This window comes from Bos javanicus, chromosome 13, assembly GCF_032452875.1.
Source record: "Bos javanicus breed banteng chromosome 13, ARS-OSU_banteng_1.0, whole genome shotgun sequence".
In the NCBI taxonomy this organism is placed as follows: domain Eukaryota; kingdom Metazoa; phylum Chordata; class Mammalia; order Artiodactyla; family Bovidae; genus Bos; species Bos javanicus.
In genome coordinates this window covers 10,479,146-10,734,996 of record NC_083880.1, presented here as the reverse complement: position 1 = coordinate 10,734,996, position 255,851 = coordinate 10,479,146, and the positions used below count along the sequence as shown (strand labels likewise).

Sequence of the window (255,851 nt, the reverse complement as noted above, 5' to 3'; positions counted from 1 at the left end):
TTTGTGACCCTGAATCCCAACTAACTTCTAAACGTTTTAAGGGCTCAGCCTCAAAGGAAATACCTCACAATGAAGAATAAAAATATCAAGCTCCATAGTAGGAGTAATTATTTTTTAAACTGTATGTCTGAATGCATTAAAAAAAAAAGTATCCTCAAAAGTTTTCTAAAAAATGACACAAAAGCATAGGTGAAGCCAACTTAGCCAGAAATAACGATTAATTTGGGCACCTCTGAGGTGAGCTGAAACAGGTTTAGTATTCTCTTGGTTTCTAAAAGTCAGTGTCTTTAACTAAAAATAAAGCTGAAGTTAGATGACTGGTGTTTTGACATCTACCCAAGTTTTATTTCTGGTACAGCTATCCAGACTAAAACACCACTCATGGCAAAACTTGCCCATGTTTATGTGTATGTTTGTTTATACTCAGCTCTCTTAGCTCCACACCATCGTGTCCTGTTCTAAGGAATCTTGTCCCACGGTACGTGGAAGTACACAAATGTGTTCATTTCCCCGGCTGTAAGTCCTTTCCAAATGTCTGGCAGAGAACCTGGATGAAGTGTGAAGGCCCCAGACAGTGGCCATCGGACAAGGACCACATGCTAACACCCACCACTATCTCCAGGGTTACATGATCAGTAAGGTTTGAGTGGGCCACCCCAGGCTCGAAAGATTCCAATTGGTTTTCTTTGACCTTGGACTTGGGTTCAGTGGTGTCCTGCATAAGGCGCAGAGTCTGAAGACAGGTGACCTGGTTCCAAATACGCCATCATTTCTTGCTGTGTCATCACAGGCAAACCATTTAAATCCTCTGAGCCCCAGTTTCTTCTTTCTACCTACCTACCTATCCATCCATCCATCTTCTACCTTCATCTACCACAGCAGGTTGTGGTAAAGAGGAAAAGAGGAAGTATAAAGAGGGAGGCACTCTGAAAACTGCAAATGCACAAATTAATAGCAATCGTTCAGATGATGATAGATGGACAAGGGCTTAGGGCCTGGCCTAAACTTGGGCTTTCTATTGTCTGAGAGTTTCTGGGATTTGAGGCAAGAGTGAGGCAGGGAGCGTGGGCCAGGGGACGATGACGGCCTGGATAGTTCCATGAGGTGGTCCCAGGGCCAAGTCAACATGATTGTCATTAAGTGTGAAAGAAATGAGTGCCACACGTGGGAGGAGGAGAGCAGTGGTAACGTGGGACATTAAGCTGGGAGCTGAGGACCTGTTAGCCCTGGATCCTGCACTAGAGGGAGGGCAGGGGGAGGAAGTGTGGAAAGAGCCTGAACCAGACCAAATGGAGCCATTTCTGGACCCCTGGTTTTTCATTTTTATTATGTGTTGTTGGATATAGAGACTTTCAATTTCCTGCTTGGTTACCCCTTAAAATAATTCTTTAAACTATATGTCTTTTCTAATTATTCATTTGTGGATATTTCAAAATGCATATTAATACTAAGGCAATGGCACCCCACTCCAGTACTCTTGCCTGGAAAATCCCATGGACGGAGGGGCCTGGTGGGCTGCAGTCCATGGGGTCGCTAGGAGTCGGACACGACTGAGCGACTTCACTTTATTTTTTCACTTTCATGCATTGAGAAGGAAATGGCAACCCACTGCAGTGTTCTTGCCTGGAGAATCCCAGGGACGGGGAGCCTGGTGAGCTGCCGTCTATGGGGTCGCACAGAGTCGGACACAACTTAAGCGACTTAGCAGCAGCAACAACAACAAAAAAACACGATATGACATTTCACACCTGTTTAAGTTAACATCTAAAATATTTCTTCATCAATCTAAATAGTTGCAAAGGATATAATCTCTGGTGAAACAGAAGTAGGAAACATTTAAAAGCAAAATCCTATTATGACTTCTTCACTGTTTTCAGGACCATCTAATGCCACAGCAATTTGAGATCCACCTTAATTCATTTTAATATACACCTACAAGCTCATCTTTAGTAGGCAAAAGTTATTTCATTTACTCCTTAAAGTTGTATTTCCACTCTACTTTTCTCACATAATTTTATATTAATGTGATACATTTTATGCCTAAAATCCTTTCATTGATCACTTATACTTATCTGCAGCAAAAGTATGTATATACCTTGAATTTAATTTTGTACATTTTAATTTGAAGGCAATGTTTAAATCCTGTGGCCAAGTAGCTCTAGATATTAAAGAAATAATTCTAGACTGAACTATCATGATAGGTACTATTAATATGTGATTTATCACAACAGGATTTCATAAATAATTATTACATATAAAAAGTACAATGTTATTGGAAAAACCAGTTTTCATCAGACTTGCTAAATTAAGATGCATCTATTTCCTAAAAGAGATGGCAATCCTCACCAACATTAATCTCATTTTACATGTTACAGTTATTGTACACACTATGAAACATTTTTCATGAAAATGAAAAGAACTTTATCATAGTAATGTCCATTACCGAGCTCCCTCTGATAGGGTGATCTATCATCAAAATGATTTTTAATGATCTAACTTTTAACAGAGCTCAACTCGGTCTTCCCTCAAATTTCATGAAAGCAAAGTATAAGAAATCATCTGAGTTGGAAAAAGATTTAATACTAAATCAACAGACTTTCACTCTCTCAAAAAACGCTATTTTGTCTGGCACTCAAAAGATCTGTGGGCCCTGGAGGAATTCATCATAGTAAGCAGAGGGAGAGAGGCAGGTCTCACCTTTATGGAGAGATCTTTGTAGAAAGCAAGCCCCTCCGCCCACCTGGGACCGCTCACTGCTGCTCAGCTCTCGGCAGAGTAACCTTTGGAAAGGGGGCACAGGCAGGCTGTGGATCGACAATTTTTTTTTTAATCCACGTATTGATGTAACCTTAGCAAGCATTCACATACTGCCAAGCATGTGGGGGTCCAATTGTGAAGGCTACCCCTTTGGACTGCCAAAGCACTGACCTGGGAGCTGAGTCTCAGCAGAGCTGGCAACCCTGGACAGTGGGAGATTCCCTGACCTCTCCAGCTGGCATTCTCCAAACTGGGTTGGGGCGGGGGTTGGGGGGCATTTGTGCATGTTGAAATGTGAGTGATTCCCAGTGAAGATGGAATCCCAGTTGAAAAACATTTGGGAAAAGCTCCCTTTTATTTCCCCCTCTTAGAGATTTGCAATCAAACCAGAATATTAAAGGCTAAAGAAAGCTGTTCAACTTTCCTTAGCGTAGAATTTTTGAAATCAGTTTGCTGCCCCACCCCAATCTTTTCTCCCAAAGAACACACAGATATATAGAAAGAGGCTTTAAATCATCTGCTCTGATCCCCAGAGCACCAGACTGAATCTCCTGTGAGTTCATACATGGTCTGACCTGTTTGTGACAGCTACAGGCCTCTCTAGTTTCCAGGGGACCTGAGATTGGTTGGTTTTCAAGGGCTGTTAACCTGCTAGGGCAGTGTTACCCTCTGCCCCAGCCTTCCTACTGATGTTACCCATTTTTAGATGGACATTCTGGTATAACAGGAAGGTTTCTGTGCTACTGATGTGGGGGCAGCACCCACTGCAGCCATGAACTTGAAGCCTTATGATCAGCTCTCAAATAACCCCCAGTGGAAGGTCAGTTTGGTGCCTGCCCAGCTGTCTTTCTGGGCCCCACGGTCCATGACGATGTGGGCCTAGTCAAGAAAGGACTATAATTAGATGCAGAGTACAAGTAAAATCAAACATATATGAGTGGAATGTGTGTGTAAGAAATAGACTGTGTCTCATCATATGACTGTCTTTATTACATCCAGAGCCACGTGGATTATAATCATCTGGTTTGAATTGTCCATCTTTTCATTGCCAAGCACGAAGAGTTTGCTACACTATCATGATGAAGATGAGAATACACAGTTCAAGTACCACCGCTGGGGAGAGATGTCCTTGAAGCTGTTCACTACATGGGAAGGAGGGCTGGGTCACCTGACTTGGGTCACATTTTGGGACTTCGGAGGCATTCGATCTAAGACACCACCACTGGCAATACACAAGAGCAAGTCCCTGCTGTCCTTTCATCCAGGAAGACCCCAGGACTTCAAGTTAGAAATCAGTCAATATGCGATGCACCAGTGCTGAACATTTTGGTTAGCATGGAGATCCAATCAGACTCTCCACTCTGACAGCAGCTCAGAACTCCAACAAATCTGTCGTACCTGCTGGGAAACAAGGTTGAAGACTGAGCTGGCGGAGCATCTCTGTTCTTGCAACACAGGAACTGTGAAGCATTCTCCCTGTATCTTCACTCTACACAGAACTAGACAGCTGATGAGAACCAGAGGCCAACCACATGGATGACTGGTCCAGCCTCAAATGGAACTGGATTGGCCCTTGGGAAGCCTCTGCTCTCTCACCTGTGAAGCTGCAAAATAACCAATGCATTTTTATAAGCCTCTGCTAACCAAGGAGAACAGAACTCAAAACAGCTGGAAGGAATGAGATAAGGCATCAAAACCAGTCTTTGGTCTTAAAGCCACTGGAGATTTCCTGGGAAATTATCCTCCAAAACTCCCTTTTATGGGAAGACAAGGGGAGCAGAAGTCAAATGTTTTGCCTACAGGGAAAGGAGTACGTCAAGGCTGTATATTGTCACCCTGATTATTTAACTTATATGAAGAGTACATCAGGAGAAATGTTGGGTTGGATGAAGCACAAGTGGGAATCAAGATTGCTGGGAGAAATATCAATAACCTCATTTATGCAGATGACACCACCCTTATGGCAGAAAGTGAAGAAGAACTAAAGAGCCTCTTGAAGAAACTGAAAGAGGAGAGTGAAAAAGTTGGCTTAAAACTCAACATTCAGAAAACTAAGATCATGGCATCTGGTGCCATCACTTCATGGCAAATAGATGGGGAGACAGTGGAAACAGTGGCTGACTTTATTTTTTGGAGCCCCATAATCACTGCAGATGGTGACTGCAGCCATGAAATCAAAAGACACTTGCTCCTTGGAAGAAAAGTTATGACCAACCTAGAGAGCCTATTAAAAAGCAGAGACATTACTTTGCCAACAAAGGTCTGTCTAGTCAAAGCTATGGTATTTCCAGTAGTCATGTGTGGATGTGAGAGTTGGACTATAAAGAAAGCTGAGCGCTGAAGAATTGATGCTTTTGAACTGTGGTGTTGGAGAAGACTCTTGAGAGTCCCTTGGACTGCAAGGAGATCAAACCAGTCTGTCCTAAAGGAAATCAGTCCTGAATATTCATTGGAAGGACTGATAGTGAAGCTGAAACTCCAATACTTTGGCCACCTGATGTGAGGTAGTGACTCATTGGAAAAGACCCTGATGCTGAGAAAGATTGAAGGAGAAAGGAGAAGGGGACGACAGAGGATGAGATGGTTGGATGGCATGACCGACTCAATGGACATGAGTTTGAGTAAACTCCAGGAGTTGGTGATGGACAGGGAGGCCTGGCGTGCTGCAGTCCATGGGGTCACAAAGAGCTGGACACAGTTGAGCAACTGAACTGAAGGGGGAGATCTCTCAGCACTTTAGGTCATGGGTTCTAGACGTTAAGGTTCAGAGAAACCTGCCAGTAAAGTACCAGGGAATAAACACCACACAGGGAGGCCACGAGCAGGATACTCTATATGCATGGTGAAAATTCCTGGACAAAATCAGCTTAAATATTTTGCTTTTAATGCTTTGAAAGAGGGATGGGGAAGAAGAGCTGGGTAAAGAAAACAAAGTATCTAGATTAAAATTTCTTTCATGTAATGAGATAGGCAAAATATAGCTGCTGCTGCTGCTGCTAAGTTGCTTCAGTCGTGTCCGACTCTGTGCGACCCCACAGACGGCAGCCCACCAGGCTCCCCCATCCCTAGGATTCTCCAGGCAAGAACACTGGAGTGGGTTGCCATTTCCTTCTCCAATGCATGAAAGTGAAAAGTGAAAGTGAAGTCGCTCAGTCGTGTCCGACTCTAGCGACCCCATGGAATGCAGCCTACCAGGCCCCTCCGTCCATGGGATTTTCCAGGCAAAAGTGCTGGAGTGGGGTGCCATTGCCTTCTCCGAAAACATAGCTAAAAATAATCACTATGTCTAAGTGTAAGTCTTGAGGAATATAGCTCTCTTTATTAAATAAGAAGTAACTTTTAATGAGGCTAATCTTCCTCCTCTGGTTTCAAATAGTCCTGATACTGGTCTTAAGATGCTAATTGTCTATACCCTTCATGTATCTTATGATCATAATTTTAACTTTTTAAAGCATCAAGCAGGATATATATACAATATGATACATATATTATATATATAACAAATGTCATGTCAAGCTTTCCCATCATTTGTTAACTTATTAAACTTTTTTTAAAAATGGTGCTATTGGCACCAGAACACTGAAAAAGCACTGAGATGATGTTGCTGAACCAGGAACTTGTGGCTTCTCATCCACTATAACCCCTCTGAAGGTAGTTCGCAAGATTATTCTTTTAATCTCTGGCCATGTTTTTCCACTCTTTAGATTTATGGATGTTCATAATGCCCTTGCTTAACAACTGGCATAGGAAGTGAATTCTGTTCATTCATCTCAAATATCCTGTTCACTTCCCATCAGTCAGGGCCCAGGCCATGTCCCAGCCCCTCCCAGAGCTGCTGTCCTTCTCTCCCGACCACAGTAGTGCATAGCCACGCAACTTCCTCCTAAATTCCTGCAACACTCTCTTTGGTATCACTGAAAATTTGAAACTTAGCACCTGACATTGTCATATATATATATATATATATATATATATATATATATATATAGACATAGATATATGGAGAAGGCGATGGCACCCCACTCCAGTACTCTTGCCTGGAAAATCCCTTGGATGGAAGAGCCTGGTAGGCTGCAGTCCATGGGGTCGCGAAGAGTTGGACACGACTGAACGACTTCACTTTCACTCTTCACTTTCATGCTTTGGGGAAGGAAATGGCAACCCACTCCAGTGTTCTTGCCTGGAGAATCCCAGGGATGGGGGAGGCTGGTGGGCTGCCGTCTATAGGGTTGCACAGAGTCAGACACGACTGAAGCGACTTAGCAGCAGCAGCAGCAGACATATATATATATACACACACACATACACACACATACACACACACACAATGCAGTCTGTAAGATATATGTAAAATATAATATATAAAAAAATATATAGAGTCCCTTGAAATAAAGAATTCCATTGGTTTCAGATGACCTGGCGTATTTTCTCTTGTCCACTACTATGATATTCATCTGAAATTCACTTATTATGATTATAACTGCAAGAAATAGAGGACTAGGATCTTGCCTCTGGGAGCTCCCATGTCAGTACTTTTATCCCCTTCCCTGGTCTCATGCTCCCTTGAGCTCTCCTCTCTCTTTCATCTACAACTTTTTATTCTTTTTATAGGTTTTTTCTAAAATGTTTTCTCTTTACCTTCTTTCTGAAGCATGTTTCATCACTTCCATTCTTTGCTGTATAATCTTTTTCAGAAGACCAAGGACACACTCCCGTCCTCTGTGTTCAGGTGCTGTTTGACGGGGCTGTCTCTGTGTTTGACTCACATTTCCATATGCCACAATGTTACCACATGCCAGGAGAGGCAACCATTTTTCTGTCTGCTTCTCATTTTGACCCACACCACACCAAAATGAAGCAAAGGGAAGGGTCGCAGACAGACCACTGAATGCTTTAAGATGCTGGCCTTTTAAAATTACATTTCACGTTTTCCAAAGAGGAGCCCGTGCATCAGAGCTCTGGCCAGTCATTTGGCTCCGTCTGCGGGACACAAAGAGCCACAGGCTGGGAAAATCAGGTCTGATTTAATGAATCTGATTGAATCTGATTTAATTCAAGGCGGCCACCACATGCCTAGAACCACTCTAAATAAACCGTTTCCTGCTGTCGAAATAACTATACTACCCAAAGCAATCTACTGATTCAATGCAGTTTGTATCAAATTACCAATGGTGTTTCTCATAGAACTAGAACAAAACATTTTACAGTGTGTGTGGAAATACAAAACACCCTGAAGAGCCAAAACAATCTTGAGAAAGAGCAGGAGCTGACAGGATCAGGCTCCCTGACTTCAGAGTATACTACAAGCTACAGCAATCAAAGGGAGCAGGACTATACAGTGGAGAAAACACAGCCTCCTCAATAAGCAGTGCTGAGAAAACTGGACAGCTACACGTATAAGAATGAAATCAGAACACTCCCTAACACCATCCACAGAAACAAACTCAAAATGGATTACAGACCAAAATGTAAGGATAACATTATAAAACTCTTAAACGAGAACATAGGCAGAACACTCTCTGCCACAAATTATAGCAATATCTTTTTTGACCCACCTCTAAGAGTAACGAAAATAAAAACAAAAATAAGCACATGGGACCTCATTAAACTTACAAGCTTTTGTACAGCACAGGATATCATAAACAGGAGAGAAGAAAACCCACAGAATGGGGGACAATATTTGCAAATGATGCAAATGACAGGAGATTAATCTCCAAAAGATTCAAGCTTTCCAGGAGTCATGTACACATGTGCGAGTTGGACCATAAAGAAGGCTGAGCGCTAAAGAACTGATGCTTTCAAACTGTGGTGCTGGAGAAGACTCTTGAAAGTCCCTTGGACAGCAAGGAGAACAAACCAGTCAATCTTAAAAGAAATCAACCCTGAATATTCATTGGAAAGACTGATGCTGAAGCTCCAATACTTTGGCCACTTGATGTGAACAATCAACTTATTGTAAAAGACCCTGATGCTGTAAAAGACTGAGAGCCAGAGAGAAGGGGTGACAGAAGATGAGATGATTAGATGGCATGTTTGATTCAATGGACGTGAGTTTAAGCAAACTCTGGGAGATGGTGAAGGACAGGGAAGCAAGGCGTGTTGCAGTCCATGGGGTCATAAAGAATTGGACACAACTGAGCAACAAAACAATAACATGCAGAGGTTCACAAAGAAATGTGACTGTAAGGGGTGACTACAACTGGGGGTTGGTAGCAGTCAATTCAGTTCAGTAGCTCAGCCGTGTCTGACTCTTTGCAACCCCACGGACTGCAGCACGCCAGGCTTCGTTGTCCATCACCAACTCCCGGAACTTACTCAAACTCATGTGCATCGAGTCAGTGATGCCATCTAACCATCTCATCTCTCATCCCCTTTTCCTCCCACCTTCAATCTTTCCCAGCATCAGGGTCTTTTCCAGTTAGTCAGTTCTTCAAATCAGATGGCCAAAGCATTGGAGTTTCAGCTTCACTATCAGTCCTTCCAATGAATATTCAGGACTGATTTCCTTTAGGATTGATTTGTTGGATCTCCTTGCAGTCCAAGGAACTCTCAAGAGTCTTCTCCAACACCACAGTTCAAAACATCAATACTTCGGTGCTCAGCTTTCTTTTCAGTCCAACTCTCACATACATACATCACCACTGGAAAAACCATAGCTTTGACCAGACGGACATTTGTTGGCAAAGTAATGTCTCTGCTTTCTAATATGCTGTCGAGGTTGGTCATATATTTTCTTCCAAGGAGCAAGCATCTTTTAATTTCATGGCTGCAGTCACCATCTGCAGAGATTTTGGAGCCCCAAAAAATAAAGTCTTTTACTGTTTCCATTGTTTCTCCATCTATTTTCAGTGAAGTGATGGGACCAAATGCTATCTTAGTTTACTGAATGTTGAGTTTTTTGTGTTTTTTAGTTTTTATCTTATTTTTTTATTTGTAATTATTTTATTTTTAAACTTTAAAATATTGTATTAGTTTTGCCAAATATCGAAATGAATCCACCACAGGTATACATGTGTTCCCCATCCTGAACCCTCCTCCCTCCTCCCTCCCCATACCATCCCTCTGGGTCGTCCCAGTGCACCAGCCCCAAGCATCCAGTATCGTGCATCGAACCTGGACTGGCGACTCATTTCATACATGATATTATACATGTTTCAATGCCATTCTCCCAAATCTTCCCACCCTCTCCCTCTCCCACAGAGTGCATAAGACTGTTCTATACATCAGTGTCTCTTTTGCTGTCTCGTACACAGGGTTATTGTTACCATCTTTCTAAATTCCATATATATGCATTAGTATACTGTATTGGTGTTTTTCTTTCTGGCTTACTTCACTCTGTATAATAGGCTCCAGTTTCATCCACCTCATTAGAACTGATTCAAATGTATTCTTTTTAATGGCTGAGTAATACTCCATTGTGTATATGTACCACAGCTTTCTTATCCATTCATCTGCTGATGGACATCTAGGTACATGTGTCTCTTTCCCTTCTGGTTTCTTCAGTGTGTATGCCCAGCAGTGGGATTGCTGGATCATAAGGCAGTTCTATTTCCAGTTTTTTAAGGAATTTCCACACTGTATGGGACCTAATTAAACTTAAAAGCTTTTGCACAACAAAGGAAACTATAAGCAAGGTGAAAAGACAGCCTTAAGAATGGGAGAAAATAATAGCAAATGAAGCAACTGACGAACAACTAATCTCAAAAATATACAAGCAACTCCTACAGCTCAACTCCAGAAAAATAAATGACCCAATCAAAAAATGGGCCAAAGAACTAAATAGACATTTCTCCAAAGAAGACATACAGATGGCTAACAAACACATGAAAAGATGCTCAACATCACTCATTATCAGAGAAATGCAAATCAAAACCACTATGAGGTACCATTTCACGCCAGTCAGAATGGCTGCGATCCAAAAGTCTGCAAGCAATAAATGCTGGAGAGGGTGTGGAGAAAAGGGAACCCTCTTACACTGCTGGTGGGAATGCAAACTGAATGTTGAGTTTTAAGCCAACTTTTTCACTCTTCTCTTTCACTTTCATCAAGATGCTCTTTAGTTTTTCTTCACTTTCTGCCATAAGGGCAGTGTCATATGCATATCTGAGATTATTGATATTTTCCCAGCAATCTTGATTTCAGCTTGTGCTTCATCCAGCCCAGCATTTAGTATGATGTACTCTGCATATAAGTTAAATAAGCAGGGTGACAATAAACAGCCTTGACGTACTCCTTTCCTGATTTGGAACCAGTCTGTTGTTCCATGTCCAGTTATTGTTTCTTGACCTGCATACAGGTTTCTTAGATGCAGGTCAGGTGATCGGGTATTCCCATCTCTTTAAGAATTTTCCAGAGTTTTTTTTTGATCTACACAGTCAAATGCTTTGGTGTAGTCAATAAAGCAGAAGTAGATGTTTTTTTGGAACTCTCTTGTTTTTTTGATGATCCACTGAATGTTGGCAATTTGATCTCTAGTTCCTCTGCTTTTTCTAAATCCAGCTTGAACATCTGAAAGTTCAAGGTTCACATACTGTTGAAACCTGGCTTGGAGAATTTTGAGGATTACTTTGCTAGCACGTGAGATGAGTGCAATTGTGCGGTAGTTCGAACTTTGGGACTGGAATGAAAACGGACCTTTTTCCAGTCCTGTGGCCACTGCTGAGTTTTCCAAATTTGCTGACATATTGAGTGCAGCACTGTAATAGCATCATCTTTTAGGATTTGAAATAGCTCAACCGGAATTTCATCGCCTCCACTAGCTTTGTTCATAGTGATGCTTCCTAAGGCCATGACTTCACATTCCAGGATGTCCGGCTCTAGATGAGTGATCACACCTTTGTGGTTATCTGGGTCATGAAGATCTTTTTTTGTACAGTTCTTCTGTGCATTTTTGCCACCTCTTCTTAATACCTTCTGCTTCTGTTAGGTCCATACCATTTCTGTCCTTTATTGCACCCATCTTTGCATGAAATGTTTCTTTGGTATCTCTAATTTTCTTGAAGAAATCTCTAGTCTTTCCTATTCTATTGTTTTCCTCTATTTCTTTGCACTGATCACTGAGGAAGACTTTCCTATCTCTCCTTGCTATTCTTTGGAACTTGGTATTGAGGAGAGTATATCTTTCCTTTTTTCCTTTGCCTTTAGCTTCTCTTCTTTTCTCAGCTATTTGTAAGCCCTCCTCAGACAACCATTTTGCCTTTTGGCATATCTTTCTTTTGGGGATGGTCTTGATCACTGCCTCCTGTACAATGTCATGAATCTCTGTCCATAGTTCTTCAGGCACTCTATCGGATGTAATCCCTTAAATCTATTTGTCACTTCTACTGTATAATCATAAGGGATTTGATTTAGGTCATACCTGAATGGCTGCAAAGAATGTAATCAACCTGATTTCAGTATTGACCATCCGGTGATGTCCATGTGTAGAGTCTTGTCTTGTGTAGGTGGAAGAGGGTGTTTGCTATGACCAGTGTGCTCCCTTGGCAAAACTCTGTTAGCCTTTGCCTGGCTTCATTTTGGACTCCCAGGCCAAATTTGCTTATTACTCCAGGTATCTCGTGACTTCCTATTTTTTCATTCTAGTCCCCTACAATGAAAAGGACATATCTTTTGGGTGTTAGCTCCAGAAGGTCTTGTAGGTCTTCATAGAGCGTTCAATGTCAGCTTCTTCAGCATTAATGGAATTACTGGGAGTTGATATACTACTTCATAAATGATAGGGAGTAGGAGAAAAAGGCATCTTCTGAATAACAGGTGACTTGAGCGAGGCACTTATGGGAGAACAAATAACATTTAGGAAGGATAAATGGTACCTTAGGAGGATATATGGGAGTTAGGGGACTTTTGTGATAATGTCTGTTTGTCTGGTGCTTTCTCCAAAAAAAAGTCTTCTAAGACTTTTTCCAAAAAGCAAAGCAAAAATAGATAGATTGGTAGATAGGTAAAGATAAGGTGAAAAGTCTTAGGCAAATCTTATTTATCGAGAGGAACTTTCTCTAATTTTAACACTGTCTCCAAAAGTAAATCAAGTCAATTAAAACTGACTCAAAAGCATTCCTTTCTATAGTTGAATAATACACAGCTTCTTTCTCCATTCATCTGTTGATGGACATCTAGGTTACTTCCATGTCCTAGCTACTGTAAGTAGTGCTGCAATGAACACTGGGGTACATGTGTCTTTTTGGAATTTGCTGTATGATGCAGGGAACCCAAAGTTGGTGCTTTGTGACAACCTAGAGGGGTGGAATGGGGAGGGACGTGGGAGGGAGGTTCAAGAGGCAGGGGCCATACGCATACCTATGTCAATTCAGGTCAATGTTTGGCAGGAACCATCACAATATTGTAAAGTAATTATCCTCTAATTAAAAACAAAAATTATAAAAAGTTAATTCATTTAAAAGGCAAAAACTCAGGCAAATCTTATTTCTCCATGAGAAAACGCCTATGAATCTGTGTTTAAAGTTATATATAGCAAGTTTTATGCCACTATTAACAACTGTAATACATCAAAAGATTGACGGAAGCCATACAGCAGTATCTAAATCTTTAGGTCTATATATAGTGATAAAAACTGAAAAATACAAAAAAGCTATCAATCAACACCACTAAAAATTAAAGACAAGTCTGGCTCTTTGGGTGCTGTTTAAACAGCTGGTATTAGGGCTCAGTGTGAGTTTGTAAAGGGCATCCCTGGTGGCACAAATGGTAAAGAATCCACCTGCAATGCACATGACCCAAGTTTGATCCCACGGTCTGGAAGATCCCCTGGAGAAGGGAATGGCTCCCCACTCCAGTATTCTAGCCTGGAGAATTCCATGGACAGAGGAACCTGGTGGGCTACAGTCCCTGGGGTCGCACAGAGTCAGACACGATTGAGTGACTAACACTATCACTTAGAATATGGAAAACTCAACAGTGCTGATGTTTAAATCTGCTAAAAACTAAGTTAGATGCAGAGAAACATCACTTAAAATGCTATATAAATTTTCATCATACACACATAATACAAAAATATTTTCCTTTAATAAAGATTTTCTCATCATGTTTAATGGGAAACAACGAAATGGCATGGAAATGGTCCAGTAGAGAAACTTTTACTATTTATCTTTCTGAATCATGTATTTTTCCTTCCAAATCTGTATATCTTGCTCTTCTGTTTACAAAAGTAGGTCATCACACACATTTGACCCATCTGTAGATCCTCGAGAAGACACTCTAAAGGCATCAGATGCAAACTGAGGATCAACTGAAAGAAAAGGAAAGAATTATATTCTTTACCTAAAACACCTGGGTTAACTAAGATTCGTAAACAAACAAAAAACCCTGAGACCTTTCCTAGTATTCTGAAAAATGAAATATATCTATAGATGACACAACACAAAATACTAATCAAGAGTACAATTTTCTAATCTGCTTATGGTCGCATGTGGGGCTGAGTATCAGAGCTCCTGGTTTTCTCATTCTTCATTCATGTACTCATGCAATTGAGTGAAATGATGAATACTCATGTATTCATGCAAAGGTTCTGTGACAAGCGCTGGAATTACAAGATGAAGGTGACCCAGTCCACCCTGAAAAATGATATGCCCTAAATTGGAAAAACAGACAAACAGGCAGTTTCCATACAGAGTCACAAATACTAAGATATAAAAGACGGCACAAGGAACACTCAGGAGGGGAAGCCAGCTTTGTGTCAATACTGCCAGCTTTCTGGTGGAGGTGATATTTATGTAGCTACCTGAAGGACGGGAAAAAGTGCAAGAGACGGAGGGGAGAAGCCCGTACAGAGACCGGAGGTGAGCAAGCGAATCTGTGGGATCCTACACAGTCTGGCTGGTTAGATGCAGAGCTAAGCGGCAGAGTAAGCTGGTAAAGAGATAAGACCAACTACTTTGGCAGGACCCAAACTGACGTGGGTGTTTGGAGCATTTCCCGAGGGTAAAAGATAAACTGGTGACGTATCTAGTGACAGAGAAGTTTTAAAGTCACACACCAAGTGACAGCTACACAAACGTGACTGCTCGAGTCTGGGTTTCCTAGCCTTAACCACTACCAGACACTTGAGAGGCTGATGAGCGGCACGTTTTCTGAGAATCGTGTCAGGGTGTAGGAAGACAGCTCCACGGGGATGGAGGAAGTAGAAGAAGGATACAGCTAGAAATAAAAAGAAATACACAGACCTTCAGAGACTGTTTCTCAAGCTATGGTACATGATGAATAAATGAAGAAGGATATTTTTCACTATGACTGCTCATGCTTTCACATTTTTCATTAGCTATGTATATAAAACAATATTTAACACAGCATCTGTTATCCAAACAATGGAAAGAGACGCCATTTATTGTTTACAGTGTATTTCAGAAATCAATGTCTAAATTTAATTCATACATTTTGGCAACATACCTTCTCTTAGTGCTCTAGCTATACTCCTGTCCAACTCCCGCCGCATCTGAAATAAGTCAAATATTTATCTTTAACATAAACAAGTTATATGTTGATAACTTATTAAATGTGACTTTTAAATAATACTTTTAGAGACTAGACCTAACCTGAAGACTACCTCAGTAGAAAAAAAATCACACAAATGAAAATGAATTCCTACTTATTCTGCTTATAGACAACACAGAACATATATATGGAATGCTATTTAGATTAATCTGATAAAAAGTACAATAAATATCAGTCTATCAAGTACACATAATTTCAAAGAATTAGGGAATGACCCATAATCCTCGGAATGACCCACAAGATTACTATCTTCTCCCCTAAAAGCTCCTGGCCTAAATATGTACTTCTGAGACTTTATTTTGATTTCTAGGTGAGGATCCTGTTCAAATAGAGGAAGTAGTTTGAGTCGAATGTTAATAAGGAGAACACATCTGTGATTTTCTTTAAACTTTTCCATTTTACAAAAACAAAGAAAGGTGAGAAAATTATATACAAGAAAACAACGTGCCAGCAAGATTTAATTCTGAAGACGTTTAGCGAGAAGGATTCTCTCATCAGTGTTAGTTTCCGAACTACGTCCCACAGAAGGGGAAGGTCCCCCAGGGGTCGCTGCAGGGTTGAGGAACAGAGAAGTCACAGCTGCAGGGGCTCTGCCCACTCTTTAGCTAAACGGTTCATACTTGTCTCCACTTTATATAACACAGTTCCACGCAGAAGTTTTTTTTAGAAGAAAGGTTGTTTTCTTTTTTTTTTTAATATATTTTATTTTTAACTTTACAATATTGTATTGGTTTTGCCATATATCAATGTGCATCCGCCACAGGTATACACGTGTTCCCTATCCTGAACCCTCCTCCTTCCGCCTTCCATGTACCATCCCTCTGGGTCATCCCAGTGCACCAGCCCCAAGCATCCAGTATCGTGCATCAAACCTGGACTGGCGACTCGTTTCATATATGATATTATTCATGTTTCAATGCCATTCTCCCAAATCATCTTTGCAGAAAAAACTTTTGTAAGGTATGAGACTCATTGATTTACTCAAAGTTCCTAACTCTACAAAAGAAGTAACAAAGCCAATGGCATTCTTACTGAGTCCTGGGCCAGCTACTTTCTCAGGTAAAGAAAAAACACATAGATTTTTAACTATAACATAGACAAAATGAATATATAAATCCTTCCTATATAATTGAACAATGCTTGTGGCATGACATGACTTTCTAACTAAATTATGCACTTTAAATGCATAAATAAGAATAAATCAATATCAAACTCCTATTTGTAGCAGTTGATATAGTTAATTTAGAAAGGATAAATATTTTTTAAAAACAGGACAGAGAACTGGAAGGAAAAAATCTTTATTTGAATCAAGCAGGCCAAAACTGAAGAGATTCGTCCTTAAAAGGATGTTCATTTTCTCCAGATAAAACCTGGTTAACTAAAATCAGTCAACAATGAATTATCCACATTTTGGGTTATTTAGAACAAAATTTAAAACACTCAACAGATCTCTCTTTACTGTCTGCTGCTGCTACTGCTGCTAAGTCATTTCAGTCATGTCCAACTCTATGCGACTCCATAGAGGGCAGCCCACCAGGCTCCCCACTCCCTGGCATTCTCCAGGCAAGAACACTGGAGTGGGTTGCCATTTCCTTCTCCAATGCATGAAAGTGAAAAGTGAAAGTGAAGTTGCTCAGTCATGTCCGACTCTTCGAGACTCCATGGACTGCAGCCTACCAGGCTCCTCTGTCCATGGGATTTTCCAGGCGAGAGTACTGGAGTGGGGTGCCATCGCCTTATCCGTCTTTACTGTCTAGCATACTTCTATCCAAGTTGTCATCATTAGTTTATACAAAAAGCATGAGTGTAATCTCAATTATAATCTAAATCTGGTCAGAAATTACAGTTCAACTTCATTTCCTCAGCCTGAAGTTTCAAGGTGAAGACTTATACTCCTACCCTCCATATGAGAAGAGAGGAGATTTATCTAACAGGTGAGTTTGGGACAAGGAACTAAGAAGTGCTTGCTTGGTTCCAAATCTCTTCTTTGAAAAGATGTCGGTGCCCACAGTACTGTGAACTTGGGTGTGCAGTAGGCTGCCTATGTCTGGGACGGGGGTCAAGCATTTGCTTCCTCCCCTTAGGCCTGCGTGGGGAAGTATCTGACTTGGGATGAAGTGTTTAGAGGCCCGCTGTGACTGCACAGCTAAAGCACATCCTCCAATTTCACGGCTCTCAAGTACTAAGACCCAACATAGCCGCAGTGCTGTCGAAGAAACTTTAGGTTGCTCTTCTATGATGGCAAGAAGCCAAATGAGAAAAGAGGTTGAGATTGCATTTAACAAGGGCTACTTTTCTCTGCATCACCAACATCACGAAAACACCATCAAAACGATAAACCCGTGTGCACTGACTGAAACGGATATTTTAACCACAATGATTACACAATGAAAACTGGTTGCAATTTAAAGACTCCCCATCATTGCTATCTTAGATACCATCCATCCAGATGATGTCAAGATAGAGATAAAGTGAGCTTCATTTATAATTTTTAAATGTTTGCATTAACTACAAATTTAGAATCATTCTACAACTGCTCAGCACGATAGTTTTTAGAAATTTAAATCGAAATTCTATAAGTAAAATAGCAATTAAAGACATACTCTTGTACAAGAAAATAACAAAAGATGTTAACCTAAAACCAGAAATTAATCTTTTGATTTAGTATTACAAGTTTGTTTAATTCATAAAAAGGATTTATCTAGGATTCTTTCAAATAAAAAAACATCCATATGTGGTTAGTGTTTAGATGCCAGTAATTCACTTATGTTTGCTGCTGCTAAGTCGCTTCAGTCGTGTCCGACTCTGTGCGACCCCATAGATGGCAGCCCACCAGGCTCCCCCGTCCCTGGGATTCTCCAGGCAAGAACACTGGTGTGGGTTGCCATTTCCTTCTCCAATGCATGAAAGTGAAAAGTGAAAGGGAAGTCGCTCAGTCATGTCTGACTCTTCGAGACCCCATGGACGGCAGCCTACCAGGCTCCTCTGTCCATGGGATTTTCCAGGCAAGAGTACTGGAGTGGGGTACCATTGCCTTTTCACTTATGCTTAGGGGTAGATAAACTGCGGTGGGTGCAGCAAAGCTCAGAAATGATTATGAACCACTGCCAAAGTGAAATCAATTAGAAAGTCAAACATTTTAAAGTATACTTTCAGTTACTAGGCAATAAGATTTCATTTCTAAAGTAGAATTTCAATGCAGCTTTTCAAGAAATTTAAAAAGTATCTCTTAAAAACGAGAGATCTAGGACCAAAAAAATCATTAAATGTTTCCTTGATTAGCACAGTTAATGACAGCTTTTACTTAGTGTGCATAAGTCAAATAAATGACTCAGAAGTTCACCAAATTACAAACAAGGATCATTAATATCAGAAATCTGAAACCCAGTGGAAAAAAGATAATAGAACTAACCTTGGTCAAGTAAGTCTCCATGCTATTATTCGAAGGGCGTGGAATTGAGGTAGAAAACCTTAAGTTTGCTCTTGGAGTAAGATTTCCGTTGAGCACGAAAGGATTATTGAAATTTCCAACACAAGGGGGCTCCAGGACTGGCCTCGTGCTAACAGTGTTGAAGAAAGATCTGTTCTGCTGCTTCTCCACCTGAAGTTTGGCGCTGACCACTGCCAGCCTCTGATGAGTCCTGGGTAAGATGGAAAACACCAATTTCATTCATGTTTTCATAAATTATCTGCATTTTTTAAGTTGCCATATAGTAAATGGAATTCCCATTAAATTATTTGAACACTGAAAACACAGAGCAGACCTCCTGTAAACAATAACAGTTGTAATCTTGCTCTAAAGAAGTACACATGTGTCTGGGGCTCCTCAAGTAACAAGGCACAGTTGGGAGAGGAGAGAAAGGACATCAGAGAGAAAGGGAGGTGGCCTCACACGGACACCTGCTGCCTCTGGGACAAACCTGCCTCCAGGAAACAGTTCAGGGATGAAGAAACACCCCATGCCACAAAGCCATGTTCAAGTGCTTCCTTTCACCACCCTTGTATACATGTTTCACTCATGACCTCAGAGAAATTCAGCTTTTGGCTCTGAGGAATCACCTAGAGCCACAATCTCAAGGGAGGACGAGAAAGTCAAAGGCTAAGGCTGAAAAGAGCTAAAACAGCCCCAGGAACAATTACAAGTATCCCCTGCTTTTCCAAAGTTCACTTTATGTTACTTCACTTCTCCGAAGGGCCTATGTCAGTACCTGTTTTTGATGATCAAAAAAATAAAAAAATCTGAAGACAATTTCTGGTCTCATTTAAAAAGCCAAAACTCTAAACAGTGTTCAGTGTACGTTTTACAGTGAGAGGCATCGTGCTCCCCAAGCAGGGAGACTGGCCCCACTGACCTCCTTCCCGGGAAGCCACACCCCACATCTCAGCATCAAGTCGCCACAGCCCTAAGCCCCGTCTGGGAGCACCTGTGCTTCACTTGTGCATATTCATGTTATGTATCGACTAGCAGAATGTGTCCTCAGGTCCCTGCTTCTTTGCTTTATGCTGCTTTGGCTTTTGAAAGGCTTCCTAGGAGTGCTCTGCTTTCAGATAGTGGGGAAGCCTGGACTGGGCACTGCCGGTGGGATCTGCCCTTTCCATCCTCCACACCCCTCAGTCGGGTCACTACATTACTTTTAGCCACTTTGTGACTTACTCTGCCTCTAACCCATGTGTTCATTTCCCCTGTTTCATAAACACGCCTGTACATAGTGTGGGAAGCCTTGACACAGTGCTAACAGTCGGTCTTAGGGCGCCCCCTTAGCAGTGGCCAGCTAGTTAGCTTTCCCTTCCTACGAATCTCATGCCCCACTCTATAAAAATTAGTCTTAGAGACAAATCAATGAACTAAATTTCGTTTCTGTGATTCTGTGTTTTGACTTACTTGTCTAGTTTATCTTCCAATAACTTTATAAGTTCACATTCTACTAGGTAGAGTTGCTTATATTTTTCCAACTCTGCTTTATTAGAATCTTCTTGCAAACTTTTCATTTTGGAGAGTTCAGATTCCAAGTCTTTAATTCTGACTTCCATCTGTTGAAATCCAGCTTGTGTCTAAGGCAAATTGAAAAAGATAACATTTTAAAAATAATCATTAACCTGGAAAATTACATTTATTCCCTTTAGTTTTGAGCCAGTGATTCAGAGAGCGATTTCAAAGGTGAAAAAAAAAAAAGAGAGAGCGCGGAAGTTTAAAACAATTATTGTTAATGTGAAGTGAATTAAATCTGAATTATAAAATTAATGTGGAATCACTGTTACAGTAGTACTTATATAATCTGATAATTCAAAGAATAAGAGGATCAACTTAAAATTTTAAAAATTGAACAAGATAATAATTCAAGAGGATGGTACCAGTTCTAAACCACAATATTTTCTTTTCTTCCTAATGGTCTTGTTTTTTACCAATTGGTCTTATAAGTAAAAGGATTCTCTAGTGAGAATCATTCTGAAAGGTCAATTTAGTGATAACTGTGATGGAAACGGAAATATTTAAAGGGAAAACAAGAGCCCCCCTTCCTTCCAGAAATCTACAAAACTAACTGCTCTAAGGGAGGCAGAGGAAACACCTACGCGGTACACATCCAAAATGTACTGTGCAGGGAGAGTGAACTCAAGCACAGGACAGACCAACAAAGTAATCTGCAAAACATGGTGACTTCTCTTAATTTCTCTACGAGATCCTGTCTCGCTCTTTCTTCACTCTCCTGTTGATATTGCTCTACTTGACCGTGTTCTATCATATTCACTTCTGTATGACTTCTGAGGGTCACTACTTCTTGCTCCAACTTCTTTCTCTTCTCTCTAGTTTTTTACATTTCTTTTGCACTAGTTTCATAGATAATAACTCCTGTTGAAAAACTTGATTTTTTGCATCCAGGTACAGACCTTTTGAAGATGCAGTTTCCAGCTCTGCTGGAAAATCATCAGTCTTCAAGAATATAAAGATAGTGTTTGCTAGTGAAGAAAGTGGACTGAGCACAGCCTAACTCAAACCCAGGATGAAATAAATACGATGGTATCTGTATTGTAGAATGTAGGACCAGGGATTACTCAGAGAATCAAGAAATATGTTCTCACCACCAAGAGTCACAAAATATGTTCTTCACTGTCATCTTTGTCACACAACAATTGCACTTGGTTTTACACTCTTTTATGGTCCTACAATAATATTTTTCTATCTTTCCTCCATAAAATGACTACAAGTCACCTCTTAGTAGAATGTCTCTTACTCCTCCCCCCATCTTAATGTCCCAGGATTTTAAAGAAGTTTGAGGGATACTGTACTGTCATGCATTGGAGAAGGAAATGGCAACCCACTCCAGTGTTCTTGCCTGGAGAATCCCAGGGACGGGGGAGCCTGGTGGGCTGCCGTCTATGGGGTCGCACAGAGTCGGACACGACTGAGGTGACTTCGCAGGGCTAAGTTAATAAATCCCTTCCAAAAGAAGACTATGAGAATAAGACTCTAATTAATAAATCTTGTAAATATGGATTCTAATCCCATAAGCCTTTTTCTGAAGTACAAAGACGTTTTGCTAATTTGAATTGCATTCCAAACAGAATTATTTGCAAAGTTAAAGAAATCCCATTTCCTAACAGTTTACAGAGATGATCCACACATTCTTCTGAACAGCAACAACAAAAAATGCCTCATTCTTGTAATCCTTTGTTACTGTCCATTTATGCAAGACAAGTGCTGTGCACATCAATAAATATTCCCTGTTACACCAATGTATACTTAGCCAAGATTCCCCCTCATGGAAGAAATGTCAATAGTGTAAAATCAGGGGCTAAACTGTTCCTCAGAGCCTAGGTAACAAGCGCTGATGTGAAAAGGCTCAAAGAGCTGGATAGTCAGGAAAGCTCCATGAAGGAGGAGAGACGGCGCCAGGTCTGAAATAATGAAGGACTACCCAAGAGGAAAAGAAACTGTAAAGCCAGAAAGGACAGTCTGAGCAAGGGCCAAGGAAAGGTGAAATCAGCCAGCTAACTCTGAGGATAAGATCCAACCACAGGGAAATAAAAACATGTGCACACAGAATCATGGAAATCAGTGTCCACAACAGCATTATTAATAGCCCCAAAGCGGAAACAACCCAAAGCTCCATCTAGTGATGATGGATACATGGCTTAGCTTACTGTTGACAACCAACAGAAATGGAAGAACTGATACTTGTTATCACATGGATGAACTGTGAAAACATGACATCAGATGAGCAAAGCTAATCCCAAAGGAGCATACTGCATGATTCCATTTATATAAAATACCGAGGACAGGCATGTCTAGAGAGACAGATATTAGACTGGGGGTTGCCTGGGACTGAGGGAGATGGGAGGCCATGGGTGGCGGCTAAGGGATGCAGGGTTTCTTTTAGGGGGTGATGGAAATGCTCTAAAATTGACTGTAGTCACCGGTTACACCTCTCTAAGAGATGCTGAACTACACATGTTGAGTGGGTGAATTCTATGATACGTCAGTTATATCTCAATAGCTTTTAAAAAAATCCAGTCCAATGCAGGACCCAGATAATCTTCTTAATTCTCTAGTTTGGATGTACATATTCTACACCATCTGAATACCTCCATGCTTTTACAATATACTTAAAATGAAAAGGAAAGAAGGCAATGCCTAAACTTCAACTGGCTTATATAATACCTTTTCTGCAGAAGTTATTCTGAAATCCACGAAATAAATATATACAGAACTCTACAGCCATTCACAAAAGGAAAGATGAGAAATGATAATATTCTGAACGTTCCATTAAATTAATGACTTTAATCTGGCTTGCCTCATCATGGTAATACAGTTATCACTTTAAAAAGTATTGTTTCAAAGAAAAAAAAGGCTCTCAACTTATGTGTATAATGAGGCACAATTCTCAACCTTCCTAAGGGTAAATAATATAAGAAAAAAACAACATAATGCAAATGGCAGGATGAAAGTCTGAGTTTAAGAAATGAATGCATTATAAAGATAATAAGAAAATTGTAGTAAGTTACTTGTAACAAAATTACAGAAGAAAGCTGACCATGAAAATGAGTGTCCTAAAACACTTTATCCTACATATTAACTGTTAACACGTTCAATTTCAAACATACCTGACTTGTGACTTGACGTGGTTGTAGTAGTTTACAATTGTTCTTCAAATCCTGAGCCTCAGCTTCTAACTTAGGACAATAACGTGACGTGAGCCTCAGTGAAGCCTCCGACATAGACTGCTTTTTTACAGCGTCATCCAGTTCTTGTTGAAGTTGTCTCACCACTGCCTAATAAGATGCTCTGTCACTGAGTTTATCAAATCACTTTACTATTATGTTAATAACAGATAACTCCAACATATGGACTTTGAAAACTATCGCCACAGACAGCAACTCACCTTCTTTTCCCTCCTCACTGAATCTAGTTACAGACACAGAAGGGGCCACCCTCCAGCCTTCCTGACGTTAAGTTACTCAAAGGATGCGGCCCCACTGTCCACGCCCTGCCCCTCCCAATAAATCTGCAGAGCGTCACCACCTCACGTCCAGAAAGAAATGAGCGTGTAGGTGGGACAAGTGGTGGAAAATTCCACACTGTGGAAACATTTTCCTTTTTTACTAGAAGTTTTGATTAACTCAGAGATCTTCACAGATTCCAACCAGTGCTCAGATCTTTCCAATAGATTCCTACCTCAGCAGAAAAATGGGGCCATTCCCTTGTTGCTTATCTCTTTTATACCTAGTAGGGTGTCTATGTTAATCCCAAACTCCTAATTTATCCCTCCTCCCCACCTTTGCCCTTGGCTAACCGTAAGGACCTACTGGAGAACACAGGGAACTCTACTCAGTATTCTGTAGTCACCTACCTGGGAAAAGGAACTGAAAAAGAATGGATATGTGTATAACTGAATCAGTTTCCTGTACATCTGAAACTAACACAAAATTGTAAATCAATCATATTCCAATATAAAAGAAAAATGAAATTTAAAAAATGAGGTTGCTCCCATGGCCTTCAAGGAGCCTCGACAACCTGGCCTCCACCTGCCTCCAGACCGCAGCTCCTACAACCCTCTCCCTGACTCACTCCATTCCTGCTGCTCACGAATCCTGCCGTCCTTCATTTTTAGACGACAAGCTTGTATTCAAATGATAGTAATTGATACTTAAAATGAGAATTATGAGCAAATTGTTTGTAAAAATGTTAAGTAAATCATAAACAGCAGTGGGAAGATTAAATCAAGAATAGTTTTGCTAAAGTTCACCACCTGAGTCCCAAATTACGATTTAATGATAAGTAGATGCATTTGAAGAGTTGAGAGGCTTTAAGAATAAATGATTCAAGGCTAAAATGTTTCCCATATTAACTCAAATTGACATGAATAAAAATAAAATTGTACCAACAAATATAACAAAAAGCTATGAGAAGCTACTGAAGCCAAAGTACGGTATACAAAATATAGCCTCTGGGAAACCTGGAACTGACTATCAAGATAATCCAGGTAACTGAAGCTTCACTTCAAAATATTCATTTCAGGTTTGAGCATTTCATTTATCTGCTTCATCATGATACTGAAATGTGGTAACATAAAGATTAAAATTATTACCTTAATAAAGAGTAGATTACTAGTACCTGTCTACGTTAACAATTTAGAACTAAATCTCTTAGCATTTCATAAATGACACAATGTCCCTATTCAAAGTAAAGGATTTCTTCGGTCTAATTTTTATTTGCTGGATACAAGGTATGCTTTTAGGCTGGTTTAGAGACCATAGATTCACAGCCTGTGTATTTTTTATATTCAACTAGATTCAACATTTAGCCAGAATCAAGAATCACTTTGAACTTTCTTTCAGGAAGTCTGAGATACTTCTCCTTCTGGATACTCACTTCTCCTTCTGCTTTCTCATTTTCGTACTGACACATTCTCTCTTTTAAATGATTACATTCCTTGACTAACTCCTTGTTTCGTTCCTCCAGCATCAGACCTTGTTTCTCACGTTCGGCCTGAAGTTCTCTCACGATCTGCTGAAACTGGTCTTGGATGCTAATGACTGTCTTCTCTCTACTGTCGGCTCTGTTTCGTGCATTGTCCAGTTGCTGTCGGAGCAACATGTTTTCACTCTGGAGTTGATATAATCTCTCCTCTAAGGATTCCTGCTTTCCAAGGTATGTATTCACTTTGCCTTGTTGGTTTCGATACACGTGTTCAATTTCCTGCTTTTGACCCTCTGCTTGGTGTAGGTCTCTCTGGACATGTTCTAACATCAAAGTCTTTTCTCTAAGATCATCTCTCGTGTGATGCAGCTTGATTTTCAGCTTATTGAATTTACTTTCCACTGTAGATAGTTGCTGGGAAAGCATCTCGTTGTTATCTTTTAGATTAGCCACATCAGACTTCATTTTGTCCTGCAAGCATAACCACTCGTCTCTTGCTCTCCCAAAGGCAAGTTCCAGGTCTCTTTTTGATGTCTGACCTTGATCACGATTGTGTAAGGCAGCAGCCAGTCTGGAACGGTAGGATTCCACTTCCGTTTCCAGTCTTTGTTTGCTTTCTTTTTCCTTCTCCAGCTTAGAGTTTAGCATTGCATTCTCAGCTGTCAGAGCATTAAGCTGGCCTGTATAGTGGGATACAGTCTTTGTTAACATTTCCTCATCCAGTTTTATTGTCTTTTGAAGGTCATCATTCTTTACTTTGAGAATTTCAATGTCCTCAAAATAGTTCTCTTCCTTTTCCCGGTGCTGATTTTTCAGCGCGTCTCTCTCCAGTCTTAGCATGGCAATTTCCTCCTGCAGCATGTGGTTTTTGCGCAACAGGTCTTTTGCTTTTTCACAACTATCAGAAACCTAAGTGAAACAAAGGAGATGTTTAGCTAGTACTCAGTAAAGTGACATTCCATGATTTCCTCTGAAATGAAAGACTAACTTGTATGTTTATACAATGAAAAGACTGCACCAAGTGTGTCTCCAACAGGAACAAATAAGGTTCAATACAATCCTCAGACTTTATACCAGCATAAATTCCCAAAGGTTCAAAAATTTAATGGAAGACAATGAATCCACGAAAGTCAAAAAGAAATCCCAAGAGACTTTTCAAGAAGCTCAGAACTGGAAAGGCTTCTCTCTGAACTACAACAAACCCAGAAGGCTTCAAATAAAAGATTCATAGATCTGATTGCACTTAAAAATTGCATCTGACGTGGAATATTTATATAATGGAAAACTAGCACGCCATAAAAAAGAATGGAATAATGCTATTTGCAGCAACAGGCATGGACCTAGACTTTATCACCCTAAATGATGTAAGTCAGACAAAGCCAAGTATTATATCACACTGCTTATATGTAGACTCTAAAATGAACTTATTCACACAACAGAAAGAGACTCATAGACACAGAAAACAAACTTATAGTGACCACAGGGGAAAGCAGGGTAGGAGAGGGATATATTAGGATGTTGGGATTAGCATATACACACTAGTAGATATAAAATAACCAACAGAGATCTGCTGTACAACATAAGGAACTACACTTAATATGCTGCAAGGAGAATCTGAAACGGAATATGTGTGTACATGTGAGCGTGTGTGTGAGTGAGTGTGTATGTGTATTAGTCACTGAGTCATGTCCGAGTCTTTGCGACCTTGTAGACTATATAGCCTGCCAGGCTCCTCTGTCCATGGAATTTCCCAGGCAAGAATACTGGAGTGGGTAGCCATTTCCTTCTCCAGGCTGCCACTGCCGCTGCTAAGTCACTTCAGTCGTGTCTGACTCTGTGACCCCATAGATGGCAGCCCACCAGACTCCGTCGTCCCTGGGATTCTCCAGGCAAGAGCACTGGAGTGGGTTGCCATTTCCTTCTCCAATGCATGAAAGTGAAAAGTGAAAGTGAAGTCGCTCAGTTGTGTCTGACTCTTAGCGACCCCATGGACTGCAGCCTACCAGGCTCTTCTGCCCTTGGGATTTTCCAGGCAAGAGTACTGGAGTGGGGTGCCATTGCCTTTTCCATCTTCTCCAGGGGATCTTCCCAACCCAAGGATTGAACCCAGGTCTCCTGCATTGCAGGCAGATTCTTTACAGTCTGAACCAGCAGGGAAGCCCCATTTATATAATATACACGCACACATGTACATATATATCTGAATCACTGTGCTGTATACCTGAAACTAACAGAATATTGTTAATCAACTATAATTCAATAAACACCACCACTTGCTAGGTTTATAAACACTGCATCTGATACCTCCTATACATCTACTTCACAGTAAGAGCCTTAACTCTGTATAAATAGACTACATTTTGTACAAAAAGTTTTTCCTTGAGAATATGCTACCTTCTAACATTTTAATAGGCAATTACAAGAATTACACCTATTGACAACTGTATTAAGCACTTCTACAAACATTAATTAACTCATTAGCTATAATGATTCTGGAAAGGAAAAAGTTAAAAATATGAGTAAGCTGCAGCCTTTTCGCCAGGTCTTTGGACTCTACTAGTCTTCTTACATCAAACCACATGTCTCTAGTACAAACATATCAATACAAAATAAGCTTCCTATTTCATTCATGGTACATACACTAATGGTAAATAAGGTAAAATTTAGAAAGCTCTTAGAAAACTATGAGATTATTTGTTGCAGCAATAACTTTCATTATCTCTCCATAATGTCTAAAATAGTAAGACGGGGAAAATACAATGAAAAACACTTAATAACTATCACTAAATATATGTTATGCCATATCTATCACTGTTTTCAAAAGTTTCCTGTACTGAAACAGGACACTCACAGAGCAGAGTGCTCGTGTTCTCACAAACAGAAGAATGACACACAAAATGTGGTCTCTGAACTGCCTATAGTTTCCTCCTTACCATCAGGGAAGTGAGAAACTAACCTAATGATCAATCGAGGAAGTGAAATCATTACCAAAACCCAGAATATCTATTATTAGTAGCAAGAGTTTCCCCCCCGCCCCCGCCTTGGTGTGTGTGGGGGGTTAGGGGGGCACTTTTATAAGTTGTTCTAAAGAAACAACTTTTTAAAGTGTTCAAAAGTGTTTTTACAACTGATGTCGCAGTTTTTACAAAATGAAAACCAGTAAATGATGTGAAAAGGTCGTTGACAGGATATTAAAGAAATGACAGTGGAGCCAAGAACGGACTCTGATTCAGACACTGAAGGTGACGACGTGCATGGAGGGATAGATACGTTCACTCCAGAGCAGAGGGACTTGGTCGGGTAGCGCAGTCGATGGGAGACCACACATGGTCTTCCTTGCCTAAACCACAATCAGGGCCCTGGCTCCTCTGAGATAGTCACAAAAGATTTGAGATCAATTCCTATAGAAAATATTAAAGGCCTCTCCTTGGATGAGGCCATCCTATGTCACTACCTGACTGCTCTAGACAAATGGATCTGAATTACAAATACTACTTTCCCGAGCTCTTCCCAAGAGCTTTTCGTTGTGGGAGATCTACTGCTAGGACCTCAGGGATGGGACCCAGTCCATGTTTGAGAGGGATTTCGGTGTGGGAGCAAATTCCTCTGCTCTGAGATGCCACTTGAGAACTCTGCAAAATGAAGGACAACCAACTTCAAGAGTGTCTGGTGTCTACCAACTGCTGGAAAAAAATTCCTGCACCTCTTGAGGATGTCAGTTAACACCTGTCCTTGAGGACTCTGCTGTGAGGGAGAACGCAGCTGGGAAAGCTGGAGCCAGCTCTGAGCTGTTCATGGGACATGTGGCCTGGAGGGCTGACGGGCACAGAGGGAGGGGGGTCCACAACCCTCAGCCACCTGCCAGACTGAAGGCCAGAGGCAACTTGATGTAAAATTAGGCACGATGGTCCCTCCCAGTGCCCCTTCTCTTCTAGACCTATTCACTCACCAACAGTCCCTCAAGGCAGAAGGATCTGTTGCCTGAGGTGGGCTGAGAGCTTAACCTCCAGTTTCTACACCATTCTCAACCCTGTGGTTTCTCAGGATCTATTGTGTGAGCTACTGACGTGACCTCTTCCTCACTCTGCTCTAAAAAGTGCACCTAGCATGTCAGGATCATACAATTCTTATTTCTAGCCCTGTTACTTTGGGAATTTTGAATTTCTTTTCTTTTGTTTTTAACAATTAACCTAAAATTTCCTGTAACACTAAACAAAATGACACAAAATAAATGGTACAACACTAAATAAAATGGTATTTTTTAAAAAGGGGGTATTATAAATAATATTGATGAAATAGTGTTAGAAATTTGAAATTTTCACCAAAGATTACTCTACCTGATTCAGATTATTTCTCTCAGTCTTCAGTTTTACTTCTACTGCTTGGAAAGTGAGTTCTAGTTGCTGTTTCACTTCAACTTCTTTACTATATTCGTCTTCTTTTCTTCTTAAATGCTCCATCATTTTTTCACATAACATATCGGCATTTCTTCTATTCTCTTCTTCTTGCTTTAAGGTGACTCTGCAAAATTTAAAGCTCTTCTTAGAAAATCATGAGATTATTCACTGCTGCAATAACTTCTGTTCCCTCTTCACAATGTTTAAAATAGTAAACGTGGGGGAATACAATGAAAAGCACTTAATAATGGTCACTGTTTGCAAACAGAGGGTTAGGAATAAAACAATTGTTTTCATTTTCTCTTGAGAAAAATGGCTACTTTATACATCTGCAGGTGGGAATGTAAAATAATATAAACTTTCCTAAGAATAGTTTAGAAATATAGATCACAGACCTTTTTTAAGTTCTCATACTTTAACCAAATAATACGATATTATTAAATAATTAGAAAGGTAGACATGAATTTATAGAAAAGGTGTTCCCTGCAGTATTAAATAGAATACAGAAAAGTGAAAAACAACCAAAATCAATTTGCTAAATAATTAATACGGTTTCCATTATGGTGGACTTCTTTATGGTCATGAAAATGATGATTTGGAAAAACATACATTATTAGAAGCATTCACTGTTAAGAACCTGCCATATTATTTCCAAGAATTTCACACTCCACAATACTAGTGACACTTTCTCCCCTGTAAAATCCTAGAGGATAAGTTAGTCCTTATAACACGTCTACGTCTCTGCAGTATTAAAGGAAACAACAGTTCACGTATTTCTTTAAAAGCGAGATGTACAGTACCTCAAGCTGCCGAGCTCTCGTTCCCACTCCACTTTCTGATGCTCTAACTGTGACTTTACTTCTTTGGTTTCTGACAGCTCTTTCTGTAGCCCACGAACCTTACTTTTCATTCTGTAAAATTCTCCTCTAAGTAGTTCACAATGGCTTCTTTGGCTTCTTTGAAAACCTACTAATCTTTCATGCAAAAGAACTGTATCTTGAATTTTCAACAAGCCAACAGAATCTGCATGATGAAGAAAACAAAGACAGAAACAAAAAAAAAATTATGTGAGTAATTTTTGAGTATAAAGGACTGTGCCTTTCACGTTCACTCATCCACGCACTGAACAAGTATTAAGTGTCTATAATTGGAAGACATTATTCTAAGCTCTGCAGATAAAACAGATGCCCCTGGCTCTTGTTTAGCTTGAAGTCTAGTAGAAGAGAAAGACAAATAAAATAATTATGAACTCAGATAGATACTCTAAGAAAAGAGAGTTCTATGATCACATAACAGAACTTGACATAGACTGGGTCCAGGAAAGATTTCCCTGGGGAAGAGCTGTCACACTGAGAAATGAAGGATGAGCAGGAAGTAGTAAGTGGAGTAGGAAGAGCAACCCTGTGGACAGTCTCCAGCTGCCATATGTTTTTAACCAAGACAGAGTGAACAGCTACTGATTTACCTTCCTGAGTGGAGCGAGCAAAAACAACGCTGACAAAATACATTAAACAATGATTTCATGACAAAGGACTTCAGGGAGTGAAGGACAATGATCCCGGAAACACACCAGGTTAGCCTAAGGAACGCCCCAGCTCACCGCCTGGAGAGAATTTCTAGGCCCCAACACGGGGAGAAGGAACAGAAGCTGAGTCAGCCAGACTCCCTGACAGGAGGTGATGAAGCTGACAGTCTGGTGAAACCAAAGTGGGCAGAGATCACAAATCAGAACCGGGAGAGGAGAGAGTGGGACAGAGAGAAAAAGGATCCTGGAGATCTGAGGAGGAGCCCCTTGGGTATTCAGCAGAGGAATGAACAGTGCCCATCTGCGAGAAACCACCTGAGACCAGGGAGAAACCATCTGAAAAGACTACAGGAACCTGTGACTGGTGCTCACTCAGTCCCAGGAATTCTATCTATTCTCATGAGTCAGGCTGGAAAAACTCCTAGGTACCAGCAGAATGAACAGGGTAGTCGGCAAGGTCTGGCCTCCAAGGCAGGAAATAATCAGCCCTAGCCCCAGGGCCCCTCTGGATGCACCTAACTCATCATGAGAAGCAAGAGCACAGAAGGATCTCTGGAAAACTCTCAATATTTGGAAACTAAGTCACACGGATCTAAATAACCCTTGGATCAAAGAGGTAATGAAAAGAGAAAATAACAAAGTATTTTGAACTGAAAGAAAATGAAAATGTTAAGACCAGCAGACATTTTAGGGAACTGACAAGCTGATTCTAGAATTCATGTAGAAAGAAGGGTGAAAACTCAAACCAGATGGAACCACACAATTGTGACCTTTAACCACGCAGCAAAGAGAGGCAACAGTTGGGCTTGAAGCAAGAGGGTAGCATGATGAGACCTGAATGTTTACAAATAGGCAATAATTACAGTTGCTATGCAGACCGAGGTTCTGCCAGGTGGAGTGGCAGGGAAAGAAGTCCTGAGAGTATTTCAGAGACTCTAGGAGGAAAATGATGCTGACCTGACCGTGGGTGGGGGCACAGGAAAGAAGAGTCAACAGAAGGTACAGTGAGTGAGAAGGATCATAGGCCTGTGGCTCAGAGTATACACTCACGTTCATGCCCTTTTAACGCAAAACAAACTTCTGGGATGCACAGCACTGTAGCATATCCCTGGCTCTAGAGCAGACTGACAAGGTATGCATATATCACTCCTCTACACACAGACAGGCTTTCCGTTAACATTTACACTGCGGTCCTACCTTTACGCCCCACGTCGAGAGGTTCTACTTCCAACGGGGAATTCGTAGAGTAAAGCCCGTCGCCATCCTCAGAAACAGTCTCAGACGACTGAGTTAAGTCATCCAGATCATTCACGTAATTAATTTGTTCTTTGACCTACACGTAAACAATACTGTTTCACAATGTCCTTAAAATATGCATAAATATACCAAGTGTACAGAGGTGATAAAACTCTGTACAAAACAAAAACAGACATTTCTTAAAAGAAGAGATTTTTATCAAAGCATAACTTTATCAACAGTGTTTCTGAATGATGTGTTCAAAGTAAACTTCTCTACAACAAAGGAAGATTTTCTATTTTACCACTATTCCTTTGACAAAGTATTTTTGACAACGATAATATTTTTGAAAGTTCATTTTTTTTTACTATACCTTCTTCTTTTCATACGGTGTTTTCCTTGCAGGCCTAAAAGAACAAATGATTCTTTTCAGGCTAATATTAAATATTCAAAAATACAAACAATACCTAAACTTTTTCATATAAACTCTTTGCATTGGCAAGTAATTGACTATAAAGGATGCAGAAATAAATAAGAGCAGCATTAAAGGACACAGAAAATATATCAGTAATCCAAGGAAAAGGAAAAACATAAAGTTACTTGCGTTGTGTGATAGGAAACTATACCAGTGTTTTTGCACCTGTCCTTTTCCAGAAGAGCTAACTTTTAAGGCAATACAACCTATCTGGGAGGTATTCCTTCAGTCCTTCTAAGAAAGAAACCCATTTGAATAACCAAGATATTAGCTTTTGAGGATGTCTTATGCATCAGCCAGGCATTATTAGAAGCACTTGCCATGCTCTAAAGGCATTTTCATCCCCACAGTCATTCTGGGAGATGGGTACAGGAAGAAATGGAGCACACAAAGGCTGAGGAACGTGCCCAGGCCCACTCAGCATGTCACAAACAGACCCAGAATTCAAACCCAGGAAGTCTGGCTTCAACACGGCTCTTCCCAAATATGCTGAGAAAGTAATATCAAAAAGCCTTTTTAAGTAATATGATAGCAAATGAATCTATAGGATTATTTCAGATCTGGCTATAGCTATAAATAATGATTTCTGAATCTTAAAACATATTTCTCAAAAATTAAAGACTTCAGAGGTAGGCAAGTCTGCAAATCTACTGTCAATACAGTTTTGTTTTCTGTAAAGAAATTCATCAATAGGCCTTCATTCACCCATTCTGCTGTTTCTTCATGCATCTGACATAGATGTATTGAGCACACAATATGTGTTAATGACATGCTTAGTAAAGGAAGCACGGGTTCTGTCATTTAGATCTTTATCACGCAAAAGGAATAATGTGAAAGACTGCTAATAATGTTTTTCTGTTGAATATAAACAAAATCTTCCCCTTTTCCCTGGAATCTATAAACAACTATGAAGTTAATATGATGTGATGTTTCAGAGCACCTTACAAAATCATAGCTACTCACCATGTTACTATCAACTAGAATCATCAAGGAATGACCATATCCTATTCAGTACAGCCTAAGTGTGTAAATTCACAATTATGTAATTTTTGAAAATCTATATATGATAGAATTAACTTAAGCAATCATCTGCATATTCCATTACATAGGAATATTACACTTCAGAACCAATGAACAAGCCCTTACCATAAAACTATACAGGAACAGAAGTATTATGTACAATTAGTTTAATGTAATAGTTTAAAGATAATGTCATACAATCAATAAGCTTTCTAGTATTGGAAATGCAAACAAGACTAAACTAAACAAACACGCCCTCTGCTGGCTCATTTCCAATAGCATGCTGCTGCTACTGCTAAGTCACTTCAGTCGTGTCCGACTCTGTGCGACCCTATAGACGGCAGCCCACCAGGCTCCCCAGTCCCTGGGATTCTCCAGGCAAGAACACTGGAGTGGGTTGCCATTTCCTTCTCCCATGCATGAAAGTGAAAAGTGAAAGTGAAGTCATTCAGTCGTGTCTGACTCCTAGCAACACCATGGACTGCAGCCCAGGGGCTCCTCCATCCATGGGATTTGCTAGGCAAGAGTACTGGAGTGGGGTGCCATTGCCTTCTCCCTCCAACAGCATACATACTCTAGAAGCTCCCTTCTTAACATAAAACAAGAAACACCTGTGAACTCCACATTCCTCTTCAGTTACCATCCAGTTCTTCATTGCTTGTCCCAATAACATTCCCTACTGAATGTTTTTGTGTATTCATTACAGTCCAACTTCCAAGGGGACTATTTACTGAAATGACTTCCGGCCAAAGGCACTGGTCCTCACCTCAACCTTTCAGCAGTGTTCGTCCACTAGAGTTGAGCAATCTCTTGTCTTGGCCTGAGCACTGTATAATGCTGCTGTATTTCCAGAAGAAGTATTCAGTGCTAACATTTCTTCCCCTACAAACAAGGAATCTGGAGAATGTACCTGTCATCACCCTGATCCACTTCCCTTAAAATGCCGTCATCATTCACGTGCAGCAGACCACCAGTCAGTGAATCGGTCTTTTCAAATATTGGTGCCATCACATGTTCTTCCGGTGTCCATTTGTCATCGTTCTTTTTCTTTACTTCCTTCCTATGTACACCAGGATCGCTACTTTAAAAAGTCCACAAAAAAGCCAATGTTTTCTGATAATTCAACTGATAAAGAATAAAAAAAAAACCCAATTCTTATAAAATTCCAACTCTTACCCATCTTAAGTCATTGATTAATTCACAAAACAGTTATAGAGTACCAACCATATGCAAGAAAACAAATTCTTCCTTCAAACACAGATATGATTATGATACAATATGATATATAAAACAACATATGAAAGTGGTAAGTGAAATAAAGAAGGATTTGCAGAAGAAGTGAAGAGAGGAGATCATGAGAAACAGAAAAGGGAGAAAATCATTCTACTTGGAGATTTGAGTGTGAGCACAAACATCAGGCACGGGGCATCTGGGTTGTTTCCGAGGAACCTGGAAGGAAGAGCACAAAATACATGGAAGAAAGGAGAGAGATGCATCTGGAAAGACACTGAGAAGAACCTCAAGGGCTACACTGCAAACCTGGAGTCCCCTGGCTAAGCGCCTTGACTCTTAGGCATGGGAGCCATAAGTAGATTTACACTATATTTTTTTATTTTGCTACTAAATATAATAATGGTGAATTTAGGGACTTCCCTGGTGGTCCAGTGCTTAGGAGTCCACCTGCCAATAAGGGGGCAGGCGTTCCAGTCCTGGTCAGGGGAGATCCCACGTGCCATGGGGCAACTAAACCATGCTCCACGGCTACTGAGGCCAGCACCCGAGAGCCCTCGCTCAGCATCAAGAGAAACCACCACACTGAGAAGCCCAAGCACTGCGGCGGCAAAGACCCAGGGCAGCCAAAAATAAATGAAAAAGAGAATTCACAGAAAAAAGCCACACTTAATTTAGGTGGTATTTTAAGTGACACGAGGCACACATACCATGAAAGAAGAAACCAAGGAAATATTTGGCCACGGGAGGAGAGCTCACTTTTAAACCACCCGCATGATGCGGCGACAGCAGCCTCACGGCTGAAAAACTGACGCCTCATGGCCTCTCCCGCCACCATCAGCAATCTGGCCTCCTCCATGGACACACTCAAAGTGCTAGGAGAGAAAAGCCTGCCAGCCAAGGGACTCTTTTCAGAAAAGCTGTCTTTCAGAAATGAAAGAGAAATAAAAACCGTCCCAGACAAAGCAAACCTGAGGGAGCTCATCACCACTAGTCCCGCCTCATGAGAAACGCTGGGAGAAGTCCTCAGACTGAAATGAAAGGATGCTCATTAGTGACAAAACACATTTAAATATACAACACACTGAGTAAGGCAAATATGCAGTCAAATCCAGAATACTCTAATATGTACCATGGTGGCATGTTAACAAAGGAACTCTAGTAATAAGGCTAAAGGACAAGAGTATTAAAAATAACCATATCTCTAGTAAAATATAAAATCTGTACGTCACAAACATTAGCTCAAGTTAGAAATTATTTTATAGGAACATAAGAAGGGACGTGCTGCTAAATATTGATACAGGATTACCTATCAGAACCCTCATTCTGCATAGCAGGAAACTCCTGGTTGCTGTTTCCTCCACGCTTTCTCTGCTGAAACAATCCACTCTCATCAGCAGCATCGCATACGTTCTCTGATACTTCCACTTCACTGCTTTTGTGCTTCTTTTCTTCTTCAACCTTTAATGGAAGTTTGACACTAAGAATAATTGCTGTGTATTGATTATAAAGATCTTTGTTTTCAATTTTATTATTTGACTCAGTGCTCGCCCTGAACTTAAGTGATAAAAATATTTTTGTGTTTATTTTAATTTTATCACTTACAAGTCACTGAAATCTTTGTAAAATCTGCTCCTTTCTGTTTGAGGAAAAGAAACAAAATTCCCAGAATTTCAAAAATGGCGTTCTTAATAAGATGCAATTATTCATATTGTCTTCCCCATCTGACTGGCAGAGACAGAGAAATAAAAAGACAAAGACACAAAATCTGTCCTCTTTGGTCTTTACCACCTGGATTTTCCATTAAATAGCCGGATGGAGAGGATGTGACACCTTTGCACCTCAGAAAGGAAACATTCTTCTCTGCACTAAAGCTATTCTTTCCCCTCTGCCTTTTACAGTTCTTTTTTCACTTGGATCCGGGAAATAGCAAAAAAGTGACGGTGTTCATGAAATTAAATGAACCAGAGTTTACCAAAACACAAGGAGCAGAATGAAACTGAGGAGTTGTTAGTTAGTGTGGAATTCTGGAATATAAGTAATGCTTCCAAATTCCACATGCAATAACCATCAAACCTTACAGGTAGAGGGTATAGAAATAATTACCTAGCATTGCCCCGCTAGGCAATTCCTCAAACAGAAAGGAGCAATTTTATTGCTATTTACCAAAAACAGCAATAAAATCAAAGAATGTTCAAGGTTTTGTTTAAGGCCCCTAAACTGGCACTCCCTAGCATTTTATGGCACCAAAAGAGATGATACAATTCTGGAACGTTGAATGTTATATATTACCAACTGAATTAATCAGATTAATCAGATAAGTTAAAAGCGTGACTTTGGCACAGTTTCAATGCTTTAGTTGGGGGTAGGGCTCATCTTTTTTTTTTTTTTTTAAACAGGAGAATGCATAGAGTTTTTTTGTTTCTTTTTTGTGTCTTTTTGTTTGTTGTTCAAACTCAGTCAAAGCACCTCTTACACAAAAGAGCAAACAAACAATTTAAAAAAACCTATTACTGAAGAAGAAAAATCTCACAGCATCTCAGAACTCAGTCTTCTCCTTTGTAGGTAAACACTTAATTTTTTTTTTCCTTTTTTGCTCAGGATTTATTCTACCTGTGGGCTTCCCTGGTGGCTCAAACATTAAAGAATCCACCTTCAATGCGGGAGACCTGGGTTCGATCCCTGGTTTAGGAAGATCCCCTGGAGAAGGGAACAGCTAGCCACTCTGGTATTCTTTCTGGCCTGGGGAATTCCATGGACAGAGGAGCTTGGCAGGCTACAGTCCAAGGGTTCGCAAAGAGTTGGACCTGACTGAGCAACTTTCACACACACACACACACGCACACACACAACCTATGTAACAAAATCACACATGTCAAAACTTCTACATTTTAGTAAACAACATAATGGAAAGGTCTGTCTCAAAAGAAACATCTGAGTGCTGATTAAAGCATACGTGGGAGCACATGTATTTGTTATTAAAAAGATCCTGAAGCGGCCATGCTGGAAATCTAAGTGCCTAGCGATTGCGGAAAGCAGAGAAGATCACATATTCAACCACAATGAAGAGATTAGAGGGAACACATGCTCATGTCCCATCTCTCAGTCAGTGCTTTCTTCCCATTCTATGGAAATATAACTTACATTTAACCCAACAGAGTTAAAGGAAAAAAAAAAGATGCAAAACCCTAGCTGATTATTCTTCTTAAGCAATTTCCTTGGTGCTTATTCTGGCTCAGAAGACCACATGGTACATAGCTAAATGAGTTTCCCAGTCCATACGAAGACTGACGGAGAAGAATTAGATATTAGAACTGATTGAAGGACAAAAGCCATGAAAATAGTTTCCTGAATTCCTGTTATTGAGATAATAATCGATTTCTACACAATTACCTCTTTGGATGACCCTGCTTTATTCATAAGTGGAAAATCAAAAGGGACCACATCATCAAGAAAGAGAAAAACCAAAGCAAGAGAAAATGAGAAACTCTTTTGGAAGTTAAATTTTCTCTTTTTCCAGAGCCAGCAACTCTACTTGTAACATGTCTATTTCCTTCTTAAACCTCTGCATATCCTTCTCTAATCCTTCATTTACATACACTGCAGATGCGCCATGACTATTAGGTGGAGAAGAATTCCCATTTTCTAATTCGGGTTCCATGCTTTTATTGTCACTAGCACTGCAATTATCCGCATGCAGTGGCTTCTGGAACCAGTCCTGTATTGCTTTATTCTTCAGATCAGCATTCTAACAACAGCAAGGGGAATGTGAATTTTTATTTGAATTATATGTTTCATCTTACCAGGGTAGACAAGCCACAGACTAGAATGACATGCCTGTCCTGTGTCTCATTTCCGATTAGTGGGATCTTGCCTCATATTTAGTGACATTTGCATATCAATCTATTGGTCTTTCACTTCAAATATAACTACCGGCTCCTCTACTTTTTTATTTTCTGTATCATTATAAAAACTCTCCTCAATTTTCCTAAACACATGTTCAACGTCTAGTTGATAATTTTCAACGTCTACTTTATTTTCAGGGAAACAAAGCTTTGAAGATGACCGACAAGTCTATCCAAGGGACCCAGAGTTTACAGACCACAGAAAAACATTTTTGAGACTGGGTTCTTTTTGTTCAGGAAATGCTTGGAATACTAGAGAGACAGATACTCCAAATGCATCTTTTTCCTCACAATCAGGTATATTATTTGTGAGATTAGGAGATATTTCCTTTTGGTTTGCTCCTTCTTTAGGGTTATCACGTAGTGGATCTTCCTCAGGAGAAACGGTAATTTGGTATTCCTCACAAAATTTCACTGAACTTCAGCTTTAACTCATTTGTGATGGGTTTTAACTTATCTTTCCATTGTAACTTGCCTTGTTTGATACACATTTTCTCATACAGTACTACACCAGAAATTGAAATGTACAGTTTTACATACCTGTGCACGGTTATTCTCATCTTCATCAAGTTTTTCTTGTTCTTCCTCTGTTATCATTTCCCAGTCTCGTTCTCTTGACAGATCTACATGTTTAGTTAAAATTACTTAGAATGTTTAGATAAAAGACATAATCCTCATTTAAAACATAGATCTAAAACATTGTATGAAATGACAGATTAAATCAATCTTAATCTTCAGCTGAATATTTACTTCTTTAAGAACTACTTCCAATGACCTAAAAACTTCAACAAACCATTTGGGAAATACCAGATGTCACCAGGTTACAGGCACACAAACAGCTCAAAGATTCAGTCACAGATTGATCCAAACATCAGTGAACAAGACAATCAGAAACCAAACAAAATACAGGACAGACATATAAAGTCTCTTCTCTACTTCATAACAGGACCTTTTTAACAACACGCCAAGCATCAACTGCAACATTATTCATGGTTTATAAAATTCCTCTTACTTTTTAGCTTTTATCAGTTCCTTCATCTGAAATGCTTCCCTCTACTCTTCTGACAAATTACTTTTCATCCTTTAAGGCTCAACCTGCTTTGTGAAGTTGTCTTTAATTACTGCCATCTTTCCCCTGATAAAGAGGTATGCCTTTCCTTGTAGCTACCTTAGTACTTTAAAGATTTTTCTAGTGTATCTTTCTATATTTTCCTAGTGATAGATATAGATCTGGACTGTAAATTATTTCTTTACATGTCTCTCCTCTTGGCTCCTAGACTGCAGAGGACAAACTCTTAAAAGTCACCTCGGTATATATAGTGTTTTTTTTTTTTAATTTATTTTTTTATTGAAGGATGACTGCTTTACAGAATTTTGTTGTTTTCTGTCAAAGCTCAAAATGAATCAGCCATAGGTACACATATATCGCCCCTTTTGAACCTCTTTCTCATCTCCCTCCCCATCCCACCCCTCTAGGTTGATACAGAGCCCCAGTGTCTCTTATTCAATAATTATTTCTTGGGTTTACGCTCAGTACTAGACACCGGAGTTTAACGAAAAATGTAGAAAAATGTGTCAGGGATGGCTTTTCTAGAGATAATGCCTGAGTGCAGACGTACACAGTTCAAGGGAACAGAAGGCATGAGAGGGAGAGCATTTCAGGCTGTAGCAAGATGGGGAGAGAAGCACACACACCACAGGGTAGATATCTGTCCAAAGTGAAGGGCTGGGACGGACGAAGGTCATGGCATCCAGTCCCATCACTTTGTGGCAAAGAGATAGGAAACAATGAGAACAGAAACAGACTTTATTCTCTTGGGCTCCAAAAGAAATGCAGATGGTGACTGCAGTCGTGAAATTAAAGGACACCTGCTCCTTGGAAGAAAAGATATAGGTATGACAAACTTCGCATATTAAAAAGCAAAGACGTTACTTTGCTGACAAAGGTCCGTCTAGTCAAAGCAAAGGCTTTTCCAGTAGTCATGTATGGATATGAGAGTTGGACCAAAAAGAAGACTGAGCACCGAAGAATTGATGCTTTTCAACTGTGGTGTTCGAAAAGACTCATGACAGTCCCTTGGACTGCAGGGAGATCCAACCAGTCAATCCTAAACAAAATCAGTTCTGAACATTCATTGGAAAGACTGACGCTGGCACTGAAGCTCCATTACTTTGGCCACTGGATTCGAAGAGCTGACTCATTAGAAAAGACCCTGATGCTGGGAAAGGTTGAAGTCGGGAGGAAAAGGGGATGACAGAGGATGAGATGTTTGGATGGCATCACCGACTCCATGAACGTGAGTTGAGCAAGCACTGGGAGATGGTGAAGGACAGGAAAGCCTGGTGTGCTGCGGTCCATGGGGCCGCATAGAATCAGACAGGACTGAGCGACTGAACAACAACAGGGACAAGTGACGAGGGCGCCAGCAGCAGTTCAGAATTCTAGAGCAAAGGACTGAAAGGGCTAGGGACAGAGGGTCAGGCAGAAGTCAGACTGTGAGAGCATCAGTGGTGCCTTAAGAGGTCTAGACATTAACGTGACTCAGAGTGCCTCATGGTCACGTGTGCTTTTGAGATTGGTGACTCTAAACACCATGGGAGGGAGGAATCTGAAAGGCACACAAATAACTGGAGGAAGACGAATCTGAAGGAATTAATACTGGGAATAACAAGGTGATGCAGGCCTGAACTCAGGGAGTGTTTACAGAAAAATTTAGGATATAAAATTTTCAGGGTACAGTATAGAATAAATCTTTAAGAAACCAATAAATGTACAAATCCAGGGACCCTGAAGGAGTAGGTACTGCTCGTTGCTTTATAAAATGTATTGACTGAAAAAAAATGATCAACATGAACTGACTGAAGTGGCTTCTATCTATTTTGTACTTTTCCTACCTCACATCGTCCAGTGTTGAAGGGACTCATGTAGGCATTTTATTTGAATTTGTTTTTCCTGGACCTACCAAGCTCACAGAGAAACAAGAGCAAATGACTCAGTTGTATAGATTAAAAGAAAAAAAGACAAAACATGTTGAGTTTAGAGCCTGTAGTCACTATTCTAGGAGACAACTGAGAATATTCTGTAAATGCAAGGTGAGGATAGAAAAGAAAAAAGTACAGGAGTGGAAAAAGAAACAGTGGATGACTTCTTACCATAGTCCTGACCGTATGACTGATTAAGGGCATTAACTAGTATTTATGGACAACACATTATTAGACGTGGTTACTCAATAGACTGGGCTTCCGAGTAGAATCAGAATTGACTTTCTGTATACTGCTTTTAAGTGATACAGCACTCCTTTATACCAACCTCCCTTGTGAACTCTTCAGTTCAGTTCAGCTCAGTCGCTCAGTCGTGTCCGACTCTTTGTGACCCCATGAATTGCAGCACACCAGGCCTCCCTGTCCATCACCAACTCCCAGAGTTCACTCAGACTCATGTCCATCAAGTCAGTGATGCCATCCAGCCATCTCATCCTCTGTCGTCCCCTTCTCCTCCTGCCCCCACTCCCTCCCAGCATCAGGGTCTTTTCCACTGACTCAACTCTTTGCATGAGGTGGCCAAAGTACTGGAGTTTCAGCTTTAGCATCATTCCTTCCAAAGAACACCCAGGGCTGATCTCCTTTAGAATGGACGGGTTGGATCTCCTTGCAGTCCAAGGGACTCTCAAGAGTCTTCTCCAACAGCACAGTTCAAAAAACATCAATTCTTCGGCGCTCAGCTTTCTTCACAGTCCAACTCTCGCATCCATACATGACCACTGGAAAAACTATAGCCTTGACTAAACGGACCTTTGTTGGCAAAGTAATGTTTCTGCTTTTCAATATGCTATCTAGGTTGGTCATAACTTTTCTTCCAAGGAGTAAGCATCTTTTAATTCATTACAAATACTAAAACAAGTTGATATACTATGTGGACACAGCTGAGAAGGAGGTACTATGTAGCAAATTTCCCATGACTCCCATTCCCACTGGGAAAGCCAATTCTAAAAAATATGAAGTCACAGAAAACACAAGAAATATTTTAGTATTTGGTATCAGAGTTGCTTTTGCAGTTATACTGAATATAATCATAACTAATACTTATGAATTGACAGCCATATAAAAACATTGCTACAAAGTCCCATTTTGAGAAGACAGTCTCTAGATGGCTACCTAGTCTCCCAACTAGTCCCAGAGTTCTAAACATAATCCTGCTACCCACTCACAGGTGTATGCTAAATTCTAGCCTAAACGAACTTAACGTTTTCCTAACTCTCTTTGTTATTGATTGCATTACTATGGTCAGAGAGAGAATGCAAACACCTTGCTAAGAGGTATTGATTGGCTGTAGATTGCATAAAAGGAGTCAGCACAAGGTAGACTTTGCCACAGAATCTAATTTGGAACCATCAGAAGGACGGTAGGGCCGTGCCCAGGTGGCCCACAGCTGAGTGCTCTGGGCTTCTGCATTATCTTCTTTGCTTCCTGTGTTTCCTGGCAGATCCAACTTGCATAGCTGACGGAGCGAGTAATTCCCTACCGGGAACACCGCTGCAGTCTTCATCTTCATTTTATCTATTACGGTCTTCTGTCCAAATTCTGTGGATGCTGACTGATTTTTGGTCATAGAATGGGACACCAAAGCACACTGACCATCAACTTTCAAATGCCTGGCTCTTTGACAAGTCTCATTCAGTTCAGTTTAGTTCAGTTCAGTCGCTCAGTCGTGTCCAACTCTTTGCGACCCCATGAATTGCAGCACGCCAGGCCTCCCTGTCCATCACCAACTCCCAGAGTTCACCCAGACTCACGTCCATCAAGTCAGTGATGCCATCCAGCCACCTCATCCTCTGTCGTCCCTTTCTCCTCCTGCCCCCGATCCCTCCCAGCATCAGAGTCTTTTCCAATGACTCAACTCTTCTCGTGAGGTGGCCAAAGTACTGGAGTTTCAACTTTAGCATCATTCCTTCCAAAGAAATCCCAGGGCTGATCTCCTTCAGAATGGACTGGTTGGATCTCCTTGCAGTCCAAGGGACTCTCAAGAGTCGTCTCCAACACCATAGTTCAAAAGCATCAATTCTTTAGTGCTCAGCCTTCTTCACAGTCCAACTCTCAAGTCCATACATGACCACAGGAAAAACAAGTCTCATTATTGAGGCTCAAAGCAGCAGAAGCCCAATTTGAAAAATGTGAAAACAAAGTCTCCATTTATTAGAATGTGAGAATACAACTCTGACTAACTTGTACAAAGTCTTTCTTCAGAGAATCAGTTCCATGTCCTCCTCTCCCCTAAACTCACTAGTCCTTCACAGCTTACAGTATCTCACATGTCACCATCATTCATGAAGAGATGTAAACTAGTGTGTCTCATTTCTTCTACTTTTTAATTGCCTAGTATTACTGATTTTGATTCACTCAACTTCTATTACATATTCTATATTCCATAAGAACTTTACCAATAATTATTTTTTCAACATCAGTTCAGTTCAGTTCAGTCACTCAGTAGTGTCCAACTATTTGCGATCTCATGAACTGCAGCACACCAGGCCTCCCGGTACATCACCAACTCCTTGGAGTCTACCCAAACTCATGTCCATTGTGTCAGTGATGCCATCCAACCACCTCGTCCTCTGTCATCCCCTTCTCCTCCTGCCCTCAATCTTTCCCAACATCATGGTCTTTTCAAATGAGTCAGCTTTTCACATCAGGTGGCCAAAATATTGGAGTTTCAGCTTCAACATCAGTCCTTCCAATTAACACCCAGGACTGATTTCCTTTAGGATGGACTGGTTGGATTTCCTTGCAGTCCAAGGGACTCTCAAGAGTCTTCTCCAACACTACAGTTCAAAAGCATCAATTCTTCTGCATTCAGCTTTCTTTATAGTCCAACTCTCACATCCATACATGACTATTTTTCAACATACAAATATATTATTAAGAAAATGTATATCTACCTTATTTTACACTTCATTATGCCTTATAATACTGTGTGCTCTAGAGACCATGGTTTTAAAAACACTTTAATGAATCCTACTACTTTAATTAATGTTACAAACCTAGAAAACATTAAAAAGCAAAGACATCACTTTGCTGACAAAGGTCCGTACACAAAGCCATGGTTTCTTCAGTAGTCATGTACAGATGTGAGAGTTGGACCATAAAGAAGGCTGAGCGCTGAAGAATTGATGCTTTCAAAGAGTGGTCTAGAGAAGACATCTGAGAGTCCCTTGGACAGTAAAGAGATCAAACCAGTCAATCTTAAGAGAAATCAACACTGAATATTCACTGGAAGGACTAACGCTGAAACTAAAGCTCCAATACTCTGGGCACCTGATGTGAAGAGCTGAATCACTGGAAAAGACCCTGATGCTGGGAAAGATTGAGGGCAGGAGGAAAAGGAAATGGCAGAGGATAAGATGGTGGGATAGAATCGCTGATGCAATGGATATGAACTCGGGCAAACTCCAGGAGACAGTGAGGCACAGGGAGGCCTAGCGTGCTGCAGTCCATGGGCTCACAAAGAGTTTCACCCAACTTAGTGACTGATCATCACCACCAACGACAACTTCTTTAATTACAATGAGATCATCTTTCTTCAAATTATCAATATCTTCAGAACTGATTTTTTAAGCCCTGGATAGACATCATAAACTTATATGAGACATGACAGTCTTGTGGGTGACTAATTGTTTCCATGTGAAAACAGGATAAGTCTAGGACCACACTGGATCCAAAGAGCACAGAGCACCATGAGGGAAGAATGAATGCAACACAGAAATATTTGCTTAAAAAAAAAAAAAAAAAGGAACTCTAAGGTCTAAATTTCTTAAGAGAAATCAAAGAAACAAGCAAGAAATGTAAAAGTGAAACTTTAAACCCCATGTCAACACAAAGTCCCTTTATCATTTCACATCCAACCATGCCAATGGTTTAAAATGGTGGTTCTGTAGTGTGGCCTGAGAATTCCTGAAGTCCAGAGACCCACTGGGCCAGGGGATCTAAGAGGTCAATGCTCTTTTCACAACAACTCTAAACGTTACTTCCATGCTCAATTATGTTCTGAGTGCACACAGGAGTTCTTCAGAGACAGGATATGTGATATCAGAACTCTAATGACTAATGGAACTAGCCATTATGATTGTGTGTGCCTGTATTTTTACGTTTTTTAGTTTTATTTTCCAGGAGTCTCTGGCTGAGGCAAGGGTTGGCAGTGGCCTGCTGCAGGGTCAGGGGCACTGAGTGCAGCAGTGCATGCATGGGACCTCCACCATAGTTTGGCCTCAGGTCAAACAATAGGGAGGGAACACAGCCCCACCCATCAACAGAAAATCAGAACAGGATCCAGTTTCCCCCTCAGTCAGTCTTTCCCATCAGGAAGTTTCCATAAGCCTCTTATCCTTATCCATCAGAGGACAGGCCGACTGAAAACTTCAATCACAGAAAACAAACCAAACTGATCACATGGACCACAGACTTGTCAATGAAATTATGAGCGAGCCATGCCATGAAGTGCCATCCAAGACAGACGGGTTATGCTGGAACATTCTGACAAAACATGGTCTACTGCAGAAGGGAATGGCAAACCACTTCAGTATTCTTGCCTTGAGAACCCCGTGAACAGTATGAAAAGGCAAAAAGATAGGACACTGAAAGATGAACTCCCCAGGTCAGTAGGTGTCCAATATGCTACTAGAGATTGGTGGAGAAATAAATCCAGAAAGAATGAAGAGACGGAGCTAAAGCAAAAACAACACCTAGCCGTGGATGTGACTGGTGATGGGAGTCCAGTCCAAGGCTGTAAAGAGCAATACTGCATAGGAACCTGGAATGTTAAGTCCATGAATCAAGGCAAATTGGAAGCAGTCAAGCAGGAGATGGCAAGAGTGAACATCGACATTTTAGGAATCAGTGAACTAAAATGGACTGGTTTGTGGTTTAGTCCATAAGTTGTGTCCGACGCTTCTGAGCCCATGGGCTATTTGTAGCTCGCCAGACTCCTCTGGCGATAGGATTTTCAAAGCAAGAATGCTGGAGTGGGGTGCCATTTCCTTCCCCAGGAGATGTTCCTGACCCAGGCATCGAACTCGGGTCTCCTGCATGGCAGGTAGATTCTTTACTGACTGAGCTACCAGGGAAGCCCCCAGATGGACTAGAATGGGTGGATTTAACTCAGATGACCATTATGTCTATTACTGTGGGCAAGAATCCCTTAGAGGAAATGGTGTAGCCATCACAGTCAACAAGAGTCCCAAATGCAGTACTTGGATGCAATCTCAAAAATGACAGAATGAACTCTGTTTGTTTCCAAGGCAAACCATTCAATATCACAGTAATGCAAGTCTATGCTCTGACCAGTAACACTGAATAAGCTGAAGTTGAACTGTTCTATGATGAACTACAAGACCTTCTAGAACTAACACCGAAAAAAGATGTTCTTTTCAATGTAGGGGACTCGAATGTACAAGTAGGAATTCACAAGATACCTGGAGTAACAGGTAAATTTGGTCTTGGAGTACAAAATGAAGCAGGACAAAGATGAACAGAGCTTTGCCAGGAGAATGTACTGGTCATAGCAAACACCCTCTTCCAACAACACAAGAGAAGACTACACACGGACATCACCAGATGGTCAATGACAAAATCAGACTGATTCTATTCTTTGCAGCCAAAGATGGAGACGCTCTATACAGTCAGCAAAAACAAGACTGGGAGCTGACTGTGGCTCAGATCATGAACTCCTTAAGGCCAAATACAGACTTAAATTGAAGAAAGTAGGGAAAACCACTAGACCATCCAGGTATGACCTAAATCAAATCCCTTAGGATTATACAGTAGATGTGACAAACACATTCAAGGGATTAGTTTTGATAGATAGAGTGCCTGAAGAACAATGGATGGAGATTTGTGACATTGTACAGGAGGCATTGATCAAGAACATCCCGGAGAAAAAGAAATGCAAAAAGGCAAAATGGTTGTCTGAGGAGGCCTTACAAATAGCTGAGAAAAGAAGAGAAGCTAAAGGCAAGGGAGAACAGGAAAGATATACCCATTTGAATGCAGAGTTCCAAAGAATAGCAAGGAGAGAAGAAAGCCTTTCTCAGTGGTCAATGCAAAGAAATAGAGGAAAATAATAGAATGGGAAAGACTAGAGATCTCCTCAAGAAAGTAAGAGATACGAAGGGACAATTTCATGCAAAAAATGGGCACAATAAAGGAGAGAAATAGTATGGACCTAGTTCCAAAGAATAGCAAGAAGAGACAAGAAAGCCTTCTTCAGCGATCAATGCAAAGAAATAGAGGAAAACAACAGAATGGAAAGACTAGAGATCTCTTCAAGAAAATCAGAGATACCAAAGGAACATTTCATGCAAAGATGAGCTCAATAAAGGACAGAAATGGTATGGACCTAACAGAAGCAGAAGATATTAAGAAGAGATGGCAAGAACACACACAAAAAAACTATATAGAAAAGATCTTCATGATCCAGATAAGCACGATGGTGTGATCCTTTACTTAGAGCCAGACATCCTGGAATGTGAAGTCAAGTGGGCCTTAGGAAGCATCACTACAACAAAGCCAGTGGAGGTGATGGAATTGCAGTTGAGCTATTTCAAATCCTAACAGATGCTGCTATGGAAGTGCTGCACTCAATATGCCAGCAAATCTGGAAATCTCAGCAGTGGCTACAGGACTGGAAATGGTCAGTTTTCATTCCAATCTCAATGAAAGGCAATGCCAAAGAATGCTCAAACTACCACACAATTGCACTCATCTCACACACTAGTAAAGTAATACTCAAAATTCTCCAGGCCAGGCCTCAACAGCACATGAAACGTGAACTTTCAGATATTCAAGCTGGATTTAGAAAAGGCCGAGGAACCAGAGATCAAACTGACAACATCCACTGGATCATCAAAAAAGCCAGAGAGTTCCAGAAAAACATCTACTTCTGCTTTATTGACCACCCCAAAGCTTTTAACTGTGTGGATCACAACAAACTGGAAAATTCTTAAAGAGATGGGAATACCAGACCACCTGACCTACCTCCTGAGAAATCTGTATGCAGGTCAAGAAGCAACAGTTAGAACTGGACATGGAACAACAGACTGATTCCAAATAGGGAAAGGAGTACATCAAGGCTGTATATTGTCACCCTGCTTATTTAACTTATATGCAGAGTACATCATGCAAAATTCCGGGCTGGATGAAGCACAAACTGGAATCAAGATTGCCAGGAGAAATATCAATAACCTCAGATATGCAGATGACACCAGCCTTATAGCAGAAAGTGAAGAGGAACTAAAAAGCCTCTTGATGAAAGTGAAAGTGGAGAGTGAAAGGTTGGTTTAAAACTCAACATTCAGAAAACGAAGGTCATGGCATTCGGTCCCACCCTCTTCATGCAAATAGATGGGGAAAGAATGGAAACAGTGACAGACTTTATTTTGGGGAGCTCCAAAATCACTGCAGTTGGTGACCGCACTCATGAAATTAAAAGATGTTTGCTGCTTGGAAGAAAAGCTATAACCGACCTTCACAGCATATTAAAAAGCAGAGACATTACTTTGCTAACGTCAGTTTGTCTCGTCCAAGCTATGGTTTTTCCAGTAGTCATGTATGGATATGAGAGTTGGACTGTACGGAAAGCTGTACACCAAAGAATTGATGCTCTTGAATTGTAGTGTTAAGGACACTCTTGAGAGTCCCTTGGACTGCAAGGATATCCAACCACTCCATCCAAAGGGAATTCAGCCCTGAATATTCATTGAAAGGACTGATGCTGAAGCTGAAACTCCAATACTTTGGGCACCTGATGTGAAGAACTGACTCACTGGAAAAGACCCTGATGCTGGCAAAGACTGAAGGTGGGAGGAGAAGGGGAAGACAAAGGATGAGATGGTTGGATGGCATCACCAACTTGATGGACTTGAGTCTGAGTAAACTCCGGAGTTCTGATGGACAGTGAAGGCTGGTGTGCTGCAGTCCATGGGGTCACAAAGAGTCGGACACGACGGAGTGACTGAACTCAACTGAACTCCCATATAGTAAACATCAACAGACAGAAACAAAAGTTCCTTGGAATTCTCAATTATTTTTAGAAGTATAATAGGATCCTAAAGCCAACAACTTTCAGAATCACTGTTTCAAAAGATTATGTCTATCCAAGAGTCATGATTACTTCCCCTACTTCTAATAATCAAAGACACCACAAACTCAAACACACACACACACACACACACACACACACACAAACACACACACATACAAACATACACACACACACAATCTGCTCATCAAAACATCTGATTGGCCTACAGTCATCTGTGTAACGACATTATAATGAAACAATTATAAGCTGAAATACAGCTGACATATTAGCAAGTGAAGTTTTACTCTAGGGAAAGGTTAGAGTTCAAACAAGCATTATTGGACATTGGAAAAAACTTAGAGTCTAAAATTTAATCTCGGAGAGTTCCTGAGAAGTATAGAGATTCCAAATGGAGAACTTCAGAGTGTCGAAGCATATACAGAAACATCTTGAGTTGAAGCTTACAATTTAAAATTTTCTTGTTCTTATCCTTGTGAATATCTTTTGTTTCAAAACACAGGTATCAACAATAACATTTGCCTTATGTATGTCCAATTCTTCAATTAAATTTGAAAAGAAAATATTAGAAGTATGAAGACTGAGCATTTCAAATATTTCAGTTAACCCTCTTTCCAGAGTTAACTGTGTACTGCAAAATTACCTGAACTGGATGTTTGTAAATCCTTCATCCTGACTGTTTTATTAGGAACAGACTCTTTCATTCTGACTGCTGGCTGAATGGGGTTTGGAAACAAGTTGATTACTAAATAATGTACATAGGAGACGATCCACAGTTCAGAATTCAAGATAAAATCATAAATGTTTTTACCTTCACGTTAGGATATTTCCCAGGAGAGTCTAGAAGGAAAAAGGGACACAGAGTTAATTACATGTAAACATGTAAGATAAGATACATAATTGCCCTCCTTTTCTCATCTTTTTTCTCACTACCCATCTGACAGGTGATTTTCTTTGCCTATTAGAATGTATCAGCATTCCCATTTTCAATCAACGTTCTGTCAAATGATTTTTCTGTAAAACACAGTTCTTACCTTCTACTTGTCCATTTAATGTCTTTTTTCCTCTTTGACCAGCAGTTCCAGGTAAATGATCCACATACTTCTGTGGAAGGCTCTCAGAGATACTGTGCTAGAATGAATGATAACAATAAGTTACATGAAGGTTTCCTAATCGCTTTTGAAGAAATACCCTACACTTTTAACCTGGATAATACAGGTTTTGCCAAGATCCCACAGTTGCTATGTGACAGAACCAGGATGCTGAATTCAAACACGGTGCTGCATCACCAAGCAGTGGCTGCCACATCTAAGAGACCAGGCCCTTCTTATCTCCTTCCATAGCTGCCACCTTCAAACAGGGCACCGTTACTTTATGTTACTTCAAGTACGGTGGCCATAAAGGTACTCTGCATGTGCTACTTAAGCTATCCAAAATGGTTTGCACTTACTAAAACATCACTAAAGCTAACTGCTGTTATTATAGCCCCACACATTTATTACTATTTCCTACGCTTTTGCTTCTCTTGAAATGTTCCTTGCAGATCAACTTGACAATCCAAAGGTAATAATACTACTTTCAAGCTTCAAGCACTATCTTGTCAACATTGATTTGGTAAAAAACCACAATGGAAATGAAAATCAAAACTACAATGAGACACCACCTCACACCAGGCAGAATGGCCACCATCCAAAAGTCTGCTACCTCTGCTGCTGCTTAGTCACTTCAGTTGTGTCCGACTCTGTGCCACCCTAGGACTGAAGCCTTCCAGGCTCCCCTGTCCATTGGATTCTCCAGGCAAGAATACTGGAGTGGGTTGTCATGCCCTCCCTTCCGACTCAGGGATCAAACCCAGGTCTCCCACTGAAGGCAGATTCTTTACCGCTCAGCCACAATGAGATATCACCTCACACCAGTCAGAATGGCCATCATCAAAAAGTCTACAAACAATGAATGCCAGAGAGGGTGTGGGGGAAAGGGAACCCACTTACACTGCTGGTGGCAAGGTAAATTGATACAACCACTATGGAAGATGATATGCAGAGAAACTACAAATAAAACCACCATATGCCCCAGCAATCCCACTCCCAGGAGTACACCCTGAGGAAACCAAAATGGAAAAAGACACATGCACCCTGATGTGCATGAACACATTATGATAGCTAGAACAGGGAAGCAACCTAGATGGCCACCGACAGATGAATGGATGAAGATGTGGTGGTACATATAGACAAAGGAACATTACTCAGCTGTAAAAAGGAATGCATTTGAGTCCGTTCTACTGAGGTGGATGAACCTAGAGCCTATTATACCAGTGAAGTAAGTCAGAAAGAGAAATATAAATATCTGCTACTAACGCATATGTATGGAGTCTAGAAAGATGGTACTGATGAGTTTATCTGCAGGGCAGCAATGGAGAAACAGACAGAGAGAATAGACTTAGAGACACGGGGGAAGGGGAAGAGGGGAGAGGGTGAGATGGATGGAAAGAGTAACATGGAAACTTACAATTCCATATGTAAAATAGATAGCCAATGGGAATTTGCTCTGTCACTCAGGGAACTCAAAGAGGGGCTCTGCAACAATCTAGAAGGGTGCGATGGAGAGGGAGATTGGAGGGGGTTTGGGAGGGAGGGGACATGGGTGTACCTATGGCTGATTCTTGTTGATGTCTGACAGAAAACAACAAAATGCTGGAAAGCAATTATCCTTCATTTAAGAATAAATGAATTTTTTACAACCCTATTTGAACATTCACATGGTTTACTGCTTCTTTCCCTGTAAACAGCACACTAAGGACTCTATCTTCTTATCTATGTCTTCTGGAATGGTAGATAAAGATTAAAGGAATGACCTAGATACAAAAAAAGGAGTAAAACTATGATTATCCAAGTTGAAGCTTTAAAAGTTTTCAAATGCATTTATGATGATCAAGAAGGACTCAATATTCACATCGGGAAAGAAAAAACCAACTAAAAAAATCAAGTAACCACAATGAACTAACTTTTCTATATGGAAGAATTTACACGTTAGTTTCACATGTATAACAAAGAATTGATGTGCTAATTTAACATCTATAAACACTGAAATTAATAAAGTTTCTTAAAAATAATATGGGGGGGCATGGTGCTAAGATGGCGGAGGAATAGGACAGGCAGACCACTTTCTCCCTCACAAGTTCATTGAAAGAACATTTGAACGCTGAGCAAATTCCACAAAACAACTTCTGAATGCTGGCAGAGGTCATCAGGCACCCAGAAAGGCAGCCCACTGTCTTCGAAAGGAGGTAGGACAAAATATAAAAGATAAAAAGAGAGACAAAAGAGGTAGGGCCAGAGATCCATCCCAGGGAGGGAGTCTTAAAAGGGGAGAAGTTTCCAAACACCAGGAAACACTCCCACCGGCAGGTCTGTGGGGAGTTTTAGAATCTCAGAGGGCAACATAACTGGGAGGAAAATTAAATACATAAATAAATAAAACCCACAGATCACGTGCCTAACCGGAACTCCCAGAGCTTGCATCCGCCAGCAGCAAGTGCGGGCTGAACAGGGAGGCACGGGCTGCATTGCTTAGGGTAAGGACTGGGCCTGAATGCCCTGAGGGAGCAATCTGAGGGAACTAACATGAGATAGCAACCCAAACTGTGGGATAGCCAGAGAGAGAGAGAAAAAAGAGAGAGAGAGAGAGAGAACTATCCTGCGAAAAGCCTTAACCTAAGGCATTGCCAGGCCCACTCAGAAAACAAAGGACTGAGCAAATACCAGAGGAGAGCTAGCCAGCTGCGGATCGGCCCATCTCCCACTGGAGACAGGGAGGCAGGAGGGGGGCACCCAGAGCTGGAAAGAGGCAAACTCGGCCCCAGAGAGGCATCCTCTACCAAGCTGCAAGCAGGCACCCAGTCACTAACCAAAACCCCTTGGGATTCTGGATGGTTGACTTCTGCCGGGAGGGTCACAGCCAGAGATCAGCTCCCCAGAAGAGACATACGACACACTGGAGACGGGTGCACCCGCTGCCACCCAGGAAACCGAGCGGCTGGACCGGGGAGGTGATAAGATGCACTCCCCACCTGGGGAGACCGCTCGCCAAGCACCTGGTCGCCTGAGCTGCTCGGACCTGGGAAGGGCACAAAACGCAGGCCCAACCGAGTCTGCCCCTTTGTGGACTACCTGAGAACCTGAACCTGAGCGGCTTAGACCTCGGAAGTGCACGCAACCCAGGGCCCGCCTCAGATAGTTCCCCGGCAGAGCAACCTAGAGCCTGAGAAGTGTAGAGTGGGAAAGTGCACGTGCCATGAGCAAGGGCAAACCCAGTGTGGCCGAGACACTGCAAGCACTCCCCACACATGCCAGTGATATTTCTTTGCAGTTTCCCTCTGTCCCCACAGCAGTACTGAACAAGTGAGCCTAAATAAGTGACCACCTTTGCCCCCTTGTGTCAGGACAGAAATTAGACACTGAAGAGACCAGCAAACAGAAGAAGCTATAATAAACAGAGGGAACCGCTTTGGAAGTGACAGGTGCAACAGATTAAAACCCTGTAGTTAGCAGTGACTACATTGGCAGGGGCCTAAAGATCTTGAGAAGTATAAGGTGGATCAAGAAACTATCTGAAACTGAACTGGCCCCACACTGCCCACAACAGCTCCAGAGAAATTCCTAGATATATTTTTAGTATTATCATTATTTAAATATTTAAATTTTTTTTATTTTTAAGTTCTCTATTACTCTGTCATTGTCTTTGTAGACCGGGACCTGGGGACTGGACTTGATGAGAAGAGGGATGCAGGGGACCCAAGTCTCGAGTGAAACAAGGGTGCTTTGTTTGCAGAAAAGCATGTTCATATATCATCATACAAGGCAGCTTTAGGCAGTAAAAAAAAAAAAAAAACTGAGCAAAAACAAAGCCAAGCAAATAACAATCTTCAAAGGGCCAGAAAGCGTTGCATGTCCTGAGTGAGAGGGGCATAACTGAGCAGATCACATTTGAGTGAGGTCACTGGAGGGAGTCACTGAAGGGACAAAGCAGGTGCCCTTTCTCAGGATCTCAGTCCCAGGAACTGCGTGCAGCTCTGCTCGTTCCTGCAGCAACTGATGAGGAATAGAGAATCCTTAAGAAATGGCACACAAAAGAAAAGAATAACATATTGGATCCCTTAAAGCTGAACATCCCCTGACATTACTCCTTTAATTTTCATTTTTATAACCTACTATTACCTTGCAAAAAAAAAAAAAAAGACCCTATTTTTAAAGCAAACTTCATATATATATTTTATAAGTTTTGTGACTTTGTTTTGTTTTTCTAATATTGTATTTTTCAGAGTCTAACCCCTACTCTAGATTTTTAATCTTTGCTTTTTGGTATTTGTTATCAATTTTGTACCTTTAAGAACCCAATCTTCAGTACCCATTTTTACTTGGGAGTGTGATTACTGGCTTGATTGCTCTCTCCCTTTTTTGACTCTGCTTTGTCTCTATCAGGTCGCCTCTATCTCCTCCCTCCCCCTTCTTTTCTCTACCCAACTCTGTGAATCTTTGTGTGTTCCAGACTGTGGAGAACACTTAAGGACCTAATTAGTGCCTGGATCTGTCTCTCTCCTTTTCATTCACCCTTTTCTCCTCCTGTCACCTGTCTCCTTCCTTCCTCTTCTCTTCTCTTTGTAACTCTGTGAACCTCTCCAAGGGATCCAGACTGTGGAGAGCACATAGGGAATTGATTACTGGCTAGCTTGCTCTCTCCCCTTTTGGTTCCCCCTCTCCTACTCCTGGTTACCTCTATCTCCCTTCTCCCTCTTCTCTTCTCCATGTAACTCTGTGAACCTCTCCAGGTGTTCCTCACTGTGGAGGAGCTTTTCATCATTAACCTAGATGTTTTATCATTGGTGCTGTATAGATGGAGAAGTCTTGAGGCTACTGTAAGAATAAGACTGAAAACCAGAGGCAGGAGCCTTAAGTCCAAAATCTGAGAACACCAGAGAACTCCTGACTCCTGGGAACATTAATCGATAAGAGCTCATCCAAAAGCCTCTATACCTACACTGAAACCAAGCACCACCCAAGAGCCAACAAGTTCCAGAGCAAGACAAGCCACGCAAATTCTCCAGCAATGCAGGAACATAGCCCTGAACTTCAATATACAGGCTGCCCAAAGTCACACCAAACCCACAGACATCCTAAAACTCACTACTGGACACTTCATTGCACTCCAGACAGAAGAAATCCAGCTCCACCCACCAGAATACTGACACAAGCTTCCCTAGCCAGGAAACCTTGACAAGCCAATCGTCCAATCCCACCCACAGTGAGGAAACTCCACAATAAAGAGGAACCACAAACTGCCAGAATACTGAAAGGCCACCCCAAACACAGCAATCAAAACAAGATGAAAAAGCAGAGAAATACTCAGCAGGTAAAGGAACATGATAAATGCCCACCAAACCAAATAAAAGAGGAGGAAATAGGGAGTCTACCTGAAAAAGAATTCAGAATAATGATAGTAAAAATGATCCAAAATCTTGAAAACAAAATGGAGTTACAGATAAATAGCCTGGAGACAAGGATTGAGAAAATGCAAGAAATGTTTAACAAGGACCTAGAAGAAATAAAAAAGAGTCAATCAATAATGAATAATGCAATAAATGAGATCAAAAACACTTTGGAGGGAACCAACAGTAGAATAGCTGAGGCAGAAGATAGGAAAAGTGAGGTAGAAGATAGAATGGTAAAAATAAATGAAGCAGAGAGGAAAAAGAAAAAAGAATTAAAAGAAATGAGGACAACCTCAGAGACCTCTGGGACAATGCTAAACACCCCAACATTCGAATCAGAGGAGTCCCAGAAGACGACAAAAAGAAAGGCCATGAGCAAATACTTGAAGTGATAATAGTTGAAAACTTCCCTAAAATGTGGAAGGAAATAGTCATCCAAGTCCAAGAAACCCAGAGAATCCCAAACAGGATAAACCCAAGGCGAAACACCCCAAGACACATATTAATCAAATTAACAAAGATCAAACACAAAGAATACATATTAAAAGCAGCAAGGGAAAAACAACAATAACACACAAGAGGATTCCCATAAGGATAACAGCTGATCTTTCGATAGAAACTCTTCAGGCAAGTAGGGAATGGCAGGACATACTTAAAGTGATGAAAGAGAAAAAAACTATAACCCAGATTACTGTGTCCACTAAGGAGCTCATTCAAATATGAAGGAGAAATCCAAAGCTTTACAGACAAGCAAAAGCTGAGAGAATTCAGCACCACCAAACCAGCTCTTCAACAAATGCTAAAGGATCTTCTCTAGACAGGAAACAAGAAAGGGTGTATAAACTTGAACCCAAAACAACAAAGCAAATGGCAACGGGATCATACTTATCAATAATTAACTTAAATGTAAATGGGTTGAATGCCCCAACCAAAAGACAAAGACTGGCTGAATGGATACAAAAACTAGACCCCTATATATGTTGTCTACAAAAGACTCACCTCAACAAAACAGAGGACACATACAGACTGAAAGTGAAGGGCTGGAAAAAGTTATTCGATACAAACAGAGACCAAAAGAAAGCAAGAGTAGCAATACTCATATCAGATAAAATAGACTTTAAAATAAAGGCTGTGGAAAGAGACAAAGAAGGAAACTACATAATGACCGATGGATCAATCCAAGAAGAAGACATAACAATTATAAATATATATGCACCAACATAGGAGCACCACAATATGTAAGGCAAATGCTAACAAGTATGAAAGCAGAAATTAACAATAACACAATAATAGTTGGAGACTTTAAGACCCCACTCACACCTATGGATAGATCAACAAAACAGAAAATTAACAAGGAAACACAAACTTTAAATAATACAATGGACTAGTTAGACCTAAATTATATCTATAGGACATTTCACCCCAAAACAATGAATTTCACCTTTTTCTCAAGTGCACATGGAAACTTCTCCAGGATAGATCACATCCTGGGTCATAAATCTAGCCTTGGTAAATTCAAAAAAATTGAAATCATTCCAAGCATCTTTTCTGACCACAATGCAGTAAGATTAGATGTCAATTATAGGACAAAAACTATTAAAAATTCCAACATGCTGAACAACATGCTTCTGAATAACCAACAAATCACAGAAGAAATCAAAAAAGAAATCAAAATATGCATATAAAGGAAGGAAAATGAAAACAAAACAACCCAAAACCTATGGGACACTGTAAAAGCAGTGCTAAGGGAAGGCTCATAGCAATACAGGCTTACCTCAAGAAACAAGAAAAAAGTCAAATAAATAACCTAACTCTATACCTAAAGCAACTAGAAAGGGAAAAAACGAAGAACCCCAGGGTTAGTAGAAGGAAAGAAATCTTAAAAATTAGGGCAGAAAGAAATGCAAAAGAAACAAAAGAGACCATAGCAAAAATCAACAAAGCTAAAAGCTGCTTCTTTGAGAAGATAAATAAAATTGACAAACCATTAGCCAGACTCATCAAGAAACAAAGGGAGAAAAATCAAATCAACAAAATTAGAAATTAAAATGGAGACATCACAACAGACAACACAGAAATACACAGGATCATAAGAGACTACTATCAGCAACTATATGCCAATAAAATGGACATCGTGGAAGAAATGGACAAATTCTTAGAAAAGTATAACTCTCCAAAACTGAACCAGGAAGAAATAGAAAATCTTAACAGACCCATCAGAAGCACGGAAACTGAAACTGTAATCAGAAATCTTCCAGCAAACAAAAGCCTGAGACCAGATGGCTTCACAGCTGAATTCTACCAAAAATTTAAAGATGACCTAACACCTATTCTACTGAAACTCTTCCAGAAAATTGCAGAGGAAGGTAAACTTCCAAACTCATTCTATGAGGCCACCATCACCCTAATACCAAAACCAGACAAAGATGCCACATAAAAAGAAAACTATAGGCCAATATCACTGATGAACATAGATGCAAAGATCCTTAACAAAACTCTAGCAAACAGAATCCAACAACATATTAAAACATCATACATCATGACCAAATGGGCTTTATCCCAGGGATGCAAGGATTTTTCAATATCCGCAAATCAATCAATGTAATACACCACATTAACAAATTGAAAGATAAAAACCATATGATTATCTCAATAGATGCAGAGAAAGGCTTTGGCAAAATTCAACATCCATTTATGATAAAAACTTTCCAGAAAGCAGGAACAGAAGGAACATACCTCAACATAATAAAAGCTATATATGACAAACTCACAGCAAACATTATCCTCTGGTGAAAAATTGAAAGCATTTCCCCTAAAGTCAGGAACAAGACAAGGGTACCCACTCTCACCACTACTGTTCAACATAGTTTTGGAAGTTTTGGCCACAGTAATCAGAGCAGAAAAAGAAGTAAAAGGAATCCAGATTGGAAAAGAAGAAGCAAAACTCTCACTGTTTGCATATGATATGATCCTCTACATAGAAAACCATAAAGACTTCACCAGAAAATTACTAGAGCTAATCAATGAATATAGTAAAGTTGCAGGATATAAAATCAACACACAGAAATCCCTTGCATTCCTATACACGAACAATGAGAAAACTGACAGAGAAATTAAGGAAACAATTCCATTCACCATTGCAACCAAAAGAATAAAATACTTGGAATATACCTACCTAAAGAAACAAAAGACCTATATATAGAAAACTATAAAACACTGTTGAAACAAATCGAAGAGGACACAAATAGATGGAGAAATATACCATGTTCATGGATTGGAAGAATCAATATAGTGAAAATGAGTATACTACCCAAAGCAATCTATAGATTCAATGCAATTCCTATCAAGCTACCAACGGTATTTTTCACAGAACTAGAACAAATAATATCACAATTTGTATGAAAATACAAAAAACCTCTAATAGCCAAAGCAATCTTGTGAAAGAATGGAACTGGAGGAATCAACCTGCTTGACTTCAGGCTATACTACAAAGCTACAGTCATCAAGACAGTATGGTACTGGCACAAAGACAGAAATATAGATCAATGGAACAAAATAGAAAGCCCAGAGATAAATCCATGCACCTATGGACACCTTATCAATGACAAAGGAGGCAAGAATATACAATGGACAAAAGACAGTCTCTTTAACAAGTGGTGCTGGGAAAACTGGTCAACCACTTGTAAAAGAATGAAACTAGAACACTTTCTAATACCATACACAAAAAATAAACTCTAAATGGATTAAAGATCTAAACATAAGACCAGAAACTATAAAACTCCTAGAGGAAAACATAGGCAAAACACTCTCCAACAAAAATCACAGCAGGGTCTTCTATGACCCACCTCCCATAGTAATGGAAATAAAAGCAAAAATAAACAAATGGGACCTAATTAAACTTAAAGGCTTTTGCACAATGAAGGAAACTATAAGCAAGGTCAAAAACAGCCTTCAGAATGGGAGAAAATAATAGCAAATGAAGCAACTCAAAAATATACAACCAGCTCCTGGCACCTCATTCCAGAAAAATAAACTACCCAATCAAAAAATAGGCCAAAGAACTAAATAGACATTTCTCCAAAGAAGACATACAGATGGCTAACAAACACATGAAAAGATGTTCAACGTTACTCATTATCAGAAAAACGCAAATCAAAACCACTATGAGGTACCATCTCACGCCAGTCAGAATGGCTGCTATCCAAAAGTCTACGAACAATAAATGCTGGAGAGGGTGTGGAGAAAAGGGAACCCTCTTACATTGTTGGTGGGAATGCAAACTAGTACAGCCACTATGGAGAACAGTGTGCAGATTCCTTAAAAATTGGAAATAGAACTGCCATACGACCCAGCAATCCCACTGCTGGGCATACACACCAAGGAAACCAGAAGGGAAAGAGACACGCGTAGCCCAATGTTTGTTGCAGCACTGTTTATAATAGCCAGGACATGGAAGAAACCTAGATGTCCATCAGGACACGAATGGATAAGAAAGCTGTGGTACATATACACAATGGAATATTACACAGCCATTAAAAAGAATACATTGAAATCAGTTCTAATGAGGTGGATGAAACTGGAGTCTATTATACAGAGTGAAGTAAGCCAGAAAGAAAAATACCAATACAGTATACTAACGCATATATATGGAATTTAGAAAGATGGTAACGATAACCCTATATGTGAGATAGCAAAAGAGATATAGATGTAAAGAACAGTCTTTTGGACTCTATGGGAGAAGGCAAGGGTGGGATGACTTGAGAGAATAGCATTGAAACATGTATATTATCATATGTGAAACAGATCACCAGTCCAGGTTCGATGCATGAGACAGGGTGCTCAGGGCTGGTGCACTGGGATGACCCAGAGGGGACGGGATGAGGAGGGAGGTGGGAGATGATTTCAGGATGGGGAGCGCATGTACATCCATGGCTGATTCATGTCAATGTATGACAAAACCACTACAATATTGTAAAGTAATTAAAATAAGAAATTAATTTTAAAAATGTGGAATGTACATGTTGCTAGAGATATTTTTAAAAGAAAAAATATCTTCCACAGATAATTTTATAAACTCTGGTGGTAATTTTTCTTTCCTTATGATTTTATAGTAACAAGTAGTCTATATAAGAAAAAGGCATAAATCATGATTTCATTCATTTAATGTATGTAATTACCCATTATTTGCTGACATTCAGAAAAAAGAAATCAGAATCTCTCCAGAGGAAAAAATATACTACTACATTTCTTCTTTCAGAGTGTTGCAGCTGAAAATTTTCTCATTTAATGAAGAGAGATTAAGAATCTCATTTATAAAATTATGAATTATAATTTTAGTAAAAAGAATAGATAAAATGCTTATGTATTTCCTCTTTATTTTCAGAAAGATCTAAAACACCCACCAAGGTTATAGCAAACAGTAAGATAAATTAGATAAGTACATTAACTATTTAGCATCAGACACGACTGAGCGACTGAACTGAACTGAAGTTAGAAACCACAAGAAACAGAAGGGCCAAAAATTCTTAATTCATTATATGTCTCCGAAGGCCTAAAACAAGGCTCATCTTGAATTGTCTCAAAATGAAAGTTTTGCTAGGTTAAATAGAAGACATTGCTTCATTAATTTCAAAGTGAGAATTTTTTTGAAAAGAGAAATCACTTCAAATTTAAATGAACTTCCAGAGGGAACTATATTCAAAATATATATATATATATACATACACGAGTATAAACAAATCACATTGCTGTACACCTGAAACTTACACAGTATTTTAAACTGACTACACTTCAACAAAAAAACAAGAACAATCACCAACCTTGAAAACAACCACCAAAAAAAATAAGGAACACATTTTAGTTCTTCATAAAAATCAGCCGTATGTCATTCAAAAAAGTTTGAGCATTGTTTTTTTACGACCTCACTTTCTCTTCTTAAGTTGATTTTGAAATAATTTCTTGCATATTTATAATATAGAATTCCTGGTCTGACTGACCCCCACTATTTCTGTTGTGTTTGTATAATACCTGTCTCATCTTCACTCTCATTCCATCTTATATTCATTTTGTCCTTCTTAAAGGAATTCTTCCCCTTCATCCTCCCCCCATCTTCATATTCATCTAGTTGTTTCTCCTCAGTTCAGTTCAGTTCAGTCACTCAGTCGTGTCCGACTCTTTGCGACCCCATGAATTGCAGCACACCAGGCCTCCCTGTCCATCACCAACCCCCGGAGTTCACTCCTCAGTGCTTTGTAATTCTTTTCTTTCATAACAGCATACTTCGTATGCCAATATTTATAAATCTGAATCATGCACCTGTATGCCTCTTACTATCACACCATTTTGTACTGTGACTTTGAGAGCTTCTATTTCTGTGGTGGGATCCTTTTTGTCATCATAAGGATCAGGGGAATGGTATGTGAACAAACACAGGGAAAGAAGAGTTAAAAACAGAACAACTTACCTTTGTACGACCAAGGCCTGTTACAGACTTGAGAAGTTTTGGAACAGGCTCAGGCGATGGGAAGGCAGGATGACAGATGCCCTCAAACCAGGGTGATGGTTTGGGAAATGTTTCAACCACATCTTCAATATTACTATCAGAATTATTGTCCTGAGAGAAAGTTGTACTCTCTGGTCTCAAAATGCCACATTTTGCTTCTAGTACAGTGAAAACAGGAGAGAGTACATGAGAACATGTGTCATTTCAAATCAAGGAATAACACCAGGACAGTCTTCAAATAACTTACCGTTTCTCTTGGATTGCTGAGAAGCCTTCATTAGCTTTGTTAACTTTGGTTTCAGGACATGCTGGAGAAGAAAATAAGAGCTTAAAGGATATAACAAGTATCAACCTGAATAAAAGAATTATAACATCCCCCATTCCTCTATGATCTAACACAAAGAGCACAGGCTCTGGAGTCATTCAGAGGTGGATTCAAATCCCATTTCTGCCACTGACTGACCTGCTCATGGGGAAAGGATGATGACAGATGACATCAGAAGCCCCAGATCTTCCTCTCCTTACACCTAATTGACTGCTATACAAATACTAGGACACCCACTAGATTACTTTCTCTACCAAAATGTTCTAGAGTAATAATTTATCCCCAGTAGTTTAGAGCACTATTGAAAAACTAAGACATGTAAATTAATTGCTATATTTTGAAATTTGCTTCCATGATTAATATATACATGGATTATCACTTGGGAAGGGAAATACGAAAGTTTAGGTTTTAACAGAACCTTATTTAGATGGGCTAGAACTGCAGATAGGATAAGCTACTTCTATTCTGTTTGTCAAACAGCTACAGACAAATCAAACAGGGAAAAAATTCAGCTGCTTCTATGAAACAGGGAAAAAACAAGGTTAAACCCATAGGGCAATGATCATGAATGAAAGTCACACTCTAAATAGAAAGCCATAAGCAAACATGTTCACAATAGAGGCAGAGAGAAATGGCCTGAAAGAACAGACACTGAAGAAATGTGTTCTGCAAGGAAAAATTAGGTTAACAGTAAATTTTTTATTTTTTTAAATTTTAAAAAGGTAGAGGAGGAAGAAGAAAGGAAAAAGAGAGACATTTCTAGTCAAGAACAAACTTTATGGAAAAAAAAAACAAGTATAATAAGGTATGTGGAGAAACATATATTTAGAATTTATATACAATAGATCAGTACCATATCAGTATTCTTAAGGATATACTATGAGCAAAGCCTCTGTTTCATATGATTTTATTAATATATTTTATGCATCTACACTGTTCTTCAAATTTTATGAAAATATCAACATCAGTTTAGCTCAGTTCAGTTGCTCAGTGGTGTGCGACTCTTTGCGATCCCATGGACTGCAGCACACCAGGCTTCCCTGTTCATCACCAACTCCCAGAGGTTTTACAGACTCTTGTCCATTGAGTTGGTGATGCCATCCAACCATCTCATCCTCTGTCATCCCCTTCTCCTCCCACCTTCAAACTTTCCCAGAATCGGTATTTTCCAATGAATCGGCTCTTCGCATCAGATGACCAAACTATTGGAGTTTCAGCTTCAGCATCAGTCCTTTCAATGAATACTTAGGACTTATTTCCTTCAGAATGGACTGATTGGATCTCCTTGCAGTCCAAGGGACTCTGAAGTGTCTTCTCCAACACCACAGTTCAAAAGCATCAGTTCTTCAGCTCTCAGCCTGCTTTATAGTGCAACTCTCACATTCATACATGACTACTAGAAAAACCATAGCTTAGACTAGACAGAACTTTGCTGGCAAAGTAATGTCCCTGCTTTTCAATCTGCTGTCTAGGTTGGTCATAGCTTTTCATCCAAGGAGCAAGCGTCTTTTAATTTCATGGCTGCAGTCACCATCTGCAGTGATTTTGAAGCCCCAAAAAAGAAGTCTGTCACTGTTTCCATTGTTTCCCCATCTATTTGCCATGAAGTGATGGGACCAGATGCCATGATCTTAGTTTTCTGAATGTTGAGTTGTAAGTCAACTTTTTCACTCTCCTCTTTCACTTTCATCAAGAGGCTCTTTAGTTCTTCTTCAATTTCTGCCATCATGGTGGTGTCATCTGAGTATCTGAGGTTATTGATATTCCTTCTAGCTATCTTGATTCCAGCTTGTGCTTCATCCAGCTCAGCATTTTGCATGATGTACTCTGCATATAAGTTGCAGGGTAACAATTTACATCCTTGATGTACTCCTTTCCTGATTTGGAACCAGTCTATTGTTCCATATCCAGTTCTAACTGTTGCTTCTTGTCCTGTATACAGATTTCTCTGGAGGCAGGTCAGATGATCTGGTATTCCCATCTCTTGAAGAATTTTCTATACTTTATTGTGATCCACAGAGTCAAATGGTTTAGCACAGTCAATAAAACAGAAGTAGATGCATTTCTGGAACTCATTTGCTTTTTTTATGATCCAGAGGAGGTTGACAATTGATCTTTGGTTCCTCTGCCTTTTCTAAATCCAGCTTGAACATCTGAAGTTCATGGTTCATGTACTCTTGAAGTCAGGCTTGGAAAATTTTGAGCATTACTTTGCTAGCATGTGAGATGTGTGCCATTATGTGGTAGTTTGAACATTCTTTGGCATTGCCTTTCTTAGGGATTGGAAGGAAAACTGACCTTTTCCAGTCCTGTGGCCACTGATGAGTTTTCCAAATTTGCTGGCATATTGAGTGCAGCACTTTCACAGCATCATCTTTGAGGATTTGAAATAGCTCAACTGCAATTCCATCACCTCCACTAGCTTTGTTCATAGTGATGCTTCTTTAGGCCTACTTGACTTTGCATTCCAGGATGTTTGGCTCTAGGTGAGTGATCACACCATCCTGGTTATCTGGGTCATAAAGATCTTTTTTGTAGAGTTCTGTGTATTCTTGCCACCTCATCTTAATATCTTCTGCTTCTCTTAGGTCCATACCATTTCATCTTTTATGGTGTCCAACTTTGCATGAAATGTTCCCTTGGTATCTCTAATTTTCTTGAAGAGATCTCTAGCCTTTCCCATTGTATTGTTTCCTCTGTTTCTTTGCCTTCATCACTGAGAAAGGCTTTCTTATCTCTCCTTGCTATTCTTTGGAACTCTGCATTCAAATGGGTATATCTTTCCATTTCTCCTTTGCCTTTTGCTTCTCTTCTTTCCTCAGCTATTTGGAAGGCCTCCTCAGACAACCATTTTGCCTTTTTGCTTTTCTTTTTCTTGGGGATGGTCTTGATAACTGCCTCTTGTACAATGTCATGAATCTCCATCCATAGTTCTTCAGGCACTCTGTTTATCAGATCTAATCCCTTGAATCTATTTGTCACTTCCACTGTCTAATCATAAGACATCTAATACTACATGAAACTAATTTCAGAGCAGTAAAACTAATTTCACAACAGAACATTTTACCTTGGTTTTAAAATCTAAGACTTCATCGTTTGATGTAGGCCCTAAATCAATGCCAGGTTTGTTGGGAAACCTTTAAAGCAAAAACATACAATAAAAATGAGTGAGCTCATGTCCTTGAACAAAAGGAAAAAAAAAAAAAAACAAGTGAAAGTTTGTCTATATATTAAATGAGCTTTCTTGACATGAATAAAATTTGGCCTGTTTTAAAACAGCTTTTTTTTTTAAATTTTTTTAAAGATTTCTTGATGTGGATCACTTTTAAAGTCTTTACTGAATTAGTTCCAATGGTGCTTCTATTTTATGTTTTGGCTGTCTGACCCTGGGTCATGTGAGATCTTAGCTTCTCTGACCAAGTATCAAACACACACTGCCTACATTGGAAGATGTCTTACTAAACATCTTAACCACTGCACCCCCAGGGAAGTCTACAAAAAAGTTTGTCATTACCTATTTCTGCGTCCATCTCTCCCAACCTATGAAATATCTAGTTAACACTCATTCTTAGTTTCCATAACAGAGAGTGACAGCCACTGTATCGGCAGAGCCTAAAAATAATTTGTTTTCACCAAAAGTTCTAACAGCTGAACTGAAAACCCCATTGATGGATTGAAATAATTCTTGTTTGCCCAAACTGGAATAAACCAGGTGACTTAAAGCAAAGCGGAAGAATAGGCTTTTCCTTATCCATTGTCTGTTCAAGGTTCAGAGACGAATCTGAGTCCGTCCAAAAGGGGAGTCTTGGTCCGTCAGCAGGGATACCACTGACTGAGATGGCACCATTTCTCTAAGAAGTGAGTACACTTCTAAGAGGGAGTGCAGGGAGTTTCCCCACAATGTCAAACTTAAAATGGACACAAGTCAAAGAACTTACTTATATCTTTAACTTATATGCTCCATGGGTACTTCTCAGTCTCTGCTGAGGGCCATGGGAGTGGACATGGGAGCCAGGAAGGCCAACTGTCAAATCACAGGTCAACTCATTTTAACCAGGGTCAATTCATTAACCTCCTGAAACCACAGTTGCCTAATTAAGAAAAAGTAGGATACAGCTACTTTACAAAGCTGCTGTGATGACTCTATGAGGTCACAGATGTTAAGCATGTAATGCATTGTCTAATCCAAAGTAGAACACTCAACGACCATTAGTTTCTCTTCTCCATGTTCCCTTAGTTAAACATATAATTTAAAACATCCATAAAATCATACCTCCTTGAAGAGTGCTCTTCAGAACTCTCATCCACTATTAAAGAAGAAAGCAAGATACATTTTAAATCAATGGAAGAAAAATACAGAATATTAAAACCTCAGGACTGAGGCTTTGTTTAAAAGTATTCCTTTCAAACCACACCTGGAGGCCACACTAGAGGAAGGGGACAGTGGTTGTACTATACTCGTAGGCCACTAATGCCTAAGAACCACTCCTCCCCTTTATAGTCATCAAATGCAGAACAAAACAACAAAGAAAAGAACTGCTGTTTACAATGACCATAATCCTAACCAAACTCCAGGAGACTGAGAGAAAATGATACTACACCATCAATACAATCAGTACGATATGCTGACAATAGCATGCTTAAACAGCACAGTGTTTCTGGATTTCTATTGCCTGGAGCACTGAACAGAGACTATAGGTGTCTTGCTGGGACATGACAACTTCTCTGGCTCTTCAGTTCACAATGAAAACGCCCTATCACAGGGAAGCTTGGTCAAAGGCACTGAACTTCAGAGCATGGTAAAACATCGGAAACAGAAGTCTTCTCTTCCTGGCCCTCTTTCCAAAGGCAAGAGAAGTATGAAAGGTGTATTGATTCCAGGTTTAGAAAGGATAATCTCTTGAAAGGCAGGTGGGGGAGGCCAATGGGTAAAGGGGCTCAACTCAGTGGTGAGAATGGGGACTAGACTTGTAGTGGTGAGCATGAAGTAGGGTACACAGAAGCTGAACCTTTTTAAAAGTTCCATATATATATATATATATATATATATATATATATATATATAGTTCCCTATATATACATATATAGAACTTTCAAAAAAAGTTCAGCTTCTGTGCATATATATATGTACATACACCAACATGTTTAAAAAGAATCTCTTGAGACTATCTCCTTCCACTGCTCAAGAGTATCTGGACCACACAGATCAGGATGGCCCAAAGAGTGCTGTGTACTAGTGAGGGATATCATTATATCAGTCCTTCCCGTTATATGGCAAATGTTTATAGAAATCATGCTTTTTCAGCTTGGAAGGCATACATCATCACATCCTAAGCTGATGAACAAGGGGAGGGAGGGAAGGATGCAGGGAGCCACGGACTCTGGTGCTGTTGAACAATATTTCCCAAGGGTCATCATGATCTGATGCTGGAGGGATGACTCACATGCAGTGACTCCACAGGGAGAGGAGCACTGCAAGCTTGAGCAAGGGGAGCAGGGGCAGTGATTTTTAAATGTTTTCACCCTGTGACATCACAACAATGCTTTGTACATAAAAGACACTTGAAATTTATCTGTTTAGTGAACAAATGAACAAATAAATAAGCATGTTTTCTTTGAAAATTTTCTTTAGAAAAATACAGAAATTAACCAGAGAAAACTCTATTCTGAGCGCATTGAAGACCAAGACACTGTCATCTCTGTATCTCCTCTGACTAGTGTAATAAACCAACCTACTGTTCTTTGATAGATGTTTTTGTTGTTCAGTCACCAAATTGTGTCTGACTCTTGTGACCCCATGGACTACAGCTCACCAGGCCCTTCTGTCCATGGGATTTCCCAGGCAAGAGTACTGGAGTGGGTTGCCATTTTCTTCTCCAGGGGATCTTCCCGACACAGGGATCAAGCCGTATCTCCTGCATTGGCAGGTGGATTCTTTACTACTGAGCCACCTGGGAAGCCCCCTTTGATTAGACAGAGATCTACTCAGTTACACTTATCCTTGGATACCCTGTACAATGTGCTAGATGCCACATCCAGTGGACCTAATGCTGTTTTTGTTAATGCAAAGTATTTTTGTGCTTTTATTAGAACCTGCAGAGTCCCAACTTGTTCTATTTGAATATCTATTATGATCATCTTTTAACTGATGGCAAGAGAACATCTTGTTCTTACAAAACTATACTCTCATGACAGTTGTCCAACACACAAAAGAAAATATCTGATCCTAATGAAGTCAACCTATCTCACTCTCTGGATCTGTAAGGAATGAAGTTGGTAATCTAGACCTGCTTGGTACAATAGGCAAAATAACTGGTTCTCAAGCAGGCATTGCTTTTCTGCCTTCTGTACAATAGGTAGGTATCTTTCAGAAATAATCTCTCACTACTATGCTGCACACTGCCTCAGCTTTGCAGTTATTGTTTATCATTTCTTATCCTATCAGGAAGGGATTATTCAAGTTCCCAGTTTTAATGATGGTAACTATTTTAGTGAGACTAATCACTACACAGTGACTACTAACTATTCATTCACTAAATGCAAACCATTTCTAAAAGTGAAAGTTCACTTTCATAAGATGTCCAATCTGCTGTACTGTGACTATAGATGAAATATACATCATACTCATTTAAAAATTTTTTTCTGATTTACACAAAGATCTAATATAGGACTTTAGGGGCCATATTAAAGAGATGGATTTCTTTTCAGACAATACTGTCTTTGATGTTAAATCACCTACAATTATCATCTTAAAGAATTCTGAATACTAGAGTATAAAGAAATTTAAAAAATAAAATACACATGCAATTTACACTAATTTTTTCATACTTCTTTCATTATTGAAACTTCCTCATTCCTACTTTATCTATGGTAGAATCACTGACAGTAATTCAGTATCAGATGACTTACCTGGGTTGCTATTTTCAGGAGAAGTTTTAGATCTCTTTTCTTTACATTCAGAAATCAGTTGGCGAAAGCTATGTATTAAAAAATGCAATAAATAATATTTTAACACTGATACAAAAAACAACTACCAAATTCTTAGATCATTTCAGACAATGTCAGAGATAATATCAAAATTTCAATTGTCACATACATTTCAAGTTTCTAAGTTCTATAAACTTTTATTTAGCATGTAGTAAAGGAGAAAGTAAAGGTCTATTTTCACCCTGCTTATTTAACTTATATGCAGAGTACATTATGAGGAACACTGGGCTGGATGAAGCACAAGCTGAGATCAAGATTGCCGGGAGAAATATCAATAACCTCAGATATGCAGATGACACCATCCTTATGGCAAAAAGTGAAGAACAATTAAAAAGCCTCTTGATGAAAGTGAAAGAAGAGAGTGAAAAAGTTGGCTTAAAGCTCAACATTCAGAAAACTAAGATCATGGCATCCGGTCCCATCACTTCATAGCAAATAGATGGGGAAACAGTGACTGACTTTGTTTTTTTGGACTCCAAAATCACTGCAGATGGTGATTGCAGCCAAGAAATTAAAAAACGCTTACTCTTTGGAAAGAAAGTTAGAGCAACTTAGCATATTAAAAAGCAGAGATATTACTTTTTCAACATAGGTCCGTCTAGTCAAGGTTATGGTTTTTCCAGTAGTCATGTATGGATGTGAGAGTTGGACTATAAAGAAAGCTGAGCGCCGAAGAATTGATGCTTCTCAACTGCGGTCTTGGAAAAGACTCTTGAGAGTCCCTTGGACTGCAAGGAGATCCAACCAGTCCATCCTAAAGGAAATCAGTCCTGGGTGTTCATTGGAAGGACTGATGTTGAAGCTGAAACTCCAATATTTTGGCCACCCGATGTGAAGAGCAGACTCATTTGAAAAGATCCTGATGCTGGAAAAGATTGAAGGCAGGAGGAGAAGGGGACAACAGAGGATGAGATGGTTGGATGGCATTACCGACTCAATGGACATGATTTTAGGTAAACTCTGGGAGTTGGTGACGGACAGGGAGGCCTGGCGTGCTGTGGTTCATGGGTCCCAAAGAGTCAAATATGACTGAGCAACTGAACTGAAATGAGAAAGAAAAGGAAGATGAAGTAGTCATGAACTCAGGGCAGTACAGCTCCAATAATTAACTAGATTTAGCTTGGCATAGGAAAAGTCTCTCAAGCTTGCAAATCCTAGTTCTATAACCAACTGTTCTTTGTTCCTGGAGGAGTTGTTTCTCTTCAGTTCAAAGTCTTCCTCTACACAACTGGGATATTACTACCTTATTTCACAAGAGGATTAATAAGATGTAATGAGATAATATACCCCCAAAATGCTTGCAGAAACAAAGAGTGGAATAATTTCATCTTCAATTTTATTGCTGTAACTACTTTGGAATTCCAAGTAAATCCCAATGTGTGCTTTTTCATACGTTTAACATTCAAGTGTTACATGAAACTGTTATTAATTCTGGTGATTAGCTGTTTTTTGTGGTTTGTAATTTAGGGAACCTCAGCTTTTATATAATGTGTACCTAAATTTATTTATAACATATGAATTCACTACATTAGAGAACATAATGATCCCCCATCATTGCAGCTAATTACACCAAGAGCAGAAAACAAATCACAGTCAAGACCCGGCCTGGACCACTACTCTTCCTTCTCTACCTGCTCAAACTCTGAACTAGCAGATCTTTCTGACAATGATGTTTAATCTCCATGTTCCTCTCCAATTCACTTGGAGGACATATCCCTACTCTTACAGTGGACACTGGCAAGCTCTAGACAGGGCTTACCTCTGTGAATTCCAACTATCTTAGTTGAGATTTAGGGATTTCTGCTGAATGGGTTCCTTATGGGGCAGATTCTGAAAACATTTAAGGTGGAGGCAGACAGAAATCTGTTGGAAGATTTTCATTATTACAGGAAACAGATCCCATGAGGGGCCAAGCATAATTAGGGAATCTCAGGCAAGCTGGCACCCACTACTCTGGGACGGATGACAGGGAACCTGTGACCTAAGAAAAGGTGCCCCCACAGGACAGAAAGCCACCTTGAGGTTCAAGTCTAGATACAAAGGAGAAAGGGAAGTGTGCTCAATCCCTGCAGGAGCACTTGACCCTCTCTGACAGCCTAAAATGGTCCCTACTGACATCTGCTAGCAGAAAAGATAAATAAGAGCCTCAAGGGCACCTCATCGTGAAGATCTAGGCCTACACATGGGCTCCACATAAGGTCTCTGAGTGAGGGGGAAAGCTAGGAGGCCCAGCTGCCCAAACTGGGTGCTGGAGCTTTGTTTGCAGCAGGACTGAGCAACAGCATACATATGAGAACAAAGGAGCTCTCACTCTGAAGTCGACCTGTACATCATCTTAAAGGCTGGGGAACCTGGACCCCGAGGGGTGGCCTGGGAGCAAAGGTCAATCGTGAGCCCACTGCAGGATGACTTTTTTTTTTTTGGTTTTAAAATGATTTTATTAAAGGTCTTTATAGAGCCAATCCAGACTCCAGATCCAGCTGCCAAGCAGCCCTGTCAAGACCAGCTGTAGCAGCAGTGCTGCAGCAGTAGAATCAATGCAAGCAACAGAATGGTGAGAAGGAACTGTTTTCTCCCCTCAAATGACTTGTGGAAGAGGACTGTCTCGTTGGTCTTAGGGAATCCTCCAGGTTCTTGGAAAATTCAAGTGGAATTGTATAGAGAGGCAAGCCCTCAAGGGAAAACAGGATTTGCTGCTGAACTAAATATTTCAAGACCCAAAGAACTAGTTAGAAATATCACAACTGTGACTCTGTTTGTACCCCATACCAGAGGTCACACTTAGAATGAAATAGCTAATGTCAAGGTTTCTAAGGATCAAGGTCTACATGTCCTGAGATAAAGCACCCTAAGCACACAGCCAAGAGTATCTAATTGGCCTTTGCTTGGCTTTCAGCTCTTGAGGGGGAACATCTCACCACCTTTCTCCAAACTGCCTGCACCAAACTGGAACTCTCACTGGTCACGTAGCAAGTAACAGTTAAAATTATTTTTGGCTGCAGTTTAGTGAGAACTGGCATTTTAATGTGAACACTTACATATTAAAACCACCAAAAACGGCATATTCTTCTGCAGTCCATCCAAAAACATCTTGAGAAAAGATGTCAGCACCTTGCTGAAGAAGAAGTCTGACGACATCTGGCAATTCATACTTGACAGCAAGCATGAGGGCTGTTCTAAAACAACAGGGAGATGACTTCAGCCTCAGGAAGCTGAGTTGACTTACTTACACAGTTAATTTGATATGCTTCACCAAGTGAACGCCTTGCCCTTCCGTGAAGGACTGACCATTTACAGGCTCAAGTGTTCATCAATGGCACCCCACTCCAGTACTCGTGCCTGGAAAATCCCATGGACGGAGGAGCCTGGTGGGCTGCAGTCCATGGGGTCACTAGGAGTCGGACACGACTGAGCGACTTCACTTTCACTTTTCACTTTCATGCATTGGAGAAGGAAATGGCAACCCACTCCAGTGTTCTTGCCTGGAGAATCCCAGGGACAGGGGAGCCTGGTGGGCTGCTGTCTCTGGGGTCGCACAGAGTTGGACACGACTGAAGCGACTTAGCAGCACCAGCGGCAGCTTCAGTGTTCATCTTTGCAAACTACCTCCAAGGCTAAAATGAAGGGACGGAAAAGAAGCCTCCTGTCCCACTGGGATGCCAGGCAGCAGCACTTACTATTTCAAAAGTCCCTGATGGGGACTTCCCTGGTGGGCCAGTGGATAAGACTCCAGGCTCCCCATGCAGGAGGCCTAGGTCAGGGAACTTGATCTCATATGCTGCAACTAAGAGTTCCCACAACTAGGACCCCATGCAACCAAATAAATAGATGTTTTTTAAAAAATAATAATAAAGTCCTTGATGGACAAGAAATGATCCTGAGGTCACTTATCTGAGGCAGGTAACTATTTAAGGGATAAATTCCCCATTTCCTCCTTAGTCTGATATATTCGGCTTCAACGTCAGCTAGAGGTTGGGTTAAGGAAAGGCTACTTGCAGGTTTAAATCAAAAATATTGATATTAATGGGAATAAAAATAGTCATGGTGGCAGTTAATGATGTGGACAAGCATGTGCTAGGCACTAAAAATGAAATACTATATATAAAATCTTTCTTACACACAGGCACCTTTGAAAGATGCATTACTATTTGCCTTGTGTATCAGGAAACTTATTTGCTGATGATAGCCCTAATCGATAGGAAACCTAGGAACTGAACCTAGCCTGAATCTAAAGCCCATCATTTTCGTCTGTATCATTCACCTCTGACTTGTCTCTGTTAAAGGAACTGTTTATCCAATCAAAGCTATCTTTCTTCCTTCTACCTGCATTAAAAATGAAAATATCAAAATGTACTAAAATGAAAACCTAATGAGCCCACAGGATCTGGTGACAATGAGTCATAATCACCTTTTTGTGGCTGTTGTTATTTAGTCGCTATGTTGTATCTGACTCTTTTGCAATCTAATAACATCAGCATTCTTCAAACAAAGTAATTTAAAACAAAGAGTTATCCATAAAACAAAACCAAGTCTTTTAGGTTTACTATGCATCTTATAAAAATACATACATACAAAGTAGAGGTTAAAGAATTCTTTTAAAAGAATTAAGAAACTCGATACTGTCATGAGGTGAACTAAAAAGCAGAATCCATATTTCATAAAGCTAATAAAACTAATTTGAAATCCCTCAGCTATTACCAGATCAACCAAACAAACAAAAAACAGGTTGCATATGACATCAGCCAATATTATAAAGGAATATGAATCCTGCTATACATTCCTGCTATATATTGTTCATGGTTCCCGGTCAGAATAACTGACTTTCTACCTAAGTGATGATGTGTTGATCACAAATGAATCCTCTTATACATTTAATCTTGATATTACCATCCTAGAACAGCACTAAGGGTTTTAAAAAGAAAAAGAACAACGGTACCTTTTCATCTTATCAACCGCATGTATATTTGCTTTTTTCTTTACTAAAAACTCCACCATTTGCCCTCTTCTTTCACATATCGCAAGTAACAGTGGTGTCAGGTCATCCTGTAAAACAGGGAAAACCATTTCTAATGTACACAGTTAACCTATTTCTAAACTGAAATTAAAACCGTGCAATAGATTCTCTGAACTTAAAAATAAAAGTCAGAAAGTAAATGAAAGAGAGCCCCCTCCTCCTCATCACCCTGTGCACCTTCTTTCTCTTTAATCTGCTCCTCCTCTGGGCCTTCCCTGGTGGTCCAGTGGCTAAGTGTCAAGCTCCCAATGCAGGGGGTGTGGGTATCATTTAGCTACTGGATCAACTGCATATTTTAGGAACAATGCTGAGGCAGAAATATATAATACTATCTGTAGCATGCATAACCTATCCAAGGATGACCATGAGTAAACTCAAAAGGTTTACAGACATTCCAGTGGGAATATTATTCTCTACATGAACATGCAAAGAAAGAAACTTTTTCTTTTTTTCAAAAAATCAACTGTGGGAACCCTGTTTCACTGCTTTCTCAGACATGTCTCCTGGAATTTAATCTTACTCATTCTTTCTTCCTTGCTTGCTCTTTCCACCGCCCTTCCTTAAGTTAGACATTCTGGCTGAGAGAGGTCAGCATTCACTAGATGTTAACTGCATGCAGAATGAGCGCCCTCCCCACCTTATCTTCAAAGACCCTTCTTAATGACTCTCATGTGATTACCTCCAGACCACCAGGAAGAAGCTTCCAAAATCCTAGAGTTCTGGTGTCTGTCTTGCTTTACTGCAACATAAAATTACCAATAAATACATGCTCAACATTTTCTCGGGGAGTTGCTCTTCCACCAGCTCTCCCTGTGCTGTCTCTTATAATCTTGTGTGTTTGTGAGAGTTATTCAGTGCGAAACTGCCACAACCAACTTAAAAATTCTAATTTGAAAAATTCAATCCCATTCTTAAGAGATTTTTTAAAAATATGAAATCAATTATAGATTAATTAGACTGTCTTTAAAAACCTTCAAATATTTATCAAAATAAACTATCAATCAAAAATTGGAAACTGAAATGCTTATGGACAGAAAGCTGATGACCTGAATAAGTGAAAAAGCCAGGTGAGACTGGTAACCCCGAAAACACGTATCCCATACAGAAGGGGTGGCCTCTGCACACAGACCAAACAGTAGGATGGGCTCAAGGGAGTCCAGATTTGGTCCTTGGAGAAGCCTGAACTTCTGCATGAGCCTCCTAAATTTGAAATGTTGACTCAGTGTGTGGAGGTAACTAAACATATCCAAGGGCCATGTTTGGTTTATGGCCCACTTTTGGTTTTATGTTTGCTGTTTCTAAACAGGTGGGTATAAAGCAAATATTTGTATGTGAAACCTTTCCTTTCTTTAGTATCATATGTTTCACAAAAAAAGTGGGTCCCCATATGTAATAAATATGGCTATTAAGACTCATAATTCAAGTAAACATAAATTACTTTAAAAAGACTCATAATTCACAGTCAAGAATGTTTCCACTGCCTGTTGAAACTACAATCTATCTCTAGAATTTCTAGACTGTTAATCAAATGGATAATGAGTTTCCAAGCCTGCTGAAAATAAATGTTTAAAACAATTCCCCTCTGTACTGTTACTAACTTCACGGGTTTTAGAGCTCTCATCTGCTTATGCCAGGGATCAGCAATTCTAACAGACACACTGCAAGAGTCTGTCCTGCAGATGATACCAAAAAAGGCTCAGGAGTTACTATTACTGCAATCAGGAAAACCCTGTTGGTAACAAACATCTGTTGACCTAATGACCTGGATGCTAAGTGAAGGTGCAAACTCCTTAAAGGGTCAGACTCTACAGACGAAGTGACTTCGCCATGAGCAAATCGCTAAAGACTCTCGGAGGGTCACCAAATGATGAGTGGTTGGAAGGAAAAGGAGTTGTCGTTCAAGCCCATAGATATCGCCAAAGATACTCCTTTTAATGTCTCAAACGTGGGGCAGAGAAAAAGTCAGGCTAATAGTGTTGGAAAGGAGGGAGCTGATGGAAGCAGCTAGCATTGATCAAACTCCAGCCCTTCTAGAGACTACTTTCTTTTGTGAAGGGGGCATTTAGAAATTACATGTATTCATTCCATAGTTATTCATCAAGGACTGGATCAGAATCTCAAGGGAATAATTCTAAATACACATGTCCAAGTGTTCCTCAATTTACTCAGTCAAAATCTACAGCGAACAGCCTAGACTTATACATTTTTAAAAGAAGTTTTCCCAAATAATTGTGGTTCACCAGCAGAATATAGCTGAGAATTAGTGCAGCAACCACTCCAGTCTCATCTCTTACTCACGCGGCCAATTCCTTCTCTTATGTGAATGTTTGAATAAAAAAGAAAAGTGTAAGAGGCAAGAGTCATCAAAACTGCAATTTTTAAAATTTTCCTGGGTAAACAGTGGTAGAACAGGGACTAGTTAACCCAAAAGGAAACCTGATCTCATTATTTATAAACCCCTTACTTCCTTCCCATCAAGACATTCTAGATGGGAGAGCAGAGTCTAGACTCTTATCTAAGTGGATGGTTCTGCCAGAATAGGATAATATCAGGTAGTTATTTGTTCTTCTCTCTTAATTCCCACTTCATCACCACCTGTTCACTGTCAGTGTTTTGCTCAGAGTCTTCTTTAAACTGGCACCTAGGCAAGTTTACAATTCACTCACACTCTTTTTCAAAATAACAACTATTATCCCTGAAAACTGAAAAGCATATAAGAAATCTATAAACTGAAGGGAATGAAAAGCACAAACCAAAATCTCGGGACTTCCGTGGTGGTCCCGGGGCTGGGTCTCAGTGCTCCCGGTAAAGGCCTGGGTTCGACCCCTGGTCAGGAAACTAGATCCTACATGCTGAAACTAAGCCCAGCTCAGCCAAATAAATAAATATTAAAATAAATGAGAGGGAAGGCGCCAAGATGGCGGAGGAGTAGGACGGGGAAAACACTTTCTCCCCCACAAATTCATCAAAAGAGCATTTAAACGTCGAGTAAATTCCACAAAACAACTTCTGAAGGCCGGCAGAGGACATCAGGCACCCAGAAAAGCAACCCAACTCCTCGAAAGGAGGTAGGAAAAATTATTAAAGACAATAAAAGAGACAAAAGAGGGAGGGACGGAGTTCCGTCCGGGAAGGGAGTCTTAAAAAGAGAAGTTTCCAAACACCAGGAAACCTTCTCACTGCCGAATCCGTGCCGAGCTTTGGAAGCACAGAGGACAACATAACAGGGAGAAAAAATAAATAAACAATTAAAACTCGCAGATTGCGAGCCCTACGGTAACTCCTCCAGCGGAGAAGCAGCGCAGACGCCTGCATCCGCCATTAGCAAGCGGGGGCTGGGCAGGGAGGCGCGGCGCGGGCTGCATCGCTCAGAGTAAGAATCTGGCCTGAATACCCTGAGCACTATCTGAGCGAAATAATTTGGGCTAGCAAACCAGACTGTGGGATATCTACCACGCGAAAAGCCATCCCTAACCTAAGACACCGCCAACCCGCGCACGGAACAAAGGACTAAACAGAGGTAGCCGGCTGCAAACCTTCCCCCTCCGGTGACAGGCAGCCAGAGCCGGAAGGGGGCAATCACAGCCCCAGAGAGACATTATCTATAAAACTGGCTTCTTTGCTAACTAAAACTTATTGGGGGTCTGGACGGTCAACATCTGCCTGAGAAGGTGCGCCGGTTTTACACCCAGATAACCAAGTTGCGGGGAGGCGATAAGTCGCAGCATTGGCGCTCGCCGAACACCTCATCACCTGAGCTGCTCGGACCTGGGAAGAGCACAAAACGCAGCCCCAACTGAGTCTGCGCCTCTGAGGACTACCTGAGTGCCTGAACCTGAGCGGCTTGGACCTGGGAGGTGCATGCAACCCAGGGCCAGCCTCGGATTGCTCCCGGCGGAACAACCTAGAGCCTGAGCAGTGTGGGCAGGGAGGCTACACACGCCGTGAGCGGGGGCAGACCCAGTGTGGCTGAGGCACTGCGAGCGCACGCCAGTGTCATTTGTTTGCAGCATCCCTCCCTCCCTCCCCATAGCGCGACTGAACAAAGAGAAGAAATACAGCTCCACCCACCAGAACACCGACACAAGCTTCCCTAACCAGGAAACCTTGACAAGCCACCTCTACATACCCACACACAGCGAGGAAACGCCACAATAAAGAGAACTCCACAAACTGCCAGAATACAGAAAGGACACCCCAAACTCAGCAATTTAAACAAGATGAAGAGACAGAGGAATACCCAGCAGATAAAGGAACAGAATAAATGCCCACCAAACCAAACAAAAGAGGAAGAGATAGGGAATCTACCTGATAAAGAATTCCAAATAATGATAGTGAAATTGATCCAAAATCTTGAAATTAAAATGGAATCACAGATAAATAGCCTGGAGACAAGGATTGAGAAGATGCAAGAAAGGTTTAACAAGGACCTAGAAGAAATAAAAAAGAGTCAATATATAATGAATAATGCAATAAATGAAATTAAAAACACTCTGGAGGCAACAAACAGTAGAATAACAGAGGCAGAAGATAGGATTAGTGAATTAGAAGATAGAATGGTAGAAATAAATGAATCAGAGAGGATTAAAGAAAAACGAATTAAAAGAAATGAGGACAATCTCAGAGACCTCCAGGACAATATTAAACGCTACAACATTCGAATCATAGGGGTTCCAGAAGAAGAAGACAAAAAGAAAGACCATGAGAAAATACTTGAGGAGATAATAGTGGAAAACTTCCCTAAAATGGGGAAGGAAATAATCACCCAAGTCCAAGAAACCCAGAGAGTCCCAAACAGGATAAACCCAAGGAGAAACACCCCAAGACACATATTAATCAAATTAACAAAGATCAAACACAAAGAACAAATATTAAAAGCAGCAAGGGAAAAACAACAAATAACACACAAGGGAATTCCCATACGGATAACAGCTGATCTTTCAATAGAAACTCTTCAAGCCAGGAGGGAATGGCAAGACATACTTAAAACGATGAAAGAAAATAACCTACAGCCCAGATTATTGTACCCAGCAAGGATCTCATTCAAGTATGAAGGAGAAATCAAAAGCTTTTCAGACAAGCAAAAGCTGAGAGAATTCTGCACCACCAAACCAGCTCTCCAACAAATACTAAAGGATATTCTCTAGACAGGAAACACAAAAATGGTGTATAAACTCGAACCCAAAACAATAAAGTAAATGGCAACGGGATCATACTTATTAGTAATTACCTTAAACGTAAATGGGTTGAATGCCCCAACCAAAAGACAAAGACTGGCTGAATGGATACAAAAACAAGACCCCTACATATGTTGTCTACAAGAGACCCACCTCAAAACAGGGGACACATACAGACTGAAAGTGAAGGGCTGGAAAAAAATTTTCCATGCAAATTGGGACCAAAAGAAAGCAGGAGTCACAATACTCGTATCAGATAAATTAGACTTTAAAACAAAGGCTGTGAAAAGAGACAAAGAAGGTCACTACATAATGATCAAAGGATCAATCCAAGAAGAAGATATAACAATTATAAATATATATCCACCCAACATGGGAGCACCGCAGTATGTAAGACAAATCCTAACAAGTATGAAAGGAGAAATTAACAATAACACAATAATGGTGGGAGACTTTAATACCCCACTCACACTTATGGATAGATCAACTAAACAGAAAATTAACAAGGGGAAAAAAAAAAAAAAAACATGTATCTATAAAGTTCACTAAAGCAAAGCACAGTAAAATGAGGTATGGCAATAAAAGGCGTTAAATTTATCAAATACAAAAAAAAAAAAAAAGAAACTCTCCAAGCCAGGAGGGAATGGCAAGACATACTTAAAGCGATGAAAGAAAATAACCTACAGCCCAGATTATTGTACCCAGCAAGGATCTCATTCAAATATGAAGGAGAAATCAAAAGCTTTACAGACAAGCAAAAGCTGAGAGAATTCAGCACCACCAAACCAGCTCTCCAACAAATACTAAAGGATATTCTCTAGACAGGAAACACAAAAACGGTGTATAAATTCGAACCCAAACAATAAAGTAAATGGCAATGGGATCATACGTATCAATAATTACCTTAAACATAAATGGGTTGAATGCCCCAACCCAAAGACAAAGACTGGCTGAATGGATACAAAAACAAGACCCCTACATATGCTGTCTACAAGAGACCCACCTCAAAACAGGGGACACATACAGACTGAAAGTGAAGGGCTGGAAAAAGATTTTCCATGCAAACAGGGACCAAAAGAAAGCAGGAGTAGCAATACTCACATCAGACAAAATAGACTTTAAAACAAAGGCTGTGAAAAGAGACAAAGAAGGTCACTACATAACGATCAAAGGATCAATCCAAGAAGAAGACATAACAATTATAAATATTATAAATTTATAAAATTTTAAATTTATAAATAAATTATAAATTTATTTATTTATTTATAAATTTATAAATTATAAATAAATTATAATTAATAAAATATATAAATATTTATATATATAAATAAAATATAAATATAAATATAATATATATTAATATTAATTAATAAATATTAATAAAATATAAATATAAATAAATATAAATAAAAAATATATAAATATTATATAGAAAATAAAATATAATAAAAAATAAATTATAAATAAATTACAAATAAATAAATTTATTTGTTTATAAATTTATAAAAAAATTATAAATATAAATGGGTGCATACCCAACACGGGAGCACCACAATATGTAAGGCAAATGCTAACAAGTATGAAAGGAGAAATGAACAATAACACAATAACAGTGGGAGACTTTAATACCCCACTCATACCTATGGATAGATCAACTAAACAGAAAATTAACAAGGAAACACAAACTTTAAACAATACAATAGACCAATTAGACCTAATTGATATCTATAGGACATTTCATCCCAAAACAATGAATTTCACCTAAAAAAAAAAAAAAAAGAAAGAAAGAACACTCATTAAAATCAGTCTATAGGGAACACTAGGATCCAAGTTGTGAGGTAATCTATGGATCCACAGATTAGATTAAAAGTGTCAACCTCTGAAATGGATACAAACTAACACTAGACTGATTTGTGGAAATGTAGAAAGTAACTTGAAAATGTTTCAGTACAAACTACAAAGAAACAGGTTCCCCAAATAATTTCAATTTATTAGGATGTAAACAAGATTTTTAAAAGGTAGCTGTAAAAAAGTCTCCCTTCTGCGTACATGTTTTTTTTCCCCTATTGATACGTCTTGATCTAACTCTATTACTGTTATAGAGTAATTTGATTCTATTTAGTGTAGGCTGAAATTGTGGGGTTTGCAATAGGTATGGGACTCTCCCCTCCTCCTTCCCCAGACCTTTGAAGTGAGTCCAGGGAGAAAGAAGAAGAAGGAAGGCAGATTGTCTTCAAAAAAATAAAAATAAAAATAAATAAATAAATAAATGAATCCTCTTCTTGGCATTTCCCAACTGCCAAAATTCCAGCTTGACTTGCAACTTTTCACTTGCTTGCTCCTTTTCCTTTCCTTTTACCCTCTTAAGACTTGGGCAATGAGAAACTGTGTTTATATAAACCATTTTTCATAAAATGGGAATTTGTGAACAGCAGCAAGATTTCTATTATGTTGTAAAATGCTTTCGTTATGTTTGAATTTTAAGACAAAGTCTACTGAGGCAAATTTTGCTTCACTGTGTTATTTTAGACTGATTTAAAAAAAAAAAAAAAAAACCTTAAGTGGGGGAAAATATTTAGAAAATGTTTTACCTTTAACAAGTGCAGTGTTATCACCAATACCAGCCATAAACACATAAAGGAATGCTTTACTCTCTAATGCTTGAGAAATATCATGATTAAAGTGAAATCTTAGACAGTTTGGTTTCTTCAAAATACTTTCACTCAGGGAAGGCTGGAGCTTCCAAACACGGAAAACTGAGCCCACCTGTGAGAGTGGAGGGAGTTCCTGGCGGTGCTGAAGAGGCCGGACTTCACATGCTTCCTGAAGAAAGAGCAGGAGGGGCAGCTCCCCAGGCACAGCTGCCACCCCGCCGAGCAACTCCCGGGGGCTGAGCGTGGAAGACCCCGAGGGGTACCTGGTGAACCAAGTGGTCACCAGCACAAGAGAACGCCCTTGCTGGGTGTCAAACATGACCTGACCCGCCTGGCTGGATCTCAGAACCCGGGGTCCTGGAGGGCTCAGCGCTCCAGGTCTGCTGCCTCCCGGGCCCACTTGCACTCACCCAGCTCCCCCTGCTGGGCACTGGGTCTCCTTCCTCCTCTGCCCACCCCCAGCAGCCCACATTCCTGAGCCCCTGTAAACAGCCAGTGCCCATATCACTTCACTCCCCTCAGGCCTTCACTTCCTGTGGGCTCAGAGCCCACCACCCACTCCCACGCATGTTCTAATGGGAAAGCCTTCCTTCTAGGGTAGAAGGGTGGCTGGCAGACAGAGCTCTGCCCTCTCTGGGGGCACCGACTTTTTTCACCCCCGCCCCCTGACTCGGGTTTGGAATTGTTTTTCCATGTTACAGGGCCTCATGGACACTATTCAAGTCAGGGAATGTTTAACAGGAGGATTCCTACGTGCTGTTTCTCACAAGTCCTTTGTTTCTTTTTAAGCGGAACAGCACGCTGCTCCCAGGAACTGGGGTCATTGTGTGAGACAGGCTTGAATCTCCTTTAGTAAACATCTCTTTACGACAAAACTGGTTAGTCTCGATCCCCTTTCTTGAGATACGGATTGTCTCCTGAGCTTGTGACCATCATCATCCCTCGTTCCCTTGGTAACGGCTACTGTACCTTTGGTTTTCTGATCTTTATCATTGACGAAAGAAACTTCTTGTACTACAGCCTATATATACTCACAGAAAAATCATTAAAGCACCTTTGCTCCATCAGAGCTTGGGTCCCCGTGTCTGTCTTTCTCTCTCTCTCTCTCCCCGGCTGATTCCTTGGAGCGCAGAGACCCGTCTTGCTCACTCTCCTGCCCGGGCTTCTAAGACTCTCGAGAAGGCGCCCTGTGCCTTCAACCCCCTCGAGAGGGCGCCCGGTGCCTTCGTGAGAGACGCAAGTCCTGTCTCAAGGACTTTATTGGTTTTCTACGTAAACCAGGGAGTATTGGCCTCTTTCTTTCTCTCACTTTCTTATCGTCGCCTCCAGACGGCCAGGTTCCGGTCCATTAAAGGACCTCAACAATTCGGTTTACCTATTTACATACTGTTGTAAATAAAACACTTGTAGATTAAAAAAAATGCTTCACAAACATTTGGTAAATAAAGGTAGGTGACTGATACCTTGTTCCTGGCTTCTATATCGGCGTCATAGGAAAGCAGCTTTGCTGCGAGTGATAAATTCTGGGAAAAGACAGCGTAGTGGACAGCGGTGTTGCCACAGACGTCCATGACATTTGGGTCAGCACCATGCTCCAGCAGAAGAGTCGCACACTCCTCCTCTTGGCATTCTACGGCCTGTTAGTGTTGTGCCAAGAAACAGAGTGTAAATTCTAGGAATTCATGTATACCTGTGGCGGATTCATTTGATATTTGGCAAAACTAATACAATTATGTAAAGTTTAAAAATAAAATAAAATTAGAAAAAAAAAAAAAACAAAGTAAACAGGCCACAAGCTTCACCAGTTTGCTATATTTCAATGAGATAAATTCACTTTTAGTCTCAGGAAATCACACCCATCTCATGTGGACACGGTTCGCTGCTCCATACCTTCATCAGCGCTGTCCTCTTTTCATTGTCACAGAGGTTAAGCAGGCATTTTCTCTCCAGGAGGAGAGTGACCACCGCTGAATGGCCATTGGCACAGGCCAAGTGGAGCGCAGTCCTATGAAAGCAAGAGCAATTTTTAGGAAACCCTAGTGTTACTGTTTCAAAGCAAACAATCGTTCCTGTGATTGAAAACATCATGCTATTCCTATCACTCTAAAACAAATGTTTCGTTTTCTTCTGGAGAAACAACAGTCTATATTCGCTTTAGCTCTTCTTACCACAGTAATGAAAGAACCATCTACTTGAGTAGAAGGAGCCTGACCTAGAGATTCAGCTCAACTTGGGTTTGTATTTGACTTTCACTCTGTCACTCATTAGCCGTTGCTCAGCCTCTCTGTGCCTCAATTTCCTCATCAACAGAATGGAGAGGGAGTAGTAGTTATCTCACAGGGCAGCACTGTGATGCTTACATGAGAGCCATGCAAAGGGTGCAGAACCATTTCTGGCAGATAACAGCTCAGTAACTGTTAGGTCATATTATCATATTTATTGCTAGTACTACTAGTTTACAAGGACAACATCTCAATAAAGTCAAAGGATATGACACCTCCTTTGCAGATATATTTTGAGTATTAGAGACAACATTGTACTTCGGTGATTCTAATATGCTCATTTTCTCACATTTTAACGTCTCTGACATTGGAATATAATTTATAATTCACAGACTTTACAAATTGTAGAATTTTTGTTTGTCCATTTCTCTTTTTTCCTGTTGGTCTAATTCCCATGAGGTGTTTTCATCTAAGTCTGCTTTAGAGATGATGTATAATATATATTATTATATAACACAGGTGTACGACACAGTGATCCACAATTGTTAAAGGTTATACTGCATTTAAAGTGACTATAAAATATTAGCTATATTCCCCATGTTGTACAATAAATCTTTGTAGCTTGCAGGATTTTAGTTCCCTCACCACAGATCGAACCCTGAGCCCAGAGCAGTGAGTCTTAACCACTAGACTTCCAGGAAATTCCCAAGATTCCCTTGACTTCTGAAAAGGCTGAAAGTTGTCACAGGATACCAATCCTCACAAAAAATGCTAAAACAAATTGAAAGTGCCAAATTATTTTTATCTGTGCCACATCCCTATGGAATATGGAATGAAGCAGGGCAAAGACTAATAGAGTTTTGCCAAGAGAACGCACTGGTCATAGCAAACACCTTCTTCCAACAACACAAGAGAAGACTCTACAAATGGACGTCACCAGATGGTCAACACCGGAATCAGATTGATTATATTCTTTGCAGCCAAAGATGGAGCAGCTCTATACAGTCACCAAAAACAAGACTGGGAGCTGACTGTGGCTCAGATCATGAACTCCTTATTGCCAAATTCAGATTTAAATTGAAGAAAGTAGGGAAAACCACTAGACCATTTAGGTCTGACCTAAATCAAATCCCTTATGATTATACAGTGGAAGTGAGAAATAGATTTAAGGGACTAGATCTGATAGATAGAGTGCCTGATGAACTATGGACTGAGGTTCGTGACATTGTACAGGAGTCAGGGATCAAGACCATCCCCATGGAAAAGAACTGCAAAAAAGCAAAATGGCTGTCTGAGGAGGCCTTAGAAATAGCTGTGAAAAGAAGAGAAATGAAAAGCAAAGGAGAAAAGGAAAGATATAAGCATCTGAAAGCAGAGTTCCAAAAAATAGCAAGGAGAGATAAGAAAGCCTTCCTCAGGGATCAATGCAAAGAAATAGAGGCAAACAACAGAATGGGAAAGACTAGAGATCTCTTCAAGAAAATTAGAGATACCAAGGGAACATTTCCTGCAAAGATGGGCTCGATAAAGGACAGAAATGGTATGGACCTAACAGAAGCAGAAGATATTAAGAACAGGTGGCAAGAATATACAGAAGAACTGTGCAAAAAAAGATCTTCATGACCAAGATAATCACGATTGTGGGATCACTCACCTAGAGCCAGATATCCTGGAATGTGAAGTCAAGTGGGCCTTAGAAAGGATCACTACGAACAAAGCTAGTGGAAGTGATGGAATTCCACTTGAGCTATTTCAAATCCTGGAAGATGATGCTGTGAAAGTGCTGCACTCAATATGCCAGCGAATTTGGAAAACTCAGCAGTGGCCACAGGACTGGAAAAGGTCAGTTTTCATTTCAACCCCAAAGAAAGGCAATGCCAAAGAATGCTCAAACTCCCACACAATTGCACTCATCTCACACGCTAGTAAAGCAATGCTCAAAATTCTCCACACTAGGCTTCAGCAATATGTCAACCATGAACTTCCAGATGTTCAAGCTGGTTTTAGAAAAGGCAAAGGAACCAGAGATCAAATTGCCAACATCCGCTGGATCATCGAACAATCAAGAGAGTTCCAGAAAAACATCTACTTCTGCTTTGTTGATTATACCAAAGCCTTTGATTGTGTGGATCACAATAAACTGAGAAAAATTCTGAAAGAAATGGGAATACCAGACCACCTGACCTGCCTCTTGAGAAACCTATATGCAGGTCAGGAAGCAACAGTTAGAACTGGACATGGAACAACTGACTGGTTCCAAATAGGAAAAAGAGTATGTCAAGGCTGTATATTGTCACCCTGCTTATTTAACTTATAGGCAGAGTACATCATGAGAAACGCTGACTGGAAGAAGCACAAGCTGGAATCAAGATTGCTGGGAGAAATATCAATAACCTCAGATATGCAGATGACACCACCCTTATGGGAGAGAGTGAAGAGGAACTAAAGAGCCTCTTGATGAAAGTGAAAGAGGAGAGTAAAAAAGTTGACTTAAAGCTCAACATTCAGAAAACTAAGATCATGGCATCTGGTCCCATTACTTCATGGCAAATAGATGGGGAAACAGTGGAAACAGTGTCAGACTTTATTTTGGGGGGCTCCAAAATCACTGCAGATGGTGATTGCAGCCATGAAATTAAAAGACGCTTACTCCTTGGAAGAAAAGTTATAACCAACCTAGATAGCATACTGAAAAGCAGAGACATTACTTTGCCAACAAAGGTCCGTCTAGTCAAGGCTATGGACTTGCCTGTGGTCATGTATGGATGTGAGAGTTGGACTGTGAAGAAAGCTGAGTGCTGAAGAATTCATGCTTTTGAACGGTGGTGTTGGAGAAGATTCTTGAGAGTCACTTGGACTGCAAGGAGATCCCACCAGTCCATTCTAAATGAGATCAGTTCTGGGTGTTCTTCGGAAGGAATGATGCTAGAAACTCCAATACTTCGGCCACCTCATGTGAAGAGTTGACTCACTGGAAAAGACTCTGATGCTGGGAGGGATTGGGGGCAGGAGGAGAAGGGGACGACAGAGAATGAGATGGCTGGATGGATGGAAAGAGTTGGAGTGAACTCTGGGAGTTGGTGATGGACAGGGAGGCCTGGCGTGCTGCGATTCATGAGGTTGCAAAGAGTCGGACATGACTGAGCGACTGAGCTGAACTGATTGAAATGAACTTTCAGGTTTTTTTTCTTTTCTTGTTTTGGTGCCGAAACCCAGGAAACTCCAGAATTGTTGCCTTTGAAACCATTCTTAGAGAGGTCTCTGGGGTGGGATATGTGTATTCTTACAACTGATTTATGATGTTGTACAGAGGAAACCAACACAACATGGTACAGCAACCACCATCCAACTAAAAACATTCAGGTGAATGAACAGTGGAACTAGAAAAAATGGTCTTTGTCAGCACACACAAATGTATAGATAGGAATTTCAGTTTTCTTCTGGTACTTTTCTCACCCTGTGTATTTATAATTTTTGATCTATACTCCCTCTGAACTTTTTGGTGAGATAAAAATCTAGTTACTTTTCTCTAAATAGTTACCAGGCTATTTCTCCACCATCTACACATAATTTATCTTTCTAATAGAAAATGTCATCAAATTTTTATATGTAAAAGGGCAAATCTTTGTCTACTATACAAAACTTTCAATTTCATCAGAATTAAAGACAGCATGTGTAACCCAAAATCTTTAAAACCACGATGTTTATTTGGTTTAAATATGGAAAAACCATAGATCCTAAGAAAATGTCCTCTTAGTCAAAGGCACAGCCAGCTTCCTACTTCCAAGCTGTCTTCTAAGGTCCTTCAGCAAGGAACCTATACACCTAAGTGTATACTGATATAAAATGGATATTGCATTGTATCTGAAGGATTTTTAACCCAGAAGTTGACCTGTCATGGGGATTATTTTTCTTACTATGCAGTTTTCTGTAATACATAACATTATGGTATAAAAATGTGTACATTAAATGCCAACATCATCAAAAATCTGTCCACTGCCAATATCCACAATGGACGATCCATGGGAAGAAGAGTTTTCATAAATCACATGAGAAAAACAGGGTGAGAGCCAGGGGGTTCCAGAAGATTTCTTGAGAGCTATAGAACTTGAGAGTTCTTACTCACGAGTACATCATGCTAACACGTGCATAACAACAAAGGAAGAGGAGGAGGAAGAAGGACAAAAAAAGATGCTTTTCATGTTTCATTTCAGTTCTGTGATTACCGACATTCAGTTAAATCACTTTAAAACGACCACTAAAGTGCTCTGTAAGGGGAATTATAAGAGGGTCCGAAACCAGCTAAGGCTTTTGCAGCCTATCAAGTCTGTGGGGCGCTGGATCCCACAAAGGTGTCTGCGAGCCTTGGAGGGGAAACTCACAGGAGGGAGCCCTGCCAGGCCCTTCCTCCCCACTTACCTGTTGTTCTTGTCCCTGTCGTTCAGGCCATTCTTTCCGAGCAACAGAACCAGCTGCACTTTGGCTACATTGCCTTTGCTGGCAGCTTTGTGGATCTTTTTGAGGTCCCTGTCTCGGATGTGGTACCCGGGCTGGAAGCTGGTTCTACGATGACCTCTGTCTCTCCTCAGGCTGATGGAGGAGTCTAAGGGCGACTCGCCCTTCTTACTCCTGAAGCCAAAAATCTTCTTCATCGCAGAGCCTATAGGCTCCAAACACACCTCACCTCCCCCTCGGCTCTTCACAGTCCCCTAAACCCAACACAAGCACTACAGGGAAGCCAGAGCCGTCCCGCCACAACCTCCCAGCTGGGAAGCTCAACGGTTTGGAATCTTTCATCCCAGAATGATCGTTGCTAAGCGACAGCTCTAAACACATTGCCCGTGTGCCAGAATGCCCAGTGTGCATGTGCAAGAACTGGAAGTGCATTTTTCAAAAGAAGCAAACAACATCAATAAACCCTTACCTAAGGGAAGAAGGAGAGGAAACTGAAATAACCACAGAAAGGAAGGTGACATTACAACAGATACCTCAGAAGTAAAGAAGCATAATCATAAGGGGACGTTATTATTGATGAACAGTTACAAATTGGAAAACCTAGAAGAAATAGATAAATTCTGAGAAACATACACCCTGTCAAGACTAAAACAAGAAAAAATAGAAAAACTCAACACTCCAGTAACAAATAAAGAGATTCAAATATTAATTAAAAAAAAAAATCCCAAAAGTTAAAAGCTTAGGACCAAATGGCTTCAAAGCTCAATTCTACCAACATTCAAGTAAGAATTAAAAGTAAGACTATGCATAAAAAACACTTGAAAAAATTTAAAACCCATTCATGATAAAAAAAAAAAAAAACTTCAATAAAATAGAAATTTCCTCAATTGAGGAAATTTCCTCAAGGCCATTTATGAAAAGCATGAAAAGTGAAAGTGATAGTCACTCAGTCGTGTCTGACTCTTTGTTATGCCATGGACTATACAGTCCATGGAATTCTCTAGGCGTGAATATTGGAGTGGGTAGCCTTTCCCTTCTCCAGGGGATCTTCCCAACCCAGAGATAGAACCTAGGTCTCTCGCAACACAGGCAGATTCTTTACCAGCTGAGCACCAAGGAACCCCAAGAATACTGGAGTGGGTAGCCACTCTCTTCTCCAGTGGATCTTCCTGACCCAGGAATCGAACCAGGGTCTCCTGCATTGCAGGTGGATTCTTTACCAACTGAGCTAACAGGGAAGCTAGTCTACTTGGGAAAACAGCGTCTGATAGTAGGAAAAGCAGGGACCAAGAGGCTTTGACCAGGATGGCTCCCATCATTAAAAAGAAAAAAGCCCTCTGTCCTGTGGCTGATTCATGCTGATGTTTGGCAGAAACCAACACAATCCTGTAAAGCAATTGTCCTTCAGTTAAAAAAAAAAAAAAAAAAACACAAAACACCTCTCCCTCAACTATGCTGCTCCCTTTACCTGCAGCCTCAAAGGTGCTCAACCCACAACCAAACACCCTGAAGGAGCTGCCCAGCCTCACTCCTCCTCGCTACAGCCTAGATTCTGCTCCCTCACTCTGGAATTGTTCTCTTTGCCACCGGAGCTGAAATCAAACGGCTTGCCTACAGGTGAAGGGAGAGAGCTCTCAGCACTTCAGGTCACAGGTGCTAGATGGTAAGGTTCAGACAAAGCTGCCAGTAACGTTACCAGGGTATAAACAGCACATGGTGAGGCCACGAGCTGGATCCTCACTGGAGGGAAAAAGAGCTCAAGACCCTCAGTCCCTGATCTGTCCCCACAGATGGGGAGGGGGGCAGGTTGGCATGCATACAGTCACAGGCTGTTGTCACTTCCCGGCGGGGAGGGGACTCCTGCCCTGTGTCTGTGCGGCTGACCCACTGTGCTCTGATTAAACGTATCCCAGGTGTGAAGAATGTTCAACCTACCTCAGTCTGGCTCCCAGGAAAGAGCAATGAGCTTTTTTCTCTTCCCAGGTGGTGGCTGAGGCTGGGAAGAAGCAGGAAACACACATTTGCTCAAGAACACATTCTGATCTAAACTCACAGTGTAGCGTCAGCCTCTCATTTCTGATACTGCAGGACAGGCAACAGCCAACCTGAAAGGTGGTGAAATTGGCCCAGGTCTGAACCTGGGTGTGTGTGGGGTGGAGAGAGAGGATTCTTTATCAGGGACACGGATGGGCCCTGGGGCTGTTTTCAGCCAGTGAATGAGGCTGAGGGATGGAAGAACTATTTCTCCAGGATCGAGGCAAGTGCAGCCAGCAGCTCCAAGCAGTCCTTGGGCTGCTCTGTCCACATCTGCTCCCTGGTTAGTTTCTGAAGCTGTCAGAGCACAAGAAAGCTGTCTAAAGGAAAGTGGGATGCTGGCGTTCAGATGCTTAAAGAAACCACATCTGTATCAGGGCAGAACCCAAGGGCCATGTCTGGGCCCTCAGCTTTGAGAAGAGAGATCATAGTCGTATGTGGATAAGACAAAGCTCGGGATGCTGGAATCCTTTTGAATTATTACTCTGGCTCTGCCCATAAATGAGCCTCAGATATTTCAACCAATTTATTTTCTCCATTTCTCTATGGATCCATGTATCTATCTCCTTCCTCCTGTGACCTCAGCCTGCAAATTAGACTGTTTGCCTGGGGAGGGAGAGGGATAGCTCTCACCCAGTACTGATTTGGCACTAATATAAACTAACCCCCACAGTGATAAAGAAAAACCAAGGGGTGCAGCAGCAGGAGTCAGATTTTGGTGGCAGGCAGGCCGTGCATGTGCAAATCCCAGCTCAAATATTAAGTTTAAACCCCCAGCCTCAATTGTCTCATCCAACTTTATGAAGTTGTGGGTGTTGGAGGCTATCACGTAGAGTGAAGGGGCATTTTGTTAAGCGTACACGCGGCAGCGGTCACTACTCTTGTTCATTTGTGCATGATCACTGTTTCTGCAGAAGCAGGGAAGCGCTGTCACTAGGTGGGGCGCTAGTCTAGTAAGGGTGGCCATTAGGTATAATCGAGGCAAGGCTGGGGAGGAAGGAGGGGTCCAGCTGCTCTGGAGAGAGGGCAGGAGGCAGTGGGCCTGGACAGGTGGGCACCAGGCCCCAGACCCCAGGGTGGTGGGTGGAGGAAGGCTAATGATGAAGGTCCTCGACTGAAGAGGAGCACAACTCAGGCCTAAACACGTCTGCCTGGACAAGACAAAGTACCGGTGGACCAGGGCCAAGGAATGCGCTGCTGGGGAGGGGACAGAGGGGACCCATCTCCCTGGTTCCTCCAGCAGAGGGTGAGTAGCTGCTCCCCTCGGAAAGGTTACGTAACCTCACCAAAGTCACTCAGACAGTAAGTGATGGACCCAAGGTTGAAAACTCAATTGTCTTTCCTACTGTGTAGCATGGGGCACTCTGCTCAATGGGATGTGGCAACCTTGGATGGGAAGGGAGTTTGGAATGAACATTGGAGTATGTGTATCTTTTTGAATTATAGTTTTCTCCAGATATATGCCCCAGAGTGGGATTTCTGAATCATACAGTAGTTCTAGTATATTTTCAGCTTTTTAAGGAATTTCTATACTGTTCTCCATAGTGGCTGTACCAATTCACAGTATTACCAATAATGTAGGAGGGTTTCCTTTTCTCTACACCCTCTCCAGCCTTTATTATTAGTAGACTTTTGGATGACGGCCACTCTGACCAGTGTGATGTGATACCTCATTGCAGTTCTGTCATGCATTTCTCTGATAATTAGTGATGCTGACCATCATTTCATGTGCCATCATTTCATGGCAATCTGTCTATCTTCTTTGGAGAACTGTCTATTAACGTCTTCTGCCCATTTCTATTTTTTATTTTTATTTATTTGTGTTGCCCATTTCTAAATTGGGTTTTGGTTTTTTATTTTTATTTTTTTGACATAGAGCTACATTTGTATATTTTGGAGATTAATCCCTTGTCAGTTGCTGCCTTTGCAAATATATTTTCCCTGTTAGTTTTTTATTTTGTTTTTGTTTCCTTTGGTGTGCAGAAGCTTTTAAGTATAATTAAGTTCCCTTTGTTTATTTTTATTTTTCAGTATTCAAAGACATGGATCAAAAAGGATAGTTCTGCAGTTTATGTCAGAGTGCTTTTTTTTTTTTGGCCGTGCCATGCGACTTGTGGGATCCTAGTTCCCTGACCAGGGATCGAACTCAGGCCCACAGCAGTGAAAGTGCCAAGTCTTAACCCTGGACTGCCAGAGAATTCCCTCAAAGTGTGTTCGGCCTATGTTTTCCTTAAAAGTTTCCATTTAGGTCTTTGATCCATTTTGAGTATATTTTTGTGTATGGTATCAGAGAATGTCCTAATTTCATTCTTTTACTGTAGCTGTCCAGATTTCCCAGCACCACTTATTGAAGAGGGTTTTCTCCACTGTCCATCCTTGCCTCCTTTGTCATAGGTTAAGCGACCAGAGTTGCATGGAGAGAAGAGCCCACTTTATGTTGTTGAGTCCTCCTACCCCAGATCTGATCTTTCCATCTATTCCCCCAGTTTAAGGCTTTTCACATTCAAGCAGGGACAGTAAATGTGCAGACAGACGGAGGGGAGGGGGCGTGCAGCAGCTTCGGGAGAGTGGAGGCCACCAGGACGGGGAGAGAGGTTGGCTGCAGTAGAACAGGGACTGGGCCTCTGTCCAGGATGCTGTAACAACGTCCTTAACACACCTGCATGTTCATGTAGTGCATATGAGTGCTTCCTATAGAACTATTTTTCTCTATCTCTGAAATATTTTAGTTTAAAAAATATCTAGAAGTTAATCGGTTTTAATAGAAAAGGATTTTATTGCAAATACAGTGACTTCATATTACAGTAGTTTATTCTGATAAACCAAATGACCATACTTTATGTATATCTTGGATATAAAACTGTATTTTTTCCCTTTTTTTTTTTTAAACATATCATACACTTTCCAGTGTGATGACATTTCAATGAGGAAAAGATTGCATTCACAATGGATACCATCCTCCCTGAGTCCACAGCCCTAAAATACCAGCACTGTCTAGACTCCCTCGTGGTGGAACAGGCCCTGACAAAAAGGCTTCCTTCCTCTATCCCTTATCGCCAGTTGAAAATCACAGAAAGTACATTTCTGGAGTGTCTCTATCAATCCACCAACGAGAATGCCAGTGACTAAACCCATAGCACTAACAGTGCAATGGTAAAACTATAGAGCCCTGACTTTGCATTTGAATCTCTGTAGCCAAGGTCAGAAGTGCAACATTAAAATTGCTTTATTTTACCATTTGCCTTGCTGGGAACCCCATAATCTGTTTTGCTTGTCAGTAGCAAAATTAGGAATGTAACTCTGGAAGTTACCCAAGGACCACTAAAAAAAAAAAAAGTAGTCTTTTACAACCTGTTTCCCCAGCCTCTGGCACACAGACCTTCATTAAATGCTTGTGAGATAAACAGAATCACAATCCTCGTCTATCCAGGGGTGTACAGCCAGTGAGCCACAATAAGTTACAGCATCACAGTGGTTTACTTTAAAGATGTTCTTTCAAAACGAACTCCAGGAAGAAAAGCAGTCTACACAGCGAGGGATGCTGTAGCAATCTTGCTGAGCAGTTTGCTGAGAGCTCTAACTTTTTCTTCCAAGAATCGGGCCTTTTTCTCGGCACCTCGTTGCTTCTCTTCAGTGACTTGAAGCGCTTTTGTCAGGTGAGCATTTTCCACATAGAGCTCCTTGAGCAGCAGATCAGATCGGCTGTTCTTTTCAAACTGGAGAGGGGAGAAAGCCACAGTGTACTGCACGTCTAACGCAGCCACGCCACGCCACCAGCTCTCCCTTCCTATTCCTCCACACGCGTTCAGACTAGTTTGGGGAACCTTACAAATCAGAGACATGTTGGATGTAATGACAGGTTTTGTTATCCTGGCATGAGAGAGGAAACTGACGAACTATGTGGTAGAGAAAATTTAAGCCAACTTTGTACAAATTGATGTATCACGAAATGAAGACAAGACCCAAATCTGGAGGCCTCCAAAAATCAATGAGGAAACTGTCAAGAGTACCCAAATGATGGCCTTATCTCAGTGCGCTCTGCAGGCCCACCATGCCAGCCGGGACGCACTGAGGCACCTTGGGTGCCACCCACACGACACCGACAGGGGCTTCAGCGATGGGGACACAGGACACACTACTCAAGATGCAAAGACGCAGGGGTCCCGGCTTTGGGCTTTGAAAGTCCGCGCTGAAGCCACTCACTCAAGTAGCTACCGAGCAGCTCGGCGGGCCAGTGCTGCCCGGCCACGGCCCTGCTCCCACAGGCACGTGTTCTAACAGGAGCCAGCAGAGCGCGCAGTGTCAGGTGGCGTGTTAACAGAGAACCCAGGCGGGGGACACACGGCTGAGCCTGAGGTGCACAGAGACCTGAAAGAAGCATGGAGGACGCGCGGGCGGCTGCCTGACGCAAACCTCCCGGGCAGAGGCCGGCGCATGCGCGGTGGCAGGAACAGCCAGGAGGCCCGTGAGGAAGGCAGGGCCGCCACGCCGGCTGGGCGAGGGGCCGAGGGGAGGGGGCCAGGTCCTGCAGAATCTCGAGGCCACCGGAGAAGCCGCTGTCTACTCTGAGGCAGGCCGCAGCTCCAACGTATCTAAGGAAGACTGCTGCTGCTGAGGGGCTGGCAGAGGAGACGAGGAGCCCAGCTGTCAGGACCCAAAAGACGGGGCGCGGGGTGCGCGATGGGAGCTCTGCTCCGCACCGAGGGCCGCGCTGAAGAGCCAGACGGGCCCCTGGGTGGCCGGGCGGCTGGGAGCAGACAGCTCTGAAGGGGGGCCTGTCAAGGCAGCAGAGAACTCGCTGGGAGCACCGGGCTCCGGAAGGCGGTGCTGAGGAGACCGGAGAGGGGGCGGCAGAAGCGGGGCTGGGCGAGCTGAGCGCACAGCCATTTCTCTGGGACCTTCTGGTCTTACGGGGACACAGCCCAAGTCACAACTGAGAGGAGGGGAGAGGGGCTGGGGGTCAGAGCGGAAGGGCCCCCCAGACAGGGAGGGGGGAAAGGCGGCAGTTGGGACAGTCAACCCCTACCCGCCCCCTCCCCCAGCATGTAGGAGCCTCAAGATTTACTTGGGGTTGAGGTTTTACCAAGAGTGACTGGGGGTAGGGGGTCACCAGGAGTCTGATGATTGGGAAGGAAAGTGAGGACCCAGGGACGGAAAAGGTTGGAGGGCGGTGGTGCCGGCAGGGCACGGGCTACACAGGTGGGAGTGGGGGTCTGGAGCAGGCAGCCTGCGTGGAGTGACTCGAACTGGGGACGCGGCTCAGGGCGCTCCAGGTAAACCACATTCGGTCACTGTGGAACTAAGCATTTCCACAGATGCTCACATTTCACTTCCTGGAGCAGCAAGCAGACCTCATAGGACAGCAAGGCCTCTCTCTCCCCTCTCCCTGCCCTCCTCTCCCCTTCTCAGCACTTCCGCAGGACACAGGGTTCTCTGGGGTCCTGTCTCCCTCATCAGCTACCTGGATGCCCAAAGGAGGCGTCCATCACTCACCTGTTCCTTCAGCTCACCCACTTTCTCTTGGAGGAGCACTTCCATGTTCTTCAGAATCATTTCCACCTCCTCCACCCGCTCTTCTGTTGCTTTCAGCTGCCTTTCATGTGCTTCCTGAATAACAGGAGGTTAGAGATCAACACCAGAGAAGGCAATGGCACCCCACTCCAGTACTCTTGCCTGGAGAATCCCAGGGACGGGGGAGCCTGGTGGGCTGTCGTCTATGGGGTCGCACAGAGTTGGATACGACTGAAGCGACTTAGCAGCAGCAGCAGTGGCAGAGATCAGCATGGTACATTGGCTGAAAATGGTGGAAAAGGACCAAGATGGGGGCCGCAAACTGACGCCTCAGGGACAGAGAGATCTGGACGGGATCGCTGGACAGGTGGCAGCTGCCAACAAGAAGCATTAGAACAAATGATGCTGGGTTAATAAGTTGCCTCGTTTGTAAAAATAAAATAAAAAGAATCATCTCAGGCTTATTTACTTTAGAATGGAAATCAGCTGAAGTGTACAAAATCTGAGTATCTGGCTAACCTTTCATCTATAGGGAGGGATGGTTAGAAATGTCTCACAAGCCACAAAGCTGCACTTCTCACTGTAGTGTGAACAGATAAGAGACTCTTTGTCCTAGGATTTTAATCCTAAATGACTCAAAGTTGAGTTTCCCCAATCATGGTAGTCTTTCTAGGGGATCTCTGACTAAATTTCCTTTGTCAATAATCTGTCCTAGCTTAAATGTCTCTCCAGCACAACGTGTTTGCATAATGCTATAAGGCTGTTCTTCGTTAGAATTTGTGTTTTACAAATGTCAGATTCTACCCACCTTTCCAATCTTGCACAAATTGCTTCCTCAGGAAGGCACCTAGCCCTCTGCCGCTCCTCACCCTCGCACTGACCCATGAACTTTGAGGACCCAAATGTGCTTCCCCAGGCTCGCACTTTGAGGTGCTCACTCACTGATGCCTGAGAGACTGCTCTGAGGTGGGAACCACTGCCACCAGAGGTTGAAAGAAATGGAAGCACAGAGAGTTGAATCACTCACTCAGTTAAACCACTCGGCTCAGGTGGTGGAGCCAGGATCCAGTCCCCCACGGTGCACGTGCTGAGCCACTGTTCTGGTGCCCTTTTAAGGCAGCAGCTCTGTTTCTGCATGTGAGCCTGGCACACAGCAGGGCTCCCCAAGTCCATGCTGTCACTGTGCTGATCTCTTGTCCAACCAGCACCCCACACCCCTTGCTGCTTTGAAACATGCCAAGCACAGCCCACCCCAGGACCTTTGCACCTGCCTACACTCCTGAAAAGCTATTCCTGCCCATCCCTCTCTTGTGGCCCTTCTATCACCACCTTTCAGACCTGGAAGCAGGTCACGTGTGTGGCTGGCTACAGACACACACAGCCCAGAAAACAGGCTGGGGGACTCAGGGTCGGCCGCTCAATGCCCCCCAGCTCCCAGCGGAAGCCGGGTCCCGTGGCTTCCATAAACATCCCACATGGTGGGAGGGCTGTCAGGCCATCCTCCCCTTGGCACCAGAAAGCCTACTCACCCTCCCCATCACCCCCAGCTGGCCCCCGAGCCTGGTCCCCACTCACCTGGGCCTCCTCCTGGAGCCGCCGTGCCCCCCACCGCTCCCCTTCCAGCAGCCGCTGCAGCTCGGCCACGCGGACTGCAGGCACGAGGTGTGCCATCTCCTCCCGCAGCTGCTGTACCCGCTGGGTGTGCTGCGACTGGGCCAGCTGCAGCCTCTGGGTGGCTCCATACAGCTGCCGGGGAAAAGGCACAGCAGTTGTGCGGTGACTGCCCAGAGCTAAAGGGTCACCACCAGACACAGAAAACTGCATTTCTACCTGGTAGGCACCCCACAAGGGAAGGGTGTGTCCAGCAGAGCCCACAATTTCTAAAGAGTCTATTTATCTGATGCCCACACTCCATTTCCTGGTAGTTCAGACGGTAAAGAATCCGCCTGCAATGCAGGAGACACGGGATACGTGGATTTGGTCCCTGTGTTGGGAAGATCCCCTGGAGAACGGCATGGCAACCCACTCGAATGTTCTTGCCTGGAGAATACCAGGGACAAAGGGCTTGGCAAGCTAAAGTCCATGGGGTTGCAAAGAATCGGATGGGACTGAGTGACTAACACAGAGTCCATTCAGGGGCGCTTCTGCACCCTGAGAGCCTGGAAGGCCTGCCTGTAGCCCTCCCTGTGACCTCGTACCGGATCCTGGGAGGATCAAGTTATTCTGCCCTGTTTACCCCCTGGGTTCTTTGCTGGGTTTAATTCCTTCAATAATGGGACTCACACCAGCCGTGTAGAGCAGCCTCCCTCTAAATATAGAGCTCATGCTCCTGAGACGGGCTGTGGCCAGGGCCCCAGAGGTGGTTGCACAGCATCTGGAGAGGTGTGGATGTGGACGGACTCGGCCACCTGCTTCCTGGGCACAGAACCCACGGGATCGCTGGCACCAGGCTGCCCAGAGCCTGGCCACTTTCCCTGAATGGAGCGCCTGGGAGGCCATCTAAACACCATTTACACCACGGGCTCCGGTGGCCTCGTCTGGAGCGCACAGACCTGCCCTCTGAGACCCTGTGGACGGGAGAGGCGGCGGCTCCACCAGGTGCCCTGCTGAGGGCAGGCAGGGGAGGAGGGCACTGGCCATCCTGGCCGGGCAGGGGTGAAACTGTGAGCCACAGCCCTACTCCCTCACTGGCCTGTGTCACCGCGTGTCTGAGGGGCCACCCTGGGCAATTTCCCCAGACAGACCCCCAGAAGCACACCACACACACAGGTCCAGCGGAGCAGCTGCCACGCTCCTGGGATGAAGAGAGGGGAGGAAAGTTCTCACACACCCTCCACCAGACGTAGCCACCTCCCTGTGGCTTTAGAGCTTCGGATGATCACTATGCAGTCACTCCTGCCCAGGTCTGAGTCCCGCACACCTGCCTGGGTGCCTTGTTGCCTCCTGCAGCCGATGCTCTGCTTAGCCCTGAAGCCTGACCACAGGCCTTACCGTCCACTCTCCTAGGCCAGGCAGTATTCAGCACGGCCCAGCTGAGTGCCCCTGAGGCCCTCCTTGTAAAACAAGGTGTGGGTGGAGAGTGGGCCTGCTCCGGAGAGCCCTGCTCGACCGCCACGTGAGAAGGCAGGATGTCCCCAGAAGAGAAGTGGGGCCCCTGCAGCCAGGAAGCCAGGGCCTCCGTGTTCTGGGTGCTGGGGTGGGGCAGTGAGCCCCTCAGACGATGGCGGACCTCTCCACCCTGAATCCAGGCTGGCCCGGCCAAATGTGGGGCAGTGATGCTAAGGAAACCCCTGGTGCAGTGCTCAGCAGCCTGGATGCTTGTCTGCCCTTCCTGGGTGCTTGGTTGCCACGCAACAATGACCCGATGCCACAGAGGCCAGTGCAGGTGCCCCCACCCACAGCACCCCGGGATGCCGGCCGTGTAGCTCCTCTGTCGCCTGGCTCCCCTGCTGGCCCTGTGACCTCAGGACCATTCCCTCTCACGGCTCTGGATGCACCCTCACCTCTGCACCCCTGATGGTCTCTAGATGCCTTGTAAGTGCCTTACTTCTCTCTGCACACTTTCATCCAGGCATGTTTTGGGGGGTCCTCATCTAACTCACCAATGGTGACACCAGCTGCCTCACGGTAGCTGCTCCTGCCTGTGACAGCGGCTGAGTGCTGGGCATCCCCCAACCCCAGCGGCATGGAAGCCTCCGGCAGCCCAGTCCTGCTGCCCATGGGTGGATCTGTCTTCTCCACCTCAAAGGCTCAAACCAGTCCAGCAATTTGTCAAGGTTCCTTTTGCACTACAAACAGGGAAGGGGGCCCCCAGTACACAGAGACACCTTGGAGAAAGTGCCTGCTGACAGTAGGGGGCTGGGCCCACAGGGGTCTGCCAGCCCCTCCTAAGACCCTGGACAGGGAGGGGTCCCACATGCAGACAGACCCTTCTGCAACCTGGGCCATCTGAGAAGTGACCTCTCACACCAGGTGTCCACAGCTAAGTCCAGGGGTCAGACCAGGGGCCAGGTGGGGAACCTGGTGCCAGGCTGAGCAGAGACACGAGGCTTAGACCCTCTCTCACAGCCCCTTCCCCCTGCAGACCCCGGCTCTCCAAGCGCACCCCATGTCTGAGTCCACCAGGGCCTGAGGCCCTCAGGGCACCTCACACCGTCAGCTCCCTCCTCTCCTCCTGCTCGAGCTCCTCGGAAGAACCAGCCCTGCGTCCCAGCACCTCACTCTGGCAGGCACCCCCCACCCCTCCTGGGCCCACTCTGCTCACATCTGTGTGTCCCAGCCCGTGAGCTCCCTGCCTCCCCGCTGCTGCATCTCTGAGCCTGGCAGGCATCAGACAAGTGCAGGGCATTGGCAGCACTGCCACACACATGAACAGGCGTGTGACACCCGGGCTCCACCAGGGCAAGCAGCTGGTCCCCTCGGGGGCTGCTCCGCCCGCGGCCTGGACCTCGGAGGCTACCTTCCGTGTTCCCTGGCTCCTCCACCTGCAGAGGGCACACCCAGAGGTGCTGCTATGCCTGCCTGCCCTCGTGAGGGAACAGGCACAGCCCTTCACACGGTTCACTCGCATTCCACCTGACCCTGGACGGGGCCTGACTGAATCCTCGGCCTGGAGGGCGCCCCCCTAGCTGTGTGGCCTCAGCCAGCCCCGTGAAGCCCTTGGCCAGACTAGTCCCGTGCAGGCTGTCAGAGGCGAGGCTGACTCCCCTCAGCCTTGGGACCACCATGCACACTCACCTGGTTCCGACTCTCTTCAAGGGCCTCTCTCAGCTGTGACTGTGCCAGTCTCAGGCTCTGACGGTCCCGAGTCACGCGGTCAAGTTCAAGTTCAAGTTTTTGGATTTGGTTACCCTGTTGTTAAATATCGGTTTCACAAGTATAAGAAGAACACTAGCAACATGATACGTACTTAATGAAGAAACTTCAGAAAAGGAAGAATTACAAAATTTAAGTCAGCAGTGATCACAGCACACCCGACATGCTGTATCTCCTGGCCCTTCCTCCACACACACACACATGCTGCCACCACGACATCGTGGGCCATGCTTTCTCTTTTATAATGTCCAGAGCATTAGACACTATTCAAAAATGTGGTTTATAATGGCGGCACCATAATTTACTGACTTAGTCAATACGGTTGATGATTCAAAGCTGATTCCAATTCTGTTGTGCTATTATAAACACCAGAGCAATGAAAATATGTTCATCTAAGTCCATACACAATGTTCAGTAAAGTTCCCACAGCAGAATCATGAAGTCAGAGCACACCAACGTTCTTGACCACTCTTGATGTATGTTTTGCCTAATGACCTCTGGAGAGGTCACCCCAATTTAGGCTCCTATCATCAGGATTTAATTCCTTTCTGCTACTTTCTCTAGAGGTACCAGGCTTTGCAAAAGCTGCTAGAAGTTCACACATTTGTCAGGGCTTGCTTGTGAAGCCCCTTGCTTTACCTGCAGGCACGTCAGGGCTGTCCCTGGTCTGTTTTAGGCCGGGCTGCCTGCCCCTCCCTGCCCTGCCCGCCATTCACCTGCAGCTCCTCCCGGAGCTCGGCCTCCTCCAGTCTGTGTGTCAGCAGCTGGACGGTGACGGGACTCTTCTCGCTTTGGGTCTGGTGGGTAGAGGCCTCCTCTCCGAGCTGCAGGACCCTGTGGTTGAGCTGGGACAGTTCATCCCTACACTTCTGACTCTGGAACAAAAAGGGAGAAAACACAGGTAGGAAAGTTATTTTTTTAAGCCAGCAGCATCCCAGGGGTCCTCAACCAGGGACACTCTTCTCCCCAGGGGATGCTTGGCAATCTTTGGAGACCATTTTGGTCATCACAGCTGGGGGTGGGGTTGCTATTAGCAACTAGTGGGTGAGGCGCTTGCTCAGTGTCCCCAGAGTGACGGGCTCTCAGGCCACCAGGTGGAGGATGAACTGTGATCAATCCCCCAAGAAATAAATGCTGGGCACCAGGAGCACTCACATCCCATCAACATCCCATCACTGCTCTGGAGAACTGGCATGCTTTTCTCGTTTCTCCCACAGTTATTTCTGACATTATCTTATACAAGTTGAAGGAAAAAAAAAAAACCCAGAACCCTAGCTAAACCTGAGGCACATGATTCTCTTAAAAAATCTGATCACTGTCATTAAACACAGCACACTGATGAAATGACCCACTTTGCAGACAGTGGATGCTGGACGCTGGCGGTGCGGCCTGGGATAAATGGCAGCCAGCAGGCGACACAAGGAAGCTCGTTATCGCCAACCGTGTGTCACACGCCTTCACACAAACCATGTTTTGCTCCTCTGCTTTTCCCTAGCAATTGCTCCAGAGGCTGAGGGTCTGAAGCCCTCTGTGCCTCAGAGCAGGGTTCATGCACAGCTAGGCGGATGCATCACTGTCGCCCCAGGGTGGGTGTTCCCACCGTATCAGCCAGACTTGGGGAGGCAGGCAGCGGTGGGAAGAGGCAGATGGGAACTGCGGGTGTCTCCAGGGTACAGCAGGAGTCTGGGAAACCAGAGGTGACAAACGCACTCCCAGAGTGAGTGGGCGCTCAGCAAGGACACAAGGTCGGCAGGTGAAAACCTACTATGCTTCTATGTCCTGACAGTGAACGTGCAGAGACCCACGAGAAAAACAAAAGGCCATTTCCGCTCTGGCCTGGAAAGAGCTTGGAAGTCGGCACTCCCACCCTCCCAGCAAGAACAAAGAAAAAGCTGAGTAACTGAAAGTCCACAACTCTTCTCAGGCCCATCAGAGAACTGAAGTCACAGGGCAAACCAATGCTCTGAAAACCAGCAAGAAAGACAGGCGAAGAGCGTCACAGCTCACCAGGAGCCAGAGGCTGGAGGCCTGAACAAGGTGGCTGCTGTGGGTAGAACCGGGTCCACAAAGTCACCAGTCTGGGGACAAGGCTGCTGGCAGGTAATTCAGGTTAAATGTGCTCACAAGGTGGGGTCCTAATCCAATGGGACAGTGACTTTATAAGAAGACACGGTGAGAGGGGGCTCCCCACAAGCCTGGAAGAGCCTCACGGGAACCAGGCCGGCCCCGCCTTGACCGTGGCCTTGAGAACCTTGGGACAATAAACCCTGTAGTTGAAGCCGCCTGCTTGTGGCGTCTGTATGAGCCTGAGTAGACTAGGACCGCGCCTGTTTTGAAGTACACAGAGCGTTCTGCTCTCTGCCCTCGAGGGAAACCTCCTTCTTTACCAGGCCTGAACCAGCGAGGGGATAGCCAAGTGGAGCCCCCGCCAGCTGTTCTGACCCAGTGTCACTCACTCCTGGACGGGCTAAAGTAAGAGTGACAACACCAAGTGTGGACAGGGATGTGGGGCAACTGGACCCGGCAGACGCCGCTGGCGGGAACATTGACTCTTAGTAGCTGCTCTGGAAAACAGCTGGGCGATTTCATATAAAACCAGACATGTAGCTGCCGTACAGATGAGCGATTGTCTCCTGGGCATCTATCCTGTGAAATGAAGACCATCCACACAAAGACCTGCCTAGGAACGTTCATTGCAGCTCCTGTGACGGCCCAAAACTGGAATCAGCCCAGCCATCCTTTAAAAGGTGAGCATTAAGACAAGCTGGTTCCAAATTGGGAAAGGAGTACGTCAAGGCTGTATATTGTCACCCTGCTTGTTTAACTTACATGCAGAGTACATCATGCAAAATGCCAGGCTGGATGAAGCACAAGCTGGAATCAAGATTGCCGGGAGAAACATCAATAACCTCAGATACGCTGATGACACCACCCTTATGGCAGAAGGCAAAGAGGAACTGAAGAGCCTCTTGATGAAAGTGAAAGAGAGTGAAACAGTTGGCTTAAAACTCAACATTCAAAAAACTAAGATCATGGCATCCGGTCCCATCAGTTCATGGCAAATAGATGGGAAAACAATGGAAACAGTCATAGACTTTATTTTCTTGGGCTCCAAAATCACTGCAGATGGTAACTGTAGCCACGAAATTAAAAGGCACCTGCTCCTTGGAAGAAAAGCTATGACCAACCAAGATAGCATGTTAAAAAACTGACAAAGGTCCATCTAGTCAAAGCTATGGTTTTTCTAGTAGTCATGTATGGATGTGAGAGTTGGAGCATAAAGAAAGTTAAGTGCCGAAGAACTGATGCTTTTGAACTGTGGTGTTGGAAAAGACTCTTGAGGGTCCCTTGGACTGCAAGGTGCAGACACCAACGAGTCCATCCTAAAGGAAATCAGTCCTGAATATTCATTGGAAGGGCTGATGCTGAAGCTGAAACTCCAATACTTTGGCCACCTGATGTGAAGAAGTGACTCATTGGAAAAGACCCTGATGCTGGGAAAGACTGAAGGCAGGAGCAGAAGGGGACGACAGAGGATGAGATGGGTGGAAGGCATCACCGACGCGATGGACATGAGTCTGAGCAAGCTCCAGGAGTTGGTGATGGACAGGGGAGCCTGGCATGCCGCAGTCCATAGGGTCGCAGAGTCAGACACGACTGAGAGACCGAACTGAACTGAAGACGAGCTGTGGGATGTTAACGCCTTGGAATGCCATCCAGTGGCAGGAAGAAACTACTGTGGACACGCAGCAGGGAGCCGTGCTATGTGGAGAGGCAGTCCCAGAGAGCTCATTTGGGATGGCTCCTTGTGTGTCACTGGAGAAATGGTACAAGTTTGGCTGTCCTCTGTCACTTTCATCAGGAGGCTCTTCAGTTCCTCTTTGTTTTCTGCCGTAAGGGTGCTGTTGGGGCTGAGATAGGTGGGCAGAAAGACAGATGGCGGATGTCGCTGTGAATGAACAATATGAAGGACCTAGTGGCGCTGCAGCTGGGTTGTGGAGACATGAACCTGCACAGGGAATAAACCCGTGTAGACCTGACACCACACGAGGGCATAAGCAAAGCTGCGGGAGCACGTGGACTTTCTGGGTGGTCCCGTGGTTAAGAACCTGCCTTCCGAGGCAGGACACTCGGGTTCCATCCCTGGTTGGGGAACTAAGATGCCACGTGCCGTGGGGCAACGAAGCCCCTCCCCCAAGAAAAAGAACAACCCCCCCACCCCCCACAAAAAAAACTGGGGAAGTAAGACCTACGGATGCATCAATGTCAAGAGCTTGACTGTGATGCTCATTAAGGGCTGACTTGTGCCCCCTCACACCCCAATTCAATGTTGAAGCCCAAACCTCCAATCCTGTACAGAGGGAGTGTAGTTGGAGACGGGGTCTTGAAATAGGTGATTAAGGTAAAACGAGGTCGTATGAATGCAGTATGATGGTGCCCTAATAAGAGATGACAACACAGACGCATCTGAAGGACGACCACGTGAAGACACAGGCAGGACAGTTGTGTACAAACCAGAGAGAGGCCTCAGAAGAAACCAGCCCCGCCCTGACCTGAACTTCTAACTCCGAGCACTGTGAGGAAATAAACTTGGTTGTGTAAGCCCCTCAGTCTGCAGTGCTTTGCTATGGCAGCCCTAGCATACTAACACAGACACTATACTAAAGTTTAATAAAACGTGGTCCCTGGGGAAACTGGACAGAGTGTATTCCTCTGTAATATATGTCTTACAACCACATGTGAGCCTGCAATTATCAGTAATAATTTCAATTTAAAAAAAAAAATAAAAAAGAATGACACATCCAAGCTGTGTGAAGTGAAGTGAAAGAAGCTCAGTCGTGTCCAACTCTTTGCAACCCCTTGGAATTCTCTAGGCCAGCATACCGGAGTAGGTAGCCTTTCCCTTCTCCAGGGGATCTTCCCTACCCAGGGACCAAACCCAGGTCTCCCGCACTACAGGTGGATTCTTTAGCAGCTGAGTCACAAGAGAAGCCCTCCTAGCTGTGTGCTTGGGTACAAAAGCCAGTAAGAGAGACCAAGTGCAGAAAACACTTATTCGTGGCGCAAAGGGAGACCAGTGTGGTGGTCAGCGCTAAACAGCGTGAGAAGGGCATTCACGTGCAGGCTAAAGGGGACTGACCAAACAGTAAGTCCATCCACTGAGGATGGAGACCAGGCTTTTCACTGCTAGAGGAATAAGTTATAAATACAGAGAGAGAAAGCTAGAACCATCCCTGTGATATTGGAATTTCAGAGTTTGAATTTATGATTTCTAGTAGAGAGGTGTACAAATAAATATACCTGAAACCACATGCATGTGAGCATCATAAATATACACTCCCGAGTTCCACGCACTAACTGCATTTGGACATAGTGATGATCCTGGAGCCGTGAGCACCCCCAGTACCCAAATCTTGGTCTCCACATACCATTCTGAGCTAAAAGTCACCAAGGATTCCTTGGAGAAGTGGCTACTTCCAGGGTTGGGGCAAGGGAAGTACCAGATGAACCTGGAATATCATGGGACACTACAAAGTAAGGAAGTACTCAAATAATGACCAGGACCTGTCTGGAGGGCCCAGAACTCACCAGGAGGGGGCTCTTATTAGGCAAATCTGGGACAATTGAGCATGAAAATAAATACTGATGGTAACATATTATAACCCATTAAATAAACAGGGAGAACAACTGGGTGAGAGTTTGATGAAGAACAGGACATTCACATCATCTCAAAGGATTTTCCTATAAAATGTTCCGTAATTACCAAGGGGAAAGTAACTTTGTGAAGAAGCCTGGCCAACAGCACCTGACCAAGAATCTAAGGATGTCACTAAAGCTTGTGTCCCCGGACAGGATAGAATGAGAAGGGGATGTTCCCACATAATCGGAATCCAATTATAAGGAAGTTTTAGACACACCAAAACAACTGCTTATAACCTTCAAAAGCACCAGGTCCTAAGAACAAGGAAAGGCAGACAAGCCACACGAGGTCCCGGCCGTGGCTGACGAGGCTACACCCCGTCATATCCACAGTGATTCCCCAACTTGGAGTGGGAGGGGCTGATGGGCCAGCAACTCTTGTAACTTCCATAAAAATGTTCTGTGTTTCCTTTCTGCAAGTTTGAGATTATTTCAAAACGATGGAAAAGGGAGGGGGGCATCCGTTTCACACCAGGGGTCAATACTTAACCTGTGTGCGGAGCTCTTCCATCTCAGAGCAGGCCTTTTCCTTGTCTCTCTTTAAAACCTCAATTTCCTTCCTGTTGAAGAAGAAAGTTAACAGTGTCACTGATGAGTCATTGCTCACCGTGGTCACCGTGGTGCTGGTTTGTACACCTGTTCTCGATAGCCTACAGTCACTGGTCTGTCACTGTCCTGCACTGTTACTGCTGGTGGTCCAATTGGATCCCAGCCTGGGAGCCAGAGGAACCCTGCCAGCACTGTAAGAACAAACCCTCCACGACATTCCTCAGTTGCACAGCACATGTTAATCTCTCTCCAGCACGTGGGAGCGCTCTTCACACCCAGAAGCATAACGATCAACACAGCCTTACATTTGCTGACATCTGCTGTCAAAAGGGCCCCAGCACCAAACTTAGGGAAAATGGTTCCTGGAGGGAAGAAACCTTTCAGATTTCAGAATTGCTGTAACGTAACAGTGATCGCTGGGTGACCATCCACTCTGGATTCCACACTTTAATCGTCAGGCACTTTTTATCAAATCAACACCACATTCTCAGCAGTTTACAGCTGAGCTCATTTGAATTTTATTAAAAAAAAAAAAAAGCCAAACCCTTCTTAGATGAGGCTCTGATAGTGAAAGCTGCAATCTACCAACAAATATCCCTCTACAATACACACAGCTCCTGCCTCAGTGCTCAGACCCCTGCCCTAGACCCCTGACTCTGACACACTGAAATCAACAGACCAGGAATGAACCGTGGACAACAGCAGGGCTGAAATCATCATCAGGACAAGAAGAAACAGATTCTCCTGGCCCAGGAAGGTTGTAAGAGGCCCTCCTGCCCCTACAGGGATGCAGGATGCCTCCTCTGACGCTTGAGCACGCTATGGAGTATTCTGTAGGACGCCTGAGCCCTCCCGTGCCCATCAAGGCTGGTCGGAGGGCAGCACAGTTCTCTGCTGACTGTTCCTGGAATGTGGGTTATCTGTGAACACGTCCCACTTTCTACAGTAATGCCCTCTGAGCTTCTTCTGTGATGAGCAAACCGTGTCTGGGATGGGTGGCTGGGGTGGGACCCATGAGCTGGCCCTTACCTCTGTGCAGCCTCCGTCCTTTCTGAAGCTTCAAGCTCTTGTTGGATCCTCCCCAGCTCATTTTTCAAGAGCGTGTTTTCTTCAGAAAGCTTTTCCAACTCGATTCTGGATAACAAATTTTAAAAAGAAAGAAGAGTGGGAATTCCAGGAGCTGGTCAACCGACAGAGTCTGGTCTTGCAATGACCCCCAGCCCCACTTTCCTTCCCTGGATGGGGACACAGGGCACTAGTCCCTCCCTGTATCCAGTGTTAACCTGCTCTGGCTTGCATCTCCCAAGAGATAAGCTACAGAAAAACAAAGCTTTCTTAGCTCCTAAAAGAGCCAGTGACTAGCGTGTTCGGCACCTTGGTTCACTGTGTTTACAGCTGGCCCGTTCCTGCATCTCCTTACCTTCACTGAAATGTCACCGTGCTCACAGCTGGCACCAATGCAAGATGCTGGGTGAGTTGTTGCAAGGAAATCCCCCCAGGGACCCCGAGCACAAAGCTGAGGAACATGAGGACTCAGGAAGCTGAATCCTATGGGGAGTGCCCCCTGTCCTACACCCTGAGGTCAGCACTGGAGGAAACTGGAAAGATGCCCGCGGCAGCGGACGGAGGGTGATCCGATGCAACGTGGAAACTTCAGGAGGGGAAAGCAAGTACTGACAGAGGCTGCCCAGGCCAAGTCTGCCTGGAGCCCTTGGCTTCCAATGCTCTTAGTCTCCCTGGAAGGTAACTCCATTGATGTGCAACAGATGAGCAACTGACCAATAAAGAGCACGGGGAGGCAGCTTGAAACCCACACCTGCCGCCCAGAAAATCTATCCTTCATATGTGCTGGTGTCACTGACACTTATTCCCCTAAACATTAGGTCTCTACCTGGCATTAGCTTCTGGTTTTTTCAATCTAAAAGTATTCAAGCACATGACCTCATATGTTTAATATATTATTCTTATAATATCAAGCATAAGCATCTCCTTCATAAGCATAAGTATGATTACATTTTTCTCATGAGGAACTAAACAGAAAAATTAAGACACAGAAGTCAATGGAAGTTTACAAGAAATGAAGGGTTTCAATGAGGAGAGTGATCTCCAATGAGATCTGTATTTTGAACTGTTATTCAGGCTCCTGGATGGTAAACAAAACTGATTCGAGACAGGTGTGTGTGTGTATGTGGGTGGCAGCGGTGGGTGGGGTTCTGTTTCCAGTTTCCTGGACCTCGAATAAGATGGTGGCTGCCTTATCCTAGTCCTCCACATTCACCAGATAACCAGAGCCGTGCATAGCTGATCATTTAAGGTGCGGTGTCCTCACAGAAGGTTATAGAAGCCTCCACGGGCCTTAAACAAAAACCCGAATGCTGAAATCAGAGCTGTGAGCATTAAGCAGCACAAAGATGGGGTTGCCCTGAGTGTCACCCTGAGGCCAACACCTACATCGGTGTGGAGAAACCACACCAGGGGTGCGTGTGCTGGGCTGGTTCCCTGGAGTAGCTTAAGCGGTCTCAGATTAAGAGGCTCCCAAGTCTTCTTGGAAAAAGCAAAACACATCCTTTCTGCAGGGAGAACCCTCTACTACAGCTCTCAAGAGTCCCAGAGATAAACATCGTGTGAACATGAGCTCACAATCAAAGGTCACCACAACGTATGTGGGAAAGGACCACTGATGAGAGTCAGAAGAAGCCAAAACAACAGAATTAGATCCCAGATATTGGAATTATCAGACACGAACCTGGGATAAATATTATTAAATGTTTACTTAAATAAAAGATGGAAATAAAAAGTGGACAAGCAAGCAAGAAGCTATCAGAAATGATCAGGCAGGACCAAATAGAATGTTAGAAAATGAAAAAAAAAATCAATGTCAAAAGAAAAGCTCACTGGTAGATTAGATATAGCTGAAGAATGAATCACTGACCCGGAACACAGAGATATGAAAAAGTACCCAGAACATGCCATGTACAGAAAAGAAGCTGCAAGAAATGAAAGAGAGGTTAAGAAAAGCAGGAAAAGTGAAAAGATCTAATATCATACACCCAACTGAAAAGGCCACGGAGGGGAGAGGCAATATTTTACAAAGAATATCTGAAAGATTTTCATAGGACACAAATCTATATACTCAGCAGGCATAATATTTCTAAGTATGGTAAGTAAAAAGAAAACGGCACCTCTGCCCTATGACTCAACAATTCCATTCTTAGGAACACCAGCACCGAGAACAAAAAATGGGGTTCCCCAGAGCCCCCCCCCCAGGGGTTACCACTATCCCGACTTGGAATAGTGACCCTGGGGACGTGTTCTGGGTGTGGTGACACAGATGTGTCCAATTCATCAATTCTTCCAACTGTATACACGTGTGTATTTTTGTGTGTGCATATAACACTTCAATAAAAAGTTAAAATGAAAGAAATACACACCTAAACACACCAAAGAAAAACCACAAAAGATGGAGAAGCTAACAGCAACCAGATGACACAACTCAGATCACCTCCTGTGGAGACAGAATAACAGCCTCTAAAAGACATCTGCATCCAGAAACTGCAAATGTGCTATTTCATAACAAAGGGGAATCAATGCAACAAACAGAATTAAAGCTGCTAATTCACTGCCCTTAGAGGGAAAGAGTGTCCTAGACTGTCTACTAGGGCCCTTCTCTGTGGAAGAGCAGGCAGAAGACTGGGAGTCAGGATGGAGCACGAGGAGGACCAACTAGTCACTGCTGGCATCAGAGGAGGAAGGTGTGGATCAAGAATGGGAGGCCATGGAGAAATATACCATGTTCATGGATTGGAAGAATCAATATAGTGAAAATGAGTATACTACCCAAAGCAAATTACAGATTCAATGCAATCCCTATCAAGCTTCCAACAGTATTCTTCACAGAGCTAGAACAAATAATTTCACAATTTGTATGGAAATACAAAAAACCTCGAATAGCCAAAGCGATCTTGAGAAAGAAGAATGGAACTGGAGGAATCAAACTACCTGACTTCAGGCTCTACTACAAAGCCACAGTCATCAAGACAGTATGGTACTGGCACAAAGACAGAAATATAGATCAATGGAACAAAATAGAAAGCCCAGAGATAAATCCACGCACATATGGACACCTTATCTTTGACAAAGGAGGCAAGAATATACAATGGATTAAAGACAATCTCTTTAACAAGTGGTGCTGGGAAATATGGTCAACCACTTGTAAAAGAATGAAACTAGAACACTTTCTAACACCATACACAAAAATAAACTCAAAATGGATTAAAGATCTAAACATAAGACCAGAAACTATAAAACTCCTAGAGGACAACAGAGGCAAAACACTCTCGGACATACATCACAGCAGGATCCTCTATGACCCACCTCCCAGAATATTGGAAATAAAAGCAAAAATAAACAAATGGGACCTAATTAACCTTAAAAGCTTCTGCACATCAAAGGAAACTATTAGCAAGGTGAAAAGACAGCCTTCAGAATGGGAGAAAATAATAGCAAATGAAGCAACTGACAAACAACTCATCTCAAAAATATACAAGCAACTCCTACAGCTCAACTCCAGAAAAATAAAAGACCCAATCAAAAAATGGGCCAAAGAACTAAACAGACATTTCTCCAAAGAAGACATACAGATGGCTAACAAACACATGAAAAGATGCTCAACATCACTCATGATCAGAGAAATGCAAATCAAAACCACTATGAGGTACCATTTCACACCAGTCAGAATGGCTGCGATCCAAAAGTCTACAAATAATAAATGCTGGAGAGGGTGTGGAGAAAAGGGAACCCTCTTACACTGTTGGTGGGAATGCAAACTAGTACAGCCACTATGGAGAACAGTATGGAGATTCCTTAAAAAACTGGAAATAGAACTGCCTTATGATCCAGCAATCCCACTGCTGGGCATACACACTGAGGAAACCAGAAGGGAAAGAGACACGTGTACCCCAATGTTCATCGCAGCACTGTTTATAATAGCCAGGACATGGAAACAACCTAGATGTCCATCAGCAGATGAATGGATAAGAAAGCTGTGGTACATATACACAATGGAGTATTACTCAGCCATTAAAAAGAATACATTTGAATCAGTTCTAATGAGGTGGATGAAATTGGAGCCTATTATACAGAGTGAAGTAAGCCAGAAGAAAAAACACCAATACAGTATACTAACGCATATATATGGAATTTAAAAAGATGGTAACAATAACCCGGTGTACGAGATAGCAAAAGAGACACTGATGTATAGAACAGTCTTTTGGACTCTGTGGGAGAGGGAGAGGGTGGGAAGATTTGGGAGAATGACATTGAAACATGTAAAATATCATGTTAGAAACGAGCTGCCAGTCCAGGTTCGATGCATGATACTGGATGCTTGGGGCTGGTGCACTGGGACGACACAGAGGGATGGTATGGGGAGGGAGGAGGGAGGAGGGTTCAGGATGGGGAACACATGTATACCTGTGGTGGATTCATTTTGATATTTGGCAAAACTAATACAATTATGTAAAGTTTTAAAAAAAAAAAAAAGAATGGGAGGCCTGCAGGTTTCCTCCCGAGCTTCCAGAAAGGAAGGCGGCTGCCAACACCAAGACTCCTGCCCAGTCATAGGCACTTCTGACTTCCAGGCTCGAGCACCGTGAAATCCTAAGTGATGATGCTTTAAGCCTCTGACTTCCTGGTAACTCATCACTGCAGCAATGGAAAATGGATGCTCACACAGAGCAGCCTGCCCAGGTCAGAGGGCAGAGGGCAGAGGGCAACCTTCAACTGCACATCAAGGTTTGTGCTCCTAGGAAGACCAGCCTTCAAAAATGGGAGAGAAGCTGAGACATTTTCAGATTAAAAAAAAACTGAGGGAATGTACTCCAAAGACAGTTTCACAAAAGACCACACATCAGAGTAAAGAAGATGGTCCCATAAGGAAGGCATCTAACCTGGCATCCAAGCTGAGGACCATTCAGTACAACGCCCGGTCTGGAGATTTGAAAAACGGCCATGTCCAAATGCCTTGAAACAATCTACCAAGACAGACCCAGGAGGAAACATAAGACCTGAACAGACCTGTAACAAGGGTTACAGATGCTGAAGAATGGAGCCTTGTTTTGTCCGCCCACCCACCTGGGGCCGAAAGCTGCAAACACCTGTCTCACTCCCGGCTGCTCCCTCAGCTGTGACAGCAGGTGGCAGGTGCCCGGGAAACCCTGTCCAATGATCCAGACACCACTGAGACTGGAACTGTGATGTTATCTGTGGGGCCAACAAGCCAAGGCATGCAGCGAGTCAGGAGAAGCGGGGAGAGGCCCAGCACAGCCCCTGGGCCCGGGGGCTGGGTGGAGGACGAGGACAGCACCGGCTCCTGTGCCTGTCCAGAGGAAGTGCCCGAGACAGAGAGCAGAGAGGGCGTGTGGCCGCTGGGCTGCTCCTGCACGAAAGGCCCCGGAGTGTGCCAGGGGCCTGATGTGGACTCGCAGGTCCACTGGGCCAGAGACCAGCCTCCAATCGCAGCCGCAATTGCAACAGTGGATCCACACGTTCACCTGAGGCTCTGCCACTTGTGAGGCCCAGCACCACCTCTGCTTCATGGAGCAGGGAATTCAGAGGTCAGCCCACCACGACCAAGGCTCCACATCATGGGGGACCCCCCCGTCTGAGGCAGAGGCCTACAGCAAGGTCTAGAGGGTGATAAACAGTCCAGGCGCCTCGGGGGGAAGGGAGGGGGGTCTGGGAACAGAGCCTGGGGCTACTGGCTATGCCAGTATTTTCTTTCTCAAGCTGGGAGGTGCACTGACATTTATTCCTTGGCTTATCATAAATCCCACGTGATCTGTTTTCCGGTGAAGCAACGTGGCATGGTCACCCTGCGGGCAGGAGCTGGCTCCTCAGCTGGACACACCTGCGTGTGCGGTGAGCCAGTGTCCTCTGCCCAGACAAGGGACACAACAGCTCACAAAGACTCTGTCTCTGCAGGACACGATGAGCTTGCGGGAGTGCCGTGTGGGCGCTCACGGGACCAAAAGACACTGGGTAGAGAGCCGCAACCACAACACACAGCTGGGCCTGCCTGCAGTCACCCAGGTCATCTCCTGGGTGGTGCTGGGAGGCTCCTGGCAAAGCCCTTCTAGAGGCCTGGGCTCCTGAGGTGGAGTGGGTGCCGGCCTGGGCCCCAGGGGGCCCGGGGAGGAGGGCCAGGCTGCATACCTGACACTCCATCACCAGCTCACAGACCTCCTCCCCACCTTTAGCCTCCCCTCAGGCCTCCAGCCCCAGCTCCCTGGTGGGGCCCGGAGGATGGGCGTGTGGGCCCTTCTCCTCTAGCACAGAAGATCATGTTCCAATTTTCCAAATAAACCTGTTCTCTCCTTTGCTCACAAATCTCGGTTTCTTTCAAGAACTCCACTAACCCAAACTAAAGGCCTTTCCCATTATTTGGGGGCATTTAGGCCTTTCGTCGACCTCCCCAGGAGCCACGAGATGACAGATGAGGGAGACTGTGTTTTTAAAGTCAGACTCCTTGGGACGTCCCTGGCAGTCCAGTGGTGAAGACTCCATGCGTCCACCACAGGGGCACAGGTTCGATCCCTGGTAAGGGAACTAAGTTCTCTCATGCCATGCGCACAGTGCAGCCGAAAGAAAAGTCAGACCCTGTGTAAAATAACCTGCTCTTTCAGGGCTCACCACTCAGGTAACAAGTACTTGTGACTCTGAGCAATCTGCCCAAATTCAATTTCAAATCCGGGTTCTGGGCAACAAACCCTGGACTTGAGATCACGCAAAGCTGGGGTGGCGGACCTGAGCCGCTGGAGCGCCTCCTGCAGCCGTGCTCTCTCCTGGCTCAGCCACCATGTGTGGCCCCGCTCCAGCTCCGCCCTCCTCTGCAGCTGCTCCTGCAGGCCTCGGACCACCTCCTGCGACTCCGCGTGCAGCGTCGCCAGCTCGGCCTTCTGACCCTGCAGCACGCCAACCTCGAGCTGGAAGGCCTGCTCCAGCTCCCTCCTCTCCTCTGCAAAGGCCCTTTTCGTCTCCTCCATTTCCCTCTTGTGGTCATTAACCTGAGGAGAGAGGCATGAGTGATGTCGACCGGGGGCCCCTAAACACAACTCACTTGACGAATCAAGGCTGCCGGGCGCAGAACCCAAACAGTGGGTGGCCCAGCTTCAACAGGGTGCCGGGGGCCGTGAAAGGCTCCCCACGGCTTGTGTGGCCGCCTGCTTCCATCACTTCCTGTAACCTCCACTGCAGCCTTGGGGGGAGGCCCGCAGGTGCAGAAGGGAGGCTGGCGGCCTGGCAGGCAGCCGCAGGAGGAGGGTAGAGGGGAACAACACCTCCACGAGGCCTGGAAGGCAAGGCCACAGCAGGCAACCAGGGGCAGGACCACCCCGTGGCCATGGTGACACCTGACAAGCTGTGGGCACCATCCCTCCACAAAACCCACCACAATCAAGTAACAGAGCAAGAGACACATTTACCCAAGAAGACAGGCTTGGCCAGGGTGGCCTAGGAGCCCCTGCGTGCCAAGTCGCTTCAGTCGTGTCCGACTCTGTGTGACCCTGTGGACTGTGGCCCACCAGGCTCCTTCGTCCATGGGATCCTCCAGGAAGAAGACGGAGTGGTTGCCACACTCTCCTCCAGGGGATCTTCCCGACCCAGGGATCGAACCTGCATCTCTTATGTCTCCTGTCTTGGCGACATATCTCCTCTTTTCCACTAGCGCCACCTGGGGAGCCCCTGGTGCAGGGCAATCACAGGAACTAAGATTCTGCTCCCAGAATCTGCTTCAGCTGCAACAGAGCTGGGGGCTATGACTTCCCAGTGCAGGGCAAACAGGGAGGTCTGGCCTCTGCACCAGCCTCCGGACACGGGGATGGACCCTGTTCCCTCCCATTATTAGCTATTCCTTCTGTCCTGCCTCCTTCCGAAGAGGGTGGAGGCACAAAGTCAAGGTCACACACATTCCCTGCAAACCTCCGTCCCTGAGCGCGCTCACTCTGGGCAGACGTGTGTGCAGACACGTCTCAGCAGCAGGAAGTTCCCCTAACTCTGTGGCCTCCCTCAGTCCCCTGACCTTGGTCTGCAGCTGGATCTTGAGTTCTTGGTAACGCTCCTTCAGCAGCTCCAACATGATCTCTGTTTTTATACTCGCTGGGGCAGAATCACCCACGAATGTGATGGTGCCTGAAAATAAGAGGACATGTACATTGATGTTCTGCCCAGAACACCATGGGATCAAGCATCTTTTAATTTCATAGCTGCAGTCACCATCTGCAGTGATTCACGGCCAGCCCTCCTGGGCCCAGGTGTCCCCCACGCCACGCGTGGTAGGGGGCACACTCACATTGATTCAGAATGTGAGTGTGGCCACTGATGGGGTTTCATCCATGCCGGTTGATGGGCTGGAAAGTGAGGGAGCAGACATATCCTGACCTCTCGCCTGCTCTTTTCAGTTCCCGAATTGTTTTCCATGAAAAAAAGGGACAGACTCGGCAACATCTGGCCGAGAATACTTGGGATAAGCACCTTAGGAAAGAGAGCATCCCATCACCCTGACAACAGGAAGCTGCCGCCTGGGTCAGGAGTGGCCCTGGTTGGATGCACAGCCAGCCCGGCCTCCACCACCCATGTGGCCCCTGCACCACAGTGCTGCTGTTCTGACCGCCCCTCCTCCTTAGATGGGGCCGAGGGGAAGAGAAAAGACTCCAGCCGGAGAGCACTTTGGCTGCGTTGGCACCAACACGAAGCTCGGGGCTCCCTCCGGTGCTACGACCCAGAGCCATATGGCCACCACACCCGGGGCGCAGGTCCTGGCTCTCAACAAGGGCCACACACTCCTTGCAGCTCAGGCCCGTCCAGGGATAAAGACCATCGCCCCCTTCCCTGCGGCCACACGGGCCCCTGACACTCATCGAGGCATGCGATGACAGCAGCCGTGCGCCAAGCACCCCTGGCTGAGGGCAGCAGGGCTGTGGCTCGGGGAGCAGAGTCCACTGCTGCAGGTGCAGGTGAGGGCCCCCCTCAGAGGCCAGGTGCGCAGAAGACCCCCCGGCTGCCCTCGGAGGCCCCGAGGAAAGCTGACATGGACTGCCCTGTCAGAGCCATCGCAGGCCGTCCCCCATCGCCCCCAGCCCGCTCTCTGCTCCCCTTCCCAGATGACCCTCCCCGGGGGCATCTCCTTCCGTCCCCGCTGCCTTAGGAGGCTCACAGGGGACACGCCTGCCCTGAGGTCACAGCAAGGTCATCATAACCTTCACCACTTACTCTGTCCAAGCAGTAGGACCTTCATCCTCCTCCATCTCCCTTGGGGCTCTGGGTTGCCTAAACCCCTCGCCTCAGATAGGCCCCTTCTCCCACACAAGTGGTCCCAAGGACTTGTGACCCCCTGCATAGCGGGCTGGCCCACCGCCCCACCCCCGGGGCATGAGCACCGACCCACCGCCTCCCAGCAGACCCACCACCTCCAAGCAGTCAGCTCCTACCTGCCGGGCCGTGTCCCGGGGGCAGGCGGCCGTGCTGACTCGGGGCCGCCTGTGCCTGCAGACCTTCCAGGGCAGCCTGCAGCTCGTCGTTGCGGTCCTGCAGGTCCTGTGGGCAGAGCCAGACACTTCCTCCAGCCACTGCGGCCACCAGGCCCCGGAGTGGGGCACAGGGCCGGCACCCAGGGAACAGTTCAGGCCCCAGCAGAGCGGGTCCTGACTTCCAGGACGGGGCACAGACACTATACCCGGGCACCGAACTGCTCCGGGAGCGACAAGGACCAGGAGTCATTTCCCACCGTCTCATACCTGGCACCACCTTCCATCACTGGATACCCAGAAGGGGCTCGGGGGAAAAAGTGCAGTGAAAGTGAGAAATGGAGAAAATACAGAGACCTTTTAACACCTGAAACCACAAGAGGTTGGGGGAGCATGCTCATAAGGGGTAGGGGAGATTCGGGGGACATGAGGCTTAAGAGGAAGGGCCTCTGGGACCTTCCTGGTGGTCCAGGGTTTGGACTGAGTGCTTTCCCTGCAGAGGACGCAGGTTTGCTCCCTGGTTAGGGAACTAAGACCCTGCAAGCTGCACAGCACAGAGGAAAAATAAAAGAGGAAGGGTCTCGTTTGTAACAAGCATCATTTATCCACGCAAAGAATGAAATACAACTCAACGCGCCCACTTGGTCACCTAGCTTTTACAGGGCAGGAAGGGCAGCGCGCACAGTCCGCTCTCCCAGGTGGTCCCAAGGCCCGAGCGCCACGTTCGCCATGATGGTGGATCCACGTGCTCCTCCCCCTGCCTCGGGTGGGCCATGGTCACCCCACCTGGAGGACGCCACATGCGATGCCGCTTCCAGCCGGCTCCTCCCCTGGGACCCAGGCTCTGGGGTTCACGCCACGCACACCCTCAAGGCCCCACCGCCCGCTCTGATTCTCCTTTTCTGGGGGCTGCGCATGCAGCCTGCAGGACTTAGTTCCCCAACCAGGGATCACACCCACGCCCCCTGATCGGGAGTGGAGTCCTAACCACTGGGCCACCAGGGCAGTCCCTCCTCTCTGATTTTTTAATCTGAGTTTCCTCTGCAGGCAGCTCCTCTCAGATCTTTCTGAACTCCCTGGTGGCCAGTGCCTGGCCTGTGTCCACACCTGCCCTGGAGGAGGAGCCTCTAACTGGCGGCTCTAGGCCATGTGGGAGAAGGGACAGGCCCTGCTGATCTTAGAGGAAGCACATGTTTACTAGGCTCACTGTACCTCCTTCAGAAACTCCTGAGCAAATACGCAATCTCCCCAGAGCGAGTAGCTCTGTCCCGGGGAAAGGGCAAGGCCAGGAAGCGAGAGCTGCAGGGAGGCCCGTGGGGCGGCGGGTGTGTGCGCCCCAGCCCCCCACCCCACAATGACACCACACAGGCCACAGAGCATCTCTGACGTGGTCAGTCTGGATCGAGGTGTGCAGCATAAACTCTACAATGATCTTAAAGACCAGGTTCCCAAAGAGGGATGCAAAATAGCTCACTTAAAATGTGATTATATTGATTACATGCTGAAATGATGGGACTGTGAAAGTAATGGAGTAAATAAAATGTTACTAAAATTAATGTCACCCATTTCTTTTTACCTTTTTTTTTCTTTTACCTTTTTTAATGTGACCACTGGAAAACTTGGAAGTACACACGTGACTGCTATTTTTACTGAGCAGTGCTGATGTGGCAGGAAACATAGACAGAATCATTTCTGCCCAATGCCCTGCCCCTTCAGTGGTTCCTTCCCCCCTCACACGGCCACTGTAAGAGCATATCCATGCTCCGCAAGTTCAGCAGAGCCAGAAAACAGGCCCTTAAGGTATGATGCCAGGCACACTGCTCTGTTCCAAGCACCTAAGGATGACATGCACTGTCCTGGGTCCCAGCCTGTCCATCCAGGGTGCGTCCAGCAAGGCTGGGGAGCCACGTGCCTGCTTTCGTGTGGGTTGCACGTGAATTTGGGGTGACTGTGGATGCTGAAGGCAGTCACAGGATGCTGCCCCGAGAGCCGGGAAAGGCAGCGAGTCCACTGCACACAGCGAAGCCCTAGGTCTGAGGCTCTGGAACCTTTGAGGCTTCTCTTCACGTTAGCATTAGCAGGAGAGGTGAGCTCAGCAAGAAAGCAGGAGAGGGTGGGGTTTCAACAGCAGCTCAGAAAGCACTGGAGAGGAAGGCGGGGCCAGCCACACCGAGTCAGCACACACAGAGGGGCTGGCTGCCCAGACATTTGCAACTTCGTGTATTAGAAATTATTTAAAAAATATATTTTTTTAACATTCTCAATGCTAATTTGAAACAGCCAAAAATACCCCCCAAAAGAGGGAAGATCTCTGAATAAGTAGCACCAAAATGTAAAATTTTTTTTGCCAAAATTTCAAAAAGTAAAATTTCAAGAATCAAAAGTGAAATGAATAGCAACAGTTAGGTGACAGTCGTGAAAAAGCAAAGGGGGTTACACCTGTATGAAAAAGTTCAGGTGCACTAAAGCAACGTATTAAGTGCTGGTTAGTCACAGGTGCTCAAAGTGGGGGAGAAAACACAGCAGGAAGGAGAGGTCCTCCAGAAAGTTAACCACAAAACCCACACACCACTCGGTCTCTGAGAAGGGCTACATAGGTGACCCATACACAGGACTGCAGGGGCACCGGGATTCGGGGTGTGGCAGGCAGGAGGCAGGGGTCACGTCACACTGCAGACGAGCACGGGCTCACCTTTATCCTCTGGTGTGGCCAAAGCATCACGTGCAGAGAGACAGTTCTTACGTTAATCAGGAGGGAAACCATTAAGAAGCAAGTGAATACTAGACCCTTAATGCCAAACAATCATGCTTTATCTGCCGGAGTCCTGGACAATCTTGAGGGAGTCACAGTGTGATCTGTTTCCCAGCAGGGACTGTTCACCACCTGCACCCTGCTCTGCATGGTGGCGACGCCAGCTGAGTGGGCTCACATGTAGGTTTGGGCCAGGAAATGCATACACTCAACCATAGGAAACAAGATGAAGCCCTACATGGTGCCCAGACGCACACGGGGCCTTGGGACTGGGGTGAGCAGCCTGTGCGGGGCCGGGCACAGGCGCCGGGCAGGCAAAGTCCCAACTGCCTCCTTGCAGAACATGCTGCTGCTGCTGCTGCTAAGTCACTTCAGTCGTGTCCGACTCTGTGCAACCCCATAGACGGCAGCCCACCAGGCTCCCCGTCCCTGGGATTCTCCAGGCAAGAACACTGGAGTGGGTTGCCATTTCCTTCTCCAATGCATGAAAGTGAAAAGTGAAAGTGAAGTCGCTCAGTCGTGTCCGACTCTTAGCGACAACATGGACTGCAGCCTACCAGGCTCCTCAGTCCATGGGATTCTCCAGGCAAGAACATGAGGCTCGGGAAATTCCCTTGCAGTCCAGCATTGAGGACTCCATGGCTTTCACTGCCGAGGGTGTGGGTTCCATCCCTTGTCAGGAAACTGCGATCCCACAAGCCATGCAACACAGCCAAAAAAATTTGAAAAAACAAAAACACAAAGCTCAGAAGACCTCAACTGAAGGAAGCCCACGTCAGAGGCTATGCCTGCCCGGCTCACGTAGGGATGCTCCTGTGGACCCAAGCTGGGCCACCCGCCACGTGGAAGCCAGGATGTGGGAGGGGCCACCCAGTCCTGAGCAGACAGCGCCTGACGTTCCCTCGGGCAGGGGGACACTTACCCGGCACTTAAGCTCGTATTCCTTCTGGATCTCTGAGAATCGCTCTTCCTGGGCCAGGAGTTCTGTGCTCTGAGGCTCCAGCTGAAAGCCAGATGCAAGCAGGAAAGTGAGGGCCAGGACCTCAGGCCAGGTAGAGGGTGGGCTGCCACCCCCTCGTACTGCTGCAGTACGCTCAGCATCTGCAGGTGCAGCCACCTGTCCCTCCCCTTCCTCCCCTCCCTCGTTTCAAAGGTCTCAGGGCAGAAGGATGTTTCGAATTTCAGGAAGGTGGTCATGCTCCCACCTGGACCCTGGGCTGCCTTCTTGCCTCGGCCACCTGGGAGGCCCCTTGCACAGACCCTGCACCTCCCTCCCTTCCCGTCCTCCCCTCAAGGTGACAGAAAGGGCCAGGTCTCTAAGCGCTCCTCACCCCAGCACTGGGGTCTGTGCAGAGTTGCTGCCTGGTCCAGGCCTCGTCACCAGGTCAATGCAGGGCATCACTGGGTGTCACCTGCACCCCTGTACTGCCTGAAGGGGAGGAAACTCCAGGCGAAGTGGCCTTAATAACTTCCTCTGCATCACAGCATTTAGGGTTCCCAGGTGGCACTAGTGCCAAAGAGCCCGCCTGCCAACGTAGGAGACGCAGGAGACGCAGGTTCAGTCCCGGAACGGGAAGATCCCCTGGAGCAGGAAATGGCACCCACTCCAGTATTCTTGACTGCGCCTGGAAAATTCCACGGACGGAGGAGCCTGGTGGGCTACAGTCCATGGGGGTCACAAAGATTCAGACATGACTGAGTGACTGAGCAACACGTGGAATTTTAGCAGAAAAACCCAATTCCGTCTCCTGTGTATTCTCCATCAAGACCCTGACGCCCTTTACCAACACCCACAGGCGCTTGTCTGGGGACTCAGAGTCTGCAAGAGGACTTGCCTTATCCTTCAACACAAACTCCAGGTCATTCTGAAGCTTCAGGACTAGCTTCTCAGAGTCTGAGAGCTTCTCCACGACTTCAATCATCTCCTTCTGCAATCGACTATTTTCCTACAAGACACAGGTCAATGGTTGGCCAGGATGGAGGAGGGAGCGAGAGGCAGGGCTCCAGAGCAGGAGCCCTGGGGGAGGCTCTCCCAGCCACCTGAGCTCTCGAGAAGGTCATAAGCAGCACGAGTGGAAGGCAGTGACAACCTTTCCCGAGCCGTCTTTGAAAGGACAGATTTGAAGCTGCCCCGCAACAGCCCAGGAGTCCACCAGAAGGAGGGTGGTGTTCGGAGACACAGGATAAACCAGAAGGCAGGCCTGGCTTCTCCTCTGGGGGAGGGAGGCAGGGCGGTGTGGAGGAACCCACAGTCAGGGAAGAAGAAGGAGGTGGGGCCGGGGCCACCTCACTGGAACCAAAGGCAGGCGGGGAGCAGGTCAGGGACACTCTCCACAGCCAGGAAGAGTGCCCCCGATCCAGGTCACACAGCCAGGGTTGGGGGCGGGTGACGCTTTTGTGTTTGGTCTAGTGCTGTGGTTCCAGGGAGGCAGCCAAGGCGGCGGCCACTGACCCAGAGCCGAGAGCGAGAGCCCCGGGGCCCCCATCCTGCGGCCCACACGGCTGCAGAGGAGGCCTGGGTCTCTCCTGGAGAAGCCAGGACGCTTCCGCTTCGGCTCAGAAATGGGCTCTCTCGGTGGCTGCAGAAAACGTTCTTTAGGGTCAAGCCCCCAGGGCCGCAGGGAGGGTTGACACCTGGCTCAGGAAGGTGTGGGTATGGAGGAGGGACCCCCGGGCAATGTGGCCTCCCTCTTTTCAGGTGGGGGGTCCTGAGGAGGCACCCCGCAGCACCATGAACCCCCCTACCTTCAGGGCCAGGGTCAGCTTCTCGTGGAGGCCGGTCTCCTCCGCCTGCAGGCGCCTCAGGTCCTCCTCCAGCCCGGCCCTCTGCCGCCGGGCCTCCTCCCAGAACAGCTCGCGTTCCACTTCCACCTCGGACCGCAGGAGGCTCAGCCTCCCCTGGTAGCCCTGCTCCAGGCGTCTGCAAAGCATACGGCACACGGTGCATTGGGGGCGCCATCTGGGCCTCTCCCTCCCCGGGGTCTCCCGTCAGCACACTTGGCCTCGGCACTGGGGACACATTTGTTTCCGCCTGATAGATGGGGGAGCTTCAGTGTTGTGGAGAGGCGGAGGCCTCATGAACTGCCCCCCTCGAGTCTGGCAGAGGTGACCCCACACAGACAAGGGAGCCAGCGGGTCCCTCGGCCCATGGGGCGAGCTGGCAGGTGACCTCTGGGTGGGTCTCTGGCACCCCTTGGCCATTCAACCTTTTCCACGTCATCAAAAAAAAAATGCATTGGTAAATAAAGGCAGCATCAGGGCCCTTGGTGACTGAAGGCGCAGAGAAGTCAGCCTCCACCACAAGCCTTGGAAAACTAGCACACAGCGAATCCCAAGCAGACAGAGGATGGGGCAGGGCCCTTCCCCTCAGACTCTGCAGTGATCTTTTGCAACAACCATTTCTATCAGCAGGGAAAACAGTGCCAAACCTTAGCTTTATCACTAAAGCTAGTGGAGCTGAGCTATTTAAAATCCTAAAAGATGATGCTCTTAAAGTGCTGCACTCAATATGCCAGCAAATCTGGAAAACTCAGCAATGACCACAGGACTGGAAAAGGTCAGTTTTCATTTCAATCCCAAAGGAGGGAAATGCCAAAGAATGTTCAAACTACCACACAGCAGCACTTATTCCACGTTAGCAAAGTAATGCTCAAAATCCTTCAAGCTAGGCTTCAACAGTACATAAACCAAGAATTTTCAAATGCACAAACTGGATCTAGAAAAGGCAGAGGACCTAGAGATCAAATTGCCAACATCCACTGGATCATAGAAAAAGCAAGAGAAGTCCAGAAAAACATCTACTTCTGCTTCATTGTCTACATTAAAGTCTTTGACTATGTGGATCACAATAAACTGGAAAATTCTTCAAGAGATGGGAATATCAGACCATCTTACCTGCCTCCTGAGAAACCTGTGTGTGGGTCAAGCAGCAACAGAACTGGACATGGAACAATGGACTAATTCAAAATTGGGAAAGGAGGACATCAAGGCTGTATATTGTCACCTTGCTTATTTAACGTAGAGAGTACATCATGCAAAATGTCAGGAGAAATATCAACAATCTCAGATATACAGATGATACCACTCTAATGGCAGAAAGCAAAGAGGAACTAAAGAGCCTCTTGATGAGGGTGAAAGAGGAGAGTGAAAAAGTTGGCTTGAAACTCAACATTCAAAAATCTAAGATCACAGCACCCAGTCCCATCACTTCATGGCAAATCAAAGGAGAAAAAGTGGAAGCACTGACAGATTTCATTTTCCTGTGTTCCAATCCCAAAGAATGTTCAAACTACCACACAACTGCATTCATTTCACATGCTAGCAAAGTAATGCTCAAAATCATTCAAGCAAGGCTTCAAAAGTATGTGAACCGAGAACTTCCAGATGTATAAGCTGGATTTAGAAAAGGCAGAGGAACCAGAGATCAAATTGCCGACATCCACTGGGTCACAGAAAAAGCTAGAGAATTCCACAAAAAAACACATATGTCTGCTTCATTGACTACACTAAAGCCTCTGACTCTGTAGACCACAACAAACTGCAAAATTCTTAAAGAGATGGGAATATCAGACCACCTTACCTGCCTTCTGTGAAACCTGCATGCAGGTCAAGAAGCAAAAGTGAGAACTAGACAGAGTACAACAGACTGGTTTACAATTGGGAAAGGAGTACGTCAACGCAGTATATTGTCACCCTGCTCGTTTAACTTATATGGAGAGTACATCATGTGAAATGCCAGGCTGGATGAAGCACAAGCTGGAATCAAGATTGCCAGGAGAAATATCAATAACCTCAGATATGCGGATGATAAGCACCCTTAAGGCAGAAAGTGAAGACCTAAAGAGCCTCTTGATGAAAGTGAAAGAGGACAGTGAAAAAGCTGGCTTAAAACTCAATATTCAGAAAACTAAAATCATGGCATCTGGTCCCATCACTTCATGGCAAACACATAGGGCAACAATGGAAACAGTGACAGACTTTATTTTCTTGGGCTCCAAAATCACTGCAGATGATGACTGCAGCCATGAAATTAAATGATGCTTGATCCTTGTAAGAAAACCTATGACCAACCTAGACAGCATATTAAAAAGCAGAGATATCACTTTGCCGACAAAGGTCCATCTAGTCAAAGCTATGGTTTTTCCAGTAGTAACACACAGATGTGAGATTTGGACCATAAAGAAAGCTGAGCACCAAAGAATTGATGTTTTTGAACTGTGGTGTTGGAGACAACTCTTAAGAGTTCCTTGGACTGCAAGGAGATCAAACCATCATAAAGGAAATCAGTCCTGAATATTCACTGGAAGGACTGATGCTGAAGCTGAAATTCCAGTACTTTGACCACCTGATGCAAAGAACTGACTGATTGGAAAAGACCCTGATGCTGGGAAAGATTGAAGGCAGGGAACGGGACGACAGAGCATGAGATGGTTGGATGGCATCACTGACTCGATGGACACGAGTTTGAGCAGGCTCTGGGAGATGGCGGAGGACAGGGAAGCCTTGTGCCCTGCAGTCCATGGGGTCGCAAAGAGTCAGACACGACTGAGTGACTGAACAACATCACTGAAACAGTTGCTTAACAGGATTCTCAAACCCAGTATATGTAGACTGAAGGTAAGTGGAAACTCTTATTTCGGCAGAGCCTGCCTGGGTCCGCAATAAATTCGACTGTGGTCGAAACCAGAAACGATTGGCTCGGCCTCCCTCAGACTCAGCACAGAGCTTTGGGGCACAAGGGCAGCTGTCACTCAGGGAAACAATTTGATGAGCGTGATTAACCTAAGAACCTGCAGATCTTGGGGCGAGTTTTACAAACTTGATCATATCACTCCCCTCTTTAAAGGGGAAATGTGCAGTAACATATGGCAGAGCCTCATGACGGGTGCTCAGGAAGGATATGCAACATTCACCTCTCTGAAAGCGACCACACGCACAGGAAGAAGCGAGGGACGCGTGAGAAAGGTCAGGAGCGACAACCTCTGTGGACGTGAAATGTTTGCTTTTATTTTTCCTCGTGTGTGTATTTTCCAAGTTTTCTACAATGAACATGTATCCTTTAATACTTTTCTGTTAGAGTAACCTAACACACAGGAGGCCTGGTTGGCTGCCGTCTATGGGGTCGCACAGAGTCGGACACGACTGAAGCGACGTAGCAGCAGCAGCAACCTAACACAACTGCAAACACTATTTCTAAAAATGTGCCAATGATACCGTGTTACTCGTGGAGCAAAATCCAAACACCCACATGGCCCTCGAGGCCTTGTGTCCCCCAACCAGATTGTTGGATGGAGATAACGAGTCTCTGGTTCTCTGACTCAGAGAGAACTTCACCGAGTCCCTTCGGGGTGGTCGGGAGAATCAGGTCAACCAGGCTGAGACCAACGCAAATCCATTCTCAGCTCCCCGACTGATGGCCTGAAATCAGTCACCGTCGGCTTGTGGGCGCTTGGGGAGGGCAGCGCTGGCCGCAGAGGAAGGGCGTGTGCAGTCAGGCTGCCCCCCAGCGGGGAGCCCCAGGAGCCCCATGTGCGTCCAGAGGGGACCCGGCACTTCCCCTGTCTGGGATGGAACCGAACGCGGCCACAGCAAAGAACCACAGGGAGGCAGGTGACACATCGAGAGAGAGGGAAAGACTTTCATAAAGGTCAGAAATGCTTTCCTCTGGTCTGTCTGCCACCAGCCGGGCTGACTCTGCGGAGTCCACTCAGCTCACTTCATGGGTGATGCCTGGTCTGCGGACTCCCTGCTGCGGGCTCAGGTGAGACAGCAGGGCCTCAGCTGGCAGCATCCTGGGTCCACCATCCGCCCTGGCCCAGGACCCTGGCAGGACCTACCTGACCTTCTCCTCCGTGAGCTGCTCCAGGGCAGAGTGCAGGTCATCCGTCTCCTTCACAAACTCCAGGTTCCTCTGCTCAGCTTTCTCCAGGTCTTGCCTGGCCTTATCTCGCTCCCTGACCATCTGCTCCACCTGCTCCCTGCAGAAAGGAGGGAGGGATCACTGGGGACACTGCTCTGGGCCTAGCGAGCCAGTCTGAAGGAACAAACTCGGCTGGCCTAAGAGTGCTGAGCAGTGGCCAGCGCTGGGCTGACCCACCTCCTGTGCATGCGTGCCAAGTCACTGCAGTCATGTCTGACTCTGTAATCCTATGGACTGTAGCCCTCCAGGCTGCTCTGTCCATGGGATTCTCCAGGCGAGAATACCAGAGTGGGCTGTCATGCCCTCCTCCAGGGGATCTTCCTGACACAGGATGGAACTCGCATCTCTCAGGCCTCTCGCGTTGGCAAGCGGGTTGCACTAGCATTGGCAAGTGGGTTCTTTACGACTAACGCCACCCGGGAAGCCTGACCCTCCTCCTACCAGGATGGTTTCTGCAGCTGTTGAGTCTGTTTTACAGAAGTACATACAGCAAGAAGCCAACTGGCTTGCAATGGGGTTTCTAGCAGGTTTCTGGACCAAGAAGTTTGAGCCTGGGGCGTGCAGTGTTCACCCCTCCAGACGGCCTTAGAAGAAGTGGGAAATTATCCACGCTCCCTCTTGCCTGCAGCTGGGCCTGGGGCCCCAGGGATCTCCAGCACCTAACCTGGGACTGGACGCATGAAGGGGAGAAGGGGGCCACCCTTTATCCTGCCTGGTCACAGCCTTGCCAACTGTAGCCTAGCACCTAAGAGCCAGGGAGTTGCCCAGCGCAGAGGAGACTCCTGTCTCTGTCCGGTCACCCCAGACCCTGCCTGAGGCTCAGTGCACTGGCTATCCTGGTGCCTGTTTTTCCCACTGGAGAAGCACCGAGCTTGTCTCCCTTCCTCATCCTCCCAAAGCAGTCTTCCTTTGGGCCCCTCTGCAGAGTTGCCCGATGTCAGAGGTCTCATCTGTCGGTACCTAACGAGATGCAAAGTCGTGAGGATGGAGATTGGAATTACTGCCAACCTTTTCTGTAGCTTCAGAGCATCAATAAAAATACAGTAACAATCTCTGTCCCAACAAGCTCAGTAGATGGATGGCCTGAATATCCAGCTCAACTGGAGCCAAACCCAATTAAAAAGGAATACATTCTTGGCCCAATCTCCATGCCGTGCTTTGTGACCATGCTGGAAGCACCCTTTCTTCTCCCGCAGGCTGCCCGTGTCCTGGGCGAGGAGGCCAGCCTGGCCAGAGGCACCCCACGCCCCCCCGCCCCAGGGGGGCTCTTACTGGCAGAAGCTCAGCTCCTGGCGGTAGCAGGCCAAGGCTGCCTGCTGGGTGGCCCCGCCCACCATCATGAGCTCATTCTCCAGGGCCCAGGTCAGCTCCAAAAGGTTCACCTTCTCATCCACACTGAAGTCAAGGCTCTGAAAACACAAAGGCCCATCGGGCAGGCAGGATGAGTGGGTCTTCAGACATTTGCTGGCTCTCTCAGGCCCAGACCTTACTGTCCCAGTTCCATCCTTTTCTGTCTGCAAAGTCTCCACCTCTTGGATGAAGCCTCTTCCCTGCTCCCATCCCTCTGGGGTACATCTCCCCAGGTCCCTGTCAACACTGATGTCCCCCTCCCACGGTCAATATACAGCTCCTCCCCTCTCTGTCCCTGCTTTAGAGGCGGGCATGACCCAGGCTGGACAGAGTCCCCCTTCTTGGACAAAGGGACAGACACAGAAGAGGGCATATGCAAGCAGAGGACTTAGGGGATTGATAGGGAGGCTGGAGGACTTTTCCTCTGTCAAAGCAAGTGTATAGACCACGGGGTCCTGGGGAGCCGTGCAAGAGTGCTTGACCTGAAGCCAAGACCCAGAGACCAGGAGAGTCCTGACAACCCCCAGAGCTGGGACTCCCAAGCCTAAACATCCTCCTCCTTCCCCAGCTGATCACAAAGATCCCTGATGTCCTCCTCTTGCCATGTGTGAGTTGAATTCTTGCCATTTCAGACACAAAGAATCCTTGATATATCTCTAAAAAGCACGAACAGACATAGGAACAATGTGGGTTCTGTTTGAAACGATTGATAGAGTGATGAGCCACAGCCAGGCATTTCCGAGAGTCACAGCCATTCCCCCTCGGGATTGGGGTAGGTAAAGTTAAAAGAACAGAAAAACGGTGCTTTCTGTAATTTACCATAGTAAGAAAAAGAGTAGGCTGGGAACGTCCACGCACCTGCCGGCGGCCTAGTGACAACGCGGGTGGCGTGGCTGCTCTCTCGGTGACTGCTGTTTGTGACTACAAGCTGCAGACACACAGGTGGGGCAGGCACATGGCAGGGCCCACGGGGAAGCCCTTCCTGTAAAGCGGGAGATGGGGACTTGAACCTCCACGCTTCTCCATGGCCCCGAGGGCTTCTGGGAGAAAAATGACAGCACGCTAAAGCGTGCGGAGCAACCCGGAAGCTGCCGCCACGACACGCTGAGAGCACGCTTCTCAGCAATGAAATCACGGGGGGAGCAGAGGACGAAGAGGTCTGGGCAGCAGCTTCCAGATTAGAAAAACCGCGCGACACGTGTGGGCGGCGCCTCCTGGTGTCCACGCCCACGTGCTGCAGTCACTAAGAGGCCCTCCTGTCCTCCAGGACCCAGGATCCGCTCGGAGGCCGACACGCACTGCGGGGTGTCTGAGATACTGAAACCTACCCTCTAAAGGATTTGTTTCGGGCTGTGGGCTTTCTCTGCTGTTTACTTATTATGTTTCTAAGTTAAGAGGTCCTACATATCGATATCAAAAAATAAAGCAAAAAGTGAGGATGGCGGGCCTTCCCTCCATGGGGCCTGTGTCTGCGAGGTTCTCTGTCCAGCCTCCCTCATGGGCAGCGGCTCCCCCCAATCCTCCCGCCCAGACGCCTCTGCTGGGGCAGCCGCGTGACCGGCCCACACCTGCAAGACCTCCCTGCCATTGTGAACGCCCTCCTGGGCCCACAAGGAGATGATCTGCTCCGGGAAGGCGAAGCCGCTGCCGTCATCCACACTGCAGAAGAGGCGGGGGCCCGAGCACACGGACACGAGGGACGACGTGGTGGTCTGGCCAACACTCTCCTCCGGGACCTGCACACGGGGACCAGCGCTGTGAGGACCGCGGGCCTCCCCGCGCACCTTCCCTGACCTCACCACCTGTGCTCGGCGGGCGCGGCCTCCCCCTGATTCCTGCTGCAGGGAACAGGGTACCCAGAGGACCTGCGGGAACTGCAGGCTCCGCGGAGGAGACCCGAGCTCAGGGCTCAGGGCCGTCTGCCTGAGGCTGTGCGTGGGGATGCCCCAGCACCTGCAGGGCCCCCCGAAGTAACTTCTCTCTAAACAAGCAATGGCTTCCCGCCTGTCCTCCCAGAGGAAGAGCCTGGGAAGGCACACACCAGCCAAGGGAAACCAGTCTATGCAGAGAAACCCAAGATGGGCTTCAGAAGAGGCGGAGCGGCCTGAGCAGAGGGCACGTGTCCTCAGGATTCAGGGCTGGAGACAAGAGCAGAAAAATCCCTCGGCCAGAAAGCTGACGGGTGAGGCTGAGGTGTGGCCGGTAAGCTGCTTCCTGCCCCAGGGAGGGCCTCCGGGACACGCATTGGCTGTTGGGGCCCGAACAAGGAGGAGCAGCGGCCCCCTCCTCTCTGAGGTGGGTGTCCGCAGACCACCAGACCCAGGGGCTCGCCTGATGGAGCAGGAGAACCTCGGTCTGCTGCGCAAGGCCCCACACCTGCAGCCCAGTCACACTGGTGTCCACATGCACAGGACGTGGCCCCGGGGCCATGTCAGCGCTTCCTGGGCAGGAACGAGGGGCCGAGGCCCCTGGGAGGAGCCCTCCTCCGCGGGCTGTGGGCACCATGCAGTCCCTGCCCTCAGGTGGCCAGGCACTGTCCTCACTACCCTGACTCCTTCCCCGTCTCAGTGGCTTCAGGGGCAGAAACCTGATTTTCGGACGCGCCCAGCCCAGCAGAGAACAAGGCCACACTGTTCCTGCACCACCGCCCACAAACTACGGGATCAACCACGTTGCCAAAGAGGCGGCAGCAAGACTCCCCAGGACAACCGTGCCCTGCGGTGGGAGAAGGAGCCCTGACCACCCTGGGACAGACATGAAGCAAACGCACCGGCCAACATCACAGTGTAAATAAAGTCTGCTTGACTCCAGCTGGACTCGTGCAGGATGAAAAATGGGAATAACACAGCTCCAGGAGAGCCTGGAGGGCTAGTCCCGGGGAAGGCACGGCCCTGATAGTGACTCTGCCCCCCAGGGAGGAGGGACCGGGTGCGTTTGGTGGAACGCAGTGTACCCCAGGGAATCCATATGAGACCCCTATGAGGTGCGTCCACTTTACAGATGAGGAACCTGTGGCACAGAGAAGGCGAGCAGTTCACCAGTGGCGCATAGCCAGGCAGAAGCGATGTCAGGTCAGGTCACTCCAACCACTTCCTGGGCACCCACTCTGGGGACCAGGCAGAGAGCTCAGGCCTTCAGGAGAGTGATGGCAGTCACCCTGGGCTTCAAGAGTTAATCGCCCCACCTTACCTGGTAACAGGACCTGCTGGGTTTGACAAGCGGGGCCAGTTCCAGTGGTCGAGGGGACCCATGATTGAACAGGCCAAGCTGGAGCTCCTCCAGACTCACTCTGCCATCCCCATCTTGGTCCAGCTTGTTGAACAGGTCTTCAAGTTCCTAAAGAAAAGTGCCTCAGGCATCTGCTCAGAGGCTGCTCCCCAGCAGCCTTGACCGCCCCGCCCAGGCCCAGCCCCCACCCCACCAAGCAGGCAGCTTGCTATCTGAGCGCTGGCTTCCTGGCTGGGGCTTGTGAAATCCACACTCCTGTCAGTTTCCACCCAGCTGAGCATCCCGCATCTCCCAAACACCCATCCCAAGTCTGCTGTGAGGGAGTCTGCTGGACGGTGGGACGTGTGTGTGCGGGACACGTGTGTACGGAATCCCAGTGGTTCACAGTCAGTAAGGCGGGGCCCATCCCATTGCACTGCCCCCTCCTCCCCTGGGCCCCGAAGGAGGGAAGGGCTGAACACAGCCGCCAGGGTCACAGCCAGATGCTATGGGCACAACCTTTGGGCTGGGCGGTAGGCCTAGGGAGACCAGAGAGGGGAGAGAGCTCCAGGCAGAGGGGCATCCTGCGTGAAGGTGGCCCGAGACGTACCCTCAGCACAAGCCCTGGGAATTAGCACAGGGTTTTAGGCCAGACAGTGACGACTGAATCTGTGTCTGAGGGTGAAGGGGTTTTCCAGGCCCAGCACCAACTACAAAGACCCAGGCCTTTGGGGCGGTCCATCCCATCCCCTCTCACCTCCTTCGCCAGGCCCTGGAGCCCGATGCTCTGGCAGACCAGGGCCAGCTCCTCCTCTGTGAGGTGGCCGCTGCTGCCCACACCCAGCTCTTCCCAGAGGCCCCAGACCCGGCTCTCAGGGGTGTCGAAGGAGTGGCTGCGGGGCTTCCGGGCGCTCCCGAAGACCTCAGAACCCCAGGTTGGCAGCTGGCCTGAAGCAGGGGAAACACACCAAGGCGGTACTTTACTCTGAAATCAGATGGACTGACAGATGGGCAGAGGGACACATGTGAGAGTCAAGCTTCCGATGGTGGCTCCATGGGGCTCACTGTGCAATTCTTCCAACTTAATTCTATGCAAAATTTCACAATAAAAGGGGGACTCTGCTGCACGTGGGGAAGGCATTTTCTGAAGGGCACCTACAGAAGCTGTAGCACCAGGAGCATACCCGCAAGCTTTGTACTTAGAATAAAAGGGCCAGATTTAAAAAATTAACATCTTGAAGGTCTTCAAACCTGCCCAAAGCAAAGAGCACAGTCCAACAAAGGCCGATGACCCTGTCCCTTGGGCAGCCTCTCGCCCTGGCTTCATCTACCCCTGTTTGTTCTTGCCCACGTATTTCTTTTTTCTGTAATATTTATTGGGCTGCTCTGGGTCTTGGTTGCTGCATGTGAGATCTTTTTAGCTGTGGCATGCAAACTCTTAGTTACAGCATGGGGACTCTAGTTCTCAGACAAGGGATGGAACCCGGGCCCCCTGCAATGGGACTGTGGAGTCCTAGACAATAGATCACCACAGAAGTCCCTGGCCCAAGAATTTGAAGGCAAATCCCAGCTGCCGTGTTCTCACCCCTGAGTGTTTCGTATGCACTCCTGACCCCAGTGCGACGATGGCCCTACAACCCAACAACGACGTCCCAGTTCTCTCCCAAGTCTCCCGACGGCCGATTTCTTCAACTGAGCATCAACGCAGAACCCTCCCTGTGTGTGTGGCTACTCCCCCAGAGTCGCTGGGTCACCTCCCGCCCACCCCCCAGTCCCCGGCCTCCTGCCCTCCACCCCTAACATCTCCTGTAACCTGGAACTTAGCACCAAAGGCTAGTTTGGATGCAGGGTGAGTGTTATCTTTTTCCTTTTTTTCCCCAGCAAAAACGCCCCGAGATGGGCTGTTTTCCATACCACCTCACATCAGGAGCCACAGGGGTCTTTGAGATGCAGACTCAGCAGCAAGTCCGGGTGACAGCCGGCCTGGTTTCATAGCCTTTCTACGTTAGCCAGGTGGCTTACTGAGGTTTCTGAAGCTTTGCCAGAGAAACACCCTTTGGGAGAAGACAGACCTTGGGGTGCCCACAAAGAGCTCTCTTTAGATAAGCAAGGCTTCAAAGCAGAGCTCCTTCCACGCCCAGACTGCACCACCCTGCCGACACAGGACGAGGGTCACCTGCACCTGACCAGACCCCGGCTCCCAGTCAGTGGTCTGGAGGTCTCCAGAGAGGAGTCATCTTGGCGTTTACTGTGATAACCCGACTAATAATCAGAAAGTCCTTTCCTGAGGAAAGCTAAGCCTCCATGCTCAGGAATGATGCTGTATGTTGGGTTGAGGAAAACACAAGGAAAGGGCCACTTCCAAGACCCCTTCCAGCTTAAAACATCTGAAAGTTCTATGGAAAAATGGAAAAACAGGGACTTCTCTGAAGGTCCCGTGGTTAAGAATCCACCTTGCAATGCAGGGGACTCAGGCTCGATCCTTGGTCATTGGGGGCAGGAGGAGAAGGGGACGACAGAGGATGAGATGGCTGGATGGCATCACTGACTCGATGGACGTGAGTCTGAGTGAACTCCAGGAGTTGGTGATGGACAGGGAGGCCTGGTGTGCTGCGATTCATGGGGTCACAAACAGTCGGACACGACTGAGCGACTGATCTGATCAGGGAACTCAGATCCCACGTGCCACGGAGCAACTAAGCCTATGACCTGCAACTAGACAGAAACCTGTGCACTGCAATGAAAGATCCCAAATGACGTATGAAGATCCTGCATGCTACCACTAAGACCTGACACAGCCAAATAAATACATTTTAAATTTAAAAAATAAACAAATAAATAAAGGCAGGAACCAAAAAAGGGGGAAAGCAATTCTGACACCAGGGCGTGTTCTCAGGGCTGGCAGAGAAGGTAAGTAAGTCCTGTGAGGTCTGACGTTAGTGTTTGTGCAGGAGGGTCAGTTCTAACCTGGATGGAAAGAAGCACCCAACCTGTCTCTGGGCAGAGAGCCCAACATCACTCAGTGAATAACCTCCCCGGAGCCCTTCCTCTCATCCCCTAGATTTAGTCTGAGTCCAGGGAATGTAGGAAGTGATTTTTGGACACAAAGAGGTCCATCTGCTTCATCCAGTAGCACAGACACTTGGTTCATTCACTTGACGTCCCCACGCTCAGCACTGAGCCAGCAACAGCCTCGGCCCCTGAGGACCACAGTCTGGACGGTGCTCAGCACCAGTGCAGACCTCTCACTCAGGAGAAGCTCCAGGTCAGTTCAGGTCTCCCGCTGGAGCCGTGGTCCTGCACATTCTGCCCTGTGACACACGCTGGTGAGAGGTGTCCTTAAGGAACCCACACACCCACATGCTGATGCAAAGTACCTGTGACTGCCTTCCGGGTGCTCCGCCAGGTTCCCAGGACCAGAGCCACGTCTCGCCCTCCACTTGGGGCACATGCAGGGCCTCTGGTGAGTGGGGAGGCTGCTGGCCCAGGTCTGGCACATTAGGAAGGAGTCCCCTGGCCCATGCCTGCTGGTCGGGAGGATCACTATGACCCTAGCCAACCAACTCGCTGCTCTCTTAGCCAGCAGCCCCTGCCCAAGGGTCTGACCTCAGGAATCTCAGAGCTGGGACCTCCCCAGGAGAAGGGCACCCCAGAGAGACCACCCACACTGGGCACCTCCCAGGAAATTCTCTTTCGCTGGCAGCCTGCTGCCTGACAGCCCAGCACTGACCAAAGTGGGCATTTACCACAAGGCCAGGCTTTACCTTGGGCTTCAAACAATTCATTCTGAGGCTCCTTCGCGCTGTCGGCTTCTTCATCAGACTTGAGACTCTGGAAAAACAGAAAGAGTAGGACGTCAGCCACGATTAACCTGCAGGGGGTGGATCTGCCCTGTGGATAGACTTTTTGACACGAAGGCCCGAAGCCTCCCGCAGTGGACAGCTCAAGGAGTCTCAGTGGGGGCCCCGGAGGCATCCATTGTGAGCCCACCAAGTTGTGCAGGGTGAGCCTTGGTCCAAGGGCTGGACGCGGGTGACTGTGGCTGTTGCACACCTGCCCTTTCTACCCTCAGTCGATTAGCCTTCCCCTCCTCCTGCAGGGCCAGGGCAAGGTGGTGGTAAACAGGACATGCTCCGAGACCCCGTTTCTGAAGGAGGATGCTCTGTGGCCAGAGCTGCCCTGCAGACAGAGAGACCCAGAGACACCTTAAAACAAAATGTAGGTCCCCAAATAGCCCCTCTTCCAGCAATGAGATGCCCTCTCCCGTCCTCCTGTGTCATGTCATGTGAGCAGTGACTGGGGCGAGGCGGGTGCCAAGGCGGGGTCCACCCACCTCCACGCTTTCCAGGGACGCGGAGCGGCGAAGCTTGCTCCTCGCACTGGGTCTGGCCGGCTGCTCCAGTAAACCTGGGGCTCCACCTGCAGCGCCACAGGGCTCGGGGTGGCTCCGACGGCCGTACCACTTAGAGCCACTCACGTACTTTGGGGGCACAGCCCGGGAGGCAACTGGAAAGAAATGGGAGGCGTGTGAGGCTCTATAAAACAGACTCTGGGCCCACTTGTGCTTACAAAGATGCAGATTCGGAGGTGCGATGTGGCTCTCGAGGACAGACAGAGAAAATGCCAGAACACAGGGAGTGGCCAACATGGGGCTGGGGCTGAGACAGCTAGGCTGGGAGACAGAAGTTTCCATCCTAAACTCTTGGCGTTTCCACGAAAATATGCTTTTGTTATGTGATAGAAAACTAATTTAAAAATCTAGCTTTTTACATAAAGAGGAGACAGGACTTTCCATCCTAAACTCTCAGTGTTTCCAGGCAAAATATGCTTTTGTTATGTGATAGAAAACTAATTTAAAAATCTAGCTCTTTACACAAAGAAATAACCTTCCAATAATCCAAGTGCTCTGGAGACCAGAAGGTCATTTCCCACCCACCTGACCCCACCCCACTACAGGACCCCACCTGGACAGGACACAGAGGCAAGGACCTCAGCACAGTCAGGGAGGCTCAGACTCTGCATGAGTCTAAAGTCCAGGGCAGAGGCAGGTGTGGACTTCAGCTAGGGATTCATGAGGCTCCCTTAAGCCCTAATACACCCCTGCACTTCCTTCTTCCCTCCTTACCTGCCCACATCTGTGGAGCAATGGGGACTCCGCAGGCAGAGAAGAAATGACACTGCCTCTGCAGGAACCTGTGTGGCCAGAGAGACTGGGGAGTGGGGGTGCGGCCTGGGCTGTGACAGGAGAGAACACAGGTTCGAAGGGAAGGAACCAGAAGGGGCCAGTGGGAGAGAAAGGCATAGGGTCCCAGGAAGCAAGGCCAGGCCAGGAAAACAGACCATTTGACACAGGTGGTCACGCTCCCAGGGACCAAGCACCACCTCCCTTCTTTCCTCCTCACCCAAAACTGGCCCGCAGCCCCTGACCTTGGGAGCATCAGAGGAGGAGGCTGGGTCCAACCAGGCCTCCAGGAGAAACAGTGATGCCGGCGACCCACAGAAACTGAGGACAAGGGAGGAGTCTGGGGCGGAAGATGCTGAGTTCCCTGTGACAGAGGACATCTAGGGCAGGCTGACCATGTCCCTGTGAGGTTATCATGGGCAGGGTCTGGCCCTGTAAACTCTCCCCATGTGGGATTCCTGGGGCTGCTGGTGAGGAGACGGCATTCCCACTGACAGGGAGAAAACGGGAGGCTTGAGCACCCCATTCAGGGAGCAGGGGCCTGCATGCAGGCTCTGCACCTGCGCTGGTTTCTGTCTACACACAGGCTGTGGCTGGTTGCTGAGCAGGGAGCAGCGGGAAGAGAAAGGCCGTGCCAGGTGGGCGTGGGCAGCGGGGACACACTCGGGAAACCAGGGGGGCCTGACGGCACATGGACCCCCGCCTGGGGCTCCGCGCTCGCCGCTCACTGGAGGTCGTGAGCCAGCACCGCACCTGCGCCCTTGGCCTGACTGGGCTTCGGCCTCTCCTCTCCTGAGATCCCTCGGTCCGCGTCCGGAGGCCCACCTGCCCTTGCTGTGGTCCCCCCATTCTTCATTGTTTCAGCTGCTCAGCACTTTCCTCAGAGCAATGAGACGCCCAGAAATCACACACATTAGAACCGGTTCATAAATGTTCTCCCAAAGTGTCACCTCCTCCCTCCACCAGGGGGCAATGCGTCTTCAGGAACGTGTCCACGCGGCAAATCAGGCCAGGAGGGGGCAGCGTCTCACCACCCACAGTCTCGGCCAGTCCTCACCCGCTGACGAGATGGCCGGCAGACCACAAGGTCAGCCGCGCCCTGTGCCTCCTGTGTGCGCGTATTTATTCATAGGAGCAGAATACCAGACTCTGCAAGTTAAGAATACGTAGGTTTAGGATCTCCCTGATGGTGCAGTGGTTAGGACTCTGCATTGCCAATGCTGGGGGCAAAGTTTCAATCCCCAGTCAGGGAACTAATATCTCAGCATGCTGAGAGGCACAGCCAAAAGATTAAACAGGCAAAAAAAAAAAAAAAAAACCAACAAAAATATTTTGGTTATGTGTTCTGTGATGGCCTTCACTGAATGAGTAGAACTACTGAGAAGCAGAATGTTCTTCAAAACCCCAGGCATTTGGCCCCAGGGTGCCACGCACATTCCTGGAGCATCAAAGCATATGTTTCAATCATGTGGCCTGAGTTGGTGGGAAGGACCAGCAGGCAGATTAGAAAGCCCGAGAGAAGGATGCTGTGGGCTGGCCGGGGAAGCAGGTGAAGCCCATGGGGGAGACCGGGAGGGTGGCCTCCTGGAAAGCACACAGCCCAGGACGGCGGGGGCAGGGCTCGCTGGGCTCTCACCACAGGGGCTGCCTGTGTGCACCAGCCCTGGCCGAGCCACCTCAGGCAGGCCTATGACTGACCCACCAACTGACTGGGTAATTGAGGAAAGCTCTGAAAACTGAAAGAAGAGAAAAACAACACAAAACAAAACCGGGGTTGGTACAGAAAAGCACCAGTCACGAAGAGGACACAAGTTGCCAACTCACAGGAGTTCCAGCACAGAAAAGGGAGCAATGACACGGGCGTGGCCTTTCTCAGGCACCTTCATGCCCAGGATCACACGATCACATCCCAAGTCAGGAAACGCAAGTGGCCTTCTTCCCACCTCATGGAAGGTAAACTTGAGACAAAGCAACCAACGACCCGACCCTTCAGGTCCCAGGGCAGCCGTTGACAAGCTGGCTCCTCCCCCTGGTCAGACTCTTCCCCCGGTCAGACTCCACCCTTCAGACTCCGCCCCTGTTAGGCTCCTCCCCCTGGTCAGACTCCACCTCCTTATCAGACTCCTCCCCCCGACTAGACTCCACCCTGGTCAGACTCCACCCCCTTATCAGACTCCTCCCCCGTCAGGCTCCTCTCCCCCAGGTCAGGGCTCCCACATGGCTCCAGAAGGAGGCGGTGGGACACCAATGGATTTCAGCCCCAGGGGAGGCCGCAAGTGCTTCCCCAAGGGCCAAGCTCCAGACTAGAAAACCTCACCTGAGTAATGGGTACGATCAGCCACAGGATTTTGGGGGTTGGGGTGGGCTGGGGGCGCTCACTGGAATCTACATGAAAGGTACATAACCCCCAAACCTCCCAATGGCACCCACTGCCCCAGTCATGCACCTGCTCCCGACCAAGGCCCCAACCGGGGTGTGGGAACAGACCAGGGGCCTGTGTGGGGCAGACGCCTCATAACCCTGACTGGTGGTGGAGGGAGGGACCCGCTGGCCACTGCACTCGCCCTCCCAGCACTCCTCAGATGCAGCCCCGACCGGTCATCCGGCCAGAGCACAGCAGGCGCTGCCAGCCAAGGGGTTGGCCCATCTTCTAAGGAGCACGTCCGCCATCACCTTCCCACTGGACCCACAGTCCATACCTCCAACCAGGCCTCCCTCCAGAATTCTCCCTCCACCTCCTGACCAGTTTCAAAGCCCCTCTTCACTTGTTTTGAAATATTACCTTTGTTCCACTGGCCCCACTGGAAACCAGGATTCTAACAAGTCCGAGGAGCACAGAGCACTATTGTCTGAGACAGAAGACAGGCGCAAGGCTGGCTCAGCTGGTGGCATCCTGCTTGCTCCACAAGCCTCCCAGCCTGGCCAGCACCTTACACCTGCACAGCACTTTTGATGATCAAATTCTTCCACTCCTCCATATACACTTTATCTTGTTCACAACCTTTGCTCTAAGGACATCACTTGATATTACTTGACGTTTGTGAGATAGTGACTTATAATAAATATGAATTTGGTCTTCCTCCCATCCCTTGCACAAACCCTCAGAATTTCCTAAGTGATGAGAGCAACCTCATCCAAGTTTATCCTGATGAAGTGACTTTGAGAACCATACCTTGAGATGGGCTGGTTGCTAGAGAAACCTATGATGCGATTAGAGGTTGGAACTTTCAGCCCTACCCCGGTCAGAGGCTGGATGTTGAGTTCAATAACTGATGCCCCATCACTGGATCAGTCATGATTGTGTAATGAAGCCTCCATAAACCCCAAAAGGACGGGATTCAGAGAGTTTCTGGGTTGGTGAACAGGGGGAGACTGGGGAAGAGTGAAGCCTGGAAAGGGGGTGGGGGCTCTGAGCCTCTTCCCACAAGCCCATACATTGCTCACCCTGAGTTATATTCTTTTGTAATAAACAGCTGATCCAGTAATGAGTTTCCCTGCATTCCATGAGCTGCTCTAGCAAATTAACTGAACCTAAGAAGACCAGAATGTGGTCCAGTGGAGAAGGGAATGGCAAACCACTTCAGTATTCTTGCCTTGAGAACCCCATGAACAGTATGAAAAGGCAAAATGATAGAATACTGAAAGAGGAACTCCCCAGGTCAGTAGGTGCCCAATATGCTACTGGAGATCAGTGGAGAAATAACTCCAGAAAGAATGAAGGGATGAAGCCAGAGCAAAAACAATACCCAGTTGTGGATGTGACTGGTGATAGAAGCAAGGTCTGATGCTGTAAAGAGCAATATTGTATTGTAATCCTGGAATGTCAGGACCATGAATCAAGGCAAATTGGAAGTGGACAAAAAAGAGATGGCAAGAGTGAACGTCGACATTCTAGGAATCAGCGAACTAAAATGGACTGGAATGGGTGAATTTAACTCAGATGACCATTCTGTCTACTACTGCAGGCAGGAATCCCTTAGAAGAAATGGAGTAGCCAAAATTCATGGTCAACAAAAGAGTCTGAAATTCAGTACTTGGATGCAAACTCAAAAATGACAGAATGATCTCTGTTCGTTTCTAAGGCAAACCATTCAATATCACAGTAATCCAAGTCTATGCCTCAACCAGTAATGCTGAAGAAGTTGAAGTTAAACGGTTCTATGAAGACCTACAAGACCTTTTAGAATGAACACCCAAAAAAGATGTCCTTTTCATTATAGGGGACTGGAATGCAAAAGTAGGAAGTCAAGAAACACCTGGAGTAACAGGTAAATTTGGCCTTGGAATACGGAATGAAGCAGGGCAAAGACTAATAGAGTTTTGCCAAGAAAATGCACTGGTCATAGCAAACACCCTCTTCCAACAACACAAGAGAAGATTCTACACATGGACATCACCAGATGGTCAACACCAAAATCAGATTGATTATATTCTTTGCAGCCAAAGATGGAGAAGCTCTATACAGTCAACAAAAACAAGACTAGGAGCTGACTGTGCCTCAGATCATGAACTCCTTACTGCCAAATTCAGACTTAAATTGAAGAAAGTAGGGAAAACCACTAGACCATTCAGGTATGACCAAAATCAAATCCCTTATGATTATACACTGGAAGTGAGAAATAGATTTAAGGGCCTAGATCTCATAGATAGAGTGCCTGATGAACTATGGATGGAGGTTTGTGACACTGTACAGGAGACAGGGATCAAGACCATCCTCATGGAAAAGAAATGCAAAAAAGCAAAATGGCTGTCTGGGGAGGCCTTAAAAATACCTGTGGAAAGAAGAGAAGTGAAAAGTAAAGGAGAAAAGGAAAGATATAAGCATCTGAATGCAGAGTTCCAAAGAATAGCAAGAAGAGATAAGAAAGCCTTCCTCAGCGATCAATGCAAAGAAATAGAGGAAAACAACAGAATGGGAAAGACGAGAGATCTCTTCAAGAAAATTAGAGATAGCAAGGGAACATTTCATGCAAAGATGGGCTCGATAAAGGACAGAAATGGTATGGACCTAAAAGAAGCAGACAATATTAAGAGGTGGCAAGAATACACAGAAGAACTGTACAAAAAAGATCTTCAAGACCAAGATAATCACGATGGTATGATCACTCACATAGAGCCAGACATCCTAGAATGTGAAGTCACGTGGGCCCTAGAAAGCCAAAGCTAGTGGAGGTGATGGAATTCCAGTGGAGCTATTCCAAATCCTGAAAGATGATGCTGTGAAAGTGCTGTATTCAATATGCCAGCAAATTTGGAAAACTCAGCAGTGGCCACAGGACTGGAAAAGGTCCGTTTTCATTCCAATCCCAAAGAAAGGCAATGCCAAACAATGCTCAAACTACTGCACAATTGCACTCATCTCACACGCTAGTAAAGTAATGCTCAAAATTCTCCAAGCCAGGCTTCAGCAATACGTGAACTGTGAACTTCCAGATGTTCAAGCTGGTTTTAGAAAAGGCAGAGGAACCAGAGATCAAATTGCCAACATCTGCTGGATCATTGAAAAAGCAAGAGAGTTCCAGAAAAACATCTATTTCTGCTTTATTGACTATGCCAAAGCCTTTGACTGTGTGGATCACAATAAACTGTGGAAAATTCTCACAGAGATGGGACTACCATACCACCTGACCTGCCTCTTGAGAAATCTGTATGCAGGTCAGGAAGCAACAGTTAGAACTGGACATGGAAAAATAGACTGGTTCCAAATAGGAAAAGGAGTTCATCAAGGCTGTATACTGTCACCCTGCTTATTTAACTTATATGCAGAGTACACCCAGAGAAACGCTGGGCTGGATGAAGCACAAGCTGGAATCAAGATTGCTGGGAGAAATATGAATAACCTCAGATATGCAGATGACACCACCCTTATGGCAGAAAGTGAAGAGGAACTAAAAAGCCTCTTGATGAAAGTGAAAGTGGAGAGTGAAAAAGTTGGCTTAAAGCTCAACATCCAGAAAACGAAGATCATGGCATCTGGTCCCATCACTTCATGAGAAATAGATGGGGAAACAGTGGAAACAGTGTCAGACTTTATTTTTGGGGCTCCAAAATCTCTCCAGATGGTGATTGCAGCCATGAAACCAAAAGACGCTTACTCCTTGGGAGGAAAGTTATGACCAACCTAGATAGCATATTAAAAAGCAGAGACATTACTTTGCCAACAAAGGTCTGTCTAGTCAAGGCTATGGTTTTTCCAGTAGTCATGTATGGATGTGAGTTGGACTGTAAAGAAAGCTGAGTGCCTAAGAATTGATGCTTTTGAACGGTGGTGTTGGAGAAGACTCTTGAGAGTCCCTTGGACTGCAAGGAGATCCAACCAGTCCATTCTGAAGGAGATCAGCCCTGGGATTTCTTTGGAAGGAATGATGCTAAAGCTGAAACTCCAGTACTTTGGCCACCTCATGCGAAGAGTTGACTCATTGGAAAAGACTCTGATGCTGGGAGGGATTGGGGGCAGGAGGAGAAGGGGACGACAGAGGATGAGATGGCTGGATGGCATCACTGACTTGATGGACGTGAGTTTGAGTGAACTCCAGGAGTTGGTGATGGACGGGGAGGCTGGGTGTGCTGCGATTCATGGGGTCACAAAGAGTTGGACACGACTGAATGACTGAACTGAATTGAACTGAACTGAAGGAGGCCATGGGCACCTCCAATCTTTAGCCAGTGGGTCAGAAGCACAAGGTGACAAGCTGGGCTTGAGATTGTTGTCTGAAGGCAGTGTGGTCTTAGCCTGTGGGGTCTGCAGCTGTGTCCAGGGAGATGGTGTCAGAATGGAGTTGAACTGCAGTACACCTAGCTGGTGTTGCAAAATGGCCTGATGCAGGGGAAACTACAGAGATCTAGTGACCAGAAGTGCCAGGGTATGCAGAGGATTTTGTGCAGTGCAGAAGAAAACACAAGACTTTCCCCTTACAGAACCATTGAACAAATAAGGAAGCCAAATAAGAAAACACCCAGGTGCTGGTCCCAGTCCATGCAGCTGGGGAACATAGACCTGCTGCATTGTTCAGGTACAACTTCATACTCCAGAAGTCACAGAATCACAGAAAAAGATGTAAAGAAGACCAGAAAGGCCTCTTACCTGACTCCAAAGACCCACTGTCTTCATCTGAGGAGGCAAGACCAGCCTGGGATGACAACACAGCTATGAAACCGTCCTTAAATTCCTCGAAGTTAACCTGTGAATTTGAGAAAAGTGGTCAACACTGCTTTCCACAAGCCACATACGTAACACACTGGGCTTTGAGGTTTTCTCAGATGGAAGATCTTATATTGCCTTCAGCACTGAGGACATTTATTTTTTCAAATATTTCAGTTCAGTTCATTCACTCAGTTATGTCCGACTCTTTGTGACCCCATGAATCGCAGCACGCCAGGCCTCCCTGTCCATCACCAACTCCCGGAGTTCACTCAAACTCATGTCCATCAAGTCAGTGATGCCATCCAGCCATCTCATCCTCTGTTGTCCCCTTCTCCTCCTGCCCCCAATCCCTCCCAGCATCAGAGTCTTTTCCAATGAGTCAACTCTTTGCATGAGGTGGCCAAAGTACTGGAGTTTCAGCTTTAGCATCATTCCTTCCAAAGAACACCCAGGACCTATCTCCTTTAGAATGGACTGGTTGGATATCCTTGCAAATATTTACTTAAGGTTTTAAAAAACTGAAGATATAGTAAGGCAATTAAAAGTGAATCATATATAGCTTTTATTATGTTGAGGTATGTTCCTTCTATTCCTGCTTTCTGGAGAGTTTTTATTATAAATGGATGTTGAATTTTGTCAAAGGCTTTCTCTGCATCTATTGAGATAAGCATATGGCTTTTATTTTTCAATTTATTAATGTGGTGTATTACATTGATTGATTTACGGATATTGAAGAATCCTTGCATCCCTGGGATAAAGCCCACTTGGTTGTGGTGTATTATCTTTTTAATGTGTTGTTGGATTATGATTGCTAGAATTTTGTTAAGGATTTTTGCATCTCTGTTCATCAGTGATATTGGCCTGTAGTTTTCTTTTTTTGTGGCATCTTTGTCAGGTTTTGGTATTAGGGTGATGCTGGCCTCATAGAATGAGTTTGGAAGTTTACCCTCCTCTGCAATTTTCTGGAAGAGTTTGAGTAGGATAGGTGTTAGCTCTTCTCTAAATTTTTGGTAGAATTCAGCCGTGAAGCCGTCTAGTCCTGGGCTTTTGTTTGCTGGAAGATTTCTGATTACAGTTTCAATTTCCGTGCTTGTGATGGGTCTGTTAAGATTTTCTATTTCTTCCTGGTTCAGTTTTGGAAAGTTGTACTTTTCTAAGAATTTGTCCATTTCTTCTAAGTTGTTCATTTTATTGGAATACAATTGCTGATAGTAGTCTCTTATGATCCTTTGTATTTCTGTGCTGTCTGTTGTGATCTCTCCATTTTCATTTCTAATTTTATTGATTTGATTTTTCACCCTTTGTTTCTTGATGAGTTTGGCTAATGGTTTGTCAATTTTATTTATCCTCTCAAATAACCAGTTGTTGTTGTGTTTTCATTTTCATTCGTTTCTATGCATATTTTTATTTCTTTTTTGATTTCTTCTGTGATTTGTTGGTTATTCAGCAGCGTGTTGTTCAGCCTCCATATGTTGAAATTTTTAATAGTTTTCCTCCTATAATTGAGATCTAATCTTACTGCATTGTGGTCAGAAAAGATGCTTGGAGTGATTTCAATTTTTTTGAATTTACCAAGGCTAGATTTATGGCCCAGGATGTGATCTATCCTGGAGAAGGTTCCGTGTGCTCTTGAGAAAAAGATGAAATTCATTGTTTTGGGGTGAAATGTCCTATAGATATCAATTAGGTCTAACTGGTCTATTGTATCATTTAAAGTTTGTGTTTCCTTGTTAATTTTCTGTTTAGTTGATCTATCCATAGGTGTGAGTGGGGTATTAAAGTCTCCCACTAGAACACTTTCTAACACCATACACAGAAATAAACTCAAAATGGATTAAAGATCTAAATGTAAGACCAGAAACTATAAAACTCCTAGAGGACAACAGAGGCAAAACACTCTCCGACATAAATCACAGCAAGATCCTCTATGACCCACCTCCCAGAATATTGGAAATAAAAGCAAAAATAAACAAATTGGACCTAATTAAAATTAAAAAGCTTCTGCACAACAAAGGAAACTATAAGCAAGGTGAAAAGACAGCCTTCAGAATGGGAGAAAATAATAGCAAATGAAGCAACTGACAAACAACTCATCTCAAAAATATACAACTCCTGCAGCTCAATTCCAGAAAAATAAAAGACCCAATCAAAAAATGGGCCAAAAAGCTAAAGAGGCATTTCTCCAGAGAAGACATACAGATGGCTAACAAACACATGAAAAGATGCTCAACATCACTCATTATTAGAGAACTGCAAATCAAAACCACAATGAGGTACCATTTCACGCCAGTCAGAATGGCTGCGATCCAAAAGCCTACAAGCAATAAATGCTGGAGAGGGTGTGGAGAAAAGGGAACCCTCTTACGCTGTTGGTGGGAATGCAAACTAGTACAGCCACTATGGAGAACAGTGTGGAGATTCCTTAAAGAACTGGAAATAGAACTGCCTTATGACCCAGCAATCCCACTGCTGGGCATACACACCGAGGAAACCAGAATTGAAAGAGACACGTGTACCCCAATGTTCATCGCAGCACTGTTTATAATAGCCAGGACATGGAAGCAACCTAGATGTCCATCAGCAGATGAATGGATAAGAAAGCTGTGGTACATATACACAATGGAGTATTACTCAGCCATTAAAAAGAATATATTTGAATCAGTTCTAATGAGGTGGATGAAACTGGAGCCTGTTATACAGAGTGAAGTAAGCCAGAAAGAAAAACACCAATATAGTATACTAATGCATATATATGGAATTTAGAAAGATGGTAACGATAACCCTGTATATGAGACAGCAAAAGAGACACAGATGTATAGAACAGTCTTTTGGACTCTGTGGGAGAGGGAGAGGGTGGGATGATTTGGGAGAAATACATTGAAACATGTATATCATATAAGAAACAAATCGCCAGTCCAGGTTCGATGCAGGATACAGGATGCTTGGGGCTGGTGCATTGGGATGACCCAGAGGGATGGTACGGGGAGGGAGGTGGGAGGGGGGTTCAGGATGGGGAACACGTGTATACCCGTGGCGGATTTATGTTGATGTGTGGCAAAACGAATACAATATTGTAAAGTAATTAGCCTCCAATTAAAATACATAAATTTAAATTTTAAAAAAAGAGTGAGTCATAAGCCCTTCACCAAAAAACACTATTAACAACTCCATAAAAGAAAGTTAGATAACATAATTAGAAAAAAGGTGCAGAAAAGACGTGTCTGATGACCACAAACATTAACACACAAAGAAATATCCATGCCTTCACTACCCACCACGGAAGAGAACATGCCAGCATGTAGGCTAGTCCTCCACCAAGGTTCCTTTCCTGATTAAATCCCCCGCCCCTACACTGGGGGCAAAAAAAAGCTCTGAACAGTCACATATATGTCCCAAGAGTTTCTCTGGAGTATACGCACCTAAGAATGGGATTGCTGAGTCACAGAATATACATTCATATCCTCTCGGTAAATTGAATCTTTTGTCACTATACAATGCCGACCCTCTTCAGTTCAGTAATGCTTTTTACCCTAGAGACTAGCTTTCTTATGGAGCTTGAAGCTTTCATATTAACCAGTTTTACCCTCTTCAGGGACAACACAAAGCCTGTCTGATACTCTTGTGCCTTTGTTATCATTTATTTTAACTCCTTACAAGATATTTTTGTTTTATAGTCAGTGTTCATTTAGAATTATTCAAATATTTGCCACCTTGTTTTTCATTTCTTCCTTCATTTCCAACCTTCTGCCTGGGATAATTTTCCATCTATTTGAAATAGATCTTTGAGACTTGCGTGTTTTCTTAAGTATGCTGGTGCTAAGCTCTTTTAGTGTGATTGTCTGAAATGTTTTAATTTCACTTTGATTCTTTTTTCAGCAAAAACATAATTTATTAAAAGAATATTGGAAATGATCCAGATGTGCCTAAAGAAAATGGGTAAATAAACTGTGATTCAGTCAGACAATGAAAGACGACAACAGGGGGAAAATAAAACACTGACAGAGACAACATATTGACACTGACCGACACTATCTGAATATAGATTGCAGACATGATACTGAGTGAAAGAACCAGAGGATGCACTGAGCATGTGCTGTATACATCCACCTGTATATAGTTCAGAAACAGGCAAACAAATCTATGCTCTTCTCATCAAGATGGCCAGAGGGACTACAGGGGCACCTGAGGAGGGATGCAGGATGCTGGGGGCCCAGGTATGCTTGGAACGGATGTTCACTGAGCTGCACACTTCCCAACTCTTTTCTCTACCTGTGCTTCACCTGAAGTCACACAGAAAGAAATCAACACAAGAGATACTTGTAGGTCAAAATGTCACCGGAATGTGCTAGAAAAGCAGGCCTGGGGCTGTAGGTCCAAGCGTGCTCCCCACACCTGGCACAGAACTCGAATGAGCACATTTCTATTGCTGCCTCTGAGCACTAAACGCAGCTGTTGGCTGTGGAACGTCTCTACCTGGGTTACACACGTATCAGACTTGAAGGTGGACTGCTCATATGTGTGTTTATCTTCTGGCTCCCCAACTAGCTAACACATTGTAAATACTCAACAAATGTCTATCAGATGTGTTGGTCTCTATATCCTTTCAAAACTGAGCAGAATTCACCTTCTCAAGGAGACATTCTTTCACCCTTCTTCTTTTTAAAAAAAAAGTTCTATTGATTTACTTTTGGCTGTGCTGGGTCTTCTTGCTGCATGCAGGCTTTCTCCATTTGTGGCGAGTGGGGGCTACTCTTCCCTGTGCTGTATGGACTTACCATTCTAGTAGCCCTCACTGGAAGGTGGGTGTGAATTTGCTAAACTGCTAATATGACAAAGTCTGAAGCCTCTTCTCTCTTTTTTAGGATGATGCATCAATTTCATCAGGTGGATCTATTAATGTATTGTTGTTCAGTCACAAGTCATGTCCAAATTTTTGCAACCCCATGGACTGCAACACACCAGGCTTCCCTTGTCCCTCATCATCTCTCAGAGTTTGCCCGAGTTCATGTCATGTCGGTGATGCCATCCAACCATCTCATTCTTTGTTGTCCCCTTCTCCTCCCCACCCTTAATCTTTCCCAGCATCCGAGTCTTTTCCAATGAGTTGGCTCTTCCCATCAGTAGCCAGAGTACTGGAGCTTCAGCTTCAGTATCAGTCCTTCCAATGAATATTCCAGGTTGATTTCCTTTAGGATTGACTGGTTTGATCTCCTTTTGATTCAAAAATCTTCTCCAGCACCACAATTCAAAAGCATCAATTCTTTGGCACTCAGCCTTCTTTATGATTCAACTCTCACATCCATACATGACTGCTGGAAAAACCACTGGATCAATACTAGAAAGAATATTCTTGCATAGCTTTCATCTCACAGAGATATTATATTGCTTTCATTTTACACTCCTACCTTCTAGATGTTGCCTAGCACATAATAAGTGCTCAAAAATACTTGTTGAGGGACTTCCCTGGTAGTCCAGTGACTAAGACTCCAAGCTCCCAATGCAGGGGACCCAGCTCCACCGCTGGTCAGGGAACTAGATCTCACATGCCGCAGCTAAGAGTTTGAATGCCCCACCTAAAGATCCCACATGTCACAGGGAAGACTGGTGCAGCGAAATAAATAAATAAATATTTAAAAAAAACACCTTGTTGACTACATGGGAGCGGAATGAAATGGACATTTTGTCTGATCCAATCTCAGATTTCTATTGCATCTTTGATAATACTTATCAGCTTTCTTCTGAGCCATCAAACAGGAGGGGATTTGGGAATTCTCTGGTGGTTCAGTGGTTAGGACTCTGCACTCTCACAGCCAAGAGCCCAGGTTCAACCCCTCGTTGGGGAACTAAGATCCCACAAGCTGTGTAGCGTTAACAACAACAACAAAAAAGAAAGCAGGAGGGAATCTGATGGCTGAGTGTGCTGCTGTTTTATCTGATACCATTTAACTGTGTTTCTGTGTCCTCTCCCATCACAGCTCACAAAAGGAGGAAGGGCCAGGATAAAAAACATCAAGGAAACCAGATAACCTGTTTATGCTGTTTTATCCAGTGGTGATTTTCACAAATGTGCCTTTTGCTCACCTAGCCCTTGAATGCAATTCCAGGTGATATCAAGAGGGGCTAGGACATGAGCCATCAAAATCACACCTGATTTTTTTCCTGGCCACACCACGAATGGCATGTGGCATCTTAGTTCACCAGCCAGGGATGGAACAAGTTCCCCCTGCAGTGGAAGCACGGAGTCTTAACCGCTGGACCATGAGGGAAGTTCCCACACCTGAGCCTTAAGTCCATAAAGAAAAAGCAGTAGAGGGGAAGGTGACCGAGCAGGGTAAGGCGGGCGTGTGAGGCAGAGTCCTCCTCGCCGCAGGAGCAGCTCTGCTGACAGCACTGACCACCCGGGCTCTGGGGGAGTAACAGGAGTCAGATTCGCCTAGAAGCTCCCCCGGGGCCAGCAGAGAGGGGTTTTAGGTTGTTCTTCAAGAACCAACTCAGGCTGGAATTTTTTTTCTCATTCAAAATGAGACCAGTTTTACTAAGTTCTGTGGGGGGAAAAATACTCTTCCTTCAAAGGTAAGATGAAGTACCTGTAATTATAGGCACTGCTTTTTTATTTGTTTTTTTTTTTTTTTTTTCCAGTCTGTGGGATCTCAATTTCCAAACCAGGGATTGAATCCGGGCCCAGATTCCTAACTACTGGACCACTAGGGAATTCCCAGGCTCTGGTTTTAAAATGAACATGCGTACCTCCCTGGTGGTCTCGTGGTTAAGAATCCGCCTGCCAACAGAATGGACATGGGGTTCGATCCCTGGTCTAGGTAGATCCCTCATGCTGTGGGGCAACTAAGCCCAAGCACCACAACTACTGAGCCTGTACTCTCAAGCCGAGGCTCTGCAACAGAAGCCACTGCAATGAGGAACGAAGAACAGCCCCTACTTGCTGCAACTGGAGAAAGCCTACACGCAGCAACGACAGAGGGCAGCAAAAAAAAAAAAAAAATTCATTATTACAAGCATAAAATGAATATGTTATATCTGGACACATTTAAGAAACAGAACACCAAGAAGCTTCTCAGTGTTCCCCTCAGGAAAGCAAGGCGTGCTCCAGGCTTCAGATGACCTTTCTAGGCGACCTTGAACTTCCTAGAGAAAAGAACTCCACGCACACTTTCTTCCTATCTGGGACAGATACACTCAGAGGGCACCTCTGAAGGCAGGAAGCCTTCGTTCCTGCAACAGCAACGCGCGATGTTTTGTCCAGCTGCTGGACAAATTTCACACTGGGCAATTTTATGAGACAATCTGCCTTCGAGGTACTTCGAAGCTGCCTCTGAATGACCCAGCACGTGAGCTGTACACAGACCACTGTGCTTTGTGAACCATCCATAACAACCTTCCACTCCCCGGACAAATCAGCCGTTAAACATCTTTCTGGAAAAATGGAACAAAAACAAATCTCTGGAAGTTACTACACTTAAAAAAGGGCAATCTTAAGAAACCCCTTTCTACAACACAAGAGTTCCATAAAAGGAAAAATAGCATCCCATTTCCTCCTAACTTTCCTTTGATGAGTATCTCTAGTCAACTGGTGTTTCTCAGACGCCCATAGCTGTCACCACGGGCTCTCCATGCTTTTCTCTGTGAGAATGAAGTCCAGTACCCACCCTGGCAAACTGGTTGTTTCCGAGAAGTGTGTGCAGGAGGACAGGCAGCTGTTTGTCCAGATGGAGCTTCAGGCAGAGCTGGGTCAGCTCCTCCCGGTCCAAGAAGCCTGTCCCCGTGGTGTCACAGCTGCTGTAGACGTCCCTAAGTTGCGAAACGTAGTGGTTCTCTTCCTCTTTGTCCATCCCATCGCAGGCCACGTGCGGGACAGGAAGACGCCGCGCCGTTGGACTGGCCCTCGCCTCCCTCCACTGTCCTGGGGCGCCAGGCAGTGTGGTCCAGGGCAGGGTAAGAGCTGGGGTGTGGGCACCAGGGTCTGCTCAGGGTGCGCAAGGCTGGAGGAGGTCAGTGAGGCTAGAGACGTGTTTGCAGGGAATCCATCCTCTACTGGCTTGAAAAACCAGAATTACTTTGTTCTGTTAAAAAAAAAAAAAAAGTACCTAATACAGAATAATCAGGAAAAAAACAGGTAAGTATAAAGAGAACCAAAGTCATCCAAAATTTCATCACCTAAAAAAATATCATTATTACTATTTTGGCAAATATTCACTGTGTTTTTCTCTATGCACTTACACACAGGACCTGCTGGGTGCCTGGCACTCCTGCCCTAGGATTCCAGTCTTGGGCAGAACTCAGGTGTGGGGCTGGAGGTCAGAGGGCACCGAAAGCCCTCTCAAGAGAAGTGATGAGCCAGCCGTATCCTGAGGGGGCTCGCTGGACCGTAGCCCACTCCCAATTCCACTCACAGGCTGATTCAGGGGCGAGGGCCCCCACCCTTGGCCCACTGTCACCCTGGTCATGCCAGCTTTGCACATCACAGTTGAGTCCTGGCCATTCAGAAACACTTCTTTTCCTCTCCTTTCCCTCATCCCTAGGAAACTGAGACCCTGACCCAACAGAGCAGGTGCTTTGTCTTCGGCCATCCAGGCATACGCCATTGGTGATTCAGACCAGCATCCTACAGGTCAGGCACAAAAGACCCTTCAGGCGCCCTTTGCTAGGACACTTCCTAACCTCCATCCAAGATAAGGGCCAGACTGGCTGGCGTCCCGGACCTGCTTCCCGGCCGCTGGGGAGGAGACCCGTGATGGGGGACACCCCTTCGTCCCTCCACGCCCCTGCGGCGTGCTGCGCCCCTCGAGGGACCGAGCATGGGCGATTGACTGTCCTCGCCACAGGCCGGGAGGGTCAGCTGGGTCCCTGGTGATGCCTCCCCACTTCCTCGCTTTGTGGGTTGCCGCTGCCCCAACTCCTTATGCTGGCTTTAGGCTTCCCAGGTGATGCTAGCGGTAAAGAACCTGCCTGCCAATGCAGGAGATGTAATTATGAGATGTGTGCTGGATCCCTGGGTTGGGAAGATCCCCTGGAGAAGGAAATGGCTACCCACTCCAGCATTCTTGCCTGGAGAATCCTCATGGACAGAGGAGCCTGGCATGCTATATACTGTCCAAGGGGTCGCAAAGAGTTAGACACAACTGAAGTGACTTAAGCACAGCACAATACTGATTTCAAAACGCTGGGAAAACTATTGGGAGAAAGGAGTCACTGCTTCGGGTCACAGGAGCCATCCTTCTACCCCAGGACGGGGGTCTTTTTTCAGCCAAGATTCAACATGGCAAACCTCAGCGCTGAGATGGGGCAGGAAGGTTTGGAAAAACTGAAAGGGTGCCTCCACCTGGGATATATGCCAGGGCTCATCAACCACGCTGATGTCCCTGGCCTCCCCAAGACTCGAGAGTCCTAGAAAAGGGCAGGACAAGTCACTGGACACTCTAAACACCTTGGAACTATGACATCTTTTCTACTGTGCTCATCACACCACAAAGGACAGCAGAATCACCATCCTGCACACGGGTCCCCAGGTTCCCAGTTGCTCAAATCCTGTTTCCAGAAATGTTTCCCCTCCCTCCCTCCTGATGGGGAAAAGGGATCAACCCAAACACAGAACAAGAAGGTGAGAAGAAGGGCTTTACCCTGTCCCTCCCAGCAGGGAGCCAGGAGTATATTACTCCAACTCTGTTCAGACTCCCCAGCCTGTGTATGGGGTCAAAGAACGCTGTCCCCTAGAATCCCCACGCAGGACCCTGGAAGGGAGACAGAGGGGACCCTCAGGCAGGGTCCGGTGCCCTGCACTGCCCACCCTTGGCACCCAGGCCTACTCACCCATGAAGTGCAGGCCTCACAGCCAAGTGATCCTTATAAATAATAGAACGTCCAAGGCCCTCTTCAGTTTCTCTCTTCACCCAAGCTAAATTATTTAATCATTTCTAGAGTCTACAAATACATAAAGGTCCGCGCATGGAAATCACTAGAAAGACCAGCCACATTCAACGTTCCAGATAAAGAGGAGCCATTGGCTTATTCCGGTTTGATTATTTTGAAGTTGGAATCTGTAGATTCTCAGTAATTTGAATGCTATAAAACTTTATTTAAAATTGGAGCATAAACTTTGCTACCAAGTGAGGCAAAAACCCTGTTTTCATCCTGAGGAGAAAAACCTGCCCTCAAACAAACTGAACACTGGTTAAGAAACAGTGGTTGACCAGCACTCTGCAGGACCACGCAGCCCTCTGGAGGCCATGAGGGAAGGTGTAGGTTTGCATTTAACTGGAGCACAGCGATGAAGGAATTTAATCCATGGCCCTGGAAATCTGCTGGGTATCAAGACAGGGAGAAGGACTATGGCCTCTCACAAGCAGCTGGGTGTGCTGTGTGGAACCAGAGCGTTGCAACCCAGAACAACTCCAAACAAGGTCCTCCAAAAAATCCTGTAAAAGTGTGCCAACCCAGAACAAGCAGCACCAAGGTCGCATTCTAGATGGCATGTTCTGTATCTGGAGAGATGTTACAACTCTGATTAAATATTGAAGCCCAGCCTTGGGTTCCAGAAAAGCAGGTCTGGGCACCATATCTTGGGATTGGTAATCAAACTTCACACTTCAGCAGTTCTGAGCTCTAAGGATTAATCTCTGCATTAGCTGTTTTCATGGCTTTTTTTCTTATTTTTCAAAACATATACTATTCACTTACTTTGCCAAGGTCAGCCCCATCTCAGCGATAAAGCTTGAGAGGCCATCACTTTTATCAAAGGGATTTTCCAATCCCAACAATATAAAAAAAGCTGATGCATCATTTAATTGGCGAGTAACATAGTCTTTGCTCTTCCTACAAAGTAGTTATTTAGACTGGGCAAAAACTTCGCACTTCCAAAAGATTTTTTTTTTTTTAATTTATTTGGCTGCACCAGGTATTAGTTGTGGCACATGGGAATTTTTAGTTGCAGCATTTGGGATCTGGTTCCCTGACCAGGGATCTAACTCAGGCACCCTGGACTTGGGAGCAGAGAGTCTTAGCCACTGGACCACCAGGGAAGTCTCCCTAAAGATTTTTATAATCACATGTACTTATATTCATGCTGGGATTATAGCCATACTCCCAGTGGTTATAAAACATCTACATAATTAGTTGATATATATCTTGCCTGGAAAATCCCATGGACGGAGGAGCCTGGTGGGCTGCAATCCATGGGGCTGCTAAGAGTTGGACACGACTGAGCGACTTCACTTTCACTTTTCACTTTCATGCACTGAAGAAGGAAATGGCAACCCACTCCAGTGTTCTTGCCTGGAGAATCCCAGGGACGGGGCAGCCTGGTGGGCTGCCGTCTATGGAGTCACACAGAGTCGGACACAACTGAGGTGACTTAGCAGCAGCAGCAGCATACATGAGGTTATCCACATAAGGTTCTACATATAAAAATGAGCTTCTCTATGTGTATCACTATATGTATGCAAATACAGAAAACCTTACTCTCAGTATCAATATCAGCTTCTACCTTAAATTCAACTAGCAAATTCTACCATAAAGAAAGCAATAGTTTCTCTTCTTTACTAAAAGTAGCCAGTAGCAGTGTAGAAGAAATGATGGAACTGGAATACTACAATTTTGAATCCCTAGTGTCAGAGCTGATAGGCTACAGATCATCAGTGTGTGAGTAAAAACAGCTGGTGCGGGGGGACTCCCCTGGTGGCCCAGGGGTGAAGACTCCTAATGCAGGGGGCACATGCCACACTGCAAAGCCAAAAAAATTTTTAAATGAGAAACGGGGGAATGGTGATGTCATGCAAAGTGGCAGGGGAGGAAACTCCACCAGAGCAAAACTGAGCCGTAAAGAGGGACTGGAAGGAACTATTTGAAACTCTAGAACCAGATCAGACACAGCAAGGTGGTGAAAACAGGCTGTTGATCTCTGTAAGAGAGCGGTGAGCAGGAGCCAGTCACTACCCTCGACGCCGTGGGGACCAGAGCCATGAGGACAGCAGCCCAGAGTCCTTTGGCTGGAACAAGAGCGGGCAATCTGGACCATGTCACCCAAAATCTGGAATTGTGTGTTTTGTTGGTGACTGAGGATGTGGAGCAGATTCTGGCCTTGGGGTCAGCTTCCTTGGGCTGCAGTAGCTTCCCTCAGAGCATCTCTGTTATTGCTGTTTAGTCCCTCAGTCATATCTGACTCTTTGTGACCCCATGGACTGTAGTCTGCCAGGCTCTTCTGCCCATGGGATTTTACCGGCAAGAATACTAGAGTGGGTTGCCATTTCCCTCTCCAGGGGATCTTCCTGACTCAGGGAGCCTGCATCTCCTGCATTGGCAGGCGGGTTCTTTATCACAGAGCCACAGGGGAAGCCCTCAGAGCATCTAGGAGAAGGCTAAGACGAGCAGGAAGACTGCAGGGGAGGCGTTTGTCAGGTCACTGACTGGCTGCAGACATCGCAGAATGGAAACGTCAGTCACCACGCACAACAAAGAACACACTTTGCAAAAATAGCTTCAAAAAGTCACAAAGACAACTGTAGTCCTCGACTAATAAAAATCATTAATGTATGAGGTGTGGGAGAATCAGAACGTCCAGATTTCAACAAAAACTTACAGAGCGTACAAAGACACACACATACTGGGGTCTTTTTTACAGTAGAATTTTTTTATTTAAGGCAGTGTGGTCCATTTAATTTAATTTAATTTTGTCTGCACTTCACGGCTTGTGAGATCTTAGGCCCCTGACCAGGGATAGAACCTGATCCCTCTGCAATGGAAGCACAGAGTCCTAACTGCTAGACTGTCAGGGAATTCCCTATACTAGAATTTCTGAATTTAACTTTCTGCACTTCTACCCAAATATTAAACAGCAGTTGCATGGTATAAGCAGTGATAAATTTTCCTTCTGAAGGAACCACAGTGAGTGCAATGGAAGGGCATTTGCTAAAACAGACTTCTGATTCTAAAGACCCCCAAAATAATTTGGGGTTTATCCAGTTTAATCATTGCTGCCCAATCTCCCTCAACATGATGACTTTTTTCAAGGTTTAAAAAAAAATTATTTTAATTGCAGGATTTACAATATTGTGGTGGGTTTTGCCATACATAGACATGAATCAGCCATGGGTGCATATGTGTCCTCCCATCCTGAACCCCAATCCCACCTCCCTCCCCACCCCATCCCTCTAGGTTGTCCCAGAGCACTGGCTTTGAGTGCCCTGCTTCATGCAGCAAACTTGATCTGGTCATCTATTTTACATATGGTAATGCACATGTGTCAATGCTATTCTCTCAAATCATCCCACCCTCACCTTTCCCCACATAGTTCAAAAGTCTGTTGTTTAATCTGTGTCTCTTTTGCTGCCTTGCATATAGGATCGTCTTTAGACGATAACGTCTAACGGTAACGTCTTTCTAAATTCCATATATGTGCATTAGTATACTGTATTGCTGTTTCTCTGACTTACTTCACTCTGTATAATAGGCTCCAGTTTCATCTGCCTCATTAGAACTGACTCTAATGTGCTCCTTCTTATAGCTAAGGAATATTCCATTGTGCATATGTACCACAACTTCCTTGTCCATTCATCTGCTGATGGTCATGTAGGTTGCTTCTGTGTCCGAGCTATTGTAAACAGTGCTGCGATGAACACTGGGGCACGTGTGTCTGTTTCAGTTCTGGTTTCCTCAGTGTGTATCCCCAGCAGTGGGATTGCTGGGTCATATGGCAGTTCAGTACCATGAATTTTTAAAGAAATCTGTCACCTAGCTGCATTTGTTATAGTAGATGGACATTATACCAACGTAGTACGTAACAGCTCGTTATCTCAATGAGTATAAACTTGAATTTTCAACACCGAGCAGGCCTGGCAGTCACGGTCCACCCTTGCTGTCTTCCTCACGTGGACTCTTATTGGCTGTTTTATGAGTGATTTCTGTAACCTTGTTATTCAGTCCAGATTTCCCAAGGATAATCTACTTTGCCTGTGACCCTCAATCTGAGAATAATGTTACAGAATATCAGAGTCAGAAAAGGGTGGTCCCAAAGGGTGCCATTCAATCACCCATTTCACACATGAGGACCTGGTATCATACACTTAAGTACAGAGGTAGATTTCCTCAGTCGGCCGAAGAACGTGGATGGAGCGGACAAGCGCGAAGGCAGGCTGGGAAGGGGACATCTCCTGCCGCTCCAAGTGTGTGGTGCTTCCTTAGCCTCGAGGTGAGACCCTCTATCAAGGAAACCCCTGCCGATGCTTATAACTGTATACACTGTATACAGCTCAGTGACCAAGGAACAGCCCCATGGACTCCCCACTGTCTTCTTCTCCTGTCTTAGACTTTGATGGTTTTCAAGATGTACCAATCAGGTAAACCCAGGCAGCTGGAGCTGCTCATGCTGACCATTCACAGCTCCATCCTCTGTCTCAATGGCATCAAGTTAGTAGGTTAAAATCTGCTCTGGGAGGACTATTTACACCACAGTCATTGGAAAATGCTTCAAAGTAGGACTTTGGGGGACAGCGGGAAAGATTTGTTAGTATACCACATTACTGGCTAAAATGTAAAGACTGATCATATCAAGCTTTGATAGAGACGTGGAGCAACTGGAATGCTCAGAACTTGTTAGCAGGGGTATAACTGACACAACAGCTCTAAAAACCTGCTCAGTTTTATCTTCCAAAGCTAAATACATATCCACCCTACAACATGGCAATTTGACACCGAGGTTCCAACTCAATAGAAACCATAGATTTGTGCACCAAAAGACATGCTTTCTTAAGCAACATTATTCATTGTACCCTAAAACAGAAGCAATCCAAACATCCATCAACAGTAAAAATATAAGCGGAGACTTCCCTGGTAGTCTAGTGTTTAGGACTCTGCGCTTCCACTGCAGGGGACGTGGGTTCAATCCCTGGTGGAGAAACTAGGGTCCTTCAAGCCATGTGGCCAAAACCAAACAAACAAAAGTAAAAATAAGTAATTTGAGGCATATTCTGGGAAACTGTAAAGCCATGGAAAGGAATGAGCCACATAACAACCCTGATCTTATAAACATGATGGAAGAAGCAGATATTGCAAGATTCCACTTGCATTAAGTTCAAAAGAAGAAAAAATTAACCTGCAGTGTTAGAAGTTAAGATAGCGAGACTTCCTTGGTAGTCCAGTGGTTAAGAATCCGCCTGACGATGCAGGGGACATGTGTTCGGTTCCTCATCTAGGAAGATTCCACATGTCACAGGGCAACTGAGCCCATGCTTCACAACTACTGAGCCCGCGTGCCCTAGAGCCCATAATCCTCAACAAGAAAAGGCACCACAGTGCGAAGCCTGGGCACTGAAACTAGAGAGCAGAGCCCCCCCTCACCACAACTAGAGAAAGCCCACTAGCAGCAATGAAAACTCAGCACTGACCAAAAAAAAAAGGAAGAAAGAAAATGCTATCCAAAAAATTGATTAGCCATATTAAAAAGAAAAAAAAAAGAATACCCATCTCATTCTTTTCAGCAAATTCCAGAAGAATCAGAAATTTTAACCAAAAAAAAAAAAAAAAGTAATCTATGAAACATCTAGAATGAAATACAGCTTCTTCATCATCCTTAAAAGAGTGGGAAGTGTGGGGAGTTTGCTTAAAAGTCAAAATTTCTATGAACAAAATAATAAAGTCAGAAGATAAATGCCAAACAACAACAACAACAACAAAACAACAAGGTACTATTCATTGGGTGACTTAAAACAACAAAAATGTATTTTCTCACAGTCCTGGAGGCTAGAAGTCCAGGATCAAGGTGCTGGCAGAGCTGGTTTCTTCTGGGATGTCTGTCCTTCCTGCTGTGTCCTCATGTGGGCGTCCCTGTGTGTATGTGTCTGGATCCTAATCTCCTTTTCTTACAAGGACACAGTCACACCAGACCAGGGCCACCTGCTGGGCTGCACCTGGAGGCCAACAGGCCCTGTAGCTCAGCTGTGGGACCAAAGAAAGACCGCAGATACAATGACGGAGACATCTACAGTGTATCGGACAGAGGCCCTTTCAAGTTCAAAGCACAAGGTCCTCAGGAGTTCTGCTGCCACTCTTGGGATGACCCAGCTAGTAGGCCTGGTCACGAAGCAGCTGTGAGGCCTCAGTTAAAGTGCTTCAGCTCTTGGAGCCTGGGCTTCCTGAGACATCAGACAAGGAGGCCAAACCTCACGGCCCAAGGCACCTTCATCCTCTGACATCCTGGTTCTCTCAGGTCCATCACCACATCTTTGGGCTCCATTCATCACTGAGCAGGAGTCCAGGGAATGAGGTCTCAGGGACACAGGCCTCAGGGGCCACACTTCTTACACCTAGAACCCTGGAACCAGTCTCACCACAGACACTGTCTCCTGGCTCCCTCTGGCCTTTACACAGAGTCTGGGTCAACATCTGCTCAGTCTCCCGTTCTCTCTTCCCTTCTTTTTCTGGACTGGAGAGAAGGCAACATGAATTGTTCTTTGACATCCACGCAAACGTTGGCAGAAGTGCATTATGCACCATTAGCAGCAAACCAATTACATAACCAGAGGTACAGTGCACAGTGCATGGCGGCCAAACAGACCTGTCTTAAACATCAATAGGGAAATGCCCTGACACTTCAGAGCTCCAGAGTTGCCTGTTCAACTACATTTGTGTCATTCTTTCCAACCAACTTCACAGTGTCCTCAACGCACTGAAATGTTTTTAAAAATGTGCCTACGTGGAAAATGTTGAAAGCCAGGTCAGTCTCAGGACACAAATGACAGTATTTATAAGACTCTATCCCAGCTCACTGTACACATGGCCATCCACAAACACGTAGCCAAAGATGAAAATGATGTGGATCAGAAATGGAATCAAAGCTGACAGAACAGTGAAAAAGAACATATATTAATAAACAATCCAATGTAATGTAACAGAGGGCCCTGGTCTCTCTTTTCCAAACACTTTGGATCATATCACGTTTACTCAAAAGAGCCTAAAAAAAAGAAAGAAAGAAGAGGGACTGCCCAACAGACACAGAAAAGTGAATGCACAAAGCTACTGCCCTTAAGCCTTTTCTTTTCTCCCTTTCCCACTCAAGTAAAAAATCTACCAGAAGAATATGTGATATGTAAAATGTAATGTGTGATCCTCTGGGTTTGTAAGGCCGACTGCTCCTTTACCCTATTAATCAAACACTGAAGTGGATTCCAGAGATTTTATTCCAGCTGGGTTGGCACAACTCAAGAGAGACACCATCTGCCCACGATCTTCTGTGGGAATCAGGAGGCCTCCATGCCCAGCCACGGCCTTTGGGGTGGAGCTTACTCAGCCAGGCCTGGAAACGCTCCCTCAGAAGACTGGAATAGGCCTCCTGGAAAGATCTACACCCAGGAGAGATGAACAGGGGACGAGCAGGTCCTGGGAAAAGGAAGGAGACACAGAGGAATTCAACCAGTCCTCTGGTCGATCCTCACAGCTTCGGCGGCAGGTTTGGGAAGCGCCCCCCCTGGTGCACTGTTAACCTGGGGACACAGCAAATGAGCAACTTCACCTCTGAAAAGAGCCCCCTGAAACAGGGCAGCCCCACACTGACTCATCTCCCCACTTCTGCATGGAAGGATGAGGGCCTCGGGGACCTGACGTGCCTTCCTGCTGTCGGATGTTATCTCCCATCCTTGATTTATGTTAGAATCTCTTTTTTTTTAATTATTATTTTTTAATTATTCATTTGGCTGTGCTGGGTCTTAGTTGAGGCACGTGGGATCTTCAGTCTTCACTGCAGCACTCAGGATCTTTAGTTGCGGCATGTGGGATCAAGTTCCCTGACCAGGGATCGAACCTGGGCCGCCTGTATTGGAAGCTCAGAGTCTTAGCCACTAGACCACCTGGGAAGTCCCTATGCTAGAAACTGGCCTCAGAAGTACTTTGGGAAAAGAAATGCGTGATATAAGGCACAGGCTGGAGGAATGGCATTTTAAAGGGAGCCGTGCGCTGATGGGCCACGGGGGTCCTGACTTCTCTGAGCATCTGTGTCCCTAACTGGTGGCCTGTGGGCAACAACAGGGAAGGTATTTTCTCATTGCCTTTACGATGAGAGACTTTATATATAACTAATCAATAGCTGTGCTGGGGTTCCAATGCCGCGTGCAGGCTTTCTCTTTACAGCAATCGGGAGCTACTCTTCACTGCAGTGCAGGGCTTCTGTTGCAGAGCACAGGCTCTAGGTGCACGGGTTTCAGCAGTTACAGCTTGTGGGCTTAGTTGCCCCTCGGCATGTGGGATCCTCCCGGACTAGGAATCAAACTGGTTCCCCTGCAATGGCAGGCAGATTCTCATCCACTGTACCACCAGGGAAGTCCAGTTAGAGACAACTTTGAAAAAAAGAATCATCCCATGGCAAAGATGCTTCCCTCTGATTCAGTGGCGGTGCAAACTGGCCTGAAGTAAATCCAACTGGGTTCGCACGAAAACATGGGTCACGAGGAAAGCCAGGATGAGACCTCAATCTTTTAAAGAAAAACACAGGCTGTGCACCCCAGATTGTGTGTGCCTGGGTGGAGAAGGGCTGGATGTTTTATGCCGGAACTTAATGTTCTTTTCATTGGTGCCTGTTCTACTCTAAACATACCCACTAAGTTAATGTTATTTATTACAGCTTTTATTTCTATAGTTAATTCTTTTATAAGCTATTACAGCCTTGTGAATATTAATAGTTCAGCTTGCTGACAACATCCTAAGTCAAAACCACAGGTTGAGATGAATACAGATGTTGTTTGGTTCCCAAGAAGGCCAATTTGTTCCAATTCACTCACACACCAGGTGGAGCGGCTAAAACTTGGATAGAAAAAAACAGTTTTGATAGCTTGCCAAGTTTGGGGCAACCACAGCAACTGAAAAATGAGTGAGGAATCCCCCCAAAAAAGAGAAGGAAAGACAGAAAGCCCCCAATTCTGCAAATGCTACCTAATTCACCAGACAACCCAACTATGCGTGTGTGGAGCAACCTCCAAGCAGCTAAGTCAAGAATAAGAGAACTGATGGGCTTCCTCGGTGGTCCAGGGGTTAAGAGTCCTCCTTCCGACGCAGGGGACTTGGGTTCAATCCCTGGTCAGGGAACTAGATCCCACATGCCATGGGCAACCTAGCGTGCGTGCCACAGTGAAAGACCCTGCATGCCACAACTAAGACCAACACAGCCAAATAAATAAATACTTTTTAACGAAAAGAATAAAAGAACTGAAATGAGATTTGAGCTGCTGCCCAGAGGCAGAGTTTTCAGTATGAATCCAATAGCGCTGCCTACTAAAACAACACAAATGGACACTCTTCAGAGGAATATAACAGAAACTTCCCTCTCCATGATACACCTTCACAATGTCCAGGACATAGTCCACAATCACTCACAAAAATGAAGAACCAGGACAGAGTAAGAGAAGTCAAAACCAGAGATTAACCTCAAAATGAGTGAGATGTTGGAATCAGCTGCCTTAGAATCCTTTGCCAGCTTAATTATACTCAAGGATGTGAAAGAAAAGATTCTCCTAATGAATGCACACATAGAAAACCTCAGCAGAGAAAGAGAAACAATAAAACAGCCAAATGGAAATTTGAGAACTAAAAAAACCCGTAATATCTGAAATTTTAAAATTCAAATAAAGGGCTTAATAGCAGAATGGATATGATAGAGGGAAAAAGTCAGAGAACTTGAAGACAGATGAATAGAAATCATCCAATCTTAAGAATAGAGAAAAGGAAATTATTTAAAGATTAGCCTCAGGGATTAAAAAGATAATTTTCAGAAGTCTAGCATACATCCTAGGAGGAGAAGAGAGGGAATTAGGCAGAAAAACAGACTGAAGAACAAACGGCAAAGATTATCCCAAATTTGGTGAAAAACAAAAATGTACAGATTCAAGAAACTTAGTAAACCCCATTTAGCATAAAAGTTAATAAAACTACACCCAGGCACATCAGAGCCAAACTGATGAAAAGCAACATAAGGAGAAAACCTTGAAAACATCCAGAGAAAAACAACACATCACATATAAGGACACAATAATTCAAAATGATTGTTGACTTCTCAGAAATAATGGGCTCCAGAGGACTGTGTAACTTCATCTTTAACATGCTTAAAAACAACAACAAAAAGAAAACTCTGTCCAACTAAAATTCTGTACACCAAAAATATCCTTCAAGTGATCTTGTCTTCTTTGCGGCATGTGAACTCTAAGCTGTGACATGTGAGATGTAGTTCCCTGACCAGGGATGGAACCCAGGCTCCCTGCATTGGGAGCACAGACCACCAGGGAAGTCCTCAAATGCATTTTCAATTAAAAAAACAAACTGAGAGAACTGCAAATAGCCTTGTGCTAAAAGAAATGCTTTAGTTGAAGAGAAATTATGCCAGATGGAAATTTATATTTTTAGAAAGGAATAAACAGAATCCAAAAAACCAAATATCTGATTAAAATGAGAGAAAAAAGCTGTAAACTTGGAAAAAATACAACTAAAGTTAAAAAAAAAACCCACTGTCTTGTCAAATTTGTAAGATATGTGGATGTAATCCATGTAACATCTATACTATCAAGGTGGGTGAGATGGGGGTACACATTTGCAGGATTTCTATATTACATGTGAAGTGGCAGAATATCAATTCCAAATAAATTATGAAAAGTTAAGTCCACAAAAACACCTGCACACAAATGTTTAGAGCAGCTCAATTCATAATTGCCAAAACTTGTTAATAACCAAAATACCCTCCAGTAAGTGAATAGAGAGACTTCTCTGGCAGTACAGTGGTTCAGATTCCATGCTCCAGATGCAAGGGACAAAGATGCAAGGGTTCAATCCCTGGCTGGGGAACCAAGATCCAGTATGACACACAGCATGGCCAAAAAAAAGATAAACTGGAGTACATCCATACAACAGAATATTATCCATCACTTTTAAAAAATGAGCTAGCAAACGTGAAAAGACTTGGAAGAACTTTAAATGCACATTCAGTTCAGTTCAGTTCAGTCGCTCAGTCGTGTCTGACTCTTTGCGACCCCATGAGTCGCAGCACGCCAGGCCTCCCTGTCCAACACCAACTCCCGGAGTTCACCCAGACTCACGTCCAGCGAGTCAGTGATACCATCCAGCCATCTCATCCTCTGTCGTCCCCTTCTCCTCCTGCCCCCAATCTCTCCCAGCATCAGAGTCTTTTCCAATGAGTCAACTCTTCGCATGAGGTGGCCAAAGTACTGGAGCTTCAGCTTCAGCATCATTCCTTCCAAAGAAATCCCAGGGCTGATCTCCTTCAGAATGGACTGGTTGGATCTCCTTGCAGTCCAAGGGACTCTCAAGAGTCTTCTCCAACACCACAGTTTAAAGGCATCAATTCTTCGGCGCTCAGCCTTCTTCACAGTCCAACTCTCACATCCGTACATGACCACAGGAAAAACCATAGCCTTGGCTAAACGGACCTTTGTTGGCAAAGTAATGTGTCTGCTTTTGAATATAAGACAATCTAAAAAGGCCACATAGTATATAATTCCAAATATATGATATTCTGGAAAAAGTAACACTGTTGAGACAGTGAAAAAGATCAGTGGTTGCTGGGGGTGGGGACAAGGCATGGATGAACAGACAGAGCACAGGGGATTTAAGGAACTGAAACGTCTCTGCACGATACTGTAAAGGTGCAAACATGTTATTACACATTTCCAAAACCCATAAGGTGTAAAACAGGGAGTGAGCCCTAGTGTAAACTCTGGACTCTGGGTGATCATGGTATCAATGTAGATTTGTCAACTACAACCACAGTGGTGAGGGATGGGGTGGGAGAAGTATTGGGTTGGCTAAAAAGTTTGTTTGGGTTTTTCCATAAGATATTACAGAATATTCAGATTCGTCAACTACAACCATGGTGGAAGCTATGGGGTGGGAGAAGTATTGGGTTGGCTAAAAAGTTTGTTTGGGTTTTTCCATAAGATATTACAGAATATTCAGATTTGTCAACTACAACCATGGTGGAAGCTATGGGGTGGGAGAAGTATTGGGTTGGCTAAAAAGTTTGTTTGGGTTTTTCCATAAGATATTACAGAAAAACATGAACGAACTTGTTGGCTAACCCAATATATGGGAACTCTCTGCACTGTCTATTCAATTTTGCTGCAAACCTAAAAGTGCTCTAAAAAAGAAAGTCTATTAATTTTTTTAAAGAAAACAGAAACAATGGTTGGATAAAATACTGAAACATGCTATAATACTTAGGACTCTTGAGAACATTATACCAAGCGAAAGAAGCCAGTCATAAAAACCACATATAGTATGATTTCATGTATATGAAATGTCTAGAAGAGGCAAATGTATAGAGACAGAAAATAAATTAGTGGTTGCCCTGGGCTGATGGGGGTGGGGTGTCTGAATGAAACGGAGAATGATTGCTAATGTGGGATTCTTTCGAGATGATGAAAATGTTCTGAAAGTTGTTGTGGCCATGGTTGCACAACCCTGTGAATATTCTAAAAACCCCTGAATTACACATATTAAATGGGTGAATTGATGGTATGTGAATTGTATTTCAATAAACTGTCATTTTCTTAAGTAAAGCTGCAATTTTTTAAAAGTAACTGGTTAGAACCCATAGCATGCATACTTTAAACATTAGAATGCTGAAGAATACTGAAGAAGTCTCTCGACTTCTAGAGATAGAAGATAGACTTCTCATAGTGATAATTCAGCAGGAAGGCATGTCATAAATATCCACATGCCTAACAACAGAGCCTCAAAACAAACAAAACAAGAACTGAAGGAACCAAAGCTAGAAACAGATGGAAATTTTAAACACCAGTTTCTTAACAGGTAATAGAAGTAGATCCAAAGTAGGGGGGGCGAGGATATAAATAATGTACACAATACCATCAACCACCTTGTCGAAAATAAATATGTTGAGGATTGACACATGCACACTACTGATGTATAAAAGAGATAACTAATGAGAACGTATTGTATAGCTCAGGGAACTCTATCCAATGCTCTGTGGTGACTTAAGTAGGAAAAGAAATCTAAAAAAGAGGGGATATATGTATACATATAACTGATCCACTTTGCTGTACAGCAGAAACTAAAGTAAGATTGCAAAGCAACTCTACTCCAATAAAACTTAATTTTAAAATATGTTGAGTATAACAAGCAGTGGTTAAGTATTCATTTCATAATAATTTTTGTCTCCCTGGAACCTCTAAAAATCTTTCAGTGGTCTGAAATCTTTCTTTAAGATTTACTATTATCTTCTTTGCTCTTATTATTTATGTATTTACTCTGGGCTGTGCCAGGTCTCCGCGGCCACACATGAGCCTTCTCTGGCTGCGGCAAATGGGGGCCGCTCTCTGGCTGCGGTGTGAGGGCTTCTCGTTGCGGGGGCTTCTCTGGCTGTGCAGCACTGGCTCTAGGATGCACGGGCTTCAGACGCTGTGGCCCGCAGGCTCTAGAGCACAGGCTCAGAGGCTGTGGTACATGGGCTTCATTGCCCTGCAGCATATGGAATATTCCTGGACCAGGGATGGAACCTGTACCATAGGCAGATTCTTAACCACTAGATGAACCATCAAGGCGGTCTTCTTAAAGGAGGTGACCAAAGTAATTTGCACAGATGCCTTTTTCCTTCTTAACACCCTTTCCAAACACAAAGACTTATTCAAAACCATCCCATTTTCTCCAAGACACAATCCCTGTATTCTTTCCTCTTAGATGTTTTAATTCTCTACTCCCTGGAACCCAGGTGGTTTTGACAAGAAGCCCTGCTCCCCTGCAGAAATGTGCTGGGGGCCAATCACAAGCCATCAGCCAGAGATAGACAGCATCCAGGCGGGTGGGTTTGGAGTGCTGCAAAAAGCACAGCAAAGGAGATGGACCTGGTCTGCACCCCCGTGTCATCACACAGCAGTGGCACCTGGCAGGCACTTGTTCATTTCCTATCAGCAAGCAGCAAAGGCGAGGCACGAGCTGGAGCCTCCCGCTTTTCCCAGGAGGTGGTTTCACTGCCAACGCCTTGTGATGCTCTCCAGGGTCTTAGGTTCCATAGCACGGTTGCTTTTCAGCAGTTACCTGCCAGCTTCTGACTCATGAGACCTGTACAACCTCCTTCAACAGATTGTGCTTAGTCACTCAGTTGTGTCCGACTCTTTGCGACCCCATGGACTGTAGCCCGCCAGGCTCCTCTGTCCATGGGGATTCTCCAGGCAAGAATACTTGAGTGGGTTGCGACTGAAGGCAGATTCTTTACTGTGTGAGGCACCAGGGACTATCATATAATGACCCGCATAAGACCTGAAAGGACAGGCCTGTGTCGGGGCGTCAGCATATCAGACAGCCTTCCTTCACACAGAAGAGGCCACGTCAGGGGCCCGTGCTTCTCCATCCTAAAGCTCAAGGGTCCCAGAGCATGTCACTTCCCTCAAATCACTTGCAGGCAGTAACAGCACACTCTGTAGCTTTAGGACCAAGCTAGGATGGCAGTGCACATGTGTGCTAAGTCACTTCAGTTGTGTCTGACTCTTTGTGACCCCAGGGACTGTAGCCTGCCAGGCTCCTCTGTCCATGGGATTCTCCAGACAAGAATACTGGAGTAGGTCACCATTCCCTCCTCCAGAGGATCTTCCTGACCTAGGGATCGAAGCTGGGGCTCTTATGTTTCCTGCCTTGGCAAGCAGGTTCTTTACCACCAGCGCCATCTGGGAAGCCCAAGGATAGCAGGGGGATCATGAAAAGAGAGGAGATGCCCGGTGTGGTTATGTACACCAGGGGAGGATGTCAGGGACAACTTCTTTTTAAAAAGGAAGAAAAGCAAGTTGCAAAACTGTGTTCTTTCATCCCAGAATTATTTACTGAGGGAATTCCCTGGCAGTCCAGTGGTTAGGACTCCATGCTTTCACTACTGAGGGCCCGGGTTCAATCTCTGGTCAGGGAACTAAGATCCTACAAGCCGTGCAGCAAGGTAAAAAAAAAAAAAAAAATTTACTGAGCATGCACCATTCTAGGCACTTAGGACACTGCAACTAATGGAACAGACAAACCTGGCAAATAAGCAAACCCTGTCTTAAACGGTGATAAGTAACATGAGAGAAACAGAGCAGCAGGGGTATCAGCAACTCACAGCCTGAAATGGGGCAGATGGGGAAGGCCTTCCTGAGAAGGGGACCTTTCTGGGTGTCTGAAGGTCGTGTATCTTGGTCTGCATACATATGCCTGGTGCTTCCCTGGTGGTTCAGTGGTTAAGATCTGCCTTGCAACGCAGAGAACAAAGGTTCGATTCCTGGTTGGGGAACTAAGATCCCACATGCCATGGAGCAACTAGGCCAACAAGCCGCAACTAGAGAGTCACAACGAAGACCCCACGTGTGGAAACTAGGACCCGACATACCAAATAGATAAATAAATACTAAATATTTTTGAAAAGCCAGCCTGGCCTCAAATGATTTCAAGAGGTCCCTAAACCCCCGAGTATTCCCCTGCCTTCTTCTAAAGCCTGAAATTTCTTTAATGAGGGGGGAAAGACACCTATTTAATTCCATTGAATTCTATTAAATTCCTATTTAATTCTGTACTATCAGAGAGAAATATCTGATGGTTTTGGAAAAGCTGATGCACAGGGCTCCCGTGTCACCAGGTGGCCATGGAAGCGTATGGTTGGTGTCTGGACTTTGCTCCATCACAAGGGAAGGGGAGCACAAATTTCAAGAAGACAGGTGGGCCACTGAGTCAGAAGGAGCAAAGGCCGCTATCAGACAGCACTCATCCCAGCTCAGCTGCCTCTGCCTGTTTGGCCCAGGACAGGGCAGCTGTCTGCCATGTGGTGCGCATGTCGTGTGACTGAAACCAGGCAATTCCAGTACACTAACCATGACGGTCACACAAGGCAATTTAGCAGTGACCGGGCACCCTGGACACTCACTGATCAGCAGTGCTACGCTGAATCCTCACCTTCTGTACCATTTGCATTAGAGCAAGAAGGGAGCTCTCTAGCAGACCCACTCTGAAAGAAAGGCTAAAGGAAATTCTTCAGGTTCAAAGAGAAAAATACCAGAGGGAAACAAATTTCAAGAATAAAGGAAGAGAAATAGAAATGGCAAATAACTATGTAAATATGAGACTTATGGTTTTTTGGTCTGTGCCATCCAATGTGTGGGATCTTAGTTCCCTGACCAGGGGTAGAACCCTTGTCTTAATCACGGGACTGCCAGGGAGTCCCTAATTTTTTTTTTAAGAAGTGGCTAAAGCAGTCAGCTTTTTATACTTCTCATTTACTTTTAAGAAATGTTTATTTTCATGTATTTATGTAGCTGTGCCAGGTCTTAGTTGTGGCACTTGGGACCTTCCATCTTCATCGCAGCAGGTGGGATCTAGTTTCCCGACCAAGGATCAGACCCAGGCCCCGTGCACTGGGAGCACAGAGTCCTAGCCACCGGACCACCAGGGAAGTCCCGAGACTGTTTTGTATGTATATATGTATGACAGCAGAAAGCAAAATTTCTAACACTGTCTGAAGCAGTTTCTGATGCATGAAGACATAGCACTAAGTGGTGGTATGGCTTCTATGTTCCCCTTGACGTGGCACAGTCTTATTTCCAAGCAGACAGAGAAAAGCTAAATATGAATATTATAATCACCAGAGCAACCACTAAAATACAGAGATACATGGTGAAAAACATCAATAAAAATTATTAAAATGGAACACTAAGAATATAATCAACAATACAGTCAATAATAATGTAGAAGAATATAGTCAGTAACAAAGAAATACCTTTCATGGTGACAGATTTATTTTGAAATGTATAGAAATGTCAAATCACTATGCGGTGCACCGGAGAACTAACAGAGTGCTGTAGTCAATTATACTTCAAAAATAAACAAGTTCATAGAAAAAAAGATCGGGCTTGTAGTTACTGGAGGTACGCAGAGCGGTGTTGGGAGGGGAATTGGAAGAATCTGGTCAAAGAGTACAAACTTCCAGAGCACCACCCAGCCGGGTGAGGCGGGGAGACCCGGCCCTCCCGGCCTCTGCCCCCGACCCAGATCTAGAAGGAGCCCCGGGGCCGAAACACCTTCTGCGCGCCTGCCACCGGCCCACCGGAGCCGCGAGCCCGGCTCCCGCCGCCCGCCCGCCGGCCCCTGTCCAGGCGCGTCATCCCGTTCACGGGCTCGCTGGAGACATGCGCTCCTGCAGGCGATCCGAGCGCTCCAGAAGGGCACGCGCCTGCTGCTAGGAAAGAGCCCCTTCTGCCGCCTGCAACTCTCTCATCCAACCAGCCTCCCGTCCCTTCCTCTGCCCCGAGAGACTGTCTCCTCCTCTCCCACCGCCGAGACCAGGAGAGCCGTGCCCGCCGTCTCTAAGCTCCCTGCAGCTGACACCAGCCACCAGTTAGGTCCCAAGAGTAAGCACCAGGAAAGAAGAACAGAGGTGAAGATTCACGGAGACTCGCGGAGAATCTATCTTCTCTTGAGTCTCCTTTTCCTCTCCACTCCTCCCCCCATCCCCGCTCCTTCACCGGCAAGAGAAATACGTGGTAAATTCACTCGTGGTGTGGACTTCGGTTGGCAAACCCAGGCCCTGTTGGCCCTGCAAGAGGCGGCAGAGCTCTCCTCAAAGGATGCTCAGCTGGCCCGGAGGATCAGAGGCATTCAAGGGCACGGCTGGGCTCCGGGCACCCGCCCGTGTCTCTGGAGGATACCAGAGCCCCTGCCCGTGGCTAGGACCAGATCCAGGGGGTACAAGGTGTTGCCTGCACTTGCTGTCTCTGAGCAGAGTGTGTGAGTTGCTTTCCTAGTTAGTTTTTTTGAGAAGGAGAAGACTGCATGGCTTTCCTCTGTACCAGAGGTAAAATATGAGAGAATCAAGGTATTCTAGAAATCCTGAGAATCAGATGAAAAGACTCTAAGGTTGACTTCACTTTGCAAATTATTTATATGACTGTTTGATGATTTGGAAAACATCAGATTTTCTAGGTTATAGGAGATAAGGATATTTACTGATTATTTTAAATCCTCTTGTACCATTTAAATGTTTTACCATATGTATGTTTACTTTTATTTAAAACATGATGGAACAAATAAGGGAAGACCATTCCAGTCAGTTGCATGGAAGAGCCTGGTGCATGCAGGATACAAATATCTGTCCCTCAGACTGACTCCATCATTAGTGGCAGAAGCAGGTTCCTGTGTGCACTGTGCCTGCCAACAGATCAAAGATTCAACTGAGATGAAAACAGAAAATTGTTAAGGTCTGATGTTTTAGCTCCTTCTGGTAAACTCCTACCAAAGTCATTCAGAAATTCCAACTTGTAGAATTTATTTGATTCTTTTATTTGCAAATCATAGACGTATCATAAATCATACTTCAGAATTCTTCATTCCAGGATTTTAAAGAGCTTTTTCAATGTTTTTACAGGTATTTTTATAACTTCCTTGTGGAGAGATAATAAAAATAATTCTTAATGAAAAAAATTTGAAGCAAAGTTACTGTTATAGAGAGATTATACTGTGTTCTTTGTGTGTTAGTGCTAATTTCTTCATTCAGACACTGTTTTCCAAGAGCCACAATTTAAACAAGAGAATTGAGGGATGTATTTTTGTCTCCAATGGAGTAGAGTGTGAGCTGATAAAATCCTTGCCCTTCTTTTGTAACTGAAAGTAGTTTAAGAGACTTCCAGGAAAATAGGAAGTGCCACCAGAAGACTTTTGATATTGTGTGTGATGAAAATGATCAGTGAGGGTAGATATTAATAATGATGCAGTCAGCCAACTGAATTCAAACTAAATGGAAGGACCAAGTTCTGTTGTTTGATACATTTTAACCCTTTGGAAAAACCTTTTCCTGTTCTACATTAACTCATTTTTATGTAAACACTGGAATAAACCTTATCTATGAATACATTCTTTTAAAAAAAGGTACAAACTTCCAGTTGTAAGATACATAAGTACTAGGGATATAATCTATAATACAATAAATACAATTAATAAACACTGTTCTATGTTATATATGAAAATTGTTAAGACAGTAAATCTCAACAGTTCTAATAAGGAAAAATACTATTTTTCTTTTTTTTCATTTTGCATCTATATGAAATGATAAGTGTTCACTAAACCTACTGTGGTAACCATTTCAAGATGTATGTAAGTAAAATCATTCTGTAGACCTTAAACTTATACAGTGTTGTATGTCAATTATATCTCAATAAAACTGGAAGAAAAAAATGAAATAGAAAAAAAAAGGAACACTGAGCAACATTCAAGTAATCCAGGAAAGAAAAAAAATAGAAATAAAAATATAGAGGATAGTTATATGTCAACTATACCTCAATAAACACACACGGGGACAAAGAGAAAACAAATAATAAAATGATAGACTTATACCCAAATATATTAATGGTCACATTAAATGTAAATGGTCTAAATGCACAGACTAAAAGAAAGGGACTATCAGACCCAAATACATGCTCTCCTCAGGAAATCTGCTTCATGTTTTAGTAGAAGGATGGGTAAAACAAGCCATACAAAACAATATTTCTTTATGTAGAGTGACTATATTAACACCAGAAGAAGTAGACTTTGGAGGAAGGAAATTACGAGAGATAAAGAGGGGCATTAAATGATTTCAAAATGTCCACTCACCAAGAAGATATAATAAGCCTAAATGTAGATATACCTAAGGAGTATGTCAAGGCTGTATATTGTCACTCTGCTTATTTAACTTATATGCAGAGTACATCATGCAAAATGCCAGGCTAGATGAAGTACAAGCGGGAATCAAGATTACCAGGAGAAATATCAATAACCTCAGATACGCACATGACACCACCATTATGGCAGAAAGCAAAGAAGAACTAAAGAGCCTCTTGATGAAAGTTAAAGAGGAGAGTGAAAAAGTTGGATTAAAACTCAACATTCAAAAAACTAAGATCATGGCATCCAGTCCCATCACTTCATGGCAAATAGATGGAGTAACCATGGAAACAGTGAGAAACTTTATTTTCTTGGGCTCCAAAATCCCTGCAGATGGTGACTGCAGCCATGAAATTAAAAAATGCTTGCTCCTTGGAAGAAAAGCTACGACCAACCTAGACAGCATATTAAAAAGCAGAGACATTACTTTACCAACAGAGGTCTGTCTAGTCAAAGCTATGATTTTTCCAGTGGTCATGTATGGATGTGAGAGTTAGAGCATAAAGAAGGCTGAGTGCCAAAGAACTGATACTCTGTGGTATTGATGTTGATAATTGATATACTGTGGTGTTGGAGAAGACTCTTGAGAGTCCCTTGGACTGCAAGGAGATCTAACTAGTCCATCCATAAAGTAAATCAGTCCTGAATATTTATTAGAAGAACTGATGCTGAAGTTGAAGCTCCAATACTTTGGCTACCTGATGTGAAGAACTGACTCATCAGAAAAGACCCTGATGCTGGGAAAGATTGAAGGCAGGAAGAGAAGAGGACAAGAGCAGATGAGATGGTTGGATGGCATCACTGACCTGATGGACATGAGTTTGAGCAGCCTCCAGGAGTTGGTGATGGACAAGGAAGCCTGGCATGTTGCAGTCCATGGAGTCACAAAGAATTGGATACGACTGAGCGACTGAACTGAACTGAGATATACCTAAAAATCGGAGAAGGCGATGGCACCCCACTGCAGTACTCTTGCCTGGAAAATCCATGGACGGAGGAGCCTGGTAGGCTGCGGTCCATGGGGTCGCTAAGAGTCGGGAACAACTGAGCGACTTCACTTTCACTTTTCTCTTTCATGCATTGGAGAAGGAAATGGCAACCCACTCCAGTGTTCTTGCCTGGAGAATCCCAGGGACGGGGGAGCCTGGTGGGCTTCCGTCTGTGGGGTCGCACAGAGTCGGACACAACTGAAGCGACTTAGCAGCATACCTAAAAATAGTTCAACAAAAAACACGAAGCAAAAATGGACAGAACAACTGCTTTTTCAGTTTCACAGCTTTCCTGGGGCAGAATCCTCCGAAAGCCAGTAACTGGTAGAACCACATAAACAGTAGTTGACAAATGCTGGAGGCTAGAGGTGGCGAGATGAAACTTAAAACTCCTGACCTAGGGGGAGGGAAAGGGGATGACACACTTACATGAGTTTTACTTCCAGGAGCCCCATGGGGTCTTCATGATAAAGACTGGAGAAAAAAAAGAATTAGACTTTCACTATTTAGACAGGGACGAGAAGAAAACTAACAGTTTAGAAATGTACCCAGAGAAAAGTAACCATTTTCAAAAACATCCATACCAAAGGGTGTGTCTTTCCTCAGAATAAACTATTTTATCAGACAGAGCCTTATCAGACATGGGGGAAGGGCAAAGAGCAACTTGACAACTGGAATCTCTTCTAGCCTTCCTGTCTTACAACTGGGACAGAGGAAAAAAAAAAAAAAGGATGAGTGGGAGCTGAGAAACTTCTGAAGGGCACAGTCCAGGACCTCATGACCACAAAACAGTCTGACTCACATGAATGCCTCCCTCACCCAGCACCTCTCCACCACATGCACAGGGCCCTGGTAGGAAAGCCATGCATTATACCACGGGCGCTGCCAGACACAGACTCCGTTTCAGATAGAGTTTCTGGGAAAACCCAGAGACAACAGGGAGACCACAGAAGACACCTGAAGCATCTGAAGCCTGATATCTACCACAAGTCCAGCTTTCAACACAAAGTTACAAGGCAAACTAAGGGCAAGAAAAAGCAGAGCTTGAGGAGGCCTGAGAAAAAGCAGGCATGAGAACTTGGCTCAGATATGGCAAAGATTTTGCAATTATTAGACTGAGAGTTTAACTATGATTAACATGCTAGGGGCTGTAAAGGGAAAAAAGTGGACAACCTACAAAAAAACCAATGGGTAATATAAGCAGGGGCTTCCTCAGAAGCTCAGTGGTAAAGAATCCACCTGCAATGCAGAAGATACAGGTTTGGTCTGGGAAAATCCCATGGACAGAGGAGCCTGGCAGGCTATAGTCTAAGGGGTTGCAGAGTCAGACATGACTGAAGCAACTGAGCATGCATGCAATATAAGCAGAGATATGGGAACTCTAATAAAGAAGCAAAAATAAATGCCAGAAATCAAAAATATAGTAATAGAAATAAAGAATGCCTTTGATACATTCATCACTAGACTGGACATGGGTGAGGAAAGAATTCAGTAAGCAATTAATTTATATCACTAGAAACGTCTCAAACTAAAAAACAAAGAGAAAAACTAATGCGGAGGGGGAGAAAAAGGAATAGAATATCCAAGAATTGTGAGACAATTACAAAAGGTGTAATATATGCATAATTGAAATATGAGATGATGAAATAAAAAATTAACAGAAGAAACATCTGAAGTAACAATGGCTGAGAATTTTCCAAAATTAATGGCGGATCCCAGAGAACACATCCAGGAATTTCAGAGAACAACCAATCAGGATATATCACCAAAGGACTACACCTAGGCACATCATATTCGAACTGCAGAAAACCAAAGACAAATCCTTAAGGAAAGCCTGAGGGGGGAAAACCACCTCACCTGTGGAGGAACAAAGTAAAGAATCACATGTCTTGTCAGAAAACATGAGCAAGAGAATGAAGTAATACATCTGAAGAGTTGAATGAATAAACCACCCACCTATGGTTGTATATCCAAAGAAATTATCCTTCGTAAGTGAGGAAGAAATAAAGACTTTCTCAGACAAAAACTGAAGGAATGCATTGCCAGGAGACCTGCCTTGCAAAAACTGTTGTTCTTCAGAGAAAAGGAAAATAATATATACTAATAGGTCAGAGATTCAGATCAACATTTAAAAAGGGAAAGCATTAGAGAAAGAATAAATGAAGGTAAAATAAAGCATCTCATTCTTTTTTCTTTCTTTTTTTGTTTTTGGCGACGCCTCGTGGCTTGTGGGATCCTCGCTCCCGGACCAGGGATTGAATGCACACCCTCGGCAGTGAGAGCACAGAGCCCTAACCCCTAGTTCACTGGCAAATTCCCTCATGTTTTTATTATTAGTTGATTCAATATATATAGCTGTTCAAAATAAAAATAGCAACAATGTGCTGGTGATCATAGCTTATGAATGAGGGAAATGAACAACTGCAACATTATAAGGAACAGGAAGGAGGAACTGGGAATACTCTGTTAAGAGGTACCCCTACTATCTGTAAAGTGAAACAGAGTTATTTGAAAGTGGACATAGATTACTTGCAAATGTATATTGCAAACTCCAGGCCAACCATAATTTTTTTTTTCAAAAGAAGAATTGATATGCTAAGAGAAGAGAGAAAATGAAATCATATAAAATGCTCATTAAAGTCAGAGAAGACAGGAAAAAAGAATGGAATATATTTTAAAAAGGTAACAAAGAATAAGTGCAATGAATGGAAGGTTCCTTTACAAATGGAGTAGATATTAATCCAACTATATCAATAATCACCTTCAATATGAATGGTCTAAATACACCAATCAAAAGAGTCTGTTAGAATGGATTAAAAAAATATGACCCAACTATATGCAGTCTACAAGAAACGCATTTTATTTTCATTAAAAAAAAAATTAATTGCAGCATGCAGGAATTAGTTCCCTGACCAGGGATCAAACCCTGGCCCCCTGCATTAGGAGTTCAGAGTGTTAAATGCTGGTCTACCCAGGAAGTCCCCCTAGAGGGTTATATTACAGGGCCAAAGGCAGAAGTTTTTTAAAAAATGACCTCTCTCTCCCTTTAAAAAAAAAAAAAAACTGCTTACACAAAAATCGACCCATGTATGCATGCATATATACGGTTCCAAGAGTTTTAACATGTACAGATTTGTATAACTATCACAACAATGAGAACACAGAAGAGTTCCATCACCAAAAACACGTGCTGACTTCAAATAGTCCTAACACTGCCCATGTTTGCTGATCCCACAGTCTTGCCTTTTCCAGAATGTCCTATAAATGGATCCTTACAGCACATGGCCTTTCTGAACTGACTCTCTTTCAGCATCGGTGAGGCTGCACGGATGGTTGTCATTTCACGGAGGGCAGTGTTCCAGGTGAGGGTTGCCACAGTGGGTCCAGCCATTCACCTGATGGACGATGTTAGGATTCTTTCTAAAGACAATCTTTTTGATCTTTCTAAAGAGCCCCCATGCTGCAACTAAAACTCAGTGCAGCCAAATTAAACAAACAAACAAAAAAAACCTCCATCCTTTGATTCCAATTTAAAAAAAAATCCTGGAGGCAAGGGAACACCAAGATTTGGTACCACCTTAAAATGGAAAAAACAGAACAAATATATATTGAATTTCAATACACTATCCTGCTGCAGGTTTATAAATGCTAAGGCATATATAGCTAGTTTGATAAACAAAATCACTTCAGCTCACTTCAGAGGGTCTGTCATTGACTTCCCAAGGAGTCTCAGCCTTCCTCCCACCTGAGCAACAGAAGTGTGGAATGTGAAGCTGCAATTCCCTTTTGTGCCACATGCAGCCTGTACACAGCTTCTGAAGCACTGGAACGGGACCAGCCCCAGTAAACAGAGGTGGGTGGGTCGCCTCCTCCCCGGACGCCACTTGGAGGAAAGATGTGGGTGCAGGTACATTTCCAGAAACACATGAGTAACCTATATTTCTCTGTCCGAAGTAAGAGGCAAGAGCACACTGCAGCCAGCAGTGAGGCAGGCAGAGCAGACCCAAGGGTGCAGGTCCCAGGACACTTGTCGTTACAGAAATGTTATTACTGGTCACAGAACCGGCTAGTTTTATCAGCGTTTGGTTCTCTATTGAAGCCAGAAATTCCAGAAGAGACTTCACATAAACCCTTTTGTTTCATTTCCAAAATGTCTGAGATCCCAGTGTTGAAGTGAGTGGGTATTAGTGTGACGGCTCCTTGCTCACACTAATGAGCGAGAGAGGTCATTTTTTAAAAAACTTCCCTAGGGTTAGTCCAAGAACAGACCAGAAGGTCGGCACAAAGCACCCCTGCTGCTGTCTGCAGGGTTCACCTGCCAGAGCAATGTCCTCAGGATACCCAGGAAGACGGGCTGATTCTGACAGGCGTGATCTTGCTTTTCTTCATCAAATAAATAAACACTTAACAGACACAATCTTGCTAATGTCAACTTAAAAAAGAGTCACAACCTAAAAGTTGAGAGTTACGGGTTTTTGGTGGGAATTTTTAGGACTTCAAGCCTAAAGTAATCTCAAGTAACCCTGGGGGAGGGGGGGAGGGTGTCAGGTTATATAGGTTTGCAACAAAGCGCAAGTAGTCTGAACATCAAAAGTTATTTTTGTGAATTAAAGAAAACCAGATATCTCAAGGAATTTAGCACTTTTCTACATATAGGAAGATGCAAGAGTCTGGGCCCACTAAAATCATTCCTCTCACATGCATCTCAGCTATCTGGGGTCAGTATCCTACGTTTTTTCACGTCCTAAGTTTCCTCAGTGCTCACCGTAGGGAATGGTGCAACCTCATGGCTGCCTTACTGCAGGCATTGTTCTTCCCGGGTGCCCTCAGAGTTCAGAAATTCATATTTGGAGGGCTGGAATTGTTGATGGCTGTGACAGCCTTGTTTACTGGTATGGCAGGAAATACTCCATCTCTCACTAATCACTAAAGAAACCAGACTGAAACAGCTCAAGCAACAGGTTTCCACCCAGGGTGCAGGTGAGCTGGCTCCACCTCCCTGGCCCGGGGCAGAGGTGGGGAGGAGAGGGCTGACACTCCCACCCACCTCCCAGGGAGGGGCCACTGAGGATGTTCTGGTCAGAGACCCCACTGCACACCCATCCCACCAGCCACATAAAGGAGCAGAGGTGGGACTGGAAGAAAAAACCAAGGGGTGTGCTTTCATATCCAAAGAGAAAGACAAGAGGAAACCTAAAATTTTTCATAGAATGCTATGTGAAAGTTCCTAACTGTTTAGGAAAAAACTAGAAGCCTAACCAGAGGGAACAACTCAGCACACCAGGTGTATTTTTTTTTTTTTTTTGCCACACAGCCCAGCAGGAAGGATCTTAGTTCCTCAACCAGGCAGGGACGGCACCCGTGCCCCTGCACTGGAAGCAGAGTCTTACCCACTGGACCACCAGGAAGTCACCAGGTGTGTGTTTTCAACAACAGTGAAAACGGACAGACCTGTAAACTGTATCATCACACAAACCTCATCTTTAAAAAAAACAAAACTACAGAAATTAGCGGAACAAAGCAGAAATCTAGCACACCTTTCGACTCCGCATGCTGCTTGCCTCCACAGCGGAGGCAAGGACGGAGCCTGCAGGGTAATGAGAGCATCCTGGTGAATATACTCTTTCCTTAAAGTTAATCTGTGTTTATCATTTTTTGAAATGTTTGCATATTTTGCCATTCTGAGTAGTTTCTCTTTGTAGGATAACCGTTGCAATTTATTTTTATTTCAGTCAAGTGACCTTAAACGTTAAGACAGAAAAAGTAAAACAGGCTCCAGGAGGTTTTCTTAAAGCCTGCAGGCACTGGAGTCTACTTTCTGCGGACAGCCAGAGCTGCAGGAGAGATGTCTCGACCTTTGACACCTCCACAGAATGCTCGCTCTTGCTAAATAAACTTTTGATAATACAAAACTAGTATTTCTTGAGCACTCATCTTTTAATGGGCACGTTCCTAAAACTGAGGAATTTAGCCTTGTGAGGGAGGTGCTGTTATCATCCATATATATATATATGTATGTATATGTATTATCATCCTTATATTGAAAGCAAGGAAACTGAGGCATAGAGAGGTTAGGTAATTTGCTCAAAGTCACAGAGTTGGTAAGTGAACACATACTGAGGTCTAACTACACAGAACTACCAACTTTTACATCCTGCCTCATGCCTACTGATAGCATATAAACCCACAAAGCAGTTTTAAATACCAAAAAAAAAAAAAAAAAAGTTTTTCCATGACTAAGTTCAGGAATCTGAAATCCAGAATATATGAGAAAACGTCCTTCTAGCTCGAAACCAAACCAAGAACGTCCTAATGTTACGCAAGAATTTTATATTAGGAAACCTAATTATAAGGAAAGAACATTAACTCGGATAGTCCCCCAAATTAAAAGCATTACTTTAACCCAACACTCTGTGTCCCAGTCCATTTCTATTCATCTGTTAAGAAACTTTCCCTTTGCCAGAACCTTTCTCATTTTGTGTTGGCAATAAGAACACAAGAGAATAAAATAACAAAGACTACAAAATCTATTTAGAAAACCCTAGGAACAATTTCGGAGAAGGCAATGGCACCCCACTCCAGTACTTTTGCCTGGAAAATCCCATGGGCGGGGGAGCCTGGTAGGCTGCAGTCCATGGGGTCACTAGGAGTCGGACACGACTGAGCGACTTCACTTTCACTTTTCACTTTCATGCATTGGAGAAGGAAATGGCAACCACTCCAGTGTTCTTGCCTGGAGAATCCCAGGGACGGGGAGCCTGGTAGGCTGCCGTCTATGGGGTCGCAGAGTCGGGCATGACTGAAGTGACTTAGCAGTGGCAGGAACAATTTGCCCCTGCTCAGTGTTATCCAACTTTCTTATCTTAAATTCCAGCCAAGCCTTTAGGAGCCTAAAGGCAAATCACACAAAATTGCTGATCTTCTTTGTTCTCTACACATATTTAAAAGTCCGCAGAATTCAGCAAAACTCAGAAACCCTGGGTTTCTCCTTCTGAAGAATGAGCCTGCTGTGAAGGTCACTGTCAACACCAACAACTCAGTGGCCCAGCAGCAGACTCAGAGATGCCAAGAAGTGGGCTTCCTTGGTGGCTCAGCAGTAAAGAGTCCACTAGCAACATGGGTTCCATCCCTGATTCTGGAAGATCCCACGTGCGGAAGAACAACTAAGCCCGCCCCCATACCGGAACTACTGAAGCCTGCACTCCCTAGAGCCTGTGCACAAGAGAAGTCACCGCAACGAGAAGCCTGCACACTGCAACTAGAGAAAAAGGCCTCACAGCAACAAAGACCCCGCCCAGCCAGAAACAAAAAAATAAATAAAATTATTGTACAAAAAATGCCAAGAAGCAATCACCCAAAATGTAGACAAAACACAGCAGTGAAGAAACCAGGCCATGGGGAAATCACCGTATTTTGCTATTGCAGTTGCTTGAAGTCCATGCCAAACAAAATAGTAAACTGTTACCATCCTGAGCTGATGCAGTTTCCTAAATCAAACGGGGCTAAAAAGGTTCAGATGGAGCCATTCCCAAGTCTGACACATGAGCGGTTCAAGACTAGTGAGACAATACGATGCCACGCAAGTTCCAGTGACACTGACCAGTGGCCCCAGGGTGGAGAGGACCCTGGGAGCACCAGGCACGGCCAGTTCTATAAAACAGCCCTGCTCCTGGTGGCGCCTGCCAGCATACAGTGTAAAACCAACACCACCCTGACTCACCCAGGAACCGGACTCCATTCGGGAAAGAAGCCTGGGAGGAAGTACTGGCTGCCCATACCCCTGCCCTCACTGACATGGGAGCTCAGAGCAGGTCTGCTTCATGGGAGCTCACTTTGCTGCTGCTCACTTTGCTGCTGCTGCTGTGTCGCTTCAGTCGTGTCCGACTCTGTGCGACCCCATAGACGGCAGCCCACCAGGCCTCCCGTCCCTGGGATTCTCCAGGCAAGAACACTGGGGTGGGTTGCCATTTCCTTCTCCAATGCATGAAAGTGAAAAGTGAAAGTGAAGTCGCTCAGTTGTGTCTGACTCTAGTGACCCCATGGACTGCAGCCTACCAGGCTCCTCCGTCCATGGGATTTTCTAGGCAAAAGTACTGGAGTGGGGTGCCATTGCTTTCTCCGGGGAGCTCACTTTGAATGATACTATAAAAGTCTTCCTAAAATGCTCTCCTGTTTTAAGTCACAGGATTTCAGAGTTTTATGGTTACTGAACTTGCTTGTCCATTATCTTGATAGACTTGAGGAAAATATCCTCATTTGACAAATGGGGGAAACGAGGCACAGATATTTGGAGCCCAAAGACAAAAACTAGGCAGTCTAAAATCAGCCTGTGTCCCAGGTGAGACCGGGATGCACCCACACCCCATCTCTGTAAGCACTGACGGGTCCTTGCGCTCCTCTCAGGGGCCCATTTTGAGCCAACTCTGGCTAAAAGTCAGGTTCCACTCTGAGACAGGAACCCAGAGGAAGAGCAGTTTGGGGGTAGAGGTGAACACAGAAATCCAGCCTGGAATGTGTTGAGTTTGAAATACCTAGCAGGCACAGAAGTGGAAATGAGCAAAGGCAGCTAGATATCTGGCCTGGGGCAAAGACACTAGCTGAGTAAAACTTCCTGTGAGCGAAACTTGACACACAAAGCTACTCAAAGCACCATCTTCTTTTCCCACCTCTTCAAACAACACAGCCAGGGAGAATACCTTACTGTCTGAGCCACCAGGGGAGCCCAGAGAGAATACCACATTTCATCAAACCCAAGGTGCCTCTGATGCTAAGACAAAGGACAAAGAAAGGAAAACTCTGTCAAAACTTGACACAATGAATTCTAAGACAGCGTTGATCGTAAGATGCACCCGCAAGGACTTCCCTCGTGGTCCAGTGGGTTAGAATCTGCCAATGCAGGGGACACATATTCAATCCCTGAGCTGGGAAGATGTGACATGCCACGGAGCAACTAAGCCCCTGTGCCACAACCACCGAGCCCAAGTGCTGCAGTCACTGAAGCCTGTGAGCATAGAGCCTGTGCTCCACGACAGGAGCAGCCACCGCAGTGAGACGCCTGTGCACCACAATGAAGACCAGGCCTCATGCACCTCAACTAGAGAAAGCAGGTGTGCAGCAACGGAGACCCAGCACAACAACAACAATTAAAAAAAATAATTCAACCCAAATTCAGAGAAGTGAGAAGATGAAAAAAATACATCTTAGAAAAGATGAAATAGTGTAAGCTTTTATCAGTGGCAGATTTTTACATTGCTGTGAATCCAGGGCAGACATTTGTTTTTGTAACTTTTTATTCTGATGTACTTTCAATTTCAAATGCATAGAGAAGTTGCAAGAACAGTACAAAGAATTCGCCAACACTCTTTGCCTAGATAACTTCACCAATGTCTTGCTTTCACTTTGCCCCATTGATCCTACGTCCATATGATCATTTTCTCCCCTCCCCCTTACCCCATGAAGTTTTAGACTATGTGCCGTCTTATCCCTAAACATAGAATTGGCCAGAAAGTTTGTTCAGGCTTTTCACAAGATGTAACAGAAAAACCCAAATGAACTTTTTGGTCAACGCCCTACTCCCACATGTATTTACAAACACAAGCACGTGGTCACAGCACTGTTATCAGACTCAGGAAACATGATATTGCTAGCATACTATTGGCCCATCCACTTTCACACTCAAATTTTGCCCACTGACCCAATAATGTCCTTTACAGCTACCCTCCCCCGAATCCAGTCCACAGCTAAGCACTGTATATAGTTCTCAGATCCCTTAGCACTCTTTCAACTGGAATAGTTCCTCATCTTTCTTTGTGTTTCTTGGCCCTGAAAGTTTAAGAGTACAGAGGCCAGGGATTCCCTGGTGGTTCAGTGGTAAAGAATCCGCCTGCCAATGCAGGAGACACAGGTTCAATCCCTGATCCAGGAAGACCGCACATGCTGCAGAGCAACTAAGCTCGTGAGCCTGCGCTCTCCAGCCCACAAGCAGCAGCCGCTGAAGCTCACAGGCCCTGGAGCCGGGCTCTGCAGAGAGAGGTGAGAAGCCTGCGCGCCGCAACCAGAGTGCAGCCTCCGCTTACCCCAACTAGAGAAAAGCCCGAGCAGCAACCGAAGACCCAGCATACCCAGAAAAGAGGCCAGAGGCCAGTTACTTTGTAGAATGTGACTCAAATGTAGTTTGTTTCCCACACGAGATTCAGGTTACCGCAGCAATACCCCAAGCAAGGCTGTGTCCTTCTCTGCACCTCTTATCAGGAGGTTATCTGGGACCATAACTTTGATCAGTCACTTAGTTAAGGGGCATCCACAGCAGGGCAGTCAACACCTTATTTTGTGTGTTCAACTTGAAATAATGAGTATTCAAAAAGAATTAAAAATGTATCAAGAACTGCTTAATTTTGAAGTCACACTGCTGCATGTAACTACCAGCTATGTTTTTATTTTTTTGCCACAGAGCAGGACCGACTAAGTCTGATTAATTATGTACAACCTTGCGAACGACCTGTTAGAGTGCGACCAGCAGCGAGCACAGGTCATTGATGCAGACAGAGGCCCAGTCCAGGGGCAAACTCGCCCTGTCCCTTTCTTAATCTAGGTCCTCAGACAGCAGCGGCTTTCTCGGGAGCCGAACCACAGAACCAGTCACCTGGGCCCAGGGGGCTCAGTGGTGGCTGCAGTGAGCAGTATCACGCCCGGGAGGCGGCAGCACAGCCCTTTCTGTTATCACGAGGTCAGCGTCCCCCAGTGTGAGCGGAAGAGTCTGGTCTACCCCCGGCTCTGTCATCCGGCCCCAGCTGGAGAACTGGTGACGCTGCCCACTTTTACTTGGCTTTGCCCACTTCCGGGGACGCAGCCGGAAGCCGAGAGGCCAGGTGGCTGGATGGAGCGGCGCCTCGGGACCCCCGAGCGCAGGGCAGGTGGAGATGGTCCAGGTACAGGGAGCTCTCCCTGGGGTATGACAGCCTGCCTGCTCATCAAACTCTCCACTGAGCAGACTGTCTTGTTGGTTGTTAGAGAATTTACAATCGTTGACAAAATTCCTGTGCCCTGAAGTGAGAGAGTGAAGGTCGCTCAGTCGTGTCCGACTTTTTGTGACTCCACAGACTGTAGCCTGCCAGGCTCTTCTGCCCATGGAATTCTCCAGGCCAGAACACGAGTGGGCAGTGGTTCCCTTCTCCAGGGGATCCTCCCAACCTAGCGATCGAACCCAGGCCTCCCGCATTGCAGGCAGATTCTTTACCAGGGCACAAGGAAACCCCTGTGCCCTGAAACTGAACCCCAAATCTGTGAATGTTTCATTACATGATGTGATGCTGGCTCTTAAATTCATGCCATCTTTGACCCTGAGAGCAATGCCACCACCTGGCGTGAACCACACTCCTACACTCCAGCTCTTTTGTTACTATTGTTAGTTGTTATTGTTACTTCCAAGGACAGACACATCCAGGAGGCCCACAGAATGCAAGGCCAGTTTATTAAGCCATCTACACTCTTGTTCACAGATGGAATTTGGCTGACAGTTCCTCTCTTGTCCCGCACTTAGGATGACTAGACAGATGATGTTAGTCACAGCTTCATGGGTTTTTTTGTTTTGGTTTTGGTTTTGGTTTTCAGTCACCAACACTGAAAAACCCTCATTTTCTTTCTAATGTAAAGAAACAACGTTGTCACTGAGGCAATGAAGTACCAGTCTTCGAGACGGGAACCAGAGTACAGCCAGCTCAGCAGACTGCTGTGAGCACCAGCCAAAGGAATTTACCCGAAGCACTGAGAAGAGAGCCTGGCCCACAGTGAGTGCTTAGGCACAACTTAAACAGAAATCACCAAGAGAATCGGCTCCATTTCTGACAGTAGCTCAGCGCGGCATGGGGCCCAGGTACCAGGGACACACCACCTGTGCAATGAGCCACACAAGCCCACCCAAAGCCTGTACCTCAGCCCCCAAGTCTAAGGAAGGGCCATCCAGAGTTGAGAAAGAAGGGTGCAACTATCAGAGCAGATGCAAACTCCAACTTCCACCAAGAAACTAAAAATACAGAATGCCCAAAAGAACCCCTTGGTCCCATAGTTCACAAGTCAAACAATGCTGACAGTCAGAATCCCCTGGTGGAGAGGTCTCACCAGCGGGCTCAAGGTCACCTTGGGGCTGGGGCAGGGAAAACCTTCTGCTGCCACCACCTGCCAAATAGCTCCAGGTAGAGTCTGGCCTCCTGCTTGTGATTAACCAAATTGCTGGCCTTGAGCCTGAATTCCTAATTCATACTTGGAGAAGGAAATGGCACCCCACTCCAGTATTCTTGCCTGGAAAATCCCATGGACAGAAAAGCCTGGTAGGCTACGGTCCATGGGGTCACAAAGAGTCGGACACGACTGAGCGACTTCACTTCATTTCACTTCACTGCACTTGAAGCCAAAGACTAAGTTAAGTTCAAACATAAAGTCCAGTTACAGCTACTGCCACTCAACTTTTTAGGGAATGACCATGGAATCAGACGGCAAAGTGGCCTGGGTACTGGAAACACTCTTCCAAGTTGGAGGGCACTATTCCTTCAGTCAGAAGCCATGCCACGCAAGTGACTCCACCTCTGAAACTTCTACTTCAAGGCACGCCAGACACTGTTTTTGCCTCCTTCTTCTAGACCTATCTTGAGTCAGAGAAGAATAGAGATGTTCAGCAACTGCCTGCTTGTGGCAAGATCCAAAGCTAAGTGTCCAACGTAGAAAGAACATGGACAGAGGGATCTATCACATGCCCCAAACACCACATGCGCCATCTTCAAAAAAAAGAAACAAACCATCCAGTAACCAGCAACCAGCACCTAAAGCCACTCACCATAAAAGGGCAGGATCTGAACACCTTGAATACTCAGATAGAACTCTGCAACTCTTCTGTTACTCTATTTCCCACCACCAGATGTTCGTAAGGACTCAAGACACAGAATCAAACTACAGTAAGTACCCTACATATGAACAAGCTCCATTCCAAGAACATGTCCTTAAAGCCAATTTGTTCATAAGTCCAACAAAGTTAGCACTGGTACCCAACTAACAAAATCGGCTATATAGCACTGTGCTATAGTTGGTTTACAATACTTTTCACACAAATGAAACAAACACACAAAAAAATAAAGAAAACATTTTTAATCTTACAGTACAGTACCTTGAAAAACTACAGTACAACAGCTGGCACACAGGGGCAAGAAGAGTTACTGACTAAACAGGCAAGGAGAGTTACAACAGGCAAGAAGAGTTACTGACTAAAGGAGGTGGGAGATGGTAGAGGTGAAGGATCATCAGCCACAGATGGAGGACAACCTGCAATTTCACTCCTGCCTGATGGTGATGCGATGCACATTTGCATCTTTGAAAGTTCACAACTTGAAGGTTCATATGTAAGGGTACTACTGTAACACTAAAGGATGAATCCCCAGCATGTTGTGCACAATGACACAGCCCATCCATCTCCGAGAAGCCCTGCAAACTGCAATGTCTGGGGTAAGCATGAGCTAGAGAAAAACAGCTATCCATCAAAGTTTATATAAACTCCTCAACTGAACAGAATTCTCTGGTGGTCCTGTGGTTAGGACTCCAGGAAGGTGGCATAGGTTGGATCCTTGGTCAGGGGAACTCAAATCCCACAAGCGGAGTGGCCAAAAAGAAAAGGTAAATAAGATAAATTCCTCAATTAAAAAATGTTAAAACCCTAACTTTTCGATAAACTGTTCTCCTAGTTTGATGACGTAAAATGTTATCTGAGATTCAGGTGCTTTGGAGATGGCCTGTTATTTTACCATTCTGCAAAAACGATTATCTATTTTTTTTATTGAACCTGAACTATAATTTCAGCAGCAGCCCCTCAAGAGCAGCTTACCGTCGCTCCGTCCTATTGACAGTGCTGGCGGTGGGACCGCGAGCATCACTCGATCCTCCAGCCTGGACCATCACAAGACCACCGGCTCCCAGTTCTTGCCCCCAACCCCCCCTTCCCTTGCACCACCACCCCCGGGGCCGTTCCACAGCTCGGCCTAAGTCTCCAGGAGCAGAAAGGACCCGAGCGAACTTCCTCACTTCCATCTTGTGCAAATACACAGCTCAACAAGGAGTTTCCAGTTATCAGTATGATTTATGGGATCCGCGACTGAGCGCACCCGCGGGAGGAAAGCCGCGCTTCTGCAAAAACTACTTACAGCATACAAAACTCATAACAAACTTTTCCGCCCCAGAGCGTGAGTCCTTATTTCTAACAATTTTTTCAAGTGCAAACTCGTAATGCAGCAAAAGGAAGCAGGTAGGAAGCAGAGCTTCTGCACAGTGAGGCGATCTTACTCAGAGCTCATCCCGAGCAGTAACTGGACGCCAGCAGCCGCCTAGAGGACCGGCCCGGCCGCCTTGGCACCCCAGCCGATCGCCCGCCGGCCACCTGAGCCAAGGTCCTGGAGCGGCAACCCAGACGCGACCCGCGAGAGGGCCTGGCTCTACCGAAGCCGCCCCGCGCCCCAGGGTCTCGAGGGAAGCGAGTTCCCTCCGGACTGACTCAGGGGCCCCCAGGCCCGGGGACAGAGCGAGGCGCGGAGCCCCGGCCCGCGGTCCCAGCGCCCGCCACTGTACGCCCCCGGGTGCGCGATTACCCCCGCGCTCGGCTCACCTGGGCTGCGGCGTCTCGGGTCCCGTCCGCGCGGGGACAGACCAAGGGCGCGAGCGTGCGCTCCGCTCCTAGCCGCGTCTCGCCGCCGCTCTTTGTGTCTGGAGGCCCGGGAGCCGCTCTCCTCCCCGCCTGCAGGCGCTGAGGCTGCTCCTGGCGCGGGGCAACGAGGGCCGAGCCCTGGGCGGGACCAGGGGAGGCGGAGCCTGAGTCGGGGGCGGGCCCCAACTTAGAGGCGGAGCCGGAGGGGCGCGGCGGGGCGGAGAGGCGGGGCCAGAGATCGCGGGACCCTCCGCGGCGGGGCAAAGCCAGGGGCGGGGCCCCCTCAAGAGGGGCGTGGCCCGTGCCGAGTGGGTGGGGTCGGTGGGCGGGCCCGCAGTGGGTGGGGCCCCGTCTGGAGTCGGCGGGGTGGGGATCCTAAAGGACGAGAGGGCTACGCGCTGCCCCGGGAACATCTTGGGAAAATTTAGAGCCTCAAGGGATGAACCAAGGGGCTGACTTTGCTGATCTCTGTGAGCAATGCACCCCTGTTCTCAGGTGTCGGTCTAGCATCCTCTTTTGGAAGCAAACCAGGCAACACACCTTAAACCCAAGTTGAGCACCATGCTCTGCTGCTCAGAGTGATGCCAGAGCCTTTACGCTGTGCCTGTGACCTTTCCCAGACAGGGAGGGGCCAGCAGAAAGTCAGGCCACGCCGAGGTGGTCAAGCTGCCAAGACCCTGGTCGATTCCAGTTAATGGAAATTCCCTTAAATTCCCAACGGTGCGTGTTGCCAGAGTGAAGACTGTCTTTCCTCTCCTGTTCCTTACTCTTTGCTTGCTTGGGTTCTCTCTCACTCACCAGCTGGTGAATAAATTGTATGTCAAATGATGCTAGTGGAAGTGACAGAATCCCAGCTGAGGTATTTAAAACTTTAAAAGATGATCCTGTTAAAGTGCTGCACTCCATATGTCAGCAAATTTGGAAACCTCACCACTGGCCACAGGACTGGAAAAGGTCAGTTTTCAGTCCAATTCCAAAAAGGGCAATGCCAAAGAATGTTCAAACTAATGTACAATTGCATTCATTTTATATGCTAGCGAGGTTATGCTCAAAATCCTTCAAGTTTCAGCAGTATATGAACTGAGAACTTTCAAATATACAAGCTCGGTTTAGAAAAGACAAAGAAACCAGAGATCAAATTGCCAACATTTGATGGATTGTGGAAAAAGCAAGAGAATGCCCCCCAAAATCTACTTCTGCGTTACTATGTTAAAGCCTTTGACTGTGTGGATCACAACAAACTGTGGAAAATTCTTCAAGAGATGGGAATACTAGACCACCTTTCTTGTCTCCTGGGAAACTTGTATGTGGGTCAAGAAGCAACAGAACTGGACATGGAACAATGGACTGGTTCAAAAGTGAGAAAGGGGTAGGTCCGGGGTGTTTAAGGTCACCCTGCTTATTTAACTTATATGCAGAGTATATCATGCAAAATGCCAGGAGAAATATCAACAATCTCAGATACGCAGATGATACCACTCTAATGACAGAAAGCAAAGAGGAACTAAAGAGCCTCTTGATGAGTGTGAAAGAGGAGTGAAAAAGCTGGCTTGAAACTCAGCGTTTAAAAAACTAAGATCATGGCACTCGGTCCCATCACTGCATGGCAAATAGAAGGAAAAAAGTGGAAGCAGTGACAGATTGTATTTTCCTTTGCCCTTATCCCAAAGAAGGGCAGTACCAAAGAATGTTCAAACTACTGCACAACTGTACTCATTTCACATGCTAAAGTAATGTTCAAAATCCTTCAAGTTGGGCTTCAAAAGTGTGTGAACCGAGAACTTTCAACTGTTCAAGCTGGATTTAGAAAAGGCAAAGGAACCAGAGATCATATTGCCAACATCTGCTGGATCATGGAAAAACCTAGAGAATTCCAGAAAAACATCTACTTCTGCTTCATTGACTATGCTAAAACCTTTGACTGTGTAGACCACAACAAACTGTGGAAAATTCTTAAAGGGATGGGAATACCAGACCGTCTTACCTGCTTCCTGCAAAACCTGTATGCAGCTCAAGAAGCAACAGTTAGAACTGGACATGGAACAGTGGACTGGTTCAAAATTGGGAAAAGAGTATGTCAAAGCTGTATATATAATGGATATAATTTGAGCAAACTCTGGGAGGACAGAGGAGCCTGGCATGCTGCAGTCCATGGGGTCACAAAGAGTTGGACATGACTTAGAGACTGAATAACAACAATAACAACATGGGAATCATAGTGCCATATACTGGCTGTTTGTGAACCACCCAGTCATTTAACCTTTGGTTTCCTCAGTTTCCTCATCTGTAATTTAGAAATTTTAAAAATAATCACTGGATAAGCATGTGTGCTAAGTCATATCTGACTCTTTGGGACCCCATGGACTGTATCCCACCAGGCTCCTCTGTCCATGGAATTTTCCAGGCAAGAGTACTGGAGTGGATTGTCATTTCCTCCTACAGGGGGTTTTCCTGACCCAGGAATTGAACCTGAATCTCTTTTGTCTCCAGATTGGTGGGTAGATTCTTTACCATTGCACCACCTAGGAAGCCCAACAAGCATGTATCACGTTTAAATGAGCTAATCAGTGGCTACTTATCTGAAGGAGGCAGGGAGACCAGGAATCCTCCACCTTGAATATTTAAAAATTAAATGCTAGTCGGAGGCCTTCCTTGGTGGTCCAGTGGTTAAGAATGCACCTTACAATGCAGGGGGGGCACTGGGTCCATCCCTGGTTAGGGAATTAAGATCCCACGGGCTGTGGAGCCTCCAACTACTGAGCCTACACACTGCAACTGCAGAGAAGCCCTTGAACAGCCTGAGTGCTGCAACGAAGATGCCGCAACTAAGACAAAACACAGCTTAAATAAGTAAAAGAATTAGACGTCTTAAATATGTAAGTAAATAAATGCCAATGTGTATGTCTTACTGTAACCGAAAGTGGGAGTCCTGCTGCTTGCTGCTCAAAAACCAATAAAGAGGCAAGGTTAGTGGAAAGGAAACTTTATTTTGCTTTTTTTTATTTTAGTTTGCTTTATTTCAGATGCTGGCAACCCATGGTGGGGAGTGGAGAGCAGATTCTTGTCCAAAAGCTGACCCTCCACATCCATGTGGCTCTCCTACTTTAAATTTTTTTATTTTGAATTAGCATTATATTTATAGAAGACTTACAAAAATAGTACAGAGAGTTTCCATATACTTCTTACCAGGTTCCCCTAAAATTAACATCTAATACAATCATGGTTAACAGAATCAGGAATTTAACATCAGTACATTACTATTAACTAAAGGCCGTATTCAAAAAATCAGAAACATTTCCAGCTTATCTTGCTTAGGTGGAAGATGAAGTTGAAACATTACCCAACACTTTAGGGAGAAATGAGGTGTTCTGTTCTCACCATTACTTACTAGTGGCATATTGATTGTAATTGTTTTACAAACTCAGTATTGTTTAAATTTAACCAGCAGTTGGGCTCAGTGGTAGATTCCAGTGCTTTCCTTTCAAAAGATATTATCTTACCCACAGTCTGGATTTAGAAGAAAAACTAACCCCAAATTCTGTTTGTTAGTTTGTAATCTTATCCTATGAGAAATACATTCAGTCTCTCTGTCTCTGCTGCTGCTGCTGCTGCTAAGTCACTTCAGTCGTGTCTGACTGTGCAACCCCATGGACGGCAGCCCACCAGGCTCCTCCGTCCATGGGATTTTCCAGGCAAGAGTATTGGAGTGGGGTGCCATCACCTTCTCCGCTCTCTGTCTCTAGAGCATGCTTAATGTCTGGAGAGACTAATGATGCAAGGGGCTTCCCAGGTGGTGCTAGTGGTAAAGAACCCACCTGCCAATGCAGGAGACATAAGAGATGAGGGGTTCAATCCTTGGGTCAGAAAGATCCCCTGGAGGGCATGGCAACCCACTCCAGTAGTCTCACCTGGAGAATCCCACGGACAGAGGAGCCAGGCGGGCTACAGTCCATAGGATCACAGATTTGGACACCACTGAAGTGACCTAGCATGCAGGCACAATGATGCAAGAGAAAGAACATTCAGGACATGTTGGGTGGGGATCAGCATAACTTTAAGGTATGAGAGGGAGAAACTAGGGCCCTAGAGTTCTGAAGACCACTCACAACATAAGATGCACCTTATCAGGTTACACCCAAAGCCCCCACCTCCCAATGTTTCTCCTCCAATTTATGTGTTGTGACAAATGACAAACATCCCATAACCATGTATTCCTTTACTCAAGGCTTTGATGGCTCCACATTTACTAGGCAGGGGAATCTAGGCTCACAAACCCTAGTCCAGGGTTGTTCAGACATCCCAGTGCACCTTTCCAACTTCTATCTTTTGTCTCATGAAGCCCTGGCTCCAGCAAAGCCATGTACTGGCTGCCTCTTGAGAATGCCCTTGGCGCTCCTGCCTTCGTGTTTTTGACATGAAAGGCTTCTCTCTGCTTGAGTTGATCCATTCATCAAGGTTGCACTCCAGCCTGATCACTTTGGAGAAGACACCCTCAGGACCATCTGTCCAAGTCATCCAGTAATAGTCCTCTTCTGCTTTGTGCCAATCATTCTGGTGTCCTGATCTGTTATTTACATCATTATCTGAAGTTCCCCTGGTAAGTCCTTGTTGTTTGAGTCCCACCAAGATTATAGCTATAGCTATATATATAATGTATTATATATATATGTGTGTATATATATATATATGTATATATGTTGGCCACTCCAAGCAGCTAACAGGATCTTAGTTCCACAATCAAGGATAGAACCCATGCCCCTTGCAGTGGAAGCAGAGAGTCCTAACCAGGGACTTCCAGGAATTCTGAATCCCACCTAGATTATAAACTCCTGCAGTCAGACATAGTAATTTTCACCTTTATATCCCCCAAGACACATTAGTAGAAAGCCTGGTAAGTGAGGGAGGGGGATTCCTTATTTTATTGGATTCTCATGTTGATGCTATGTTTCTGGCAATTGTCTCAGTACCGAGTGGGGAAAAGCGTAGTTTTTCTCTGTGAAGAGATATCCTAGTTTTTCTTTGATAACCTATCATGAAATTGCTATCTATGAATTCCAATGTCTTTCAGAGAGTTGAGAATGGCCAGCAAACCTTCAAACGGCTGTGCTTTGGCAAACGGCCACAAAATACTGCATTTGTCTTTATAGTGTTGACTCACAGATTTTTCATAGTCAGTTTTCAACTTAAAACAACGGCAATCAGATGACTTAACGGAGTACTTTATCCTTTAATCCTTTTAAAGGAAAGAGTTGCCTTATTCAGATTCTTTTTCACTGGGAGTCATGGCTAAGTGCTGACCTCAGTACTTTTGGAAAACATATTCATTTGTGGATACTGTTGCTTCATTACACTTTGATGAGCCTGGATAACGTATGTAGCAATGTCACGAACCTAAGAACTAAAGAAGCTTATTAACTCAGCTTGATTATACTGTGGAAGTGACAAATAGATTCAAGAGATGAGATCTGACGGACAGAGTGTCTATGGACGGAGGTTCATGACATTGTACAAACCATCCCCAAGAAAAAGAAATGAAAAAAGGCAAAATGCTTCTCTTGAGGAAGCCTTACAAATCGCTGAGAAAAGAAGAGTAGCAAAAGGCACAGGATACAAGGAAAGATATATCCATCTGAATGCAGAGTTCCAAAGAATATCAAGGAGGGATAAGAAAGCCTTCCAAAATAATCAAGGCAAAGAAATAGAGGAAAACAATACAATGGGAAAGACTATAGATCTCTTCAAGAAAATTAGAGATACCAAGGGAACATTTCATGCAAAGATGGGAACATTTCATGCAAAGAGGGCACATAAAGGACAGAAATGGTATGGACCTAACAGAAGCAGAAGATATTAAGAAGAGGTGGCAAGAATACACAGAACTATACAAAAAAGATCTTCACGACCCAGATAACCATGATGGTGTGATCACTCACCTAGAGCCAGACATCCTGGAATGTGAAGTCAAGCGGGCCTTAGGAAGTATCACTATGAGCAAAGGTAGTGGAGGTGATGAAATTCCAGCTGAGCTGTTTCAAATCCTAAAAGATGATGCTGTTTAAGTGCCGCACTCAATATGCCAGTGAATTTAGAAAACTCAGCAGTGGCCACAGGACTAGAAAAGGTCAGTTTTCATTCCAATCCCAAAGAAGGACAATCCAAAGAATGCTCAAACTACCACACAATTGCACTCATTTCACATGCTAGCAAAGTGATGCTCAAAGTTCTCCAAGCTAAGTTTCAACAGTACCTGAACTGAAAACTTCCAGATGTTCAAGCTATATTTAGAAAAGGCAGAGAACCAGAGATCAAATTGCCAACATCCAATGGATCATCAAAAAAGCAAGAGAATTCCAGAAAAACATCTGCTTCATTGACTGTGCTAAAGCCCGTGACTGTGTGGATCACAACAAACTATGGGAAATTCTTAGAGACAGGAATACCAGACCATCTTACCTGCCTCCTGAGAAATCTGTATGCAGGTCAAGAAGCAACAGTTAGAACTGGACATGGAACAATGGACTGGTTCAAAATTGGAAAGGAATATGTCAAGGCTGTACATTGTCATCCTGCTTATTTAACTTTTATGCAGAGTACATCACGCAAAATGCCAGACTGGATGAAGCACAAGCTGGAATCAAGATTGCCGGGAGAAATATCAATAACCTCAGATATGCAGATGACACCACCCTTATGGCAGAAAGTGAAGAAGAACTAAAGAGCCTCTTGATGAAAGTGAAAGAGGAGAGTGAAAAAGTTGGGTTAAAACTCAACATTCAGAAAACGAAGATCATGGCATCCGGTTCCATCACTTCATGGCAAATAGATAGGGAAACAGTGGAAACAGTGTCAGACTTTATTTTGGGGGGCTCCAAAATCACTGCAGATGGTGACTGCAGCCATGAAATTAAAAGACGCTTGCTCCTTGGAAGGAAAGTTACGACCAACCTAGATAGCGTATTCAAAAGCAGACATTATTTTTCCAACAAAGGTCCGTCTAGTCAAGGCTATGGTTTTTCCAGTACTCATGTATGGATGTGAGAGTTGGACTATAAAGAAAGCTGAGCGCTGAAGAATTGATGCTTTTGAACTGTGGTGTTGAAGAAGACTCTTGCGAGTCCCTTGGACTGCAAGGAGACCCAACCAGTCCATCATAAAGGAAATCAGTCCTGAATATTCATTGGAAGGCCTGATGCTGAAGCTAAAACTCCAATACTTTAGCCACCTGATACAAAGAACTGACTCATCTGAAAAGACCCTGATGCTGGGAAAGATTGAGGGCAGGAGAAGGGGATGACAGGAAGAGATGGCAGGATGGCATCTCCAACTTGATGGCCTTGAGTCTGAGCAAGCTGCGGAAGTTGGTGATGGACAGGGAAGCCTGGTGTGCTGTGGTCCATGGTGTCCTAAAGAGTCAGACATGACTGAGCGACTGAACTGAACTGATTGTCTCCCAATTCTAGGAGGCTGGAAGTCCAAGATCAAGGTGTTGGTGGGGTTGGTGGAACCTGCAGGCTCTCTCCTTGGCTTGCAGAAGGATGTCCTCCCCTCCACTCCCTGGTGTCCTCATGTGCCCTTTCCTCTGAGGGCATGCATGGTTGGTGTGTCTTCTTATAAAGATACCAGTCCTAGAGGATTAAGGGTCCACCCTTATGGCCTCATTTAACCTGAATCACTTCTTTAAAGACCCTGTCTCCTAATAGTCACATTAGGGGTCAGGACTTCACCATATTAAGTCTGGGTGGGGTGGGGGGACACAGTTCAGTGCAGACACCTCTCCTCATCTGTGGGTCCCTCACCCTCCTCCTTACATACCTACCTCCTTCTCTTCTCTCACTACAGACCCACTTTCTCTTTTTCTGTGGTTTTAACTCATTTGCCCTTTTAAGTGTTCACTCAGGAGAGTGGAATGTGCTGAGTTCACAGTCCTTGGACCCGTGGTTTCACCTCAGGCCTGTTTTGCTTGGCTCGATGACCAGGACCCTTCCTGTGGGTGACTCTCTCCCACATTGGGCTTCTTTCAGTCATCACCCTCCCTGTGTCCCCACGACCCGGCCCCCTTGGCTCCTCCTTAGGGGGTCTGGCCCCCCTGGGAATTCACGAGTGGACCCCCCAAACTAGACCCTCTCAGTCCCAAACTGTAAGACCTGCACATTGAGGCTTCCTTGGTCCCACCAGGCAGAGAAGTTCAGAGAAGTCAGGGGTGGGAGCCCCTCGAAGAAGCTGCGGGAGTTCAGACAATGCCTGACAGATGGACAATCGTGCCCTGGCCCACATCTTAAAGGAGATTCCCAGCCTCTGTCTCCGTCTCTCACCCAAGCATGTTTTAACCTGGTCAAGGAATCACTCTTTCTCACGTCATTTTTATTCAGTCACCACACACACACACTTAACACAGTAGTACTGCACACACACACACACACACACCATCAAAACACCCCACTGCACACAATCCCACCAGACATCCCACCAAGCACATGCATACCCACTGCTCACATCGACACCGCAGTCCCTCGCCTCACAAACTCCACAACACACAGCCCACCACTCACACGATTCCACTGCATGCACCCCACCACTCACACACGCCCTGCTAATGAGCACTCCACTACGTGCACAATTTCACGCACATATACTGCAGTACTCAACACACATAATATTCACACATACACGCTCCTACAAAAACTACATGCTTACACACAATCCCACCACGTACATACACAACCCTCCATATTCACCTCACGACTCACATATCCACATGAACACAGACCACTACACCCACATTCCTCACACACCCATGCACACGCACCCACAACACTGTATTCGCTCCCCACTATTCACACACACACCACCACACAAAACTTCAGTGTGCACATATATACACCCCTTCCACGTACTTGCACACACACTACATATGCAACTCTCTGTACATTTATCCACCTCTACATACACACTTTCGCTCCACTATCCACACCCCCCCATATCCACACTCACACACCCCATTACACACATGCACACAAACCCACAAGCTCACACACACAAGCTTTACCCCTCCTTATTCTAAAATGCTGATGACAACGCTCTCCACACCCCTGAGCCTCATATCCAGGAGTGTCCTTCCTACCTGTCCAAGCTGCATTTGTCACCATTCCCTACTCAGATCCCTTTCTTCAGCCAGGCTGATCACTTTCCTTCTTTGGAGGCTGTGAACTCCTCCTGACTGCTCAGCACTCACTGCCTGCCACTCAGTAGGGGTCTGATAACTTTGTGTTGAACTGAATTCTGTGCAAATATTTTGACTCGGGCATTTTTATTTTTTTAAAAAACTTTTTATTTGGCTGCACTGGGTCTTAGCATGTGGAACCTTCTTTGCCACATGCAGGATCTTTAGTTGCAGCATGTGAGATCTAGTTCCCCGAGCAGGGATCGAACCCAGGCCTCCTGCATTGGGAGCTTGGAGTCTTAACCACTGGCCCACAAGGGAAGTCCAGGGAAGGGGTCATGTATTTTGCAATATACTCCTTCTTTCTTATGTACCAGGATGTCAAAATTGAAACTAAGTCAGTAGATATCAGACATCAAAAGTGAGTGTGAGGCTCCCTGAAGTTTTCAAGGTAATTAGTTAAGAACTAGTTTCCTGATTTTTGAGGCTCCTCCCCGTTTTCAGAGCATAAAAGTTGAGAAAGTAGAGGTGGAGGTGGAAGGGACTTGATGGGGTTTCTTTGTGGAGTAACTGCAGCCTGTGTGTCCCAGTCCCCTGGAGAATGGTACAACTATCTCCTTGACCTCAAACTTACAGAGTCGGGTCCAATGAGGAAATTCAGAGAGGGTGACATACATTTGCTGCAGAAAGCACACAAGTTCCAGGGTCCTGGGGCAGCAGTCAGAACAGAGGAGGGAGGTGGGTGGGGGTGTAACTCCACTAATGGATGGTGGGGTAAAGACACGGGAAAGAGGCTGATCTGGACCCATGTGAAGTCCTTCTCATCCAGGACCGCCTGGGAGAGAAGGGTCTCACTCGTCAAGGTTGGTGGTGAAGAGGTCTGGCAGAGAACCAGGACTTGGGTGGGGGTGGGGGGCAGCCCGCTGGAGAAGGGGTCCGGCAGCAGCAGGAGCCAGTGGGGGCCTCAAGAGGCCTGGGCAAGCCCACAAGGTAGCCATGTGCGGCATCTGTTGGGCTTGCAGGCCGTGGGGCCAACTCATGACGGCAAAGGCTCCAGACACACGACCTCCTCCCTGTCCACACACCGTTCGCTGCCCCACCCCTGGCTGCAAGGAGATGAGCGCACGAGCCAGCCTGGCTTCATCTCCACTGGGAGGCTCCAGGAATCTCAGGCCTTGAGGGGACAGGCAGGGTGCTGGGGTCCTGTTCTTGACCAAAGATGGCAGTGTGGACTCATCTGGTAGGCTAGCCCTTCTGCAAGTCTGAGCACTAGTCTCAATGCACTGGCAGGGAGAAACTTTCACATCTAAGTAGAAGTTAAAAAACAATAGGTGACAGGAAAGTTTCATCTTGATTACATTCCAGAGTTATCCGAGCTCAGCGTGCTGGTTACACGCATGTTTCCTCAAATTCTTTTATGTCTGACTACCTGGTGCTTCAAACATGGTCCCTGCATTTTCTTTGATCTGCCGTACTATCCAACACTTGCCTGGGGAGATACTTGCCGGGCTGGGTAGGGGGACTGGCTGGGGCCAGGCTCTCACACCATGCCATCCAGACTGTCTCACCCACTGCGGTGTGTACCCAGGGTACTGACTGTTCTGCTTTGGCTCCATGTTTATCATTCCTACAGGGAGGAGTCAGCCGACTGATCCACAAAATTTGCACATTCCAAGGAGTTAAATGTAACAAACAGTGCTGTTTTCAGAGGAGCACTGTAAATCTTATTTCAACGACATCTGCTGGACACTCAGTGAAGAACCATATGTGTGATTTTCAGAGTGTATTTTGTCAATTATTATTTTATTTACTTTATTATGTTTTCAAGCACACATTTCAAGCTTAGGAGATGTACAAAAAGATTATCTCTAATTATTAGGAACTCAGCAAGTATTATATGGGTGATATTAAACCAACAAATAAACCATCACAAAATTTAACTTTGAAATTATTAAAAGCTTGGGTTGAGGATCTTATCCATTGATCAGCCTGATGCCCAGGAAAAAAAAATCATGACATCTTCCAGGAAATCCATGAAAATAACTGTATTGTCAATGTCATATATGTGAAGAGTGGTTTAAAATAGACAGTTTTGACCTACCAAGGTCACGTGACTTTTCTGTACCTTTCTTTTTGGCCACATCATGCAGCTTCTAGAATCTTAGTGCCCTGACCATGGACTGAACCTGGGCCCTGGCAGTGAGAGCACCAAGTTCTAACCACTGGACCACCAGGGAATACTTGTTAACTGTTAAACTTCGTTGTAAAAGTATAAATCGAATGGATTATATTCAGAAGGGTTTTATTATGAAGAAATCTGAGTTTAAGTCTTAGAAGTGATCATAGGAACATAGTTGCCTATCAAAATAAATATCTTATGTATAAAGCAACTTTGAAAATTCAGGAACACAGGATCATAACGAGCCCTGCCACTACAATCAAAGTCAAAGAAGAAATGTATACAAGAATATAGAGAATGAGGAAGTTGGGGAAGAGATCTTAAGAAATAAGCTGCATATATAATTTTTTTTAAGTTTCAGGCATGCTGTAAATCTCCAGCTCAAATGAGTGGCTTTTCTCAAACTGTGGGTAGTGACTGTGGGGCACAGGACTAGTTTTGTGGGGCCTGACCTACACTGAACATCGACTGGATAGGCTTCCATAATAACGGCAAAGAATGGAGTATGCATCTAATACTGCTTCTACGCCAAACCCAATGCAAACTATGTATCATAAAGGAATTTAAACACCCACACGCGAATTGGGCAAACAGGCACCGACGGCAAAATTACGGAAGCCAAAAAGCACGGGGACAAGTGGCAAAGGATTTAGTAGATGCAAGCAAGCGGAGACGAGAGCAGCAATGGGGAACGCTGAGGAACCACTAGGTGCACAGCTACCCCTTCAAACATTCAGGCACGGAAACCGCCAGATACCTCAGTCCTCACGGAAGAGAGCGAGCTGAGCTAAGGGTGATGGGGAAAAGGTGCTCCAAATACCAATGGAGGCAACTCTCTGGGAGTCCAGCAGTTAGGCCTTGGCATGCTCACTGCAGAGTTCAATCCCTGGGTTAGGGAACTAAGACCCCATAAGCCAGGCAGCACAGCCCCACCCCCCTCAAAAAAGCAAAAAAAAAAGTGGTAAAGAAAACATGCAGATACAAATAGATCCCTGGATCCTTGCCGTCTCCAACCTGGTCCTCACTCAACAGAAGTCATGATGCTTCTCTGGAATAAAAACAGAGGGTCTCTAGACAGGGGCACCACACACAATGGGCTCAGGAACAACCAGAGATTAAGTGACCATACGGCTGTCCCCTCGTGTGACATACCTTCCCACTCAGCTCCCAGGGGCCCACATCAGACCTCCACTCAGTCAGGAGTCAGAGATTCCTCTCCAGGAAACCAGACCAAGAGCAAAGACCTTAAAACATTGACCCCAGGGATTTTTCAAGTAACTGCCTACCAAGCACCCTACAGAAAAGGAACCTCTGAGTATACAAGCCCCATCCATTCATGCAGAGCTCCCAATCGTGCATTTTCATCCCTTTTCTCTTACTCGTGATACATGAGGTTCACTGGGCATTTAAGGAAAGCCTCTAATGTGCACAAACAGACCCAAATAAACAGAAGACAGCAACATGGAAGATACAGTGGATTCTTGGATTCTTCAAAAACATTAAAAAAAAAAAAAACTTTAGGGGTGATATTCCACTCAAACCAAAAATAAATGCTATTAAGAACATTTTCTTAAAACTGAAAAAAACTTGGAAATTAAAATACATAATGGCAGGCAGGAAAAAAATCAGTAAGACTGAAAGGTAAAGCTGAAGAAATCTTTCAAAAAGTAGAACAAAATAAGAGATTTTGGGAGAAAAAAGAAAACAAAGTGGAATGTCAGGAGAGGAGGTCCTGAAGGGTGGGAGGTCCACGGAGTGGGAAACACAGGAGCAGAGCGCTTATCAACTAAGTAAGGACATTTTTCTAGGACTGAAGAACGTAAGGTTTTGTTTGAAAAGGTTCAAGAGCGCCAAGGACAGAGAATGCAAACACAGCAAGGGAAATTTTCACGGACCACTGGGGGGCGGGAAACAGAGTTCTAAGAGCTTGAAGAGAAAAAGAAAAGTGTCACAACAACGTGGCCGCTAGGCCACAAAGCAATGCCTTTGAATCTCTGAGTGACCTCTGGCTACATGCTGTTAAACTATCAATGCTGGGAGAAGAGAATAAAAGCATTTTCAGACGCTTGAGATTTATCTCATCTTTACAGGGAAACTGCTCAAGGATGCATGCCACCAAAGGGGGAACAAGTCAAGAAAGGGATGACACAGGGCTCAGGACATCTAACCTAAGAGGTACAGAGACTCACTGAGATGGGGTATGCCCCACAAGAGGGCAGGCAGATGGAGCAGAGGAAGGGCTTCACAGCTGTCCCGACCTCAAAGTGGACACCAGGCAAGTCAGCAGAACCATCGCCTTTATCAGCAGTGGATGGCTGAGCTCAAAGGCGAATGCTCCTAACAGGAACAACTTACAGAAGCTTCATGGCTTTTTAAATCAGTATCTTAGCAAGATCACTGCTTTCTAAAATCAAAAAAACAGAAATAAAAAGCTGACTGAATCAGAGGAATTTATACACTCACACCTACCTATATACACAGATAGGCAGGAAAGTGCTGACAGAAGAGGCCTTTTTAGGGTAGGCGGGCTGCTGGAAAAGAGATGAGACGGACATTTTGCTATTCACACGTTCATTCTTTGACTTGTGCACCACAAATAGGACTTGTTCCAAAATGAAAAAAATACATTCCCCCATTTAAAAAAGGATGGAATGAAAAAATCCTGAGCATCATGCGTAGCAAGGAAGTAGCTTTGTTTGTTAAACAGGTAAAACTATGCCTAATGTACACACATTGAGTCAGTGTTCACCATACATGTGTCTAATGGATTGTGACAGAAAATGCTTCCTGTTGTGGGCTGCAAAGAAATCTGACAGTGCTAAATCGAGCACCTCTGCAACTAAAAAACTATCTTTCCTGCAATACCACGCTCACTGGGTCCTGGGCACTACTGTATCTAGGATGCGTGTGTGCCAGTGGGCGAGTGTGTGAATGGAACCAGAAAACAGCCAGCCTTGTGTCAGCGTTCCACGGGCACGGCCCGCTCGTGGCTACGAGGCATTCCTCCATAACGACAGTGTTTGGGTGAGCCTCTGGACAACTGAGAATCTGTGGCTTTTTAGGCATGTGGGCAACTATGAAAAACAGTAAAGAATTATTTTAAAACAAACCCCCCTAAAAATTAATAAATTTAATTATTTAATAGGTCTATTCCAAGATTTCTTAATATCTTCTGTAACATTCCATTCAGAATGCAGAAAGCCAAAGTTCTTCCCTAAGGATGGGTGCAAATGGAAAGTAATAACACATTACAAGTAACGCAATTATGTCATTCCCCACCAGATCACTTTTGTTGAAGAACTGCTCACTTAGCAACTGAGGTGCCCACCTGTTGAGATCTGCTAGAGATCCCAGGAACTGGGAGCAATGAGCCTTCTCAGGCAGCATAATGAACGCAAGTGCTGGACTGTCTCGTGAGCAAACTGAAAGGACAAACCCTCAGCACCGCACTCGCCCCCCCTGAGAAATCACACACACAACCATTTTCCTATCAACAGCCTTCAACTTAACAATTTAAAACATCTACACTGCAACTGAGGTCACATGGGCACCACACCTAGAAGAGTTTTACACAAACATTCCCTGTTCACAGGCGTTCAGTTTCAGAGCCACAACAATGCTCTTCACAGTCAAGGGCACAATCACATTTTAAAAAATTACGAGTGGGATGTGTAACAGGCACTTGCACAATGCCTGAGAACCCTTTCTTGGGAGAATACCTGAAGGAGCCATTCTATATATATCCAAACAATCGAACATTTTACATTAGTAGTTTCCTATACAAAAGTTAAAAAAGGTACCCCACCAAAAAACAACCCAGATCAGTATTTCTTTTTTCCTTAATTAACCTTTTTATTCCAGGTATGGTTGGCGAAATCATGAGACTTTCTAGCCTCCTGGTCTTGAGAGAAGTTTTTCAAGTTGCAGGATGCCTCACTTTGGACTTAAGAGTAAGCTCAAAGCAAACCCTGAAATGGGTATAGAAATTTGTGAAACAATGACAGTTTCCAAAAGTTCAAGTATTAAAATGGCACCCTGGAAATGGTTAAGAGTACAATCTATTCTTCCGTCAGTTTTCACCACATGGTGAAACTATCCGTCAGGAGACAACAGAGGAGGCACAGCACGATTAGGATGCGCCAAGGCGACCCCTTCTGATGTGCTCACAGGGCAACAGCCTGGGGCCACGCGGCCTGCACTCCGCACAGCGAGACTGGCCGGCCCCTCAACCCCTCCGCACTCCTGGGAAAAGACAGTGCAAGTACTTCCCTAAGAGGCGAGGAAGACTAACAAGAACCTACACACTCACTCTGGAAAGTTGGGAAAACGTTACGGAAAAGGAGCACTGTATGTTGAGTTTAACAGCTTTTTTACTGGAAGAATTTATTGGTCACATACACACCAGAGGAAAACTATCCCCTCCCCCCACAAAAAGGTAAGGCAGAAAAATTAGATTCATAAGAGAAGTATACATTCAAAGTAGGCAAAAATATGATGCATGTGTTTAAAACAGAAAAATATGAAAATAATTTCACTATGAAATGCTTTGATTGGCATGTAACTTGGTACTTACTTCATATCAACCAGATCCAACTGCTCTAATAAATCTCTATTATATGTTTCAAAATAGCTATTTAAAAAAAAAAAATCTATTTTTAAGCCAAAACATAAAATCTGTATTTGTACATCCATGAACAAATCATCTTCCTTGGTATCTTCAGAGATCCAAGATGCTAACAGATTAATAAAATAATTTTTTTTTTTTTTAAATCTCAAGCCACAGATTAACAAATATACTTCTTCAAAGTTTCCTGGATGACACTACTAAAAGTTACTTGTATTAATGTACTCTGGATTTTCAGATATAAATACAAGTCAATGGTCGGTTGGCCATTACATGACAACTGTAATTATCCTTAGAATTGGGTCACAGTATAGAGAATGCTTTATCTTTTCTTAGCTGGAACCCTGTTATTTGACCCTAAAATTCGTAAGTATACCGTTTTCTGTGCTTTAAGTGGACACACTGACTTTGCAGTCTATGCTGTGTAAGAGGGCAGGTAACTCTAGCACAGAAGAAACGATATAATGCGGTGTGGGGGATGACTTCAGGGGCACCACCCCATTTTTATTTATCCAGACTGTTGCCTTCAGCCCTGCATTGAGGCCTCCTTGTATATCGGTTTCCAGCGTGTCACCAACCATCACACAGTCCCCAGGCTGTACCCCGAGGAGGTCACAAGAGTAATAAAATATGGAAGGGGCCGGTTTCTCCTCCTTCTGCTCTCCACCCACAACAATAGCGTCAAAATAGGACTGACAGGCACAAGCCTCAATCTTCTCCCTCTGGGTCTGTCGTTCTCCGTTTGTCAATAAGAGAAGGCGGACCTCCTTTCGAAGTTCAGTGAGCATGGCTTTGACCTCTTCGGCCAGCGTCATGTGCTGTAAACGTGTAGATTTCCACAGGAAATAACATTCTTCAGCTAATTTCCTATTGGCTGCACCGCCTTTGGTTTCCTGGATTGCTTCTTCCCAGTGTGAAGTCCTGAGGTCAGTAATGCACCTATTAGAAGGATGAAAGCATTCCTTGCTGAGTTTAACTTGAACTTTGTTGCAGATGATTTCAGCCTCTTCTTTGTAATGGTATTTTGATTGTAAGAGCTTTATCACCTAAATAAAGGAAAATAACTCCATCAACACACTTCATGTCTTCAATACCCATGTCCTCAGAAGCTGTGAGCCTATAAACCAAGAGCAAAGACAGATTCTAACTCCACTCCTGACTTGGGATGCTCTATTGCCACACCATTTCCGGTGGGAATTTGTCTTACTATAAGAGCACCATGGGACTTCCCTGGTGGTCCAGTGGTTCAGAATCTGCCTGTCAATGCAGGGGACAGGGGTTCAATCCCTGGTCCAGGATCTAAGATCCCACACGCCGTGGGGCAACAAGGCCCACGTGCTCCACAATGGGAAGCCCGTGCGCCACACCTGGAGAGTAGCCCCCACTCTCTGACCTAGCGAAAGCCCGCTCACAGCAACGAAGACCCACACAGCCAAAAATAAGTAATTAAAAGTTCAAAACACAAACAAACAAACAAAACACCAGAGTGAAGATTTCTCAACATTTCCAGACAATTCATTCACACACACACACACACACACACACACACACACTCCCTCCCCGCCCCCCGACTCCTCCTAAGGAGATTCTTTACATACAGCTATAAAAATCCCTCATTTGTCAGTTTAAGTCTGTCACCCTTTATTCTGCTCATGAAGACATGAAAATAAAACTGTGCTTATATTTAGTGAAATATATAGAATTTCTAACAACCAATATTTAGACTCTTCCCAGATATGAGGCTAGTTCACCTAACCTCTCCTCATCTATATCTATTTTATCTTTTGAAGGCCTAGTTTAGTTAACCACCATATAATAGGGGACCCAATTCTGTACTTTTAAAAACATATGTGTGTAGTTCCCATGGAATCAAGCACGTTCTGTGATTTCAGCAGTCTAATGACAGTGGTTCTTCCTAACTTACTTTTCTTTTTTTTTATTATTTTATTTTTTAACTTTACAATATTGTATTGGTTTTGCCATATATCAAAATGACTAACTTACTTTTCCAGATAAAAAACTTCAAGTAGTTCTGAGTCTCCCTCTTTGTCACACTGGTTCTGAATCCTTTATCATAATCCCTCTTAGGATCCCACAGCTCTTTACCTTGGCTTTTCATTATATGAGGTTCTTACCATGTGGCCTGTTTGCTAACATTTTCTAAGACTCCGATGTGGCAAGCATTATGCTCAAAGCTCACATATGCTATTTTTAATCTCTTCTACAACTCCCCGAGGGAGCTTCCTTCTTGAGACGAGAGAAAGGAAGTTTAGAACTGATAAAGAACTTGCCCCAGCTGAGCCTGAAGCCCATACCTGCCTACCTCCACAGGCCACATGTGTACCTTCATACTATGTATTCAGTGCTGGAGACTGGTCCCCTTGTTCTCATGACATTATCTGATAAGGACAATAATCATCACAAACGCTGGGTTGAGTGCCCTGAGAGTCACATGAAAAACTGGAACTCAACGGTAAGAAGCAATCCCAGAGTTGTTGGGTAAAGCAGGCAGAGGAAGAAACATTTAAACCAAGGCATTCCCAAGCCCAAAGGTGGGGATGGGAGGAGGATAAGAGCATTCTAGAAAGAAGGAACAGCACAAAGACCCAGTACTTGGGATTCTGTGAGCTGGGCAAGCTGGAAGCTGAGTTCGGCCGCAGTGGAGACCATGTGAGGGAGGGTGCCAGGTGAGGCTGGAACGGCGTTGCCAGATGCACCGGCACACCTCACGCCCACAGGTGCCACTGGCCTCCTCCACAAGGGCCTGGGCTTCTCGGCCCAAGAGCCGCATCTCTCCACACGGGCACCGGTGCACATGGGCTGGAGCCAGAGGACAGCCCGAGGAGTAGGTCTCAACCAGTAAAAAGCAGAAATTAGTGGGTAGATATCACAGCTTCCTTGCCCCTTCGGAGGGAGAGTGGAACATGTCTGCATGTGTCTCCCAGAGTCCCAAGCCGTGCGCACTGTTACCTGCTCCTCAGCAGGGTTCGTATGAGATTCTTCCCCTTTCCCGTCTGACTCCGCCATCCCCTGCAGCGCTTCCTAAGATCACTTGCCAAGTGAGTTACTTGCACTTGGGAGTGTAAATAATTCAATTACTTGATGTACTGGGGACTTCTGGGGAAAGTCGATCAGCCGCGGCACTTCTAGATCTTTGAGGATGAGCGCAATACACATGATTGGGGCTAAAATCTTCTTGTTGTCGAAGCAAAGCAGTCAAACAAGTGTTTCCTAAACTCTACAAGGAATAAATGATCTGCTATTCACGCCAGACACTCAGTTCACCTGCTGAAAAGGGGAAAGAGCTGAGTAGACCCCTTCTTCCTGTAATAGCTAAGAAAAGCCTTACTAGTCCAATGAAAATATACCAACCCTAAGAATTTTAGGTAAAGGCAAAACACTGAAATGTTTTGCTTTATAAAGTTAAATTCCAATGAACCAATCAAGCCTTTTCAGTCACCATCTTGTCTAGCAATGTCAAGTGACTTCCTCCAGTGCTATGAGGGTCACTATAGTTTCAGCAATGCTACTGCTATACAATAAAAGGACACAGGCCTCGAGGACTCCACAGTACTCCTGATTCAACAGGAACTGGCTCACTGTTCATTGGGTTAGAGCTCCCAATAAAGATCCAGTTTCCTGTAAACTGTAATTGGCAATTCATTAAATACATTCCTGGGATGTGAAAAAGCCAATCCGCTCACCTTAAAGGGAGATTCTTGCAGAGGCATGGCGTATGGATCCCAAGTTTCAAAACTGCTTCCCATTATATTCCCTGATTTAACTTTGCCACAATGACTAATTACATATTCATCTGGAATAACCAGTGGTATTTAAACAGTATTAGCATCTTTGGGGGAAAAAGTTTATCAGTCATTTACATATTATTATTAGTTCAAACAGAAATAACATCTAAAGTGAATTAGTCCACATTATTGGTGCAAACTCACCAAACATCTGCACTGAGAAAAGGGAAGTTTTAATTGAACTCGATAGAGATGAAGAAAAAGATCTCTAATTTGGAGGCATGACGACATCTTGTGTAAGGGCCTACAGTCCGTGTAAGGGCATCTTGGGCAGGCCTGAGGAGGGTTCTGCAGAGAATGAGGCCTCTAGACACCGATAGGCCCGAAGAAGGGAGACATGGGAGAGCAACATAAACTCAAACTCCATCTCCTTCCAGACTCTATTTCAGGTTATATCCCAACACATATAGAAAGCAAACACTGCCCTACCTCCTGCTTTCCAGACCCAGAATTAAAGTTACCACCATGAGTACTAATGTGTGTGTTTAAGTTGCTTCAGTCGTGCCCGACTCTTTGCAACCCTATAGACTGTAGCCTGCCAGGCTCCTCTGTCCATGGGATTCTCTAAGCAAGAGAAATACCAGAGTGGGTTGCCATTTCTCACTCCAGGGAGTACTCATGTTTAGATATGATTTTAAAAGACTTTTTTGAGGCCTACTGTGGGAGCCATATAACACATATGATTAAGATATGAAGTGGCTGAATTCTAAATAAAACTAACTTACAAATACATGCTCACAAAACATGATGGCTGCATACAGACTAACCAAGTCAACCAGTTTTCCTGTTATTTTTAGTTCAAGACTTTGTTCAAATATCATGTACTCCATGTGGCCTAACCTCACCAACCTATTTTGAAACTGCAATTCTCTCTCCCTCCACCTAACACATTTGTAAATAAAAGCACATTTATTATGTTCCCTGTCATTCCCATTGGAAAGTAAACTCAAAAATGCAGGAATATTTTTTGCTTTGTTCTCTGAGAAACCCCAATTTTCTGGAGGCTTCCGCTTGAGTTGTTGCTTAGTTGCTAAGTTCAATCTGACTCTTTTGCAACACCATGGACTGTGAGGCTCTTCAGGCTCCTCTGTCCATGGATTTCTGCTTGAGTGGTGACACTGAAATACAGGCCTGAAGTGGGTGGAAAAAAAGTAGCTTTCCCAGATGACTAAAAAAAACAGTAATAAAGCTGATGGCCAATATTTTGTAATAACTGTAAATGGAAAGTAACCTTTAAAACCTGTATAAAAATTTTAAGAAGAGGTTGGAAAAAGAAAAAATATTAGAGCTGATATTTAGTCAGTATGAGCTTCGCTGGTGGCTCAGACGGTAAAGAATTCACCTGTAATGCAGGAGACCAAGGTTCCATTCCTGGGTCATCCCTTGGAGAAGGGAACGGCAACCCACTTTGGTATTCTTGCCTGGAGAATCTCATGGACAGAGGAGCCTGGTGGGCTACAGTTTATGGGTCTCAAAGAGTTGGACAGAACTGAGTGACTAACACACACACACACACAGTCAGGACATGATTCCTTCTCCTCAAGCCCAAGGCAATGGCATTGCTGGACTTCCCCCTCCTCCTTTCATAAGGCATTCAGAGTGACTCAGAAAGCTGGCATGTTTCTTTTAACTAGGCCAACATCTGTGGCTGTTGTATTCTTATGGGATAAAGCGGTCCTAGATCCCTGTATAGTTAATCCTTGTATAGTTAATAGCATTTCACAGGATGTTTACAAAGGAAACATAAAGAGAAACAAGTCTGGAAAAATGAACTTTTATCCATCCATTCAACATTCATTCAACATTTACCATGTGTCAAACAAGATGAATATGACAGCTTGTCTCCTCTTTAGAAGCTCATTACTGGGACTTCTCTGGCAGTCCAATGGTTAAGAAAGCGAGTTTCCAATGCAAGGGGCAAGTGTCCAATTCCTGGTCAGGGAACTAAGATCTTATAAGCCTCACAGTGAGCCGCCCCGCTCCCCACTAAAAAAGGAAACTCAGTATTTAGTCATGGACATCTGAGTTGCAAAATTAATTGTAGTATCCTTTGACAAGAACATTAAAAGACATATGAACAAAATACAGAGCTGGTATAAGGGAGGGTGTAAAGACCAAGGAGAAATACAATCTGACTTTTGTTTTTAAAATTTCGCTGTGGTAGGAATGTGGAGGATGAAGAGGACACAGTAAGCCTGGAATCAAGATCACAGCAACAGTCTAGACAAGCAACAAGTCCAGCTTTAGCTAAGACAAGGGCATCGGGAATATGCAGGAGGGCACAGACTTAGAGACAGAGTGGACAGTAGTACAATTCTGGAACACTGGACTCCATGTACTTCTCATACATTACATTAAACCTAGCAGATAGGGTTTCTGAGAACTAATACCACTACTCAAAACACCACTATTGAAAGATCTGAGGGTTAGAGGGGTTAAATAACTTGTCTGGGTGCTTTCAGCTAGGTATGGAGGAAAACTGTGATTCAAACTCAACTGTCTCATTTTATGTATGTATTTATTTATATTTATTTTTTGGACAAGCCACATGGCTTGTGGGATCCTAGTTCCCTGCCCAGGGATTGAGCCCCCAACCCTTGGCTGAAAGCACAGAGTCCTAACCACTAGGTTGCCAGGGAATTCCCTCAACTGCCTGATTTTTAAAGCCAACACTCTTGGCCTATAGCAAGAATTGGACTAAAACAAGGATTTAATTACAACACATTGGACTTGGCCTGCCGAGAAAACACAGGTAAATATGTACAGTCTGCAGGGAGATACTGGAGGCAATGTATCAGGGGATGGTCATGATCAAAGGCGTGAAGATGGAAAGGTCAATCAATACTGTGTAATGCCTCAGTAAAGTTATTAAAATAGCCTTAAAATGTCCAGGATTCTATCAGTTTAGGAGGTGCCTAATGATTGCTTTTTTTTTTTTTTTTTACTTAAAAAATGGACATTGCTTTGTTTTTTGCAAAAACTGTATAAAAAATTGTTAACATTTTTTCAATGCATATTTTGGAGAATCACTCTGCTAAACTATTATACACATTAACTCAATTAATTCCCAAAAGTAGTCTTTTGAAGTTGGCCCTAGTGTTGTACTGTAACACAGATGAGAAACTCAGGCTCTGCATTGAATTATCTGCCCCAGATCTCAGAGCAAACTGTGGCGCCAAGATGATTAAAGATTGATTACACTCTTATGGAGAATAAGATAATATTAAATGAAGACATCTTGATTGGAAAAAAAAAATAAACAAGAGTACTGGACAGATCCGAAAACGCACCAGGAGTGTAATGCACCAAGAAAGGACGAAGAGGCTGAAGATCCGGGGAGATACAACTTAACAAAGCATGAAGTGGGCGGGGCACGAAGGGTTGGAAGGATCAGGTTCCGAAAGTGGGCTTTTCAGATATGGTAATCCTTCGTTTATTTCCCTTAAAGCTGAATGCAGAAAAACCCAAGCAAGGGTGGCTTCGGGTCTTGAAAGGAATGGGAAAAGGCTGAAAGAGCATCAGTGGGTACGGGAAGCGGAGGGTGCCGCTTCTGAGCAAGACCTCGTGAAAGTAAACGTGGTAAGGGTTACACTCACCGCGGGGACACCTGAGTGAAGCGTTCATGCTCCAAGGTCCAGCGCACACAGCACCGGGGGTCCACACTCCCGCGGCCAGGCCGGGAGAGCTGGGTGCGCGCGCGTATCGGCAGCTCCAAACCCGCCCCGACAGGAAGCCAGGCGCCCCGCGCGCGGCAGCCGCTCGGCGCGGCGGCAACCCTGCCCTCGTGGCAGTTCAGCGACACCCTTCCGGGAGCCCGCGCGCCGCGAGCGCCGTCCGCTCGCAGACGCCCCTCGCACTCCGCGCGGGGCGGCCGGCACACGGGGCCTCCGGGGTGAGGGGCCCTGACGCCCAAGGGGGAGACGGGGCAGTGCCAGGGGCCCGAGAGAAGAGGGCGCGGGGCGCAGAGCTCGCCGAAGGGAAACGGGAGACAGGACGTTACCTCCAACATGCCCTTCCGACTCGCTCCGGCCGTGTCGATGAGCGTGTTGTCCAGGTCGAAGAAGACCGCCCGCACTCGGCTCAGCCCCATACCCCCGCCGCCAGCGCGACGCGCAAACTAGCCGCCGCCGCCACAGCCGCTGCCACCGCGCGCGCATGCGCGAACCTGGCCCGCGGACGGGGAAGGCGAGGGCGGAGCCGAGAGGCACCCCGAACCTTCCGCACCGGCGATGAGCTCCCGCGAGAGGTCTGCAGACCTGAACCCTCCGGAACGCTGAGGTCCCGCGAGACCCCGGCATCGCGCACCTCAGGACTCCTCACCGTGCTACGGCTCTTCTGAGTGGGGCGTGTGTGGGGTGGTCGGGGGCGCCGATCGCTCCTTTGTGCATGTTTCTGCTTAACTTGGAGAACTATCAGAAACCTCAGAGATGCAGAACACCACCTTTATGGCAGAATGCTAAGAGGAACTGAAGAGCCTCTTGATGAAAGTGAAAGAGGAGAGTGAAAAAGTTGGCTTAAAACTCAACATTCAGAAAACTAAGATCATGGCATCCGGTCCCATCACCGCATGGCAAATAGATGGGGAAGCAATGGAAACGGTGAGAGACTTTCTTTTCTTGGGCTCCAAAATCACTGCAGATGATGACTGCAGCCATGAAATTAAAAGACGCTTACTCCTTGGAAGAAAAGTTGTGACCAACTTAGACGGCATATTAAAAAGCAGAGACATTGCTTTCCCAACAAAGGTCCATCTACTCAAGGCTATGGTTTTTCCAGTACTCATGTATGGATGTGAGACAATTGTAGACAATTTTAGATCTGATTGGAAAGGGTGATACTTATCTCTAAGGAGACATATTTTGTAGGGGAAAACCAAAATTTTTTCCCTCTGTGTGAAGAGCCCTAAAGTACAAACATGCACACAGTTGAAGATCAAGAACTACTTCTTGGATGAATGGAGGAGCATTTGACTTTTTTTTAGCTCACTTTATGAGAATGAGGATTTGGAAATATTGTTACCATAGAAACAGGACTCCCTAGGATGAGAACATGATGTGAGGCCATAATCTTATGCACTGTGATATGTGATCTCTTATTCCAGTATGAAACAGGGATTCTAAAAAGGAAGGCAAAATTTTGTCTTTTGAAGACAATGGAAATTAATCAGTGTGCAAAATGCAATGTGCCACGTGGTTAAACAAAACAATGGGAGTGTGATCCTAGGCAAGTTAGGTAATAAACAATCTCAATTCAGTTCAGTCGCTCAGTCATGTCCAACTCTTTGCAACCCCATGAATCGCAGCACACCAGGCCTCCCTGTCCATCACCAACTCCCAGAGTTCACTCAGACTCATGTCCATTCAGTCAGTGATGCCATCTAGCCATCTCATCCTCTGTCGTCCCCTTCTCCTCCTGCCCCTAGTCCCTCCCAGCATCAGAGTCTTTTCCAATGAGTCACCTCTTTGCATGAGGTGGCCAAAGTACTGGAGTTTCAGCTTTAGCATCATTCCTGCCAAAGAAATCCCAGGGCTGATCTCCTTCAGAATGCACTGGTTGGATCTCCTTGCAGTCCAAGGGACTCTCAAAAGTCTTCTCCAACACCACAGTTCAAAAGCATCAATTCTTCAGCGCTCAACTTTCTTCACAGTCCAACTCTCACATCCATACACGACCACTGGAAAAACCATAGCCTTGACTAGACAGACCTTTGTTGGCAAAGTAATGTCTCTGCTTTTTAATATGCTATCTAGGTTGGTCATAACTTTTCTTCCAAGGAGTAAGCCTCTTTTAATTTCATGGCTGCAATCACCATCTGCAGTGATTTTGGAGCCCAAAAAAATAAAGTCTGACACTGTTCCACTGTTTCCCCATCTATTTCCCATGAAGTGATGGGACAAGATGCCATGATCTTCGTTTTCTGAATGTTGAGCTTTAAGCCAACTTTTTTACTCCACTTTCACTTTCATCAAGAGGCTTTTTAGTTCCTCTTCACTTTCTGCCATAAGGGTGGTGTCATCTGCATATCTGAGGCTATTGATATTTCTCCCAGCAATCTTGATTCCAGCTTGTGCTTCATCCAGCCCAGCGTTTCTCTTGATGTACTCTGCATAGAAGTTAAATAAGCAGGGTGACAATATACAGTCTTGACATACACCTTTTCCTATTTGGAACCAGTCAGTTGTTCCATGTCCAGTTCTAACTGTTGCTTCCTGACCTGCATATAGGTTTCTCAAGAGGCAGGTCAGGTGATCTGGTATTCCCGTCTCTTTCAGAATTTACCAAAATTTATTGTGATCCACACAGTCAAAGGCTTTGGCATAGTCAATAAAGCAGAAATAGATGTTTTTCTGGAACTCTCTTGCTTTTTCCATGATCCAGTGGATGCTGGCAATTTGATCTCTGGTTCCTTGCCTTTTCTAAAACCAGCTTGAACATCTGGAAGTTCACGGTTCACGTATTGCTGAAGCCTGGCTTGGAGAATTTTGAGCATTACTTTACTAGCGTGTGAGATGAGTGCAACTGCGCGGTAGTTTGAGCGTTCTTTGGCATTGCCTTTGTTTGGGATTGGAATGAAAACTGACCTTTTCCAGTCCTGTGGCTACTGCTGAGTTTTCCAAATTTGCTGGCATATTGAGTGCAGCACTTTCACAGCATCATCTTTCAGGATTTGGAATAGCTCAACTGGAATTCCATAAACAATCTACTGATCTCTAAATAGCATTATGGCTAAATAAAGCTATTCAAAAGAATAAGGTAAACCTATATACAGTCACATGTTATGATCCTTTGATGTATTTGGTGAAAAATATAATCTGCATACAGAGATTTTTTTTTTTTTTTCTTTTTTGCTCAGTCCTGTCTGACTCTTTGCCACCACATGGACTATACAGTCCAGGGAATTCTTCAGGCCAGAATACCAGACTGGGTAGCCTTTCCCTTTGCCAGGGGATTTTCCCAACCCAGGGCTTGAACCTGGGTTTGATACATACACAGATAGTACAATAATATGAAAAAGATACCCTTGCATATATCTGGACCTGCTTGCAAATGCAAAGAAAATGGTAAGGATAAACTCCCACTTTTTAACACTTCCATTAAGAAGAGGAACGTGAAGAAAAAAAAAGAAGAGGAACATGATAGAAGGAAGTTTGGGTTCTTCTATTCCCACTTTTATTTTATGCATTTACTTTGAAATTTTTACAAGGAGAACGTGTCTGTAAAGAATAACTAAATGATGTGTACCAGTTCACCAAATGCTTACCTGAGAACCATGCTTCTGGATGATCCCCTCAAAGGTAAAATCTGCCACTTAGAACACAGGGGAAATCTGTGCCTTTTGTGTGAGTGTGTGTGTGTGAGTGTCTCTGTCTGTGAACAAGCCAGATTCTCCCAGGCACTTCTGAGTGACGTAAGCACTCATTTCATTCGCCTTTAAGAAGTGCTTCTTGTACTAACTAAATCCTGAGAAGGTGGGTGCCAGAGACAAATTTGGGGCTAGTTAAACCATGGCATGTGGTCCCATCACTTTATGGCAAATAAATGGGGAAACAATGGAAAAGAGAGACTTTCCTTTTCTTGGGCTCCAAAATCACTGCAGATGGTGACTGCAGCCATGAAACTAAAAGACACTTGCTCCTTGGAAGAAAAGCTATGACCAACCTAGAAAGCATATTAAAAAGCAGAGACATTACTTTGCCAACAAAGGTCTGTCCAGTCAAAGCTATGGTTTTTCCAGTAGTCATGTATGGATGTGAGAGTTGGAGTAAAAAGAGAGCTGACTGCTGAAGAACTGATGCTTTTTAACTGTGGTGTTGGAGAAGACTTGAGAGTCCCTTGAACTGCAAGGAGATCCAACCAGTCCATTCTAAAGGAAATCAGTCCTGAATATTCATTGGGAGGGCTGATGCTGAGGCTGAAACTCCAATACTTCGCCACCTGATGCAAAGAACTGACTTATTGGAAAAGACCCTGAGGCTGGGAAAGATTGAAGGTGGGAGGAGAAGGGGACAACAGAGGATGAGATGGTTGGAAGGCATCACTACTTCATGGACATGAGTTTCAGCAAGCTCAGGGAGGTGGTGAAGGACAGGGAGGCCTGGCATGCTGCAGTCCATGGGTTCGCAAAGAGTCAGACATGACTGAGCAACTGACCTGAACTGAACTGAGGCCACCATGTGACTGCCACAGACTCTCTAGCATTCAGGTGTGAGCAGCCCGGGTTCAAAGACTCACTTGGAACTTCTCCAGGAAACCATTGGGTGCTGGAGACGGGCGCTCTGTCCAACAGCTCTTTTCTGATCTTCTGTGCTGTATGGGAACCTGGTCTTTATTCCTGGAAATGAGCCTTAATCCCTCAAGTTTGCAACAGAGGTTCAGCGCGAGGCGGGATAAGAGCCTGTGTCCAGTCCCGGGGGCCCAGGCTGGAGTCCGGGCCTGACCTGGGGAGAGAGATCTGTCTCTCCGCAGGGCCTGGCCTAGAGCCTGAGCCGCCCTTGGCCTCGGGTCAAGACAAGGAACCGAGCTTGGCTGGGCGGCGGGACAGAGCACAGAGCCCCTTCCCGAGTTGCGGTTGAGACTCCACTACTTCCACCAGTATCACAGACAGAACCAAATGGCCCAGCGGCCCCACTGCCACACTGACTGCCTGGAGCCACCACTGTCTTGGGCCTTCAGTTGGGCTGGAAGGTGGGCTCGCACCCCTGGCTCTTCCTGCTGCTGTCCATGGTGTTAATGGCTGTTCTCAGCACTGGCCTGATTTACCTGCCCCAGGATGAAGACGACGACCTCGAGCAGCAGTACACCCCGGTAGGGAGCCCTACCAAGGCTGAGCAATGCTTTGTGCAGGAACATTTCACTGCCAACAACTCTCTCATCTTCTTCATCTCCAGGAAGTGCACCGAGGTCAATTATGCCTCCATCCTAGTGGTCTCCAACACCGAGACACCACTGGAGCCGGAAATCTTAGAAGAAATTAGCAAGGTGGAAGGTGCATGGCAGGCTTTGACTGTGATACAGGACAACAGAACCCAGATCCCCTACAGCAAGGTATGCACTAAAAACCAGGGCTCCTGTGTCCTCCCAACCCACTCTTGTTCGCCTGAAAAAGTAACAGGGGGCCTCAACCTGAAAAGCATCACCTTCCCCATCTACAGCCTAGCCAGTCAGATCGTCAACCTGGCCAACATCCTGGGAGGAACTGTCTTAGGCGAGAGTATGGGGCTGATCCAGGTACTCCTCCAGGCCAAAGCCCTGCGGCTGCAGTACTACCTGAAGACAGGTGAAGGAGAGGAAAATGAACGTAGCAAGGCGTGGATGATCCATTTCCTAATGAAGGTTGGCAGCCTTGAACAGAGTCTGGCCTTGAAGAAGATCAAGGTACCCAGCAGCTGGGGTTAATAGGGAGGCCAGGAGAAGGTGGGAAGGATAAGACTTGTTCCAAGGACCATAGCAGCAGCACTCCCAGATTATCAGATAGAGTCCTTGACTGGAAGCTAGGTGTGCTCTGCTCTATTTGATCCTTAATCCAACTTTCTTAAAATAGAACAGTGAAGAAAGCCACAATAGATTCTAAAAAAAGAGTGGGTATGTGTATACCTGATTCACATTGCTGTGCACATGAAACTAACACATTATAAAGCAACTATACTACAATCATTTTTTTTTTTAAGTAAAAAGAGATAGGATGTAAAACAAACAAACAAAAAATGCCACAAATCTTAAATCCTTGGTAACATTCTGGTTAAAAACACAAGTTGTACATTCTCAGGGGAGGTCTGCTCAGTACAGACGTTGATCTTCAGGTCTAGTTTGGTTTTGTGGTCAAATTACTCTGCAATTCTTACTTCCAGTTTAAGCCTTTGCTGTTTCAGGGAGCCCCCTAAACTTTGTTTGAAGTTCATTGGAATAAAAAAACAAAACTTTAAACAAAAGTTTCATGGTGTTCTTGAGAAAGAAAGATGAGCATTTTAAAAGTAAATTATAGGGACATATTATCTGTTCAGTAATTTTGGGGCTGGCACACGTAATACTCTGAATAAAACTGGTGAAAATGAGAAGACACCTTCTGGAAAAAGCCTGTTAATACTCAGGCCTTTCTGAAATGGTGTTTGTGCAATGAAAATAGTAAAAAATAACAATCTAATAGAAGTGTAGAAAAAGAAATAATGTCACAGTTATTAGTGCTTTCACAGTTTTGTGTAAGATTCAGATTTTGTATATTCAGGAGTTTTAAACATTAGATTTTTGAAAGAAACTTTGAAAAGCATGCCAGAGATTTGTGGGAAGAAGAAAATCTTCATTACCTTCTTATTCTAAAATCATAATCCATATATTTTGATTTTTTACTGAATTTTAATATTTAAATCAATAAGCTGTAGTGTTTCAATATCATATGTAACACACACAGTATCAAAATTGAAAGCTCTTTACCTGAATATATTTTTGTGGCAGGTCCTCTACATGACTTTCCAGACAACTGGAATTTGAGGCAAATTCTATGACAGTGGTGCCCTTGTTTCAATTGGCATGCCTTCTAATCATATTATTTACAATTCTATCATACTACAGGTAAAACAATTTTATTAGTAAACTCTAAAAAAGGTTTCATTGTGATAATAAATAAAATGTGTAGATATGTCGCTTAAGTATGTGATTTCCTCAGTTCTGTCTTTCCAGAGCACAGATTTGAAACAGTGGACCAGTGTTACAGCTCGCTTACAGCTCAGAGTTTTATTCAGCAAGCAAAGGAAAGTACACCCTCGAGGTGTGAGAGCAGGCCAATCCCAAAGGGGAGGCCTCGATCCATCTTGGTTTCCTTTTTTTATACATCTGTCTCTTGCCCCTGAGCCTGCCCCATGGAAATTGGGTGAGCCAGGGGGCTATTTTTTTCACCTGAGATCCTTACTCCGGTCCTCAGATTTTCTTTGGTTCCACTTTCGCATGCTTTTTCCTTTCTTTGTCTTTTAGCCACCACCATTTTGGACTCCTTTTTCCTATTTTTCCTATTCTAACTAACATTCCCATCTCAAGAGATAAGAGGCCCATTTCTTTGGGAATAGAGACGTCAAGCTTTCTCTGGCTACTTCCAGCTGAGTGGGGATAGCGAGGGGCACTGGACCTCCCCCTCTTGCTAGTCTGAAGCCTCAGAGTCCTTATAGTGGTGTTCATCTAAGAGTAAGTGATATTTTCCGTGGTTGGGTGTAATTTTATTTACTCTTGTTGAACTGTCATTGCATGTTGAGACTAAATGGGTTAATCAATAATACACGGAGCAATCATAGGCAGCATCAATATGGTGATAACAGAGATTAGTAGGGGCATTAGCCAACTCCAAATTCCCCATCGCCAGGAGAAGAGCCCCCAAAGAGAGATTGTAGCCACCTCAAAAACTCTGCAGCTCATTCTTTGAGATCCTGTAGGATCTGAATGTTTTTCTTGAGGACTGTGAGACTTTCTTTAACTTGGCTGGAGATATTTACCCAGAAACAACACGTCTCATTCAAGATGGTTCAAGTTCCTCCTTGTTCAGGGATCAGGAGATCTATCTCCTGTCTATTTTGGAGTACAACCCCTGCCAAGCAGTATTGGCTGTTTAAATCTATCCTGAGAAATCGTATCCCCAGAAACTTAATTTTGGGGGTTATGATTAGAATGGCACGCATTTGTAGTCCTGAATAGGCATCTGTGATCTCCCACTCCTGTTTTGCCCCCTAGTTCCTTCATCCTACCAAGTTTTGCATGGGTCTATGTATTCTTTTCCACCAGTCAGGTACTCCTGTCCACTCTCAGCTGGTGTTCTGCATGCACTTCTGTGTCTGAAGGTGTACTGGTGATATATATGTGGAGAGAGATGTACTCCACGTCCACCTCTCCTCCACCATGTTGTTCTCTCCTCTCTCAGGATATAAGTAACATTTTTAAACGGTATTTCCAAGCCAAGGAAACATGCCTTTGCTTTTAGTTTATTGACTATTCTTAATGGTGCGTTTTCATCAGATTGGGCTGGGCTAATCAGGAATTCTATAATTGGTCTTTGATTTGTCAGTGCTTGTTCAAACTAACTTTCAAAAAACAGTTAGGAATACTGGGATACAAAATTAGACCATGAGCAGCTCCAAATACCACCACAAGAAACAATCTTAAAAAATGTCCTGAAGATGTATGCTTTAGCTGCAGACAGGACACACACGCCTATTATTGTTGAAAATGCACTTTGTAACACAGGGTAGCCTAGCAGATACAATGCCTCAATGGTTTTTCAGTTTACTGAGGGCTCTGAACTCGAAACAAACACACAGGAAATGTGAGCAGAAAAGTCAAAAGAAAACCCTATACAAATGACAAGATTAATCATGGCTATGGAATCAAGATTGACATTCCAGAAGGCCATAAAACCCAAGAGGCGCATAATCACAGAAGCAATAGCAAAAGTTGCCCACAAAGAACATACGGGATGAGGAATTAACAATAAGGAAACAATGAACATAGCTGTTGATGCAACAGTCACATTTGAACAGTGTTTTCTAATACTGCAGAATACTGATGAAAATATATGAAAGCCTGGTTGTATACCATTAGGGGAACTTGACACTTCTCGGCCATGTCTTGGAATTGGTGTAACATCAGTTTCTTATTGCTTGAAGAAGACATACTCATGGTTTGAATGAAGGCCTGGGAACAAATGTTTACCTGTGATGATGTAATATTAATGTTATACACATTCCATTTAAAGTGGAAATTCCAATTAAAAAGTGCATTTATTGCTCAGAAAAGCTGTCACCATTTTTATCTTGATGGAGGTTTTCCATATATTTCATATATTCTCATAACCAAAACTCTATAAGATTTTTATCTACATACTCACTGTTTTCAAAATGTGCCAGACATTTTTCCAATTTTTGCCTAGTATTTTTATCCCAATAGTCAAGATTCAGTAATGATAACCATAACCCTGGGACCATAACTTGAAAAATATTCTTCTACATTACTATATTGTGTGGTGTAGGAGTCATCACTTGCCAAATTTCGGAAGTCTAAACCTTCCTGCACTCAGAAACACCCGTATATACTACTTATGATGTACAAAGTATAGGAGCACTACAAAAACCTTGGACTCAGTGCTTGTGAGAAAAGGACTAAAATATTCTCTAAAGAATAGATGCACTGGATTCCATATGTAAAATAGATAGCCAACGGAAATTTGCTGTATGGCTCAGGAAACTCAAACAGGGGCCCTGAATCAACCTAGAGGAGTGAGATGGGGAGGGAGATGGGAGGGAGTTTCAAAAGGGAGGTGACATTTGTATACCTATGGCTGATTCATGTTGAGGTTTGATTGAAAACAAAATTCTGTAAAGCAATTACCCTTCAATAAAAAATAAATTGAAAAAAGAATAGATTCATTGGATGGAGATCAGCTTTATGTTCAGCTTGGAGAAAATTACCTGGGAGGCAAAAGGACTTTTTTAATGAGGAACATTTTTGGTCAGGAGTTTCCTGCTTCTTCAGCCAGCGTAGATAGACTACTTCTCTTTTACCATCCATGGCCATAAACACTCCAAAACCACGATGTTATGAAAATAACAAAAGAGCAGGGTTGTTCCTATATAAATGTAAAAGTATTGCATGGACCTGAAAGAGGTCAGGTTCTCTTTATTATTATGAAAGAGGTCATAATTCCTGTATAGGAGGCCAGGACATTGGTGATGGTGGTGATTGTAATGGATACTGCCACTTTTGAATAGACATCGGACATCTGCTCGCTTAAGCTATCCATGAGGCTGGTCTTCTGCCAAGCAGAAATCATAATAAACATGTCGTCGACTCCAACACTTGTTAGAGAAAAAAACAGAGTCTCTGCATTGTTTAAACATCCATTTAAAATTAACAAGATGAATTCAAACGGTTTTCTTTGCCTGTCTCTCAAGGTCTCACTGATCTTGCAGTGTGCTTGTGTGAATGAATGACATGTCCTGTGCAAAGCAAGTGATGAACCCTGCACTGGGGTTTTGTGGTGCGTTATAATGACTGAAGGCAGACCCCAAAATGGAAGGTTTGTCGGGGTTTATATACCGACCTCCCAATGCCAAGAGACACCCAACATCCCTGTGAGGGGAAGGGCCAGAAATGGGTGAAGCGTGTGGACCAAATTTTCCTTTCTTGGTCAGCTTTTCCTGGTCTCTTTGACCATTCCATAATTGTGCGGGGAATTAGAACTACTAACCTAACCTGTCAGATCATAGACTTTCAAGGGACTTGTGATCCATGCCGTTACTCCGTACTTTTACTTAGACCTCAAACTATATGGATGAAAGCGCCTAGCCTTGCTAGGAGCTGAAAGTTACAAGGGCACGTTTGGGAGCAAGGTGGAGCTCTAGTTCCAGGAACATCTCTCAGGCTAGAGGTCATTCTCTTGGCTGGCTGCCTCAGGGTCCAGAGTCCTAAAAGTAAGTCTTTGTCATGGCTATGCCTCTGATCTATGTGGGTAGAAGCATTGCCGCTGATCATGAGGTTTTTGAAGACATAGACTGGGAATTGCAGGATCTGGTCAACTTGGAAGTGCAGTGGGCTTCCTTTGGTAGTGCTAGCTCTCAGCAGACCAGAGAAAGCTCTCCAATGGCTTATCTCTCAACTCCCTAGATATTCCTTTTGTGGAATCTCTGGGAATGAACTGGAAGGATTGGCCCTAGTAAGTTTAGCACAGAAATCACTTTTTCCTCACTGGCTGACCCTCCAGTCTCTCTTTTGCTGTCACATATACTGGTGTGGCAACACTAAAAAGAGACATCTTGGATTTCTTGTTCGTCTCTTTATAACCCAAAGCTTCTACTGTGTTCAGGACTGTACTCGGGAATGTGCATACACACATGGAACATGGATGCTTCCCCTAGAAGACGAGCTTGGGAAACACTCCAGGAAAGCTACTCTGCTCCACCCCAGGTGGCATCAGAGGAGGAGTGAAAATCAGACAAAGGTCTTCATGGTGAGGAACTGGACATCAGTCTGGGATGCCATCAGGCCTACCCCTGGTGCATCTCCACCCCACCTCGGTGGTGGAACTGGGAGGGACTGATAAGTCACCTTTGTCAGTAAGGGACAGACTAAGTCCAAGCAGGGAAGGAAAGCTTCGGTGGAACGTCTGTCTACACCCCAATCTAGAGCAGGGAGGGACACCTCCGGTGGAAAGAAGCCACGGCTGTGGATGCTGCTTTTTTCTCTCTTACAGATGGGAGCTTCCCTGGTGGCTCAGAGGGTAAAGCATCTGCCTGCAGTGCGGGAGACCCGAGTTCGATCGCTGGGTTGGGAAGATCCCCTGGAGAAGGAAATGGCAACTGACTCCAGTATTCTTGCCTAGAGAATCCCATGGATGGAGGAGGCTGGTAGGCTCCAGTCCACGGGGTCGCAAAGAGTCGGACACGACTGAGTGACTTCACTTTCACAGATGGGAGCTAGCAGATCCAGAACCACCTCTTTAAAATGTATTTTTTTAAATGGGGACAATTTTGATTCCCAGAGTTTAAAAAAGACATGCCTGATCTTTGTCTTTGATACCAAATGGCCATGGTAGCCTTTGGAAGATGGGGAACACTGGTCAGCTGAAGGGTCTCAATTATAATACTGTTTCACAATTAGATCAGTTCTGTAGAAAACAAGAGAAATGGGTAGAACTGCCATATGTGTTGCTCTTTATCTCTCTGCGAGACATGCAAGACTTATGTCCTAAGGGTGCAGATTTGGCTGTGAAACCTTCAGCAGCCTCCTCTTCTCTTACTTTGCCCCTGTATCTAGGGCTCCCAACTAAACAGGCTGACCCTTCCAGAAGGGGTTGCCTCAGTCTCAGTAGAAACTCAAACAGTCCCAATTCATAAAAGCCTTTAGAGGACTAACTTTATGACCTTACTTGGAGAGATGTAACGTATGTCTTAGGACAGATGCTGACTCCTGACTCGAGAACTCGAGTTTTGGGAGAAGCTACTACTTTTGAAGATGAATGGCTTGAGGATGAGACAAGGGGAAAGAGGAAGCACAAAATAGCTCTCCTCCTTCCTGGGAGCCAAGCACTTCCCATGACAAGCCAGACTGTGACTATAGCATGCCTAAACGAAGGTGGGATCAGAACTACTTTTCCAGGTGTATTCTTGAAGGATTCATGCCAGTGCTCACTAAGACTTTACACTATGCTAAGTTGGCTGACACAGAACAGGGAGAGAAAAAATCTCCTGAAAAATTCCTAGATAGACTACAAGAGGCTCTCCACAAGTTTACTGACTTTGATCCCAAAAATACAGAGGAAGGAATAATCTGAAAAATAGATTTCTCACTCAGTCAGCTCCAGATATCTGCCATAAGTGATGAAAACAGGCGTTTGGACCAAATCAGTCTTTAAAAGACTGTTAAAGCTGGCTCAGATGGTATATCATAGTAAAGAATACAAGGAGGAAAGTAGGAGAAAAAAAACTGACAAAAGAATGAAGCCCCGACAATGGCTGTTAGATCAACTCTGAAACAGACTGAGGAAAAGTGCCCAGAGTAACCTAGGTGAAAAGGGGTGGACTTGTTATTACGGTGGAAATAGAGGCATCTCTAGCTGGATTTGCCCTCAGGCATCTAAGCTGTGCCCGGCTCCATGTCCGGTCTATAAAATGACCACACCTGAGGAGAGGCCGCCCTCTGAGACATAGGCCCCAGGGGTTGGACTCTCAAGGCAACCGGGACTGAAAGTGCCTGGGGGTCCCCATACAAGCTCCCATTCTAATTACACCTGTGGAACCCTGGGGATTAATAACTGTGGGGGGCCAATGGATAGATTTTCTTTTGCACACTGGGGCAACTTTCTCTGTGCTCACTGAAGCCCCTGGTCCGCTTTCCTCCTGATGCACTATTGTTATGGGACTGTCAGGATGAGTCAAACGCTATTATTTCAGTCATCTTTTAAGCTGCAACTGGGTCTCCGTGCTGTTTTCTCACGAGGTTCTGATCAAGCTGGAGTCCCCCTCACCCCTTCTAAGGAGGCATATACTGAACATGGTCCAGCTTCTGTTTTCATGAATATGGAGCCTGCTCTTTTAAGTGAACAAAATGTGAATCCTAGAGTGTGGGCTGATGGAAAAACTGTGGGTTGAGCACAAAATGCTGTTCCTGTTGTTATCAAGCTCAAAACCCCTCACTTATTTTCACATCAAAAGCAGTATCCACTAAAGCCTGAGGTTAAGGAATGGGCGAAACCTTACTATACTGACTTCTCATGATGTTAAGGGGGATCTTAAACTCTAAAGTTCAGAGCAACAATGTTCCATCTTGAAGCTACTGTAACTCAAGGGGTGTCAAGACTTCCAGGAATAGAATATTCCTTACACTGTTCCTAGAGACCCCCATCTTCAGGAAAGGCTGGAAAGGCGAATGCCATTATTAAAGGCCATCCATGTGAGCTAACTCAGGAAACACAAGACAGTTGGTTTAAAGTTTTACCCATGACTTTAACAAGGGCTTGAACTGCCCCTAAGAAGAAGGGACTGTCTCTATGAGACTGTTTTCATGCACAGATCTTGTCATACATCCTGAAACCTTAGAATTAACTATGTGACTCAGCTTTCAGGTTTTCAACCTTGTCAGGAAAGGCTTCGCATGGTGGGTTTCTCCACTACAAGGAAAGGACTTTCTTCAGCTCTGTGAATACCTGCACTGACAACAAGCATATATGATATCTCGTCTTCTTCTGATGACTTCTGTTGCTGCTGCTAAGTCGCTTCAGTCGTGTCCAACTCTGTGCGACCCCATAGACGGCAGCCCACCAGGCTCCTCCATCCATGGGATTCTCCAGGCAAGAGTACTGGAGTGGGGTGCCACTGCCTTCTCCACTGATGACTTCTAACAACCCTAAAATGGACTGATTCAACTATGGACATAATGTGACTTTTAATTTTGATTATGATTTAACTTGGTTTAATGGGTATTTTGCCTTACATCTGTAACTGTAAAATGGGGTTTGTTTCTAACCATCTGAAAGCTTCTAAGTTACAAATGGTTGTCCAGGCTCCTACGAGTGCCACAGCCTCCTCCAACTATTACTTGGGGACCCTGGATCAGAGACCCTCAATATGACAGTTAGGAGAATATATTGCCTCAACAACTTAGGGACAATGCCCTTCAACAGAAGGAAGTAGTTATGGAATGAAAACGATGGCCCTTTCCCTTGGCAACAAGATCCTCCTAAAAGAAAAGGGGGGAATGAGAAAGTCAATTCCTAGGTAGGTTGATAAGAAGACCAGGGTCCCTGAGGAGGAGAAAGGGGTCCTGAGCCCTCAAGAAGGAGAAAGGGGTCTGAGACTCCCAAGGAGAAAAGGACAAACGGTCTTTTCTACATTGCTTTGTCTTAGTGAATATAACAATGCTTCTTGCTCAAGGACATGTTTCTCCTTAACAAGAACCTTCTGACTAATCCTGTCATCTTAAAATGGATATTATGGGAGTGGGTCTGGTAATATCTTTCTATTGTTCATTCTAATCTTGTTCATTTAAGATGTATGTTGTGGGCGTGGGTCTGAAAAAAGTATATAAGGCCTTGAAAAGACTAGCTTGGGGAGCACTCTGCCTCCCCTTCTGATGTCTATGTCAAAAGCTTTCTCTGTCCCTTTTTATACTTTAATAAAACTCTGCTACACAGAAGCTCTTGAGTGATCAAGCCTGGTCCCTGGTGGAGAAGAAGCTAAATATTCTTCTTTGGAGATCACGAATCCAACATCATTCACCGTACGCTATCATACAATTAGCCTGTTTTTGTTTTTTCCTATTCTAAATCACACTGAAATGAACATACGTCTTCTATTTTGGGAGCACCTGTCCAATAACTAGGACGAATTACCAGGAGTGGAATTGGCAGGTCAGAGTCCATTTAAAATTTTTAAGTCTTTTGATTTGTTGCAAAGTTATATTTTAAACGTGTACCAATTTACAAATTTCCCTCAGCAGAATGCGTGTTTATTTGCATACAACCTTCCCCACACCTTCAGTCTTGCTATAATATTCATTAATCTAATAAAAGGACAAGGTGTCTCACTTTTGGCTTAACTTGCATCCCTTGATTAATGGAAAGGTCAAATATTTTTTTCTTATATTTTCAATGATTAGTGTTGTGGATTCTGTGTGTGTGTGTATGTGTGTGTGAACTGCCTGTTCATGTCCCTGGTCTGTGTTTTTCCATTTGGGGTACTAAATTTTTCTAACTCTTAAAGGTACATAAGACAAAGATTGAGATGGTTGGATGCCATCACCAATTCAATGGACATGAGTTTGGGTAAATTCCAGGAGTGGGTGACGACAGGGAGGCCTGGTGTGCTGCAGTCCATGGGGTCACAAAGAGTTGGACACAACTGAGCGACTGAACTGAACTGAACTGAAAGGCACATAATTCCATTTGATTTTCTTTTTCTCCTGATTCCTCATTTTGCATCTGTAGAGTCACTGATATATAACTATTTTGCCTAATCTAACACAATATCCTTCCTTTACGCACCCCACACCCCCACATACACAGTGTGCAGCCTCATGCTTTGTTTTACTCACCTACAATAAGAAATGGTGAATTTGCAATGATGATCAAAAATGGCACCCCAATGTACATCAGGCCAAAGCCACTCACCACTGCCAAGGCAGCAGAAATGACTCCAAAGGCTGCGACCCACATTTTGTTCCGTACACAGATACACCTGTAAATCTGGAGGGAAAAGTCATGGAACTTGCAGTGGTAGCTTCCATACTGAAATTCCAGCAACCCATAACATTCTTTACTCAGACATCTCTTCAGAGCCCTCTTGCACAGTATTTCCCATACCTGTCTGCTGGAGAACTTTAATTTCCAGGCATTAACCCAGACCAACTGAACAGAAGATGGGAAGAGGGGGGAGGCACAGACAGAAAAGTTGGGAATCTGTGCTGTTACCAAACTATACTGGTTGATTTTTATGCAGCGAGCCAAGCATCAATCCACCGACTGGACTTTCAAAACAACAAAGATATACTGCGGCTGCTGCTAAGTCGCTTCAGTCGTCTCCGACTCTGTGTGACCCCATAGACAGCAGCCCACCATGCCCCGCTGTCCCTGGGATTCTCCAGGCAAGAACACTGGAGTGGGTTTCCATTTCCTCCTCCAATGCATGAAAGTGAAAAGTGAAAGTGAAGTCACTCAGTTGTGTCTGACTCTTAGTGACCCCATGGACTGCAGCCTACTAGGCTGCTCTGTCCATGGGATTTTCCAGGCAAGAGTACAGGAGTGGGTTGCCATGCACTGCAAATAGCTAATTCCACTCTGATCTTCAAAGGAGCATGAATGGAAGTAAGCAGTATGAAAGTGCCCAGGTCTAGGGATCTTCTCACCCACTTATGAGTCCAGTTAGCCATAAAGACAATCCTAAATATCTCCTGTATGTCAAAGCTGGTTTAATATATATTGTGGCTAACCAAAAGAATGAAAGCCTTCTTCTAAAAGATTTTTGTGGTTCTCCTCTGCTAGAGACGTGTGTTCCAGAAAAGAGGCTGTGTGTGTGTGTGCTCAGTTGATTCAGTCATGTCCGACCGTTTGTGACCCTATGGACTCTAGCCTACTAGGCTCCTCTGTCCATGGGAATCTCCAGGCAGAATTAGTGGAGTAGGCTGCCATGCCCTCCCTCTAGGGGATATTCCCCACCCAGGGATCAAACCTGAATCTCCTGTGTCTCCTGCACTGCAGGCAGATTCTTTACCACTGAGCCACCGGGGAAGCCCAAGAAAGGTGGCTACTTAATTACGGGAAAAAAAGTAACATGTAACCCATTTTGAATAACATCCTATGCCTGTTTCTTGGTTGGACCAACAAAAATCGGAATATATATACAGCATTTTAAAAAGACTGGATTTAATACTTAAACTCCCCAACAAGCACAACTTTCCATCTTAAAATATTGACAACAATCTCTAGGTTTCTGTTTTACTTCGTTGCTAACTTCTTCAAAAGAAATGACTGATAACTGCCTCTAGAAACTTTTAGTAGAAGAGAGAAACTAAGTTGGTTTGAAGACTAGCAAAGTCAACTATGGAAGTGGAGTTACTGATTCCCAAAGAGCAAGAATATAACTAAGACCTTGTTCATGCCAGGCCACATTGAAATAACTAAACTTTTCTCTTATTAAAACAGCTATGTGTGTCTGTATTTCACTTTTTCTCAAATGCTGGTGTTATCAGTTAAACTCAGGGCCCCAAATCAACATACACATACACACACATTCACAAAATATTTTGTTTTGATTACAGAAAAAAATTTGATTGCAACCAATACTTTCTTAAAGCAACAACATTGGTTTACAGGAGTTTAAGATAAAAGTACCACAGATGAACCTTGAAATCAGAAAGATTAACAGGATAAAACCTACATCTGACATGTTTAGCTCTATTCCCTCTTTCAGGTCTCTGGATTGTTGATATAAATTCTTCACAGGATGGGGGAGTGAAGTATATTACTGGCTAGAGTGATTATTTGACTTTGACTAGTTGCTGTGTTGATTCTCTCTGCTGCTGCTGCTGCTAACTCACTTCAGTCGTGTCCGACTCTGTGCGACCCCAGAGACGGCAGCTCACCAGGCTCCCCCGTCCCTGGGATTCTCCAGGCAAGAACACTGGAGTGGATTGCCATTTCCTTCTCCAACGCATGAAAGTGAAAAGTGAAAGTGAAGTCGCTCAGTCGTGTCCGACTCTTAGCGATCCCATGGACTGCAGCCTACCAGGCTCCTCCGTCCATGAGATTTTCCAGGCAAGAGTACTGAAGTGGGGTGCCATTGCCTTCTCCATGATTCTCTCTAAATGACCTTTATTTTAATGTTCAATAGGCAATGGAAGGGAAGACGTGTATGTAGAACACTAGTGAAAACACTTGAAGATTTTCTAGTCCCCAAGAAGGACTTTGGTTAAGCAGTTTCTCAGAATGACTTAGGAGAGTCTTAGAACTTTAGATTCCTGCAATCTTGGAACATAGCTCTGCAGACTCTGATCTACAGTTTGTAGAGAAGTTGCAGAATCCATGTGTCTAAAAATTTCTACATGTGATTCCACTGCTCAGGCGGACTTGGGCATCACTGGCAGCAAAATGACCAATCAAAACAGCTCACTAGAAAAACAGACACTACACATTGGAGAAAGCATAAATCAGGAGTTCCCTGGTGGTCCAGTGGTTAGGACTCCTTGGTGCTTTCACAGCTGGGGCCTGGGTTTGCCCAAAAAAAGGCATCAGTGGATGAAATGAAGGATAATAAGCTATAATATATACATAATATAAACACCCAAACAATAGAAGTAAGTCTTTCCTTGTCAGCAATTATTTTAAATCTAAACAGATTAAACTTTCCAATAAAAAGGCAGATATTGTCATAATGGATAAAACAGCATGATTCAACTATATGCTATTTACAAGAGATTCCCTCTAGATCCAAACACTTAAATAGATTGAAAGATAAGAGGAATGAAATAGAAACTCCCTATGAATACTAACCAAAAGAGGCTAGGAGTGCCTATACTGATAACAGACAACACAGACTACCTCAAAAAAACTGAAAGGAAGGGAACACTTCCTAACTCTTTTGATGAGGCCATGTTACACTGATATCAATGCCAGACTAAGATATCACAAGGAAGCTACAGATAATACTTCTTATAAATATATATACAAACATCCTCAATAAAATTCGAGCAAACACAATTCAATAAGCATATTACAAGGAGTATACATCATGACCACGTGGGATTTACCCAGGAATGGAAGAGTGGTTCAACATGAGAATATCAATCAATGTAATGCAGAACACTTTCAGAACAAAGGATAACAAACCATATGACTCTCAAAAGGTACAGAAAAGGTACTTGACAAAACTCAATGTCTTTTCATGATAAAAACTCAAAAACAACGAATGGAAGGAAAGTTCCTCAAAATTATAAAGGCAATGATGAACACTGCACAGCTAACATTATACTCAATGGTAAGAAAAAGAAATCTTTCCCTCTAAGATCAGGAACAAAATAAGGATGCCCACTTTCATCAGTGATATTCAAAGATGCACTAGAAGTGCTAATCAGAGTAAATAGACAGGATGTTGAAATTAAAGAAATTCAAACTGGAAAGGAAGAATTTTAACTATATCTTTTTACAGATTATATGATCATATGTATGAAAACTCCAATGAATTCAAAGGAAGCCACTTAAGTTAGTAAACAAATTCAGTAAAGCTGCAAGATACAAGATCAACACACAGGATTCAGTTGTTTCTATCCATGTGCAATGAACAATCCCAAAAAGAAAGTGATTTCATTTAGAGTTTAAAATAATGAAATATTTAGGAATAGATTTAACCAAACAAGTAAAAGACTGGTACATGGAAAACTACAAAACATCGGTGAAAGAAACTAAAGAAGACCTAAATTAATGGAAAGATTTTCACAGTCCATGGGGAGGAAGACTTAATATTGTCAAAAATGACAACCTCACCTAAGGTGATCTACACATTAATCACAATCTCTATCAAAATTTCAACAGCTTTTTTTCAGAAATGTATAGGTCAACATTCAAATTCATATGGAATTAAAGGAGCCCTGGATATCCCAGAATAACCTTAAAAAGAAAAAAGAAATGGACAACTGAGATTTCCAGATTTCAAAACATGTAACAAAGCTACAGTATTTAAAGCAGAGTGGTACTAGTATACGGACAGACATATGGACCAATGGAGTAGAACTGAGCCTCCAGAAATAAATCCATATATCTACAGCCCACTGATTTTTGACAAGGATGCCAAATCCAATCAACCGGGAAAGAGCAGTCTCTTCAACAAATGGCACTTGGATGACTGGATTTCCACATGTACAAGAATGAAGTTGGACCCCTACTTCACATCATATACAACTATGATTAAAAACTGCAACCACCTAAATATTGCAGCTAAAACCATAAAACTTTTGAATGAAACAAAGTAAATGCACACAACCTTACTTGTTGATGGAAGCTTAGATATAAGACCAAAAACAGAAGTAAAAAATAAACAAACATGTTGAATTTCATCTTAATTAAAATCTTTGTACATTAAAGGGCATTATTAAGAAAGTAAAGAGATAATCTACAGAATGAGAGAAAATACTTGCCAATTATATAACGTGATAAGGATTCAATATCTAAGACATTTACTCATCAACAACAGAATAAAACAACAAGTTCAGTTCAGTTCAGTCATTCAGTCATGTCCAAGTCTTTGCGACCCCATGAATCAGGGACAAACAATTTCACTAAAAATGAACAAAGGTGGGGATTTCCTGGTAATCCAGTTGTCAGAACTCTGAACTTTCACTGCCAAGGGCCTGGGCACAAGTTGAACCGTTGGTGGGGAAATAAGATTCTACAAGCCTTGGGGCACAGGCAAAAAGAGGGCAAAGGACTTGATGTGTGTGTAACCTCAGTCACTCAGCTGTCTGATTCCTTGTGACCCATAGCCATCAAGCTCTTCTCTTCATGAAATTTTTCAGGCAAGAATACTGAAGTGGTTACCATTTCCTTCTCCAGTGCATCTTTCCAACACAGGGATCGAAACCAAGTCACTTGCATCTGCTGCACTGGCAAGCAGATTCTCTACCTCTGCACTACCAAAGAAGATATACAAATAACCAATAGACACATTAAAAAGATAATCATGGTTAGAATGTGGAGAAATTGGAAAACTTACACATTGCTGGTGGGATATAATATGGTGTAGCCTCTGTGAAAAATAGTTTGGTGCTTCTTCAAAAAGCTAACCAGTGAATTATCATACAACCCACTAATTCCACTCCTAGGTATATACTGCAAAGAACTGAAAATAGGGGCTTAAACAGAGATTTGGACACTATGCATCACTGCAGCATCATTCACAATAGCCAAAACAAAGAATAAGAAAGCCTTCCTCAGCGATCAATGCAAAGAAATAGAGGAAAACAATAGAATAGGAAAGACTGGAGATCTTGTCAGGAAAATTAGAGATATCAAGGGAACATATCATGCAAAGATGGGCCAATTAAGGACAAAAATGGTATGAACCTAACAGAAAGCAGAAGATATTAAAAAGAGGTGGCAAGAACACAAAAAAACTATACAGAAAAGATCTTCATGACCCAGATAATCATGATGGTGTGATCACTCACCTAGAGACAGACATCCTGGAGTGCAAAGTCAGGTGGGCCTTAAGAAGCACCACTACGAACAAAGCTAGTGAAGGTAATGGAATTCCAGTTCAGCTCTTTCAAATCCTAAAATATGATGCAGTGAATGTGTTGCATTCAATATGCCAGCAAATATGCAAAACTCAGCAAAGGCCACAGGACTGGAAAAGGTCAGATTTCATTTCAATCCCAACGAAAGGCAATGCTAAAGAATGCTCAAACTACTGAACAATTGCACTCATCTCACATGCTAGCAAAGTAATGCTCAAAATTCTTCAAGTGAGGCTTCAACAGTACATGAACTGAGAACTTCCAGATGTTCAAGCTGGATGTAAAAAAGGCAGAGGAACAAGAGTATAAATTTCCAACATCCGTAGGATCTTAAAAAAAAGCAAGAGAATTCCAGAAAAACATCTACTTCTGCTTTATTGACGATGTCAAAGCCTTTGACTGTATGGATCAAACAAACCGTGGAAAATTCTTAAAGAGATGGGAATACCAGACTACCTTACCTGCTTTCTCAGAAACCTGTATGCAGCTCAGAAGCAACAGTTAGAACTGGACAGGGAACAACAGACTGGTTCCAAACTGGGAAAAGAACACATCAAGGCTGTGTATTGTCACATGCTTATTTAACTTATATGCAGAGTACATCACGAGAAATGCCACACTGGAGGAATCACAAGCTGGAATCAAGATAGCCGGGAGAAATAACAATAACCTCTGATATGCAGTTGCTGCTGCTGCTGCTCCTAAGTCACTTCAGTTGTGTCCGACTCTGTGCGACCCCATAGACAGCAGCCCACCAGGCTCTGCTGTCCCTGTGATTCTCCAGGCAAGAACACTGGAGTGGGTTACTATGTCCTCCAATGCATGAAAATGAAAAGCAAAAGTGAGGTCGCTCAGTCATATCTGATTCTTCGGGACCCCATGGACTGCAGCCTACCAGGCCCCTCCGTCCATGGGATTTTCCAGGCAAGAGTACTGGAGTGGGGTGCCATTACCTTCTCCGATATGTAGATGACACCACCCTTATGGCAGAAAGCAAAGAGGATCTAAAGATCCTCTCGAAGAAAGGGAAAGAGGAGGTGAAAAACCTGGCATAAAACTCAACATTGAGGAAACTAAGATCTTGACATCCAGTCCCATCACTTCATGGCAGATAGATGGGAGAACAATGGGAACAGTGACAGACTATTTTTGGGATCTCCAAAATCACTGCAGATGGTGACTGTACCCATGAAATTAAAAGCCGCCTCCTCCTTGGAAGAAAAGTTATGACCCACCTACACAGCATATTAAAAGCAGAGATATTACTTTGCTGACAAAGGTCTGTCTAGTCAAAGCTATGGTTTTTCCAGTAATCATAGATGGATATGTGAGTTGGACCATCAAGAAAGCTGAGAATCGAAGAACTGATGCTTTCGAACTGTGGTGTTGGAGAAGACGCTTGAGAGTCTCTTGGACTGCAAGGAGATCCAACCAGTCAATCCTAGAGGAAATCAGTCCTGAATATTCATATGATGGATTCTGAAGCTGAAGTTCCAGTACTTTGGCCACCTGATGCGAAGAACTGACTCACTGGAAAAGACCCTGATGCTGGAAAGATTGAAGGCAGGCAGAGAAGGGAATGTCAGAGAATGAGATGGTTGAATGGCATTACTGACTCGATGGACATGAGTTTGAGAAGGCTCCAGGAGTTGGTGATGGACAAGGAAGATGGCTTGCTGCAGGCCATCGGTTTGCAGAATGGGACACAACTGAGTGACTGAACTGAAACATAAAATACTAACTGCTAATAAGCCAGACATCCTGGAATGTGAAGTGGGCCTTAGAAAGCATCACTACGATCAAAGCTAGTGGAGGTGATGGAATTCCAGATGAGCTCTTTCAAATCCTGAAAGATGATGCTGTGAAAGTGCTGCACTCAATATGCCAGCAAATTTGGAAAACTCAGCAGTGGCCACAGGACTGGAAAAGGTCAGTTTTCATTCCAATCCCAAACAAAGGCAATGCCAAAGAACGCTCAAACTACCGCACAATTGCACTCATCTCACACACTAGTAAAGTAATGCTCAAAATTCTCCAAGCCAAGCTTCAGCAATACGTGAACCATGAACTTCCAGATGTTCAAGCTGGTTTTAAAAAAGGCAAGGAACCAGAGATCAAATTGCCAACATCCTCTGGATCATCAAAAAAGCAAGAGCATTCCAGAAAAACATTTATTTCTGCTTTATTGACTATGCCAAAGCCTTTGACTGTGTGGATCACAATAAACTGTGGAAAATTCTGAGAAAGATGGGAATGCCAGACCACCTGACCTGCCTCTTGAGAAACCTGTATGCAGGTCAGGAAGCAACAATTAGAACTGGACGTGGAACAACAGACTGGTTCCAAATAGGAAAAGGAGTATGTCAAGGCTGTATATTGTCACCCTGCTTATTTAATTTATATGCAGAGTACATCATTAGAAATGCCAGGCTGGATGAAGCACAAGCTGGAATCAAGATTGCTGGGAGAAATATCAATAACCTCAGATATGCAGATGACACCACCCTTATGGCAGAAAGTGAAGAGGAACTAAAAAGCCTCTTGATGAAAGTGAAAGTGGAGAGTGAAAAAGTTGGCTTAAAGCTCAACATTCAGAAAACGAAGATCATGGCATCTGGTCCCATCACTTCATGGGAAATAGATGGGGAAACAGTGGAAACTGTCAGACTTTATTTTTGGGGCTCCAAAATCACTGCAGATGGTGATTGCAGCCATGAAATTAAAAGACGCTTGCTCCTTGGAAGCAAAGTTATGACCAACCTAGATAGCATATTGAAAAGGAGAGACATTACTTTGCCAACAAAGGTCTGTCTAGTCAAGGCTATGGTTTTTCCAGTAGTCATGTAGGATGTGAGAGTTGGACGGTGAAGAATGCTGAGCACCAAAGAATTGATGCTTTTGAACTGTGGTGTTGGAGAAGACTCTTGAGAGTCCCTTGGACTGCAAGGAGATCCAATCAGTGCATTCTAAAGGAGATCAGTCCTGGGTGTTCTTTGGAAGGAATGATGCTAAAGCTGAAACTCCAGTATTTTGGCCACCTAATGTGAAGAGTTGACTCACTGGAAAAGACTCTGATGATGGGAAGGATTCGGGGCCAGGAGGAGAAGGGGACGACAGAGGATGAGACAGATGGCTGGATGGCATCGCAGACTCGATGGACGTGAGTCTGAGTGAACTCCGGGAGGTGGTGAAGGACAGGGAGGCCTGGCGTGCTGCAGTTCATGGGGTTGCAAAGAGTCGGACATGACTGAGCGACCAAACTGAACTGAACTGAATGAAAGTTTTTTTAATGTTGGCTATATTTACATTACACTTTCTAAAGATTCTCTGAAGTAATTTTCACCAGTGGTTCAAGATATTCCAGGGTTATTTAAATCACATCTTACTAAAATAATCTTTGAAAAAAATCCCATGCAAAGCCCACCTCTTAAAAAAAAAATCCAACAAAGGAAAAAATATATTCTTTCAGAAAGAACTGTTCTATAGAGATGTAGTATTCGTTCCTGGTGAAGAGAACAAACTGCAATATTAAAAATGATTCATTCTCTAAAATCTCACAGAAGGATTTGGATTACAAGAGAAATACAGAATTCTCAATCAAATCATTGCTAAAATTTCCAGACTCAAACAGATGATTGTGTACCAATGTTCATGGCAGCATTATTAACAATAGCCAGAAAGTGGAAAAACCCCAATTTCATTGACAGAGGAATGAACAAACAAAATACGGTCCATATAAAATATTGCTTTTTGACTGATCCTCACAATGTTTTAAATTCTTACTATAAAAATCATTAATTTTATAAACTCAGTCCACTTTTTCTATAAAGAGGAATTATACTACCAGTAGCAAAACATGTCAGTAAAAATACAATAAACTCTTTAATCAATGAGATTTTTCACACTGTCCAAAATATTGTCGTATATTACTAGTAAAAAAAAAATTAAAATTCTTCCTCAGTATAACAGAAATTAAGAGGTTGACTTACCAATCTTGTACTGAACAGGTTTTTCTGAAGTTGTTCAATTTTGTCCACTTGCTTTTTGACTGTAGTTTGTAACTTGGCATTTTCAATTTCAAGCCTAAAATGCAGATTTAAAATAATTATTTTCACACATAGGTTTTTTTTTTTTTTAGATTTTTTTTTTTTTTTTTTTTTGATGTGGACCATTTTTAAAGTTTTTATTGAATTTGCTACAACATTGCTTCTGTTTTATGTTTTGGATTTTTGGCTGTGAGGCATGTGGGATCTTAGCTCCCCGACCAGGGATCAAACCCACATCCTCTGCCTTGGAAGGCAGAGTTTTAACCCCTGAACTCTGAAGGAAGTCCTTCACACATAGATTTTTAAAATGCCACACTCTTTCTGAACAAACATCTGCAGTTCAATTGTAGAGGATCTTAGAATTTAGAAAAGTACATGATTTGGTAACTGTACTGTTTTTTGAGTTGTGTTTTGTGGACAATTGGCTTCCCTGGTGGCTCAGAATGTAAAGAGACCCAGGTTCGATCCCTGGGTCAGGAAGATCCCCTGGACAAGGAAATGGCAACCCACTCCTGGCACCCTGGAGAATTCCATGAACAGAGGACCCTGGTGGGTTATATCCATGGGGTCATAAAGAGCTGGATGCAACTGAGTGACTAACACTTTCACTTTTCACTTGTGGATAATGTGCAAAATATGGAAATAATGGGAGGAAAATATGCCTCTCAAAACAGCTCAAAGCCAAAATGTTACCCAGCTTCACAGTGTTGTGTTTATTATCATTACTGATTTAATTCTTGTATTATATTATTTATCTGCTCTATACTTGTTTTCTGTGCTGCTTTAAATCGTACTTTTGGATGTGATCCTGTGTTTTTTCAGTACATCTCACGGCCTCTATATGTTGATCCTGTGCTTCTTGCAACTAAAAAGAGAAAAAAAAGGAAAAACAACTGCTTTAACTACTGATAACCTAGCGAATCCGCCATCATCACTTTCTGTCTCTTTCATCTGCATATTGTTTACAGCTGCTTTCCTGCCATACGGCAGAGTTGAGTTGTTACAACAGACACCCTACAGTCCACAAACTGAAAATATTTACTGTTTGCCCTTTGCACATTACTGACCTCTCCTCTAGCACTCAAATACATCATCAAATACAAGCTTTAAAATAGATTTTCTCAAATAAACACACAAATGTATAAACTGGCCAAATGGGGAAAGACAGAAAATTACCTTATGGTAGCATTTTTTTTTTTATTCCAAGCTCCACATCAGCCATCAGTTTAAATATCCACATATGTGAATGCCCACGGCTCTTCCAGTGATTATGAGAGCTAACACTGCTGTTGGTGACAACCGGATGCTTCAGGGACTATTGTGAGAGGCAGTAGCTACATGGGAGCCAGAATCCGTGGACCTGTGTTCCAGTTCCATCAGTTCTGAGCTATGAGTCCTGGGGCAAATTACTTAACCTTTCTGTATCTCAGTTTCTCCATCCATAAAATGGGGATAATGGTAGCATCAACCTCAGTGGGATGCTGGGAAGATTAAACTGGGGACCATACATAATGTATTTAGAAGAGGACGTGGCAGATACTAAGAGCTGTTTGTAACTGGCATTATTACGGTTGCTGTATTTTACCTGCAAAACAATCTGATACTTCAGGCAGACGGCATGCCAACGGAAGTGGTCTTCTACACAATCACAGTGAACTCACTCTCCATACCGTTGCAAGGGGCAGTAAGGGGGAGCATGAGGCCCAGAACACACGTGTCCAGACTTCAAAAACGTTCAATGACTCCACTAACCAACTAGTACTCTAGTACTTTTCTCCACTTACAGTAATTTGCAACTTCCTTTCTCTCTGTACTACTCAGTGGACAATGACCACCGGTTAATATGCAAATAGCACCTCCTGGACAGAGTGGTACAGAACATTACATGACCGTAAGAGGAAGGGTGAAGTGACTGCCATGGAAATATTACCCTACTGCTAAATGAAAGTTCTGAATCAATTCATTCTCAGCAACTGTTAATGTCTAGCAAGTACTCGGATGAGAAAAGTAAGGTTACCAGGTATGGGTATCAGAGAAGCCATCCCCAGAACCTTAGGCTGGGAAAGTTAGAAATCCATAGGGTCCTGAAAGGCTAGATATCCATAAATCCCACTTCTGGCTGTATAATGAAGGAAGGCAAATTTACATTTTACTACCAGAGTCAGGGGAAAAATATGAGCATTTAATTGAACAATTCTCCTCTATTAGACTAAGGACTTTCAATTTTACATTTAATTACTTAAAATACACTTTAATAGAAGTTTTACTATACCAGCATCTCCAAGAAATTATTGTATGGATGAAGTACTTAGTTGTGTCTTAACAATTGTTAAGCTAGTTTCCATTTATGCAAGACAAGTGCTGTGCATATTAAGAAATATTCCGTTAGACTAACGTATACTTAGACAAGATTCTCCCTCACGAAAAAAATGACAATGTAAAATGAAGGGCTAAACTGTTCTTCACAGACGGGATGACAGGGCTGAAGAGAAAAGGCTCGATGAGAGCTGGACAGTCAGGAAAGCTCTGGAGAAGGAGAGACTGGGCAGCAGGTCTGAACAAATGGAGGACTACCCAAGAGGAATAGAAACTGTAAAGACAGAAAGGACAGTCTGAGCAAAGGCAAAAAAAGGAGAAATCAGCCAGTTAACTCTGAGGATAAAATCCAACCACAGGGAAATAAAAACATGTCCATCCAGAAATAATGCTCACAGCAGCATTATTCCTAGCTGTAAAGTGGAAACAATGCAAATCTCCATCAACATATGAATGGATAACTGGCTTAGCCACATACTGTTTCTTGTTTGATAATCAACAGAAATGGAAGAACTGATACTTGCTATCACATGGATGAACCTCGAAAACATGACATCAAATGAGAAAAGCTAACCACAAAGGAACACACACTGTGTGATTCCATTTATGTGAAATACCCAGAACAGGCATGTCTACACAGACGGATATTAGACTGGGGGTTGCCTGGGGCTGAGAGAGAGGAGGGGGCCATAGGTGGTGGCTAAGGGATGCAGGGTTTCTTTGGGGGGCTGATGGAAATGCTCTAAAATTGACTGTGGTCACAGGTGACACCTCTCTAGACTAAGAGAAACTGAACTACACACTTGGAATGGGTGAATTATATGATACGTCAATTATATCTCAATAGCTTTTTAAAAAATCCAAAGGCACAATCTAGATAATGTTCTCAATTCTTTATTTTGGATGTACATACTATACTCCATCTGAGTACCTCCTTGCTTTTACAATATATCTAAAATGAAGAGAAAGGAAGGCAATGCCTAAATTCAACTGGTTTGTATAATACTCTCTCTGCACAAGTTATTCTGAAATTCATGAAATAAATATATACAGAACTCTACAGCCATTCACCAAAGGGAAGATGGGAAATTATAATTTTCTGGAACCTTCCATTAAACATTATCCTCTGATTTTATCTGGCTTGCTTCATCATGGTAATACAGCTATCACTAAAAAAAAAATATTGTTCAATAGGAAAAAAAGTCTCTCAACTTGTGTGAAAAATGATGCACATTTCTCCACTTTCTTAAGGGTAAATAAAAAATATATAATGCAAATGGCAGAATGAAAGTCAGAGTTTAAGAAACGAGTGCATTATACAGATAATAAAACTGTAGTAAATTACTTGTAATGAAAATACAAAAGAAAGCTGTCTATGAAAATGAGTGTCCTAAAACACTTTATCCTACATATTAATTGTCAACACATTCAGTTTCACACGTACCTGACTTGGGAGTTGATGTAACTTGCTCTTTAAATCCTGTGCCTCATCTTCTAAGTTGGCACAGTTACGTGCCATGACTTCCAGTGAAGCCTCCGTCATAGACCGCTTTTTTATGGTGTCAGTCAGTTCTCGCCAAAGTCATCTCACAACTGCCTAATAAGATTCTCTGTCACTAAGTTTATCAAATCACTTTACTACGACGTTGTGCTAATAATACATAACGCCAACATATGGACTTTGAAAACCATCACCACACACAGCAGCTCACCTTCTTTTCCCTCCTCACTGAATCTGGTTACAGACACAGAAGGGGCCACCCTCCGGCCTTCCTGATATTAAGTTACTCAGACAAAAGATGCAGACCTGATGTCCACACCCTGCCCCTCCCGATAAATCTGCAGAGCTTCACCACCTCACAACCAGAAAGAAATGGGTGTGAATGTGCAACAAGTGGTGGAAAATTCCACCCTGTGCAGCATTTTCCCTCTTTCTTTATTAGAGGCTTTGATTAACTTCAGAGATCACATATTCTAACCAGTGCTCAGATCTTTCCAACATATTCCTATCCCAGCAAAAAAATGAGGCCATTCCCTTGTGGCTTATCTATTTTTTATCTAGTAGTGGGTCTCTCTGGACACATTCTAACATCGAAGTCTTTTCTTTGAGATCATCTCTCATCTGATGCAGCTTGATTTTTAGCTTATTGAATTGACTTTCCACTTTAGAAAGTTGCTGGGAAGCTGTCTCACTGTTACTTCTCAGCTTAGTCACATCGAACTTCATTTGGTCCTGCAAGCATAACCTCTCGTCGTTTGCCTTCTGGAAGGCAAGCTCCAGGTCTCTTTGTGATGTCTGACCTTGATCATGATCGTGTGTGGCAGCAGCCAGTCTAGAACGGTAGGATTCCACTTCTGCTTCCGGTGCTTGTTTGCTTTGTTTATTGTTCTCCAGCTCAGAGTTGAGCATTGTATTCTCAGCTATCAGGACATTAAGCAGACCAGTATACTGGAATATAGTCTCTGTTAATATTTCCTCTTTCGATTTCATTGCCTTTTGAAGATTTTTAATATCCTCAAAATATTTCTTTTCCTTTTCCTGCTTCTGATTTTTTACTGTGTCTATTTCCAGTCTTAGGCTGGCAGTTTCATCCTGCAGCATGTGGTTTTTGCATAACAGATCTTTTACTATCAGAAACCTAAGTGAAACAAAGGAGACTTTTAGTTAGTACTCAATAAAATGACATTTCATTATTTCCTAAAAACGAAACACTAACCTGTATGTTTATACAGTGAAAAGACTGCAACAAGTGGCTCTCCAAACAGAAAAATAAAGGTTTGATACAAACCTCAAACTTCATAAGCAGAAACTTCCAAAGGTTCAAAAACTTAATTGAAGACAATGAATCCATGAAAGGAAAAAGAAATCCCAAGTGACTTTTCAAGAAGCTCAGAACTGAAAAGGCTTTTCTCTGAACCACAGCGAACCCAGAGGGCTTAAAATAAAAGATTTATAAATTTGACTACACTTAAAACTTGCATCTGATGTGGAATATTTATACAATGCAAAACTACTAAGCCATGAAAAAAGAATGAAATAATGCTATTTGCATCAACAGAGATAGACCTAGACATTATCACACTATGTGAGGTAAGTCAAAGACAAATAATATATCATACTGTTTATATGTGGAATATAAAATGAATTTATTTCCAAAACAGAAAGAGACTCACAAACATAAAAAAACAAACTTATAGTCACCATGGGGGAAAGGAGGGTAGGGGAAGGGATAAACAAGGACGTTGGGTTTAACATATACCATTATATATAGACAAGTGTACATAAAATACCAATAAGGATCTACTGTACAACATTAGGAACTACACTTAATATTCTACAAGAAGGATCTGAAAAGGAATATGCGTGTGTGATGTGTGTGTATCTGTGTTACTTACTCAGTCATGTCCAACTCTTTGCAACCCCACAGACTGTAGCCTGCCAGGCGCCTCTGTCCATGGAATTCCCCAAGCAAGAATACTGGACAGGGCAGCCATTTCCTTCTCCAGGGGATCTTCCCAACCTAAGGATCGAAGCCAGGTCTCCTGCTTTGCACGTGGATTCTTTACTGTCTGAGCCAGCAGCAAAGCCCCATTTATATAATATACACACATATATACATATATGTATGAATCACTGTGCTGTATACCTGAAACCGACACAATATTGTAAATCACCTGTGATTCAATAAACACCACTCCCTACCTTTAAAAACACTGCATCTGATACCTCCTATACAACTACTTCACAGCAAGAGCCTTAGCTCTATATGTATTTAAATAGATTATATTTTGTACAGAAATTGTTTTCCTGGGAATATGCTACCTCTCTAACATTTTAATAGGCATTACAGACTTATACCTATTGACAACTATACTAAGCACTTCTACAAACATCAATTAACCCATTAGCTATAATGATTCTGGAAAGGAAGAAGTTAAAACGATATAAGTAAGCTGCAGGCTTTTCACCAGGTCTTCTGACTCTGTTAGTCCTCTTACATCAAACCACAGTTACTTCTCTAGTACAAACATATCAATACAAAATAATCCTCCTATGTCATTCATGGTATATACACTAATGGTAAATAAGGTAAAATTCAGAGAGCTCTTCTTAGAGAGTCATGAGATTATTTGCTGCTGAAATAACTTTCATTATAGCTTTATACTGTTTAAAATAGTAAGATGGGGGAAATACAATGAGAAACATTATTATCACTAAATGTATACTATGGCATATCTCAGAGAAGGCAATGGCACCCCACTCCAGTACTCTTGCTTGGAAAATCCCATGGACGGAGGAGCCTGGTAGGCTGCAATCCATGGGGTCGCTAAGAGTCGGACACAACTGAGCGACTTCACTTTCACTTTTCACTTTCATGCATTGGAGAAGGAAACGGCAGCCCACGCCAGTGTTCTCGCCTGGAGAATCCCAGGGACGGGGGAGCCTGGTGGGCTGCCGTCTATGGGGTCGCACAGAGTCGGACACGACTGAAGTGACTGAGCACAGCATAGCACAGCATGGCATATCTATCACTGTTTCCAAAAGTTCCTTGTACTGAAACAAGACACTACACAGAGCAGAGGGTTAATTTTCTCACAAGCACAAGAATGACTTCCAAAGTATGGTCTCTGAACTGCCTACAGTTTTCCTTCTTATCTTCAAAGTGATAAACTAACCTAATCATCTATCAAGGAAGGGAAATCACTACCAAATACTAGAATATCTACTATTAGTAACGCGAGTTTTTGATTTTCATTCTCTTGTTGGGAGGGGGACTTTTAAAACTTTATTCTAACAAAACACCTTGGTAAAGTGTTCAAAAGTGTTTTTACAACTGATGTTGCAGCTTTTACAAACTGAAAAACTGTAAATGATGTGAAAGTGTCACTGACAGGATATTGGTTAAAGAAATGACAGTGGAGCCAAGAACGGACTCTGATTCAGGCACTGAAGATGATGACGTGCATGGAGGGACAGACACGCTCACCCCAACGCAGAGGGACTTGGTCGGGTAGCGCAGTCGATGGGGGCGCACCCGTGGTCTGCCTGGACTAAACCACAATCAGGGTCCCGGCTCCTTTGAGACAGTCGTGAAGGATCTGAGATCAATTCCTATTGAAAATATTGAAGGCCTCTCCTTGGACGAGGCCATTGTATGTCCCTACCTGACTGAGGTAGACAAATGGAATTGAATTACAAATAGTACTTTCCCGAGCTCTCCCTGAGAGGTTTTCGTTGTGGGAGATCTGCTGCTAGGACCTCAGGGAAGGGGCCCGGTCCATGTCTGAGAGGGATATCGGCTGGGGGAGTGAATTCCTCTGCTTGAGATGCCACTCGACAACTCTTTAGAATGAAGGACAATCAACTTCGAGAGTGTTTGGTTTCTACCAATTGCTGGAAAAAAATCCCATGGGGAGCATTCCTGCACTTCTAGAGGATGCCAGTTAACACCTGTCCTTGAGGACTCTGCTGTGAGGGAGAACCCAGCTGGGCAAGTGGAGCCAGCTCTGAGCTGTTCACGGGGCAAGTGGCCTGGAGGGCTGACAGGCACAGAGGGAGGGGGTCCATGACTCTCAGCCACCTGCCGGATTGAAGGCCAGAGGTAACTTGATGTAAAATTAGGCACCATCTTCCCTCCCCATGCCCCTTCTCTTCTAGACCTATTCACTCACCAATGGTCCCTCAAGGCAGAAGGATCTGTCGCCTGAGGCGAGTGGAGAGCTTAGCCTCCAGTTTCTACACCAATCTCAACCCTGTGGTTTCTCAGTAACTATTGTGTGAGCTACTGACGTGACCTCTTCCTTCCTCTGATCGAAAAACTGCACCCAGCAGAAGCGGTCCTAAAATGGCAGAGGAGTAGGACGGGGAGACCACTTTCTCCCCCACAAATTCATCAAAAGAACATTTAAACGCTGAGTAAATTCCACAAAACAACTTCTGAATGCCAGCAGAGGACATCAGGCACCCATAAAAGCAGCCCATTGTCTTCGAAAGGAGGTAGGAAAAAATATAAAAGACAAAAAAAGAGACAAAAGAGGTAGGGATGGAGCTCCGTCCTGGGAAGGGAGACTTAAAGAGAAGTTTCCAAACACCAGGAAACACTCTCACTGCCGAGTCTGTGGCGAGCCTTGCAAGCACGGAGGGCAATGTAACAGGGAGGAAAAATAAATAAATAATTAAAACCCACAGATTACGAGCCCAACGGTAACTCCCCCATCGGTGAAACAGCGCAGATGCCTGCACCTGCCACTAGCAAGCGGGGGCTGGGCAGGGAGGTGCGGGCTGCATTGCTTAGAGTAAGGACCGGGGCCTGAGTGCCCTGAGGGCAATCTGAGGGAACTAACAGGCTAGCAAACCAGACTGCGGGATAGCTACGACGCGAAAAGCCCTAACCTAAGAAACCACCAGGCCCCCGCACAGAACAAAGTACTGAACAGAACTAGTGGCTGCAGACCATCCCCCTCCTATGACAGGTAGCCAGAGCCGGAAGGGGGCAATCGCAGCCCCAGAGAGACATTATCTACCAAACTCCAAGCAGGCTTCTTTGCTAACTAAGACTTCTTGGAGTTCTGGACAGTCAACATCTGCCTGAGAAGGTGCACCGGTTGTACACCCAGAAAACCAAGCGGCAGGGACGGGGGAGGCAATAAGTCGCAGCAACTGCGCTCGCCAAACACCTCATCACCTGAGCTGCTCGGACCTGGGAACGGCACAAAACTCAGGCCCAACCGAGTCTGCACCTCTGAGGACTACCCGAGAGCATGAACATGAGCAGCTCAGACCTGGGAGGTGCATGCAGTTCACGGCCAGCCTCGGACAGTTCCTGGCTTAGCAACATAGAGCCTGAGCAGCCTGGGCAGGGAGGGCACACGCTCCATGAGCGAGGGCAGGCCCACTGTGGCTGAGACACTGCGAGCACACGCCAGAGTTATTTGTTTGCAGCATCCCTCCCTCCCCACAGCGCGACTGAACAAGTGAGCCTAAAAGTGTCCACCACTGCCCCCTTGCGTCAGGGCGGAAATCAGGCACTGACGAGACCAGCAAACCGAAGAAGCTAAAACAGAGGGAACCGCCTTGGAAGTGACAGGGGCAACAGGTTAAAACCCTGTAGTTAGTACTGACTATATAGGAAGGGGCCTATAGATTTCGAGAAATATAAATCGTGACAAGGAACTATCCGAAAATGAACTCACCCCACACTGCCCACAATACCAGAGAAAGTCTTAGATATATTTTTACGATCATTCTTTTTTTTTTTTAATTTTTTTAAATGTTAAGTCCTCTATTACTCCTTTAATTTTCATTTTTATAACCTACTATTACTTTGCCAAAAAAAAGACCCTAATTTTTAAAGCAAACTTCATATACATGTTTTTTTTATAATTTTTGTGACTTTTTTTTCTTTTTCTTCTTCTTTTCTTTAATATTGTATTTTTTAAAATCCAACCACTACTCTAGATTTTTAATCTTCGCTTTTTGGTATTTGTTATCAATTTTGTACCTTTAAGAACCCAATCTTCAGTACCCATTTTTACTTGGGAGCAAGATTACTGGCTTGACTGCTCTCTCCCCCTTTGGACTCTCCTTTTTCTCCACCAGGTCACCTCTGTCTCCTCTTTCCCCCTTCTTTTCTCTACCCAACTCTCTGAATCTCTGTGTGTTCCAGACGGTGGAGAATACTTGGGGAACTGATTACTGACTGGATCTGTCTCTCTCCTTTTGATTTCCCCCCTTTTATCCTCCCGGCCACCTCTGTCTTCTTCCTCCCTCTTTTCTTCTCTGTATAACTCCGTGAACATCTTTCGACTCCACCTCATCTCATTCAGGTCACCTCTAACTCCCTCCTCCCTCTTCTCTTCTGCATGTAACTCTGTGAACCTCTCTGGGTGTCCCTCACTGTGGAGAAAGTTTTCATCTTTAACCTAGATGTTTTATCAATGGTGCTGTATAGAAGGAGAAGTCTTGAGACTTCTGTAAAAATAAGACTGAAAACCAGAAGCAGGAGGCTTAAGTCCAAATCCTGAGAACACCAGAGAACTCCTGACTCCAGGGAACATTAATCAACAGGAGCTCATCAAATGCCTCCATACCTACACTGAAACCAAGCACCAACCAAGGGCCAACAAGTTGCAGAGAAAGACATACCACGCAAATTCTCCAGCAACACAGGAACACAGCCCTGAGTTTCAATATACAGGCTGCCCAAAGTTACTCCAAACCCACTGACATCTCATAACTCATTACTGGACACTTCATTGCACTCCAGAGAGAAGAAATCAGCTCCACCCACCAGAACACCGACACAAGCTTCCCTAACCAAGAAACCTTGACAAGCCTCTCGTACAACCTCACCCACAGCGGGGAAACTCCACAATAAAGAAAACTCCACAAAATGCCAGAATACAGAAAGGCCACCCCAAACTCAGCAATATAAACAAAATGAAGATACAGAGGAATATCCAGCAGGTAAAGGAACAGGATAAATGTCCACCAAACCAAAGAGGAAGAGATAGGGAATCTTCCTGATAAAGAATTCTGAATAATGATAGTGAAAATGATCAAAAACCTTGAAATCAAAATGGAATCACAGATAAATAGCCTGGAGACAAGGATTGAGCAGATGCAAGAAAGGTTTAACAAGGACCTAGAAGAAATAAAAAAAAGAGTCAATATATAATGAATAATGCAACAAATGAGATCAAAAACACTCTGGAGGCAACAAATAGTAGAATAACGGAGGCAGAAAATAGGATTAGTGAAGTAGAAGACAGAATGGTAGAAATAAATGAATCAGAGAGGAAAAAAGAAAAATGAATTAAAAGAAATAAGGACAATCTCAGAGACCTCCAGGACAATATTAAACGCCACAACATTCAAATCATAGGAGTCCCAGAAGAAGAAGACAAAAAGAAAGGACAAGAGAAAATACTTGAAGAGATAATAGTTGAAAACTTTCCTAAAATGGGGAAGGAAATAATCACCCAAGTACAAGAAACCCAGAGAGTCCCAAACAGGATAAATCCAAGGCAACACACCCCAAGACACATATTAATCAAATTAACAAAGATCAAACACAAAGAATAAATATTAAAAGCAGCAAGGGAAAAACAGCAAACAACACACAAGGGGATTCCCATGAGGATAACAGCTGATCTTTCAATAGAAACTCTTCAGGCCAGGAGGGAATGGCAAGACATACTTAAAGTGATGAAAGAAAATAACCTACAGCCCAGATTACTGTACCCAGCACGGATCTCATTCAAATATGAAGGAGAAATCAAAAGCTTTAAGACAAGCAAAAGCTGAGAGAATTCAGCACCACCAAACCAGCTCTCCAACAAATGCTAAAGGATCTTCTCTAGACAGGAAACAAAAAAGGGTATAAACTAGAACCCAAAACAATAAAGTAAATGGCAATGGGATCACAGTTATCAATAATTACCTTAAACGTAAATGGGTTGAATGCCCCAACCAAAAGACAAAGGCTGCCTGAATGGATACAAAAACAAGACCCCTATATATGTTGTCTACAAGAGACCCACCTCAAAAAAGGGGACACATACAGACTGAAAGTGAAGGGCTGGAAAAAGATATTCCATGCAAATGGAGACCAAAAGAAAGCAGGAGTAGCAATACTCATATCAGATAAAATAGACTTTAAAACAAATGCTGTGAAAAGAGACAAAGAAGGACATTACATAATGACCAAAGGTTCAATCCAAGAAGAAGAGATAACAATTATAAATATATATGCACCCAACATAGGAGCACCGCAATATGTAAGACAAATGCTAACAAGTATGAAAGGGGAAATTAACAATAACACAATAATAGTGGGAGACTTTAATACCCCACACACACCTATGGATAGATCAACTAAACAGAAAATAACAAGAAAACACAAATTTTAAATGATACAATAGACCAGTAAGACCTAATTGATATCTATAGGACATTTCACCCCAAAACAATGAATTTCATCTTTTTCTCAAGCGCACACGGAACCTTCTACAGGATAGATCACATCCTGAGCCATAAATCTAGCCTTGGTAAATTCAAAAAAACTGAAATCATTCCAAGCATCTTTTCTGACCACAATGCAGTAAGATTAGATCTCAATTACAGGAGAAAAACTACTAAAAATTCCAACATATGGAGGCTGAACAACATGCTGCTGAATAACCAACAAATCACAGAAGAAATCAAAAAGAAATCAAAGTATGCATAGAAACGAATGAAAATGAAAACACAGCAACCCCAAACCTATGGGACACTGTAAAAGCAGTGCTAAGGGGAAGGTTCATAGCAATACAGGCATATCTCAAGAAACAAGAAAAAAGTCAAATAAATAACCTAACTCTACACCTAAAGCAACTAGAAAAGGAAGAAATGAAGAACCCCAGGGCTAGCAGAAGGAAAGAAGTCTTAAAAATTAGGGCAGAAATAAATGCAAAAGAAACAAAAGAGACCATAGCAAAAATCAACAAAGCCAAAAGCTGGTTCTTTGAAAGCAAAATAAAATTGATAAACTATTAGCCAGACTCATCAAGAAACAGAGGGAGAAAAATCAAATCAATAAAATTAGAAATGAAAATGGAGAGATCACAACAGACAACACAGAAATACAAAGGATCATAAGAGACTACTATCAGCAATTATATACCAATAAAATGGACAACGTGGAAGAAATGGACGAATTCTTAGAAAAGTACAACTTCCCAAAACTGAACCAGGAAGAAATAGAAAATCTTAACAGACCCATCACAAGCACGGAAATTGAAACTATAATCAGAAATCTTCCAGCAAACAAAAGCCCAGGTCCAGACAGCTTCACAGCTGAATTCTACCAAAAATTTAGAGAAGAGCTAACACCTATCCTGCTCAAACTCTTCAAGAAAACTGCAGAGGAGGGTAAACTTCCAAACTCATTCTATGAAGCCACCATCATCCTAATACCAAAACCTGACAAAGATGCCACAAAAAAAGAAAACTACAGGCCAATATCACTGATGAACATAGATGCAAAAATCCTTAACAAAATTCTAGCGATCAGAATCCAACAACACATTAAAAAGATCATACACCATGACCAAGTGGGCTTTATCCCAGGGATGCGAGGATTCTTCAATATTAGCAAATCAGTTAACGTAATACACCACATCAACAAATTGAAAAATAAAAGCCATATGATTATCTCAATAGGTGCAGAGAAAGCCTTTGACAAAATTCAACATCCATTTATGATAAAAAAAACTCTCCAGAAAGCAGGAATAGAAGGAACATACCTCAACGTAATAAAAGCTATATATGACAAACCCACAGCAAACATTATTCTCAATGGTGAAAAATTGAAAGCATTTCCCCTAAAGTCAGGAACAAGACAAGGGTGCCTACTTTCACCACTACTATTCAACCTAGTTTTTGAAGTTTTGGCCACAGCAATCAGAGAAAAAAAAGAAATAAAAGGAATCCAAATTGGAAAAGAAGAAGTAAAACTCTCACTGTTGGCAGATGACATGATCCTCTACATAGAAAACCCTAACGACTCCACCAGAAAATTACTAGAGCTAATCAATGAATATAGTAAAGTTGCAGGATATAAAATCAACACACAGAAATCCCTTGCATTCCTATACACTAATAATGAGAAAACAGAGAAATTAAGGAAACAATTCCATTCACCATTGCATCGAAAAGAATAAAATACTTAGGAATATATCTACCTAAAGAAACTAAAGACCTATGTATAGAAAACTATAAAACACTAGAGAAAGAAATCAAAGAGGACACTAATAGATGGAGAAATATACCATGTTCATGGATTGAAAGAATCAATATAGTGAAAATGAGTATACTACCCAAAGCAATCTATAGATTCAATGCAATCCCTATCAAGCTACCAACAGTATTCTTCACAGAGCTAGAACAAATAATTTCACGATTTGTATGGAAATACAAAAAACCTCGAATAGCCAAAGCTATCTTGAGAAAGAAAAATGGAACTGGAGGAATCAACCTGCCTGACTTCAGGCTCTATTACAAAGCCACAGTCATCAAGACAGTATGGTACTGGCACAAAGACAGAAATATAGATCAATGGAACAAAATAGAAAGCCCAGAGATAAATCCACGCACCTACGGACACCTCATCTTTGACAAAGGAGGCAAGAATATACAATAGAGAAAAGACAATCTCTTTAACAAGTGGTGCTGGGAAAACTGGTCAACCACTTGCAAAAGATGAAACTAGAACACTTTCTAACACCATACAGCAAAATAAACTCAAAATGGATTAAAGATCTAAATGTAAGACCAGAAACTATAAAACTGCTAGAGGAGAACATAGGCAAAACAGCCTCCGACATACATCACAGCAGGATCCTCTATGACCCACCTCCCAGAATATTGGAAATAAAAGCAAAAATAAACAAATGGAACCTAATTAAAATTAAAAGCTTCTGCATGACAAAGGAAACTATAAGGTGAAAAGACAGCCTTCAGAATGGGAGAAAATAATAGCAAATGAAACAACTGACAAACAACTCATCTGAAAAATATACAAGCAACTCCTACAACTCAATTCCAGAAAAATAAACAACCCAATCAAAAAATGGGCCAAAGAACTAAACAGACATTTCTCTAAAGAAGACATATAGATGGCTAACAAACACATGAAAAGATGCTCAACATCACTCATTATCAGAGAAATGCAAATCAAAACCACAATGAGGTACTATTTCACGCCAGTCAGAATGGCTGCGATCCAAAAGTCTACAAGCAATAAATGCTGGAGAGGGTGTGGTGAAAAGGGAACCCTCTTACACTTTTGGTGGGAATGCAAACTAGTACAGCCACTATGGAGAACAGTGTGGAGATTCCTTAAAAAACTAGAAATAGAACTTCCATATGACCCAGCAATCCCACTGCTGGGCATACACACCGAGGAAACCAGAATTGAAAAAGACACGTGTACCCCAATGTTCATCACAGCACTGTTTATAATAGCCAGGACACGGAAGCAACCTAGATGTCCATCAGCAGATGAATGGATAAGAAAGCTGTAGTACATATACACAATGGAATATTACTCAGCCATTAAAAAGAATACATGTGAATCAGTTCTAATGAGGTGGATGAAACTGGAGCCTATTATACAGAGTAAAGTAAGCCAGAAAGAAAAACACCAACAGTATACTAACACATATATATGGAATTTAGAAAGATGGTAACGATAACCCTTTATACGAAACAGCAAAAGAGACACAGATGTATAGAACAGTCTTTTGGACTCTGTGGGAGAGGGAGAGGGTGGCATGATTTGGGAGAATGGCATTGAAACATGTATAATATCATATATGAAATGAATCGCCAGTCCAGGTATGATGCAGTTTGGGGCTGGTGCACTGGGATGACACAGAGGGATGGTACGGGGAGGGAGGTGGGAGCGGGGGTTCAGGATGGGGAGCATGTGTACACCCATGGCGGATTCATGCTGATGTATGGCAAAACCAATACAATATTGTAAAGTAATTAACCTCCAATTAAAATAAATAAATTTAAATTAAAAAA

General features: G+C 44.3%; 4 protein-coding genes across 10 annotated transcripts; all 4 read right to left on the bottom strand.

Annotated features, from left to right (window-relative positions):
• Positions 1-13,760: 13,760 nt before the first annotated feature.
• On the bottom strand, positions 13,761-90,236 carry LOC133258880 (ankyrin repeat domain-containing protein 26-like). The gene is made up of 27 exons (XM_061435564.1): positions 89,845-90,236; positions 85,094-85,208; positions 84,667-84,840; positions 75,295-75,401; positions 73,397-73,534; positions 70,281-70,348; positions 67,645-67,678; positions 66,439-66,508; positions 63,294-63,354; positions 63,008-63,204; positions 51,092-51,188; positions 50,869-50,897; positions 50,701-50,773; positions 39,509-39,591; positions 36,373-36,524; positions 35,444-36,094; positions 34,744-34,914; positions 32,712-32,745; positions 32,300-32,435; positions 30,378-30,600; positions 29,518-29,701; positions 25,133-26,089; positions 23,365-23,532; positions 20,147-20,316; positions 18,677-18,905; positions 15,160-15,205; positions 13,761-14,002 (listed from the first exon to the last, which is right to left on the bottom strand). The coding sequence occupies exons 1-27, from the start codon at positions 90,075-90,077 to the stop codon at positions 13,914-13,916; spliced, it is 4,689 nt and encodes a 1,562-aa protein (XP_061291548.1). The 5' UTR covers positions 90,078-90,236; the 3' UTR covers positions 13,761-13,913.
• Positions 90,237-94,666: 4,430 nt separating this feature from the next.
• On the bottom strand, positions 94,667-214,756 carry LOC133258930 (ninein-like protein). Of its 5 annotated transcripts, XM_061435667.1 has the most exons (25): positions 190,861-190,946; positions 179,915-180,102; positions 176,649-176,693; positions 153,228-153,641; positions 145,504-145,600; positions 137,571-137,743; positions 137,002-137,068; positions 133,995-134,185; positions 133,233-133,366; positions 131,599-131,785; positions 129,953-130,089; positions 128,598-128,738; positions 124,507-124,681; positions 123,597-123,707; positions 122,684-122,764; positions 118,974-119,079; positions 117,566-117,675; positions 116,293-116,552; positions 109,519-109,623; positions 108,431-108,500; positions 102,957-103,115; positions 102,163-102,276; positions 99,001-99,171; positions 97,408-97,521; positions 94,667-95,630 (listed from the first exon to the last, which is right to left on the bottom strand). In XM_061435667.1, the coding sequence occupies exons 4-25, from the start codon at positions 153,408-153,410 to the stop codon at positions 95,439-95,441; spliced, it is 3,078 nt and encodes a 1,025-aa protein (XP_061291651.1). In that variant the 5' UTR covers positions 153,411-153,641; positions 176,649-176,693; positions 179,915-180,102; positions 190,861-190,946; the 3' UTR covers positions 94,667-95,438. The 5 variants fall into 5 exon arrangements, with proteins under 5 accessions (XP_061291651.1, XP_061291648.1, XP_061291650.1 ...); XM_061435664.1 differs by lacking the exon at positions 176,649-176,693; XM_061435666.1 differs by lacking the exons at positions 176,649-176,693; positions 179,915-180,102; positions 190,861-190,946 and adding an exon at positions 214,669-214,756.
• Positions 206,591-214,856, bottom strand: NANP (N-acetylneuraminic acid phosphatase). The gene is made up of 2 exons (XM_061435668.1): positions 214,669-214,856; positions 206,591-207,908 (listed from the first exon to the last, which is right to left on the bottom strand). Exons 1-2 carry the CDS (start codon positions 214,756-214,758, stop codon positions 207,252-207,254), a joined length of 747 nt encoding a protein of 248 aa, XP_061291652.1. The 5' UTR covers positions 214,759-214,856; the 3' UTR covers positions 206,591-207,251.
• Positions 214,857-221,370: 6,514 nt separating this feature from the next.
• Positions 221,371-244,930, bottom strand: LOC133258934 (ankyrin repeat domain-containing protein 26-like). 3 transcript variants are annotated; one of them, XM_061435673.1, is made up of 5 exons: positions 243,726-244,930; positions 240,760-240,830; positions 239,909-240,002; positions 230,229-230,371; positions 221,371-223,355 (listed from the first exon to the last, which is right to left on the bottom strand). In XM_061435673.1, exons 1-5 carry the CDS (start codon positions 243,822-243,824, stop codon positions 223,352-223,354), a joined length of 411 nt encoding a protein of 136 aa, XP_061291657.1. In that variant the 5' UTR covers positions 243,825-244,930; the 3' UTR covers positions 221,371-223,351. The 3 variants fall into 3 exon arrangements, with proteins under 3 accessions (XP_061291657.1, XP_061291656.1, XP_061291655.1); XM_061435672.1 differs by having other exon boundaries at positions 221,371-223,337; XM_061435671.1 differs by lacking the exon at positions 230,229-230,371.
• Positions 244,931-255,851: the final 10,921 nt, after the last annotated feature.

Bases quoted from the DNA above. Each gene is read 5' to 3' on its own strand.
- LOC133258880 (XM_061435564.1), bottom strand. From the start codon at position 90,077: ATGAAGAAGATTTTTGGCTTCAGGAGTAAGAAGGGCGAGTCGCCCTTA. The intron at 73,535-75,294 runs GTACCGTTGTTC...CTGTTGTTTTAG, and splicing joins GCGGTTGATAAGATGAAAAG to AACAGCCCTCATGCTTGCTG. The intron at 36,525-39,508 runs GTATGTAAAACT...CTTCCATTAAAG, and splicing joins ATGAGAATAACCGTGCACAG to GTTGAAGAAGAAAAGAAGCA.
- LOC133258934 (XM_061435671.1), bottom strand. From the start codon at position 243,824: ATGACGGAGGCTTCACTGGAAGTCATGGCACGTAACTGTGCCAACTTA. The intron at 240,831-243,725 runs GTACGTGTGAAA...TTCTCTTTTTAG, and splicing joins TACATCAACTCCCAAGTCAG to TTGCAAGAAGCACAGGATCA. The intron at 223,356-239,908 runs GTAAGTCAACCT...ACATCATCACAG, and splicing joins ACCTGTTCAGTACAAGATTG to GTAAACATTTGTTCCCAGGC.
- NANP (XM_061435668.1), bottom strand. From the start codon at position 214,758: ATGGGGCTGAGCCGAGTGCGGGCGGTCTTCTTCGACCTGGACAACACG. The intron at 207,909-214,668 runs GTAACGTCCTGT...TCCTTTATTTAG, and splicing joins GTCGGAAGGGCATGTTGGAG to GTGATAAAGCTCTTACAATC.
- LOC133258930 (XM_061435663.1), bottom strand. From the start codon at position 138,945: ATGGGGTGCTCAAGCCTCCCGTTTTCTCCCTGTCAGTGGGAATGCCGT. The intron at 117,676-118,973 runs GTAGGAGCTGAC...TCTTATTTTCAG, and splicing joins CCCGGGACACGGCCCGGCAG to GCACCATCACATTCGTGGGT. The intron at 102,277-102,956 runs GTGAATGGCGGG...ATTTAACAACAG, and splicing joins AGCTCCGGGAGGAGCTGCAG to GGTAACCAAATCCAAAAACT.